The 227,541-nt window shown below is 38.8% G+C and overlaps 10 protein-coding genes across 26 annotated transcripts; 3 read left to right on the forward strand and 7 right to left on the reverse strand.

Annotated features, from left to right (window-relative positions):
- Positions 1-209: 209 nt before the first annotated feature.
- On the reverse strand, positions 210-48,882 carry ttbk1a (tau tubulin kinase 1a). Of its 7 annotated transcripts, none has more exons than XM_078954130.1 (17): positions 48,753-48,866; positions 37,009-37,167; positions 35,907-36,054; positions 34,701-34,774; positions 31,935-32,075; positions 30,078-30,182; positions 27,160-27,229; positions 25,120-25,185; positions 24,770-24,862; positions 22,052-22,177; positions 21,811-21,965; positions 21,520-21,730; positions 21,258-21,430; positions 20,747-21,087; positions 18,583-18,764; positions 1,621-3,062; positions 210-1,531 (listed from the first exon to the last, which is right to left on the reverse strand). In XM_078954130.1, the coding sequence occupies exons 7-17, from the start codon at positions 27,199-27,201 to the stop codon at positions 1,123-1,125; spliced, it is 3,240 nt and encodes a 1,079-aa protein (XP_078810256.1). In that variant the 5' UTR covers positions 27,202-27,229; positions 30,078-30,182; positions 31,935-32,075; positions 34,701-34,774; positions 35,907-36,054; positions 37,009-37,167; positions 48,753-48,866; the 3' UTR covers positions 210-1,122. The 7 variants fall into 7 exon arrangements, with proteins under 7 accessions (XP_078810256.1, XP_078810255.1, XP_023811020.1 ...); XM_078954129.1 differs by lacking the exon at positions 48,753-48,866 and adding an exon at positions 44,791-45,301; XM_023955252.2 differs by lacking the exon at positions 27,160-27,229 and having other exon boundaries at positions 48,753-48,882.
- Positions 48,883-49,440: 558 nt separating this feature from the next.
- tpcn3 (two pore segment channel 3) lies at positions 49,441-67,300 on the reverse strand. 2 transcript variants are annotated; one of them, XM_023955259.2, is made up of 19 exons: positions 66,120-67,164; positions 64,574-64,656; positions 64,365-64,479; positions 62,905-63,033; positions 61,461-61,577; positions 60,414-60,532; positions 59,760-59,861; positions 58,962-59,088; positions 58,361-58,568; positions 57,506-57,650; positions 57,218-57,403; positions 55,627-55,691; positions 54,895-54,982; positions 53,909-53,978; positions 52,798-53,014; positions 52,589-52,679; positions 51,529-51,630; positions 50,069-50,184; positions 49,441-49,997 (listed from the first exon to the last, which is right to left on the reverse strand). In XM_023955259.2, the coding sequence occupies exons 1-19, from the start codon at positions 66,213-66,215 to the stop codon at positions 49,858-49,860; spliced, it is 2,316 nt and encodes a 771-aa protein (XP_023811027.1). In that variant the 5' UTR covers positions 66,216-67,164; the 3' UTR covers positions 49,441-49,857. The 2 variants fall into 2 exon arrangements, with proteins under 2 accessions (XP_023811027.1, XP_078810278.1); XM_078954152.1 differs by lacking the exons at positions 49,441-49,997; positions 50,069-50,184; positions 51,529-51,630; positions 52,589-52,679 and adding an exon at positions 67,174-67,300 and having other exon boundaries at positions 52,690-53,014; positions 66,120-66,269.
- A 783-nt stretch (positions 67,301-68,083) lies between these two features.
- pgap4 (post-GPI attachment to proteins GalNAc transferase 4) lies at positions 68,084-75,074 on the reverse strand. Its single transcript, XM_011473738.4, has 2 exons — positions 74,936-75,074; positions 68,084-70,981 (listed from the first exon to the last, which is right to left on the reverse strand). Exon 2 carries the CDS (start codon positions 70,838-70,840, stop codon positions 69,659-69,661), a length of 1,182 nt encoding a protein of 393 aa, XP_011472040.1. The 5' UTR covers positions 70,841-70,981; positions 74,936-75,074; the 3' UTR covers positions 68,084-69,658.
- A 5,471-nt stretch (positions 75,075-80,545) lies between these two features.
- Positions 80,546-86,304, forward strand: LOC101170152 (myelin and lymphocyte protein). Its single transcript, XM_004065676.5, has 4 exons — positions 80,546-80,807; positions 82,849-83,016; positions 84,530-84,664; positions 85,542-86,304. The coding sequence occupies exons 1-4, from the start codon at positions 80,718-80,720 to the stop codon at positions 85,614-85,616; spliced, it is 468 nt and encodes a 155-aa protein (XP_004065724.1). The 5' UTR covers positions 80,546-80,717; the 3' UTR covers positions 85,617-86,304.
- Positions 86,305-90,502: 4,198 nt separating this feature from the next.
- On the reverse strand, positions 90,503-96,896 carry LOC101169908 (galectin-related protein). Its single transcript, XM_004065675.4, has 5 exons — positions 96,717-96,896; positions 95,435-95,521; positions 94,208-94,296; positions 93,386-93,569; positions 90,503-91,200 (listed from the first exon to the last, which is right to left on the reverse strand). Exons 1-5 carry the CDS (start codon positions 96,753-96,755, stop codon positions 91,057-91,059), a joined length of 543 nt encoding a protein of 180 aa, XP_004065723.1. The 5' UTR covers positions 96,756-96,896; the 3' UTR covers positions 90,503-91,056.
- Positions 96,842-113,894, reverse strand: LOC101174399 (equilibrative nucleoside transporter 2). Of its 6 annotated transcripts, none has more exons than XR_002293176.3 (16): positions 113,677-113,891; positions 111,065-111,122; positions 110,910-110,991; positions 110,671-110,831; positions 110,278-110,417; positions 110,027-110,161; positions 109,185-109,282; positions 108,986-109,058; positions 108,790-108,899; positions 108,044-108,149; positions 103,163-103,248; positions 102,896-103,092; positions 100,628-100,754; positions 98,903-99,015; positions 98,746-98,800; positions 96,845-96,981 (listed from the first exon to the last, which is right to left on the reverse strand). XR_002293176.3 is itself a non-coding variant. In XM_011473530.4 (13 exons), exons 1-13 carry the CDS (start codon positions 113,861-113,863, stop codon positions 100,643-100,645), a joined length of 1,545 nt encoding a protein of 514 aa, XP_011471832.4. In that variant the 5' UTR covers positions 113,864-113,890; the 3' UTR covers positions 99,689-100,642. The 6 variants fall into 6 exon arrangements, 2 of the variants coding, with proteins under 2 accessions (XP_011471832.4, XP_078802471.1); XR_013655653.1 differs by having other exon boundaries at positions 96,877-97,008; XR_002293172.3 differs by lacking the exon at positions 98,746-98,800 and having other exon boundaries at positions 96,842-96,981.
- Positions 113,895-116,359: 2,465 nt separating this feature from the next.
- On the forward strand, positions 116,360-128,191 carry LOC101169661 (E3 ubiquitin-protein ligase pellino homolog 1). 2 transcript variants are annotated; one of them, XM_004065674.5, is made up of 7 exons: positions 116,360-116,637; positions 120,993-121,170; positions 124,615-124,744; positions 124,966-125,067; positions 125,720-125,917; positions 126,017-126,205; positions 126,810-128,191. In XM_004065674.5, exons 2-7 carry the CDS (start codon positions 121,031-121,033, stop codon positions 127,374-127,376), a joined length of 1,326 nt encoding a protein of 441 aa, XP_004065722.1. In that variant the 5' UTR covers positions 116,360-116,637; positions 120,993-121,030; the 3' UTR covers positions 127,377-128,191. The 2 variants fall into 2 exon arrangements, with proteins under 2 accessions (XP_004065722.1, XP_011471765.1); XM_011473463.4 differs by having other exon boundaries at positions 116,360-116,633.
- Positions 128,192-128,814: 623 nt separating this feature from the next.
- vps54 (VPS54 subunit of GARP complex) lies at positions 128,815-155,641 on the forward strand. 2 transcript variants are annotated; one of them, XM_011473287.4, is made up of 24 exons: positions 128,820-129,089; positions 133,013-133,187; positions 136,805-137,046; positions 139,456-139,534; positions 141,072-141,106; positions 141,285-141,416; positions 141,541-141,926; positions 142,073-142,199; positions 142,808-142,837; positions 143,733-143,840; positions 143,919-143,974; positions 145,499-145,595; positions 145,743-146,071; positions 148,941-149,070; positions 149,148-149,329; positions 149,440-149,552; positions 149,906-149,969; positions 150,045-150,150; positions 150,265-150,352; positions 150,427-150,548; positions 152,950-153,030; positions 153,845-153,952; positions 154,048-154,142; positions 154,589-155,641. In XM_011473287.4, the coding sequence occupies exons 2-24, from the start codon at positions 133,043-133,045 to the stop codon at positions 154,692-154,694; spliced, it is 2,961 nt and encodes a 986-aa protein (XP_011471589.1). In that variant the 5' UTR covers positions 128,820-129,089; positions 133,013-133,042; the 3' UTR covers positions 154,695-155,641. The 2 variants fall into 2 exon arrangements, with proteins under 2 accessions (XP_004065822.1, XP_011471589.1); XM_004065774.5 differs by lacking the exon at positions 142,808-142,837 and having other exon boundaries at positions 128,815-129,089.
- Positions 155,642-155,798: 157 nt separating this feature from the next.
- LOC101169415 (UTP--glucose-1-phosphate uridylyltransferase) lies at positions 155,799-167,357 on the reverse strand. Of its 2 annotated transcripts, none has more exons than XM_011473219.4 (10): positions 167,072-167,357; positions 164,472-164,587; positions 163,426-163,533; positions 160,540-160,725; positions 160,332-160,465; positions 158,633-158,930; positions 158,358-158,555; positions 157,017-157,259; positions 156,775-156,879; positions 155,799-156,110 (listed from the first exon to the last, which is right to left on the reverse strand). In XM_011473219.4, exons 2-10 carry the CDS (start codon positions 164,568-164,570, stop codon positions 156,003-156,005), a joined length of 1,479 nt encoding a protein of 492 aa, XP_011471521.1. In that variant the 5' UTR covers positions 164,571-164,587; positions 167,072-167,357; the 3' UTR covers positions 155,799-156,002. The 2 variants fall into 2 exon arrangements, with proteins under 2 accessions (XP_011471521.1, XP_004065721.1); XM_004065673.3 differs by lacking the exon at positions 167,072-167,357 and adding an exon at positions 164,950-165,132.
- A 1,695-nt stretch (positions 167,358-169,052) lies between these two features.
- mdh1 (malate dehydrogenase 1) lies at positions 169,053-184,054 on the reverse strand. Of its 2 annotated transcripts, none has more exons than XM_011492737.2 (9): positions 183,648-184,054; positions 174,548-174,646; positions 173,200-173,296; positions 172,341-172,516; positions 170,745-170,867; positions 170,252-170,428; positions 170,054-170,167; positions 169,861-169,950; positions 169,053-169,488 (listed from the first exon to the last, which is right to left on the reverse strand). In XM_011492737.2, the coding sequence occupies exons 1-9, from the start codon at positions 183,699-183,701 to the stop codon at positions 169,366-169,368; spliced, it is 1,053 nt and encodes a 350-aa protein (XP_011491039.1). In that variant the 5' UTR covers positions 183,702-184,054; the 3' UTR covers positions 169,053-169,365.
- Positions 184,055-227,541: the final 43,487 nt, after the last annotated feature.

Below are 227,541 nucleotides of genomic sequence, written 5' to 3' on the forward strand. Positions count from 1 at the left end.
AGCTTCAAAGTCCTTTTTTTGTTTTTTTTTACAAACTGAGCTGAAGTTTATTTCTGTCTTTATTTTTGGCTAATTGGTGAAGTAATCTGGCTCCAGTTAATTTTGACATCAAGTAACCCAAATGAAGTCAAAGCTTTAAGTCAAAAGATCCTGGGATTTTTTTTTTAATAAAAAAATAAATAAAATGAAATAATGACAGGGTACTTCAATATAGGACCAAGACTTTACTTCACAGCTCAATGCTCAGGGACGCCATACTAGGATAAAGCATAACTTTGCATCAGATCCAAGCAGGTATCATTTCCTTTCATGGTTAACCCTGTTTTTTATCATGCGTACAAAAGAAGAAGAGAAAGGCATCGGGCCAATACATCAAAAGAAAAAAAGAAACTACAGACTCGATTTACAGTTTGCTTGGGAAGTTCAAAAATAAAGATGTCTTTATGGGAAAGGATTCAGGTATGTACAATTCAAAGCATTAACAAAATAAGGATTAAAGCATGCCCACTGACACCATGAGGAGGAGGCAAGTGGCTGAGCAGTATATTCACTTTTCATATTATACTCTTCTCTAAATCCAAGGCTGTAAAGGATGCAGCTGGTAACGTCTTAATAATATAGTTGGGCATTCAGACGAATCAAATCTTTTGACGGCCAATCAGCAGGGAAAAACACATCAAATAATTTAATTTTGTAGTCTGTTTAATTTTTTTTTTTATTACATTACCATGCAGTGTGAACCAAGCAGAGTAACGTTGATAGAAGTGGAAAAGAGCTGTGTAAAGAGTACAGTGCTAGGTGCTTTATCTGGAAAAAGGACTTGTTGGAGGCCAAGACTTTCAGCTGGCGGAAGCAGTTAAACCAGGGATTGACCAGGGAGCAGCAGACATATCTGTAGCACCATTGCAGCAACACTCCTGCACAGTTAATCAGGATGACTGGAAGCCCATTAAGACAGTAATATTTGCAGTCCTTCGACAGAGAAAATATGTTTGTGTACAATAAATTAATTGAAAAACATTGTTGTGGCATCACAGTTTATCATGGAATCAGGTGAAAAGTCTTGAGGCGTAGCTTGTCCAGTAACTGATTATACACGTTTCAGATATGAGACTCTTTGTATTATCTAGCAGGTACCACTTTTTCCCTGGTGTTCAGTTTCCCTTTAGTTACAGCCGGTGGTTTTGGCCTGGTCCTGGTGGGCATGGACGTAGAGGATTGAGTAGTTGCTTCCTGGGAGGCGCTGCGCCGCATTGTTGATGTAGTCCTGGGTGGTAGCATGGGGACAGTTGGGGCTCGAACTGAAAGGGGCTGCCTGGTTGGGCATGCTCTTTGAGGAGAGGGGCTGTCAGTCCTGCAATGGGTTGAACTAAGGCTGCGTCGGGTTCCAACCAGAACACGTAGGGGCATTCGAGGACTGCCAGGTGGGACAGAGTCTGTTGATGGACGGGGACACGAGGATGAGGATCTGGTGGCGATGGGCTTAGATTTCGGTTGTGTGGCGAGAGTGCTCAATCCAATTTTCTGGTTTCTGTGGACAAGAAAAAAAAATTATCTGAGACAAAATTAAACTCTTCAAAGTTAAATTATATATATAAATATGAAAGAGAGAAAGCCCACCCATTAATGACGGGTGATGCTCCTTTGGTACGGCTGTTGTCTGACATGGACAAAGGTGAAGGAGTAGCAGAAGCAAACCCCCCTGAGGGTCTTTTTATGGGAGTCATAGGCCTGGGAATCCTGCTCCTGCACTCCTTGGAGCCCTGCTCTTCAGTCGGTTGGAGACGGATGCTCTTTCTGGACTCATCCGAGGTATGGATATCCTCCTCTGACCCAGCGGTGGATAAAGTTTCCGACGCCCTCCGGCGCTCATCCTCCCCAGAGGACAAGGACGATGATGTTCCAGACTGCATCCTTCTCCTCGTCCAGCGATTCTGTTGCTTCTGGACCAGCACACGAGCCAAGTCCAGCTGTCTGGCTCGCTGCTGAAGCCGAGCTCGAGCTGAGAGAGAAGAAGACTGTTCAGAGCCTGACTCCTCTTCTGAAATAAGTATTGGGATTCGGCTTCGGATTCTTGGCTTTAAGGTAGCCGGTAAATCTGATCCAGCGGTCGGAAGCTTTGAAGCTTCATCATAGGGTGATGGCTGTTTCCCTGGTTCCGGCGATGGACCTTTATGTTCATGAACTGGTGATATGACTTTCTGGAGGGTCTCTGAGGACGATGGCATGACAGGTGATGAATCATTTTTAGTTTTAAGTTGCTTGTTTGTCCCAGGTTCATCTGAAGGCTCTTGTATCTCTGGCTCTCCCTCCTGCTCAGAGACATCAACTTTAACAACCATATCTTTTGTGATAGAAAGTACTTCCCGGTCACTGTCCTTGGCAGAATGACCATTGGAAGACATGATATTGTGGTGTGATGTCTCTGCAATATGGATAAAAGTGCGCTCAACTTTGGTGAAAGGAGGTGAAGCAGGAGCAATGGGAGTTGAGGGTCGCAGATCTGACCTGAGAGCTGGAGACAAACGACCAGTCTCAGAAGCTTCAGGTTGAACAATCTCTCCTACGAGGAGGCGGTCATTACCGGAAATTAAACCAGAGGGTGTAGCTAACTCAGCATCCAAACCATGATCTCCACCTGAGGGAGACTTGCGAGTGTCCCCAGGTGAGAAAAGAACAAGAGTTTTGGATGCATCCTCCAGATCTGGATCTGCATCAGCAGCTGAGGCATGCTCTCTCTGGACCCTCTGGTCCTCAGCCATGAGGGTTGATGGTGCAGCTTCTTGACTACGTTCAGTGCTTTTCTGACTGGCCTCACTGTTGGACTCGCTTTTTGTAACATCGTCTTCCTTTGGCCCAAGAGGTTCTAGGACCTCCTCGTCTGGGGTAGCAAAGCTCCGACGCTGAGGCAAGGTACCAGTCAACATGACGGTAAGGAAATCAGCTCTCTTGGCTTGCAGCTGAGGAAGGATGTGGAAATGCTCCTTTTCATCATCTTGGCCCTTTGTTCGATAGTCTGGAGAGGGCGGGGAAGGTGTGCTCTCCTCCATGGGTGACAACATCTGTAAAACAATACAATAACACCCGTTTACTAAAGAGTAGCCTTGAGAAACCTTTATGCAACTTTGCAGAAAGACACCATTGAATAAAATACATAGATTAAGCTACTAGACTTATCATACTGTCCACAAAATGTATAAAAAGACATAAGGAATATTTGTTTTTGGGGTGAGCAGCAGAACAAATATGAGGACGCGGTTCCAAAGCCTATCCTAGCAACTGTCAGGTAAAGGCAACATTCACCAGGACAGTTCGCCAGTCCATTACAGGGCCACAGAGACACACAACCTCACACTCTCTCATACACACAAAGGGGCAATTTAGACTCACCAATTGACCAATGACGCACATTTATTGACTCTTTGAGGAAATATAACCAATGACTCCTGTTTGGTGTTTTGTGAATCGGATAATTGTATTCAAAAAAGAAGACATATTGGCGATTTAACTGTTTATTTGTTTAACAAAAAGTGGCCTAAACAGTGTAAAAGAACCATCCAAAGCTAGAATAGCTTGGTATCTTCTACTCATGCAGGTCCCACTGCTGTGGAATGGCATCCCATTCCTCAGCCATCATTTTTTTGTTATAAAGCCAGGCAACGTGTTGGTGTTGGTCGATCTGATAAAAACAGATGAACCAAGCTTATTCCTCAAGGATTCAATGAGGTTGAGCTGACTGCTGGCAGGCCATTCCATCCTCTCCATTCCAGTCTGGAGGTAGTCTCTAATAAACCTGCTCTGTGGGGGCAGGCATAGTCATCCTGAATAATTTAGATCTATCCCAGACTGTAAAGACATGGGACTGTTTCTGGTTGCAGAATCTTATCTCAGGATCTCTCTACAAAGTGACTGTCTTTGTGCAGTGTGTTCTAGGTTGTCTGGGCAGAGAATAGTGGGTCATTTCAACCTCAAACCATAACTGCCAGTATGTAACAGACAACCTTTGTACCGTAGTGCAAGGTAAATAAGCCGTCTCTTCAGTTTGAGGTCTGTCCCTGATGTACCCCTCTGTTTGGAATTTGGCCTTCATTGTGGATATGGTACTTCAGAAATGCCACAACTAGGTTTAAAAGAACACCAGTTTGATGCTGTTTTATCACATAGGCCCCATCCATATCAGTCAAAATGTCATGCTAAGCTTTGGAGCAGACACCTACTACCCTCTGTTTACATAGCAACATATAAACAGTTTGGCATTGGCAGCGGTTTAGCTAATGACCAAATCTCTGTACTTAAAGCTTGCTTGCCAAATATTTTATTTGGTTTTATCTGCTACTTTTAGATGACTTTGTTGGCAATTAAAGGATTATGAGCATACACCTTGTTTTTTCTTGTTTGTGTTTTTACTTGTTGTCTTTATAAAGTTAATCAAAGATTTTGAAGAAATGTTAAATAACATGTTCACATTCCAAATCCTAGATTTTAATAGTTTTTAAAAGTTAGTTTCCCAAGCTACTTGCTCCATTTCATGCAAAAGCCAAGACAACAAATGTGTGTGGGTTTTTAAGATAATTATTTTTGCACTAGTGATTAAAAATGTTCAAGACATAATTGCATTTATTTTACATGGGGGTCCTGGGTAGCCTAATGTAAGACGTTAGCTTAAGGAAATTTGATCAACCCTTAGTTTTATGAAGAGTCTAAACCTGATTTGTTTTGTACCGGGCTAAGAAATGTTGATTAAAATTAAAGAATTGTGGACATGGGCCTTGTTTGGGCCAACAATTCCGTATCCAAAAAAACTGCTAGCGACTGATACATTTGCCCCTAGAATCATTTTATTGACATTTTGGTTGTACACAAGCTTTTCAAGATTGTCTAGATTACATACATTGATATAAAAGGCACAAAAAAATGCATTGCAGAGTTTATCTTTAGACAGGACGCAGTCTAATATCAGGTGATTTTCAAGTGTTTCCCTTCATAATGATTTCACATACAGCCTGTACATACCTACTAAACCCAGCTGTTCATCATGCTATTTGAGATTAACTGCAAACTTAATTACTTTCTACAATTCTGTATATATTTACACAGCAGTTGTTTGGATTTACAAAAAGTTTAAAATACATGCTATACCTGTAAATTATACAAGCAGAACTGTACAACCGTCTAGTGGTAGAAAAAATGCTTTTGTTATTTGTACAAATGAAAGACTCGTCTTTGTGTCTAACAAACAGTTCTTTTACACTCAACAACAGAAGCTTTATTGCAAAAGTGATGACCAACCAATCTTTTTCTTTTTTTATGAAATTATTTTTTCTTTGTGATCCAGTTTGAGGTTTGAGGTTGAATTTCTGACTGGTCCTTTGTGAATTGGTGGAACAAGGAGTGATTTTGTGTGATTACCAAGAATGGGGCATTGATGTGATGTTCATCTCTAAATACAGGATACTTTAGCTTTCTTTACAGATGTAGTATCTGTACAATATCACCCTGTTATTCCTTTGAAATATCAAATATGACATATCTGTGTGGGAAAGCACACGCCACTTTTATATATAGGTTATTCCTAAAATTCTACTGTGTTTAATCCCTTTCGGAAGAGTTTCTATCCCAAAATCTATGATAGAAGTTAGAAAAAAAACATTTCTTACTATGAAAAAAATTTAGATTCATTTTTTTTATTTTAGCTAATGGGCAAGTTGGCCCTTTCACAATCATTTGTAGCTTTATTCAATTTTATTTTTTTCACAGCATCTTGATGATCTGATAAATACAAGACAAAACATGATTTTTATTTTAATCAAATTTCTTGTTTAGTCCAAAACGTATTCAGTGTGATAACTTTTTAGGCTGACAAAGCTTCTTAGCACACAAAAAAAATGATTACAAAAAAAAACAGCAAATCTTTGCACTTCAGGTTCACACTGATCTGAAAAACGGCTCTGGAACAAAAATACACAATTTTCATATTTTCTTAACAGGTAACAGTGCATTGCAAGGACACTGCCATAGCAATTATTACACAATCAATTGAAATTTCTATATTTTATAAAGTAATCCATCATGAATCTCTCCTACAAAATGTACACATGTTTCAAACAATACTGATTGAAACAGTAAAAGCCACTGCCTGTGACTTAAAGTCAACAAATGTCTACTGTTCTGATCAGTGAATGCCTCTTCAAGTGTAATTATTTACAAAAAACAAACATTCTCAGATTTAACTTTGTCAAAGTTTATGTTCACTGTGTCTTTGCAATGACAGTCCGGTGCTAATGTGATCCTTTACAGTCAGAAGTAGAATGTAGGACATAGAAAGAGTAGATCTCGTGCAAAAAGAAGTGACAGTCAGCTGTCATTCTTCACTGAGATCGCTGCTGTGGGTCGCTTGGAGCTTACTGGGCTGTGACTGTTAGCGATCAGAACAGCATTCTTGAGGGAGATTCCAAAAAGTCTCCCGACACGGTGGGTTTTCTCAAGATTGAACCTTTTGATCACCTACAATAATTTGCATGGAAATTATTTCCCTCAAAGTTTTTGGCAGAAATAATCCCAAGAGAGACAACTAAACTGTGACTGACAAAAATGAGATGGTCCAGGTGCATAAACTCTGAGAGATGTTTGCTTACAACAGTTTCAGCCAAAACTTCTCCAGGATACCATGCAACATTCCGTTTGAGTAATTTAAAATAAGACCAATAGATTATTTTAGCCAATTCACCAGCTGTCACAGCCCACTGGGAACAACCCAAACTCTTAACTACCTTTGAGGAAATGCAAAGCAAAAACAGTGACAATCTTACACAGTATCACTTTGCTAACCAGTAAAAATAAAGTTAGCAGCAAGTCCACTACATACATTCCCTAAGTGGTGGTATTCTACCTCTACGCAGCATATAAAATAAACAGGGCACTCTTAACTCAGCGTGAGGCAGCATGAAAACAAGCCCAGGTACCCTCTCTGTTAGCATGGAGCCCCAATGAGCTTCAACAGAAAGAGAATGTATCAAATACCAGCCAAATGAGTCAGCAAGCAGTGCATATTTAGGTAATGTAGCCCTTTAATACACTGGGAAAGCAACATGCGCTTTCATTGCACAAAATGTGAATCTTAATCAGATTTGAACTTTTGTACAGATGCCTAAATGAGGCAAAAAGCAGCAAACCAAAGACTGCTACTTTATTAGCAGCAGCCATGTCTAAACAAAGCTTCTTTACACTCACCATCGCCAAAAAAATCATCAGTCTCAATGCACAGAAAAAAATAGTACATGCAGATCTTTCAGGCATGTCTGGATGGCCTCAGGTTTTATCAGCATCTCAACAACTAAACCCCTTAAAATCACCAGTGATGATTGTTTAACAGAACTACCACGACCATGCTGATAGCTTATCCAAACCTTCTTAAAGCTCACAATGTTCTGTTTCTGTGACATTTGGACCAGGCACAAACAAAGGTTTGGAGATGAGGATTTTGATTGATAGAAACACAGTTGAAGCATCAAACTTTCATGGTAGGAAACACTACTGGTTTAGGGTTTGTGTTGACTCATCCGCCCACTCCAACCTGCTCCCAAAGTCGAGTTTGTGGCTTCTTACGGTGTCACAGTGAATAAACGCTTTCAAAACAAGCTTCCGGTGCAAACAAGTAAATTATGACAGGTAAAGGTTGGCAATTTTTTGACAAAGAAAAAAAAAAGATTTTCATTTTTAATGGATATTTGTCATAAAAACCAGTACATTAAATGCAGCTAAAGTGTCCTTAATATAAATAGATTGAGCTGATGGTTAAGATTTGCAAAAACTTCTGGCTAACCCTTTTCTCCAAGCAGATGGGTAAAACTGCAGTGGTTGATGCTGGGTGAGCTGAAGTTTCTCTGTTTTCGCTTTGAGATTGCTTCTACACAACTGAGGGGAAAAATTGAATTTATTCTTTCAAGAAACGAGAGAAGTTGTTTGGTACTTAAAACAATCTTTTGTTCTACTGCTCACTCCATACGTAGTCTGGTTAATCAGAGGCTTAAACTGAAACCTAAAATGTTTCGTTTTTTTAACTAAATCATTAGCAAAGAGGGAACCACAGCTAAATACAAATGGATATTGGGTATTGACATGATCCACTGGTTTCTATTGGGATTATTTGAGCCTGTTTTTAAGCTTCCCTACCCATTACCATGTAGGTTATATCAGACCAACATTTTCACAAATGGGCAAAAAGACATAACAAGCCTTACAGCTGTTGCATCACACCCTGGGAGGCCATGCTTTAGCCGATTATTCAATTGGTCCAGTCAAATGGCAACACCTTATTTAAATTAAAGATGTGTTGTGGTCCAAATGGAAAAATCACTGCCAGTACAATATGGATATTACACCCATCAACAGCAGTTACAAAAGATTTAAAACCAGGCTGTAAGTATGTTTATTTCTACTTGAAATTATATAGTTTTCATTGAAGTTGATGGAGAATCCCTTGTATATGTAATAGTCCACTAAGCGGTTACCTGGTGACTTGACTTAGCTTTGAGACTAGCTTTCAATATAGAAGTCAAAGTCTTTCCCCAAAGAAGCATTAAATCAAGGGTCTACTAAGGGGTGCATTAAGGGGGGTGCATAAATCTAATCTTCAAGGGCAACATCATACTTCTTTTCCAAAAACACTCGAGGTCCTGCAGATTCAGTAATATCAAGAAAAGGGATTTAAAAAATAGCAAACTAAAACATGAGATGACATTGAACCAAAAAATGACCACCCCGCAACGTGCAAACAAAGCAGAAAGAAATATAAATACTAACTGACCCATGACCAAAACCTTTTTCATCCCTTTGACTACTAGACTGTACTAACTGTACCGGGGGTATCTTTTTATACACCTCACCACTGATTCTAAAATTGACCATGGGGGTGCGGCCTTTTAATTAACAAGTAGCTATAACCTTAAACCGCAGACTGGCAAAATATCAAACACAGAGCCACAAAAATGGTTTTGAATTGACCTGTTCCAACCATGTGATGTGGTCATCTGACCCATTAGAATCACATGACCACATCCTTTTTCCCATCTATGGTACTGCCACAGTTTCCATTGTGAAACAAGAAAATTGCTAATAATTGAACAAAAATTTAACATCATCAATGAGGTGCAAAACTAGTGACACTTCCAACGATGCAATAGCAAACTTTTTAGTTCAATGTCAATTTAAACTGCCTTTGAGATTCAAGTCAAGAGTTGCATTCTCATTGGCTCATTCAGTCTGCAGAGTGTGTTTCCTGACACAACCAGCAGGTGAGAAATCCCCCCCAAAATCTGATAAATACTGAAGAAGCAAACAGCTGTCTGCTTAGAAACAAGGGTGCCGTTCACTTGCAGTTAGTGCTTTTAGTGATGGTCCACTCCTGGTGCATCCAAGATGAGCGATGGAATAAAAATACTGTTTGAGGTTAAAAAAAAAAAAGAAGAAATTAGAAGTTGTAAAGAAGGTTGTAAATGTCTTGTAAGTAATAGGGCTTTTGTGAATATATAGTGCTCAAAGAACTAGCCAGGTTTCTTCTTTGTGCTTTTTGAGCAATTTGGGTGAAACTACCCCTATGAAGTCCATTGAGACAACTGTTGTTGTAACAGTGGGCTGTATAAATAAAATTGAAATATTTTCTAGTGAGCAGCTGTTGCAACTGCTTGAAAATGTCTGCAGTTTGTTTTACTCAAAGTGAAAACAATCTTAAACTAAGTCATGAAAAGCTTTGCCATTTCCTGTCTGATTAAGCAGTGCGTAGAATGTTCCCCTAGACTTTGGTGCAACCACATCACTGACAGCACTGGAAGAATTGTTTTTCATATAACTTTGATTATGATGCTGTGCTATGAACTGTTGCACCACTCATAGAAGTCCATTGGATAATAGTAAAAGCAAAGTGTACTATACAACTTTCAGGATTGGCTGTACACAGACTACAGCTTTAAAGCATTGTGGTAGCCAATCAAATCATGCCATCAATGTCTCTACATTATGTTGGTGGTACAACAGTTTTCTTTAGAATGATAAAACTTCTGGTATCGATTGTGTACCTCTATGATGAAGGCATTATTAGTGGAAACCTGAGTGTGGACAACTTCAGCATCCCACATTACCAGAATACAGCATATAAAACCAAATATCTATCAAGCTTCACCACCGCTTAGAACCTTTAAGTTGCAGATAAAAACAAGCAACAGGGCAATCTCTTCTTTAAAACAGTCATAAGCGTGTTACAATAACCCAAGCTTTAAGGATGAATACAATGTGCAAAAGAATCTCCTAAGAGAAAGAACTACATCTAAGTACAAAGAATCTATTGTTCTTTATGGGGAATTTATTGTCAGTTTCACATGATTCACATTTACCACCATTTTTATTTGACAACTAAAATCAATAAAAAGGTTGAGCCTGTTTTGAACTGGTTAGAAAAGCCCTCAAGCTATGTTTGAATTACATGCCTCTAGAACATATTCTGACTGTCATTTAAGTTTAGCCTGTCATTATTTATCAACAGAGGAAGAGACTGTTTTTAGTATTGTCTTTCAGGTAAATGCCAAAACCCTGTTCTGCATTTTGCTCAGAGTTAAAGAATGTCATGGAATTTAAGAATAATTCAGGTTTCTGAATGTGGATCCTGATAGTTCTGGAACTAAAATAATTCAAAATGATAGAAAGGCATTTTCATAAGATACATACTTAAGAGGTCTATTTTTCCCTTCACTAATATCCAACATTATTGCATTTACATTTTGCATTTGAATTGACCTGTTCCAACGCATTTCCCGGCCTGATTTCCAAGTCTGGCCAACTCAGTGATAAAGTGCAACAGTAAAGTGTAGGGAAAAAACGTTGTGAAAAAGGAAGCTCAATAACAATGGTACAAAAATACCATTCAGAAAAATTCCATTAAAAAAAAATTTAACTGGCTGGACAAGAAAACACTTTAAAACCACAACAAAAAAACAACCATCCTTTGCTTTGCTGGTTTGGAGCTAAAACGATAGAGCTAAGCAATCTAAAGTTCAAAACTCTTCACAGTTGTTCCGACTGAAACCAACATGAAAATAACCTTTTCATTGTATTCCAACTGATGAATAATGGAAAGGTTGCACCATTTGGAAGACCTGAATGTAACAGTAACTCAAACAAAACACCTAACTGCATGTTGATACCGGTTAGATAAAAAATCTCCAACCAGCCTTCTATAGCAGTGTTAATGGCAGAACTTGACAAAGAAGACGCCTGTCCTGATCAACTATAAGCCCGTTTTCTTCACAAAATCTTGATTTTACAACTCACAACTTTGTTTCGTAATCGTCAAATATGACATCACCCATTTGACGTGAAAACATCAACATTTTACTAAACTATTTTTTAATCCACTGTGTTCTGATGATGAAAACTTTGACAATTTATAAAAAGGAAATTTAAATGCTTTACTTTCCAATGAAAAATCATTAAGATTTAATGCATTGTGGCCTATGTTCCCCCAAATCAATGCATATTAATTTGTTGCTGAGACTTCTGGGAAATTTCTAGGGCACTGGATTTTGAAAAATGTTGATTCGGACAACCAAACAAATTGTGAAAGCCCTATACACTACGCTAAGTATTGAATAGTGAGAGCATTCAGAAACAAGTTTTGTCAGCATGCCAACATCCCAGATAGACAATGGGAACCCCTTTGTATGACGATTTGATTAAAAATATTGTGTAAATTCAATCTGTAGTACAATACTGAGAAATCAAAGTAAATTGGAAACAACTATAAGTAGAAAAATTACTACGCTCATATTGCCTCAAAATAATCAATCTCTAGTAAACTTCCCTACAAAATGTACAACTTTTTAATATAATAGAGGGGAGGCAAAGTACAGGACCAATAACATAATTATTATTATTTTTAAATGGTTTCAATTGAAAGGCTCTCATTGGTTTGATACATGAATTTTCTGTTTTGTCTGATTTGATTCCTAAGCTGTTAAAATGCCAAAATGTTAACATTAGCATGACAAAGTTAGCATGCTAACATTCACATGTCAGCACAAGTACTTCAATGTTTGTTTTGCTCAGCACTGGATGTAGCAGGTTGCAGGTAAGACCAATACAATCTGAGTCTGGCTCAACTGATGTTTGTGACCAGACTTTGTTTGTCATATTGTGTGGTGAATTGTTAAACACAAAAAATGTTAAACTGTAACATTAGCATCCCCAAATTTGCATGCTGAGATTTGCACTTTACCACCAACTCCTAAATATTAGTGTTCTGTTCCCGAGGAACATCACTCAGCATTGGACTAAATGTCAACCCATTTTACGACTTTGTGGTGGCAATCGCTATAAAATAGAAGCATCCAAAAACCTAAAAATCTGACATGTTGTTGTGCTAAATTTAGCATGCCTAACACAGATTTTAAGTTGATCTGATGCATAGATCTTTGATGTTAAGCAACTATAAAAAGAAGTAGAAAATCAAAAATAATAATTGTTGTTTTGGTATGAAAGACCTCAGATGAGAGAAATAATCTTTTAAGATCCCTACATATCCAACCCATATGTTAATTATTTGTTCATCCTACAAATGCAACAACACCAACACACAACTTTGTGCATCATAAGCTGTATGTTTTTGTGTATTTTCAAAGAACACATTCATATCCCAACACTTAGTTTTGTCACAACTAATAATAACTTAAAACATTGCCAATTTTTAATGAAATAAAGACAAAACAAAATAAAAACTATTCGCTACCTTTGCTCAAAAAAAGAAGTGTTTTAAAGGTATTTAGTTTATTACTTTCATTTTGTCAAAATAACCTTTTTATGTTTGAATATATTTGATAAATATTGGCAAATAAATGATGAAATGTTAATAGTTATCCCTTTTGTAGATATGAATTTTTAAAGCCAGTTTAACTTTTCTTTAGCTAATGTTTTTAATATAATATTGCTACATTGTATTTTAATAACTTTTTTTTTCATTATTAGGGCCCTTAAGTTTACTTGCACTTTACTTTCTGACAACTTTTCTCGCAACGTTTTTTTTTACAGCTGTCATTTGATAAATCAGCTCTTACACCTTCAGACACTTTGTTGACAATGTTTAATGGAGCAACAATCAGGAAACATGTGGATCTCCGTGGGTGCGGTGGTGTGGAGGAGGAGTTGGCGATAGCGGCGTATTGCTCGGTGGGCAAGGTGTTCGAACACAGAAGTCTTGGTGCAAAAAAGGTGATCGCTGGGACGACCTGCATTCCTCGACGATCACTCCTTCATTTTAGCAAAAACAAAAAGGTAGGAAAAAAAAAACTCGCACAAAAACTGTAAAGCTTAACAGTCTGTTAGCAGCCCCACTAGGTTAGACGCTCCTCTTCACAGAAGCAAGTATTGTGATTCACATTATTTCCACCAGTGATCCAGGTCTGTGGCGTGTGCAACTTCAGCTTTGCAGAGTTTATTGCATGAGAAATAAATTTCCGTCTTCAGGGATTTTCTTCTTTTCTGCCTGGTTGGCCATCAGCTTGAAGAAGAGTTTGTGAGCTACGTGAATATGATTGTGTGTCGTGTGTAGCCACTGATATGGCTTGTTGTGTGATCTGGCTGTCAGTGTGCTGTGTTTGTTGTGTTTTTTGTGTACATTCATAATTATGTTTATGAATGCAGAGCTGGCCACAGATAGCAAAGATGCTTTGAATCCTTTTAGATTTTTTTATTATTATTATTATTATTAGGGTGTTTGTTGAAGCTCAAGCTTAGTAAATGTAGAGGACTTATCCACAAATAAGATCAACCAACTAAATTTCCTTTATTTTCTTTCTTGGTAACTGACCTACTCTAAAATCAGGTTACGGTTTATGACGAGGCACCAAATCAAGCTAAAGGGGGTCAAATTGTGCTCCAGATTTCAAAGGTGTTCTGACCAGCCCTGCTTCTGTATGTATGTGTGTGTGTGTGTGTGTGTGTGTGTGTGTTTTCATGGCTGCAGACAGGCGTGTGTCATGAAACTGAGTCTGCCTCTCAGTCCTCTCAGCTATTGTTCTTGTTCATCAGTTTCGCAAGCATCTGCTGCAGATGCACCCTCGGCGTGTTCAGGACAGAGTGTCTGCTGCGGGGGCTGCCAGGCATCGGCAGAGTGCCGGCGTGCCGGCGCCGGGTCGAGCCGGTGGCACCGATCATGTGGGCTGGGCTGCTCTCGGCCGAGCGGCTCCTCTGTATAAAGCTGCTGCCCGGGTGGGGATACTGCTCTGTTTCCAGGGTGGAGGAGGAGAAGTAGGAGGCCAGCCTCTTCAGCTGATTGGGTCGTAGTTGATGCCGGCTGTCGTCCAACTGCAAAGAGACCAATCAGAGAAAGGGGAGGGGCAGGTTAAAGACAGAAAACAACTAAATCAAATGTATGTTTATCTACGTCTACGCCCCCACACAAACATTTGACTTCCTGCCCTCGTCTCTTTTCTACATGACAGACGTTAGACATGAGAGCTGATTGGTGCTCTGACACATCTAAAGCCTTCATCTGATAGGTCAAACACGAGGGGGGAAGCTCGGGGAGAGAAGTCGAGGGGTGTTGGGTAAAGCTGTCAATCTATCTACAACTACATAAAACAAACACTAGTTAGAAGCTACAAGACATCTGAACCAGATTAGCAAATTGGCAAATTATTCAGACTAGTATCCCCTACGTCTGAAAAATATCTCCTCAAAGAAGCACGTTAAGGAAGTCACCAGCGCGAGTCTTGCACATACACTTCGTCTCTATTCTACTGAGCCACGAGCAGACTTTTTTATTTCAGAAGGAAAATCTACCACTGGAGATGCAAAAAGAATAAGGGAACTTAAAGGAAACAAACAAAAGTAAAAAAAAAAAAGGAGATGGAGTCATCAAGCACACAAAACACAGACACACAACAGAGGGGAAAAGAGGAGGAAACGTCTGAACAGAAAGAAAAGAAAGAGGAGGGACAGAAACTGAGTGAGAAAACAGAGGTAAAGGACTATTCCTAAACTGTGCTTACCCCGAAACATCACTTTATTTCTTCTTGTGTTGTCCCAACGGCACCCTCGCTCTTTTCTCCTCAGGTGAGTCAAACTTGACATACTGTGTACTTTTAAAGCGATAGGTTGGGGGCAAAGGCAATAGTAGTTAAGTGGAAGGGGAGGGGGGAAGGAAAAAAAGAACTTGAGAGGAGCAAAAAAAAAAAAAAAAAGAAGTCCTCGATGGTTGGTGGCAGACCAGCTCGGTCTACTGGGACAACAGGCGCACAAATCAAAGCGGAGCGCGCTCAAATGTCACAAAACAAAAGGACATTTACACTGGAGGGAAAAAAAAGTGCAGGCAGAGCCAAAAAAAGTCCATCTCTTTGAACGGAAGCCACCAAGAATAGAGGACCAGACCTGACCCATAACTTCATAAATCAGTGAGTGCATGAAAAAAGAAATCAAATGGTCACATATATTCACAATTGAGGTAAAAAAAAGAAATCAAAGAAATGGATAAAAGAATCACCACACCCATGAAGAAATCCTGCTGAAGAAAAAAAAAAGTAGACAAAGAAAAAAGTGAATGTGAAATTGAAATGTTTCACATTCACTTTCTGTTGAGGTTAAGTCTCGTCTTTTGGAGCACCTCTGTCAGGACATTTTCACATGAAAATTCACAATAAATAAATCAGTCACACACAACACTAACCTAAAACCAGTTTATATTTTCTTGTAAAACTATGAATTCATGCTTAGTTTGGTTTTATTTGAACTTGGTCATTCTTATGTAGTCAGGCCTGGTCCTCCATGACAAATTATCTATATTTTCAAAGTGTTTGTTAGAAACTTGAGAATTTATTTTAGATTTTGAATAAAATATAAAGAAGGTCAATAAATAAAATAAATTTAAGACCTACTAAAGAATAAAAATAAAGACTAAGTTTTAGTCATGTTTATGCTTAATATTGTTTTGAATTTTTGCTTATAAGATTGCAGCAAAAAGTGTTTTTTCAATAAGGTTTTTGTTTGAGTTTAACAAAACAGGAAAAAAAAACTTTTATTTAGATGCACACAAATAGGATTGTTTGTGAAATTATGGCAGTTTTGAGCAGAAAATTGGACGTTCCTCCTGAAAGACTTGTCTGATCATTGGTATCCTCGGTTTGGAAGCCAACATTCATGCAAAAAACAAACACACAGACTCTTCAGTTGTTAAAAAAAACAGCTGCCAGTCATGTAGGTGATGGGAAAAAAATCTACTGGACACATAAAATATCTGCTATGACCATTTTTGAGGACTAAACTGATTTAGGACACTCAGGCAGTTCCTGCTCTGACCTGCAGGAGGCTGCAGACTGTTCAATGAAGAGGACCATTGACACTGAGAGCACAATTACACCAACATTTGTCAAGTTAAAGGCACAAGAGTCAATAAATCTTGAGGAACTGTCTGTTTGTTTACTGAGTTGCAAACAATTTAACCCCAAAACCTTTCTTGAGCTTCAGCTTAACCTTACCCTGCTAAACACCATGAGCCATTGCTATCGTTGTTAGCAATAGCTGACTGTTTACATTAAAGGACGTAGTGTTGTTCCCAATAGTGGAAGCCAGTTTTGGTTTATTTGTTTAGGTCATTTTTTTTACAACAACTTGCCATTCTGTTTCAGAGTATCAGAGATGCTGTCAGACAAAAAAAGAGTTTCTAGAGAACGACAAAATATTTAGGGTGCATTCAGACTGGACACACATTCGGTCCACTTTAACCCTTGTGCTATCTTAGATGACCCCACCCTTCCATTGACGTGTTCTCCCTACCATGACAAAGGTGGATAAAGGTGGAAAGATTTCATGTAATCCATGGACAGCAGTGAGGTTCACAAATCCTTGAAGAAAAAAGGTTCAGAGCACTGTCTAGTGGGTCTAGATGACCCAACTCCCAACGTTAAAGTGCCTAGAATAGAACAAGGGTTACATGAACCAGGGTTCTTCTGATGTTTCTATACAGCAAGGCTGGTCTGTCAATCAAACAGTAAACAAGTAGATGGAAAGGTGGTAAATTTAAACACAAATAAGTTCTGAAAAAACTCCAAGACAGAGCTACCACAATTTTGGGGACCCAAACTGTGCAAGTTTATTATATGTAGCTGAGAATAAAAGACCGTTTTATCATACAGCAAGACTTAAAATCCCTTAAAATGCTGGAATCCAAAGCAGAAAGCATATAGATCCACAAACCAACCTACATATACCAACACTCCAAAAGTATCTAAATATATATATATATATATATATATATATGTATATATATATATATTTTTTCAAATATGTTTATTGGCCACCCTCTGAACCACTCCAATCCGACACTTGTCTGTGTTCTGCGTCAGTCACACAGTTGGTCACATTGATCAAAACAGCTCAGCAAAAACATCTAAACCGTGAACCAAACTGCTAATAACAGACCAAACCAAAACGAACATTATAAAATACACTTTTATCTCCATAAGACTAGCTCTTCTGTTTTTGATGGATGGTAAACCATGGAGTGCATACTGCCACCTACTTAACACAAACTGAGGTTTGTATGGAGGATGTCTAACATCTTTGTCTTTCTATCTAGGTTTGTATGCAACAACACAAACAAACAAAAACAAAACAAACAAACAGACCTGAATCAGAAATTATGTCCATACATGCTTGGATGGGCATCAATAGCTAGCACTTTAATCACATCAAAAATGGGGAAACATTGTATACATAAACTGGAAACCCTAACACCCCAATAAAAAAATTAAAAAAACATCCACTTTTTCTAAAGCAGTATCTGTAGCTGCTTTGGTGTGAGTAGAGTTTTGGAACCACTTCAGACCAGTTGTATATGCAGAAACTATAGAATAATATATTGGAAAAATTAAAAACTGCAAACTATCCTCTCAATAAATGAAGACTCTGCAAGATTTCCTCAAGGTCAGGCAGATCAAACGCTCAAAGAAACTAAATACAACCTCAGAGCTCCGACTCGACTCAGTTTGAATCAAAAAAGTTCAGAAGCACAGATGCAGCAAAGTTCTTAATCAACACTTGTTCATAAGATCTTTGAGGATAAAGGATAGAAATTATACTCAGGTTACAATTCAGAACTATCATGCATTGCCTCTGTCAAATACATAAAATACTTTTATGTACATGAAAGACAAACCAACATCTCATCATTGTCCTTTAGAGAAACATGAAATAATCCAGTTTATACAAAAACCTAAAACCAACTGCCAGGCATGGCGGTGGTGAAGTGATGAATGCTCATCAGTCTGACATGTTCATTTATTTCAGTTTATGGTGACACTTTACTAAAAAATGCTTGAACTCTCCTCATCTATATTTCAACTACAAACCAGCTAAAAATCTCTGAAAAAGACACAAAAAAATCTCCCACCATGCTGGATTTGTCCTTAAAGCTGCATGTTTGCTGGTGGTGAGATGAAGCAAAGTGGCTGCCGCTGGATACAGGCAGCGAGTCTGTTCAACAGCCTCCTCTCTGCTCATCTCACCACCCACATGCTCAAATTGGCGGGCTTGCTCCCTTACCGGTCTCTGAGGTCCGATCGGCTCTGACTCTCTCCGACGAGGACGTCCTGATGGCAGCGAGTGACAAGGCGACTGTGCAGGACTCCCACCGCTTCTTCTTGACGCCTCCTCTTCTGTTAGCGTTAGCAACCCTCGGCTACTGTCCCGGGTGTGCGTCTTTGGACGGACCACCAGCTCCGCGCCTGCGGGGGAAAATTTAAACACAAACAGGACTTTAATAATAAAGACAAAAGTAATGTTGAAAGTTTTGCAATGAAAGTCAGCCAAAAAAAATGTTTAAGAGGTTTTTAGGTGTTTTCTGATCTTCAGAATAAGGCTCACTGACAAAAAGAAATTTGTGCTATTTTAGACCCACTCGGGTTATCTTGTGATCTATTCTAAAAGCGCCCGATACTCTTTTAGTTATGATTATGCAGTTTTTAGCCACAAAAGAAAAAGGTCGTTTTGTAGGGCATAGCTTCTGTAGTGCAGCAGTAGTTCATTAGAAATTCGCCTTAGAGTTATTTATTTATTTTGCATACTTTGGCCAGGGATGCAACTTCAACTCAAAAGTGACATATCTGACTTATTTTTCTTACATAAATAGGCTCATATATTAGTCATTTTCCCACTAATAACTTGTTGATCTTTAGCGGTTGTTTCGCTAACAGCCGCTAAAGGGCCCTGAAGGTGTGTGAATCAGTATTTACTACTGACAGCAACACAGAACAAGAAGCGGCGTCAAAGAAAATCATGGGGGCGAATCTGATCGTTCTTTTCTTAAAATCTATATTTTTCTTATTTGCATTGAGAAATTATTATTCTTGTTTTTATTTTTCCTTCCTTCCTTCAAACGCAGCTCCTGTACTATAAGGCAAAAGATCGCCTTAAAAGAAAGACTAAATAATTACATAAATCTAGATATGGAGACAACGCTTTTGTATAGCTCTTTAAAAAAAATAAACCTGATTTATCGACATTATCTGTGTCTTCCAGTATTGGACATGAAACATACAGTCAATGCTTCCATGTAGAAATGAGTTTAAATTTGACACATCAATAGAGTTCCTTGTGAACGCAACATTATACCAGGCTTGGTAGAGTTGTTCAGAAGCGTTTTCTCCTAAAAGTGCAATTTATTTTCCAGTGCAATTTATGTCTACATATGTTTTTTTTCTTCTTTATTATGCATTTTTTGCTGCTGTGACTTGTTCTGAAAGTGTGCTCTCCTGCTAGCTTGCAGCTCCTTACACCCGCAACCAAACATTACAGATGGCGAGCTGTACAGCCAGATGCCAGGTCGGACAATGAAAATGAACATGTACATGGATCTAAAAACACAAAGTGGGTCCTCAATAATAATAATAATGGATTAGATTTATCTGCGCTTTTCCAGACGCTCAAAGCGCTTACGATATGCCCATTAGTCATTCACTCCTCATTCATACTTGGTGATGGTAACTACTGATGTAGCCACAGCTGCCCTGGGGCAGACTGACAGAGGCATGGCTGCCAGTTCGCCCCTACTCTGACCATCACCGGGACATTAATGCACATTCACACACCGGTGGAGCCACACTGGAGGCAGGGAGGGTGAAGTGTCTTCAGGTAGAAACAATTATGAATCAATGACAGTTAACTGAGGGGGAGCGGGGTCGAACCACCGACGTTTGATCGAACCTTGGAGCACTGGCTGAACTGCTCAACTGCCTGAGCCGCTCCAATAAAAAAATGAGCATAGATCAAAAAACGTTTTTCAGTAAAAGGGGATATATTCTGGGTTAAAATTGTGTGGATGTTTAACCCGGGATCATCTTGGAAATTTCGTTTTTTTTTTTTAAACAATCCTTTTGTAGTCACTTGAGGAACTGCAACATTATGCTCATTTGAGTGTGTGGGTGTGTGTGTGTGTGTGTGGGTGTGTGTGTGTGTGTGTGTGTGCGTGCGTGTGTGTGTGTGTGTGTGTGTGTGTATGTATGTATGTATGTATGTATGTATGTATGTATGTATGTATATATATATATATATATATATATATATATATATATATATATTTTTTTTTTTTTTTTTTTTTTTTTTCTTCCTATATTAGAATGGAATGTGGGGGTTAGTAAAACAAAGCAATCATTTCCAATTTTGAACCAAGTACGCTTTTTTTTAAAAATATCTAATAAAAAAGTCCTACCTCCAGCCCTGAGCCTCCTCCTCTCCTCCTGGTCCTCCAGGGGGCGGAGCTCTTCAGGCTCTTCATCTGTGGTTCCTGACGTGGTAGGGTGAAAATCCCGCAGCTCTGTCTCTTTGTCGATGATCACCCACTCTTTGCTGTCAAAGTCTTCCTCCTCAGCCAGAGGTACAGAGCGGATAAAAGCGTTACTGTGTGCCTCCTGGTCAACAGAAGCCACCGACACCTCCTGGCGCCCGCTGGCCTGACGATCTCCACGGCAACCAGGGTCAACAGACAACATCTGAGCTGGTTGTGAAGAGTATACATGACGAGATGGAGATCCCAGCATGTCCATCCTAGACCTGAGGGATTTTCAGGGACACAAGAACAGAAGTTTCTAATAAAAAATGTTGAAATGCTCTTAAACAGAAATTTTTATTTAGTCCCTGATTTTTGACCACAACACAGAAGTCGACACTCTTGCCTCGTGTTGAAAATCAGGACGGTTGCTGTCTCTTAGTAAAAATCCCACCTCTGTCCGTAGCCATCGGCCCGGCCCTCAGCAGCAGACAGTCGCTCAGATTCTGGGCTGTTTGCTCTGCGGTATCGCAAAGATCGTCCCTGGCCCGTTGGTGACTCTGGGACTCCTCCTCGTACCGGGGACGGTGGACACACCCCTTTACCTGCTTCCTCTTCCTGAGCCCCCTATATAAAAACAAGGATAAAAGCATAAATACTGCAGAAAACCTAATCCTTGACATCACTTTAACTTTTTTTTTTATTTCCGTTTCCACCTTGTTCAGGCTAATCCTGAGTCTGTTGCGGTTAAAGTCTGTATCCTCCCAGGCCTCCCCCGGTTCTCCGGCATGCTGAGCAGATGTTTCCCCAGGGGGTCGGCTGGTTGGTGGCGGGGGAGCATTTTCCTGATCACTGAGATGTTCGTCCTGAAGAACGTCATCTGTGTTTTCTCTCTGAGGGTCTCCAGGAACCGGGGTCACAATGGCACTGCAGAAACAGAATACGTTCAGAACAGTGGATACATTACAACCAATTCAGCTTTTGTTTGGTTCTGTCTCGGTTCTTACCCAACCATGGCTGCAGTGGGTCGAGTATTTTGCAGAGGCTGGGTGGAGGCACTGGTTGACAGCGTGACGTCACTTCCACCTTTCTCCCAATCAAATGGCTCGTTTTCAGTGATGATTCGCTCTTTCATGCTGTTCTCGAACACAGACATCAGCAGCTGAACAGAAAATGAAACGGCCTCATCAATCCAGTGTCCAGAAGTGGACATTCTATGAAGAGGACTGCTTCTTTCACAGGGAATACCTGATAATCTGGTTTGGTGTAGTAGTCCAGGGCTAAGACGTGGTCCAGGAAGATACTGAACTCTGAAGGCATGTGTTTGAGCAGCATCTTGTGGTCAAAACGCTCCTTAATCTGACCTACTTGCTCCTAGAAAAGAAACATCAATAAACAGTGAAGGGATTTAAGCTTTTGGAGACACATATTTATATTATTTTTATTTAATAATATGTATTTATTGCAAAAATGCATGTGTAAATGCTGACATCTGAACCTGGTCCTGTTGTATGATTACACACTAAGGAAATTAGGAAGGTTGAACTAGGATTAGAAAATGAATGAAAAATGTTAGGAAAATATGGACTTTTGAAATTCAAGTAAAGTGAAAAGGCTCAGTCTAATTTATTTTTCTGACCTATCCAAAGTTCTTTGTTCTTAAAAAGGACAAAACGTTACTTTCATTGAGCCTAAAACTTTTTAATTATTTAGAAATCACAATGTCAGAGAAATTAAAAGTAAAAGCAGAAATCTCCTGAGTACGACGGAGTATTAGGGCCACCAAAAAAAAAAAAAAAAAGCCACCAAAAAAAAAAAAAAAAGTAAAATTACGAGTTTTTATCTCCTAAATTTAGGAGATAAAAACTCGTAAATTTATGAGAAAAAATTCGTAATTTTACAAGATTTTAAGTCGTAAATTTATGAGAAAAAAACTCGTAAATTTACGATATTAAGTGGAAGTGAACATGCAGAGCAGCAGGTGAACGCCGCGCCACAGCAGATCAGACCGACTAAACTTTGTTGAACAGGTGAGCTGAATGAGCTTGAACGTTCCAAATATCTGGAAGCTCATTTGTTTGATTTACAATTTATTAAAGTTTTATTTATTGATGGTTGGTTTGCAGGGTCCCTCCAGCCCGATGAAGCCATCGGTTTCCCTGCAGCTTTCCACTTCAATCCTTTCTTCCTCCACCAAAAACAAGATCTCTACGTTTGTGTGACGCTTCCGTCTGAGGAGGAGGATCACTTTTTTGGCATTTTCAACGTTCTAATGCTAATATAATAGACTATTTTCATTCATCTTTGTTGTTTGATGATATAACGGGATGTTTACTTCCGCATTGGTGTTCGGATCTGATGACAGGTTCATGACGTAAGGTGACAGATGAACTTCAGGGTTTGTGAATGAAAAGGAGAATAAAGGCTGCAGCGATCCTCTGCACCCAAACGTGTCTCTGAGCTCCTTATTTTACATATGAAACTCCGCTTTACTGACACTGAACCTCGGAAAACCGGCTCCACTGACAATAATCTGATTTTGAGTCGCCAAAGGTTCAGAATGTGTTTGTTTCAAACCTATAATAAACCTGGAAATAATGCTTCACAAAAGGCTCCACATCTTTCATCTTCAAGCGATGCTCCGATAAACGGACAACTTCGGTGTTTTCTCCTTGTTAATCTATGACTTTTTTCTCGTAAATTTACGAGTTTTTTTCTCGTAAATTTACGAGATAAAATGTCGTAATTTTACTTATTTTTTTTTTTTTGGTGGCCCTAATACTCCGTCGTACCTGAGAAAGAAGAACTGTCCACACTTTAGATGAGGTGCTGCAAAACAATTAATAAACTATTAACAAAGTTAATTAATACATTTGTAAAGCTTATAAGCAGTTTAGTAATATGGATTTAGAAGACAATGGTCTGACTTTAGATGTTAATAAATCTTATTAACACTTTCAGGTATTTGCAAGACATAATGCTAATAAATATCTTACTAGCATCTGACACATTAATAAAGCCTATTAATTCGTTAAGTTAGTTAATCAAACTTATTAAGCTTATGAACACTTCCGCTTGTGTCAAGCGTCTATAATGCTAATAAATATCTTACTAGAACCCCAAACAATAATAATACTTCTTAATTTGTTAACAAAGGTTGTTAATAAATCTTATTAAGCTTATTAACATTGACACATTTGTTAAGCACCTATAATATCAGTAAATGCATCATTAGCATCTTGAAAACATCCTAATAATAATGCTTGTAAATGTGTTAACTAAGTAATTTAATAAACCTTATTAGACTTATTGTACTAATAAATGTCTTACTAACACCCTATAAATTCATTTATAATGCTTGTTAATGTGTTAACAAAGCTTGTTAAGGAATCTTAATATAAAGTGTTACCGAACCTTTTGTTACAAGAAGTTTTTCTCTTCTGTAACAAGTTTTGTTTGGGAACCGTCAATAATCTTTGGAGCATGACAGCATGAGGCATTTATTTAAACACTTAGCTGTTCCTTTTTAGCTCATACTGCTGTTTTTTGTGATCCACCAATGTGTCCAAACTTTCAATGTGAAAAATACCCAAATCTATGGTTTCTTTAAAACATGAACATCTTTGAAACCTTGGAAGAACCAAATCCTTCTCTGGATGAACCCACTGCATGCAGTTTCTGTGATTCAGAAAATCTTCTGCGTCTGTACATTACTCATGAGGACAGCCCCATAGAGTTCCTTGACAGTTCTGGGACAACTCCCTATTTACATTTGAAAAGAGTTCTATTTTCCGAGGCAGATTACAAAAAGCATCCATTACTCCCATAATCTGCTATAAAAATATAAACAATCCATTCACCAGTCTATTCATCAATCCATCATACACCCATCATTTGATTTCTACACCCTTCAATCCTTCGATGCACACGGGAAAAGTCGCAGTGCGACTGATGCAACCGTCTGACCTTGTCTTTGATCTTTCGCCATGGCAGCTGTCCCACAGCGAACTCCACCAACATGTAAAACAGAGACCAGAGGTCGTCATGGCGACCCATTTCCTGCAGGGGCATAAATAGAATAACAGGTAGAAACAATTATGAATCTAAATATCATTTATTCAAATCAAATGCAAATAATGTTTCATGAGTAACCAGCGACCTAAAAACATCAGCACTAATGAGAGTATTCATGGAAGCAAAACAGTTAGGTTGGTTTTGAATGAGATAAGTGGTTTTGTGCACACCCATCACTGAATTCACTTTATTTTTACATCGTCATTTAAATAAGATCGTTTTTCAAATCAACAAACACTGACCTTGTTTTTGTGAGCGTTTACTGAAGCGTAGCGGACCGTCCCTCTGAAACCTGCCACCGTCCTTGGCTGAACAGAAGGAGGCAGAGTCAGAGCTCACATGAACAAACATCAAGAACTCAAACGCAGTTTGATAGAGCGGCATCACTTATATTACTCTGATAGGGGTGGGATTATGTGAATTCACTTCCTCCCACTCCCTTTTAAGCAATGAATTACCTAATATGTAATATTCTCATTGTGTCATGTTCCGCATGCATAGGAGTTAATGTGTCTATTCATGATTAAAAAAGTGAATTTTTTACAAGTGTGTGTGGATCTATGCATATGTATTTTACAATCAGTTCATGACTATCTTATGCTTGATTTACATTCATTCATTTTCAAACCCAAATCTTTAAAGATGTTCTTCCATTTCAACTCCAGCCAGCATGTGTCAGTGGGGAATTTCAATTCAGGAGATCGCACAAATATTCACTCGCCTTCTTTTACATTCGTCATTTTTGCCACCTTTTCATATTTTTATAGATTAGCGTCTTGGATTTTTCTTTAAAAATAGGGTAAGTAGACGAACGAATTAAACATGACAGTGAGAAACCGCAGCAGAGCTGGGCACTTCAAGGTCACCTGTCTGTCAAAAGCCCACAGTTTCAAGGTTAAATAGAAAACAAAAATACAGTAACGAAAGTTTAAAGCTGATTCAAATAAAGCAGCTAAACCAAAAAAATATGAGTCACAAATGACTCTTTGTGATATTGAAATCAAAGCATGTCCAACACAAAGTGTGTCTCAAAGTTGAGACATGACATCGGGCAACAGTCTTTTTACTTGAGACATTTCACCTCTCATCCTATTGATGGTATAATGATTTAGCAATTATTGTTATTATTTTCAAATTTGTGTTAGATCATAAACATAACAAAAACCCCAAAGACACATTGTGCTGGTTGGATGTCGACATGCAGCAGCTAACTACACGAAGCATTAAGGCACTACTGTGTGGTTTGTTGCTATGGTAACATTAGAGGCAAAGATAAAATGCAATTTTCCATAAGACAAACCTAAATTTAACCAAATGTACTTCATGACTGAGCGGTTGAAATAAATGTATTAGCAATTAAAGATGTTACATATATCCAAAACTGGAAAGCAGTGGATGCCAATCACATCATGTCTACAGTCTCTATTCACACCTGAGTGACAGTGAAACACCAGGAGTCAGGTCATGTCTGTGTTAAGAATAGGGATGGATACTATTTGGATTTTATCCAGTGCAGAACGGGTACTTTTGAAACCATTTTGGTGGAGAAACATTGGTCAAACCAGTTCTTAAAAAAATGAAAAAACTCGACAACTTTTTCCCCAAAAACATTTAAGTGACAAAGCAGCGTAACTGTGTGAAGGAGAGCATTTGTATGTGCCCAAGATGCTTTATGTCATTCTTTCTGACAGTCTGCACTGCAGCGCTACATCACTGAAGTAAACATTTCACCATTCATCGCCACGACGACGGTTGTTCTTCATCACAAATATCCATCGAATTAAAATCTTTGGCAGTAAAGTACAGCCAAAGTTTTGCTTGCTTCACTGTCTGCGTTTTGACTGAAGCCCCGCCCACCTACACCCATTCTAATATGAGCCAGCCCACAATTGCTGGAAAGGTAATAGGATTTGCCAGAATTGTACAGCAAAACTCTCCACAAATGATTGACATGTCTGAAACTAAGCGCCAAAATGAAGAACCTGAATCTGCATTTTTGTACGGTACCGGTAATGCCGTATCCGTCAGTACCGATACCAACGTGGCACAGAGTTACGGTACCCGTCCCTGGTTAGAAACAGAATTTCTTTTTCATGTATCCAGGTGTGTCTTTTAGTTTTTATTATGGTGTTTGCTGCCATAAACATCCTAACGATTAAGTAAATATTTCTATTGTAAATAAGATAATTTTTGATTTTTCTTTTTCTTTTTTTCAAGTTTTCATTGGAATTGAGTGCACAACAGTCTGACAAGTTTTGTCTTCAGATTCCCTAAAGACTCACATTCCTGGGGTTGCATGGAGGTGACGGAGAAGCGGGAGGCATGCACGTCAAAATCAAAAGTCCAAAGGAACTGTGGGAAAAGCAAAAATAAAACCAAAGAACAAAAACAAAGGCAGACCAAAATACACTGAACATAAAGGCACAACAGAAATGTCAAATCATGAAGGTAAATGAAAAAATAAATGATGACAGGTGATTAATAACGGCTGAGCTTTGAGCAAACGGTTGGTGAACCTGGCCTTTTAATATTTATTACCATCTATAGTGATTACAAAAACTGGGTTCAGACTTTTCAACAAACTAATTTTTGTTAATTTTGGACATCAATGTAAGTAAACTCCTATATGAACCTTTAACTTACTGCTATTTCAGAATTGGTGGCTCTTTATGACATGAGTGTGGTGGTCCTGAAGAGCAAATCACTTCAAAAAAAATCACTAAACATAAAAAAATATTAAAGATCACAACAATTGAAAAAGCAAAAAAAAAAATAAAAAAAACATTCTATTTTATGTTAGAAATAAAAACAAAATTCCAGTAATCAAAACCTAAAAACTTAATTCCAGAAGAATAAAAAGACACAATTCCAAAAAAAAAATGAAACGAAATAGATAGCAAACATTTCATTAAACAAAATAAAATGTTAAAAAATGACTCCACTCCTGAAAATTATGTTTTTAATATATTCTTGTGGCGTCTATTTTAGGACGTATTTAAAGACAATTGAGCTAAAGAATAGCATTTGCGTAAAATAGCATTGAGTATTTTTTTATTGAATTTGTTGCGAATCAGGTGCAAAGAAAAACTTGCAGTTTGAAAGAAGGCTTGTAACTGTGGAGTAATTAATACGGCAAGCTCCCTGCTCTGCTCCATTCTGATGCATCCACTTACAGACAAATAGATCCATTTATGTTGTGGTTTTCCTCGTCTGAGCTGGTATCTGACTCAAAACTGGACGCCTGAATAGCTCCAATATTGCTCACCATTTTTGCTGCACTAGCTATGTTTATTAAGATTGGGGATGTGGGAGCTGTAAGCTAGTGGGAGAGAATATAAACAGAGGGCTCTTAGATCTGGGTGATGGGAAGAGGGGGCAGGGTTGCTCCCACGCCAACAGGCCACCCAGAACTCAGGGGGGGAATTTCTAAAGAACTACTGCCATTCTGCAGAAACTATGTCCTAGAAAACAGCACAGGTTTTTTTGATTTAGGCTAAAAACAGCATAAACCTAATTATAAGACTAATGGGGACGCATTTAGAATAAGCCAAAAGATGATCTGAGGGGGAACCTTAAGCTTCTGGCCACAGCAACCGCAGAAGTCGGATGATTGCTTAATCAACTCTTCCGGGTAAAACATCATCCGATCAGCGATGTCCCACAGTACCTACCTTTTATAATTTCTTTTTTGTTTTTAACATTTCATTTTGATTTTTGGAAATAACTTTTGTTTTCAAAAATGTTCACATTTTAATTTCGTTTCATTTTTTTGGGAGTTAAATTTTGGTTTCTAAAATGAAATTTTGTATTTGTATTCTTTTCTTTTGCTCTTTTTTTAAATTGTCGTTGTGGTCTTTAATATGATTTTGCATTGAGTGATTTGTTAATGTGATCTGCACTTCAGGGCCACCGTACACAAAGTGCATGTAACGGTGCGTGCTCCAACGATCAGTATAACTAAAACAAAAATGTGCAGCAGGATTGTGTTACAGCGAATCGCTGGGATCATAAAGATGATCAGAGCTCCTTCATTTCTGCAAAAGTCAGCAGAGGGAAGAGGCTGTCAGGAGGAGAGATGGAGGAGGAAGGACAGAAGGATGAGAGGAAGGAGCGGACCTCTCAGATCACTGGAGTGAAGCTGACTCAGCTGCGCAGACAATACATGGTTGATTGAGCGAAAGGAGGGGAGAGAGGGAGACTAAAAGAGTTAGGTCTCTCGCCCCGTGGCACATGTTGGAGCATCAAATATTCATATCACTGCTGCAGCAAAAGCATTGCTGCAGGAAGACGGGGGGATGGGGGGATGGGGGGAAAGATGAGGAAATGGACAGGGGTGTAAAAAAAAAAAAAAAAAAAAAAGAAAAAGAAAGTAAAATGAAGCTCACATCCTTCCGGATCTAAAAGTAGCTCCATTTAAATTTAAAAGAAATGGACTAATTGGAGCAAAACTTGCTGCTCAAACGTTTGGATTATATTATATGATCAAATATCTAACAACTAAAAGGACAAGAGGCAGCTAACAAAGGGACCATTGCAGAAGAGCAATGACAGACTGTGCTGCAGTGCAGCAAAACACACCCGACTCACCGGCGGATAGTTTGGATTTTTTTTCACTGCATAAAATAAACCAAAGCAGAGCAGAAAAAAAACATTGAAAGTACTTGCTGCATAATTAAACTGTCTCACAAACTGATCATTGGGTAAGTTTTAGTCTAAATTAAGTCTAAATCTAAATTTAGACATAATTTTCACAAAAGTAACAAAAATATACAACGGAGTATTAGAAATGAAAAAATAAATACATTTACAAGAATAAAGTTGTAAAATGATGAGGAAATAAGTCATAGTTTTACAAGACAAAAGTTGTGAAATTATAAGGAGAAAGTTGTAAAGTCGTAATCTTGTATTTTAAAAGAAGATTCTTGACCCTTTATGTTGGGGGTATTAAAATGTATTTTCCAATCACTCAACGTATGTTTATTTGAAGAGACATGATAAATTACATACATTTGTGTGAACAAATGAGAAAATATATATATATATATATAAAATATATATATATATTTGCTAAATATAAAAATAGTATAGTGAAAATAGTAAGATTTACAAAAACCTTTATTTATATTTTACATTCCCGCAGTGAACTGGAGCTTCAAAAAAAAGTGTTGGCGTGGAAACGTTCAGGGTCTGCATTTCTTACCGGTCGGACTTCTCCGTTGGTGTTGGTGTACTGTCGCGCCAGACCAAAGTCCAGCATGTAGCACTTCCTGTAGGTGGAGGGAAGCCGGCCCATCGCAAAGTTTGACTGGAGGAACCAAAACACAGAAACTTTTCAAACGTAGACGGACTTTCTGAGCCTCTTTAGAACAAACTCAAATGTTCCTGCATCTTCAACAGCAGCTTCACATACATCCTGATGGAAACTCATCAACACAAATTTCAATTCTAGCTTCTAATTTTAAGCCTAAAATACAATTTACAACTAAATTTCATGGATGTTTTTTAATGTCCAACAATGCAGATTTTCCTCCTTTCTTTCCATCAAACACATCAAATTCCCTCAGCTGTCATCAGTTCACTGCATAGAATGAAAAGCAAACAGCAGCTGCTTGAAAGAAAGTAGTTTGGTGGTGAATCTGCAGTCAGCAGAGGAGGAGGAGCAGCAGACAGTCTACAGCAGGGGTCGGGAACCTATGGCTCGCGAGCCATATATGGCTCTTTTGATGGTCACATGCGGCTCGCAGACAAATCTTTAATTATACTTTTTTTTTATCATTAGTCCAGTCCTTCTCGGGCGCGATGCGATGCCAGAGGCGCGCAATAGTAGCGGTGCTTGGAGAGAAAAATCTGCGCCAGCGCTATCAGTTTACTATTATCTATAATTTCACAGAGTTTGTACCAACTGGAAACCTGTGAATTGCCGTGCCTAAAAGTGCGCGCTCCCGTCTCTGAGAAAGAGCGCGCAGTTGCGGGGACGGGATGTGTGAGGGAGAAAGCAGGGGGGTGGGGCTGAGGTGTTGTGGGGACAGGCAGCAGGTGAATCGCGCAGGGATTGTAAAAACGTAAAACCCGCTGCCGTCACTCACTGCAGTGTGTGAGTGTGTGTTTGTCTCCCCGTCTGCATGTGAGCCGTCTTTGTCACATCTACAGAACATTCAGACCTAAGATCACGTTAAAGTCTCAACCCCTGCATGAAGCAGAAACTCACCACGTATCAACCAGACTAAAGCATCAGCAAAACTACCACGAGAAATACTCATCATTTATTAGCAACAGCATAACAATGTTATTAAAAAGGATCCACAGACTTATTGTACTTTAAAAATGTTGAAATTACATCAAATGCACACATTCATTTGTATATTTAGTTTTAAACATATTGTCGCGGACTGAGTTGGATGGCTGTTGGGCCGCGTTAAAAGTTCTGGAGTTCATTGAACGCATCAAGCAGCGATCTGATTGGCCCTCAGTTCTGTCGCTCAGCCTGTTGTTAGGTAGTTTGGACCAATGGGGTTCAGCTATGGGCCGAATAAGGGAAATGGGAGGGCTGGAGCAGGAGCAGGGGAATATAAAGTTGGGAGAAGCGCTCTCGTCTCGTGTCGACAGGAGAGATTTAGGAGTTGCTGAATTAATTTTACGGCGTTTGTTGTGGTCTACAGTAACCAGAATAAAGAACCTTAAAAGAGGTTAAGTCTCCGTGCCTCAGTGTGGGAAAGGGACGCTACATTATTGTATGGCTCTTTCAAAATTACAATTAAAAATATGTGGCGTTTATGGCTCTCTTGGCCAAAAAGGTTCCCGACCCCTGGTCTACAGGCTTTTTATTTCCCACTCTGACCTTCCTGATCCTCTGCAATAATCCTCATTGAACCTTCAACATTTGCTTAGTCGCTCCTTTTTTTTTAATGCAAACCTATTCAAATCCTATTAAAATCCTCTCAACATCATTTCAATTTCTCAGGAATTAGCTTTGTTTGGTTGATCACAAGAAAACACATCCAGCTCTGAAAATTTGATCCTGGTCCTAAAAACTAGTACCAGTTCTTGTTGACCGTACCGGTTTTATGTCTCGATGCAGGAACCCCACTGAGTGGATGGCTTCAATGGACTCCAGGATCTGCTTGCCGAGTCGCAGGGTGGTGCTCATAGTGAAGGTTCCTCTGGGCTGACTTCTCCGCAGATCGGCCAGGTTCCGACCCTGAGAAGACACAAATGTGACAAAAGACTCAGTTTGTTAAATCAACAGAATATTTTCTGTGAGATTATAAGTGTTTGGTGTTGATGTTAACCCTGGAGAACCCAAGAGTATTTTTTCTGGGCTTTTAAAGTTCATTTGAGATTTTATTTTGTTCATTTTGGATTGGAGCAGTCAACAGCAGCCAATAAATAAAAGCGACCAGATTTAATTCCCTCGGTTCTCCAGCGTTATTTTTCTTTTCTTCTTAGTTTAATTATGTATTTATTTTGTTTTTTTGAAGTTGAATTATGGACTTGAAGTCTACTTTCTCTGAAATGTTTCCCCTCTAATCCAAGCGGCTTCAGATCAAAATGTCACTTTGATGAAGAACCTTCATCGATTTACTTTGATATTTTTCTTTTCAATGTTTTCTAGTGTTTTCGGTTAATTGTACAGCTGCTGCAGCCAAATCATTTCTTTCAGGATCCATAAAGTCTAGTCTGACCATACCACACCTGTCCTACAAAGCTCCTCTGTTCCTTATGTCCTCCATGATTTAATGAAATAAATAAAAAGTTGGGCAATCATTTTCTGAGGTCCCAGAAGCAGAGCCTTGAGAGACAGAGGTTTGTTTTTTTTCAGCTCCCCCAACAGAACAGCCATTATGAAAACCTTAGGGACTCAAGTTTTTCATGAGTCTTTAAAGTCTCACTCTCATCAGCTTATGATTTATTTTCAGAAAGTTCCCAGTGGTCTTTTAATTAGGATTATGCAGTTTTTAGCCAAAATCCAAAAACCTGGGTTGCTTTCTAGGACATAGTTTCTGCAGAACAGCAGTAGTTCATTCACCTCCCGATATTCAACTAGTTCATTCACCTCCCGATATTCAACTATTTGAAAACAGGAGAGGACAGAAATGCAATTTTGAGCTTAATTGTCTTCGTACATGTCCTCAATCATGAGGAAAATGCCACAAGAACATATTAAAAACATCCAAAACACTATTTTCATCAGACCAGAAAAACTAAGCATCACATAAAGGACAGAGGAAAGCAGATTATTGCTCCCCCAATGGAGCAGAGAAAAGGGTGAAAGACCAACATCACAAAACGTCTCCATGTGTAGGACGCCTGAATCCTTCTGCCAAGCATCTGAAACATGAACTCTTAACAAGCTTCTGCTTCCCAGACAAGAACTCTATTGAAATGCAGCTCAGTAAACCACACAGGAGGCTGATGAGCCGGTTTTGTAACAATCTGGCAGGTTTCCCACGACTGCACCACTCTGCATCTCCACTGTATGGCTGAGCAGGACTGAATGTGTGGGAGGAGCGTCTATGTGCTTCCACTCACACATCAACAGCTGGATAAAAGTTTGTCCACCGAAGAAGTTTCTGATTTAATTGAAGTCGAGCTTTTTACTGAGGTTGTTACGAGTGTCCGCATAGACGGACACTTCCAGTCAGTTCCTGAAAATTTGAGTATGAATCTCACGATTTGCTATCTTTATAAGTATAAAGTATGGTAAGAATCTTACTTCAGGTGATCTAATTATCACTCTATAATTGCAGAATAAAGTTAGATTTTAAGTAGGAAAATTAAACTAACCAAATGCACTACTGTCACAGGAAATAAATAACTCTTCAAAGTAAAGTGTTGATTTACAGTACAGACCAAAAGTTTGGACACACCTTCTCTTTCCAAGAGTTTTCTTTATTTCCATGACACAGAGTTCTAGCAGCAAACACATCTCTACAACAACTGTTAAAGGGAGGCTGTGTGAATCAGGCCTTCATGGTAGAATATCTGCTAGGAAACCACTGCTAAAGAAAGGCAACAAGCAGAAGAGACTTGTTTGGGCTAAAGAACACAAGGAATGGACAAATCTGTGCTTTGGTCTGATGAGGACAAATTTGAGATTTTTGGTTCCAACCACTGTGTCTTTGTGCGACGCAGAAAAGGTGAACGGATGGACTCTACATGACTGGTTCCCACCGTGAAGCATGGAGGAGGAGGTGTGATGGTGTAGGGGGGCTTTGCTAGTGACACTGTTAAAGATTTAAAGGCATACTGAACCAGCATGGCTACCACAGCATTTTGCAGCGGCATGCTATTCCATCCGGTTTACGTTTAGTTGGAGCATCATTTATTTTTCAACAGGACAATGACCCCAAACACACCTCCAGGCTGTGTAAGGACTATTTGACCAAGAAGGAGAGTCATGGGGTGCTGCGCCAGATGTTTCTATGTAATTATATGTAATTTGAACGTGATATGTGCTCCGTATACTCGATATAGAAGTTATACAACAAATGTGTGTATGCATCTCGAAAAAATCACGCACAACTGTGTAAGATTTACATAATAATTGTGTATGAAATACGTAAAAAACATGTAAACTGCATAGGCCTAATTCTCAACCAACCAAAAATTTTGAACAGCTCAAAACCAGATTCACGTAAAGACCCGTGGGGCAAAACCCGGCGCACATCGACGAACGCAAGAAGCAAGAAACACTGAATTACGTGTTTCACAAATTTCATACATGGAAAATGCGCAAAATGTAGGAAGGGGCTGTGTGACACGGCCTTAAGTAATAATCCTACTTATTATTCTGAAATCCTCTCCCACCTGCAGTCTACCTCACCTGAAGCTGCATGACCACGTAGTTGAATTTGTCGTTCCTCCCGCAGCCAATAAACTTACAGACATGGTTTTTACCTGCAAAACAGAAAGAAGAGTAAAAGATGGTTTTTAACATAAAACGCTGTGATGATTAATCCTCAAAACAACTCCTTTTTTTCTTTTTTATGATTGCTTTCATCTGGTTTTCATTCAATTAATCATTTTAAATCTGAAAAACATCAATAATGAAGCGTAGCAAAAACAGTGCACTCCCTTAAAAAAACATTCCCTCTTTCCATTTTGAATAATTCAGACACCGAGGCGTGATATTTGCTGAAAGCCTTTGAGTATGAGGAAGAGGAAGAGTGTCGGACGGTGATCCGGCATCAGCAGCTGGAAAGCTAGATGGTCAATCAGGCGCCGCCCTCACCAACGCGTCTGTGCGACACATCCGCTCAGCTGTGGCATAAAACTGTTACACAAAACTGTTACACAACATCTTCACTTTTCATGTGACGGCCTTTCTGCATGAAAGCCTGTAAAACAGAGATTAGATCTGCATCGGTTCGTTTTTGAACAAAAGCTGTTTGGAGGCGTAGATTCTGCCTTTTCAGATCATCTCGCTCCGCTGATGCAGCTGAAAATGACTCAGCACGCTCAAAGAGTTCCCACTGATGCACTTCACTTTCAACTAAACAGAAATGCGTCAGTTCTGTGGGTTTGTTTTTGGGTTTTTGTCTCTGGAAATGTGTTTCTTTTCTCTGATGTTCCTGGTTTTGTTCTTGGTTATAATTCTCAGTTTTTAGTCTATTTTCTTCCAGTCCATTTCTGCTCCCCTGCATCGTGACTTTTTATAACCAGCAGAGCTATCTTTCGGTTAAATAATGACATCTATCACTTCAGTCCACTTATTTTCAGCTCATCCATCCCCTCATCTTTTTGCGTTCACATATCAGGTTTAGGTTTGATCATGTTTCCATTTTTATGAAATGAGTTTAGGTTCCATTAAAAAGTCGATCTATGATTTTGTGATTCAATTTTGAAATCATTAATGTTCGGATCAGTTGTTTTTTTTAAGCCTCAACCTACTTAAAACATCCTAATATGACCTTTTTTGTGATGGAAAAACAAATATTTGCACCAACTTGAGCCAACCAAACAAAGAAAAACAGCTTGTTTCCTAAAAAAGAAACCACAGGGTCTTCATGTTCATGCAACAGCGTCTCACCCTGAAGCTTCTTCAACACCGCCACTTCCATCTTCAGCACCTGCTTGGGCTGCTGGGCCGACTCCACCTTCAGCGCCACGTTCTCCCGCGTCAGAAGGTCCAAGGCCTCATAGATCTCACCGAACCCCCCGCCGCCAATCTTCTTTAGCTGAGACACAGACAGAATCACGGTGGGAAGATCGTCACACAAAAGATGGAACAGAACTGCGAATATGAAGTCCTGGACAGAAGAATTGGACTGAGTGAGTTTGATGTCCCCCTTAGCAAATGGCTTACTTCTGGAAGATAATTCAGTCGCCATTTTTTAGCCATACGGATGTCGCCATGTTGGAGGCAGATGACGTCAGTAATTGTGGTTTCTTTGGCAACAACTCCCACTTATCAGGAGTGAGCCTGTTAGAAGACCACACCCCTACCACTTGAAAGCGAGCCACACAAAATCTGTCAATCAAACTTCTTGAACGTTGGACACCACACACTTCTATTGAGGTATCTGATTAGCCAGTTTAGAGCTTGAATATTTTGCACTACATAAAAAATATCATAAAAAAAAATTAGGATTATTAAGAAAATGTTACAAACAGGGAGTAGAGCAAGAATGGTTTTTCGGATTTCCATGAGGCGACCATTTATTCATCAACATCTTCACTCTTTTTTTTTAGTCACTCAAGCTTTAAAACTCCACACCATTAGCCAAAAAAACAGATCTCTTTTCCTTCTCTCTGCCTTTTCTCCTCGATTTATGACGGGATGGAGCTCGGCAGAGAGAGAAGAGATGATTGGTGACGTGTAAACAGCCTGCAGACCAAACGCTGCAGCCTGATTTGCTGAGACAGGAGTTTTATTATGTAACTTCTCTCTACCAAACGAAGCGCTGCAGAGATGGCTCCTGCAGCGCTTCAACCCCTCGTCACATCTTCAGAGATGACTCAGCCTAAGAGCTTTGAGGGTTAATCTTCTTTCATACTGAGAATTAAATCTTCTCTCATACCGTGTGAAGATTTTCCGTTTTATTTGAAGACATGTTTACATTTGTGTTAAATGCTGGATCTTTTTGGGGGAGGGGGGGGGGTTGTTTGTTTTTTTGGGTGCCTTGACTCACCACTTTCCATCGGTCTTTGACCATGCAGTTTGGCGGCAGGATGTCGGCCTGCTCGGACGTCCCGTTCATGTTGCCGTTGTCCTGGAGGCCGGGGACTAGGCACTGCATCTGCCAGCCAGACAGAACACGAGCAGCTCCCAGCTTAAAAGAGCCATTTATCTGTGGAGAACGGGGGCGGGTGGAGGGAGGCGGAAAGGGGAAGAACAGAAAGTCAGAACGGAGCAGTGGGTCGTCTCGGTGCCGGAAGAGTCCAAACGCAGGTCTGAACCGGGACGGTCGCAGCAATCCGCTTCAACAACAGGCATTAGAAAAACATGACAGAAAGCTATTAGAAGCCATTCTTCAGCTTGATAAGGCTACAGGCTGGAAGGGGGGGGGGGTTGCAGTTGGCGTTGTGGTGGGGGAGGGGATGTGATGGTATTTGCACAAAGTGAAGCAAATATCATATCTGCAGTGGAAGCAGCTGAACACTCGTCTCTCATCCTGACTGCAGCCGTAGGTCTGATGCTTCAAACTGCCCAAAAGGAATCATGAAGCCGCATGTCCGACTACGCAGACTGCAGGTTTGAGCTTTAATAGAACGTTTCTAATTTGCAATCACAAAGTCCAACCACAGGACTCCTTCTTGGCGGAATTTCAGGAAACCTTTACTACATTACATGTTTTGTAGCACGGAGGTGGAGAGGTGATGATATGGGCTCATTTTGCAGGGACAGGACATTTCAAAGTCATTGAACCTCATTCACCAATATTTTAATTACTTCACAAATATTATAGGAATTCCATAGTATTTATTTTGCTTAAATGTGTTTTCTGAGAACCAAAGAGATGACTTATTCTTATAGTTTTTACTATTTTAATACTATATTTTATAAGATGACAACATTTAGATCCTGATTATTTATGAAGACATTTTAAAATACATTTTAATTGCCAAAAATAAACAATTGAGTATAATGTTAATGGTTATTTGCTGGGTAAATAAGTCATTTTTTTAAGTTTCTGTTAATAAGTGTGTAAATCACCCATAAATAATGGCTTATTTCTGGCTCCAGCGAATTGCCGCAATGTTGGAGCCAGACAACTTCAGTAAGCAACGATAGTCAGAATTAGTCTGCGTGATCGTTTCTATGGGAACCACTCTCGCTAATCAGGAGTGAGCTTGTTGGAAGTCCACACCCCCACCACTTAAAATGGGGCTCGAGAGAATCTGTCAATCAAGTGTTTCGAACGTTGGGAGTGAGACCACCTACTTTTATAGAGGCAATTGATTGCCCAGTTTCTATATTAAATAACTTTCTAAGAAGAAAATAAATAGGATGATAAAGAACTAGAATGACTGAGTAATAGCTGTTTATTCCTCTGTAGAAATCTATGGGATTTTGGTTTCTTGAAACCAGCGGGTACTTTTTGTTTGGAATGCGGGGCGGAGGGGTCACTCGGTCGGTTCTCATGTATATATAGTGCTCTTAACCATAAGCTAGTTCTTCACATTCACAGGTGGATCTCTTAGCACTTAGCGGCTGATTTAAGGAATTAATATAATGAAAACATTTGTGAATGAAGCTCAATGTTGCGGCCATCGGCCTTGGTAGTGCTTCCAAGTATTGCAGTCAAAGTTGAGGTCATCTGTTGGGCCGACGATGCATCGAGCAACAGGAGAACCGTCTCAAGCACAGCGGCAGATCTGTATGTGGGGAAAAAACTGTCAGTCACCTGACAGACGGATCATCATGACACAGAACCAAGGCTTTCAGGTACAGCTTCCTAAATCAAGCGGAGTGCTCTTTTTCTCTCAGTTATGTGGAATAATTTATGATGAATACATGATTTCCTGTTTAGTAAAAGAAATGTAAATTATTACTTTTTCCTTTAGCTTAAAAGGTGTAGAAGTGCAGTTTTGATCAATTTGAGGTCAAATCCGGCTGTAACCTTTAAATAGTTTATAGTTAAACGTATGAAGGTCTTTCTGTCCTAAAACCCCATTCCTATCATCTGTTTAACTTTTCTAAAGCGTTCCAGTAGTCCTTTAATTATGACTATGCCGTTTTTAGCTCAAATTAAAAAAGCTGTGTCGTTTTCTAAAACAGATTCTGCTGAGCGGCAGGAGATCATCAGAAATTTGCCTCTGAGTCGTGGGCAGAAACGATGGTGCAGAGTAAACTCCACCCCCCCTTCCTGTCACCTATAACTGAGAGTTCTCCGTTAACATGCTCTCCCGCTAGCTTATAGCCCCCTCACTACCCAAACCTAACATTTCAGGTGCAAAATTAGAGCTATCCGGTTTTGAGCCAAACACCAGCTTAGATGAGGAAAACAAAGACGTTTTGTACAAGGGGATGCGTCAGAATGGGGCGGAGCAAGGAGCTTGTGGCCCGCCGATTGTCATTTTTATGTCACAACAGCAAGCTTTTTCCAAAAAAAATTTTTTTTTTCGTCTGCTCCTGATTTACAACAATTTGAACACAGAAATATTCAGAAATGCTGATTAAGGCCTAATGTCCACTATCATAAGAAAAATTCCCCAAGAACATATTAAAAATAAAAAATACACAATTTTCATTGGAGTGGGTGTTTCAAGAGTTAAATAGCATGAAGGGATTTCTGAGACTTCAGAGAAAGTTAAAAGGAAACAGGGTTTTTTTCTGTGGAGGACAGGCTTGGTGTAAAGTTCCTAAACCTGTAGGAAAGTGATGTAAACTTGGACGGATACATTACCGGATACATTTTGGTACTCCTGAAGCAACAGCAGCTTCTAAAAATATGCTGGAAAGTAAGGAGAGTTTCTTGAACTTCTGGTAAGTAATTATGGATATAATTATTAATCTTTTCAAAAGTGTAACCATCATCTTTAACCATCAATCTAAGCATTCATCTGTCCTTGTTCATTGCTTCAGAGGTATTTCAGATCAAGTTTTACTCCTCCAGAACATTATGAATGGATTATAACCTCCAGTGGAATTATGGGGGAATCTTAAATTCAAACTGATGCATGTCAGTCCCCCGAACCCATGCTGTTCTGCATGCAGTGCCATGGACTGTCATCCGTGCATGCAGAGCTCAGGCGGACTGCAGATAACAATGCAGGGTGTCCGCTCAAGTTCCGGTCTGACCGGCTCCCGCAGGGGAGCGGGCGGACTGCGCGGGAAGGGAGGGGCTTCTCTGCATCGTCAGTGATACAGCTCAGGGAAAAGAAAGCAGCACCATCTTTGCTACCAGGAGCGACCAGCAGCACTGTAACACTGGAGATGTAGTGAAACCTGCTGCAGACCTCCACGCGCTGCTGAGACTCCGGTCACTGCAGAGGCCAGACTACACACTTCCCAGAATGCACCACAGCAGGCTTATACAACAGCACACACAGAGGCCAACCACCAATCAGAAAACAAGTTCATTCAACTGTAATATATGAGGTTATGAGAGATTATGCAACTCTATGCAGGCAGAATACTAATCTGTCTTAAATTACTCTAAAGTATTAGTTATCCTATTTTCTGATTCATAAACATAAATAAAGCTAAAGTCTGATTATGTTGCTTTTCAAAATCTTTTTTACCTTTCCATTTGCAACTTAATGTTCCTTTTTTGTTTCTTTTTGAAAGTATTTGTCTTAAGTAAAACATTTAAACTTGTTGTGGTTTTAAGGTCAGTTTATTATCACCTGTTTTGGTTACTCTTTTATGTATTGTATGTTTATTTGTTATTGTTGGGATTTTTTGTTATTTTATGGTTTATTTCTTTTTAGTTTTTCTTTCTGGAAGATGAGAACTCTGTGAAGCTTAAGAAACTAAGTTGTGATAAGAAGACCAAATTTCAGACAAGATATAAGACAGTTGCAAATGTTGCTTATATTAAACAAGTAAATACAAAGAAAAGGTTTTGCAAAAAATGTAACTAAGTTTTTTTCCTGCATTGATGTTAAATAACCTGAGTTTTAATCTAAATTAAATTAAAATAATTACAAATTTGCATTTTTGTCTGTGGTTTTGTGTCCCATCAACTCGGAAATTATTTCCCTTGTGAGATTCCAGCTTTAGTTTCTGGCTTTGACTCAAAAATATAACTTTTTTATTTTTTACAGTTTTGTATTTTAAATTTTAATCATCTGTCTTCTGTTTTTAAACTAGAAAACAAGGCATAAAAAAAGCTTGAGTGCAATATATTTTTGATCACTTGAGTATTACATCAGCTGTTTTGTTGCTTATAAAAACTGGAATGGAAAAAAAGGGCATTTGTATTTATTTAATTTATTTGTTAGCAAAAGCCCAAACAGCATATTAAAATAATTATTGATTTCAATAATTAAATCAATACATTTTAATGGTCTTTATCTTATCTTCCACACATTCAGTGCTACGTTCACACTGGACATGTGACAGGGGTTCCTAAAAGGCACTAAACGCGGGTTCTTTGGGAGAGGAGGCTTCTTCTTCTTCTTTTTCTACCCGTTAACATGTTCGGCACCAACAGATGGTGTGAAATGTCGAAGCGGTGTAAATCTCACCAATCTGGCTCCAGGTTTTTTCTTTACAGTTTTATTCCGATGTATAAAAGACTTGGTGTATAGTTCCGTAAGGACAGAAACTGCGATTATTCATTTTTCCTCCATGGTCAATTTTCAAACAGTTGGAATTTCCAAGAATTAAAAGAGACGCCATCCATTCATCGCCAACAAATCCGACTCCCTAATTGGTCAAAGTTCAACATTTTTAACCTTCAACACGCGTTGAAGGTTAAATGCGGTTCAATGGCCACACGTTTTGTACAGAGTCCAAAAATGGTCGTAGTAACTTGCGTAGCTACGTGGGAACATGAAAGTTCTGACATCGGAAGCCCGAAACATGCATTTACGCGTGTTTATGTAGACTTTTAATTGGAAGTAGTCACTTAAACGCATCTAGTCAAGGGCAGTGTGAACGTAGCTTCAGACGTGATGCCGTTGATATGTCATCAATGGCCATTTTATAACAAATTAAAGGCGTACATTTGTACTTTAGTGAGAACTAGTTTTAAAGTAAAAAAAAAAACGGAATTGCTGTAAAGTTTAGTTTATTATCATTTTTTTAAGAAATGAAAAGATATTTTGTCACAGTTTTTTTTAAGCATTTGTTTGTTTGTTTTTCAATATAATACCACTGTCTCGCTTGGGTTGCCATTTTTGATCACAGGAACCATATGTACAATCCTGCATTTTGTGACAGTGCATAGTGTTACTGCCTCTGTCATCAGCCTTTTATACTGAAGTGTAAAATGGGGAAGCAGCTCTGTGGTCCAGCAGCACACAGTTCTGGACCGTGACCGGGTCTGAACAGCAGATCAAAGCGAGACATCCTGGCAGACACTTTCTCTACCGTCAAACCTTAGCATGGTCTTCCTCTGTTCTTCTTCATCATCTAAAAGCCTGTCAAACCTGAGTGGGAGGGGGAGGGGTGATCTGCCAGTAGCTTGGGTTTTAGCATCATTCCAGTTTGGATCTGATGAAGTCGGTCTGAGCTCACCATAGTTCTGAGCTCCTGGAAAACCTGACGGCTTACAACAAATCCTGAGCGGGACAAAACCCTTCCTGTTCCTGTGTTAGCCTACAAGCCAAAACAGAGGGCACAGTTAATAAGCAGAGGAGGAAGAGGAGAAGGAGGAGGAGTCCTGATGTCCCCTGGTGGAAGGAGCTTGATGGAACAGGATCGTGTTTTCACCTATGTAAGTTATATAACCATCCAACAAAGTCAAAGATGTGTTCATTCTTTCCATGTGATGCCAGATTCACCAAAGTATGCATGATCAGCAACACCCATGAAAATATCAGGATTTTACACTAATATGAACGTCAATTGTGTTTTTATTTGTATTAGTTTTAAAATGGCATCCATCATCGGATAAGTCCGTAGCAACCATGCAATACTTTCAGGTGTCGCCTATGGGCATAAATACCCTTTTTTGTCTCTATATATATAAAAGAAACATAGCTGCTAATCCATTATGCCAGCTTCACTCACATCCTTAAAATAATTAAGGCATTAAGCCTAGAATGGACTTTTAACTTAGCTAATAGGAGTTCCTGTTGATTAGAAAAAACGTGTGGGATAAACTGATATATTTCAATGGGTTAAAAGTATTTATTGAAAAATATTTTATCAGGTCCTAAGATTGTTTTTATTATAGTGTGTTCAGGTTCAGGGAGAGTGATGTAGAATATTCTCCACTAACTAAAAATAGGCTGAAAACTACTTTTGATGAGCATTCTGAGAGCTTAATCCAAAAGACTGAGATAAAATTGATAGAAAATAAGAAGTTTTTGTACTTTGTTGAGACAAAAAAAAACAGGTTTTCTGCCTATTGCAATTTTAAAAAAGGGCCAAATACATAAAAACAAAGGAACACTATAAGGAAATATTGATACTATTTCTGTTGGACTTTTGTTAAGCTTTGAAATCTATAAAGAGTGTGACAAACATCAGTATTTGTTTAAACGTCATTTTATAGTGAATCTGACATCAGATGGAAAACAGAACTACAAAAGCACAGTTTTACAATCACAATCAGTTTTCACACAACACCAGTAGTTGTGTGTCTGTGGAGATTCTCATTCAGGTCAAACTTATCACAAGATTTCTCATCTTCGAGAAAACAAAGATCAGAAATCCAGTAGTACCAAGAATTACCCACCCGAGACACAAAGTATCACCCCATATCAATAGAATATATTATAGAAAACATTAAAACAAAGCACTTGGTGGAATTGATTCATGTAATCTATTGGTTTTCTTTAGGAATACATAAATATTGTAACCCTTGTTGGATTTTTTATTATATTTTTGTTCTACTTTATCCTAAAGAACAGGGATAAAACATATTTGAGACACAATCACAGACCTCCAGTATAACCATGTTGTTGGTGAATTTTCCATGTTGACATTTCTCCAATACCTAGAGATCAATACAACTAGAGTAAGACCTCATTTGGGGGTGAAAAGTAACGTAAAGCTTTACCGCTTTCTTTTAGATCCAGTTTCTGCAACACCTTAATATACTTAAAATACAAACATGTACTGTTAAAACATTACTCTTGGCATTCGTGTAGTGCACAAAAAGTGGTCATGTATCAGTTTTTTGCCATTATTAAAAATAATTTAAAAAAAGAACATTGAAGGTTTTTTTCTTCTTCAAATTAAGCAATGAAAGTTGCAAGTTTTCAAAAATGAATAGTTTTCTTTAAAACACTAAAACAAATTATTTAAAAAGAAACTAAATTAACTAATAGATAAAGAATTACTTTCAACATTTTTTGTAAAATAAAGAGATTTTTAATACAGATTTTTTTGTCTATGTACTTTTCTGCTCAATATGTATCTTTTTGAAGCCCAAGTTTAATAACATTTTATTTTGTAGGTCCAGGTAAGACAGGAAATATAAAAGTTTAGCAGAGCACACAGATACATACAACATTTATATTAGTATTAACATGAATGGAGCCTCAGCCCCCCTCCACCCCTGCATCACTCCTATCGCTTGCCTCCTCTGCAGTGCACAGTCATGGGTCTGCTGTGCGCATGCGCGGCATCACCTCCCGACTAGGATCAATAAATCTGGCCTGCGCTGACCCTCGCCATCAATTAAAGACCACCGCAGTTCCACAGCCCCGTCTGAAACTTAACCCAGCCGTTTTCTAACTAAACGGTTCTGACAAACCTCACTAAGTCCGGCTCCGTTCACGCGGAGCTGCGGAACACACCCACTGAATGGACTGCACGGTCCAAATCCCTAATGGTCCGGATTCAGGCCTACCTGGCGCACCGTCCGCTCCTTTTCCGCCTTTTGGGAATCTTCATCTGGGATTTTACTTCGGCACAAAACGTTCTGGTCCAGAAAACCCACCGTTTCTCTGTGAGGTGGGGGCCTCAGACTCCCACTGAGATCACACCACCATTTATTTCAGGCTGTCATTGATTGATCCACGGCGGGTCAGAACCAGCCGCCCCAAGCTGAGCAGACCCGCTGAAAGACCGGAGGGAAACGGTTCCGTTCAGAGTCCAGCGGCGCTCATTATAATCCTCCGCTGCCGCGGCCCGGTTGGCAAGTTCTGCAGAAGGGCAGGAGGATATGAGGAGCCCCCCTTCGCCCTTTCCGACCGGACCGGATTAGACAACCGAACCCGCTCCGAAGGTAGAAACACAGACCCGGCGGAAGCTGACCCGGGTTGGCTGTCACGGGCGGTCTGTGGGCGTGAGGATGTCCGGCTCCAGCCCGTTTGTCCGCACTGCAGCTCTGCCTCCACCTGCGTCAGACTACCGTCACTGCGCACAGGCACAACATCCGGCCAGCTCTTTCAAAATAAAGCCTCTACCGTCCGTTCATCAAAGTTTAACATTTGTTATTTAAATGATCAATCCATAAAATGTTTTAAGCTCACATTTACAATTGATATTTTTTCTAAAAAAAAAAAAAAAAAAAAAAAAGAGCAAGAATAATAACATGAAAAAATATGTTATAGGTAGTTCTAAAAACATTTTAAAAAATGTAAAAGCATAAAAATTGTTAAAACAAAAAAAATAGGCTCTTGGGTCTAAAAATGTTCATGCCTTCTTTCACATTAATAAAAAAAGTACATAATAACATAACAATTATTACCCTATTGGGTAAAAATAATTTCTTTCTTAATAACCAAATGTTACTGGTCAAAACAAAACCCAAAACAAAAAGATAATGTGGACTTAGTTCATCATAATAAAATAAACATTTAATAGTACTATATTTATGGAGCAGATGCACCAGAGTCAGGAGGGTAATCTTGAGCTTAAGTTGCTTCGATTACCTATTCATCTATTCATCCTAACCCCCTAGATTCATTTTGGGGTCATGGGGTCACCACAGCCTGTATGGGCTACTGTCGGGCAAAGGCGGGGTGCACCCTGGACAGGTCGCCAGTCTGTAGCAGGGCACACAGTTACTCATACATGCTCTCATGAGGACACTTTCGAGTTACCAATTAACCGATGAAGCGTATTTTTGGACTGCGGAAGGAAGCCAGAGTACTCAGAGAAAATCCACACATACATAAGGAGAACATGCTTTCAGGCTACTAAATGTCTCTTTTGGGTCCCTTCTACAAAAGTCTGCTCCGCTTTCACCCAGAAACAACATAAGAGGCTGCAGTAAAAACAGAGAACAACAAACAACAGGTTTTGCTGCGAAGATAAACCACAAGAGGAATGAAATGTCTTACAATAATAAAGAACCAGTTAACATTTCATTTTAAACTCTGGCTTAAACATCTATATGTCCAGAAACCCTGATATTTGATAATCGGAGAGGCAACTACACTCAGAACTGCTTGTGGTTCCTAGAATTTGTAAAAGTACAGTTTGAGGTAGAGCCTTTGGTCATCAAGCCCCTGTTTTATGGAATAAGCTCCCAGCTCGTGTAAGAGATGCCGACACAGTTTCTACATTCAAAGTTAGACTTAAAACATTCCTCTTTGGACAGGCTTATTATCAGACTAGCTAGTTTTCAGAGAATATTTACCTTACTGTTTAGTTTTTTTTAAATTAAACTTAACAATAAAGTTGTCACTAGGCTGCTAGAAGTTTGAAGCTGGGGAAACTATGGTGCACTGGGGTTCTGTCCTCTATTCTCGTCTACAGTGATCCCTCGCTATAACGCGGTTTACTTTTCACGGTTTCGCTACTTCACGGATTTGCATCGTGCATCGTGTTCTGCATTCTGATTGGCTAAAAAGTCCCTCCGCTTCTTCTCTACCTGTGCGTCAATAACGTTGCAGTTTAATATGTACATGGATGAAAATCAACTTGCCAAATTTACATTATGTACGTGCAAATTCTCTTGCAATTTCGAGTTTCTTTAAAACCCGTGGAAAAAATAGCGACAACAACTGCCTATCACTGTGTTCTTCTCCGGAACAAACACAGCTGCACCGCGGGCTTCAAAAGAAGAAAACACTGCAGAGCGGAGTCAGGATGCAGCGGCTCAGTCTGAAGAGCAGTGACTATTTGTCCGACTCTACTTTGTATTTTTTCAGAATCATTTTAAATTTTCTCCCGTTTAATCCAATTACTCGGGTCGTGGTGGGCGGGGCTAATCTCCACAATTTGAAGCCTTCTGTTCACATCGATGATTAAAACTATTATTTGACAGTACAGTACAGAAGTTATTTGTTTGGAAAAGTTCTTTACAAATGCTTGAGCTGGTAAAATGGTTTGTTCTTTCTTTTCAATATAATAGAATTTTTAAATTGTATAATAATTGTAAAAAAAAAAGTAAAAAAAAAAGGTTTCTACTTCACGGATTTTGCCTATCACGGGTTCTTCTTGGAACGTAACCCCCGCGAAAAACAAGGGTTTACTGTACTTCTACTCTCCTTCCCTCCTCTCATTTATTCATCATTTGGTTCTCCATGCCTCTGTTAGGTGCAGTGCGATTCATGTACTGTCCCTATTTTCCCCAGGAGGGGAGTGGGAGTGCTTCCAGATTCCAGTTTGCTCATCGTGCTCCTGTACCTGACCGTGTACCTCGTCTCTGGCTTGCCTCTTCTACTGCTCCTACACCTGGCTGTGGATCCTGTCTCCGGCTTGTCTCGCGCCCCCAGCCGTCCCCCAACTTCATCTGGATGAAGCTCATTTGCTGGACTTTAAATATGTACTTGTAACAGTTAGATAAGTAGTAGTTAGATAAGCTAATTCTCTCTAAGAGTTCTGGTACAGGATCCCTCTTTCATGTGGACACCCACATGAGGCTTCTTCATTTTTTCCAGATTTTCTAAGAGTTTTTCCTTACCGCGAAGGAGGGTCTAAGGGCAAGGATGCCAGTTTAGTTTAGTCTGTTTAGTTAAAGTTTTGGTATTATCCTATTGAATTCAATGCATTTATAATCCTTTTGATAGCATGATTACCTTCCAATTACCTGTAAGAAAGCCCATTGAGACGGTTGTTGTTGTGAATTTGGACATATAAATAAAATTGAATTGAATACACACACATTCATGTAAATTCCACAAACCCCAACCTAACACGACCCAAGTCCGACATCATCTTCTTCACTTTGATTTTTTTTTCTTCATTTATTGATCTAGAAATATTGATTTGTGACGTGTTCATCAGTAAGCTATCATCTTTCAGTAAATCATAATACCGTAAAATGTGAATCTCCAAAACATATCCAGCCACCGTAAAAGCGTTATTTTTTCTTCTTTTGTGTGATTGGAGCATTTCTCGTCCATCATATGTCAGCAACAAATGCATGCTTTGATAATGGATCATCTATTTTTAGCTGCAAGGCAAAACTGAGCGTCACGTTTGTGTCCGTAGATCATCATTTTAAAGCCATTTCACCCCCGAAATACTTCCCAAGTAGATCAATTAAGCTCATTCATAATGCTAGGCTCGTTTAAACACAACAATGTTTCATTTTAGAAAAGAGGCTCACCCAACAGCTGGGTGAGGCGTTCACAGTGATGCGTTCAGGTCTCATGCCCGTGAGAGGCTCCTGAACGCATCATTCCTGACTTCATCAAGGCCTTCTGTTTCGCCTTATCACTTGTACCTAATGCAAACGAGTTCCGGCCGGATAAGTCCAAACGAACCAAACTGGGATGATAATTTTTTTTAATTAAAGGGCAAAGAATCGCGCACGCGCGGGGTCCTCTTCGTCCTGGCTTTTATTTCCGTCTCTGCTAGTTTCTTTTTTTTTTTTTTCCAAGGACACAAACATTTCTTGCCATAGGACCGTCTTACCTGAGTGAAGCTATCCGCACTGTCATGGAATCGCGCAGCTTCTTCTCCGTGGACTCCATCTCCACAGCATCAGCACCACACACGCGCGCGCACAGAGACACGCCGCTTCTCGTCGGCTCTGACGCTGAAGCTGCAGGTATTAGGCGCCACCTGCTGGCTGGGAGGACGTTCCACCACGAGTCAGTTTTTTACTTCACTATTCAAACCTAGGAATTGGTTATAAACTGTATAATTTTGCTAACAAAATTACCAAAACACAAAGCTTGGACTGCTTCATTTGGAGTTGAGCTGTAACTATTTACCTTTATAGTGTGCGTCTACTGATATGCTATTTTTTACCTATACAGGTTATTTAATGCTGTGCTGCAAAAACCTAAATATTAGTGGAAAATTTAGGATTTCTAAGACCTTTCCAAGTTTTTTCATTAATAATTTTATCTGAAACTTTGAAAATCCTGTTTATACCTCACCAATTCTAAATTCAAACACTAGCTGCTGATTTTCAGTGTCTTTTTTTTACTAGTTTGGCTTTTCCTTAAATACTTAAATTTTAGGCTTTCAGTTAACGGCTGCTCCCTTATCAGTAACTTTAAGACTCATTTTTTTTATCAATAATTTACCCATTTTTAAACTAAATCCACTATATCCATGATAAACTAGTTTAAAAAAAAGTTGGACTTTAAATATCTTTATTTTTATTTATATTTATTTTAAATGTAATCATTTCAATCCGTTTGTATACTCAATGGTATTACGTCTTTTAATCTGAAACTTTTACAATCAATAAGCTAAAAAAAACAAAACAACAAAATGATTACTTCAAATTAAAATGGGATACTTTTAGTTGAGAATCAGATAAAGCCTGAAATTTGCTTTTTTTCCTTCTTCTACTGCCATTAAAAATGTCCACCATCAACATCTGTGTAAGTACTCTTTATGTGAAAAACAGTGTTTATCTGTGTGTCCCACAGAAATGCGGCACAAAAATATGAAAAAAAAAATAATACTAGAAATGACCTGATCCAACAGTTGTCCCATTGCACAGGATAAGCGTCAGTATGTTTGGTACAGTATGAGTAAAACTATATAAAAGTGGAAGCTGTTTTCATGCTGGGCCAGAGCCGAACGTTGGGTTTGAAAAGCTCCCAGTGTTCTGAGCTTCAGCCTCGTCGTTCTCCGGCAAATCTTCAGGCGCCAGATCCGCCTCGAAAATCCGCTGCAACAGCGCGTCCACCGTCCGATATCCTGACGTGAAACACAGCCGTGAGTTTTCCCGTCAGGCTGATCCATTCGAGCTGAAAAAGATTCTCACTCACTTTTTGAAGATATTTTAAACACCATGGATGAACGACTTGGGGTTGGAGATTCCTCTGTTCCCAGGTTGTTGTCCATGGTTTCCATGGCGTTCACCAGACTGTTGTCTAACCTTTCCCTGAAAAAGAAAAACAATAATAACTACACTATTTTTGCAGAAGGATGAAAGCAAACTTTGTGATTTTAAAATGATCAGATCTGCGATGCATTTATGGTTCCAAAACTGGGGTTCTCATAGATTCTGATAAAAATTAAATATACAAATGTAGGCCTTTTTTTGCATATTTCCCCCTCTTGATGATATTGAAAAGTGAATCAACTCCAATTTTACTATCTTCTTGTACCATCTTTGACCTGGAATTATTGGCAGCAATTGTTTAACCCATCTGCAGTAACATTAATTTTCCTTATTCTTAGCAGAATTGTTTGTATTTTGAAATTGGAGGGCTTTAAAAACTGCTTTTAAGTCACAAAACAAAGCCTTCGTGCGATTTAGAGCCAAAATCAAAGCAGAACGCTCCAGAACCTTCCTTTTGATCCCGGATCCTGTGTTTGGATTCTGCTCCCTAAACCAGGTGGTCTCCATGCGTTAATCTGATGTTCAAGTTCTGAAATGTTGTTAGTTTAGGTGCAGATTCTTTCAGAAAATTCCTCTTCTGTCTCATTAATCCACACATTTTTTGTCCAAATGTTTTATAGATAATCCAGATGTTTTTGTCAGATTTGAGACAAGTCTTTGTGTTCTTTTTACTCAGCAGTGTCTTCTTCTCTGAACTCTCCTATGGATCACTATTGAATCATGAATTCTGACTTTGACTGAAGCAAGTAGAGCAATATTTTAGGACTAGACAGGATTGAACAGCTTTGTTTGCTTAGGATTTAGCAGAGTTCTCTTTAACCAATTTAACACTTGTTAAATGAAATGGAGCTATCTTTTGTAATATATTTGTATTTCTAAATTTCCTTCTTTTTGTTCCAGGTTTGCTCCATGTGTGGATCTTTGAAGTCCAGAAGGTGAAGAAAGGTCTTTGTGACTCTATTAAGCTGTAAGAAAAAGGTTATTGTATCATCTGTTCTTACTCCTTGGATGCCAACAGATGTTTGACAGTAACCAGCTCTACACATGTGGAGAGGAACTTGTGATCCATCTTTAGGCTATCAGAATAGCTGCAAGGATTTGTGTTGTTATCCATAGACCATCATCTCTTCATCAAAGTGTCACATTTCTGCCTTTAATTGACCACAGTAAGACTAATTTCCCTCAGTCACAACAATAGTTGTAAAAAAAAAACATTTAAGAGAAAAAAAAAACATCAGACAAAAGAAACAACAATGTTTAAAAACAAAACAAAAAATTGATCGTAAATGTGAGTTTAAATCTTCTCAAGGAACAGGAAAGAAAGAAGGCTTTTAATCAACAACACCGGATGTGTATAGATCATGTGTTGTCACGGTAACGTACTGCTCCATAGCAAGGTTGAGCTCCTCGATTTTCTTCTCCAGCGATGTCTGCAGGTCAGAGTACTCCAAGAAGAAGGCCTCAAGCACGAACGCCACAAAGATGCTAAAAGATGAAAGAAAGAAACAGAAAAACCATTAAAGCAGAACAAGGCTGGGGGGGGGGGGGTGTCCTCCGTGATGCTAACACCTTGGATTTTGTGAGAATGACCACAGGAATGTCAAAGCTACAGTTGGTCTAGTCAACGGTGAAACAACATCAGGAGAAATTCTGGAAAAAGAAGCCTTAATACCGAAAAAATGTAAGATTGCAGCAGAGGTGTGGACATTAGCATACATCTAGAAAAAAACAAATTAAAAATAATTCGAAATTTAAAAAAGTAATATTTCTTTAAATTTTGTTGTCCTCTAAATCTGAATGCCCTGTGCAAATCCTGTGTATAACAACCAGAAGACGGCAAGAGATGTCTGGCTGACACAAGTACAGAGTAAAAGTACTTTCTCATAAAAACCATTTACAGGGAAAATATTAGGTGTGGAAAATCAGTCTCCTTTAAGTCTTCTTTGTAGCTTAAAACAAAGACAAAAAACGTTTCACTTTGAGAGAACATATTGGACATTCTTGCTTGTTGCCCGGCCAGTGTATTTTCAAAGTCACAAATACGATCTTTTTCCTGCAGCATTATTTTCTTGTGTTCCTGATTCACAACGATTTCAATAAAGAAATGCTCAGAAATGCATTTTGAATCTAAATTATCTTTAAACACGAGAAAAATGCAAAAGAACTTGTTATAAACACACAAAAAAAACATTTTCAGAAGAGTGGGTCTTTAAATCAAGTAAAGTTTTATTTTGAAATTGATTTTATTGATGGTGAACCAAAAAGGCCAAATTTTGATGAAAATTAGTGAGATTCACCACAGAGAGGTCAACACCATCTGTACAAGCTCAGCTTTGAACCTTTGTTTTTTGACACACAGCAGCTCATTTGTATTCCTAAAAGGAGATTTAAAAAAAGTCCAACCCTCTTCCCTTCATAGTCATTAAGGAGCTCATAAACTTACTTGATGATGATGATGACTACAGTGATATGGAAGATGACGAAGAAGATCCGTGCGGACACGTTTGTGACAGTGACGAAGCCGCTGCTGAGAAGTGGCTCAGTTAAAAAAAACATATGCATCATGAACTGGAGTCAAAGAGGACATTTTAGAGAGTTTGTAAAACCCCTGAGGATGAACAAACTACGTAGAGTGAATTAAAGGAAGGATATCATGCCACTGGTTGACCACAGTGAGCTCCACCAGCAGGACGAAGGACGACACCACGTTGTTGAAGTTGTTCTTGCAGTAGTTGAGATTTGCGAAGGCCGTGCCTTTGAGCAGCGGGTTTCCGCAGTACTGCTTATCAGGGTCGCTGGAGTCGTCGTAAAACTTCACTTTATTCTTGAAAATCTCCATTCCCAGCATGGCAAAGATGTAATACACCACCTGATGAGGTGGAGAACATTAGTGACAACTTCTGATATGAACTACAACTACACTTAATCACCCATGAAATGCACAACTTTGGGTGATTTTCCTTCATTTATCAGAGAAAAAGTAACCGCTGAACTAGGAACACTGTATGCATAAAACATTTTACTTTAATAATTAATAAAATCACTCCAAGAAAAAATAAGGGAGGGCAGATAAAAAAGAAACCAGAAATTTGCAAATAAACATTAGCTGTTTCAGGTCCATTCAAATGGGTCTTTTTGGCAAAGTTTAAAAATAAAAATAAAACACTTTTTTTTTAAGTAAATTATTTTTCAGTGATTAGAAACAGTTAAAATGCTTTTGGGAGCAAGACCCAAACAGCAACATATGCATATAAGCAGCACAGCAGCACATCTATCCGATGTGAAAAATGTTTATGTGTAAGTTTTAATATACACAACAATCTATGCCGTATGTGTAAAAATAATATTTGAACTCAAAAGAACCTATTTCATGATTGCAGTTTGGTTAAAATTTTCTGGAATGATTCATAAAAGCGACTCACAACAAACAAAACATAATACTAATATTTAGTTTCTTTTTAACAATTTTGTTATTTTAGGTTTATTCATAAATGTCATTTTTTGAAAGAGAAACCTAATTTTTTGCCTTTAAAAAAATAACAAAACAGTTAAAAGTACAAGCAATTAAACAAAAAAGCACAGATGGTTATTTGTTGTGTTTTACCAATAGGATTTCTTGTAATTACATACTAAAAGGTAAAAAGAACTGTTTTAAAATAAACTACAACTAAAGTAGCTCCTGTTCCTTCAAAATAAAAATCACGTGTACTTGAAAAAAATCAGAGAAAATTGTGTTCAGGTCAAATTACAGTCAGTTACTCACAACAATGAGCTGTCCAAACGTAAAGATGGCAGGTCCGATCCGGATCAGCGTGTTAATGATTGTGCGGAACCTAACAGACAGAGCAGGTCCACAGTTAGCTTACAAATCTTTAGTTAAAGTCAAACAAAAGTTAAGGGGAAAAAAGCAGGAAGATCTGCACAAAACACACCAGTGAAAACAATACAAAGAAACAATGAAGGACTTTGGCTTTGCTGGAACAGTGAAGTAAAAGTGAAAAGAGATGTATTTATTTATATATTTTAGTTTTTAACCCTTTAACAACGGGGGGGGGGGGGGGGTGAATAAAAATAGTTGATTTTCTTTTGTTTATTGCTTTGGGTGAGTAATACACACAATCAATAAATAAAAAATAACACCATTTTGTTAAGCAGGCAGTTAAAGGTTTAACAGGTTCATCAGATGTCACCCCTCTTACCAAAAGAAAATGTTTCCATGGTAACCAGTTTTTAATTAAGCCCCACATCTGGTCCTGAATATGACATAAGCCTGGAAACATTTGAAGTTGCAGTTTCTTCAAAATACCACTAGAGGCTGTTAAAATAGGCTATTTCTCATCGATTTTCATGTTAAAAAGACTGATTTTACACCAAAGATTACTTATTTAGCCTTTTTTAACAATCAAAGTGGAGTCAGTTCACCTGATAACCACTAGGTGCCTGGTCACACAGTCCAGCAAATCCACAACACAACAAATTCACAGCAGTGAAAAAATACTCTGACTTGTTACTCAAGACAACTGGTAGTGAAAAGGCTTTGATATTTCAATTAATCTAATTTCTCACTTAGACTTGAAATCAAAATGTTCAAAAAACAGTCAGGAAAATTGGCCCCAATAAAAACCAATGGGTGAGATCTCTGTTGTCTCTCTGCCTCTGGTTGTTGATTTGGACTGGGCTGGAGCTCAGCGGATGCCTTCCTGCTGCAGATATGTTTGCATTATTTAGTTTTAATGAGTGCATTTCCACCTCTGGATGTTGTCCACCACCCGGACCAGCCGGAGGACTCGCAGGATGAAGACAATGTCCAGGATCTGGCGGCTGGTGTATTCCCCCGCTGCATCAAAACAGAAAATCCAATTAACAAAAGATTATTCATTCCATTTATATTCCAAATGTCTAAAAATGTCTGGATGTGAACACCAAAATATATGTTGCATTTACATAAATGAATTTATCCTTAAATACTCATCAAATTACCCTTTGATCAGTATAGACTTATTCTATGTGGCTTAATGTAAAACAGGCAAAGTGTTTTTAGGTTGTGAAGGTTTAGTTTTTCAACAGTACTGAACACATTTTGGCAATGGTGACATAATAAAACCGTAGGAGAAACACAAAAAGCTTAAACAATTTCCTATGTAGATAAAGTCAACTCAGCGAGTCCGGGAGACTTGCTTTTTTATCATCCCAACTTTAAATCAAGATGTTGCATTTTATGCTGCAGCAATTTAATTTTGACTAGTAAAAGGAACAATCTGAATTATTGTTTTTATCTATTTCTTATATTCATGTTAATAGGAAGTGTGTACTGTTGTCATTGCAGCAATAAAGGGGCGGAGCCATTGAGTCATTGTAATTGTAAAACGGTAAGTAATTTAGGGGAAATGATCATATATAGTTAATTTTCTGATTATTTAATGAATAATTTATAGATGTTGGCACATCGATGGCAAAAGGGATGGTAAAATAAGAACTTACATGATCCCAAGGCGGAGTTTACGCTGGTGGCAATGAGAGCAGAGACGACAATGATGGTGTCAAACCTAAACAAAGACATTTTTTAACACTAAATAATTTTACAGCATTAGGATTAAAGAAATTCAAACTATTATATTAAACGTTTAAGGTGACAAAACATAGGAGTTTTGAACTACAGAAATCTTCCAGAAAACCTTCAAAAAACAAACAAGACTTTATTCCCCTCAATAAGACTTTAAACTGTAACAATGAAAACAAATGAATAGAAACGTTTGTATAATTTTAACCAATCTTAAAGGATTAACAAGAGTTCTGTTCATCATAATTGATTTTTCTTTTCTTTTTCAAATTGGATTTTATTTTATGTTATTGCAGGGCAGCCAGCAACTAATTCAAATGGGGGGAAAAACATGCACCCTGGCCACATGCTGCAAAAAATAAATAAAATAAAACAAAATAATTAAACTTAACTAAAATGAGAAAGAAAAAGAAAAATGTCCAATTTTTTTAAAAAAAAGGCCTTACTTATTTCTGTTTTTGCATAATATTTCATGAGTGATGTTTATCTAACGCACTAATGCCTTGATTGAATGGACTTTTTGAGTTAGGAACTTTTTTTTTAAATCATGATTTAATTTTCTTTATTAATATAAGCCATAGAATAAACAGTGAGATGTTTTGCTTGATTGCAGTAGCCACTAAAATGTAATACTTCTGAAAGAAAAAAAATGTTTTGTATGATTTTTGTTTTTTTTACCTCCTCAATAGCACACACAAAGACATTACAATTCTTAAAACTTTCTGCCTTAAACATCCCAACAAACTGGTCTACATTTAGGAAAGTAGCAGATAACAGCTTAGACTCTTGCAATCTTTGATGTTAAAGGCAGGTATTCTGTGCAGATGCAACACAATCAAACTGTTTAAGAGGAAAAGTTAACAACGATGGTGGTTTTGCGGGAAGATTTCGCGAGCATTTATTTAGGACAGGAAGTGTGTTTTTGTGGTCATGTCATTGCAGCTGTTTGACACAGCAGCTTTTCAAGTCTAGCGGGAGAGTGTCTACTCTGAAACCGGTAGGTTGTAGGTTCACATCCATGATCAGTTCATACCAAAAATTCTAAAAATAGAACACAGAACCTCACTGCTTAACACTGAAGACTATGGTGTTGGATTGGAAGGGTTAAACCGCCAAATGGCTCCTGTGTCTGCAGCTCAACGCTCGTCCAGGAAATGGATTCAAATATGAGAACAAACCCAGGTGTGTGAAAACTGCTGACAACAGATGGAACTTTACAAAAATACTTTCCTAAACCTCTAAATCTGTCTTTATTTCCTGAATCTCTGCAGCACAAGTTTGTGATCCAATCCAGCCGACTCTTTTGAGGAGCTAAAACGCTTTAAAACTTTACTTGGAGCAACACAACAGCCACAAGAAGAGCAAAAACAACCCTGGAAAAGACAAATAAAACAATGAAGCTCTGTTCATTTGAGAATACGCTAAGCCAAAGACATCATTTGAAACAAAAGAGCTTAAAAAAAAAGAACTGTTCTTAAAGCTTTCAGACAAAATTCAAAGATCATTCCTCACCAGTTCCAGAAGTTGTGTCTGGAGAAAAAAGCTCTTGGCTCAAACACATAGAGCTTCAATAGGATCTCCAGCAGGTACAGAGTCAGGAAAACCCATTCAGAGTTGGAGATCAAAGGGTTCTTCTCATCCAGACCGATAAACACGGTATTCACGAGGATAATGAGGTCAAAAGCGATCACAAAGCCCCTAAAGAAGACAAAAGCATTAACACGTCAGAGTTGTCTTTTTAAAGGAAACAGATCAATTTAAATGTTTAAGGCACACAAAAAAAAAAACTCCTCGGCTTACCGATGTTGGACAACTTTGCAAACGAAGCGGCTTGGAGCAGACTGGTAGAAGTTGGGGAATAAATTCAGGAAGGGGTGCGATCGAGGCTTAAGAGCGATCACCTCAATGTTGAGGAGGTCAGCGAGCTGAATAAAAGCCACTTTATCTGTTCACCAAAATCAACAAAGAGCAGTCTAAGACACAAAATGTACCACACCAGAACAAGGAAGATCATTTAAATGCATTACATGCAGACCATGTTCCGTGGACATGTCTGCCGGGGGTCATTTATAAATACAGTAGTCCATCGCAGGTTTTTTAAAGACAATTTTGCTTTTTTTTTTATATAAATCTCTTATCAGATCTTTGTTTTCATTCTATAAAATTGGACTTCTTTGTCTAAGAAGACTTATACTTGACAATGCTTGTTTGAGAAAAGTGTGTCGTGAGGACATTTACAGCCTGAAAACACCTATGAGAATTGTAAAAAAATAAAAATAAAAACGACTGCTTCACAGGTTATTTTTAGAATGCAACACAATAAACAAGGGAGCACTATAGTTCAAAGTACAAGTATTAGGGTTAACCACTGAGAAGGTGTGAATTCTTAAAAGTTCTTAATCTAAATCTAAAGTAATATGATATATTTATTTGTATTAATCTAGGTTAGGAGATGCATACATTATTTACTATAGTTGAAACCAGACTAAAAATGGACAGTCACTGACCCAAACACACCTCTAGTTCTCAGGGTTCAAACCAGCACTGTTTAATGATGGTGATGGGTCCTTAAATGCACCATTTCAGGAAAGTTAAAACACACATTATGAAGATGCATCATGGCTTCACACCACATTTTCTTTGAGGACGACTTACCAAGGAAGCCCTGGTTTTTGTCGTCGCAGACACTCCATATCAGCTGTCTGCGAGCACTGCACAGGTTGGGCTGCACCAGCGGGATGAGCTGGTTCCAGTTGTTCCTGGTCACCACAGGTTGACCGCCTTCTTCCCTCTGCTCCTGCAGAACTGCGAATGCCCGCACCATTTTGTGCCTTTTGGCCCTGACCAGCTGCCGTACCTCTTCCTGGACAACAACGGAATTGCTCACGTTTTAGCTCAGAATCTCTTTTGCATTTATTCCTTTTACTATCTGTGCAATTAGAGCCCAAACATTTGGACATAAAAAAGATTTTAAAATAAAAAAACTTGTATTTTGTATGGTTTTGGAAAAAAATGTGCAGGCGCACAATTTATAGGGTAAACGTTCCTTACATTTTTGAAAAGTAAAAGATCAAAAAACAAGAAGATGAAGAAACAAGAACCATAAAACAATAAGAGCAAGTGCCAAAGAAGTTTTTTTTTTTAGAAGTGCAAATCAAGGAGAAAAAAACAGGAAAAACAGGAGCAATAAGAGGAAAAGGCGGAACATAAACTGTAAAACATGAAGATAAGAATCTTGGCAGCCTAAAAGCTTTACCTTTAGGTATTTTTTATAGTTGTTGTAAACCACAGCCAAGAAAACGGACATAAAAATGTAAGTGTTGATGAGGATGTACAAGATGAAGAATATGGCAAAACCAACGTTGGCGTTGTACGCTGGCATCCTGTGGAAAAAAAGCGAGAAAGATGAAAAGAGGAAGAAGGGTGAAAGGATTTTAAAACAGCTCGTTACATTTCTAACGCTTTCTTTCACACGGAGACAAAACACTGTTAACGTCCACATGATAGGATCTTGAGAAAATACTTGATTGTGTTTAGAAACATTCTAAGCAAAGTGACGACTGCACGTTAGACTGCAGTCAAAGTCTGGCTATGGGGTTGTGTTCAAACCCCACACATGGTACAAAAACACAAAAATCTGAGTTAGCTGTGCAGTGCTTCCTTCCCTAATTCCCCAGCACTGCGGAAACGACTTGATTTTGTGTTGGTACGTATCTCTTTCTGACTATACTCTGAACCTCTAATGATTACAATAAACTAAGCAGACCACCGAGGGCAGTAAAGCTATAAAATGGTGGTATCCGAATTCATTTAGTGAAATTTGTACATTTTCTTTTAATTTTTTTTTCTGTTAAGTTTTGCAAATGGAAATTTTTATGATTGTTTTTACGTTCTCAGAAGATGTTTATATCAGGCAGCAGTGGATGCAGTTTCTTGTGTTCTATAAATACATAAATATATGAAAATTACTTTGAGATCATTTTTAAATCTACAAAAAAAAGACATTTTTAGATCTGAATGTTGTATGGAGAAGGTTTTATTTGTGAGTCCTTACATGACGTCAGGGCTGTTGGCTGTGGTGACGAGGACGTACAGATCAAAGACTATATCCATGTAGTTTGTAAAGTACGGCTTTCCATAAATGGTCTTCAGATCTCTGTGGAGAAAACATCAGATGAAGCAAAACAAACTTAAATCAAGACGTATAAAACATTTTGATTTCCTAAATTCAAACTTGAATCCTACTTAAGAAATGTAGCCGTTAGGAACGCAACTTTAAACTTTTTCTTTTAAATAGACCATAAGAATGAAAGAAAAAGTTCAATTTCTGAAAGTTTAATAGTTTAGAAAATATGTTCTTTAGTGTGGCCATGGCAACCAGAGTTTGTCACAATGTGTAAACTGCAAGGTACATACTCTTCAGAAAATAGGTCATCTGTAAAAAGATAAAAAAAAATATTTTATGCCGATGATACCACATTTTAAGCTTTTCAATGCATGGAAGGAAATTAAATACAACTTCTAAAGGATTGCATCTACAAACAACATCCAAAATACAATCTTTGGCAACCTCATACTGAAGGCTCTCTAACAGTTAAAAAAAACACAAACATTTAAGTGGCACACACTTTATCTGATCAACGTAAAATTAAAAATAAACTGAGCTAAATGCGCGTTGGAATGACAACAGGAAAGGCTGTGGTCTCACCGTTTGCCCAGCAGCTTAAGAGCCATGAGGGAGAACAGCAGGATGCTGAACATGAAGAGCAGGAAGACGTAGAAGATCTGAGGAAGAGCGTTCCGGATGCTCCTGAACGCTCGACGGAGCTGAACATAATCAAACACACAAACTCAACCTTATGCTCCTCTTCTCAGGAGACGCACGTGCTCCCTCGACATTCACACAAACTAATGAGACGTTCAGGCACCAGCAGCCAGGAAAAACAAAGCTCCCAGCGTCTCTAAAAGTGTTTTGTTAACTTTTGAAAAGAAGAATAAAACTAAAAATGCTGCTTAAATTAAGAAGTTTATGCAAACAATGCAGAGCTATGAATTTGTATTTTTTTTTCCCTTTTCCTTTTCTGTAATTATTATTTTTCCATATTGAACAACTGTTTAGGGTTAGATTTCAGTCTAAACTTTGACTTTATTATTCTAGAACTTCCGTTGTTCTGCTGCAAGATTCAGGCATCCTCCCGCTTTGGCTCATAAATCAATGCAGAATTTTCTCCTTCAGTATCTTCTGGTGGAAAACAGAATTCAGAAATGGCAAAAATTCTAGCCCACACCATCACACTACCACCACCACAACGGATTGTTGCTCCGAAAATGCCAGAGAGATCTTTTGTCTCGTTACAGTGAGCTCTAGAGTTCTACTTGCTCTGTATTTTCTCTTTGAACTCTCAAATGGGTCCATTTTTGTCAGAAGGGATTGTTGAATCATGAAGTCTGACTTTCAGTAAGCCAAGTGAGATCTGTGCTTAATTTTAAGTTCTTCTGCTTGTTCAATGACCTCTCTGGAGAGACCTTGATGAGCTCTTGGACTCATTTTTGGTTGATCACTCCTCAGAAAGTTGATGAAGACTCACTGTGGTTCTCTGGAGTCCAAAAGGTGCAGAAATATATTTCTAACTCTTTCATACTTGCATCAATTATTATTATTATTATTTAACCAGTGGAAATTTTTAAGCACAATACAGTCATTCTCTCCAAGGTTGATCCTGACCTGGTGATTGCACTTTACACAGAAACTCACCTGCCGTCCTTCTGTCACGTTGATCAACAGCAGCGGTCGCAGGACTCTGGACCAGCGGACGCCGTAACAGTCCGCAGCTTTCAGGGCACCATAGATGACCATGTCAGTCAAGGTGAGCTGCACACAGAAGAACAGAGGCATTCAGAACAAATCCTGGGGGTTAAAAGAAAATACATTTTAAATGTTTTCAAATGCCGGGATTCTTGTTCTGTTTTTACAAATAGCTATAATATTAAGATAAATTTGAACTAGTTTAATACAGAATTATCAAAATTCACATTGAAACTAATTTTTGCAGGTAGAGAGAAATTTAATTAACTTCTTAAGGATTATTTTATGAGCATAGAATAAACAACAAATCTGTCTTCCCTTAAAATATGAACTGAAGTCTAAAAACATAAAAGAATTGGAGGATGAATAGTCCAATTATTTAAAAAAAATTGAAAAATGATTTTTAAAATGTTATATTTATCAGTTAAAATTTGTTTTGAAATGTTATATTTGGGCAACGTTTTGCCTAAATATGCAAAAAATAATAATCATGAAAATGCAAAAAGGTTTGTCTGACTCAAAAAACAAATTTGAGATTAGTTGAGTCTAAATGAAAAAAGTGGAAAAATATTAACAAATAAATATTTTTAAAAACTTGTTTTTCTAGAAAAAGGAAGAAAATATTCTAAATAGTTTTAAAAGGAAAAACTATTGCAAATAAAAATGTACAAATACTTTTGTACATTTTGCTGTCTACATTTTTTTGTAAATATTCATAAAGTTAATGTATTTATTTTACATAGAATACAGCCTCAGTTTACAATACATATTTTCTTTCTTATTTAAAAAAAAACTAAAAAAAATGCAATTATTTTAAAAAGTTAACAATTTATCAGGAATCAGTTTTGCAATTTTAACTCTAAAACAATCTGAATTTACCGTGTCAACTTTCATTTAACATTTATTTTAAGTTTTTCAGCAAAGCAACCAAATTTAACACAAATAAACAACTATTCATGGCAGATTCTCAACAAATGTTGCAGAAAGTGAAGCATTTCTCATCTATCTCATCCAGTTTGAGCCTTCAGGAAGCTTCTCCTCTTTAAAGGTGCTGACGAGGCAGCAGCTCAGGCTAAAGTCTGTTTCCCAACAGCAGCAGAAAGTTTTCTCAGCATATTCTGGCTGGACAGGAACTCTGCTCAGCAAACTGCAGCAAATTCAGCATTTGCTCCCAAAACAAGGAAGTCCAGATGCAACCAGTTCAGAACAGAACAAGCAACACTGATGCCCGAGTTACTTAGTGAAACAACTAATAATGATTAAAGTTTTAAAAATGTATAATGTAATTACTTAAAGCGGGAGGTCACTGCAGAAATTCTATGAAAACATTAGTTAGTGCTCCTCCCCCTTACAGCTATGCCCCTCCCACAGTAGTGATGGCCGACCCTCTTACCACCAGCGTGGCGATGATGCAGAGGTTTTTGGGGTCCTTCCAGAACTTGTCTCGAGGGATCACCTTAGCATAGTGACCCATTCGTAGGGTGAAGGCGAGCAAACAGAAGAGCTCTACGAGCATGGTGGCCTGTGGAGGACAAAACACATCATTACAAAGATAGCATAACAACTAACCGACCTTTCAAAGACAGCTTTGAATCCATCAATAGGCTTGAAGATCCACTCTGATTAAAAAGGAAAAAAGCATCTTTTGTGTTTTTATTATGTTTTGTGGCATTTTTCTGATGGAGGACAAATTTCCGAGTATTTCTTTATTCAAATTGTTGTGAAACAGGAGCAGATCAAAAATTTAAAAAGAAAAATGCTTTGAAAAAAAGAACACATTTGTTTTGTAGAAAATAAAATGGGCAGGCCACAAGCTCCCTGCTCTGCTCTATTCTAATGCATCCACCTGTAGACAAATAAATCCATGTGGGTCTTTGTTGTCCTCGTCTAAGCTGGCATCTGGCTCACAACTGTACGGCAAAATGGCTCCAATATTGCTCGCCATTTTTGTTGCACCTGTTATGTTAGGTTGGTGGTGTCAGGGGCTGTAAGCTAGCAGGAGAGTGGGTAAAAAGAGGGAAAGAGGGGCGAACATTCCCACCCACAACTCGAAGGCAAACTTCTAATAAACGGCCGCTCTCCAGAAACTATGTCCTAGAAAACAACACAGGTTTTGGTCCAATACCAAGAACAGCAGAAACATAATGAAAAGAACACTAACTTAGATCAAAAGATGATTGGGGTGAGTCTTTAAGCCATCTCAAAATGTTCTCCATTTATTTTCTACCATAAGGACCACAGATGTCAGCTGATCCCTATGTAATAACTTTTAAAGGCCTATACCATGCAAAAATCAATTTTAAGCTTTTAAGTGTAATTTAATGTTCATTCCTCATGAAAAGAAATCCAAAAGTGGCATTTTGATCCATTCACACACTTCCTCTAGTATTCCTCTAAAAACATGCCCTCTGAGAGCATCAGCACCTCCCAGCCCACAAAAACGAGCGGGTTCTCACGAGCCGACATGATTATTAGAATTTAGGTTATTTGGATTTTTTTTTGGCGGTCTAAACTGGATTTGCTAAGATAAAAATGGTTGCAGAGATCAGTGAGGTAACTCTCAATGACACATTAGATCAAGGCTTTCTTTTTGTTTAACCACAATTGCATAATTGCTAACTGTATATTAGAAACCAGAGAAACCAGAAAACCAGACTGGCCATTGACTGGCAGCAATCTCAGAGCTCCAGCTTTCCCAAAACAAATAAAACCGTCTTCCATTGTGCTTCATTTCATCCAACCAACATGTAAACGCAGCATAAAGCACGGAGATGACAGAGGAAGAGTTTTGAAACCAGAAATGCACTCCACCCGATTGGAAACCTTTTGTGTTTTAAAACATTGGCATCGTACCCACGTGGGCAGCGGGAGGACAGCCGGCTCCTCAAAGATGGCCAGAGACAAGTTGAGCACGATGAAGAAGTAGAGGAGCACCTTAAGGATCCAGTGATGGTAGAGCAGATAGAGCCTGCACATACAGAAGTGAGGAGCGGCTGTAACTTCATGCAGCTTCAATGTAGAATAAAACAAAAACCAAAGCAGGTAAAGAGGTGAGATCTCACCTGACAGCTTGAGGGGAAGTGTCAAAGTAGATGTTCCTGTTGTACTGAGCATCTGACACGTAAATGGCAGCCAACTCAAAGTCCTGAAACACAAGTAGCATAAAGTGACCAACTGAAATAGGACAAATACGGCCATATACATATATGTTTTGGCTACAATATAGCCAAAACAGGAACTAACTTCTTTTATAAAAAGTCATTTTAATATCTATTGTATTTTGTTCTTTAAAAGTTTAAAGGAAAAAAAAGAAGCATTACCGATAAAAACCTGCTAACACACAATTTTAGTGTCAACATGCCATATTGTAAAATCCGGGTCTTAACATATTTTATCTATATTCTTTTTATTATTTTAAAGTAGAAAAGTTAATTTGTGCTATTGCTAGTAGACATGCAAACAGGAAATGCACAACTAGAAATGATGTACTCCGAAAAAGAAGCTGGAAAACAGAAAAAGAGGAAAAAATGATCATTTCTGAAGAAAGACAATATTAAAATATGTATGTATGTGTGTGTGTGTGTATATATATATATATATATATATATATATATATATATATATATATATATATATATATATATATATATATATATATATATATATATAACATCCGTCTGTTTTCTAGGACATCGTTTAAACAGAGCAGAAGGAGTTATTAAGAAATTCCACTCTGGTTTGTGGGTGGGACACCCCCCGCCATTCCCTTGTCACTGCCGAGAGCTCTCTGTTTACGTGCTAGCTTACAGCTCCTAACACCCCCCAACCTAACATGAGAGGTGTAATATTAAAAAAAAATCTAGCAATATTTAATTTATTTATATATATATATATATTTAATTTATTTATATATATATATATTGTGTGTGGGGGGGGGTCCTCCGTCACAAAAATGCCGCTAAAGCATTTAAAAAAAAAAAAAAACGTAAGTCTTAAAAGTATATTCCTGTTTTGAATTAAATACATTTCTGTGAAATATAAATATAAATGTGTTCTTTACCTATACCCATTCATTTCTGAGGTAATTGATTAACCGGAAGTGCCTAATGATATAATTTAGTGAGGGCGGGGCTTAACGCGTGTTTCTTTATCAGAAGCTCCGCCTCTCATGTGCAAAAGCGAATTCTAATATTTGCCGATTTTTCCTAACATCATTTCACAGTTTATGTCTTGTTTTACAGAGAATATGCAAACTAAAAACCTATTTAAATTTTCAGATAGGCTGTATTTTTTTAAAAATGTTTTGTGGTGAAAACTTTTGTTTTTAAATTGGGAAAAATATTGCACTTGTGTTAAACTGCATGGTAACACGAAAATGAGCACAATGATATTTATCAAGTTATTTTATTTAAAGAAAAATGTACTTTAATGTAATTTGTGAGCTGAAAGTTTCTGATGAAGCGTCTTGAGATGATCGTTTTATGAGGCTGAAGGCGCAGGAGTCCAGCAGTTTACAGCTGTCATGTGGCTGAAATGTTTCTTTAAAGCAAAAGAAAAGAAAAGAAAAGCCCTGAAAGGAGGAATCTGCTCGTCTCTTTAGTCTCTTACCTCCCTGGTTTTCGCAGCATTCCCTCCGTTTGGAATCCGTTTTCCTCCTGCAGACTCGTCAGGAATGTTTTCCTTCTCCTTTGCTGGCTCTGACATTTCTGCGCAACACGGTTCTTCCCAAAACTTCGGAGCTCTTCAAAAGTTTCCAAACTTTTAGGGGTTGTGTTGTGTGTCCGGAGGATGAAGAACAGATTTTCACGCTTCTTGTTGACATTTACTGATAAAAAAGTAGCCATCCATCTTCCGGGAAACGCATTAGAGGTTTTCCTGTGTGCTGCAAAGCCACTTGGTAAACTTCTGTCATCCCAACTTCAGACTGTCTCTCCTATATTCAGGGTTTCTGTTAGCGCTGCTCTAATAAACCACCAACTCAGTTGCTTTAAATTGCCGCCGGAAACGAGGACGTTAAAGGCAACGTGGTTTGATTCTTTCAACTTTTAGATGTAAAAAATGTTAGATTAAAAGAAACACGTTAGCATAATATTTACAGTCTTTGACATGTAACAAGTTTCGAACACTATAAGTCACCAAAATATCTTTGTTTTGTTTTTTTCTCTCTGCTACGTGTTACTATAGGTCAAACTTATTTTTCTCCTGATTTCAATCTGACACCATGAAGGCATCACAAGCAATCATGTGACTCGCAGCTGCAGAATAACGGAAATTTATAGAAGCGATGTTTGGAGTCATTTCAGACAAAACATACCGGTAAAATGAGTATGATTAATGCTAAACTCAAATCCGGAAGATGAAAACCTTCATATCTAGACATTTGAATCAAATCAATAAAGTTTATACCAAACAAGGCCACAGTTTTTTGAAAACTATCAAAACATTAACAGTGAAATCTGAATCTAAATTAATTTGTCATTATTTTATGAAGTGTCTGATGTACATAGAAAATATCACCTAAGTTAATGGTGAGAGTGAATATTTAATTTCATTCTATATTTTAGAGTGTTGTTGCTTGGTTCCCCTTTACTCTGTTCCAATTCTGTTTCAAGATTTAGATATTAATTTAGTTCATATTTATTTAAGTAATGTCTTGACTTACGTGCCCGTATTTTTTGTATTCTTCTTCTTTTTTTCTCCAGCTTGAGTCTTTTTCCTGTATGTTTTCTCATAACTCCCACCTTCAGATTGAAGTCTTCACTGACCCAACCCTCTGCTTTCACTCAGACTTGGGACCGGGTGTTTGGCAAAATCACCAGAAAGCGCCCCCACGTGGTTGAGTTGATTTACAGCACCTAGTATTCCCAGGTACATCCACTTACTTGAGGTTTAACCAGACTTGACCCTGCTTTGCTCCTGAAATCAGAAAAGATCCGTATCGGGTGCCATTGCCATTTATCATTTTATCATGACTGCTTTCATTTATATATTCATATTTCTTGTAGATTCTGTTTATGATAGTCTTAATGTCATCGTATTTACTGATAGTGTTGTTTTGGTCTATGAATTTAAAATTCCACTAGAAAATATATATATTTTAAAAGTACATATAAAATTTAAAACAAAACTAGAGTTGAAGTGGGGCACCCCATGCTGTTTGCCCTGGGCCCCAAATACCTCAGTCTACCCCCCGACGATGCAGACAGTTGTACCATCTCAGAAATAACCTGATTTGCTGCAGTTTTGCTCGTTGGGATTTAAAGCCTATAGGATTCATTTCCTCTGACAAGATGTGTGCGTGTGTCTCTCAGAGCAGACGGGCTGAAGCTTTCATCTAATCCCAGCTGGCATTATTTAGTCCTTCAGCTGCAGGAAAAAAAATTCTGGTCTGCACGTGATTCTGAAACTCAACAGTCCAGACGGGTATGTTTAAACTCATTCTGACCACTGAGAGGAAATCAAAGTTATACAAATTATAAAAATTTTAATATTCCCATTTCATGAAATAAAACCACATTTCTATTCTTAATTTGGCCATAAAAAGGTTTAAAGAAATCCATTTCCAACAGCACAACTCTTGAACTTTTTATTAATAAATCTTGAACATCATTTCACAGAAAGTCAAAACATCAGAGGCACATTCAGTGATACATTAACAGTTTTCTCTGTAGTTTATTGTTTTAAAGTTTGGGCACTTTGGCGTTTTATTCTCGTCATATAAGGAAAACAGTTACACAACAAACAGATTTTGCGGTGTCTGAACATCAAACATGTTTATGATGGAATCAAAATCTGTAAGTAAACTGTCTGATTTTGAAACAATATTTATTTTTGATTATAAAAACATTTAACGGATTCAAAAAGGAGAAAATCCTTTTACCATTTTTGTACATATAAAGTGTAGTTTTGAGGAAGATTATGGACTTAAACATGTTGTGTGGTGTGAAGAAACAGTCCAAACAGAAAAAAGAAAAGATTTGCATTATTAATATTTTGATGAAATGATTGATGTGTCGTCACTCTGCTTGATCGGGGGAATAAAGAACATTCCTATTAAGAAAAAGCATTTAGTTTTTGTCTGAGCATGTTTCAAGATTTTCAAGAAGAAAAGTTAGCTAGGTTTGAATTTATTTTATAACAAATTCAATAATTTTTGTGTTATTTATGCAGTCAACGGTGTGTTTAGCAGATTACTCTACATAATATTTGGGGGCATTTACGAGATTTTTCTTGATTTTTTACATAATATTCTCTATGTAACCTTTTAAGCATTTCTGGCAGCATTTTAAGAATTTTTTAAGGGAGTTTTTTAAAGTATTAGCTTTCCCTTTTCGACTTTCATCCTTTATCTTGTAGCTGATTTAAAGGGTCGAGCAGCCTTTTCCTTCCACTGCAGCTCCTGACGGCTGACAGGAAAGTGTTGGAGTTCAAACGAAGGTTGTTGGGTTTTAAATGTTGTTGCATAAATAGTAAAGTGCTGTCAGTATTCTCCAACAAAGTAGTATGGCAGTGTTTTATGCGTCACATGTTCCTGTTCAGTTACTTCAGGGGTGAAAAAGCCTTAAACTCATGTTCTACGTGTTTCTAACAAGATTTTGTCTTTATTACCTATGATCTATAATATATTATTGTCTTCTTTTGTCCATCACTAGTTATCATGCAAACAACTTCAAATGTGCATTAGCATTAAACAAAAATAATAATAATCAAAGTGCATCTTTATCGCTTCAACACGATTAGCTAACATTTCAGAAACAAGTGGCTTTAAAGACATTTTTTTTTGGTTTGAAAAGCAAAATCCAGACAACCTGAACTGAAAGTTCCCTCAAATGATTATCAAAAGATTACAGCATAAAGATATAAACCCTGGATCGAACCTCACAGATGGCTTCTGATGAGCTGCTAGTGAAGAACATTTTCAGAAAGGTCAAAGCAAAGTTTAGCAAAAACTCTTTTGCTTCCAAATATTCAGGTGTGGTTTGTAAAACGTACAAAGCAACTCTGGGAAAATCTAAAGCACCCAAACCTGCAAAAAGTAAAAATAAAAATAAAAAATAAAAACTCCAGACCAACAAAAGTTCACATTGTTCAAACCAGTGTGAGAAAATGAGATATGTGTGAAACAGTGTCACCTTCCTCAGGTTCTGTCAGATGAGTTTGGGCCGGACCGGATTGGGTCTGACTGAAGAATAGGCTCCAATGTGAGTGACGAGGTTGGGTTCCACGCTGTGAGACCGCTCCCCGGGTGTGGTCCGGGCCATCTGGTACAGAACCATGTCTTTGGCGTTCCCTCTGACGCAGAACGAGGCATCCAGGAACTCCGCCACTCTGAGGGAGGAGTTTCCGGGGAAGAGCATGGCAGGAGTGCAGCACTCTGTGGCTGGGGAGACCGCATAGAGCTGGGGGGAGATTCTACGCACCTCTAAGAGGTAGTGCCTCCCCAGCATCTCAGCAGCAAGCATGAAGTAGAGGGTGAAGAAGACGAGGTGGGCGGGTGACAGAGTGAAGGAGAAAGACAAAGGATTCCAGTAAGGCAATAGACAGAGGAAAACTGTTGCGCAGACCAAACCCAGCCCCACCCACTCCAAGATCCGGTACGGTTCTGGGTTCAAGTATCTTTGCAGCCTCTCGGGGTGATAAAGCTTTATGTAGAGAGTCTGGAGGGCAAACCGGCGGGACAGCAGGTCCTTCACAACTTTGAAGAAGTCCTGTCTGGGCAGAGCATCGTCCTCCAGGACGATCACGTTTTTGGGCCTAACCAGCTCCCATCCTTTGCGGAGACAGAAGACGTAGTCCCGCTTCTCCTTCTCGAAGGTGTTGACTTGATCCTGGAGGTTCTGCTCTTCAGAGGAGCGCCGGATGACCTTAAAGTGGTTCTCCAGCAGTTTGGCGTCCTCGTTCTCCATAGAGCTACTCTCCACGTCGCAGAGCAGCACCTCAGCACATCGGCGCCGCCCACAGCTTCCGAGGATGTCGCTAAGCTGCCGCATCACCCGCAGGAGGTAGTGGAAGTCCAGCGCCTCCCTCCTCCTGGCTGTCACCACGGTAACCAGCACCTCTGGATTGTGGCTCATGTCCTTGAAGCTGGGTGGGGCGGCGCTGTTTTCCCAGAAGCGCAGAGCCTCCTGACCTTGATGGAGGCTGTCGCCAAGGGCGACATCGCTCATGGAGTCCAGGTACATGAACCGCAGGAAGTAGTAAGAGTACAGCAGGTGCTGGCAGCACAGAGGAAGAACCACGCAAAACGTGAGCACTGACAGGATGAGGGCTTGGGTCGCAGTTCTGGACCATCGCAGGTACTGGCAGGGGAAAGTCCTGCATGCAACCATTTATGAATCTGATGGCAGACGAGCAGACTCGGTTCCAAAGTCTTTGGATGTAAACAAAGAGGACCCGAGGCGGTGAAACCTGGAACCTCTGCTCAGAAACAAGAGACGTGGAAGTTTCAGCTCAGTCTGTGTCGCTCACATCTGTGGAAAAAGAAAACAAAGTTTTAAAAAAAAAAAGAGTTTTATTGCAAAAACTATCATTTTTACACAAAGTTGAGCGCATCACTATTTTTTAACTGCATTTAAAGCCCAAATCACAAACAAGCAACACGCCAAACAGAAAGTTACGACAGAGTATTAGGGCCACTACAAAAAAAAAAAAGTAAAATTACGAGATTTTATATCGTAAATTTAGGAGATAAAAAAATCGTAAATTTATGAGAAAAAAACTCGTAAATTTACAAGATTTTAAGTCGTAAATTTAGGAGAAAAAACTCGTAAATTTACGATCAAAGTGGAAGTGAACATGCAGAGCGGCAGGTGAACGCCGCGCCGCAGCAGACCGACTAAACTCAGTTGAACAGGTGAGCTGAATGTTTATTGATAACGTTCCAAATGTCTGGAAGCTCATTTGTTTGATTTACGATTTATGAATGTTTTATTTATTAATGGTTGTTTTGCAGGATCTCTGCAACCCCTTGATGAAGACATCGGTATCCCAGCAGCTTTCCACTTCAATCCTTTCTTCCTCCACCAAAGACCAGATCTCTACGTCTGTGTGACGCTTCCGTCCGAGGAGGAGCACTTTTGCCTTTTTCAACGTTGTAATGCTAATATAACAGACTATTTTCATTCCTCTTTATTGTTTTATGTTGAAACGGAGGTTCCATCTGGAGGAGTGGGCGTATGGAACACTGTTTACTTCCGCATTGGCGTTCGGATCTGATGACAGGTTCATGACGTAATGTGACAAATAAACTTCAGGTTATGTGAATGAAAAGGAAAATAAAGGCTGCAGCGGTTCTCTACACCCAAACGTGTTTCTGAGCTCTTTATTTTAGAGATGAAACTCTGCTTTACTGACACTGAACCCCAGAAAGCCGGCTCCACCGACAATAATCTGATTTTGAGTCGCCAAAAGGTTCAGAATCTCTTTGTTTTACACCTATAATAATCCGGAAATAAAGCTTCACAAAAGGCTCCACATATTTAATCTTCAAGCTACGCTCCAAAAAACAGACAACTTCGGTGTTTTCTCCTTGTTAATCTATTACTTTTTTCTCGCAAAATTACGAGATTTTACGAGATAAAATCTCGTAATTTTAATTTTTTTTTTACATATTTTTGGTGGCCCTAAAACTCTGTCGTAGAAAGTAAACGTCAAACCAAGCAAAAAGGAAATTCTTTTGACAATTCGATTCTAACTTTGAAACGCTTTCCTTTCACAGGTCAAACACCTTCTCTGTTTGTTAATAAAACTATTCAAACACGTTTTGTTATTCCAGCTTCTTGTTTCTTTATTTTAGTTTTTTTAAATCTGATTCGAATTTTCAGTTCATTTTTTTCCCCGCTGTTTTGACTGCACATTTTCTTACATTCACTTCTACAGCGGCGGACTGGTTGACTGATCACACCTGATCCAGGTAATCTTCGGCAGGAAAGATTAACCTCAGACACATTCTTTCAGATTGAGTCAGATTACTATAGTTGAGCGAAACATGTCGCTTTTGCGAAAGAGACGCCCAGAAACAATCCAGCAGCTGCTGAGATTAAAAGCCTCAAGGCTAAAAATAAAAAGAGCCTTTACAAAAACAAACGGAGCTGTAAAAAAACTGAAACTACATGTTTAAAGTCTAAGGAGCATTAAAATACAGCATGGCAATAAAAGTTTCTGCAGTGCAATGGTCAAACCAAAACTCCAAAGGCAGCAAAGTTTAAAAAGAGCTTTTACTAATGTGCTGCAGTTCTAATATTTCTTTGAGGCTTTTGTTTCAAAAGAAAGTAAGAGCTGAAAATTAGTTAACAGTTAAACAGTGCGACCACAAGAATATGTGCAATCAAGACGATTTTCCATCAGGTTTTGTGCTTGATTGCACGAAATTACGTCCAAATAACATCTGCCTTAAAAAAGAAAAGAATTGCTTTTAAAATCCAGGGCACTAGATAGTCCCATAAAATTTAGTTTATTAGTAGTTAGCAGGATTTCTACATGTTTCTTTTCCTTTTTTATGACCTTCAGTATGAGAAAATAAGACCAATGGAGGAAGAGAGAGAGAGAGAGAGAGCGACAGATAGATAGATAGATAGATAGATAGATAGATAGATAGATAGATAGATAGATAGATAGATAGATAGATAGATAGATAGATAGATAGATAGATAGATAGATAGATAGATAGATAGATAGATAGATAGATAGATAGATAGATAGATAGATAGATAGATAGATAGATAGATAGATAGATAGATAGATAGATAGATAGATAGATAGACAAAAATCTGCTAATTTTTGTGGGGGTTTTTCCCACTAACTTGCTAGGAGATCTATCTATCTATCTATCTATCTATCTATCTATCTATCTATCTATCTATCAATCAATCAATCAATAGATAGATGTGGATTGATTGATCAATAGATATCGACTATCTATATACAAACTATGTGTATCCAGGGCACTTTCAGGGATTAGTGAGCAGTAAGGGAATTTGGACACAACATCATAATTCCTTAACTACTCACTACTAAGTATTAATAATAATAATAATAATAATAATAATAATAATAATAATAATAATAATAATACATTTTATTTAAAAGCGCCTTTCAAGACACCCAAAGACACTGTACAGATTCAAAAGTAAAACACAATAAAATCACAAAATGCTAAAAACAATAAACAAGTTAAAATAGTAGTGTACTTTATAGTGCGTTCGTCATTTTGTAGTGCTGTCCGAATATACAATTCCAACATCCGGTGCCCTACAAATTTCCCAGAAGTCTCTGCGAAAAACCAATGTGCATCGATGCTCACTAGATTGGCGAATCTAGACCACCATGGGTTTGAACAATTCTTGTGAAAAAAAATGTATTTAAATGTGTTTTTTTTAAATGAGCCACGTCTGTATCATCAAAACAAAGTGGATTCACAAAGAGAACACTCATTTGCCATAAAAATATTTTTTTTAACCCTTGTGCTATCTTAGATGACCCCACCCTTACTATAACATGTTCTCCCTACCATGATAAAGGTGGATAGATTTCATGTAATCCATGGACACCAGTGAAGATCACAAATCATTGAAGAAAAATGGTTCAGAGCACTGTCTAGTGGGTCTAGATGACCCAACTCCCAATGTTAAAGTGCCTAGGATAGCACAAGGGTTAAAGTAGTGAGCATGGTGTCAAAGTGCTTTTAAAATCCAGCAAAACAAAACATAGTCCAGCACTATAAAGTTTTTTAGTAGTTAAGGGTTAAGGTGGAAATTCTGTTACGGCCATAACTTATTATTTGAAACCTTGTAGTAAGACCCCTGAAAGAATAGTCAGAGGTGCTCGGACACCTGTCCCACCCAACTTCCGCCCATGTTTTTTTTCCCCGCCCCTGCTCTTTTTCTAGAAAGTCCACCGTTAGTTGACGTCATGTTTTTTCAACATGGCAACGGTTGCAGAAGTGAAAACTCTAACTGGTCTGAGTGACTTCATAAGAAAGGAACGCTGGGAGAACCTGCAAACCAATTAAATGTCGAAGACAGACTTCCTGCGTTTAGTACAGTGTACAAATTTACCAGCCTAAACATTTGTTTATAAATTCAGGTGACGTGTTTTTTAACACAGTTAGAACGTTTGGGTGGAATAAATGAGGAACTGTCTGTGTGGTGTTTTGTGTGTCGAAAACAGGGACAGATGGTCGACTTTTAAACGCTTCTCTTCAGATTAAAAATGGTTGTTAAACGCCAAAAGACGGCGATTCTGCTCAATTCTGTCAAATCGTAACGTCAGTCGCTTCATTTTTAAACGTGACAGTTACAAAACGGTCGTTTTTTAGATCAAAAGACAAAACCTCTCCGTGCGCAGGAAGTTACAGATCAGCCGTTGCGATCTTTGGTCGGAAATCGTCGTTCCCAACTTTTAAAACAGATCTTTTTTTTACTTACATAGAGCTGTGGAGTTCCTGCTGTTCGACGCCAGCTTTCATGTTCGTACAAACCATCAGGAGCCCAGCAGCAGCACACTGCCGTAAAGCTGCGCGTACGGCCGTAACATGGCATGCTACCGCCGACCAGCAGATGGCGCTGGAAGACAAAAAAACTATCATGAAAATGACCGATCCATTCCAACACCGTTCTGTTGAAGTTATGAAGAAACAAAAATAGTTTATAAACAATCCAACAGGGTTTTATTAAGTGTATTATTAAAATGTATCATTGTTCTCACGGGTCTGGTGGTCAACACAAAAAATTGTACCACTTTTGTGAGTTTACTACAGTAAATGCTCTGCTTTGCTTTTGAACTGCATGACTGACTGTGACAGATTGAGGGAGATTTGTTTTGTTACAGTTTATTTATGCTTGACTGTTTACTTTTATCCTCTAAAACTACACAAACACACAACTGTTTAGATCTTACAACAATGAAGGATTGGAATAAAAGACTTTAACTTATGCTGGTATTTTGAGTTTAAACTGGTGAACCATAGAAAACTAGCCTTTAACTTTCAGTTAGAATTGAGCAATTTTCCATTTATTATAGACAATTATTCCTAAATAGTCTATAATGAGGAAATGAAAATAAAGGAAGTCAGTTGTTGCTGTATTTAGACTAAAGGTACTAAACTAGTTAAAATTCTGCAAATTGAAGTGTTTTTTTCTTTTTTAGCGAGAAGATTGACACTTGCACTTGTTGATCTGAATTAAATAATTTTTCCCTGTTTGTAAATGGATAACCCTATTTTGAGGACTTTTATTAAATGTGGCTGCAGATTATGAGCAAATTAAGTTTCAGGGACAGTATGTCAATCTGAGGCTTTTAAAATGTAATCTAAGTTTCTGAGTGTGTACATTTAATTACAAAGAAGGGAGTTTTGTGGTAGTAGATTGAATTAGTGAAGTATGATAGCATAGCTATGTAGCACAAAGAAAATGTTAACCAATCAGAAAATCTGCTGTCCGTGTCAGCCTGCATTTTGGCTGCATTTCTATGTAGTTCAGACATTTAAAGACATTCATATAGATTAATTCAAAAATTAAATTCATCCAGTTGTATCTAGCTGAGTCAAGTTACTAAATTAAAAAAAGGAAAATTTGATGAACCCAGAGACTGCACGAAAACAAACATTTATTCTTTTAAATTCCATTATCTCAATTATGCATAAATCATAGACACATATGCACTGAATGGTTAATCTCTGATTTCATCCAAAGTGCATATGAAGCCAGAGGTAGGATGGGCATTATAAATGCTTTTCCACACGCACCCAACCCAACCATATGTCACCAGTGGCTGGGTGGAACAAAGTAAAGAGAGTTTCACCTCCCAATCTACAAAGGACCTCTAACGTTGTACTTATTTGAACTCCAAAAATCCAAAACAACTGTTTTTTTGGTTTTGTTTGATTGTTTGTTTGGTTGGTTGGTTGGTTGTTTGTTTGCTTGGCTATGGAAGCACGTGTCTCATAATTCAAAATAAGTCTATACTGGAAATGCTTTTTCATTTTCGCGGATTGATTTTTCATTTTATTTTTGAGTCAATGAAAGCAGCTTTATTGCGAAAATGAAAAAGAATTTCCGGTACAGACTTTAATCTCGAAATATGAGACCGAGATGCTTCCATACTTGGCATATATGGTAGAGGAAGAACCCACAGTTTCTATTAATACACTGAATGTTGTTTCTTCCTGGATTATGAAATTGTTTTCCACTGTCCCTTAAATTATTGCTTTAAGAGAAATCAAACATATTTTTTTCCATAAAAACAGCAGTGTTATAAATTTTCAAGGTAAGTGTTTCGAGTTGCATTAATGCTCTTTTGTAACTGTTGGGCAGAAAATAGGAACATGTTTGCAAAAACCTTTAAGTGACGTTTTTCTCTTCGTTCCTGTGCAGAGCCTCTCTCTTTTTTGGAGCTTAAAGTCCCACTCAGATCATCTTTTGAGTTATTTTATTTTAAATGCATTTCCAGTGTTCTTTTAGTTATGATTATGCTGTTTTTAGCCAAAATCCCAAAACCTGGTTTCATAGAGCAACCTCGCCCCTCTTCCCTTTCCATTTTCAATGGAATTTTGGAATGGAATGGAACTTCTTTTAACTTCAAGAATTGGAGGATAAGTTTGAAAAACGTTAGCAAAAGCTGAAGTTGTGATATATGTCCACATTTTTTTATAGAAAAAAGATTTGTTCCAGCTCAAAGCTCAGAAAACATTCCAAAAACGTTTTAAATATAATATATTTCATGGAACAGAGCCTATTTTAACAGTCAACACTATTAATCCATAATAATAACAATTACATGAAATCTGAGTGTTGCAGAATGTTGGAAAGCCTCCAGTTTGTGTTCAGCATTGTGCTACTCAAGGTCAAACGCCATTTACAAAGTTAAACAACAACAAAAGCGGGGAGATCATTAATCAGGGACAGCAGAAAATCTGGCGTCTTTTTCTAACAAACAACTGGGAATCTGAAGATTATTAGTTCAATCTTAGTATCAGAGGCGTCACAGAGTACATAATGGTTTCGTGAGCTCACAGACTTAATCGATCTGAAAAACGCAAACCGTGCCATCACGTTGTCCAGAGACAAGATCTCTGGACGGGACGCTCGTTAGATTCCAAAGAAGGTTTGTCCGTCAAGGAGGCAGTGAACCAGATGAACCGACAAGAAAAAAACGTGCTGATGTCGAGGAAACAGAAGAAAAAGATCTAAATCTGCGTCTACATCTGCACCTATAGCCCCCTTTAACAAAATGAATCTCAAGTTTTGAAAGTTTTCATTCACAGGTTAATCAACTGAACAAATGCAAATCCAGTTTAAGCCTGGGTGTCGTTGCCTCCCAGAAACCAGTTTCTTAAGGTTTCTAGTAGGAAAAGCTTTCTAAGGAAACACTAACAGACTGATTATACCCTAAAGGCCACCAGCCTCTTTGCCGGTTAAATCTTCAGTCTTCAAATACTTACTGACACAAGTGTTGTTATTTTATTCAATATTCATATATTTATTCACTTCTAAATTGCATTGTGATACCAGGATTGTGTTCGGGTTTTTGCTGTTTTTTCGCTTGTGTGTTTTTTTTCTCATAGTTTGTCATTTTGTATGATGACAATTAAGGTGCTTTTTTCTGTTGTGATCATTTTGGTTCCTGAAAATCGTTTTTTTTCTCTCCCGAATGTCGACTCTATGACCTTTCAAATCTACATCTTTACTTCAACTGGTTGTTCTGCAGATTAAGATTTGCTTTCCTTTGTGTCTCGTCAGTTAAATGCGTCTGTCATCCATGTAATGCTGCCGTAAAGACGTCCAGTAGTTCTACGAGATAACCATTGTTGCAGGGTTTCATTCCTTCAAGACTTAACGCTAAAATCTTTACATTTTGAAAAAATGCTGCACCATTAGATAAGATCTGAAGGGCGAAATGTGATTTACCTGCTGCACAAGTTGCATCATTCCTAAGACATTGACGTAAAGCAGAGAAAGGAGTTTGGCTGGTATGATCAGTATTTGAAAAAGGAACTTCTTCTTTTTCATTAGACAGTTTTTAGTCTGAACGTGAACACTGCTGCACCCTGTGAATCACTAAAAAATTCACCCAATGACGGAAGCTCTTAACGTTTAACTGTCACAAAATTTGCCAGGAACCCCTTTTTTATCTGTTTTTATTTCTTTGTAATCCATCACCCTGAAACTATTTTGCTGCTAGAATAGTGCTGTTTAGTTTTTCTGGTTTAGTCTTGACTCCTTCTGCACTCTTTCATTTTTGCCTTCAGGTTGCTAACTTTTCACCCAGACACACCCTGCAGAATGCAGCTGCCAGCTCCAACCTCTCACCCACTCTTATCCTTTAAAACCTCAGACAATGTAAGTGAACAACTAATTTTTAATTAAAGTTCGTCACACAGTGAACCTTCATTGTCTGTGCAGACATTCCCACGGGAAGGAAGGAGCCACCTCTGAGGAGGAGTGTGTCAGGATGAAGTTTCATCATCCTCCAGGTTGGGCTCACAGGAGTTTTGTGTCTGTCTCATGGAAGATCCTGATGTGTAATAAATATTTGTCAAGAATGAATCATTTTCAATGCTAAAAAATGAATATTTGCAGTTTTCTTGATCACTTTTAAGATGTAAAGTAAACACAGTTCCGAGCCAGATTCCAGCTCAGATCAGGAAAACCAAGATGTAACTATTTGTCTACAAGTGGATGCAACAAAATGGAGTAGAGCAGGGAGCTTGTGGCTTGCTGATTCAAGTTCTACATCACACCTACAAACTTCTTCCAATGGCATTTTTTCATCTGCTCCTGATGCACAAAAATTTGAAGAAATAAATACTCAAAATTGCAATTTTAAGCTCAATTCTCTTCATATATGTCGTCCATCATGAGGAAAAATGGCACAAAGACATGTTAAAAAAACACCAAAAACCCAATTTTCATTGGAGTGGGTTTTTAAAACAATTAGCCCTTGTGCTATCTTAGATGACCCCACCCTTACATTGACGTATTCTCCCTACCATGACAAAGGTGGATAAAGGTGGAAAGATTTCATGTGATCCATGGACACCAGTGAAGATCACAAATCATTGAAGAAAAAGGGTTCAGTGCACTGTCTAGTGGGTCTAGATGACCCAACTCCCAACGTTAAAATGCCTAGGATAGCACAAGGGTTACAGGGTAAACCTTTTACATGTACAGTCTGGTTTTGAACACTTTTTTTTATATTTGCGGCTTTACTTTTTTAGTTTGGGGGCAAATGTATGTCAGCTGATTGGTAGATTGGTCTTCTCCCTCTTGCAATGCTTGAAAATGAAATGGAACTATGTCGTGAAAATGGTTTTCATATTGAAATCTCAAGCTCCAGAGAAAAACTGGCTTGGTGGGCAGTCTTATCATAGAAGGAGATGGGAAACTTTGCACTGAGACTCTAGGAATTGACAGCAACTGTTTCCTGCATGACTGAAGTTTGGTCTGAGAAACACTCAGAGAAACATCTCAGGCCGCAGGATAGGATAACAGCAGGAAACTCGATCCAGCGTGGCGATTATTCGAGGTGTTTGGCTGGCAGCTCACCTTGCCCAGTCTGTGATGTTTGAAGTTTCCATAGCTCTGTTGTTTACAGTTTAAGGTGTAAAAAAGTGGAGTCACAAACAGATTTGGACTTGTTTGTGCTCTCAAATAAAAAAATTAACCAACCTTAAATGTTTTAAATGTTTGTCTATTTATTTCCAAAATCATAAAATCAGTTGTGACCTTTTTTCTTAAAGATTTTGGATTGAGAATGTTGGGATTTTGAGAAGGTAGATTATTATTTTATTTTGTTTTTTTTTGTTCTTACAGAAATTAAAAAGTAAAGTATGATCATAATTGCGTCTCAGACCATTGTTTGTTGAAGTGAAAAAGTGTGATTTGAAAAATAAATGCACATTAAGTTGTGTGTTTTGTTGTTTGTCCGTCTCTTTGGTGGTGTTATGTGTGTTGGGTTGCTATGGTGATAAAGGCTTTTGTGGTCAAACATTGATAAGTGTTCCCCTCACTCACCCTCCATCACTCTATTCTGGCTCTCCTCGTCCTACCTGAGATCTCCCGGCGTGTTCAGGCCGCCAGGCGTGTCTGCGCTCGACTGATGGGGATTCCGGTTTTTCCAGTCGTCTCCTCCCTGTTTAAGTTGCAGGAGGTCTGACTCCTCTTCAGTGTCAGCGGCAGCAGCGGCAGGAGCAGCAACTAGAGCATCAGGATGGCATCCAACACGGCAACCATGGGGAACCTTCCCAGCGGAACGGCAGTTTGTACAACCATACCCGACATCCTCTACATCCCTGAACTGGTAAAGACTTTCAGAATATTTTTGCTGGATTTTTTAAAGAGGAAAATCTATCAGTTAGTGACAGCACCATAGATAATGGCTTCAACTACTCGGTTTGACTCTGTTTTGAACAAATTAAACATGATTCCACTTGTAGCTCAAATATAAACCATGTGGATTACTACAGAGGTATATTTTAAAGACCTAAATTGCATAAAAGAAGAAGCAGAACAGGTTTGGTCTCATTCTTTAAGACAAGGTCAATCACTTTCTTTGGCATCTGTTTCTGCTTTCTGGGAAACTAATGAGATGTTTGAAAGGAAACATGAACCAGGAGGGAATTTTGTCCGTTTTGTACGCATGCAATGATTCACCAAATGTGATCGGTGTGTGCTGCTTCTTGTGATTGTAAGCAATCAAACCAGCAACTTTCGAGCTGTAGACATCAGAGTCAAGTCAAGCTTATTCCAAAGCAAGTTTTAATGAAAAATGATGTCTTGTTTGTTTTGCGTGCCTTAAGAAACCACAGATGAAGCTACATGGGTGCAAACCATTGAATCTACAAGTTACAAACTAGTGCAGCAATGCAGTTATCATTACATGAGATCAAGACTTGAGGATCTTTTCTTCACATTTTTTGGGCGTTTCTGTTCCTGTTTTTCTGGTTTTATTTTCCTTTGTGCACATATATATCTGTGTCCTGCCACTTTACACCAGTTTGGACAATGATTGTCAGCCCCATTGCTTTGTAGTCTTTACAATATTCCAATAGAATTTGCATTGTTTACATGCTTTTTTGCCAATGTTTCCTCATTTCAGACCATTTTTATTTCCTCAGCTTAGTTTTGGTTCAAGCAGTAATACAGGTCCATTGTTTCAAATGTCTCCCAATTTTATAAATTGTCTCTGGAGCTGCAGTTTTTAGGACAACCTAAGACTCGTGGCCTGATTGCTTCGTTTAGCATGGAAAATAAAACTCTTACAAAGTACTGGAATGTTTTCCCACATGAACTCAGGCAGAAAGTGAACATTAGCAGGTGGAGGAGGGTCGAGCCGTGTGAATAATGCAGCGTGTCAGTCATTGGAGGTGTAGAGTGAACGCTGGTTGCGACACTCCGCTCTTCCCTGCCGATCAAGCTGAAAATGCAGGCTGGACAAAATGAGGGGAAACACAAGCTGCGGTCACGTGTCTGCCGTTAAACAAGGACCTCCAAGGGCTAAACGTGAATGAGAGCTTTGTGGATCACTGGCCCCCTGTTGAGTCGCCTGGTCCAGATGGGTATCATTTTCACCTCTGTGAGCTCACTATCAGAGTAGTGGGAAGATAATGATGGATGGTTCTTTTTTGGAAAGTAATATTAGAATGTCACATGGAAGGTGATAAATTTATTTTAAAGCTAAAATGATTGCCGAACATCCGGCAGAAATGTTTACTTTAAGAAATTTACTTTTTAAATTCTACTTACACAACAGCTGTTTTTATACTCCATTACAGCACCTCCAATCTTTTCTGCAAGTTGTACTTTAAAAAAAATACTACTAATTTTCAGGGATGTAAAGATGGTTTTGATGAAAAGTGTCATTCTGATCTGGATTTGTGATGTCAAAGCTCTCTACAAATCCTTGTGTGATTAGGTTAGTCTACGGATGTGGCCATTCTTCTCCCTCTAAAAGACCATGTCATCTTTATAGCATTAAAGTTGGAGTTTAAACTCTTAAACTTAAAGTCAGAATGTCCTCCGGACTACCAGCAGTACAAATTAGTCCTCTCTTGAAGACATTTCTAAACCAGAGTACCCCCCATACTACCGAGTTAACTCCTTTTGGTATCTACAGAGGACATCTGGGGCTTTTCAATGACACGAAATGTAAAGGGGTGGGGCTCTTAGAATTGTAAGTTTTTGGTGGATCTAAATAAATTTTAACTGGACAAAAAAATTTTTTTCTCTGGTAGACAGGAAGACACAGCAGCAGCCTTCTATTGCAGCCCTGCTGCATCAAAACAAGATGAAATGAGATTAGTTTCTCACCGTTTTCTCCTGTCTCTTTGCTGTTCCTGTAGATCTTTGGTGGTTTGGTGTGGATCCTGGTTGCATGCACATACGTGGTGCCGCACAATCCCCAGGCCTGGGTCATGTTTGTCTCCATCTTCTGCTTTACTATGACTTTCATCTGGCTGTTTATATTCGCCTGCGGTACTCACAACAACAGGGGCAACTGGGCAGCAGCGGTAAGTGTTTTTATTTATACATTTATTGGTTCACGTTAGTAATAGTTGTTTATGATTTTCTAGTATTTAATTTTTAGTATATTTACCCAAAATAATCCTTAAGGTAAATTTATTCATTCATATATTTATTTATTGGAAACCTTAAAGTGTTTTTGATTCAAATCTAAATATCTCAATGTTAAAAATGCTTATTAACTACAAAGGGGCAAAAGATTCCTTATTTATATCGTTTTGTGTACAGCAACAATTCCATCAGGAAAACTTGGGTTTGCTGCAGTGTGAATGCCAAAAGAATAAAGATTTAATCATACAGTACAAAACGTTGAAATCCTTTCTCATTGTAATAAAAAATGTAAAATCAATGGCGCTTAAAATATCTACCCAGTTAAAGCTCCCATTTTAAAACTAGGAGGAAAATTTCAGAGTAAATTCTAAACCTCAAAGTAGCTTTAAGATGTTAAACTTTGTTAAATGTGCTCATTTAAAAGTTTTGAATGAATAAAGTTTAAAAAATTGATGGAAAACTTGCTACAAACTTTATTAAATTCTTTTAAAAAAAAGTGAAATGAGAAAATAAATATTTAAATAGAACATATTAATTCAAAAAAGCTAGCATGTTGTAGCAGAACAATACTAATATGCTACATTGGCTGATTTACATTAAATTTGCAAAAAAAACTCAAAACTGTACAGTGTGTCATGTATATAGGATTAATTAAACAAAAGGGTTTTTTTTTAATAATACGTGGCAGTAAAAAAAAACTAAAACCTGAATGTTGCTGAAAGTTAGGTAAAATATCACAAAATGTAACTGCACTGATCCTAAAAAGTTCAAAAGATAGTTTAAAGAAGCATTTTGGAGCTAACAATACAAGAAATGTTAAAATAAAATGATAAATTCCTGTTTAGCCAAATCCAATTTCAGACCACAAAAAATGATATAAAACACAAAGTAGCATTTGACATACCAGAAGAAAACACAAAATAGTTTTACAAACGCTGCAACAAAGACAAACGTTAGTTATGCTGATTTACTTCAAATTAAATGCTAAAGACAAAACTAATATAAAACATGCATAACAGCAATAGACTGCTAAAATATGCTGAACTATGTTGACAATACTACATTAAGATGCTTAATCAACTTAAGAAAAGTTAAATAACAGGCAAATCTAAAAGGTTTTATTGAAAGAACCACATTTTTTTAGTCTTGTGTTAAAATAATTTTGATCAGTAAAAGAAAATAAGAAAGTTGTTTAAAAATATAAAAATTAGCTGAAGAACCTGATACATGTGCAGATAAATAATAGTCATGCATAAAATAAAATTTAAAAAACATGCTTGACTAGAACAAAACTGTGTTCATGAGTTATTCAAGTACTGACTAAAAACTCTTATTTTGAAAAACCTGACTTTCGATGCTTGAACTGACCCTGTGACTTAGCTGTGAATGGTTTACTAAAAAAACTCTTTGCTCACACATTCCTTCTATTTTTTCCCCCTCCTTTTTTAGGACTTTGTTTACCATGGCATTGCAGCCATGCTCTACCTCAGCGCTTCAGTGCACCTGGCTAAAGTGACTTTGGATATGAACAACCCCCAAACAGCTACAGACTCAAAGAACTACAAGCTGGACATCTCTGCTGTGGTGAGTCTGCTTCTGCAGTTGACATTACCCACTACATATTGGTTAAACAGAGGGTCAAAACTGTTAAAGAAACTGCAGGTTTTTGAGTTTTTTTAGGTTTCCTTTATTAGTTTCCTCATTTAATTATAATTTTTCGTGCATTCAGACATCTGCTACCTACAGAAACCAGATTTCTGCCCATTAAATTCAATTTAATTTTAATTCAGATTTGTGGGTTGGGACCAGTGAACAGCGATTGTTTGTTTGACTGCTTTTAAATAACTTTATGACATTATTGATACATAAAAAATACTGCAAATTTACTGGAAATCTCAACTCAAACACCACTGTAACCGTTCACACCAGCTTTACTATCAGACTTGGACTTGTATGAAATAACTGCAACCTGTCTTCTTTATATTACCTCACATCTACCTTTTGTCTGTTTAGTTGTTTTACACCAGGGAAAAGTAAAATTAGATCAATTTTTGAGCATCTTGTGTATTTCATGGTCAAAATAACAAAAAAAAAAGATTTTTCCATATCTAGGTGGCATAATAAAGGATTTCTGGATAAAATGCAAACTTGAAATTTTATAATGCATCTTTAGTCAGTTATTAAAGTCCAGTTTACATCCACCTTGAGCACTAGATTTCCACATTTCTGTTGCTAACAAACACAAAACTCATCAGTAAACAAAAAGTATCCATACCTAATAAATTAAAAAATATATATACCTAGTTTGTGCTTTTCCTCACTATTCTATCCAGTTTTATCAAAGTAAATACACCTAATCCTTCAGAGTCCTATCTTTGTGCAGCAGAGCATGTGACAATTAAAGACAATATATTTTAACTTGTGCTTTTCCTAAGGAAATGACTGTTTTTCTTCCTCTTAGGTGTTCTCGTACACAGCGACACTCCTGTACTTTGTCCACACCATCCTGTCCGCCATTCGATGGAAGTCTTTCTAAAAGTTTCCTTCTTCCTGAGCTGCATCAGACATCAATTTAATCTTTTCTGCACAAATCATGAAGCTCATCCCTTCAGGACCATCTGCTGCTGGACGACTCATGGACTTTGAGAATATCATTAAAATAATGACTCAAGAACACGAAGTTTAGGAATTCACTTTCCTCTGAAAGCCTCATTAACTGTTGTAAAAGTTTATTTGATCATTGGTTCATAAAGATACAGGAAGACCTGAAGGTTTAAATTAAAAGGTTAAGATAAAAAGAAGCTTAGTTTCATTTAACTTTCCATTTGAAAGGTCAATTTATTTTTCTTTTTGTATTTTTGTGTTTTTTTGAATAGCTCACTTTAAGAACAAACCTACAGTTTACAACCAAGAGCTCCTAAAAGCTTCACCAATCAGGTGCATTCCTTTCAGCTCAGATGTTTCTGGATTTTTTTTTTGTTTGTTTTTTTGTTTATTAAATCCTTTTGTTCTAAAATTCTTCTTTCACTTTAAATTGATTAAGCTGCTCTGGGTATTTATTTTTATATTTTTATAAAAGTATTGTGCTGTCAAATACAAGAAAAATGGTCAAAATGAAAACTCTATTGTAAAATAACATGATTGGAAGCAAAAAAGTCTTTTTGATCCTTTGCTGACTTTTTTGTAATTCTTTACAAAGCCAATAAAATGACAAGTAGAAATAATTTTGTGTGCAAGTTGTTTTTTCTATCACAGCCGACGCTTTTTAAGTCCTTCTAAACTTGCCTTTCAAGAAAAGAACGACACAAAAAACTGGCTCTAAAAAAGACACTTGAACGCCTCAGAAGTTCACTTCCTGTTAAACGAGCTCAACAGGATTTTTAAAAACACATTTAGAGCTTTTGTTTATGGACTTTAACCCTTGTGCTATCCTAGGCACTTTAACATTGGGAGTTGGGTCATCTAGACCCACTAGACAGTGCACTGAACCTTTTTTCTTCAATGGTCTGTGATCTTCACTGGTGTCCATGGATTACATGAAATCTTTCCACCTTTATCCACCTTTGTCATGGTAGGGAAAACACCTCAATGTAAGATAGCACAAGGGTTACTGCCCTTTGTCAGTCAGGAAAGAGGAATGGTGTTGGTTCAGTGGTCTGTTAGCATGCTTTATTCAAGGCAGAAGGAAAAACACCTAAGATCCAAACACACTTCCTGCAGCGCCAGTAAAACTAGTACCAAGACCTGAAGGGGTTGCTCATATTAGGGTGATAGTAATGATGGAAGTCCTACGCTTTGCAATCCTTGTCGGAGTACTTTATATTTTGCCGACCAATTTTGATTGTTTGTATCAACGTCAGATACAACACTTTGTAATTGCTATATTGGTACGGCGGAGGCATGCTGCAAGGTGGTTGTTGGGGAGGGGTACACTGATAAGGGTTTATTACATATAGATTGTTGGGGGGGGGAAACATGAAAAGTAATGTGTATCATGTGAAAAGTCGTTTTAATGAGACTGCATTCATCCGACCACATTTTATTGTCTCATTGTTGTTCCGCCACTCTGTTTACATCGCATAATGCCCGGCTCCGGTGGGCAATCAAATGGTGGAAAAGCTACTAGTGGAGCACTGATGACGTCAATACCTCACTGGCCGTGAATCTCACCGCAAGTCCCTGGAAGTGAAGGATCTGTGGAGCTCACTTCATAAACCTGGACTGGTACAGACTGGATGGAGGGAAGGTTGAAACCTGTAATCCCCTCTGCAGTCCTGATGGTTCTCTGCAGTCTTTACCTGGTCCGTCTGGTTGCACATCCAAACCAGACCGCGATGGATGTGATCTGGACAGACCGGATTATTTCTGAGTAGAAGATAGCCAGCAGCTCGTGAGGCAGGTTGAACTTCTTTAAGTGACGCAGGAAAAAAACCCTCTGTTGGGTCTTCTTCGGACTGGAGTCTAAATGGGAGGTCAGCTTCAGTTCCCCATATCATAAATGTGATGTAGTCGTGGCAGTGCACCAGAACAGATCCTGAGCTCATCTTTGAACAACAAATGTGTTGCAAATACAAATGTTTGTTTGGGACATAAAAATGCAGCCGTAAACAAGCATTGTGCTTGTTTATGAAATGCATTTAAAAGACTGCATTTCATCAGTCTTTTAATGATGATTATGCCGTTTTTTGCCAAAAAAAAAAAAAAAAAACGTTTTTTTTTTTTTTTCTAGGACATAGTTTCTGCAGAACCGCAGAAGTTCATTAGAAATTCACCTCAAGGAAGAGTTGGAGCTAAACAGACTCAGAGGATGGTCATTAACACTTGTTCTGTCTGATGGGGTCAATATGACCATTGACGTGTTCTCCCTACCATGACAAAGGTGGATAAAGGTGGAAAGATTTCATGTAATCCATGGACACCAGTGAGGATCACAAATCATTGAAGAAAAAAGGTTCAGAGCACTGTCTTGTGGGGTGTAGATGACCAATGAGTTATATCGCTAGAGGAGAAACGCCCGCTTAAGAAGCCTGGCCACCGAAGCCATCTTAGTGAGGTGTGTGTGGGGGTTGAATGTGTGTGTTTCTGTGTGTGTGGCATCTTGTCTTGTGTTTACTCAGTGTTTCACTCCATTAAACTCAAAACTGGTTTCATGTTCTAGTTGTTGACCTGATCGCTTTACACAAACGAGCAGGTTTGTGCACCTCTGAGCTTTCGGAACTTGGCAATGCGTTGCAGTCATCTGTGACGGCGTAATGGTTGACCATACATATTCACAACAAGAGCAAGTATTCATCAACAAGGTCACATTAGTGTTTTTTGTGAATATGTATCACCTCTTGATGTCAAATCTATTCATGGAGGAAAAACAAAGAACTAATTTAAAATAATATTACACTGGGATTTTTTTTAGTCATATTTGAATAAAAAATGCATATTCAGACCAGGAAAATCGTTTGGTCCCAACCGAGTCCTGAACCTTAGTCCGTGTTCAGACTGCTGCCGAGGGGACTTTCCTGTTTAGGACCATAGCTTATAAACAAAACCATATGATTAAAGTTCTCTTCACTCATTGGTCGGGTATTATGAGGGCGGGGCAAAGAAACTATCAGCGGTTTACCACGACGTAGGAACGTCTTTGTTTTCCTCATCCGAGCTGGCATCTGACTCAAAACTGTACAGCTGGACAGCTCCAGTATTTAATTGCCATTTTTGTTGCACTCTTACTGTTAGCGTGGGGTTGTGAGGGACTGTAAGCTAGTCGGAGAGAGTGTGAACAAAGGGATGATGGGATGTTAGCGGAGGCTTACTTCCCACCAACACTCACAACTCAGAGGGTGAATTTCTGATGAACTGCTGCCGCTTTGCAGAAACTATGTCCTAGAAAACGACAAAGGTTTTTGGATCTTTACTGAAAACATTGTAATCCTCATTAAAAGACCACTGAGAACGCTTTAAAAATCGATTAAAGACTATTAGAGTGGTGCTTTTATAACTGAGCACCAAACACAACATGACAGAATTAATTCATAGTTTCCTCTTTTTAGCTTGTTCAGTTACTGACTCTGTTTCCTTGCCTATTTTCTGGTTTGCTCATGCGCTTGTGGCTTTCTTCAGCTAATTCAAATTTCATTTAAGTTTTATTAAGCATCTAATAGAATAATATGACAACTTATATCCAAGGAAGTTAATTTTTGTTATGAATTTAACTGCAGGAACCTTTGTTTACAGTTTAAATGGTGTTTATTCATGAGGTTTATGTTGAGTAAAACAAAAACTTGTACTTCAGATGAGGACTGAGCCATAGTTGTGTTCTTTGAGTCTTAATTATTCTCTATTACTCCAGATGAGAGCCTCTCAAACCCTGCAGCAAATCTGAAACAAGTGGAGGAGGCTTTAGAACAAATGACAAAGCAAAACTGCATCCTAGGAGATGCATGACTTCTACAAAAACTGAGATGGTTTTTGTTAATCTGGGCCCGCAGCAGGTCAGTGAATTGTGGCTGTGATGGATAATTGATGAGGATAAGCAGGAAGCGAAGAGGAGCATCTCCATGAAACCAAAGAAGAGAACTGTCTGAACTTCATCAATATTCACCACAATATTAAAGATCTGTCACAGTTTTCCAGTTGGGTTGGTAAAAACTACACTAGCGTGAGGCGATTGAACACCAAAGTCACAAACATTAACAGATGATTGCTAATTATTTTTAGTAGTCTCACGTAGCTCAGTCTACGAAGGCGTTTAAATGTAATCTTTTTTTTATATTTTATTTGATATCTTTGCCTCAGCAAAATTTATATTAATATTTTAGATTTTATAAGTAAATTTGTTTCAGAGCTTCATGTGCTTCATCTGTTCAAACTCTGCTGCCCCCTGTGGGCCAAACTGTGATATAACACCAGTGTTTCCTAACAGCTATGATCTTGACAGAAACAAATAGAAAACAGATCTTTCTTTTCTGTTTTAGAAATCAGTTTTTCCTTGACTAAAAAAGTGAATTGCTAAAAAAAAATAATCTAGGAAATTACTTTCAAAATCTTATATGAAAAACTATCTCAAGAGTTTTTGATAAATCAATTTAAAATAACTTTATTTCAATTAAACCAAAGAGTTTTTAATACATCTAATTTAACACAACTTTATTTCAATTAAACCATTTAATTAAAAATATTAGGATGATCAAATGGCAAAAAAGATAACTCATTGTTTGCAATATAGGTCTAACGTCAACAAAGGCAAATTTTGCACTAGCAGCATTTAGAAGTAAGATTAATACAAATTTAATATAATATTTAAATAAATATTAATAAGGAAAAAAAGCTGGAATGTATTCCCATTAAAATACACTTACAAAAATGTTTGTTTTTGAATTTTTGTGATCAAGGGTAGAAAAAAACAATTGGTTTTCAAAAACAAAATCGTACAAAAAAGTGCTTTTTATTTGTTCATATTAATTAAATTACACATCTTAAGTAATGACAGGCAACATTACAGCAGGATGTGAGGTAGTTTTTGTCATTAAAATGTCTATTTGAAATCATAAAAGCCTAAAACCTCTCAATTTCAAAATATTTACAAAACATTTTCAAGCCTAAATAAATGTACAAAATTCCAATAATAAAACACATAAAAGGAATTTGTTTTTCAAAGTATAACAATATTTGTTTCAATATTTAAATTATAATTTATTATAATATATTTATATATTAATAATATATTATAATAATATTTCTATCTCATAATACAATCATATTTTTGAGGATTGAGAACAAAAACATAACAAATTTAAAGGACAGATTTGGCTTCTCAAAATAGCAAAGTAACAAAATAAAGCCAACTTTTAGTTGGGAAACAGAAAACAAGCGTCCATCTGATTACATCTGTGATCATCAAGAGTCTCTGCCAACAAGTGCATGTTGGGAAATAAAACAGGATTTTTCCGTTTTTACAGGTGAATCTGGGAGCAGCTTCCTCCTCAAGCCAGCTTGGTGAGAGTTATGTTGCCCTTAATCCATAAAGTGTCGATGTTGCTGAGCGGCTTCAGTCTGTGCTCAAAATCAAAGAGCCGATGGCCGTCAACAATCCCGCGAAACCGTCCGTTTTCACAATGAAGCTCAATCTGTGGACAGACGGCAGCATTTGGGTTCACAGTTTGAAGATTTAAAGGAGACAATTCATTAAAAAAATCATATTAATTTGAGCTTTTGGTGTATTTAGGACCAAACTTTTAAGAGCGTTAAAACATTTGCAAAACTTTTTGGGGTTTCCTGACGGGGCAATCACATGACCTTATCAATATTTCTTGCTTTGTGAAATCACAGACTCATGCCCATGTGGACAGAAGAAACACATTTATGGCATACGGAAGTTACATGGAAGTTACTTTAAAAAAAATGTCCAGTGAAAGTGACCTAGGATGAATATATCACTAAAGAATGTCATATTATATAATGGGAAATAAATGTAGGCACGAGGGGTAACATTCTCTTTTGTTTAAGCACTCTTCAAAGTTCAAACCTTTAGAGTGAAAAGGAGACACGGCATGGAAGAGATTAGTTAACAAGGCCTACAGCCAATCAGGATGCAGAACACAACACACTGTTAAAACAAAAAAACAACAACCAACAAAAAGGCAAAATTGCTCTGAAAAGAAATCAGCAAAACAGCGAGTCAGCAAAGGGGGAAATAACATATAAAACAAACCTGTGTCATTTTTTTGCAGAGCAGCAGTAGCTCATTAAAAAAATTGCCTATAAGTTGTAGGCGGGACCATTGGCGCGCAGCAACACGGCCCCCCTTTCCCGTCACCCATGACTGAGAGCTCTCTGTTTCTACTCTCTCCAGCTAGCTTACAGCCCAAACCTAACATTACCAGTTTAGCAAAAACGGTGAACAATGTTGGAGCTATCCAGCCGTACATTTTTGCGCCAGAAACGACCTTAGACAATGAAAATGAAGACTAGTGGTTCTACTCATCTACAAGTGGATGCATTGGAATGAAGCAGAGCAGGGAGCTTGTGACCCCAACAGAGTACTTTGTACACACCAAATACAATCTTTCAGAAACATTTCTTATCTGCTCCTGATTTAAAACAATTTGAATAAAGAAATACTCTGGTATGCAATTTTAGGCTTATTGTTTTTTTATATGTCCCCCCTCCCAGCAGTGTTGCTGTGCACCCTGCCCATGATGGGTCTCGCCTTTCAATATTTAGCCAGTTAAACTTTAAGCTATATTTATTTGTATAGCGCCTGTCATTCAAGTTGAACACCCAAGGCGCTTTACATAAAAGCCAATAAAATAGTCATTAAAAACGAAAATTAATTAAAACAGAAAACACAGGACAACCACAGAAAGTTGGCGCCACTTCCTCAACAGATTCCTCCCTCCACCCACCCGGTTCCCCCAAATAAAACCCTTATATCAAAACTGAAACAAAAACGTAAGAACTACAGCTTCAAAAAGCAGTCTGACTCGGTACTGCTGTGCAGAAACGGTATAATGGGGATGCATTTATTCCAAGGCCCAGCCCGACCACAGGGGTCATCGCCACAGCGCCCGTCCGACACAGAGCAGCTCAGGGCCCATTTATAAACCTTTGAGAGAACTTTAAAGTCAACCCTGAAACACACAGGGAACCAATGCAGCAATTTTAAAACCAGTATTAAGAAGAAACGCCCACTGCGTAATACCTTAAAAATATGAACCAACAAAAGGAAATTGTATCAAACAGGAAAGGCAGAATCATTTTATCTAAAAAATACTGCTGTTGGTAAGTGATATAAAAAGACTAGATTATATAACCTTTTACATATCATCAAGATTAAGCTATCTATCTATCTATCTATCAATCCATCTATTTTTTTCTTCCTCCATTGGTCTTATTTTCTCATACTGAAGGTCATAAAAAAGGTCTTAACAAGTCATATATTTTACTAGAAGAAACATGTAGAAATCCTGCTAACTACTAATAAACTAAATCTTAAGGGACTATCTAGTGCCCTGGATTTTAAAAGCAATTCCTTTTTGAGGCAGATGTTATTTGGACGTATTTTCGTGCAATCAAGCACAAAACCTGATGGAAAATTGTCTTGATCACAAATATTCTTGTGGTCGCACTGTTTAACTGTTAACTAATTTTCAGCTCTTACTTTCTTTTGAAACAAAAGCCTCATAGAAATATTAGAACTGCAGCACATTAGTACAAGCTCTTTTTAAACTTTGATGGCTTTCCTATCCATCCATGCATAAACTTTTTTGCCACTCTTGTCATTTCTAATTATTTAAATGGTTCAACTGGTACCTTACACGGCTGGTCCTTGATGAATGGAAAGAAAGGAACAGCTTTCTCCACCTCTCCCCAGGACCCAGAGATGCAAGCTTTTCGGAGAACTTGTTGGTCCTTGAATCGAACACACAGCTCCAGCGCAACGTTGGGTGGAGGCTCTCTGGATGTCCCACGGCCACATGTCAGAGCTATGTAAAACCTAAAAAAAGAAGGTGTAAATCTGAACCGTTTTATCTGTTTAGTAGCATTTTAAAATTCCCAACAAAAAAGAACAGGAGTTTGTTTATAAAGTATGATTCAAAAGAAGAGAAACTCAATGAACAAAGCTAGAAAAAACCTTTGAAAATGGGGAAAAAGGCCTAATTTGAACACAAATGTAACAGTTGTTTATAAGAAATTCTAAAAAAAAAAAAATTTTTATTACAAAAAACACTTTCCTTAAAAACACTGTTACAAAAGTTAAGAGATTTCCTCTTTTGGAATTCTTTTAAAAGCAATTTTAAGCAACACTGAAGTTGCTTGAAATTTTTATTAAACTAAACTGTTTCCAAAATGCTTCACCTGCTAAAAATTACAACTTTATAAGCAGAGTGTAGACACCAGTGATGGAAACCCAACTCTTCCATGAAAGTATCCATCCATGTAGCACAAAGCAAGCTTCTGTACTGTGGGAGTCCATGTTATAGTTGTGGTTACCAAGCAAAATATTGTTCATTCTGAGGAGGATTTTTATGATTAATCATCTTTAATGACGCGCTAAACCCATTCAGAAAAAAAAGATGAAATAATGTGCAAATTAATTAAATTAATCAAAGACAGTAAAAGTCATGACTGTACCGATCAGGGTGAGGATCCACGATGCCCACAATAACAATCTTCTTCCCTGGATGTAACCCACCAGAGATCTGACCTCGGAAAGGAACCGTCTGGAGGACAACAGAGAAAAGGGACCTGAGCATTAACAGCTGAAAATAAAATTATGATACAATAAATTGACAAAATTACTGATGTGACTTTCAGAACATTTAAAAAAATAATAATTCTGTGTATGGAACACCAGAGAAATGCAACCCGTGAGAACCCATGGTGACATCAGTGTAACAGAAAAATATCAGAAATGTGTTTAGTGATCCACTTTGTTTGTGGTGTATTTTACTTTATTTATTTTTCAGGAAAAATGAGTCTGGGTTCTCATGGGTTAATAACGCATAAACAGACATGCAGACCTAATTAATAAATTAGGGCAGAAATTAATACTTAGAATATAAGGTACATTTGAAATGCATTTCTTTGTGTGTGTGTTTTTTTTTTCTTTCAAAAATGTAAACTAGTTGAGCATTGTCATCAATACTATAAATCTGCATTTGTCTGTAATTGTCTGTAATGGATTTTGTTTTAAGGCAAGAAAAGATGACTGCTGACTGATTTTTGTAAGTAACTAAACTGGTATGTGGTGTGATGTGGCTGCTAGAGATGCTGAAGCAATTGTAACTTATGTGTTTAAAATTAAATTTTCTATTTCTAATTACTAGAAAATCACAGTAAGCTGTTGAAGACTCGCTCCTAAGAAAATCTTGTTTTTTGTGTTTTTAACATGTGGGCATTTTTGTCATGATGGAAGACACATATATGTATTAAAAAATCTTAAAATTGTATTTCTGAGTATTTATTTATTCAGGTCATTGTGAATCAGGACCATATGAAAAAATGCTGTTTGAAAAACATAATTTTACTGGTATATTTAGAACTTAAACATATAAAAAATTAGAGAACACAGTTCAAAACATTTGCATTAGGTACATAAAATGCTGGTTTAAATGTACTAATTTGTTATTTTATTGCGAATGTAACATCAGATTTTTGCTTATTTATTCATATTTATAGCCCATTTCTTTTTTTCATCATAAAATCTCTATATGCTTGTGAAACATAAAATACAAGCAATGTGTTTTTTGTGTATTTCTTGAACTGGAACTGTAATGATTTAGGATCTATAGTGATGCATCTTTATGAGAGTTAGCCCCTCAGAGGTTGTCCTTTCATTGCTGAGGCTGCCTGAATTACCAGTTTTCTTCCTGGATCTTCTTGGTCAGGGCAGCACGAACTCGCTTTGCTTTGATCAGTCTCTCTTCTCTGTGGCAAACTCCACCTCTGAAAAAGAACAGGGGTTTATAAAATTCTCAGTCAAACTCTTGTTGTCTTTTTGTGAGCCCTTATCAGATTTCAGCTGGGAAATATGGCTTTCTAAATTAAAAGCAAATGAGTTAGTATTTCACTACATTTCCCAGAATCCTTTGTTTTATCTTGTGAGGCCGTTCTATGAAGCCAGAGTCAAGTTCAAACATGTTAAAGCAAAACTGGAAGTTGCAGGTATGTAATTCAAAATAAAACTCAAACAAATCGAAAAAACTTCCAACAGTGTTGGCATTTGAAAAAGGCTAACTGTGTAGCTGATGAAGCATGCTAATGCTAATGCTAATGTGCTAAATCTGTTTTCAAACTTTAAGAATTGGAGTGCAACAATCAAAGGAATTTGAAACATAAAGTAAACCTTCTTTTTCACAGAGAGTTTAAGGCTTAAGAAGTTATTAATAAAATATGTAAAAGAATTTAGACATTTATTGTACAAGGTAAACTTTAAAAGAAAGCTGAATTTTCACTCTTTAAACAGCTCTGTCTTGAATAATTTACCTCATATTGTATTTAAATACATCCTGCATTTTTATATTCTGAATGTCAACATTGTTAAATAATTCATTTAAGTTTTTTTTTCCTTTTCTAGCTTTCTTGTTGTAATGTTTAGGGGGGGAATTTTGAATTCTACTTGGAAGGCAGCGAAAATAATTAGAGAAGTCAAACCGTTTCATGTATGTTGAGTTACTTTAGTCATAGTCAAAGATTTTTCCCCCTAACACTCCTCACAGAGCTAAAACTCCCAAAATGATATTAATGCTGGTATTCTCTTTACTTTAGCTCATTAGCATCATCAACATTCAAAAATCATAATACTAGAAAAAACTAGATATTACTAAAAAATGACCGTTGTGTTTTTAGGATAAAATACAGTAGTCGTCAGTTAATGAACAAAACGTAAGCAGGTTTCAAGCCAGCTCTCCTCTAAGCGACAAAGACTTTTATTTTGATAGTACACCGGGTAACTTTATGTTTACCCATAATAGGTGCAGCTTATTTTTGCCAACTTGACACTTTTAAAAACCAATATTCCTCAAGTTGTGTCTAAAACTAAAGAAGTACTTTTTAACAAAAGGTGAAAGTTTTAGCAGTTTGTAAAAATGTTTTCTACTGGTTTTGGTTTGAACTGCTGCTTGTAGCTGTGTGGACTCACCTTCCTGCCCTGCGCTGTCACTCTCTGGGATTCAGCCATGTTCACCTAAAGCCAGCAGATGGAAGCTTCATTTCCAGTTTTTCCACTTCTGACGTCCGCTGTTGTCTGAACCGCTGTTATGGCAGAGCTTTAAGCTGCCTTGTAGCCCTCGGGAACCCGGCTGTGATAATCAGCTGCACGCCTTTCTCGCTCAGGTCACCAACAAGCAGACTCTTTGTTCAGCTGCAACTGCAGTAAAACCCCCACTTCCTCTGCTGTGATCCTTCTGGGAAAACAGGTCATTCCCTAAAAACTTGACCAAAGGAAAGGTTTGATCTGAATCAACAATAAAATCTTCCAGACAGCTTTTATCTAAAACTGTTTCATTCTTTAAACTGAAAGTGAGCGAAACAACAGATAAGAAAAAGTTAAATGATGCCAAAGATGTGACGTAATCAAAGAGTGACCTGAAAGCTTAGGATCATGGTGGCTAAATAATAAAACACACTGTAAAAAGAGGAAAAGAACATTCATCTTAAGACGAAAACCACTAGAAAAGTATCTTTTCATGTTACTTGTAGTTTTTTTAAACAACAAATCTGATAAGAAATATCAAAAACTAAAAACAAGGAGTTCAACACAAACATTCAATGAGGGAAAAATAAATTACAAAAACTTTTAGTTACTTAAAAGTGAATGCTATACAGCCCAATAATAGGTAGTTTTTTTTTGCTTGTTCTAAGCAAATGGTTTGTGTTCTTTACATGTTTATGAACCTAATTATAGTTCATTTTTATCTGAAATGACAAATTTAAGAACAAAATTAGAATAATATCTTAGTACAAATTGGTCCATCTTAATAAATCCTCATAAAATCTAAAACTAGCACTTATTCTCTGAGCATAAATCCAACTTTTTGATTCCAAAATGATAATAATGAATGCTTTTCTAACTATCAATATTTAATTAACTTTAGAAAAACATCCTTAAAACTGTACCAAACATTACAGTACTTTGAGGGGTTTTTTTTAGTCTGAAATCACATTTTTCCTGTTGTCGAGGGTATGAAGCAAACAGATTTTTACTCATTTTGATTATAATTTCCTTATTTGTGGATTCTAGCCCTTATTGAGTCTAAAAAATCTCATCTGTGCTGAATTTGAGACAAGCCCAGAGAAAAAAAAGGTTTAGTAGTAGTATTATTTCACTTCACTTCTTTCTATGTAAATAGAAACAACAACAAAACATCACTTAAACACATCTCAAAATAGTGAAAATTGCTGCTGATCAAAACCAGAGCTAAAAATACAAGATATAATTAAAAGTTAAGTGCTAAACTACGTAAGGAGTAGAAAAATGGTTGGAGAAACTACATAAAGTGCTAAGTAACATTGAAAAAAAAACGCTACAATTTCAGCTACAAAATGTTAGGAATAGTGACAGATAGGCCAAAACAAAAAAACAAACTGTATGCTGTAAATGCTGCTTACTTTAATCTTTTAACTCTGAAATTATCCACAAAAAAGATGAATAAGGCTGGGCAACCTGCATCATGTTATGCAAACCATCAGCTGTTGCCTAAACAAAGCTAAATGTTAGAAAAACGTCATACAATTTGCATGCAAAAATGGGATAATAAAGCCAAAAACAAATTAAAAAATGCTAAAAAAAATAAAAGAAAACTAAATAAAATTACACAAATTAATTGTGAGACTCCATATACTGGAGGAAACAGCTAAAACTTTTCCAACAGAAACATCTGATAGGCTAACTAAAGTGAGTTAAAGTAGATGCTAATTTTAATTTCATGTTTTGAATGCAGCAAAAAAAAAGACACAGATGAAGAGTTAACTTAAAAAAACTGAGAAATGCTAAGGACAAATTCTATTAAGATGCCAGGACAGCTTAAAATGCTGCAAAATACATTTTTCTCCTCAACTCCTGTTCATTGATTTACTTCACTTTAGGTGAAAAAAAGCTGTTAAAATATATCAGCAGAAGTAAACTAAAGCAACTTTTTATCTTCAAAAGGCCAATTTGTTTTTCTTACTTAACAGATTTTTCCGGGTCAGCAGTCGACGCGTTTCCACACTTTAGACTCATGACTGCAGTGAATTAGATATGTGAGCATGTAATCAATGAAACCAAAGAAATCCAGACACATCTCCATGCACAAATAGTTTGAATTTAAACCTTTAACTACTCACCAAGTCTGCAGCTGAACAAAGAAGCTCATTTTCATGTGTTGTTTTTTTATTTCATCATGACTTTGTGATGGAGAAAGAATGAAAGGAAGTCCTCAGAGGAAAGGGCGGAGCCACTGCATGACAGAGGAATGCAGAGAGCAGCTTAAAAGCATGTCATTGTGTGTTTTAATGAGACATTTACAGTCACATTAAAAGCATGTTAAAAGCACTTTAAAGCTGTTGGGGTCTTTTTCAAGCAAAGAAATAATTTATACTTAGACCCAAATGTCTATTTTGTTATTCAAGATTAATCAAAGCAAAACTATTGTAATACCATAGATGACATTTTATTTAAAAGCTTTCTCAGTGGTCTTTTAATTATAATTAAGCCGTTTTTAGCCAATATCAAAAACCTGTAGCTTTTGTTGCTTGGTGGGTGCATTGAAAAAGAGCGGAGCATGGAGCCTGTGGCCAGGTATTTTCTACATCACAAATATGCTCGTTCTTTACTTTTTCTTCTGTTCCTGATTCACTATTTGAATAAAGAAATATTCAGAAATGCAATTTTAATTCTGAATTTTCTTTATATATGTCCTCCATCATGAGAAAAAACACTAAAACCATGATTTTTAGTGGGTCTTACATAGAAAGGGATATGTTGTTAAATTGAATGTTAACTTTTTAAATTATTGACCTACTCCTGCAACAGTCAATGACCTAACTGAGAATATAAAGTGTATGTATACCTAGCAGAATCTGTTATCATTTAATGGTCACAAACTGTTTTTTTTAAAGGAATCACAAACATAAAACTAAAATCAGTTTTTATTTATTAAAAAAGTAAAAAAAAAAAATTAGAACATAAAATTGACATCAGTTCATTCATATTTCCCTTTTGGTTGGTTCAAGATGTTTGCCTTAACAAAAATGAAAGGAGCTGATGGAAAAGAAAAAAAACATATACATTGACAGGAAAACAAACTTGGATTGAAAATGGCAGTGTCTGTGAAGGTGACAAATTTTAATATCAGGAGTTTATATACGTGGGTAGGTATTTTTACGATTCCATGTCATACCGAATTTTAACTTCAATTTGAAATACATTTTTAAATGGTGGGCTTTACCACCATGGGTTTTCACATCCATAAAGTGATGTGTCTGAGTCACAAAAATTGTTTTCAAGCTGCAAGAACAAACCTGAGGTTTCCACAGGAAACAGGAACAGTTAGAGAGGCCTTCAGAATATTACAAAGTTTGGGCACCAGAATTATTCGAAGTAATTTCAGACCTTTTCCTCAGTGGTGCTCCAGGTTCATTTTTTTATGTCTTAATACTAAGAAAATATCACTTCTTTTTTGTTTTATTTTTTTAGTTTATAATGGATTAGATTTCTCTGCGCTTTTTCTTGGTGCCTACAATGTGTCCATTCGTCATTCACTCCTCATTCATACTTGGTGATGGTAACTACTGATGAAGCCTCAGCTGCCCTGCGGCAGACTGACAGAGGTGTGGCTGCCAGTTTGCGCCTACCATAATGAGACATTCGTACACATTCATACACCAGTGGAGCTTTGTGAGTGAGTGTATGACACGTTTTACCCAACACTGTTATGCTTTTAGCAGGTTTAGCTTTGATTTAGCTGCCACTTAACAAATCTGACATTATATTCAAGTAAAAAAAATGAATGAATGAAAATACAAATAAAAGAATAAAAACAAAATTTCAAATGTGGTTTTGATCTTGACCATTGGTGAGTTTGGCTAAACCAATCCACCGAGCAGGAATGAGAAGCCCGCTCCCAAAGCCAGCCCCAACGCAAGGAAGAAGGTCATCAGGGAGCCGGCCGTCTCGCAGTCCTTACACCTCACCAACCTGTCACAAACACACACAGTGACATGCATCAGTGTCTCAAAAGCTTTATTTTGAAGGACTCTGGAGGCTCAGCAAATGTTTGAGCTGTGCTGCACCTTCATTAGGGCTTAACAGCCGAAACCCTATCAATTATTCTTGACAGATTCTCTTCAGAGCAGACAGAGTTGTTTTTGTTTGTCCAAAAATGATTGACTTTATTAAATGGTGGTAGGAAAACTGAGCGAGATGGTTTGGACATGTTAAGGATTAGGAACAGCGAAAGGATGCTGAGGTTGGAGCTGCCAGGAAAAAGGCCTAGAGAAAGGCCAAAAGAAGAGTTTCATGGATGTAGGCTAGGACATGAGGGTGTTTGGAGTGAGCAAGAGGGATGCGGAAAAGATCTCAAAAGGAGCAGCTGAAAGGTAAAGAAGATATGTGCAATGACCAGACTGCAATACCACAAATGGGCAGGGAGGGGCGAGGCAGGAGCACAAATCTGCCTTGATCACATGCAGGTTCAACGCTGCCTGATCTCTGACACGTTTTCCTTCTCCCATTGTTTTTTTCTTCTTCAGGAAACTTGGTAGATAGATGAACTTACAACACCCCTATGAATGTTCTTGGGAAAGAACAAGTCGTGACCTGACACTGAATTATGAAACACTTTCAAACCTGAGCGTTTGCATTCCTGTTAAATGAGACTCATTGCAAGAGAGAACACAGTCCACAGAAGGTTAAGGACAGAAAGTCTTCTACCAAGTAACATAACTGCAGGGTGTAAGATGCTGGCAGGGAAAGCATACATGGAGCGCCACAATCAAGTGGCTGGAATAATACACAGGAACATGTGTGCAGAACATGGACTGGAAACCCCAAAGTCAAAATGGGAAACACCTCAGAAAGTGGTAAAGAGTGAGAGAACAAAGATCCTGTGGGATTTCCAGATCCAGATTGACAGGATGGTAAAGCCGAACCAACCAGACATTGAGAATTGGGTAAAGAACAGAGGAAAGCCGTTGTGGTGGATGTGGCAGTACCAAGTGACAGAAACATCATAGAGAAGGAAAATGAAAAACTGGAGAAATACCAGGGACTCAGAGGAACAGGAGAAAGCCTGGAAAGTGAAGGTGACAGTAGTGACTGTGGTAATTGGAGCACTCGGGGCAGTAACCCCCAAGCTGGAGGAGTGGCCACAACAGATACCTGGAAAGACCTCAGACCTCTCAGTACAGAAAAGCGCAGTGCTAGGAACAGCTAAGATACTGCAGGAGCCTCAAGCTCCCAGGCCTTTGGTAGAGGAACTGAGCTTGTGTGAGAAGGGCTGTAGTTAAGTAATGTTTGCTTTAGTGGCATCAGTCTGTTTTACGTGTTGCAAATAAAGTTGGATGTTTTGGTGTGAATGCAGTCAATAAAGTCTGACTGACTTATCTCTGACTCTTGTGTCTCAATGTGCATTTTAGTTTGATGGATCTCACAAATTACAGAAGTTTGAAAATAGACCATTCAATACCCGGTGCGCCCTGTAAAATGGAAAATACGGTAGATGGGTGAAAACATCTAATGGTAGAAACCTAATCCTCTGGTGTAGATGCAAGACTGCTGAGTAACAGTTTTGTTCCTGACCTGGTCAGGTCAAGGTCAAGTCTTGCAATACAAAGTGGAAATTGGCCTTTAAGAGTTATTTAAATAAACAATTGTGGATAGGAGGTATATTTTTTATTTTTACAGGTGAACATGAATTCCTGGTATTTTTTAGCATTTTTATTGCATAATTTATGTTGGCTTTGAAATAACTGATGGTTTATTGGAAGCTTGTTTTTCTCCAGGCCTGCAATGTCACTTACTGTTTAAATGTGTCAGTTCTCCAGGTGCAGGTAGATTTTCTTTCTTGGGGTTTTTAGATTTTAGTGCAGCAATTAATTCAAGACTGGATCTCTATAAAGCCCTGAGCCAGATTCAAATTGTCAGTGAATGCCAGTTTGGTAAGACGGGAGCCAGGTGCAAAGTCAGTGCAAAGGTTGTCCAAGATAAAGTCATTCTATTTGATAGTGATGCTGTGTAAGCTGCATAGTTTTAAGATTTCCAAAAACGTTTCACTAAATAAAAGCCAGTCTGTAATTAAGTATGAATTTGTTCAGAGTAAATAAAAATAAAAAACTCACTGTGGAGCGTAGGACATGCATAGACACGCCAAGTATCCGTTGGTGAAGGAGAACAGAGCCATGATGACCACAAAGGCAGAGTCGTGCCTGAAGAAGATGGGCAGCTTGGAGTCCTTGATATTGCACATCATGAGCATAGGGATGAAGATCACACGGAGGAAGACGACGATGGGAAACAGGCTGCTCTCCTTTGATGGCTGCAAACATTTTCAAAGTGTTAGAGATGAGTTTTAAAAATCAAACTTTGATCATTTCCTACAGACTCACCCACTGTTTGAGAGATGGAGCGCCACGACCCAGAAGATCCATGATGTAAAAAACAATGAAGCAGCAAACACAGGTGAACACATCAGCTGTAGGACACAGAGGGATAACAAGTGAATCCTCAAAAATGTCATAAAAATGTGAATGCTGACAAACATTCCCCTCCAAAATCAAATGCTTCAAATCAAATCAAACTTGATCAATAACGCATTTTTCATACCTTAATAACACAAAGTGCTTACAGAATAAAAAACAAACTTAAAAATGAAAAGCAAAACAGACTTTCTTAGAAAAAGAAAAAGTTGAAGTTCATAACTCAATGAAGCCTCCCTGTTAGTTTTGGTTCAGACTTTAGGAATAACTTCAGACACCAAAGGAACCTCAGGGTCAGCAAAGGGTCACACATTAAAATCATATCAGATGTACGTATATGAAGGCTCAAGACCATAAAAACATTAATAAACAATCAAAAGAGCCTTAAAATCAATCCTGATTTCAGCGTTCGTGATTATTTATATTGAACACATTCAGGGTACCAAAGTGCTTCAGAATAAAAGGAAGACAGAGTGTCATGATCCGAAAACGAGACCGACCCAGATGCTGTAACCCAGAAGGAGGAGACAGGTAAGTGATTAGGTGAGTAATGAAGATTTATTTCTGATCCGATGAGGTTCTTGTGAGTTGGATTGCCTGGAGGCTCTGACGGAGCTATGACCGAGGCGAGGCCGGAGGTCCAGATGTGGTAAGGGTTCTTGGCGCGGCTGGAGATCTTGGCGAGTGGCGTGACTGGAGTTCTTGGCGAGCGGCACGGCTGCAGATTTTGAAGGAGTGATTTCCTGTGAGGATTCAGGAGGGTAGCTGCTGCTCGAGGTAGCGTCTGACTCAGGTGACTCGTGGCATGAAGTTCCTGAGGCAATCCCATGATGACGGAATACATGATGGACCAAGATGTCGGATGTTTCTGTGGCTGTAGCCAGCTGAGGAAGGAGTATGAAATGAACAGCTTTTGAAAAACGGTCAATGACGGTCAATATAACTGTACTTGCCCCCCCGGGGGAAAGACCGGTGACAAAATCTCAGCAATGTGAGACCAGGGGTGATTAGGTGTGGGCAGAGGATGCAGAAAACCAGAAGGGGGAGAATTTGAAGATTTAGAGTGTGCGCAAGTGGCGCAGGCGGCGACATACTCCCATGCGTCTTTGTCCATAGATGGCCAGAAAAATCTGTCCTTGATGATTTGCCTGGCTCTGCTCGTGTAGCGAAGGCTAGCAATGTCCTCTAGGCTGGGCAGGGGGGAGCCTGTGATTTTCTGGGCCGTGTTGATCCCCCTCTGCAGCGCCTTACTGTCTGCGGCCGAGCATCCTGCATACCAGGCTGTGATGCAGTACGTGAGGATACTCTCGATGGTGGCTCTGTACAAGGTCACGAGCAGCTTCTTCTCAAGGTTGTTCCTCCTGAGTATTCTCAGAAAGTGGAGACGCTGCTGGGCCTTCCCTACTGCCGCAGTGGTGTTTGCAGTCCAGGAGAGGTCCTCTGTGATCAGCACACCTAGGTAGCGGATAGAGTGGACCCTGTCCACGCTGACCCCATTTATATAAAGTGGGGGTGGGTCCACTGTCCTCTTCTTGAAGTCCAGGATTATTTCTTTGGTCTTGGTGGTGTTCAGGTGGAGGTTGTTTCCTGAACACCACTTTTCCAGTCTGCTGACGTCATCCCTGTAGAAATTCTCATCTTCCCCTGAGATCAGCCCGACCACAGCGGTGTCATCAGCAAATTTGATGATGGTGTTGCAGGTGTGGGTCTGCGTGCAATCCGATGTGTAGAGCGTGAAGAGGAGTGGGCTCAGTACACATCCTTGTGGTGATCCTGTGCTGATGGTAATGGTGGATGAAAGGTGGGGTCCAAGTTTGACAGATTGTGGTCGTTCTGACAGAAAGTCTTTAATCCATGAGCAGATGGGGGAAGAAAGGCCCAGGTAAAGCAGTTTCTCTGTCAGGATGTCTGGGATGATGTTAAAGGCTGAGCTGAAGTCCAGAAAGAGCAGCCTTGCGTAGTTCCCTGGGTGGTCCAGGTGGCTCAGGGCAGAGTGAAGAGTGGTGTAGAGCAATTTGGTTTGTAGGCAAACTGGAGCGGGTAGAGGGTGGGTGGAAGATTATCTTTGATGTGTTTTGCTATCAGTCTTTCAAAACACTTCATGACTACAGGCGTGAGGGAAACTGGCCTGTAGTCTTTGAGACTGTCTGCTGTTGGCTTTTTGAGAACCGGAATTATGGTGGAGGTTTTGAGGCAGGCTGGGATGCTGCACTGTTGTAAGGACTGATTGAAGATTCTGGTGACAACGTCTGCTAGTTGGTGGGTGATGAGCGAGAGATGTTGTCCCCCCAAACCGGTAGCTTTAATGGGGGAGTTAAGGGGTTCAATGGGCAAAGCAAGTTGTTTGACCAGGCTGTGATCGATAAGACTCTGTTCGGCCTCAGAGTCAATGAGGGCTAGGGATTCAGTGATCTCTGAGTTGTAGCATAGCTTGACAAGAATACATAAAAAGTCTTTTCGTGTGGAAACGACCAACTGACCCTCCCGCGGCCTGTCGTCTAGCGGGGGGCTCCAAAGTTTAAACGTAGTTGGCATTGTGAAACCTGATGACCCTGGTTGCCGCAGTAGAAACATAACCGCTCCTCTCTGCGTTTTTGACGCTCTTCGGCAGATAATCTAGAATGCCCGATCTGCATTGGCTCTTCTGGAGGTTTACGTGGGATCAGTAATCGTCTGGTGGCTTCTTCCTGCTTTTTTGGTTGTTCGAAGACTAGATGAAACTCCTCGATAAATCGTACAAAGGGGAGGTGCATGATGGGGTTGCCCGCTAAGAAAGCTTGGGCCCATTGTAGAGTTTTGTTCCTGAGAGAATTGACAATTCATGTAATCTTACTGTGATCTGTGTGGTGGTATCTGGGAGCTTGTTGAAACAAAAGTTGACATTGTAAAATGAACCCTCCGCAGGATTCGACGTCACCCAAAAAAGGTTCCGGCTGGAGACGGTAGTTTTCCGGGGCTGAGGCGGAAGTAGACGTGGGGATGTTACCGGAAGTAGGAAGTGGAGCTGAAACCGTGGAATTAAGGAATTGTCCCGTTAATTCTAATACACCCTCTAGGCGTCGAAAAAGATCCTGCTGGGCGGAAGCCAGTTGGGTTAAGGCATCCGCTTGACGTCCCAACATGATGCCCTGCTGGTTGACTGCTGGGGGTAGGCCCTCCGGGTCAGCTGGTTCGGGAAGTTGGCCAGTTCGTTCTGTCATGATCCGAAAAACGAGACCGACCCAGATGCTGTAACCCGGAAGGAGGAGACAGGTAAGTGATTGGGTGAGTAATAAAATATTTTTTTGTGATCCGATGAGGTTCTTGTGAGTTGGCGTGGCTGGAGGCTCTGACGGAGCTATGACCGAGGCGAGGCCGGAGGTCCAGATATGGTAGGGGTTCGTGGCGTGGCTGGAGATCTTGGCGAGTGGCATGGCTGGAGTTCTTGGCGAGCGGCACAGCTGCAAATTTTGAAGGAGTGATTTCCTGTGAATATTCAGGAGGTTAGCTGCTGCTCGAGGTAGCGTCTGACTCAGGTGACTCTCGTGGCATGAAGTTCCTGAGGCAACAAAAAAACAAGGTTAGCGAGAGAACAAGACAAGGGGCCAGACATGAGTCTTTAAGATGACTAGGCACCATCAGGGTTAACGAACTGGCGAAGAAGGCTGGAGCTGGGTCTCCTTAAGAAGAGCAGAGTCTTGATGAGGTGAGTAGTCACAGCTGGTGGAGTCAGGAGCAGAGCAGGGAGGGGGAGGAGAACTGACAGAGGCACCATGACACAGAGGAAAGTTTAAATCTAGGCAAATTTAAATTTAAATTAAAAACAGCATAAAATTACAAAAAGCAGTCAGCAATAAAATACATAAAAGATAAAAGAATCCAATAAAAAAAAATGCCACGGACTACTAAAACCCATTCTAAAAAGTTACGTTTTTAATTAACGTTTAAAGTATGTAAGGTCAGATATTCTGCGCAGTTCTGCAGAAATGTAATTCCATAATTGAGGGCCGGCAAAGGAAAAAGCACGGTCACCCCAGTGACCTGGGCAAATTAAGCAGATATTGATTTGCAGACCATAAAACTCTAGTATGGCTGCAGACTGTTAAATGCTCAGTTAAGTAAATTGGTGCGAGACCATGATGAGCTATAAAAGTTTAAACTAAATTCTAAAGTTAACAGCGAGCCAGTGAAGTGAACTGAGTACTGGAGTGATGTAATCTCGTCTGGATGTTCCAGTTAGCAGTTGTGCTGCTGCATTTTGAACTAATGAAGAGACGGTTCAGTGATCGCTGAGTGACACTGAAGTACAGAGAGTTGCAATAGTCTATCCGGGAGGTGATCATAGCGTGGATGGCTGTTTCTAGATCACTGCGACTCAGGGAAGATTTAGCTTTAATGCACATGATAAAAGCTCGGTCTGAAGATATTGTCAATCTGTTTGTCAAATTTAAAACAGCTGTCAAAAATAGCCCCCAGGTTTCTAACAGCAGTAGAGTCAGCTGTAGAGGTGTCACCAAAATCTATTGGAATTACAGAAAAAGAGTTTCAGTAGCTTTAGGAGTGTGTTATTTTGCTGTTGGCAGCGACATCTCCGGTGTTAAAGGGTTCATGTCCACCACTGTCAAACCACTCATCCTGAAATTTTACATGCAACAAGATTTAGAATTCATATTTGAAGAAAAAGGTTTGTCAAGACTTTTAGGGAGAATAAAGCCCATTGGATAATCAGCTACGTTATGTACTTGCTTTTAATAAATTAGGACACAAATAACACTTTTTTCCATTCTGGACCACAGTGTCATGATGGCTCACCCCATTTGGAACCCACGTAGACCGTCTGAACGCGGACCGTGATGACTGGAAACACAGCGAGGGTGACGGCAAAGATCCAGGTTACACACAGAGCCATCACCCAGATCTGACAGGCACACAACAGACATGCTGAAGAATTAAAAGTGTTTCGGAGAAACATACAACAACAAAGAAACCGTGATGAGCTGATAAGAAAAAAACACCACACAAGTTATATAAAATATATATTTTCAAAAACTATTGTCTTTATTGAAAATGTATTAATTGTCAGCAAAGTTTAATAGTACCCCCTACTCCAAAGGGGGGTTTAAAAGAAAAAGTTTGGAAATTTTGCCCTAAATTAAGATTGATCTGAGCAAAAAAATACAAAATCCCCCAAAGTATCATAATTGATTGAAACGATGATATTGCAAAAAATAGTTTGTGGATTTCATTAAAGGGTTTGAAAACATCTTAATTCCCTAAAAGTTTGACTCATCTGTCAATTCTTTGATGTGGTGGGCTACTTAATGCTTGAATTTATTTTGAGCTATGAAAAAAAAAAATCACTGGGGTTTTTGTTTTCAAGCAGATGTTAAATTACCAGAAAGGTAAGGGGTTTACTCTAAATCTGTTTTGACTTTTTCTCAATCATTAGTGATTGATTTGTATTGTGGGTTTTATTCAAATCGTTCTTATATTTTAAAGTGCAGCTGAAAACATTTTAAGATGAAAATCATTTAAAATAATTGAGTATTAATGTTCACCTTTTTAAAGACTGCAAAGACAGAAGCGCGCTGCTCCCTCTCTGCTCCACGACTCGTGATCTTCCCGTTGGCCTCCAAGTCTTTCTTCTCAGAGCTCAATACTTTTTGGTCTTTGAAACATGAAACAACAAAAATATTACTAAAAAACTTGCCTAACCATAAGCTTAAAGCTAAAGGACACTTGAACTAAACTTACCTGAGCTGATGAGCTCCTGTGCTGCCTCCCCTTTATCGGATTGATTTCTACTCAGATAAAAACGTGCAAATTCCTAAAAGAGAAGTTCCGCACATTAGGTACAGTTCCACCTTAAAAAGGTTTCTTTAATAGGTTTTTAACTGTAGATTTAAGTGAAGTGGCATGGATTTCATGTGTCTGAAGAGTGGAGTGTCCTTACCAGGCGTGGGAGCATCATGTAACAGACCAAAGACACCAGCGTGGCAAAACACGGTGTGATGAAGTATCCCAGTGCAGCCGATGTTCTATCTGGATTACCTGTATACAAACATTTAGTTCAGTCAATAATAAATCTATGTGCAGTTTGTACTTGTTCTAACTGTCCTTTCATACTTCTTCCACTCTTGACTAGGTAGGTCTTGACATGATTTTCATGTAAAAGTAGTATAATAACTTACTCGACATGTAGTGTGTGTCATTAAGCATGGGTTGAAAGGTCAAAATCAGTCATTGCTGTGCTTCTCTCTGCCTCTGTCACTTAGTGAATGCTATAAATGTATATTCTGTGTTGTTAAATAGTTTTGTCACAACTATCAAGACTCCCAATACATGTATTTTGGATTGAGAATCTGCTTAACATTTTTCCATTCTTAAAGGGAAAAATGGTATGGATCAAATTTGAGACAATGGGTAAATAGGGTGCTTTTACCTGAACAGTCATCTCAATATTTTAAACCCTAAATTAAGATAATTCTGAGCAAAAAAATACCAAATCCCCCAACATGTCATAATTGATATTATTTACATCTCATAAATAGGATGATATCGCAAAAAAAATCATTTGCACTGAGTGTGTGCATCTTTGTTTGCCTTTGTCTGTGTCATGAGATATCCGAGTGCCATGAAAAGACACTTTTGTTCCTGTTTATCTTAAATCCCTTAAATTATATTTAACATGTGGCAATGCCCTTGTTTAGGGTGTGCTAACCGAACTGGCAGGAGGTGAACTTTACTTACGACATGAGTTTAAGTTAACTGAAGGGAGGAGGAGGAGCTACGTACTGAAGATAGAGCAGAGCATGGCGATTCCAGCAAAGATCCCCGCCAGACCCTGACCACTCATGAACAGAGTGCTGTAGCGTGGAGGGAACTGACTGACGACGCCGAACAAACTGCTCTGCAGAACAGCTCCAAACACTGGACAGACACACACACACACATTTTCTTATTTTCATTTCACCAAAAACAGTAAGTCTAATAAGGTAAATCTGATAGAAATCGAAAGAGCTTCTGGAGGCGTGCACAAAACTTACTGTTGATGAACCAGATGGTTGTCATGGTGATGGAAAAAAAAGTGTCCGGCTGCATGTCCACCTGGACCAGAGCAGCAGTGAGCAAGAAGAAGATGAAGATGGCGACCATGCTGAAGGCCATGCGCAGATGCTCCTTCACCCTGATGACGACACCAACAGAAGAACTTTTTTTGAGTGAATTCTGAGGACGTTCTGATCTGGACCAAACACATGTACTGGTAATATAACATAACATAACATAAAACTTTCCTGTACCACTATAGAGTGGTGTTTAGTGAGGTCATATCAAAGAGTGCTCAACAGGGGGCGACAGAGCTCATCAAACACTCTTGAGTAAGTTTTAGTACTAACATTCTTTTCAGACTTTTTCCATGGTCAGTTTCCAGCACTCACCACTGGTAAATGAAAGAGTTCAGCAGAGTGAAGAGCAGCAGGGGCAGCTGGGAGAGCAGAGACATCCAGCAGTCATAGTTGTAACCTTTTGACGCGTCCATCATTGTTGCGTTTCGGCTGCTGCTGTTGTTGTTGTTGTTGTTGAGGCGTCCATTAAAATACTAACAAAAACAGGGTAAACATTTAGCATGTTTCAAACCAAAACCGATATAAGTGAGAGAGACGGGGGATGAAGGAACCTCTGATGCCGTGATGAAGAAGTTCCAGGGCAGTAATGTTTCCACCCCCAGAATGAAGAAGATGATGGCAACAGCCTGACCTCTGTGGAAACAAGAAAACTTAGAAAAGATTTCACCCAAATTAGACCGAACGCTTCTGCGAAACAAACACTTACCGATCACAGGGAGGACTTCTGGCTCCTTTTTCGCTCAACATGTTGGGACTTCTGGCTCCTTTTTTGTATCAAAGGAAACATTCAGATCAAATCCTTCAGCATTTTATCCTGTTGAACCCCCTGTTGTCTCAAAGCAAATTTAAAGATCTGTTCCAATGGAAATTTTGTTTTTGGTGAACATATAATTGTGGCATTTATGAAGAAATAATTATTTTAAAATTGCGCTTCTGAATATATATCTTTGTTCAAATCGTTATGAATCAGGAGCAGGCGAAAAAAATTATGTTAGAAAAGATTGAAATTGCTTTGTAGAAAATACGGGCCAGAAGCTTCCCGCTCCATTCTGATGCATCCACTAGCAGACAAATAGATCAAATAATGTCTTTTTTTTTCCTCATCTGAGCTAGCATTTTGATCCAAACTGTCCTGCTGGATAGCTCCAATACTGCTCGTCTTTTTTGTTGCACCAGGGTTGTGAGGGGTAGAGCTAGTGGGAGAGAATGTAAACAGATGGATGACGGCTCACTCCGCCAACATTCTACCCACAACTCAAAGGCAAATTTCTAAAAGACCACTGCCGCTCTGCAGAAACTATGTCCTAGAAAACGATACAGGTTTGTTTTTTATGTATTTTGGCTAAGAACTGCATAATCATAATTAAAAGACCACTGGGAAGACTTTTACAATATATCAAAAGATGATCGGAGTGGGTCTCTAAAAAATTCTCTAAACAAACCTCAAGAATGAAAAAAAGTGATCCAGTAAATCTAGAAAGTTTATCTTAAAAAAAGATTTAAACCAGAGAAAGCCCCCTTTTTTTCCTTCATTTTCATAGAAATAAAACCCCAAATAGATGCAACCAATTATTAGTTGGTAATTCATATTTTCACATTTAAAAAAAAGAGATTAAGGAAAAACAAATCTCTTTGTTAGTTGCATCTTCTCCCAGTTTTACATCAGAAATATCTTATTGATTAAATCTCTTCTGTGTTATAAATTAATATTTTAAAGTTAATTATCTATTTACTTTTTGTTAACAGAGCTATGGTAACAAGGTAATTTCCCCCTTGTGGATCAATAAAGTTTTTTCTGTTCTATTCTAGGCCTGCACAATATACCGCAAATTTATCGTTATCGCAATATCAAGCTGTGCAATATGCATATCGCAAAAGACAGCAAATTTGCAATAAATGGTTACCTTAGATGTGGCCAAACAATCTTATGGCAGCTTGAAGTGTTTATTGGATCGAAAGAATCCCTTTCTGCATTTGACCAATCAGATGGACCCCTTCACGTTGTTAACTAATCGGATGGCGCCCTATTATGTTGTATGTTCGCCTCCTATGTCAACAAGGGTTATTTGTAGTATAATTTTTAAGCTGTTGTAATGGAATGGGAATAATATTTTTGGTTGTTTTGCTAATTGTTTATATACTGCAAATTATATCGTTATCGCAATATTAATTACTAATATCACATATCGCGAGTTTTCTTCATATCGTGCAGCCCTATTCTATTCTAAAGATTTGTTTTTACAGAATTCTTTTTAGGAAAGTCACTTTCTCGCCATTAAATATAGACTTTTATCAAATATACTTCTTTAAATCTCAAATTGCATTTAGAAAAACTATGAAATCAGAAGCTTTTTTTTATCATTTTTTGTGTGCAAAAGATTATGTCTAGGCTTCAAAAGCAGTTTAGTGAGATGCTTTACAGTTACATGCATGAGGATCTTTTTCATACATGAGCTAAAAACTGGAATCACTGACTGTAAAAATGAGTTTTGTCGTTTTAAAAGCATCCACATAACAGTTGGTCAGACATGAGTCATTTCCATGGCAGAAAAACTCATCAATAGATGATTACTGTAAATACCGCCCACCTAAACCCCTTAGACACCATAAATAGCATTTATATGGCATTTATGTGTCTTTCTTAGACCCTACCCATGTAATGCAGCTTAAAATGGCATGAAATGTATAAAAGTACACAATGTGATAGTCCTCAAGAAGGTCACCTTTACTACAATTACTACTTCTCATTGTAACTTGACTTCACTTTCACTTTGACTCACGATGCCGTTAGAGGAGGAAGTGTACAACTTTATTAAATGAAACAAAGAAACGGCTAAACATTGCCTTAAATTTTAATGGTTTAAGACAAAATAAAATTTATTTGAATATTTTTTATGCTACTATCATACATGTCAGCTGCTGTGTGTATACTATTTCCACAAAAACATGTATTTTAATTAAGCAAATATAATCAGATTCAGTCTGGAAAACTATTTTTTTATCATTTAGAATCCAATTTAAAACGAACTGTAACAGTTTAGGTGCTGAAATGTTAATTGAATAATTAAAAATACCTTTCAAAGAAAATCTACTTTTTTCCATATTTTTTCTTCCACCATTTAATTTAGTTGATTTACAATATTTTTATGATTAAATAGACAGTTTAGAGTTGAAATGTATCTTTATAATGTATCAATTTCTGTAGATAGAATGTAAATGCCCATTTATTCACCTGACATAATGAATGTTTCATTGCAAAACTGAGAAGAAGCACGTGCCGACTCACATCCTACTTGTTGATAAGAAACACAGACTCACCCGAAGGTTCCGGTCGGTCTTCGGTGTGCTCTGAGGACCGGGTCGGTGCTGTGAAGCTGGAGGACAATTTAATGTATGAACCCGTTTTTGGCGGCTTCTTTAGAAAAAAAGAAAAAAAGGCGGGCAAATTTCGCGGATTTTCGTCACGTCCTGAGCCGACTTGGCGCCCCTTGAGTTGCAGCTGCATGCGCTTGGCTTTTGTTGGAAATGTGTTTGAGCTAAAACGGGAGGGGTGAGGGAGCCTATCCAACTGTGGGTCTCGTCCAAATTCAGTGTACAGGCTGGGGAAACTCTGGGGAATCTACTTTATGAAACCTTTTTTAAAGTCAGTCATATCGTGACATTATATGATCTAAATTTTAATATAGGTATAAAAAAATAATTTTTTTGGGTTACATTTTGTGTGAAATGGCCAAATGAAAAGAACACAAAACGGAGACATTTGGTTTAGTCGATGGACTTGACGCCTTTGGTGGGGAAGTTTATTGCCAAATGCCTAAAACGTCAGGAACTTGAGCAAAAAAGGTCAAAGCCATCTGGCGCCCAATAATGAAAAAGAAAAGGAGAAAAGAGATGAAGAAGCATATTTCCTCATAGCTAGGCATGCACATTTCTTTAAGACTATAATTGTACTATGATTACATGGAGTCCTATATGAACAGTATGGGACTCCATACACTGGTGTCCATGGATTACATGAAATCTTTCCACCTTTATCCACCTTTGTCATGGTAGGGAGAACACTCCAAAGTAAGGGTGGGGTCATCTAAGATAGCACAAGGGTTAAGGCAAAACAAAACTACACCTAGAAACCTGAGTTGCATTTCTATTTGTGGTCAGCAGGGGGAGACAGAGTCCGATCGATGGGTTTAACATAAACTACATGTCGCCGGAAAAAAAGTCAGCCATAAATAAGCAATAAATAAAGCAACAATGAAAATTGAATGTTAAAATATATGATTCCAACACTGTTGCATTTTTAATTGACAAGTTCAAGTAAAGCTAAATGGAATATTAAAAATCTTTTTGTTGTTTGAGATTATTGCAAAGGTGCATTTTTTCCTCAAAAAACTATTATTTTGTTTGTACAGACATCTAATTTACACTTGATTTTCTTACAAGAAAGAGAAGTAATCTGGAAAACTTCACATGCACTGTTCAGTATGTCCTGGATCGATTTTAGGTCACTGACTCGGATCAAAGGGGACCATTCGAAAAGAACCGATCTCAATGAATCGTATCGTCAGACATCAATTATGTTGTGAATCACACTTATTGGTCAATGTTTTGGAAAAATTAAGATTTAGAAAAGTTTTCTCCAAGCATGATATCTAAGTAATTTAAACTGTTCAGGTCTATTTTTAGCCAGACTCAATTTCAATAGTTTTAAGTCAAAGTCGATTTTCTAAACTGTAATATTTGAGCTGCTTTCTGTCTCTCCAGTTAATCATGTTAATCTGATCTTTGTGGAACATTGTGTATTCTTCATGCCACCATAGGTACGTAAGTCCGTTGCTGTGACGTTTTCTGTTGCCACGCTGGTTCTTCTTGCTCTGCATGTTTGCACACAGTTTACTGCACAACACCAAAGCATTTTTGCTTTTTATACTACAGCTCAGGTTCCTATGTTTTCTTTTGGCTCATGATCTTGTGATGACTTTTGTCACAATAACCTGAAACATCCACACAGCCTCTGTTGTAATTTCCTAAAAAAAAATCAGGAAGCTCGTCAGTTGTGGGAATTCTGTTAGAACAGTGATTACTGGCAAGATGGAAGGTCAAACGGGAGCAAAAACAGACAGGGCTGAGTTAAAAAATTACCCCCCCCCCCTTATGTGTTAGTCTATTGTGGACAATTAAAAAAACATTTATGTTTGGAAATAATGACAACTTTCTTTTTAGTCAAAGAAAAACACAGTTTTCCCTCCAAAATAAAAAGGAAAACACAATTAAGCGAGAGGAAACCTAAATGTGATTCAGTGAAATGTCATAATTCTGGGCAGAATGAATACAAGACAGTGATTAACACTGATACTTAGGATGTAAAAGTACTACACAGTGTTCTTCAAGGTCAACTTAAATAGACTTATGTAGTAACCCCATTAAAGAAGAGCAAAAGCTGGCATTGTGGAACGGATGGGTGGGAGGTTAGAAAACCCATTTAAAACTATGAAACATGTTTTGTTTTTGTTTTTTTTACTGTACAGAAGAAGTACCACAAATGAAACTCATATATATTAATGCAAAGTCTACACCCGCCATGATTTGAACTGGAACCCTTGGTATGGTGACCGTTTATTAATTTAGTTTTGCTGTTTCTCGTAAAAAAATGTGTTATTTTTATTATATATTTTTCTTTATTAACAATGTTTATTTTTATTTATCATTTGTCAATTGTCAATCAATAATTGTCATTTATTGATTTAAAAAATGTCAGCTTTGATCTCTCTGTTTCTATTCAAGTTCAATTAAATGTTATTCCATTTAAAAAAATAACAAAAATGTCTTAATTTTTTATTTTAAGTACTTTTTAAAAAAATACATTAATTAATATAAGTCATTGATTGATTTAAAATTGTATTATTTTATTGGTGTTCTTGTTCAAATTAAAAATATATTTTCAGTTCAAATCTTTCAAAAATTAACCAACCTTTCTGACGAGGTAAGCTCGGTCCCAACTCCTACCGCTAGGTGGCGGAAGTGCACCATTCCGTTTGGCATTGTGCCGCCAGTAAACACCAAGAAGAAGAGCAGAGACGGGACAGAAACTTACAGCCGCTCAAAGAGAAGAAAGGACGTCGGAGTTTATTATTTGTTTTGTTTTTAGTTGTGGCGTGCATTTAAAATTGTTCATGAAGAACGACTTTTTTAAACCTTCTTTTTAAAATTGAAGCACCGTCTTTATCGCTCCTTCAGTCACCGAAGAAATTTGGAGTACTTTGAACATTAAAAAAAACGTAGGTGAGTTTAATATTTAAGTTTCTTATTCTTTGTTTGTCTAAAAGTTTTTTTTTGGGAGAATGTTGGTGGCTTTAAGAACAAAAATTGTGTAAATGTCCTTTTTAGCTGCTGTTGTACTGGACCAAAAACTTTTCAGAGCTTAGCTTAGTTTTTGTCAGTTGCTAACGCTAGCTTACTGGTGTCTATTAACACTAATTCAAGAATAAACTTGTTGTAAACGGGAGATTATTTAATTTCCTTTGGATCCCTAAAGTTGTTTCGTTTTAAAATTTTCATAGGGGATTTATGTAAAAACGTCTTTGTAGTTTCGATTAACCGTGATGTTTCTTAAAGCTACACATTTTCCTTCCTACAGGTTTATTATATAGCTGTTATAAAATCAAAATTTTAATGAATGTTATTTTTCCTGAAATGCTTAAACTTTCTTTTGTATTTGCTTCTCAACTGACTCTGAATCAAACTTGAGGTGTAAAGTAGTTGTGAATGTGAAGTATATTTATGTTTAAAAAAACAACAACATTTTGTTACGCTTTATTTGGGGATTCCGAATGTGAATAGTTGGGTTTTAAAGCCTATGGGTTTCTTATTTGGCTGATCCTTCTCGGTTGTGGTTGCTCTGCCTTGTCTGTGGAGCCCAGCTGGTCTCCTTTGTTCTGCATAGCAAAATGATTAACACCCCATCCTCACCAAAGCATCTGCCCCCACAGATGCTGCTTTTGTCCCCTTTTTTATTATTCTAAAACTTTGGCCTTTGCGCTTTTGTCTGACTGTCTGCAGAAGTCAGATCTAGGCTGGCATGCCAAGCTTAACTAAAGATTGACCTACAACACAACTAAAGTGGTTTTAAACGAAGCAGCAAAAAAAGGGTGAAGACCTTCAACCTGTCAGCTGTCAGGAAATTCCAGGCCCACTTTCTTATGAATCCACTGGGGAAAGTAATTATGCTGTTTAAAAATGGAGAGGAACAATTTGTCATTTTGAGACCAATTGATGGAAATGCTTTAAAAGCATTTCCCAGAATTCTTCAGGAAGCAAATTGTGAACCCAATGACGGTTCAAAGCCATAAATCGGAGCAGTAAAACAGCGGTTCACCAAATGTTTCTCAGAGCGGTGGTGAGTTGCAGTCATCGTGTGGGTGGAGAGCTGGTCAGGCTCTGGATGTGTGTGAGGCGCACACACAGGAGGAGGTGGAGGAGGAGGCGGCGTTTTGGGCTGATTGCTCTGTTTTATGGTACTCACAGTTGTGCGTCATCAGCTGCTGTTTACTCATGCTAGGACAAAGGTTTCAGCTAAAAGATGTCCCAGAAAATGAGCTGAAATTAGGGAAATTCAAGCTAAAAAATGTAGTCAGACATTCCTAAAGTCTTATATGCATACGTTTGATTTAAAGGACAATAGCACTTCATTTTTTATTCATTTTTATTCATCTTTGTTCGGCTATGATAAAGGTCATTCTTGAAGCAAGCTGTCTTCAAAAGCATTTATAATAAATAAGTTCAAATAGAAGTAACTTTTTACTACTAAAGTAAAATATTTTATCTTAACCTCCTAAGTTTTATTGTTGTAAGCCTTTAAAATAAGAGCAAAAAATAATTAATTTCAGTATTCATATGACTGCTGACTAAAATGTAACTGCTAAATGTGCATAAAGAACGTAAGTTGAACAAATGTTTGTGATGCGCTGCTGAAAAAAGACCAAGACTTTCTCAAGTTCTTATAAAACATACGGTAAACCACATTTAAACTAAAAAAATTTCAATTTTCAAAGCAGATTTTATGTTAGTTTGATCCTCAGATATTGATTTGTGTTTTTTCTTTCGTGGACAAAGAACCCTATTTAGTTTCCTGAAATATACTGTTGTGCAGAGGAGTTGCAGTGGACTCTGACAAGCTGCTAAATATCCAAATCCAAATGTCTTTTAATTAGGGCTGCACGATATGAGGAAAACTTGCGATATGCGATATTAGTGATCAATATTGCGATAACGATAAATTTGCGGTAAATAAACAAATAGAAAAATAAACAAAAACATCATTCCCATTTCATTGCAACAGTTTAAAAATTATACTCCAAATGACCCTCATCGACATGGGGGACAAACGTCAGGGTGGCTAACCCTGGTCCTCAAGAGCCTCAACCCTGTCTGTTTTCCAATTCTCCCTAGACTGCTCGATAATGATAACCAAAATCAGTCAATCAGGATGTGAAATCACTTGAGTCAGCCAATCAACAGCAAGCTGGTTACGGAGAGCTGGAAAACAGGCAGGGTTGAGGCTCTTCAGGACCAGGGGTTAACATAATAGGCCTCCATCTGATTGGTCAACAATGGGAAGGCGTCCATCTGATTGGTCAAAGCATAAAGGGATTTATTTGATTCGTTAAATGCTTCAAGCTGCTAGAAGATTGTTTTAACACATTTTGGGTTTGCGATTTATTGCGATATTCGCCGTCTTTTGCGATATGCATATTGCAGAGCTGGATATTGCGATAACGATAAATTTGCGGTATATTGTGCAGGCCTACTTTTAATTATTATTGTTCTGTTTTTATTCAAAGCAATTCAACTCTGAGTTGTTGCCGATAGTCGGGGCCGTTGGGACAAAGTGCGCCCACCGCCCTTCAACTCCGCATTTCTGAGAGCTCTCTGTTTACACATTATCTGGCTAGTTTACAGCCCCTCACACCCACAACCTAACATAAGCGATGCAACAAAACTGCTGAGCAACAACTGGAGCTATCCAGACCTACAGTTTTTAGCCCGATAGCAGCTCAGATGAGGAAAACAAAAACATACATGGATCTAGTCGTCTGCAAGCGAATGCATCAGAATGAGGGAAGGTTGACCGCCCTGCTTTTTTTCTTCGTCACAAATAAGCTCCTTTTTTCCATCACTATTTTTTTCGTCTGCTTCTGATTCACAGCAATTCGAATAAAGAAATATTCAGAAATGCAATTTTAGGCTTAATTTTCTTTAGACGTGTTCTCCATCGTCAGAAAAACGCCATAAGTACATGTTACAAACACCAAAAGCATGATTTTCATCGGTGTGGGTCTTAAAAAACCCCAATTTCCATTAAAAACAAAGATCTCAGTTTACTTGCAGGTAATCTCAGTTCAGTGTTTAGTGCACATATTGAGCAAGACCAGTAAAAACCACAAGTCGAACATTCTGGGAACACAAAAACATCTAGAGCAGCAAAAGTACGTTTGGAAACTTTCTCAGTGCACTTACGAACTTTGTGCAGATCAGTACATTGGGGGGGGGGGGGGGGGGGGGGAATCTATTCTCTTGGATTAAAATCATAAAATCTGATTGTATCAGTTGAGTGTTTTCTAAAATTATCTGCAATAAAAGATAAAAGGTAATATTTATGGGTAAATAACGTAATCATGTTTCAGTTTTTCCTGAAAACAGAAGCCTGCTTTTGTCCCTTTTTTTGTCGACACATCAAATGTCCTGAGTTTGTTGGTCTCATTTCCTGTAAGACACGCTTTCTTTAATGATTGTCTGGACGACATTAAGGAAACTTTTTCTGAATCTGCTCATTGTAGTATTTCAATTGGTTTTGGAATCAACTTTCTGTCAGTAATACTTTTCCCTGGAGAACCCAAGAACAATCATTTTCTTTGTTCATTCTGGATGGCAGCAATTTACAGTCGCCAAAAAATTTAAAAAGGGGGGGGAATGGCAAACAATTTTGACCCCATGGTTTCTCCAGGGTAAAGACTTGCAGAAAGGTTTGATTAAAGTAGCTTTTATGTCGAAAATCAGCTCAATATTTTCAGAATAAAGTACAGAGTAAGGCCTCAATATTTGACCATAACTAACTCTTCTAAAAATCCTGTTGGCGGTGACTTTTTAATTTTTTTTTTAAATAACCAGAAACAAATTTGAACCCAGGTTAAGATGAGTGCAGAGTTTGACGCGGTTTAACGTTGTGACGGTTTCCCCTCAGCCTTGTGACGTGGAGCCGTGTCGCTAAATGAATGCTCTGCTTGTTTGTTTTTTTGAGGACATAAATGTGTTTTCACATCAGTTGCAGTGTTCCTCGTGTGAGTCATGGATGCAAACGACTGTTTTACACCTAACAACCCCACTCAGTGTGCTGGAGTGAATACCTACATTGTTTGGTCCGCTTGCTCGCCGCACAAAGGCGTTGTGGGTGTATTGTAGCTCTGAGTGGTGTTGTGTTTAAGGCCTCTTGTTCTCCTCTATGAATGCAAAAAGACGATTTTTAAGTTCTGAATAGAATATTTAAAGTGACGTTCTCTAAAGATGAAGATGTTTTATGTCTCATTTGTCAGCAGCTAAGACCATGAGAGTTGATTTTTGAATCTGATGTTTGTCCACAGGTGATCTGCTGTGCAGCTGAGCTGATGGCGGTGCTTTGATGGTGACGCCACAGGAAAGTCCTCACACTTTCTTCACTGAGAAAGCTTCACAGATGTTCTCATTGGGTCAGGAAAACATCTCCACCTCCAAGGTGTCCACCAAAGCACCAGTCAAATATGGCGAGCTCATCGTGCTGGGGTAAGACTGCTGCTCATGGGGTTAAACCACTTCGCACTGTCTGTCTTATTTTGTCAAAATTAAAATACATAAGGAGGCTCCAACATGAGAACAGGAAGCTGCAAGCTCTGACTTCTCAAAGATGTTTAGATCAATTAAAAAGTGTTTGGTTATCCAGGTCGAGAAAATCAAACACAAACATGGAAATGAAGTTTAAACTTTAATTAAACAAATTCGGAAGAGAGAGGAGGAGGAAGTACACCTGTAGAAACTAAGCAGAACAGTGGTCTTCAACCTTCTTTAGGCCACGGAGCGGTTTAGTGTCGGACAATATTCTCACAGACTGGCCTGTATGAGGCTAAAGTGGCCGTCTGATTTTTTAATTTTAATTTGAATTATTTTAGCTTCTAATTTCTCTTAACTTTTGAGGGTAAAGTCCATCTTCTGTTAATACAGTTGGTTTAAAGTTTATTTGTTCACCAGATTTCATGTAGGAATCCCTAAATTGTGACGCAAGTTTTCCCTTTACCCATAATTGTCAAAGTTGAAGCTAAAATCCGATGCCAACTTCAGCCTTTTCAGAGTTTTAAGGTGTGACGGATAAATACAAAGAAAAACAGAGACTAAACCTGGTATTTTCCAGAGTTTGAACAGCTTTGTTAGCCGCGTCCTCGTACATTAGACAGCTAGTAGCTGAATATTATGCATTTGTTTTATCATAGTGAGTGGAAACAAGTGTCTCAATAAATCCATATTTGCAGTAAAGACTCCTGGTTTTTGTCTGTTAAAGGCAGTTTTCTTTTTCTTTAAAGTTGAAGGCTCTTCTGTTTCCTCTCTTGCTCTCTTCAGCTAAACTTTGCTAGCTTGGTCGTTTTAGAGTTTGGCGGCCGCTTTAGGAAAGAAGCAGATGGATTTTCAACACACTACCGAGCGACTTGACAGATGTCAAGAATGAGTTGGATGTGGTGGAGAGTCCAGTAGTTTTCCAAAATAAAAAATTTGAGTTATTTTTTTCCCCCTTCGTGGCTCGGTACCAACTGTCTCATGGACCGGTACCGGTCTGCGGCCCGTGGTTTGGGAATCACTGCAGTAGAACGCATCTTCAACCTACATCAACAAAAAATTGCTGCAGCTCCGCCCATTTTCGACTGAACAGCAGCAGCAGGTGGAGAACCGGTCATCACCTTCTCACAACAGAACATCAGGATCTGCAGAAACGTCTTAACGCATTGATCCTAAACATCAATCTGGTTTATCCAATATCAGATTTTAAAAACCCGCTTTGAAGAAAATTGTGTTTTTGTGGCATTTTTCCGACGATGGAGGAAATATGTAATAAAAATTAATCTTAAAATTGCATTTCTTAGTATTTCTTTTTTCAAATCGTTGTGAATCAGGAGCAGACAAAAAAAGTCAGTTTTAAAAATAACATTTGTTACGTAGAAACTATGATGGGTGGGTCACAAGCTCCCTGCTCTGCTCCATTTTCAGAAGCGTTTAAAACTGTACTGCTGGATGGCTCCAATATTGCATTGGGAATGTTAGGTTGGGGGTGCGAGGGGCTGTAAGCTAGCAGACGAGCTAGCTTCAGGTGCAGAATAATGCTTAATGCAAAAATCAAAATGCTTTCAATGCTAAACTACATAATGTAACTAAAAAAGGCCAAACACTGCCTAATAATGCTCAAATCCTAGAATAAAATACAAAAGAAACTGCTTAAATAAGTTATGGGTTACGGGAAGGGGGGCGGGATTGCTCCGCAACAACATTTACGCCCACAACCAAGATGCAACTTTCTACTTAATTATTGTCGCTCTGCAGAAACTTTGTCCTAGAAAACAACACAGGGTTTTTTTGAGGATAAAAACGGCATAATAATAATTAATAGACCATTGGAAAGGCTTTTACAATAAAACAGTTTTCACTTAAGTATTTATATTAAAATGAACAAAGGTTTATTTTATATTATTACAATGATTAATTATTTTATTCATAATAAACTAAATTGTAATTCTTCTGCTTAACTAAAGAAATTAAAAGAAAAACTATGAATGGATTTGATTAATTGATATTAAAACTGTAACTTTATCCAACAAACCCAAGAACTATGAAAAGAAAAGATGATTTCATTTATTCCAGTGAGTTCCAAGGATCATAAACTCCTTTTCACAAAAGGTTTTTGTGCTGCAAAGGCTGCGGACCTGAAGACGCAAAGGTAAAAAAAAACTTCAGGCAAATGTAAAAAAAAGCCCAGACTGACTTCATGTCTGTGGTGCTGCTCGGCAGGAAATCACATTATTCATGTTGATCTCTTTGATGTCTGATCATTTAGCACAGTGTGTGTCTTAAGGCGTTTCTTCTTTCCTGGTGAAACCCCCCAGCAGGCTTCAAACAGAAAAAATGATCCTCTTGTTTTTCACCTAAATACTCCACACCTTGATGCATGTTTGAAACCTGGTAGTTTAGTCCTGGGATTAGTCCGCACGAAGCGCCTAACTGTGAGAACAACCGTCGATCTGAGCCGTGTCCTTCAGCGTCAGCTCTTTTTTGGCGCCTTCGATCTAAACTCAGGAAAGTGCTCAGAAACTTGACCCCAAACGACTTCCTGGCTGAAGCCCGTTAGCTGCAGGAGGTCAGGGGGCATCAGGAAAGTTGCGGCTCCTCTGGTTTCAAACCTTTTGTTTGCTTTCACAGGACTGTGTCTACGTGTGGATTTAAACAAACTGTAACCTGCAGTTACCGCGCTCATTTTGGTTTCATGTTGAAGAGCCTGTAGGCTGTGAAAACACCAGTTTTGTGTCTAGCAGTAGAGCTTGTTCCAGAGGTCTGGGCTTGCCTCTGTATCTCAAATGCAGGAAGTGTGCTTATCCAGAGTAAGAAAGGCTCCATATTTAACTGAAGCTGTGTTTGTTCAACCCTCGGCTGGCGGCAGATTGGCTCTAAAGGGCAACCTTCAGCTAAATCCACTCCCAGCTGAATCTCGCTGCACTTTAAGACGGGCTCAAAGTATTAGAATGAAAGTATTAATCTTTGTTTCAATTTTATTTAAGTGAGGTCCAGTTGAGCAATAGTAAACCTCATAACCACGGCTCTTAATTCTGGTCGTAGCCTCTTTTTGCCCTCCCAAACACTGCTAAAGTCCTTCAGAAACGGATTAAAACTCTTTCAAATAAAGTGTTAACCAGTCCAAGGTATGTTTAGTCAGCCTGAATTTAGGCTAACGGCCAAATATGGATGTACGAACACTGTCAAAGCTGAAACTTCTCCAAAACAGACATAGAAAAATTCTGCCTATATCATACACACTCATGGAGACATCAGGCTCTGCCTGTAAATGTAATTCTCAGACTAAAAACATTTAAGAATTGAAGGAGGAAAAAAAAAACAATGTCAATTTGATGAATAAAATCCAAATTTCCTTTTCACATTTTTAACCGTATAATATTTTGCGCCTGTTCTCTCTAGATGTAACGGCTCTCTGCCCGGTGGCGAAAAAGGGAGGCAGAAAAGTCGCTTCGCGCTGTGTCGTAGGACCAAGGCCAACGGCGTGAAGCCCAGCACAGTTCACACATCCAGCACGCCACAGGCTGTCAAGGTAAAACTCAACTGATAAATGAATTCTGAAATGTTTTTCTACTTTGCTCTTAGATGTATCATCAGTACCACTCTGTAGAAAGCTACGTTACACACTAACTGCCTATGGAATTTTTAACAAGAATAGTGAGACATTAAAACAACCCCTTCGTGTGTTTCATGCTTTTAACATCTTGAAGTTTTGTGCCCCCCCCCCCCCCTCTTTTATTTTTATTTTTTTAGGCTGTCAGCAACAAGGAGCAGCACAGTATTTCATACACTCTCTCGCGAGTGCAGACGGTGGTGGTGGAGTACACACATGACAGCAACACCGACATGTTCCAGGTGAGATGCATCTAGGTCATCATGAGAGGATAATGCCAACATTGAGCTAAAATCATTCTATTAGCATGGCATGCAAAATGTACATTTACATGATTGTAGTGTGTGACAGGAGAGGGAGGAAGGACACATTAGAATGTAGCTTAGCATTTCATTTCAGGATTTTAGCATTAATAACGTAGTGTTTGGCCTTTTTTAAATTACCTTATCATGTAGTTTAGTGTTAGAAGCATTTTGTTTCGTGCGTTTAGCATGATTCTGCGTCTGAAGGTTGATTAATAATTTGTGTTTTTCTTTTTTTTTTTTTATCATTTTTATTTTCCTTAGAGCTGTTTGCCTTTCTTTAGGCTTTGTTTTACACTTTGACCTCTGCCCCTTTACTAGAGGAAGGTGAAATCTTGAAGCTCTTTGTCTGAAAACAAACTTTCATCTCTGTTACAAGCTTTTGAAACTGACATTGAGCGCTGGTGTCGTCGTGGTCTCATGAATGTGAAAGTGAAGACTGGGTCCGCAGGGGGTCACAGTGTTTTAACCTCCTGGTGTCTCTGGAGCATAAACAGTAATTTGTGAAGATCTATGGTTGGTAAACTCCTGTCAAGATGCCACTAAAACACAGAAACGTGAGGCCTTTGCTCTCCTGTTCTAATAATTACAGATCGGTCGTTCCACAGAGAGTCCTATTGACTTCGTGGTGATTGATACATTGCCTGGAGGGCAGATCCTCACTGACAACCAAACCACTCAGAGCACCATCTCCCGCTTCGCCTGCCGCATCATCTGCCAGAGAAACCCTCCCTTCTCTGCTCGGATCTACGCTGCAGGCTTCGACTCCTCCAAAAACATCTTCCTCGGGGTCAGACGAACAGATCACTGCAGCAAACGATCGAGTGATTTACTAATTAATCAACTGTTTGATGGTGCTAAAAGAAAAAAACTGTTTTGTTCCTCACAGGAGAAGGCAGCCAAGTGGAGGATGCGGGACGGTCAGATGGATGGACTGACCACCAACGGTGTGCTGGTGATGCATCCTCACAACGGCTTCAGTCAGGACTCCAAACCCGGTTTGTGGAGGGAAATCTCTGTGTGCGGCAATGTCTTTGCGCTCCGGGAGACCAGATCATCACAGCACAGAGAGAAGATGGTGAGTGGTACGCACAGACAAGTGCAGTTTGTGGGGTTTTGATTGTCCAAAATGACAATCAAATAGGAAATCCCTCTTATGTTTTGGGGTAAAACATGATTTGGAAAATTGCAGAAAAAAGTTGCGTTTCCTGATACTGAACCAAATTGTGCCAGAACAATAGAATTTTCAGCACATGGTCTATAGGAAAACTGAAGGCAAGTTGGAAAACTCTGTTCTCCTTTGAGATTTCATTCTTGATTATTTGTTTTATTGATCTTTATGTGAACCTATTGTTTGTTTTTGCAAACCTTGTCCTGGAATTAGAAGACTTTTGGCATATTTGCATTTTTTTTCTTATAGAACCCACTCTAATCATCTTTTAATCTATTTTAAAAAAAACATTCCCAGTGTTTTTTTAAATATGATTATGCTGTTTTTAGCTAAAACCAAAAACTTGTTGTTTTCTAGGACATAGATTCTGCAGTGCGGCAGTAGTTCTTTAGCAAGTTGCCTCTGATTAGTGGGTGGGACTGTTGGCGCAGACACTGAAAAGGATTCAGATGGTTCCAAAGATTGATGGATGGAGGCTTAAAGAGTAAATTACATGATCTGTTTGATCCAGGTGGAGTCAGAGTCCAATGAGCTGGTGGACGGCTCACTGATCGACCTCTGTGGAGCCACCCTGCTATGGCGCACGGCGGAGGGACTTGCCCTCACCCCCACCATCAAACACCTGGAGGCGCTGCGGCAGGAACTCAACGCCGGGCGTCCGCAGTGCCCCGTGGGTTTCAACACTTTGGCCTTCCCCAGTCTACGACACAAGGCCGTGGTGGTGGAGAAGCAGCCCTGGGTGTATCTGCGCTGTGGCCACGTGCACGGGTACCACGGCTGGGCGGGGCGCCGCAGCCCTGCGGATGAGGCGGAGCATCAGGATTGGGAGTGTCCCATGTGTCGGGCGAGGGGGCCCTACGTGCCGTTGTGGCTCGGCTGCGAGCCGGGCTTCTACGTGGACGCGGAGCCCCCCACCCACGCCTTCGTCCCGTGTGGACATGTCTGCTCTGAAAAGACAGCGGCGTACTGGAGTCAGATCCCGCTGCCGCACGGCACGCAGGCCTGCCCATTCTGTATCCAGCCGCTGAGCGCCGACACGCCCTGCATCAGACTCATCTTCCAAAGCCCGCTGGACTAGAAAACTCCTGTGACTTCACAGCATTAACCAACAAAGGGAGGGGGCTGTAACTTAAGTAAACCTTTTTTTTAAATTTCCAAATAAGTGCATTCATCTGGTAGATTCCTGACAGATTTTTTTGTACTTCTATTTAACTCAGTTTGCAGGTGGAAGCCCTTTTGGCAAAAGTTGTAGTTTAATTCCTCTATTTATTCTTGTGCCTCTTTAGTGAATCGGTTCAACAGCAGGAAAGTTGCCTGTGTTTTTCCTAAACATCTGACAAAATCTATTTTCTGGACAACACTGGAGTGTCAAAAAATGTGAAATGTAACTCAAAACTCTGGGATCTTCTTTCTCTGAAATCAGGTAAACTGTTGCCTAATCTGTCTATTCATTTTGACCTTAATTCATATGAAAAGTGCATTATGGGAAACTTGTGAAGCTGCTTGCGACTGGAAGTATCTGAAAAGGAGTTTTTTTGTTTCTTCCAACCAAATCAAAAATGTAAAAGGTGTTTTAAACAAGCATTGTTTAGTTTTGAACTCTGTATAGTGTTCTCTAGTAGCCCCCATGAGGTCATTCCTGATACTCATCTTCATTTAACTGTGACTGTTTCTTCTCTAGAAGTTCAGCTTTTTAATAAAGTAAGATAGATTGTTTTTTTTTAACTAAACAGGCACCTCTTGACCTAACCACTAGTTAATGGACTTTTTTGTCTTTTTGTCATTTTAATGCGTTTATGTATGACTCTTGGTTTGTTATCACAGCTATGCAGTTTTGCCTCAGACTGTTTTTGTACCAACGGAAAACAATAAAAAACACTGCTGAGGTTTTGACACAGTTTGTTTCCTTCTAGATAAACGTTATCATTTTGTTTGTTTCTTTGCATGAAAGATCACAAAGACACAGAACATGAAATAAACCCAAAAGGATGGAAAACCTTTCCTAGAAATATGCAGACTGGCCCAATTACACAAAGACTCAACCAGGAAGTTATAAAAGAAACTGCAAAAGGGCAGGCCTAACATGACTCGCTCAGGTCAAAGTTCACATAAACTTTTGGGCAAAAATAGATCCATGGGAGACTCCAAGACGCAACTAAGCAAAAGAATTGTCACAAAACGGGACCTTTCTAGAAACTGCATCCTGTTTCATCAGAGCAGAAGCAGAAGAGGCATTTAAACAGAGATTTTAACATGTTTCTAAAGTCAACAAAGAAAGTAAAACAAAATGGAGGCTGTTTTTCCAACAGTTCAGATTACAATTATCAATGTAATGATCAAAAACTGCATGTTCTGTTACCTGAAGTGATCTTTGTCCAATATTTATATTAAAATTACTGACATATGTAAAAATATATTAGTTTAGAAGGAGGCCTTTTTAAATATTTGAGTTCTGTTCAATATTTGCATCTAAATTGGTTTAAAAAAAAGAAAAGTATAATTGAAACTTTTTTTTTCTGGAAAAACAGTTGTTACCGGTATGGTCGACAGGTGGCAGCAGAGAGCTTTGGGCTTCAAATCACAGACACAACTGGTGTGAGTGCGTTGTTTTAACAGTCTGTGTGTGAATGTGAAAGAGGAGAAGCCGCGTCGCTGTGTTCCCCCGCATTGCATGATGGTCGGAGTGCCGGTGCTGACTGCACAGTGTGCCAGCTTGTTTTCCTCCCGGCTCCTGTGAAGTTTCTGGGATGGTAAAGAAGGGAAACTCCGACTGCTGCGCTCCACACGACAGGTAGGCGAGCGACCGGTACTCCGAGGCTGCCAAACGAATCTCGGCTTGTTTGGTGTCTGCGCGGAACCTCCTTCTGTCTCTGCTAGCATTAGCCCTGTGCTCTGTTTGTAACCGTCAACATTAGCTTTAGCTTTGACAGCAACTCTGCGATATTCTTCTCTTTCAGCGCAGAATTAAAAAATAATCGAGTTTTTGTATCGGTGTGTAAGGTACACTTTCATGTCAACTCTATTAAAAACAGAAAAATGAGAAAGTTACCAACAAGCTCATGCTAGCTAGTTAGCAGCAGAGCAAATCTGACAGCTCAGGTCGGAGCATTTAAACTGTAACACAAAAGTCTAATTAATCTTTCATGGGATAGTTAAAAAGTGGGTTTATACACTCTCTTTGTATTCATTTATATAATTAGTTTCAGCCTACAGTTGAAGTCAAGACATTGTTAAAAGCTTCTGTCTTCTAAAGTTGTCAAAGCTAAAATGCTAAAATTAGCATTTTGAGTTTTTCTTTTTTAATTTAAATTCTAAAACAGTTTCCCGTTTTAGTTCTGGAATTTTTTTTATATAAAACCAATCTTATAAAGATGATTGTTAAGGTTAATTCAGGTGACCCACTATGCTTCTGGTTATCTTGCTATAAACAGACTAAAACAGATACTAGTGGTGAGAGCTTCAGGGCACATTGGACATTTGTACTCCAGATCTTTTTTGTCTGCTTTCTTACATTCATGAATGTTGAAGCCATGATGGCTGTTAATTACTTATTTATATATCAATATAGGGCTTTTCTAAGGTCAAAAGTGTTTTGCATTACAATAATAATCTTTAACCATGTGGAAAGGTTGAGGGGATCAGTGTTTTGCCCACGGACACTCGAGCAGGAAAGGCAGGAAATGAACCTGCAACCTTCGAAACATGGGCCCTCCACCTACCTTTGCATCACAGCTACTGTTTCTTTCCTGTCTTTTCTCTGAGTTGATCACATCAGATGGTAAATGTAGTTTTTCTGTTTTAGTTATGTATTTGGTTCACATTCACTTCATTTCTTATCAGTTCCTTTCCCAGTATGCTTGATTACTCACCAGCCACATTATTAGGTACACCCTACTGGTACCGGGTTGGACCCCCCCTTTTTGCCTTCAAAACAGCCTTAATCCTTTGTGGCAAAGATTCAACAAGGTACTGGAAACATTCCTCAGAGTTTGGTCCTTATTGAGATGATAGCATCATGCATTTGCTGCAAGTTTTTTGGCTGCACATCTATATGCCAATTTACCATTCCACCACATCCCAAAGGTGCTCTGTGGGTTTATATCTGGTGACTGTGGAGGCCATTTGAGTCCAATGAACATAAACTAATTTTGGCATGGCGCTTCATCCTGCTGGAAGTAGCCATCAGAAGGTACACTGTGGTCATAAAGGGATTGACATGGTCAGCAACAATATTCAGGATGGATCCATGTTGTTAATGCCAAATTCAGACCCGAATGTCACAGCAGAAATGGAGACTGATCAGACCAGACAACGTTTTTTTCAATCTTCTATTGTTTTTCCCATCTTCTATTATCCAATCACTGGATATTTTCTCTTTTTCGATCCAATCTCTATAAACCCTAGACATGGTAGATCATCAGTGAATGAAACACTCAGACCAACCCATCTGGCACCAACAACAATGCAACATGCAAAGTCACTTAAATCACATTCTTGTGTTCGCTTTGAACTGCACAGATCATCTTGATCATGTCTACATGCCTAAATGCTTTGAGTTGCTGCTTTAAGACAACCACTGTCACTACTTTTTAGAGTAAAATAAACTGAGTTGAATGAAAGGTTGTTACCAGGTAAATAAGTCTGCATCTTCATGTTTTCTTCACTGCAGCCTTAATTCTTTTCTTTTGTCAGAATTGCCTGGATTTGCCTGAATTTCTCTCCTAAACGTTTAACATGAACTCACTCCAGTGTTCTTCCTCCTAATGCTATCCATCCTCAGCTTTCTCAAAGAGAATCTAAACATTTTCAGCTCGCTCTCTTGTCTTTTACTCAGTGCTGCTGTCCCTAAACCATCTCCTCCCTTTCCTGCAAATATTCTTAGTCAAAAATAGCACTTGCACTTTTATGCACTCGATTACATCACTTTGTTTTCCTAGACTTTTGCTCATTAATGTTTGTGATGTAGCAAAGAAAGTGTGCAGAAATAGTCCTGATGCACCGAAACTCGCACAGCGCTGCTACTTTAAAATCATTCAATCTGTGACTTGATGGTTTTATTTATTTTTTTACTCATTTAGGATGACACTTGCCTTAAAGAAAAATAAAATATAAAGGCTCATGGAATTATTATTTACCTAACAAAATATCCTGAAATAGCATTTTATTTTAAGGCATTTCTGTAATGTATAATATAAATAAGATGCAATAAAAAACTGTCACTGTTGACCTATTATAGTATGATATAATACTTATTTAAACTATGAAAATTCTGGAGCTTCACTGAAGCGGTTCGTTGAAGCAGCATCTTGCAGACTAACGCTGGACTGAAGCATTAATGTTTTGTGCTGACCACTAAGAGCACAGACGTATAAGACCCTCTGCTGTTAATCTCATCACAGAGATGAGGGGATTACAGGAAAAATCTCCCGTCTCATTACTGTCAGCACAATATCAGGAAAATCATCTCAAAATAATTTATGTTGGAAGTTCCAACCACCAACAAAAATGTCACCAACTTTATGTGTTGTTAGTCAAAAGTGGGGCTTTGAGAATCCTAAATAAGAGCTGCTGTGTTTTTAATAAACCAGAACGACTAAAACAAACAAAGGAAACGAGCCTTTCGAGACATTTAAAATGAATATTTTTGGTTACTGCATTTCCTGAACTAAAATGTAAATTAAATCGCATGGTTAATAAAAACAAACAGCCTTTTTAAGTTTTTTTTTTTTTTTTTTATTCTGATGAAAATCACCTGAAAACAACCAACTCACCTGAGCATGTAGCCCCAACAAAAACCCTAAACCACAGAAAGAAGGTCCTCCAGGGAAGAAATGGTAAAGGTTGAGGGATACTTCACTCTAGGGATGAACAAAAGGGAAAATGTATTTGAACTGCTGCTAGGGCTGCACGATATGAGGAAAACTCGCGATATGCGATATTTAAGATTAATATTGCGATAACGGTATAATTTGCGGTATACCAACAAATAACAAAATAAACAAAACATCATTCCCATTTCATTGCAACAGTTTAAAAATTATACTCCAAATGACCCTCGTTGACATAGGAAACAAACATGTAATATAATAGGCCTCCATCCGATTGGTCAACAAGGTGAAGACGTCCATCCGATTGGTCAAATGCATAAAGGGATTTATTTGATTCGTTAAATGCTTCAAGCTGCCTTAAGGTTGTATTAACACATTTAAGGTTTACGATTTATTGCGATTTTCACTGTCTTTTGCGAAATGCATATTGCAGAGCTGGATATTGCGATAACGATAAATTTGCGGTATATTGTGCAGGCCTAACTGCTGCTAAACTTTTTCATTTATTTGTGTTTTTAGCAAAGTATGAGCAGACATGAACTGAAGTTACTTTCTTTAAACCAGGAACCTTTTCTCTTTCAAAGAGCAAACACCAGAAGTACAAGTCAATCTGTCTGTAGGTTCTCTGTTATGTTTAAATACATTCTTTAAAAGAAAACTTTTATTTTAAATCTAAAAAGATTTAAAGGGTCTGAATATTTTCCTTCCTCTGGAGGGCCACCCTTTTTGGTAGCGGTAAATTCTACATTTAATGTCAGAACATCCTTAAGGTTACAGCCTCAAGCTGCTTTAGGATGGTCCTCATCTTTTGATAGATGATCAAACTACGAGCCAAACTGGTATTAAAATGTGTTGTTTTTCATAATGATTCGTTTTCCTCCTCCAGCTAGCCTCCTAGGAGGCAAGTCCCAATGCCATGGCCTCCAGTCACAGCTCCTCCCCAGTGCCTCGTCCCAGCAGTGAAGGTCGAGATGGGATTTTCCACAAGGAGCAGGGTCCCTCCGCCCCTCACATCCGGGCCATCCGCTCCTTGCCTGATGTCTGCCCCAAGGAACCCACCGGTGAGGATCAACTGTTTGTTCCTTTCTTGACATCCATCCATCTTGTTCAAATCAGAAAATGACTTCAGACTAATACAGCTGCTAAGAAACAATAGCATTTCTCCTACAATAAAAGGAAAAAAAAAACTAGAACTTATTCACTGCAGCTCTAAGAAGGTGCCATAGTTAAAATTGCCCTCTGACCTCAGCTTTAAAAATAATGTTTGTAAATTTTTAAGCAGCTCTGAATGGCACTTTCTCCGCCTTCGTTTTTGGTCCCACCAGCCTGAGTCTACTGCTAAAGCTGGACTTCATGTTGGGTTTTTAATTTTGGTTTTGTTTCACTTCCTCATTGCGTAGTCAAATAAAAATCAGCAGTTCACGGTAACGTTTCCCCCAAAATGACTTCAAAGTAAGTGGCTGAAAGAGATGACCAGTTTGGAAAGGGAGTCACTGGCTCCCCAACCCCCAGCTGAGGACTCTTAATGACCCGAAACCATGTAGGCTAAGTTGACAATTCCATCCAGTTTCAGGTCTGACTCCTCCCCAATGAGCGCATAAATACCAGCTCTTTTACCAGCTAATTCAGAATGGACAAAGCCTTTTCAGGGCTCCAGACTAACTTTTTTCACTAGGAGCACTGTGGCCCCTAAATGAAAATTTTAGGGGCACAACCAGAAAATTTAGGGGCACATACCGTAAATCAACATGCTAACCAAATCTACTAATTTCCACTGTATTACTAATAATACAGTGATGCAACAAGGTAAACTGACAGCACCATCGCTGTCATGACAGTACAAATAGTAAAAAAAATACCATACATTCAGAATGAAAAAAAAAAGTGCTTGAGAAAAGCTCCAAAACTGATTGAAATTTATGTTGGTAACATCAAATAAGTGCAGCCAAGATGCACAATAAGCGTGTTTGAGATCACCCAGGTGGAGGAAACGCTGAGCAGATCACCTGGTGTGTGACGTATCTTTTTGCTCCAACATCACCTGTCAATCATCACAAAAATATCACGAGAAAAGGGGCGGGAGCAAGGCCCCAACCTACGTGAACACAGCTGGAAATTTAGTAATGTGCTGACTGAAAAGCGGCCCTAATGACTACAAAACAATGCATTATGGGACATGTGTCCTGATGGGTTTTTGTAGTTGGGTGATCAATTAAAATAGTTTAAAATACCAATTGATTAAAAAAGGCTACATACATTACAAAACATTCAAATCAATGTAAAATATATAATAACACAGATCATACTAAGGTCATACTGGTCTCGCTAACGATCCAGGCGCGGTGCTGGTTCACCTCAAACACGTCTATCGTTGCATTTTCCCCACGTGTTTTAAGTGCGTCTAAGACTAAATCTTGTTGTTGCTCGCACATGTTCAATGTTCAAGCTCCGTTAGCTGTCACGCATGTAGGTGTGTCTCCTCAGCTGACCATCTCCCGCGGGAGCAGTGTGCTGCAGTGACAGCCGTGCCGCCGCGCGCCAAACCGGCACCATAGCCGTAACACTCCTCCGGCTCCGTGCGGCCCAGAGAAAAGTTCAGCACGGACTGCATGTATTTAGAAAATTACGATCGAATAGATACGTTCTAAAAAGGAAATTAAGGAACTCCTTAATGTGGTCCGGGGAGGGGGCTGTCAGGTGTCCTGCCTTAAATGTTCTCCTGCTTTCAAGCCCGGTCAATGTCACGCCCCCAAGAGTCATTTACCCCACTGTGATTGGTTGCTTTGTCAGCTCCGCGCACGACAATGAAAAGGTGTACACTAGCCGCCGGTCGGAAGAGCGAATCAATAGTTCGCTTGCTCATAGCTCAGACGCACGCCCAATCGGCTTGTGATGATATTCCCACAGATGTTTACGCGCGCTCGATTATCTCTAGGCCCCTCCCCCGAGTGTGTGCTCGCGTCTCATGAGTATGTGTGCGAGTGTGTGTGTGTGTTTGCATGCGTATGCGCTCACGTCTCATCGATCATTTCATTGATCATTGACGTTCCTCCTCCACGTTTAATGTATAAAAAAATACGGAGGGTGGGGGAGGCAAATTTACTGGTAGCACATGTGCGACTTGATGTAAAATTCAGACGCACACTCTCAAATTTGGGTCCCAAAATGCGACCATTTGGTCGCAGTCTGAAGCCCTGCTTTTGGATAAGAGGTGAAAAACGCTTCTAACTTTAAAAACTAAGTCCAGATGACAGCCCCTAAACCTACTACTATGATGGAATCAACCTGGATGAATGAGAGTCTTTATAGACACAGTTCACTAAAGGATAAATTAGTTCCACTTAAAAATGTAGCTCAATAGACTTTTAAATGTTGTACATTGTTTGAGGCAACAAACAGTGTGAAACTTGTTAGTTTTATTTTCAGCTAAAATTCCCGTTCTGTGGGTTTTTTCTAAAAAAAATCCAACTCGTACAACAATGTTCTTTAGCAACGCAACAACAAGCCCTCAACCAGGACTTCTTTGGCAGAAAATTCTCTCTTTTTTTAAAAACTTTTTTTAAACTGTTTACCGTTGACCAAACGGTAAACAGTTGTGGGTTTTTTTTATTGACAATCTTGCCAGGTGAGCTTACAGAAGTGTTGGTTTTTAGAAAATATTTAAGACAAGAAAATTGCCAGAGCTTTTAACAATTCACTTGGATAACCAGTCCTGTTACTAAAGAATAAATACACGAAAAGAGATTAAACAATAAAGAGTGTCTTAATGTAGAGAAACAATTTGCAGGTAAACACAACAGAAATTTTCAGATACGACCCTTGCATCATTCCATACCTTCACTTAAATTAGAGAGTTCAAACAAAATGATCATTGGTCAGTTCGAGAGCAAACATTTTAGATGAAGCGTGCCCAGTCTTAATTCAGTCTAAGAGAGTTCAATACCACTCTCCGAACTCAGAAAGTTATTCCAAAAATAATGAGGAGAGTCAAAAAAAGGAACATCCCTAAAGCAATCGCTGTGCTCTGGTATACCAGTAACTAAAAGAAAATGGTTCGATCTCACCAGAGTTGAATCCGGGATCTCTGGCGTCACATTTCGCAGCAAACCCTCCTGCTCTTGATCACAAAGCAGGTCTCATGCTGTGGGAATCGCACCTCCCGGTAATGCTTCCACTTTTGACGACCCGGCCCCGGTGGGTTTCTTCCTTTTTCCGTCAAAGCACTCAGCGTCCGAAAAAATCACTGAGCTCACTCCAAACAAATCCCCCTATGGAACTGTTATTCGCGGCCAGTAGGTGTGAATGGGGAAATCCTCGCGCCACACCCCTCACTGGCTTTTCCGAGGAAGTGCCGCTGTCTCGTCACCACCGCCTTGTCTAGTCTCTTAATGAAGTTTCCCCATTAATTTTGTTTTAGTTCTTTTTCTTTTAAAGAATAATTTATGTTAAAATAAAAAACAGGCAACCACTTTTTCCATGGCAGGAGGACATTCATACATTTAATATACAAAACATAAATTCATGACGGTACCTTGTCTTAAGAATTTCTCTCGAACTACGTTTTGTACAACATCAGTGTAATGTGACACTGTCACATGCTTATCAGGCTTAAACAATTACAGTGGAGGCTGATCACCATCTTCTGATCCAAACAAAAACATTTTTGTCTTTGTGTAAGGTGAGGGGCGGAGCCTGTGTAACGGCCCCTCTGTGGTGGAGGAGCACGACCGGTGGACTGTGTACAGCTCGAAGGTGAACCTCCCTGCTGCTCTGAACGACCCGCGGCTTGCCAAACGGGAATCCGACTTTTTCACCAAAACTTGGGGGCTGGACTTCACAGAGACTGAGGTGATGCCCTCCTTCTACCTCCCCATCATCACCAGAGAACAGTTTGGGCCTTACCTACAGGAGATGACCCAGGTAACATCTTTGCATCTCTGTAAGCTGAATCAGAAAATGGTAGATGACTTCACGGGGAGCAGATTACATTGGGGAAGGCCAGAGTACATGGGGTAGGGGCAGAGTCCATGTGGGTGGGTGGGTACTTTGGGGAAAGAGTCAAAATTAAATTAAATCACAGTCACACACCTAGGTGTGTGAAATTTGTTCTTCACATTTGACCCATCCCCTGGGGAAGCGGTGAGCTGCAGACACAGCCACGCTCGGGAACCACTTGGTGGATTTAACCCCTTAATGCTGACTGTCAAACAACTGAAAATATTTCATATTGTAGGTTTTTCAAAGTAGCCACTTTTTGCTTTGATTACTGCTTTGCACACTCTTTGGATTCTCTTGATGAGCTTATAGAGGTAGTCTCCTGAAATGGTCTTCCAACAGTCTTGAAGGAGTTCCCAGAGATGCTTAGCACTTGTTGGCCCTTTTGCCTTCACTTTGCGGTCCAGCTCATCCCAAACCAGCTCGATTGGGTTCAGGTCCGGTGACTGCTGAGGCCAGGTCATCTGGTGCAGCACCCCATCACTCTCCTTCTTGGTCAAATAGCCCTTATACATCCTGGAGGAATGTTTGGGGTCATTGTCCTGTTGAAAGATAAATGATGGTCCAACTAAACGCAAACCGGATGGAATAGCATGCCGCTGCAAGATGCTATGGTAGCCATGCTGGCTCTGTATGCCTTCAATTTTGAATAAATCCTCAACAGTGTCACCAGCAAAGCCCCCCTACACCATCACACCTCCTCCTCCTTGCTTCACGGTGAGAACCAGGCATGTAGAGTCCATCCGTTCACCTTTTCTGCGTCACACAAAGACACAGTGGTTGGAACCAAAAATCTCAAATGTGGACTCATCAGACCAAAGCACAGATTTCCACTGGTCTAATGTCCATTCCTTGTGTTCTTTAGCCCAAACAAGTCTCTTCTGCCTGTTGCCTTTCTTTAGCAGTGGTTTCTTAGCAGATATTTGACTATGAAGGCCTGACTCCAACAGTTTCCCTTTAACAGTTGTTGTAGAGATGTGTCTGCTGCTAGAACTCTGTGTGTCATTGACCTGCTCTCTAATCTGAGCTGCTGTTAACCTGTGATTTCTGAGGCTGGTGACTCGGATGAACTTATCCTCCGCAGCAGAGGTGACTCTTGGTCTTACTTTCCTGGGGCGGTCCGCATGTGATTCAGTTTCTTTGTGTCGCTTGATGGTCTTTGTGACTGCACTTGGGGACACTTTCAAATTTTTCCCAATTTTTCGGACCGACTGACCTTCATTTCTTAAAGTAATGATGGCCCCTCATTTTTCTGTACTTAGCTGCTTTTTTCTTGCCATAATACAAATTCTGACAGTCTATTCAGTAGGAATATCAGCTCTGTATTCACCTGACTTCTGCACAACACAACTGATGGTCCCAACCCCATTTATAAGGCAAGAAATCACACTTATTAAACCTGACAGGGCACACTTGTGAAGTGAAAAACATTTCATGTGATTGCCTCTTGAAGCTCATCAAGAGAATGCCAACAGTGTGCAAAGCAGTAATCAAAGCAAAAGGTGGCTACAATGAAGAACCTACAATATGACATATTTTCAGTTGTTTCACACTTTCTTGTTATGTATATAATTCCACATGTTAATTCATAGTTTTGGTGCCTTCAGTGTGACTCTACCATTTTCATAGTCATGAAAATAAAGAAAACTCTTTGAATGAGAGGATGTGTCCAAACCTTTGGTCTGTACTGGATATATTGCGGTGCTGGTTCTTCTGAGCAGCACAGCAGACACACTTAGAAAAACTCACCACAGTTTAATTTGCTGTCAAATGGGTTTCTGAATGCAAGTCTTGTTGATTTTATTCATCCATGTTAGTTATTTAACCTTATCTTTTAACACTTTTTTTTAAACAAGCTGCATCTTGTTTTGTTTCGATTTAAAGAAAACAAAATAAAAAAAATCTGAAGCTTTAATTTTTGTAATCTTTAAAAGAACCCTGATTAAACCAGGATGTTTTGTCTTCTATGAATTCCCTTTGATATAAAATATCTTTCAGTTTCTGTTAGTTGTGTAGTTTCCAATCATGTGACTTTCTGTCTTCAGGGTTGGTTTAATTTCCTCATTCAAGTTTCACAATAGAAAAGAATGAGACCAGCATTCTCACAATATTTAATGACTTTTTAAAACATTTCCTTCTCTGCTTCTTGCTCCTTTTAAATCTCTCATTTGACCATGGATGTGTTCAGACTTTTTTTAAATCTTTCAATTGATAACACTGTTGAGCTTAAATTCTGCTTTTGTGTCTTTTTGTTCCACCAAAAACAAACACAAGGCTTAAATTTGATTAATATTGAAGTCTAAAGATTTGTGTGTGTGGTTGGTTTACATTTAGAGGGAACGAGTTCATGAACGCTGTAAGACGATCTGCCCCAACAAAGACGACGTTGACTCCATCTCCAGTATCAACCATGGTATGAATAAATCATTTAATGCTACAGGCCTGCACCAGCCTGAAGCCCTCATTAATTCAGTAACAGGAGAACATGATGCTAGATGTCCTTAAAATGACAAATTTTTGCTCTGTAAATGTTATTATAGGTTTTTAAAATATTTGTTTTTGTGCTCGCCACTTAAAAGCAGTTCAAAGCAGTTTTAATTGTTAAACCACTAACAGGATTTGTAAAACTCAGGTTCTTCAAGAATCATTTAAATCATGAAGTGTTTAGTCATTTTTTTTTCCTATTTTTACCTGGCAACACATTTTTTAATTTTTTTTTTTACTCCCACTCCAACTAGATTTTTTTCCATTATATAATCATTCCTGGGGGGGTCTTTTACTAATGATTATGAAGTTTTTAGTAAAATTAAAAAGCCAATGTGTTTTTTTTAAGACATAATTTCTGCGGCAGAACAGGACTTCATTAGAAATTCGCCTCCGGGCAGAACGGTTGGTGTGGAAGTAGCCCCAACATTGATATTCTGGCATGCCTTTCTTTACACTCTTTCCCGTTAGCGTTACAGACCCTCACAACCCTAAGCTAACACTAGCGTAGCAAAAAAATGAAAGCAATTGGAGCAATGCAGTTGTACAGTTTTGAGCTAGAATTCAGCTCAGACGAGACGTTAGCGGATCTAATTTGTCTAAGTGAAGCGTTTAGAGTTGGAGCGGAGCAGGTAGACTTTGGCTTGCCCATTGTAGTTGCTGCGTCACAAATGAGCTTTTTCAAAGCAGGGGTTGTTGTCTGCTTCTGATCCATCAAGATTTGAATAAAGAAATACTCAAAAACGCAGTTTTAATCTTAACCTCTTTAGACCCCAAGCTCTTTTGGTTTTTTGTAGTCACAGAAATCAGAATGAACTAAAGTGAAAATAAAACCCAGAACTTGATGTCCTCGTATGTGGACGCCAGGTCTCAAGAGGTTAAATTATTTTATACATGTCCTCAAACAGCCTAGTTCATAATTCAATTAATTTTTCAAATTAGGCGAGGTGTTTGTTTTTGATTGTATTTTTTCAAGATGTTTTAAGAGTGGGCTTTTCATTTTACTTTATTATGTTCCATCTTTTATTCATCTTTAAAATATATCTCCCCCAACTAGATTATATTACAGAAACTACTAAATAAATTCACAGAGAAAAGTACGAAGGAGACGATTTTACCTGAAACTAAAGATTAAATTTAGCACAGGAAGAGGCTGTCGTTCTGTGAATCAAAGCACAGACGTGTTGAGATTACTGCATAAACCTCAACCACGTAATCCTAGTTTGAATCAAAAAAGGAATATCTTTCATAAGAGATGCGATGCAAAGTCTGAATAATAAACATCATAACTTACATGTAATTAAAGACAATATTATACTGTATAACATTGCCTTAAATGCCGTTTCTGTAATTGGCTTCCAAATGTGGAAATCTTAGTGTTTGGACATGTTGTTCAAAATAAAATGTTAATGTTTGTTGCTTCTTGAAACTGCGAATAATTCATTGTGAGTGTTTTTGTTTTGCAGACAAATCCAGAGCTGAGCTGGAACAAGTCCCAAAGGTATTTTTTTCTCTAACATGGATTTTTAACGTCAATACCTTATGAAATTATGTTGTTTTTGTTGGGACCAAGAATCATTTGTTTGGAGGATTTCACGGAATTTTAGGAAAGGACTCCTGCCAGTAATTATTAGCAAAGTCTAATGTGGTTTTTGCTGGTTTTCCTTGATTTGTTTAAGATTTTTATGAGACCTAACTTTGCTCTGGAGGATCCATCAACTTTTAACGCCGTCCTTCCGTGGTCACACTTTCCCAGTGCTGGAGGAAAGAGCAGCAGAGATGGGGCCTCCTCAAAGTTGTTGCAGGAGAAGGTGAGCTTTTTGCTAAGCACATCTATAGCACATCTTTTTTAAGCTTTTTAAAAAATTCTGATATAAAGAGACCAATGGTTTTGGAAGTTTGTTTTGACTTTTCTTCCCCCACTCTTCCCTCCAGCTGAGTCACTACCTGGATGTCGTGGAGGTCAGCATCGCTCGGCAGATCTCTCTGCGCTCCGATGCTTTTTTCCACGCCATGTCCTCGCAGCACGAGCTGCAGGACCGCCTGAAGGAGACGCAGCAGGCAGTGGCTGTCCTTCGGAGCAAAACCGCTGCCATGGATCGGATCATGTGCAAGGGGCCTCTGCAGGCCCTCCGCACTACTCTGACCCGCAACAACTGCATCAAGCTGCACAACAAGCTGAAGCTGATGGCCGCAGTGCATCAGACGCAGCCCACCGTGCAGCTGCTGCTCTCCACCTCAGAGTTTGTTGGGGCACTGGAGCTCATCGCCACCACCAAGGAGGTGCTGCAGCAGGAGCTGCAGGGCATCCACAGCTTCAGGTAGAGTCTGCTTTTCAATAACTGTCAGATATTCTTGTTGTATTTTGAAAAAAATTCAACAAAGCAGAAGCAATATTTGATAGGTAACTGAAGTTGAAGAGAAGCTCATGAATGAAAAACACTGACGCCAAGTGTTTTTTCCTCAGGCATCTGGGTTCCCAGCTGTGTGAGCTGGAGAAGCTAATCGATAAAATGATGGTGGAGGACTTCAGCATGTACGCCCGCAGCGACCTGAGCCGCAGTCTGAGGGAAGAGCAGCAGGTCCTGGAGAAGGTCTGAGTGTTCCCTTACCACTCTTACCCTTCATCTTCTGCCATAGAGGCATCAGTTTAATCCATTGAAGCCTGAATTTAAAAAAAGTTTCACTTAAGAAGATGCCACCTTGAAAGCTTTTTAACGGGTCCCCCAGTTTGACTTAAGTGACGCTTTACACATTTGTATGAAAAAATCCAGAAACCTTGGTACTTATTTCGCCCCTATTTAACAAATTTAATAGCATTCATGCTAATTCAGACTTAATCTGATTTTAATAATTTAATAATTTTTTTTTTATTAAATACAGAATGTTTGCAATCTAAATTTAGAAAAAAACAGAAACTTTAAAAACTGACTTCAATGTTAAATGACCCAAATTTTTCTGTTGCCTTCAGATCTGTGAGGTTTAGTTGTCAGTTTTAAGGAAAAATATCAGTTAAAAACGAGATTTTGGGAATTGTTACATTTTCCACGTAGTTTCATAAAATGTATACATTTGAAATTATTTTAAATGTATCTATATTTAAAACAATAGGTTTAAAAAAAAAAGTAGCTGTAGTCTATTTTCTATGGAAATCTTGCTTGGCACTGAAACCACTTTTATGTTACTGTTGTGTTCATCACAGGTCCCCAAACCAAATGCTGTCTCACAAAAGGTTGGCTGTACTCTTCAAAGATGTGTCGTTCATGAAAATCAAATGAAAAATCCAACCTCCTTCTTCATTAATCAAACTTCTTGTGGGATTAATTGTTTAATCCATCAAAGTGATTGACTGTGAAGCACTCCGATTGTTTATATATATAAATCAAGAGTGCTTTAATTTTACATAGGAACATACCGGTAATTAAAAGTAGCTAAATTGGTGAGTTTTATTATGCAAAGCTGGGTGTTATCTGCATGTTTTGGAGGAATTATATAAGTCCAAGTTTGGAACCCTGTGGAACACCATGACACATTCTGATTTATTCAAATGGTCCACAGATACATCTATTAGATCCAAATCCAGTGTCGCAGCAGCGCCTTTATATCTGTCTAAACCAGGCGGCCTCCGCAGGTGGCGGAGCTATTTTCACCATTCATCCATTTTCCATATGGAATATGGGGTTTCTTCTGCCTATCCCAGCTACTGTTGGGTGAAGGCAGGGTACATCCTGGACAGTTTGCTGCTTTGTAGCATGGCCCTATTATCACCACTTTTTACAAAAATTGTAATTTTCTAAAAGTGTCTGGTTGCCATGACAATTTAAACAAACAAAGTGAAGTAATGGACTGTTTTCTAATCAAAGATTTAGAGCATTTGTGTGAATTTTATGATGGGTTTTAGATAAGTCTCATTGCCAAAGAACACATCTGTTGACCTGGAGATGTAGTACCATTATTTGAATTATTACATGTTTAGATCTTCAGAAAAGGTTGAGATCTCGATGTACGTTTCCTAATGACTTTGACTTTTAATTTGTCAATAATCAGAAACCTTTTCTCTGCCTTTTTTAAGCCTATTACCTCATTTGAGCCGTCGTTAAGGTTCATTTTATGATTGTTTGTTTTAGGAGCGTCTGGAGTCGCTGGTGTTTGGTCTGTTGCGACAAAGGAAGCTGGACTTTCTGGATATTTACAGTGAAGAGATGATCATTGCTGCTAAAGCCATCGTCGCACAGGTGCTCCTGCAGACGCTAAACGGCACATGGGAATTGGTTTCAGAGCAATAAATGACACCAAATCTGTCTGTTCTGCAGTGTGTGGCAGACAGTCTTGTGAACATTGAAGAAATTGACACTGAAGTCGTTACTAAGTAAGTCTCATATTTTACTCCTTGACATCTCAAAGACACAATGTTCCTCAAATAGAAAAATACACAAGTACCGGTAATAGAATTATCACAGATATGACTGATCCAGAGTTTATTCTAATGAGTGCTTAGCCATAATCTTGTCATGGCTCTGTTATTTTAAGGCATTTTTCATAGTTTAGATCCTGTTAACGTTGAATGTTACACATCATAAACTCATTTAAACAAATCAATGCTGGCATGTCAGTCTGCTGACGTTTTCAAAGCTTTAACACGATTCTATGCTCATACTTTCTTTTGTTGCCATTTCTCAAAGTTCCAGCAGATCAGACATAATAAAAGGAAATCATTCATTTCTTGCATCCTCAGTTTTTAAAGTTTTTACAGCTTGATCTTTGGTTAAATGGTAACCCCACGAGGTTTAAACACTAACCTTGGAGTCAGGCCAGGTCACCAGGTAACCACTTGTTGAACAAGAGGTTCTTGTCCACAGCAGTGTGGAGTGGCCCACCTTTGTAACAGAAATACATGCATTTATGATCTGCTTTCAAAAACCCCTCACAGTCAAAATGGTGAGCCTGGTCTTTGACATATGTTTGAAAATGGGCGAGGCCTATGGTCATATTTTCAACTCATCCCCTTACCTTTTCAAAATGGAACAGTCACACCTGTCAGTTTTCAAAAAAATGAAATAAAACAAAATTGATCAAAATAAATTGCTGCGCAAATGCTTTCGATACTAAATCTAACGTTTAGAACGCCGACTGTCTCTCTGTTCTAAAATTGATCTATTTTAGTCAAAGTCCCACTCCGATCATCTTTTGATCTGTAGTCAACGTGTTTCCATTGGTCTTTTTAATAAGGATTATGCCGTTTGTAGCCCAAATAAAAAAAAACAACTGTCATTTGGCAGAGCATGTTTTCTGCAGAGTGGCAGTAGTTCATCAGAAATTCCCATCTCAGTTGTGGGCGGGACCGTTGGCGTGGAGCAACCCCACCCCCATTCTCCTCCCCGTTGCTGAGAGCTCGGAGCAGCATGTGTCACAAATAAGCTCTTTTTCAAACGGCATGTTGTTCTTCTGGTCCTGATTCACAATCATTTGAATAAAAGAATTACTCAGAAAAGCAATTTTGGGCTTCATTTTCTTCACACACATCCTCTTTGAGAAAAAAGGCACTTAAGTTTTTTTTTTTTTTTTTCACCTGAAGGCAACATCAGTGTGAACTGTACTATTAAAAAAAAAAAAAAGGGAAGGAAAATGTCTTTGTTCACACAGGTGGAGTTTTTCCCCTCAAACGTTTTTAGTTGATTTCACGAGGAGCTGTTTAATTTCATACATTTCTGTTCATCCATAAAACTGTTTTTCAACCAAACTTTTAAGTTCTTGTTAGATAATGTTGACGGTTTTCATAAACATTTGTTTGCAGTGTAGAAAAACTGAAAGTCTTGGTGAACAGAATAAACTTATTCAGATAGTCAGACCCTCCAACGGATCTGATGAAAAAATGGTTGTTTGCCGTTTTCAGGCTAGCCGACCAGATGCGTCTGATGGCGTTTCCTCAGTGGTTCGAACTGCTGAAAAACATCTTTGACTGTTTCCTTCTCTTCCTGCAGAGAATCAAGGTCAGTGAACGCACCACAACAATCTCCTTAACTGCACCAATGCATTAAAACTCTTGAAAACAAAGCAAAATATGATGTATGACCTGAAAGTTTCAGCCGTTTGTGAAACTTTTTGCTCCGTCTGTTGTTTTCATGTTTGTCCATCAGGCTACTTCAGATGTGATCAGAAATGTGGTTCTGGAGGCTTTGGACTCAAACCATAAGAACCGGCTCCTGGCAGAGGCCAGTTCAGCAGCATCCAGCTGTGAGGTTTCCCAGGATCCCCTGCTCTTAAAGGGGGAGGCTGAGCTGGCATACCTCACCCATGAGGGCTTATTCATCAGTGATGCCCTGAGTGAAGCCCGACAGGAGCAGGCGGGTCAGGATCAGAACTTTGCAGCTAGCGTCAGGGTCCAGCAGAGCCGAGACGAATCTGCCGGCAGTATCCCGGCCTGTGGGGTCACAGAGATTTCTGTCAGCAGAGAGCAAAGCTTGATGTGAGTGATTCTTTTTTTCTTTTTTCCATTTTTATTTTTTTTTTTTTTCTTTGTCCTCGGATGTCAAACTGCAGTGCTGTGACGTTGCTGACCTGCTGGGTTCTTGCCTGAGAGTAATTTATTAGTAATTTATTAGATTTAGGAAAAAACAACACCTTAAATTTCCTAAAATATGATTTTGAGCTGCTTTGTGCAGAAATGTCAGACTACGAAACGATTGGGAGCTCGCTGGCTGGCAGGTCCCAAAGAAAGAAAACTTTACCACTTTTTTTTTTTTAAGTGCAGAAGGGAAATGGTGGAGAAAATGCTAAACCCAGCAAATGTGACTGAAAAACTCAGAATTCAGAACGTTTGTGATGCCAGGTTAAAGTGATTTGGATGTGCTTAGAAAGAAATGCAGATTTTCTCTGGTGTCATGCTCCTAATAATAAATGTCTCCTTTTTAGTGAAGATGTTTCTTATGCTAAAATAAAATCCAGAACACTCATGGATCAGGTGATAATCACATTTAATCTATTCAGAGAAAATTAAATGAAAAATCGAATTAACTGATGATGTAGAGCAGTGTTTTTCAACCAGTGTGCCGCGGCACACTAGTGTGCCGTGGGAAATTGCCCTCAATAACTGATCTAAAAACATTTCCCATCTCCAGGATTTCAGCTCTGTGTTCATCCAAACAGGCCCTGATAAAACACCGAGGAGTTAGGAATATAAAAGATCGTAAAATACTTTTTCTTTGCGTTTATTTTATTTTATTAAAGACATTTTGATAAGAATGACGGCAGCGCGATTCAGCTGCAGCTCCGGCTGTATTTAGGAAAAGTCCCGCCCCTTTACCTGTCTCCACCAATCATTCTTGAAGGCTTAATCACATGTCATCAGTCTGCCCAATCAGAAGTGGTTAAAGTCTTCACTTCCTTGTCTCGATTTAGCTCGTAAAGTCGCTCAGTTCTAACAAAAATACCAGCTAAAGCTCGTCTTTAGCGGTGTAGCTTTCCACAGAATCCGGTATCAGACCGTGGAACAAGTGAACAAAACCATGAAGCTCCGAAAAGCGATCTCCGCCGGCCGTTTTTATGCACTACATCTCCCATGATGCATTGGGTTGTGAGAGTGACAGCGTAAAAGGAGTTCTGTTGTTAAACGTCTTGAAAACAACGAACACACTTCAAACTTTTTTTTAAATCTTCTAACTTAACTTTTATTGCATCTTTTAGAAAAACAGCTGCAGCTTCCAGCTTTTTTTGCAATAATTATCACAAAAATGCATGTGAGATTGTGGAGGGGCTGTAGATCAATACAGACTATGAGTTTCTCCTTTTTTTTTTCATTTTTGGATGCTGGTGTGCCGCGGGATTTTTTTTAAGCTTAAAGTGTGCCGCGGCTCAGAAAAGGTTGAAAAACACTGATGTAGAGTCAGAATCCAGACCAAAAATACATAATCTTTATATTTGTAGCACCACCTCTTTTTCCTAACTTTTAGTTAGTAGGGAGAAAGATATTTAAAAGGAACTGTCATTAAATTGGGTTTTTGATGAACAAAATGAGAAAAACTGATCCACATACCATGTTTAAAGTTACTTCTAACACACACAGGACACGTGATGCACGATCAGTCTTCTGCTGTAAAGACGAGTCTGTCCTGCTGCAGCTGATCATCAGACCTGCAAAGTTTAGAAAATGAAACTGTCTGAGCTTCAGAGATTTGTTTTACTGCAGACAACAACAACAAAAATGCTCTGTTGATGCAGGAGACGTGCAGCACTAAAAGGTTAAAAAAAAAAACGGAATAAATGAATAAAATGGACAACTTGATAAGTAAAAGCTCAGTATTTAAGACACTGCAGGAGAAATGGCTGTTGTTTGGTGTCACAGCAGCAACATCATTGATTTGAACTGTTTGTAAAAATCCCTCAAATCCCAGCTGGGTGCTTTCTGTGTGGAGTTTGCATGTTCTCCCCATGCATGTGTGGGGGGGTTTTTCTGGGCACCCCGCTTCCTCCCGCAGTCCAAAAATGTTAATTGATGATCCTAATTTGGGGAATCAGCGGGTTCAAAAGATGGATGGATGTAAAAATCAATTAAAGTAACACTAGATAAAGGCCTTTTGGAAGCTTTGTAACATTCAGGATCAGAAAAAACTGATGCATGCTTGACTACCTCCCACATAATGTTATTGAATAAAGTGGCAGAGGGATGTATTTTCCTCTTATGGCAGCCATGCTGGTTCTGTGTTGGTCAGAATGTGTGCGTAACCCATCACGGTACTGCTGACTTTCTGTTTTTATGAGGTGCAAATCAATGTTTCCTGAAAATCCACACCTGAATCTTAACCGGACCATAAACGTTACAGGTAATCTGGATGAGGATTTTGAGGAAGAAAATAGACAAAGGAAAGTTTAATGGATGCCACATACAAAAGGAAGAGTTTGGTCATGAAGCACAAGACACACAAACATTCTAAAAGGTCTTATTTTTTATTTCTAAAGTCTACAGACAGTTGTCTGTTTTCAGGTCCAGGTAGCACTTTGTTTAGTTTAGTTATTAGACAAAAACTTAAAACAAGGAAACCTGAATTTCTAAGGAGGGTTGTTGAATAAAAATATCTGAATGACCAAATCTTTTAAATCGGTACTCTTTAAACTGCAAAAGAGGCCCACTAAAAATAATTCTAAAACATATTCCTCAAATGATGCGATCAGCTTTTGTGTAAGTCAATAGAGAAATAAGGTAAAGCCAGCAGTCCACTATCAACTGATGGTGCTGATCAGGGAATGTTAAGCATTTAATCACAATAATGAGGAGAAGGTGGATGGAGTGAATCTTTTTTTTGTTGGTTTTTTAACCTCTTTTCTGTGCTTCTGTTCAGGTCGGGTGACAGCTTGATGCCCACAGAGGTGGAGCTGAACCGTGTGATGAGCCACATCCAGGAGCTGCTGCACACGGCGTCTGACATCAGCCACGATCGCTGCGTCAAAGTGCTCACGGCCAGAGCGCGGGTAGGACGATCATCGCCAACTGCTGTTCAGATTCAGGGGAGTCTCTGCTCGATTTTAGATTTTCTCGTTTCCAACAGGACGGCTCCCTGGAGCGCCTGAGCTCGGCTGAGTTTGTGTCTCTGTCACGGACGATTGAAGGCTTCGTCAAAGACACAGAGGATCTCTGCGGCAGGAGGAGCGTCTCCCTGCGGGGAGCCCTGCAGAGCCAGGCCAACCGCTTCGTCCACCGCTTCCACGAAGAACGCAAAACCAAACTCGGGTATCCTCACGCTCAGATTGGAAACTTGAATTCTGATTTCATGGTAAAATTGGGAGCAAATGTACAAAACCAGAATAATTGAAATTACTTTTATGGTTTTGCTCCTGCAGCCTCCTTCTGGATAACGAGCGTTGGAAGCAGGCGGAGGTCCCAACAGAGTTTCAGGATCTGGTAAACTCCATCGCTGATGGCAAAATTACACTACCAGAGCGCAAAACCTCAGGTAACTGCAAACACTTTGACCATTTCTACAACTATCCACCAAACAAACTCTTTTCTGAGGAAGCAATATGTTGTGACTGAATAAACAAGTATGTTTTTTTCATTTCTATTTTGAAACGGATTATTTGGGGGGTTAAAATAATTAAAAATAAAGAGACTTTTCTTTTTCTTTTAGTTGAAGACTAACAACAACAGATCTCTTATTTATTGTACTTAAAGCAGAACACTTTCTGTAAGAATTATCTGATTTTGATTTTGTGATTCAGATTATGTTCTTTTTTATCTGCTGATTTGAACTTCATCCATTTCTACTGAAAACCAAAAGACTTGACAGATGTAAAACTGACCTTTCAGGTCCAGATGACAGGAAACCTGCTGAGTTTCTGTTAGTTAATGGACAGAAGTACGCCGTCGTTGGGTAAGTCTTCCTCTACAAACAAGGAACTTCTCTCTGATGAGGTTGTCTGTGACGGCGGCATCTCTGTTTGTTCAGAACGGTTCTGCTGCTGATACGGATGTTTCTGGAATACTGCCGGTGTGTGAACGACATCCCGTCCATCACCACAGACATGCTGACGCGTCTGTCAGACCTGCTGAAGGTGAGAGCTCCCAGCAGAGCTGTAAACTCTTCATCATCTGACGGAAAGTCTTCAGGTCACAAACTGTCGAGCAGAAATCATTGGTTAAAGAAAACTCCTGTTTTGTTTTGGCAGCACTTCAACTCGCGCTGCTGCCAGTTGGTTCTGGGAGCCGGAGCTCTGCAGGTCGTCGGTCTGAAGACTATCACAACCAGAAACCTGGGTAAACACAAGCTCCCGAAGCAGCTGTGTTGTTCCGGAGGGAAGGTTTCCTGTTGACGCTGTCTTTCTGTGCAGCTTTAGCCTCCCGCTGCCTGCAGCTGGTGGTTCACTACATTCCCATCATCAGAGCCCACTTTGAGACCAAACTGCAGCCCAAACAGTTCAGCGTCCTCAGACACTTCGACCACATCACCAAGGTAACAAACTCCTGAAGAGTCTAGGACAGTGTTGGGCGATATGCAGCCCGTTAAACTATTTCATTTGTCCAGACGCAATTTTATAAGGTGGATTATCAAAACACTACACAGATCTGCTCCTGATCTGGGCCTTTTGACAAATTTAAGAAGCCTTTGTGGCCCACGGGTCAAAAAGTTTGCCCACCCCTGGTCTAGAGGTAGATAAGGAGGCACGGATACATATTTAGGGTGCATTCACACCTGCTTGTTTGGTTTCCATGTAGGGCTGGGCGATAAAACGATAATTATCGTTATTGCGATATTACATTTTTTCGATAGTGAAATGAGTCTATTGCGATAAACTTTCGTTTTAAATGAACACGGGAGAAACCCCCGGAAGACCCGCCCTCTTGTCCAATCAGAATTAAGTATCACAGGGCTAGACCAATCACTGAATAAACTGCGCCACGTCTAGTTAGAGTGAACGTTATTTACAAGCTAGGATGCAAGCTAGTATCTGCATATGTTGCAAATCCTAACACTTGCAGAAAATGAATGTTCCGTCTGAAGAGAAGTTAACAAACTCGAGCCAAGCGGGCGCAGATGAAGGTTCAAGAGGCATTGTAGAACGGACCGGCCCGAAAAGTTCCGCCGTGTGGACGTTTTTCGGTTATCTAAGTCGGATAGAAAAGTTTCCCGGGGATTAGCTGCCTGGCAAAGCGCTATTTGTGTATCCCTGCGACCAGCACCCCATCTGAGAGGGTATTTAGTACAGGGGGTAATATTGTAACCTGTCAAAGGGTAGCTTTAAAACCTGAAATGGTTGATACACATGTCTTCCTTGCCCGCAATCTGTAGGCTTTTGTTCATTTAGCAGAAATCACACTGACCAAGGTGCCTATTTGTTGCCTCACAGAATAGGAGGTCATTTAAGTTGATCTGTTGTTCTTTTTTGACTTGTCTTGAAAGCTATTCGAAATTTCACAAAGTATTTAAATAAGAACATTTTTTTTAAGCTTTCTTTAATTTCTTGAAGAGCATTTTAAAGAAACTGATGAGTTTCTTGGGAATTTTTTTAGTTTATTGCACATTTTTTTATATTGACATAATTGTGTGTCAATTTTTTGTCTATTTTTCTGTTAAACTTGAAAGTTCAAACATTTGAATTTATTTGTGGTCTTTTAAAACTGTGTGCAATAAAGATTACTTTGAAAAATATAGTTATTTGATATCGTTTTTAATATCGTTATCGCACAATATGAAAAAAACAATATCGTGATATGAAAAATTCAATATCGCCCAGCCCTAGTTCCATGGAGATTTTCTTTTCTCAGAGGGTTTGTTTGTGAGGTTTGCGGCACACCTGTGCTCTGATCTTTTTATTCTTCTCTTTTAGTTTTGCTTTGTTTTGTTCTCCTGCTCTTTCCTTCCTATGGCTTAATCTTATACTTCTACTTTTACATTTATTTCTTCTCCTCCCCCTTCTCCTCTTTCTGGGCTGCTAACCGATTCTGGTCTCCATGGAAATAACTGGGTTTCATAAAGCACAAGGTGTTGGTGGGGGCAGTGTAGAAAACAACGCCATCAAAAGAACCTTTAAATGAAACTTTGCTTCTCTACGAAGATTCAATCAAGATTTAAAATGTTAAAGACTCATTATGATAAAAAATAGTCATTTTGGTGTGTTTAAGATATTCTTGTACCATTTTTCTGATGATGGAGGACATATGTAAAGAAAGTTGAGCTTAAAATTTCTGAGTTTTCCTGAATTCAAATCTTTGTGAATCAGGAGCATGTAAAAAAAGAACATTTGAAAAAGGTTGCATTTGTGACGTTAAAATGGGCTGGGTGGGCCACAAGCTGCCCACTCCGCTCCATCCAGATAAATTTGCTTGTGGACGACTGGATCGATGTAGGTCTTTGTTTTTCCATCCAAGCTGACATTTGGCTCAAAACTGTACGCCTGGATAGCTCCAGCATCGCTTGCTATTTTTGTTGCACCAGGTGGGAGAGCGTGTAAACAAATAGCTCACTTATGGGTGAGGGGGAAAATGGGGCGGAGTTACTTTTGCCAGTGGTCCCACCTACAATTTCTAACGAACTACTGCAGCTCCTAATCTATGCTCTAGAAAACACCACAGAGTTTTTTACTTTGGCCAAAAAAACCCCGGCATAATCATAATTAAAAGACCACTGATAAAGCTTTTACAGTAGATCAAACGGATGATTAGAGTGAGACTTTAGGAACAAAAGAAGGGATTTCATTGAATGTGATGCCACTTTCCTCCAAAGATGGCTGCTTCCATGTAGTCGGAAATGAGACGCACTTATTTTTTTCTAGGAAAAGCTTTTGAAACCTGTGAGACCTGAAGGTGGTGCAGTTGTCCTGGTTATGCAGTTGAGACTGTCTCATGTTTTTCAGGACTATAACGATCACATTGCAGAGATCTCTGCCAAGCTGGTGGCCATCATGGACAGTCTGTTTGAGAGGGTTTTATCCAGGGTAAGAGAACTTCCTGATCGTCATCACATGCTTGCTGTCTGTTCTACAGTCTATGTTCCACTGCTTTTCTTTAATCAAACTGCAGCTTTTTTAGAAGAAAATTAATGGGCATGTTGACTTTTTAAAAACTGTAACACCAGAAATTATTTGACTTTTTTTTTAAATATTTGCCTAAATAAATTTCAAATGCTTCTATACAAAGCCATTTTTTGTATAAATACACACAAATCTAATCTTTCAGCTTTCCTGTGGCTGTAAAGTACATGAATGGGTCATCTTTAAAAAAAAAAGCAATTAAAACTTGTATCTAGCTATTATACAGTTTACCTGTTTTGACAAATATTTTTCTACATGTATTTTCATGATGTGTTAAAAAAATATGGTATTTTTGGTAAAGTTAATTTATTTTTTATCAAATTAATTTTGTAACTAACAGTATTTTATCATCTATCTCCATTCTAATGCTACAGTTTGGACAATGAAAGCTCACTATTGTAAAGTGTTAATTGTAGAGGACCGAGTATTAATCCCTGCGGGACACCTGCGATAATCTAAGCTCAAAGACATGATTGATTAATTAAGACAGCAATGGTAAAACCTTTCAGAATAATTAATGTTATCATGTAAATATTGGATGTTCTTCATTATTTCTTTTGTTTTGTGGTTCCTCTTAATTATATATACCATAAAGAAATATAGTATTCATGAAGAGATGAAAGGAAGAGGAAAACTGTCCTGCTTGCTTTGCTGTGATTCTACCTTCTCAATAATAGAAAGTTTTCTTCCAAACTGCTTCACTAATCTCCTTCCTTAGTACGAGGTGAAGGCTCCAATGCCGTCAACCTGCTTTAGGAACGTTTGCAAGCAGATGGCGAAGATGCACGAAGCCATTTTTGAGCTTCTGCCGGAAGAACAAACGCAGGTGAGGATCTGCCGCTTCCTGTCTCAAACCGAATGTGTCAGAAGCTCCGAGTCTGGGGAAGTTTCACTAAGAGACAGGTGTGTTGACCTGCACAGATGTTGTTCCTGAGGATCAACGCCAGTTTCAAAATGCACCTTAAGAGGCAGCTGGCCAGACTGGGGGTCGTAAATGACGGCGGACCACAGCACGGGTAACAGATGTATACACACAAGCTAACCTTTCTATTCATGAACCCAAACAGGAGAGCGAAAAAACATGAAATGACTTGAGCGCGACCCCAGAAAAGCACCTGTTCCTGATACTAGAGCACAGATTCTCACGTCAACTAGGCCTGCACAATTAATCGCAAATTTATCATCATCGCAATTTCAAGCTGTGCAATACCCATATCGCAAAAATCTGCGAAAATCGCAAGGGTTAATGGCCAACGAAGTGTGCCAATATTTTGTACCGAGCCTCTTCCAACTGTAGGTGCAGCCATGTGCTAGTGAACAGTAGAAAAAGAAAAAGAAGTTCCTCTCTCTTGTCCAGTGTAAACACCATGGACTAAAAGAGGTCATGAGTGGATTCTTTTCCATGACCTTTTCCTGATGTTTACCCGCGGGGCCTGAGAACTGACGGCGGCTCTGTCTGCAGGTTGGTGGTGGTGGACGTGGCCTTCTACACCGAGAACATCCAGGCTCTCCGGAGCCTCGAACGGCTCGACCTGAACATGGCTGAGATCTGGGAGCAGAAAAGGTGATGTGGACAGAGCCCCGATGGGCAGAAGGACAGACGGGCGCCGTCCGACCGCCAACCGAGGCGGTCCACTGGGGACCAAAAACGCACCTGACTGCGCAGGGCGGAGCTGTATGCAGAAACGGAGAAGCTTCCAAAAGCTGCTGCTGCCTCCCCATCTCTGCGTGCAATCACAGACGAACACTAGTAAATTATTTCCATGGAATGATGGTGATGAGACTTTGGGGTAATTTATTTTTCTGTCCTCTTTGAATCTTTACTGGACGTTTTCCTCAGCAGGCTGCAACATTGAGGAGATTTTGGTACATTTTTATACTCGAATTGCATTTTTGTTCTGGGGTTTACAGCGATCGGCTTCGTGACGCTGAAGGAGAGTTGTTTCTCTTTTGTGATGATCCACAAACGACAGGAAGGTCATATTGGGGGTAATTTTTTATATGCTGGAGGGCTGCAGAACACGAGGCACAAATGCAGCTCTTCACATATCTGTTCCAGATGCACACGTTCTCTTCCATCCTTTGTTTCGATGCAGCTACAAATCAACCGCATGATGGAGGTTGGGTCTGCAGCAGCTCCAAATGTCAGATTTCTCTCTTAACGGATGCTGCGGCTTGAAGAAATTTGCCCCACCCCACCCAAAAAAACAAAACAAAACACAAATGTTCCTTATTTTCTCCTTGATTTGATTTTGTTTCACAACCAGGAATTAAAAAAGTTGAAGGAAAAAATGAATCAGGAAAATTCTGCTGAGAAGCAGTTTGATTCCCACGCAGATGTGAACCGGACGCGACAGAGGCATTAACTCCCATCACTGTCTGCTTCAGAAGTGCCTACTTTGGATCTGCTGTCAGAGACGTGAGCTCTCCCCACAGTGTGCCTGACTTTCCACTGTGTGTCCGAGTGAAGCCAGTCACTTCAGCGCTGCTGTGAATAAACCGGATGAGGGAGAAACCTGCTGTCTGTCTGTCTGTTTCTGTACCATCCAACTTTTATTTAGCTTTGAAATTTTGCATTAGATTTAGCAAACATGTTTATCTGAATTCCTTAACCCTTGTGCTCAATAGTTTAATTCTCAGGTGAATCCTGAACAAACCACAAGAGGCTCTGCTGACCCAGACTTCCTTCTTTATTAAAAAAGAGGCCACAGCAGCGATCAACCCAGTTTCCTTCTAAGGAGCTTCAGGTCTACAGAGAAGACATTAAAGACCCGACAGGCTGACCTTCTTACATTTAAACAGTCCTCAGAAGAATTCGAGTCTCTTCTTCGAGTGCTCGCGGTTTTGTTTCTGATGGCAGTTTTCTCTGGGGATCCTCAGTGGTCCAGGATCCGCAGGTTTCCTGAAACAATCTTGTTCTCCAGCACCGCTCCGGCGGGAATATCGATGCGGTCGCCATGATTTGCAATGATGATGACAGTACCCTAAAGGTGGAGAGGGGAAAAAAAATGATGATTTTGGCTGATTTTATGATTTGTCCAAGAAGATATTTCATTAATTTAAAAGAAAAAAAACTATGCAAGTGAGAAAGGGGGGGGAAAGACCTAGACTTTCTAAAAAGGACTTCTTTTGTACATTCTAAAATTTTGGAAGACTCGTGCTTCCAAGATGGTTCTGTAACAAAGTTTTAATTTGAAGATGGTTTGCCTCAGAATGAGCCATTTGTGAACCACCAACAGAAGAAAACTCTTCTAATTTAATTAATTCACAAACACTTAGCTAAAAAGCTAAAATGAGCTCAAATACAAGATTTAAAGTAGTTTAAGGTTTTTGCAAGAAGAAATCCATTACTTTACCACAAGGGGGCGACAAACGTATTCTTAGTTTACAATCTTCTGCCTAAAATTCATTTCAGTTATTTACTTTCAAATCTTCCTTTTTAAGTTTTCTGAAGGGTTTGAAACAATATTTAAAATTAGTTTTTGTTGGGGCATTTGGGTTAATCTAAAACAAACAAAAAAACATCAACATTATTGAAAAATATTCCTTCTAGTTTCAGCTGCTGCTTTGTATTTGAGTTCGTTTGGAAGCAGAGCTGACGGGCGGGAAACCTTTCGTTCACACGTGGATTCTTTCGGGGGCATTCACCTTCAGAGAGACGTTCTTCCCGAAGGTGACGTCTCCAGACACCGTGAGGTGGTCGAGCTCTAACATGTCTGGGATGTTTTCAAACCTCTTCAGAAACTCCTGGACCTGCAGAAGGAAACAAACACGCTCAGCATCATCTCCTGAAGGGATAAAGCTTCTCCCTTTTGACCTTCAAAACTCAAGATACTTTGTGACCCTGCCTGCTTCAAATCACCATGGCAACCAGCAGGGTTCAGGCTGACCTTGGTGAAGGAGCTCCCCAGCTTGACGTGTGGCGTGGTGAGGAACTCTCTCTTCTTGCTCATGGTAAGCGAGCCGGCGTCCAGGCTGTACAGGTTTGACATCACCAGCAGCAGGTCGGACGACGTTTTCACCGGCAGGAAGCGGCTGCGGGGAACGTTCACCCCCATGGCGTTTTTGAAGCTCTTGATGGCGGCGCCCACCGCTGTCTCGAGCTGGATGACATTCAGTCCGCCGTCCAACGTCTGCGGAGAGCGCAACCCGTTAACCCAAAGTGTCTTAAAAAAAAAGGAAAGTTCTTCGAAACTTTATTTAAAGTATTCGCACCAGAATTATTTTTAGTGCATTAGTCCTTATTTTCCACAGGCGAGGTATGAGAAAACATCCACTGACATGTTTGTTGTTTTTTTTGATACTTGAAACATTTATCAAATTTCTGAAGAAGCAACACCACTGTCTCAGCCTCATTGATCAATAAATCAAGATGGCTGCACCTCTGAAAACAGTTTTAATTCAAACATGTTCATCTAAATTAGCAGATTGTATCATTTCAATTACATTTTTCAGCAATACCAGCAGTAAAAGTTGTTACGTTAGTTAATTTTAAGGCTCAAACCAACCAATCAGAAATTCTTGTCATGTTGGTCTGTCGGTCACTGTGGTTTTTGTGTAAATTAGTTGGAACTTGTATTTCTCATCTCTAAAACAATGCCCATTCTAATGCATCAATGTATCATTTACTGTAGTCGTGGTAACCATTGGAGGCATATTAATTGGGAACGCTGGTTGCTAGGGTTATTTAAAATTTTACTTTGTTGTAAAGACACTAAAGTCAACACAAATATTTACCAGCTTCAGATGTGAAGAAAATGAAATGGTTGCAAAGGACCATCACCTTCATTAAGGAGGCCCGTTTTTAATTAATTCCCTTTTACATTTTAAAAATTTTCTTTTTGATGCCAAGAAGGCGATTTTTTTTTTTTTTTTTTTTTTTTTTTTTTTTTTGGGGTAGTATTTTTTTATTTAACAATCATTTAAATGTAAATTAAATTAAAAAATATATATATTTTAGATTTCAAAACATTTGTTAACTTTTTTTATCCAAGTAAAATAGTGTTTACCCTTGGAAAAGCTCAATTTTTTTAAGTATGCATCAGGAGAATAAAAGTATCTTGTGAAAAATGTCTGTAAAACAGGATTTTTCTGAAAGTAACCAGAGGGGAGGAGTGTGCCATGTGTTGACTTCCTTCTAAGCACAATAAAGGTTTTGAAAAAAAAAGATTTAAAAAAATGTTCTGTGTGATTTTGTTGGTAATGAATTTAGGTATTGGGACAGTTTCCACCTTGGGGTTGACGATGATCTCCATGTCCATGGCGTTCTTTTCCTGTAGCCTCTTAATGGCGGGCAGAGAGATCCACAGGTTGTTGGTGTTGAAGATCTTGAACTTGGTGACAGACTTGAATTCGTCCACGTGGGCCTTTGGGACCTGAGCGATCTCCAGAAGCCTCAGATGGTCCTCATACTGGATCAGAGTTCCACCCTGCACAGAGGAAAGCCTGAGCTTCCATCCACAATGGATTCTGTTTTCTGTTGGAAAACCAGGAGCTCTGCACTGACCTTTACGTCGGCACGGGTCTTGTCCGTGACCTCCATGATAAATTCGCAGCGCCTGTCGGCCGGCAGGCTCATCAGATGGTGGAGGATGAAGAGGTCGACCGTGGCTCCCAGGTTGTCGATGTTGGAAACAAAGATGTACTCTCTGCCTTCGGCGAGGAGTTTGTCTAGCAGTCCTGAATTGTGAAAGCTGGCGTAGATGTCTCCGTGACCCGGTGGGTACCAGGCCTCCGTGTTGGCGCCGTTCAGACCCATGCCCTTGGCAATCGGGAGCAGAGACTCCTTGTTGATCCTTGGATATCTGCACGAAAACAAACAAAAATCCTAATTTACCTCTGAAGTTCGGGTGAAGATCAGATGGAAGATCAATAATAAATAGGGATGTAATGATTCTTTTCACCGACGATTTAATTCCTATCATTATTTGTAGGTGCTGATTGGATTCATAGTTGATGATGGTTCCTTTTAATGATCACTAAAATGGATTCAGTACATCTTCATTCAAAACCTCAACCAGTACCTGTTACTGAACAGAGCAGGTGAAGTTTTCCAGGATTCCTTGTATTTCTTGCAAGATAATCAAATGTAAATAAATGTGTACAAACAAACAAGCAAACCAGAATTAATAAAAAAATCCATTCACGTTTTAGTTTCCAAAAGTTCAGCCTGCTGTTGATTTTCCACATCCAAATACGGTAATCCAAAGAGAAGATTATTTAAATATTCTACCACACTGTATGGTCACATGTCTTTGCTAAATTTAAAGTGTTTCCACACTTTGGACTGGAATGATGCACGGATCATTTTATGCTTTGTTTTGCTTTGTTTTTACGTTATATTAAAATAAACCTACTATACTTCAATCCAAATGGTATTTTCTAATATCAGTTAAATTAACCCTTGTGCTATCTTAGATGACCCCACCCTTACATTGACGTGTTCTCCCTACCATGACAAAGGTGGAAAGATTTCATGTAATCCATGGACAGCAGTGAGGTTCACTAATCATTGAAGAAAAAAGGTTCAGAGCACTGTCTAGTGGGTCTAGATGACCCAACTCCCAACGTTAAAGTGCCTAGGATAGCACAAGGGTTACATTAATTTCATTTTGAAATGATTTTAAATGGAATCGGTTGATTTTATTAACAACTTGTCTCAGACGGATTGATCTGGTTGGATCGTCGGAACGTAAATCTATTTGTTGATTAATCAAAATCATTACACCCTTAAGAATAAACCTAAATTCAAAGTGAATGGAACTTTATCAGCAGCATCCTTGTAACATTGGAGAGCTGGTTGACGCATATTGTGCAGAGCGAGTTTGCCTTTGGGACGTCACAGACAGTTCCTGCGTTTGTCAGAATTCTCCTATGTTCCTATGGTGTGTGGGAACAATTGTCCCAATACATTTTAAGTAAGTTTCCTTTGAAATCTGGATTTTTCTGTTTCCTCAGTGGCTCTTTTCTACCTAGAGAACCTTTTCAAATTGTTTTTTTTTGCTAGCTTTGGGCTTTGCATTTAGCTGTTTTTTTTTTTTTTAGTCTGCAGCCTGTTACAAAGTGATGCACGGGCTGGTTCCACTCCTAAAGAGACTTCAGCTGATTCTAAAAGCTGCTATAAGAGTTCTAATGATATTAAGAAGAGTTTCTCCAGTTTCTCACAGTAGCCCTTCAGGAAGTGATGACATGAATGTGTGTTGCACCTGCTCTGGTTGAAAGTGTGGATGTTGACTCGGTGGTGCGAGTACTTCTGCAGGATCTTCTTGGTGTCTTCGTCAGTGTTGAAGGAGTTCATGAGAACAAGCGGCACGTCTGTGTTGAACGTTTTGTTCAGATGCTGGAAGATCAGAGGAAAAAGTCTCACACGGGAGTTAAAAACACGACTCGTACTTGGTTTCTGTGTTTCTGCACCTCGATCTGCTGCACCGTCAGGTCCAGGAAGGTGTTTTCATTGCGGACGCTGATCAGGCTCTTGGGGCCCTTGCAGCCCATGCTGGTTCCAAGTCCTCCGTTCAGTTTGACCACCACCAGCTTGTTGAGACTGGTGGTGATGTCATCAGGGAGTCCTTTGGCCTTGATCCTGTCATAGGGCTGGATCTGATGGAGCATCAAAGAAAGCAGACTCAACATCATAGACACTTCCAAAAACCTGCTTTTTCTGCTCATATTTGACTCAGATGTGATCAATCTAAACACCGCAATGATTGCCTAACTTTTTTTTTAGTGGTTTGGTGAAACTTCTTTAATTCTAAGATATTTAAATAAAGTTGTAGTATTTATTTTTAGATGTTTTCATATTTAGTTTGCTCCTTAGGACACACAGAACCTGAAACATTTACTGAACACAGATGACCTGATCTTCTTCCTTTTCGGTGAAACTCTTTTTAGATTTTGTACTGAAAACGAGGCGCTTAAGTAAAGGAAGACTGAACGTTTTTTTTTTTTTTTTGCAGAAACTTCTCTTTAAAAACCCACTTTGGTGAAAATCGTGTTTTTGGTGTTTTTAGCATGTTCCTTTGGCATTTTTCTTGATGATAGAAGACATATCTGAAGAAAATTAAGCTTAACGTTGTTTTTTTAAATATTTCTTTATTCAAATCCTTTTGAATCAGGAGCAGATGAAAAATTGCTGTTTGATCCTATTTGTTAGGTCGAAAAAATACGCTGGGCGGGGCACAAGGGCGGGGCACAAGTGTCCTGTTCCGCTGCATTCGGATGCATCCACTTGTAGACAAATGGATCCATGTACGACTTTGCTTTCCTCGTCTGAACTGGAATCTGGCTCAAAACTGTACGGCTGCACAGCTCCAATATTGTTGAATATTTTTGTTGCACCGTTAGTGTTAGGTTTGGGGTTTGAGGGGCTGTAAGCTAGCAGGACAGTGCGTAAATGGAGAACTCTCAGTTTTGAGTGACAGGAAGGGGGGGGGGGGGGGGGTTGCACCACGCCAACGGTCCCACCTTCAACTCAGAGGTGAATTTCAAATGAACTGCTGCCGCTCTGCAGAAACTATGTCCTAGAAAACGACACAGGTTTTTGGATTTTGCCTTAAATCAGCATAATCATCACCACTAGGAAAGCTTTTACAATAGATCAAAGGATTATCGCAGTGAGACTGTAACTGCGTTTATGTTTAGTTTTTCTTCTGGTCTTGAAGGACGCTTTAGGGTTTATCTCTGGGCATGTGACACACGCGTGTTCCAGAAAGTAAAGCACACTTGAAGCGCAGTAGCAGAACCCCCACACCTCTGGAGACTCATACTAGACATCCATCTCAGAGTTGGCCTTAACTTCACCAGCATGTTTGAACTCAGGACACTTGGGATATCATATTTCATGTTCTTTGAACGCGGTCATGTGACACTGCAGAGCAGCTGAGAGGACTAGGGGGGCGTCTGCAGGAGACAAATGTCAGCGACGGTCCGACAGCTTTCGAATGCTGCAGCGGTCAGACTATTCTGGGTGGTAACCTTCGCTCTGCCGGGTATTTTTGCAGAGCTGCAGGAAGGAGGCGAGCGGTGTTGAGCAGTGCCGTCTGTCAGCTCTGGTTACAAACTTTAGTGACGACGTACGCTCTCCTGAATCATTTAAATAAAAAGTCATATGACGGAAAACATGGTTTGCACGTGCGCTCAGGTTTCTCTTGTCATGATTTCCTGAAGGGAAGCTGCTGCAGTTCACAGACCACAGAGAGATTTCATGAGGAGGGGGAAAAAAACGGGATGTTTTTGTTTGCAAACTTCAAGATTTTCTTTGTTTTCTGATCTAGAAAAATAATTGTTTACTCCCTTTTTATGTCTATTTTATATTGTTGTTGCTTTTAATCTGATGTGTCTTATGTATTTTCTTCAAATTTATGTCTAAATGTGAGTTTTTTGGGGGGGTTCGACAGCATGTTGATGAATAGTACTGCACAAATAAAAATGACTGATTGAATAAAACTGCTTAAATTAATAAGGTTTTTGCTATTTTATGTTTGTCTGAAGCACATAAATGTGTAAATTCTAAAACTATAAGACATGAAGGCAAACTGTATACAGAAAAATGTCAATTACCGTCTCTTTTCTTTCTCCAAAGGAGGCCACCATGTTTAACTTTTAACAAAACCGCCTCCTTTAAAAACAGTTTTCTGCTTTTTAGAGTTTAGTTTTTAACTGTTTTTAAGTAATCATCTCATATAAAAAAAGCTTATGACTACTTTTTAAGTTTCACTGCATCTTAATTATTCTTATTTTGTCCTTTGTGGCATAAAAATGGATTCATGTTAGTTCAGTTTGTGTTTCCTCAGACCTCCAAACTATATCGCAGCACTATTGTTATGTAACACCTTTTACACTAGAATCTCTAAGGGTCTATTTAACCCAACCAGAACCACAGGGACCAATAAATAAAATATGTAGCTATTTTTTTTGTGGAAATTAAACTCATGTTTGATGTTGATTTAATCCAGTATCAGTAAAACTAGAAAATTGGAAGCAGATCTTTTATTATTGCAGAGAATTTCTCTTTTCCTTTTTAACAGATGTGAAATGGATCCAAACGGTTTAGTAAGAAAACAAAGAAATAAAAGTGAAAAAGTTGGAGAATCGATTTTTAGTGGAAAACATCAGAATTTTTTTTACATAACTACATAACTAGATTCAATTTTAAATCAGTGGAATTCTCTCCTTTTTGTTACATAACTCTGCAGCAAACTCAGTTCAACTCCGCTGCTCTGACGCCTGAACCGGGATCCGTGTTGACTCAGGGCCCCCCGGTGAAGCCCGGTAAACAGTGACGGGTTATCTGGCGCTTACCGAGTCCTCGGGTGGACGGTTGATTTTGGCCCAATTGACTGAGGGACCTTTGACCTGCAGGAATCTGTGGAAGAGCTTCTTGAAGCCGTCAAAGTCTTTCCTGGAGATCTGAAAGAGAAGGAGTCGGCCATCACTAGTTGCTGATGTTGAGCAAATAAATGGAACCATAAAAGCCCAAAAAATCCATTAACTACATTTCAGGTGACAGAACATCAGGGAAGGCTTGAAAAATCAATATATCAAATATAATCTTCAAGTATACTCCATCACCTTTAGTATAGACTAAGTATAAGTGTAGTACATTTATTTACTCCTTTTTGCTGAGGGTAAATTGAATCAGTAAAATTTTCCTAAATAAATAATGACTGGACTTTAACTCATCAGACTTCTTTGATCCAATGATGTAAAAATCTGGAGCAGAAAACATGATAATCGCAGACATCAACAAAAAGCAAAACAGACAGCCAAAAGCAAACAATTAAAATACTATTTTAAAATGATTTACTATATTATTTTATTTGAAAAGTATTATTTTTATATTTTTAGAGCATAAAACAAATATTGTGGCTGAAAAAGTTGTCTTTCTGGATATTTTGAGCAAATATTTCTCTAAATTATTAAAAAAATAATATTTAATGTATCCAAAGATGTCGAGATTCTGCTTGTCCTTTTAATTGTTTTTATTTCTTTTTGTTTTGCTCTTAAAAAAACCCTATTTGTGCTTCCTAGCTTTGTGCACTGATTTGCTGCATGTAAAGGTTGATCTCCAGTTTTCGGAGAAATCAGCCACTCAAATATTTACTCAGCACAAACGACAGACAAGCAGGCCAGTGGCATTTGTCCCAGTGAGTCCAGAGTCTCCAAACGGATGAAAAACAGTGTGGCCTTGATGAAAGCTGCAGGTTATTTTTAAAGCATTTATTCATTTGCTTTAAGGAAACAATTAAGGCTTAGACTTTATTCCAAAAGTGCTGAAAGCTCAATTCATGAGTTTATTCTCCCGGCTGGGACTTTCTCAGCCGGTTTCGGAGACGGCTCCCCCTCACCTCCGCTTCCTCCTTGTTGGCGGTGGCGAGCAGCGCCTCCAGCTCACGATGCATCGACTCCTCGTGCTGCTGGCGGAGCTTCTCCTGGAACTCTGTCATGGCTCCTCTGGCGAGATCTGGAAGCACACAGATGTAAGGTCAGAGTCCTGAGCGACATGTTGGAGGAAAGACAAGTATAATCTCCACGCTGTTGATGCACATCAGTGACTGGAACAGAGAGAGAAAGAACAGGTGTTAGGCGCTCGAACGCTGGGTTTCTATTCTTTTTTTTTGCAAGGTCTGATGGAATCTGAGAACTGCAGGACAATGCAGCTCCGTATCAATTACAACACGTGAAAATCAGATGAGCCTAGAGTCATTTCAGCGTTTAAAATAATGGTTACACGACCATTTAACCTTTTAAACGCAAACTCATCTTTCCTGCAATAATTCAAACTCAGATATTTGGTCACAGATCAACGCTGAAGGTGAAACTCACCTGCTACAGTCAGAGACATTTTGTCAAAGATCTGCGGTTTCAAAAGCTCAAACTCGGGTTACAAAGAGCAACGATGGTCCCAAAGCAGATTCCAGACTTGTCACTCACTGAACAACACTCGTCCTCCTCATCCTCAGCTCAGAGGAAGCCCGTGAGAATGCGGCTTCAGCCCTGAGCCGCAATGTGGACCCGCCCACAAACAGACAAACCAATCCCATGGAGCACGTGTGTGTGTTTGTTTCAGTCACAAAAACTACATTAGAACAATGCAATGAAGCATAAAAAGATTTTTAAAAATTCAACGCTACATACTAATTAGCTAGGGACAAATGGGGGAACGACAAAAGAAAAAAAAACCTAAACTATGACAAAAATGCTGTACATTGTTTTAGAATAGAACAGAAAAGAACTTTAGGGAACCCACAAAGAGGAAATGACCTTGTTACCATAGATCTATTAAAAACAGCAGATTATAAATGACTCTAAAAATACACCTAAAAAAATAAAGTGGGTGAGATGTTTAAGTGTCTGACTGGCTCCTCAGTGCTCCCTTAGTCATGTTATGTAGAGCTAAACATGCCAAATGAGCAATAAAAACAGAAAAATAAAAGGATAGAGCAGCACCAAAAAGTAACAAGAGGATGAGGAATTCTAAATAATGCATTAACAAATACAAATATTCTGAAGTAAGTCACCTAAAACTATTTAAAATGGCAAAATGCAGAGAAATATTTAATCGTGGTAAAAGATTCAAAATCAAGTACAAAAAAAAAAGATTTTTTTAAGTGCAGAAAAGCTGAAAAGAGCCAAACGATGCCAAAAAAATAATGACACATTTAATGTGAAGTTAAAAGGCAGACTGCTTAAGAAAACGGTGTGTTAAAATGTAAAATTAAGAGTTAAATGTGTGAAAACAGTGAAAGAGGCTAAGAAGGAGATAAATAAAGTAAAAAACAAAGTTTCTTGTTTTTAGTTTGGACAGTTTGATGTGATTTAAAAAGATAATAAAAATTAAGAAGACCAAAAAAATATATACCTCAAACAGAGTTTACTTTGAACCCTTGTGCTATCCTAGGCACTTTAGCATTGGGAGTTGGGTCATCTAGACCCACTAGACAGTGCTCTGAACCTTTTTTCTTCAATGATTTGTGATCTTCACTAGTGTCCATGGATTACATGAAATCTTTCCACCTTTATCCACCTTTGTCATGGTAGGGAGAACAGGTCAAGGTAAGGGTGGGGTCATAGGATGGCACAAGGGTTAATATTTTAGGACACATTATTGGGACAGAGAATGCTCAAAGAGAGATTATTATTTACATAAAATAAAACACACAAACAATGTAAATAACTATGGTATTACAATAAAAATAAATTGAAAGCTATATCTGTCTGGAAAATTGGCTGATGTTAGTTTTTAACCTTAATTTTAACCTTAATTGACAATAAAACTATACCATCATATGAATTCTTCTACTGAACATGGTTTATTTGTGTTATTTTTGTTTTTACATGGTTAAAACTCATCATCTTTTAAGAAGTTTTTAGATTCTGGGTGAAAGTTCAATATTTGGTGTGTTTATGTTAAGGGAAGGTCTTGTATTTTGGGCAAACCTGTGTAAACTTTAAACATGGGTGAGGTCCTGTGTACTTCTAATTTTGCATTTCTTGTTTTGAAATATTTGGAGAAAATAAATATTACTTCTAAAAACTGAAATTCTAGCAACTTTTGCGAACAAATTCTTATAAAAAATGTAGTTGTATACATTTTATCTGCACTGTTTTTATAGTAAACATGTTCCACTAAAATAAAAACAAAATGCAGTTTTGAAAATACAAAAACTCCTAAACTGCAATCAAAATAAGCAGTTTATCTAATATTTTTAGGCAAATTTGAGATTGTATAAATATTGTAACTCAAAAGCCTTTTTGAGAAGTAATTAGCTTTCATGCTTAATGACTGTTTGCAAAGTGCACAGAGACACGCGCTGAGCTGAGGAAGCTTCAACCATTAATGTCAGAAATATCCCAAATAATCTTGTTTTTTTACTCCATTAAGACGTAAACAAACAAAAATGATTGATAGAGCTTTACAGGACAAACTTCCACCAGTTTTACCCACCTGAACACACAGGCAAAATAACGGGACAGCCTAAAGAACCCGCCTCAGGACCCCACCGACAACCTGGGACGGGGCAGCGTGCCGCTCACTCCCGGTGGACTCAGCTACGGAACGAAACCGGGAAATAAAGTGAACCTAAACGGAGGAAACGCACTGAAACATCATCCCTGACCCCCCCGCGGCAGAGGGCACGTAGGTCCGGTCAACCGAGACCCCCACCTCCCGCAGGCAAGTGACGCTAAGGAGCTCACTCGACACAAGCAGCTGATTGGCTAAGAAACCTGTCAATCACCCAGCAGTTTGCCTGATCCACCTGTTACGCACGAGCCCTGTGTTTTGATCAAATCTTCAACACTAGAATAAATAATTAAATGAGAAAGTACAGGCTGTGGTTTGGGTTGAACTAAATTGTGTAAAAATCAAAATATTATCGCTAAAATTTTAAAAGGATTTTTATTAAAAACAGACCTGGTTAGGGTAACTTGGCTCAATGTTTCCTCCTTGTGGTCAAAAGCTGACACTACAAGACACAGATCGGCTCAAATAACTAATAACTCAAACATTTTCCCATTTTTAACCCTTATGCTATCTTAGATTACCCCACCCTTAATATGTCGTGTTATTCCTACCATGACAAAGGTGGATAAAGGTGGAAAAAGTTCATGTAATCCATGGACACCAGTGAAGATCACAAATCATTGAAGAAAAAAGGTTCAGCGCACTGTCTAGTGGGTCTAGATGACCCAACTCCCAATGTTAAAGTGCCTAGGATAGCACAAGGGTTAGGATGAAAAATAAAAAAAGCTAAACAAATTCGATAAAATAAACTATGATACTATTCAATTATATTTGGCCCACATATCAATACAAGAACTGTAATAATTCTGTAATATGGAACTAAAATTTGGTAAAGACTGACAGCTAAGTCTGTGTAACCCTTGTGCTATCCTAGGCACTTTGACATTGGGACTGAGGTCATCTAGACCCCACAAGACAGTGCCCTGAACTTCTTTCTTCAATGATTTGTGATCTTCACTGGTTTTGTGGCGTTTTTGGCCAAAATCAGATGTGCAGCAAAACTTCTAAATCAATCCTTAACACAGAATCTTTTTGGTTCTAAAGCGTCTCCAGAAATAAAATAAATAAATACCTTTCTCGGAAGAGTATGGAGTAAGGAATCTGCCATAAAGACAAAGTTTTGTGCACAAATTAATACTTTGTGCACAACTTTGCAGAAAGATGTGAACATAACATTTAGTTTTATGTTTAACATGTCAGTCGATGTGGAGTAACCCCCTCCCTACTTCCCGTCATCCATCTGTTTGCACGTTCGCCAGCTAGCTTACAGTCCCTCACAACCCCAACCTAACATTAGCAGTGCTACAAAAATGGCGAGCAATATTGGAGCTATCCAGCTGTACAGTTTTGATCCAGATACCAGCTCAGACGGGGAAAACAAAGACGTTCATGGATCTAGTCGTCTAAGTGGATGCATCAGTTAAGTTTTAGTAGTTGTAGATTTTGAATGGCACTTGTTGCTTTCACATTTTTACTGGAAACATTGTGAAAATGTAACTTGTGAATCCCTGGCTCAAAGTGAATAAAACGATAAGACATTTGGCAGACATATTAGGAATGTGGGCGTGGTCAACCAAAAACCTCAGTTGCAAAGGAAAGCCAAAAATTAACTTCTGACAATTCTTCTAACATTTACATAGAGCTGTTTGTCACCCACAGGCAGCCAAAACATGAATTGGTTGCCATGTTGATCCAATCACAAAAGAAAAGTATGTTATTTCATAAATGTGTCTTGTAGAGCTCTGACCAGTGTGGCAGAGTGAAGGGCCTGAAGCAGCTGCTTCGGATGCTTTTTTCCCCATTTCATCTTAGAACTTTAAAGAGAGCACAGCTGATCTGACAGTGATTTCCATTTTAAAGACTCAATATTAAACACCATAAATAAAAGTTGAAGACTCACAAATGAAGTTTCGTGTTTGTTTTATTGCAGATAAAATGATCTGTTACAGTTTCTGCACAACTACTGTTTTCATCTACCGGAGACTCTTGTCCCGCAAACAGAGGAGGCCAGGTGTGGAAATTTTGACAGATTCTCAGTGAATCTGAAGAAGTGGCCTGGTGACACACACACATTCACGCATGCACACACACACAAACTAACGCACACACACACACAGCTCCAACAGTTAGAACAGTGGAGGGCTTTGACTTCAGAGCCGAGAGCAGTGCGTCTGCAGCGGATCTGGGAGCTTCTGCTGGCCAGCAGGGGGCGATAGTCACTGAGAAAGGAAGTCCATGGCGGTGTCCCGCTCCTCCACCAGCTCTGCCGCTGTGGCGTCCATCTTGGCCCGTGAAAAGTCGTTGATAGGGAGTCCATCAACAACTTTCCAGGTCTTGTTCTATTAAAACAAAAAATTTGTGGCATTTTGTAACTATTTTGTAACAGAATAAACAAACAAAATATATGGAAAGAAAATAATGAACAAAACAGTGGAATAAAAGCTCACTTTTAAAAGCAGCTTCTCTGATGTAAACAAAGTTAAATCAGATCATGTGTTGCTGATCTGAAAAAAACAGTTCTTTGTTTTGGGATTTGGACTTGGACCTGTAAGCAGTTATTTTTGTTAATGATCCTAAAGAATAAAACTCTTGACATGATGGGCTTTTTTTCTTCTTTACAGGTGAAAATGGCCACAAAATGATCTTGTTTGCTTCATTTTCACATTTCTTCTCGTTCATTTAAAGCAGAAAAGCCCTCAGACATCTCTCACCTTGATCTGGATGGGGAAGGAGTAGATGAGGTCTTCTGGGATGCCGTAAGAGTTTCCTGCAGCGTAAACTCCCATGGAGATGAACTCCCCCTGTTTAAGTCAATGAAACATCAGTTTTTCGGATAATGCCGAAAAGGTGAAAGGACTCAACAGAATCTGTTCTTTGAAAATAGCTCCTAAATTCTGCACAGACCTCCTTCGTGCCGAACCAGATGTCCCTCATGTGGTCACAGATGGCTTTGGCCGCGGACATCGCGCTGGACAGCTTCCTGGCCTTGATGACAGCGGCGCCTCGCAGCTGCACGGTCTGCAGAACCGACAAAAACAAACTTCACACTCTGTGGAGACGAGTTTCGCCTTAACGTTTTCTACCAGCAGGTGGCGCACTCACAGAGATGAAGTCCCCTCTGAGCCAGGCGTCGTTCTTCACGGCGTCGTAGGCGCTCACCTCCGAGCCACTGACGTTCACCTTGGCGTGATGGACGTCGGGGTACTGAGTGGAGGAGTGGTTCCCCCAGATGATGACGTTCTTGACCTTGTCGGAGGAAACACCGCAGCGCATCGCCACCTGCAGGACAGACGCAGACACGGCAGCAAGAAACAATTCTGGTCGTATTCTTGGACAACTTTTTCTCCAAAACAATTTTTCTCTTGTTTCGGGGGAATTTATCAAGTCAGTCAGAATACAGAGAAACCAGAAATCTAAAACCACATTCGCCTACCTGATTAAATAAACTAAATATAGATTAAATGTATGCACAAGTTTGTTGAGAATGTCCAAAAGCTTTTTGCCCTCCAAGTGTGAAAACTATGACCCAACCTTCCGCATCCTCTAGAGCCCACCGCTCCAGCGTTTGCTGCAGTCAAGGGGAACCTGGGCGTACCTGGGAGCAGGCTCGGTTGTGGTCCAGCCGGGTCAGGCAGGAAAAGTTCTCCTTGGGAATGGATGGAGCCGACTTGGAGGCAATCAGACAGTTTGTGTTTGCTGGGTTTCCAACCACCAAGACCTGATGAAGATAAAATGGAGGTGTCGGTCACTGCACTGCTTTAACATGAGCGACTATTTGGCTGGGATTTGTGGTTTTGATTAATTTAATAGTCAGACACAAAACTGTTTTGTTTCTTTAAACTTTCACTAATACATATTCTGAATTCTTACATTAAAAACATATTTTTTGTTTGAAAGAAAAAAAAAAAATGCAGGGTCAGCCAGAGGTCAGTTGACCTCTGACCTTCAAGTCCCAGGTGTTTCCTGTTCTGCTGCCCAATGCCCTTGAGCACTAAACACAACAGTAGTGAGCTGGCTTGCACCTTTGCATGGCAGCTGTAAATGTGAGTAAATGTGATTGTGACTAAAGCTCTTTGGGCCGTCATGTAGGTGGAACTGCACTGTGCAGGTCCACACCATTGAACCATTTTCTATGCCAAACCTTGATTCCATTTTTGTCTGAAGAATTTTAAAACCAGCTCAAATATTCAAGTAAAATCTAATTAAAAAATAAAAGTGACAAAAATGTTTTAGATAAATTATCTTCTGAGCCATGTTTGGAGCCAAAGTCTCCACAGTGCATCTGCGCATGAACTTTGACCTCAGGAGAGATTAGAGCCTCAAGCTGAAGGCTGACATTTAACAAACTTTACAAATTTACACAATCGTATTTAAAAAAAAAACAACCTCAAAAACAAAACAACATCAAAGCATAACCAAGTAAAAACAACAAATCTTAAAACCTTAATGAACAAAATATGTTTCTTCATGTAACCGTAGCGACAGTAACTTAAGGTAATTGCAGCAAAATGAAACACTTAAAAATATATTGATCACTTGAAATAAAACAATACTAGTCAACTGTTTTTATAAAAGGACAAAAAAACTTTTGTTTAAAAAATTAAGTTCACAAACGGCGCCATCTAGAGTCTAGGAGTATAAAGACACTTTCATTTCTTTCTTAATATTTTTCAAGGAGAGAAGAGGAACACATCTCCTTAAAACACTGCTAGAAAAAAATGCCAAACATCTCCACACACTTTGATCAACTTCTGATATAAAAACATCGCAGATTTACAGGAAATGATTTTATATTCAAATGAAAATATGCTGCTAAAAAATTGGACGTTTTTCATTTTAACTACGCTCTTAAGCTATTCAAAATGGTAATAGAAAAGTTTATACATTTGGTCAATAAAATCCCCTTTTCTCTGCATCTATTCAGTTTTACTTTTGTCAGAAAGATAAAATAAACAGATTTTTTGTGACTGTTGTGGTCATTTTAGTTCCATCAAATAAGATATAATAAAGCTGTTGAATTGTGGAGAGCTTGTAGGAAAGCTGAAAACCTGCCGTTTGTGTGTGGATGCTACATAAGCAACTTCACTTCTTGTTTTTAATCGATCAGCAAGGAGGAAGCGGTTCCTGACTGCAGTGACCGTCGCGTGATTTCCTTCCAAAACTAAAACAGTGGGATGTTTGGAGGCGTCACCTTCACGGTCTTCTTGGCGTACTTATCCAGGGCTTGTCCCTGCGTCTTAAAGATGGCCACATTGGCTTTCAGCAGGTCCTTCCTCTCCATTCCCTCCTTCCTGGGCATGGAGCCCACCAAGATGGCAGCATCGATGTCCTTGAAGCCCACCTCCACCTTGTCGGTGGGGATGACCTCTGTGTGGAGAAGAGGGAGGTGTTCATCGTTCATGTTTGAAACGAGTCCGTCTTCATGATCAATTCCTGCCGCCTCAGCAGATGCTGACGAAAAAGGTGAACCGTTTGCTTGTTAGAGAGAAGCTGCTGCTATCAGACTGGACTTCAGTCAGAGTTCAGTTCTGCTCGTGCACTCATCTGATTGGCTGCTGGGGTGTCTGAACCAGCAGCCAATCGGGAGGTTTGTTTCAGACACTCCTTCCTCCTGCATGCAGTGGCAGAGGATGAGGAGGAGGAAGGCTGAAGGAGCTTCAGAAGGAGAAACAATCAAACACAATTTTAATGTATTTATGTTTCAGGGCAAGATGCTATTCTTATTTTACTGCACTGAACAGAATATTTCTTGTTCAGAGGTGTAATATTCACAGTAAACCACTTAATGTTGTTTTTACAACAGCTGATGGTTTTAAGGGGGAAGAGGCAACAAAAAAGGAGGCTTTTTTTTAAATCTGTCAGTCAACAGATGCTAAATAATGTAAATAAAGATGGGAAAAGACTGTTCATATGTAGTTTTGTAATGTCACAGTAACATGTAACTCAACAGCTCATAAATATTTGTGTTTGCAAACCGAGTCTAAAAACTAAAACATGTAAAGTCTTTTTTCTTTTTCAAGATAAACTTTTAAAAATAAGAATTCACTCACCCCTCAGCAGAGGGAGGGCGCAGTCCTGCAGCTCCATGACCACTCCGTCCAGCACCGGCAGCATGGGGGGGATGTCCAGCAGGATCAAGATGATTGGCTGAAGAAAAGCAAATAAGACAAGGAAAGAAGTCATTTTCTGATGGGTTTTTTATTTTATTTTTTTATAAAACACATTCAAATTCAGTGAGTAGTTTTTCCTAAATGACCAAACTTTCACACAAATAGCTTCAACCAAAAACCAAAAAATGTAAATCAGAATTTCTTCAGAAACAAGCCAATCTGATTTCATGTTTTTTTTTCTTAAATCATCTTTAATGCCATAAAAATTCAATGCAAAGAAAGTACCGTATACATTATACAAAAAAATATGGATTTAGCTTAATTTAAATATTGAATTCCAACTTTGACTTTGGAATAATTTGAATAATTATTGCAAATTATTCTCAATTAGGAGCAACAGCTCTGCATGCTTGGTTAGGATTCATATGTCAAAAAACAATAAACAATCAAATGTTTCCATCTCTGGATAAGACATGAACAAGGAATTTAAACAAGTAATTTTCTAAAAAAAAAAAAAAAAAAAAAAAAATCATAATTATAAATTCCACATCCAATCTGCTTTATTATATTAGTGACACTGCAGTTTTTGCAAAAATACATGCAACAATTCAATATTTTAATGCCCTGCATAAATACTTTATGCACGGGTTTTACATTTTTAGAGCCTCTGTTGTCAGATTTAATTTTTTTAGGAGCCACAATTTTAAAGACAGCAATGTTAACTTTAAAGTTTTACACACAAGTGCAAATTTAGATTAATGTCAAAACATAAAATCAAGCTTTTTAAAAAGTTTTTTTTTCTTTTTACCATTTATTTGAAACAAATACATGTGGTTTTAAATACAAATTTTGCCGGCTTTTTGAGAATTAAAAAAACCTATAAAACAGGTCAAAATTGTTCCGATTTTTTATTTTATTTGAAGTTTTTGTCTTTTATTTAAATGGGGTCAGGGCATATTCAGATTTGACTAAATCTTTATTTTAATTGTTTTAACACCTGCACTAAAAAGATACTTGTGCCATTATGTGTGAGAATCCTGCAATTCACTTCAAATTGAACCAAAATAGATTATAATCTTTTAAGGAAAATACAAAGATCAAGTGCTTTAAGATAATGGGGCTTTCCCTGGATTTTCCCTGCATCAAAAAGCTGGATGGTTGGAAGCTGAGGGCATCCTACCAGTGGTAATGCCGTTACGTAACAGCTGTGTGCAGCTGACATGAACAGGAGGACAGGGTCTCCTTCTGCAGCTGCACCACGACACGAACACATCAGCCGATCGCCTACCTGGTCCTTCCCGAACACATCCCCCTTTGCGATGCTGAACAGCAGGGAGTAGGCGATCTGTCCGGCAGCCCCGGTCACCACAACACGGATTGGTTCGGCCTGCAGAGGAAGCAAACCCAAGGTCACTGATTTAAACTGAACACTAAAGGTCAACACCAGGAATTGCAGGTCAGTCTTCTCTGAAAGGAGATTCCCCACCACTCCAATCAGTAACAGGCAGAATGACCTTGCACGTCACTGCCAGAGCACGTGGCATGGCCTTTATTTTTGGACAAATATCAAGTAATTTTCTGCCATCAATGATCAGATCAACTCTACAAAACTATTTCAAATAAATTAAGTTCAACCTTTTAAGAAAAACAATGGCATACACCTTTTTTAAGGCCAATATAAGCTAGCTCGTCAGGTGACTTTTTCTTAATTTAAACAGGATTCCACCTCAGAGACTCGCTCTGATTGGCTGACCGAGAAAGTATCAAGAAAATGGATGTCGACGTCATCTGACGTCGCTGCCACGCCGCCTGCTACTTTAAAAAAATGGATGAATTAAAAGTAAGAAGGAGCAGTTGAACGTTGAACTTCTGTGCACTTTCACTAAACGTTGCATCGTCTCGTTTCAGTTCATTTTTAAAGTTCACACCGCGGGTTGAACGCTGTTGCGTGTTTAGCAACCAAAACAAATATTAGCATTTTTAGCATTAAAAAAGATGCAATGGTGACGTTGTCGCCTCAATGTCATCCGGTAATGCACTATAAAACTCTGCATTCCCATTGTTCAGATAAACATTTAGGAGGTTATCTAAATATAAAGTGCAAGAAATAAAGCCTAATGTCGTCGTCGTTACCATTTTTTGCTAGTAGAAGGAGGAGGTTGTTTCGGATGCGGCTGTGCTCCCTGCTCAGAGTCGGACTGGACGGCGGGGGTCACCTCTATCCGTGTTTTGTGAAATTAGGCGGTGAATAGACCCGCCCCATAACGCTTGGGATTTGTAGTCCTAAAACACGCTGATGTAGCAGGATAGGCAAATTGATTGCTTTTAAAGTAACTCTTTCTCCCAGAATGCATCGCTCTGGTTCCAACCGCCCACATGTTGACGACGCTTTTCTAAAAAAAAAAAAAAAAAAAAAAAAAAAAAGGAACCTTTTCCCCGCTATTGTCTCAGAAAGCTCAACGCTTGCGACACCTAGTGGTTGGTAGAAAAACTGCGCTGCTCGAGCACAACTTGAATTACAAATCATTTATTTTTTAACATTTCTCCAAAAATTATTATCCACGATGTAACAACAATTAGGAGGGATTTCCCCTCTCTTTTACTATCAACTATCTAACAAATGAAACGTACATACAGTACAGACCAAAAGTTTGGACACATCTTCTCATTCAAAGAGTTATGACTATGAAAATTTTAGATTCAAATGAAAGCATCAAAACTATGAATTAACATGTGGAATTATATACCTAACAAAAAAGTGTGAAACAACTGAAAATATGTCATATTCTAGGTTCTTTACAGTAGCCACCTTTTGCTTTGATTACTGCTTTGCAAGGCCACCACAGCATCTTGCAGCGGCATGCTATTCCATCCGGTTTGCGTTTAGTTGGACCATCGTTTATTTTTCAACAGGACAATGACCCCAAACACACCTCCAGGCTGTGTAAGGGCTATTTGACCAAGAAGGAGAGTGATGGGGTGCTGAGCCAGATGACCTGGCCTCAGCAGTCACCGGACCTGAACCCAATCGAGCTGGTTTGGGATGAGCTGGACCGATGAGTGAAGGCAAAAGGGCCAACAAGTGCTAAGCATCTCTGGGAACTCCTTCAAGACTGTTGGAAGACCATTTCAGGAGACTACCTCTAGAAGCTCATCAAGAGAATCCAAAGAGTGTGCAAAGCAGTAATCAAAGCAAAAAGTGGCTACTTTGAAGAACCTAGAATATGACATATTTTCAGTTGTTTCACACTTTTTGTTATGTATATAATTTCACGTGTTAATTCACAGTTTTGATGCCTTCAGTGTCACTCTACAATTTTCATAGTCATGAAAACAAAGAAAACTCTTTGAATGAGAAGTTATGTGTTCAAACTTTTGGTCTGTACTGTATATTTTGGAAAATGAGAAGAAATCATAAACAAAAGTTACAATAACATCAATGGAAAAAGTTATACGATTACTTAACACAGACTTTTTCAACTCATTTTAATGACTGATACAATTGCAAATAATTGCATAAAAAGAGACAGTTTATTAAAAGAAATCTATGAAAAAAACCACAACACCCCACGTTTCTATCTATAGATTATTGGATTTTTTCCACATTGTTGGAAAACATAATTATGCACCTTCCCACACCCCAGAAATCTCTGTATGCAGCTCAATAAATTCAAATGAATTCCCAAACTAAAACTATCGGAAATTTGTAAGTTTTTGTTTAACATGCACAATTCCAGGGATTTGTCTTCTTTAGAAATATGTTTAGAATAATCTACCTTTCATTGCTGTACAACATATGTATAATCTCTACAACATTCACAAATGTCTTTTTTTTTTGGGGGGGGGGGGGGGGGGTCTTCATAAGAACCCACAGGGATGAGGCATTTTGATTCAATTACTTTTTACATTCCTATGTCTTTAAATCCAACCCCATCATCCAGAATACCAAAATGACAGGGAGACATCATATTAAAAGAATAATAAAAGTATCCCAACCCACACAACAACAGTTTTCAGACTGCAAACTCTATTCCATCCATTATCTGAACCCCTTTTGTCCATTACGGGGTCACAGGGGTGCCGGAGCTTAACCTGTCCACTTTAGGATGAAGGCAGGGTTCACCCTGGACAGGTCGCGACAATGACTGTAGTAAATAAACAAATCCAAGAAGAGCACATGCATGATTTATTCATTATTTTCCATCAAATAATGATTGGTTTTCCTTTTCCCAACAGTTTTAATTAAACTGTAATCAACAAAAATGTATGTTTAAGGTATATTTAATTTGAGATTTACATTTGTTTTCTTGTTTTTTGATCAGAATTATTCATATCATATATGTTGTAAAGAAATGTTCAGTCTTTTGGAGAGGAAATATGCAAAAAAAAAAAAAAAAGAAGAGAAGAAGTTTAAAAATGTTTGAGAATAAATGCCTTCAGTTGTGTGAGAACAGTAAAATGGGACCTGAATCAAGCACACAAATCAAGAGAAGACACAAAAGTACTTCATACTAAATAAAAACCCTCCTAACAGTGGTCTGTAAAGCAGTTAGTGATTACTCGTTTTATACCAAACTGTTCCGTCTTACATTGTTGCTGATTTGGGGCTGAGCACGGGTGCAGCCGTTTCACCCCATTCAGTGCGTGGCAATCTGTGCCATTTTCATTGACTATAAATTATTAAAGAGGTTTCATAGCTTGTAATTTATTTTAGAGCTATAACTGCAATTTATATGTGCCACTATGATTTGTCTTGTAGAGGACAATGCCATTTGCATGACGGATTATATCTGGAGAATCCCATCCATTCAGAGATCACAGCTGATTTCTACTTTACCAGTCAACTGCACCGTGCTCTAAACCAAGTTTGCAGTCCGGCTTCAACACATTCACTTCACTGTGTCCGAACACATCACATCACATCACGGCAGCTGAACAAATAATCGAGCACGAGACAGAACAGGTAACTTTGCATTATGCAAACAGCTTACCTTTTTTTTTAATCACTCAAAACCCCAAATTAACTCATGAGGTCTGTCAACTTACATGAAACGCAATCTAGGAGTAGATCAGATGTATCCTATGGTCTGCAGTAACTTAAATGTTCTTGCAGCTGGCTTGAGTCTATAATGATCAGCAGATTTATTCGAATTATGTCTAAGAACTGACAAACAGGGGAATGTGAACGAGGCATCAGTCCCTCACACCCAGTATGCTATCTTCAAACGCACAATCTAACTTCCCAAGAAGCTATGATAACAAATTAGTAGTAGTATGAGAGCAAAAACATGATTAAAACTGCGACAGAACTCCACAAATGTTGCTTTGACCAGGTTGTGAGGTGAAAAAGATATGGCCGGGTGACCTAACGGGCACATTTTTGCCGTGCTAAACATTTGTCTGGGGGGTGGGCTGTTTTAGGATGATGCATTAAAAGGTATACAACATATTTGCACCAACAGTTTTCTTGTGGTTCCTAAGCATATGTGGTTGTATTATATTGAGAAGGGAACAAGCAAAAACTGCTTACAAACAACCCAGAAGATAAAGTAAAAAGATGTCCCAAGTCAGCCATTTGAGGCCTGAAGTTAACTTAATTGACTGTAAATCACAAAAATCTTAGGTTTAACCCACCTCGGAAATACCGCAGGTTACAGTTCCTGAAATGACCACTGGGGGCTGGTTTCAGAAAAGAAGAATTTCCCGTTTAGTTCCATGTTGAAAACCCCACTTTTACACCAAAATTAAACTTTTGTAACCTTAGAAAAACCTTTTTTGTAACTTAATTGCAAAAATAGTTTCTTTTTATTAGTTTTTTTTTTCTATTCACAGAAACTGAAGTTTATATCAACTTTTTAAAACTAGATTAGCATCAGAATTTAAATATAGAGTAAGATTTGTCAAAAATCAGCGTTTTTTTACAGCATGACCAATCAAAAAGAGCCACTAGTGAGATAATATAATATATAGAGAATAATAATATGAGTAATTAATAATGTGTAATAATAGTGATATTTATATATCTTTAACAGTTATAGACCGCTCTTTTTAACTAAGTTTGAAAGGTAATTTAGAACAAAGTTCACTTGTCTTTGCACAATTCAGCTGCTAGCTTGTTTAAGTGTTTAGCTTGTTATCTGCAGTATGGGGGGAGGTTAATCTCCTTAGAGCTGTCTGATCTGATTAAGGTTATATAGTAGAACAGCACCTTAATTGCATTCAACAGTCAGGATGTCACACGAGGAACCAATTGTTGGTTTTCTTTATTGTTTGTTTTTTTTTTTTTTTTTTGGGGGGGGGGGGGGGGGGGTAAAAAGAGGTGGATAATTTTTTCATATGTTGTCAATTTTGTCGAACCCTGAGACCAAAATGAAAAAAACTTTTGAATTTTGCTTCCAATGCCAAGTTTACAGAGGGGCTAAAGGTACACAGAAAAGGTTCATGAATGAATTCATGTCCTTTTGAATGGAAAAGACATGTGGGGGCGGGGGGGTTAGTTTCAGGCAGGTGAGGTTTTCAGTTACAGTCACCTGTCAAGGACACCGGCAGCCATGTTGATCTTCGTGCCGTTTGCAGAGTTCAACAGAGCTGGAACCCTGACAGGAACTGACCGTGGTGCTGATAATCTGCTGCACATTCTGCTGCAGCAAACTCCAGCAACACAGCAGGAAGCCAGTCGCTCCAGCCTTCAGAATAAAAGTCAAAACATGCACAAGCCATTAGCCAGAATAGCAGTGACGGATAAAATGCAGATTTGTGTTTTCTGGCAAGAAAAAAGCTGAATCTTATGGTAATGTTAGGTTGATTCTAGAAAGAAGAGGTTTCATAAATGTGGACATTTTAACCCGTTTTAAAGCAAGATTGTGGAGCTACATCACTTTTGTTGCCTTTTTAGCTCTTAATTAGTTTGGAGTTGGAAACGAAAGAAGGAAAAAAATAAGAGACGACGCAATAAGAAAGTGAACCTTGTTCCAAATGAGCAGCCAGTCAAATCAGTCAGCATCAGTTATAATTGATGTTTAAACATTGTCATCACCCACACTTTGGTAAAAGCCTTCTTTTGAAAAGTTTGGTAAAAACCAAACTTCTTAGCTGTTTTACTGCAAACTGATTCTGGTCCTCAAAATCTATCAATGGTTTTCCAGGTATTCCTGCTTTACTTGCTGCTGACCAGCTGGATTTGGCGATTCCAGGCTGTGACCGAGAAATCTACAGAATCAGTAGCAGAAATGTCTGGAAAACAAAGTGGTACCAGAGTTGGAGAGCCCTGTTTAAGAGTAAGCTGGCAAAGAAAAAAATGCGAACTTTGCATTGTGGTGTGTAAAAAACATGCTAATTCAGAAGCTGGTGAACAAAAGTGACCAATAAAGAAAATAAAACAATGGCAGTCAGATGACTGACAGCATTGCTGTAAGGTTTGGTAGAGGAGGGCAAAATATGGGATTTTTTTTATTTATGTCCACAAAAGAGCAAAAAATCAACAATCGAAGACATTCAGAACCATAACATGTTTTCAAAGTTGTAAAAACTAATAATGATCCACTCAGATCATCTTTGGACCTTTTGTAAAAGTGTTTTTTTAATTATGATCATGCAGATCTTTAGGCAAAGTAAAAAACTGAGTTGTGGGCTGGACTATTGCCATCTCACCCCCTTTCTATCACCAATAACTGAGGGACCTCTGTTTACATCTTACAGCCCCTCGCCAGTGCTACAAAAATGGCAAACAATCTGAGCTATCCAGCCATGCAGTTTTGGGCCAAAGTCTAGCTCAGACAAGGAAAAAGAAGACATACATGGATCTAGTCATCTACAAGTTGACACCTCAGAACGTAGCAGAGAAGGAAGCTTGTGGTCCGTCCAGTGAATTTTTCTACAACACAAATATCCTTTTTACAAACGACTTTTTTTCTGCTCGATTCATAATCCGAATACACAAAATACTTTGAAATGCAATTTTGAGCTTAATTTTTTAAATATACGTCCTCAGTCATCAAAAAAATGCATGAAAAATGTTTTTTTTTAAAAACACCAAAACATGAATTTCATTGGAGTGGTTCTTTAACGAGAAGCCCTTAAATAGTTAGATATGTTTTAGAGCACCTTTGGAATGAACTGAAACCCCACTCCACTGGTGTCTATGCAGACACAACACCTGTTCTTATGCAGCTGGAACAGTTATTACACACGAATCTAAAGAAATAACAGAACAAACGCATCACCTACAGGAAGCTTAATAGAATGTTGTAAAGATTCAAGTTGGAGTTTGACCCCAAATTAAACAGTACAGTTGAGAGGCTTTCTACTTAGCAGCTCAAGAAAACGACCCCCCCCCATGTCAATCAGTTCCATCATCAGACTAGGCAGTAGAGCTAAAATGCTAGAGAAGTCACATTCAGATGTTAACCAACATCTATGTTTTTTTCTGCAATTCTAAGGAAAAAAACATGAAAGAACATTTTTTATATAATTGAAAAGAAATTTAGGCTTGAAGGAAATATACTGCAATTCAGTTTTAGCTAATCAACAATTTTTTTAAGCCACAGAAATGTGCAGATTGTACAACCTGATAGATGTTTAAATTCAGTTAGAGACGATTTTTTTATCTTTTACAGTCTGCAGATCAGACAAAGCAGCTGTGCGTTGTGAAGGTCTCTCATCTAACTGAAGGACCGCCATTTTATCAAAACCTGCAAATACAGCTAGAGGATTCTGATTGTTTACTATTATTATTATTGATGGACGAAACCTAAAGAATAATCTGGACAAATTGCGGATTTAATCCTATAAAATGCAAAAGAAAAAAACGGTGGTTCTTGGTTCATTCCTCCTGAGGGTCAGAGGTTTTGTTTGTTTTTTTTACACAAATGTGAATCAGTTTTTACTCTGTGGGTGGAAGGACATATTTTTTCCACAACTGATTTGACAGACAGTTGCCATGGCGTCATTGTTCATGAGGCACTGAGGTACCAACTGCAGGGTTGAAAGACAGTGAATATTGTCAGTTTCAATATGGGGCTTTGTCTTCATTCAGAAAAACAGTTTCCTAAAAAAAATGGGTTTTAACCCACTGACCTATAAAACTGACTAGATGGAATCCCAAATAAAACATTTTTTGAGCAAAGGATAGCTTCAAGAAACATCAACATAATCAGACACCGAGATTCATCAAACCTATCAATCATTAGAAATAAATAAAATAACTCTTATTCTTTGAGTTATACTTTACAGATTTTTCCTTATAGTTTTAAATCGTAATGAACATTTTTACACTTTGTTTGGATGCTGCTTACGTGTTGTTGTAAAAGAGGGAAAAAAAATCAGTAATTGAACAAAAAACTTCCAAAACTGATAGAAAATGTATATTTAACAGTTATAGATAATAGATATACAATAGGTTAAATAGGTAAGATATTTAGATAGCTAAAAATCAAAAGGATAAAACATCTGTATTATTTAAAAGTAAAATAAAAATGAATTAAAAAAACCCGATCAAGACTTAAAAAATCAACAGAAAATGTCTCAATAAAAAATATTTATAGCAAATTAGAAGTAAGAGTGTCATTTTGAAAAGTATATTAGAAATATAGTATATAACTGAATGGTAACATAAGAAAAATGCTAGAAGAAAAAAAATCAAATAAATTAAAGTAGAATGTTGTAAAATATTTTTAAATGGCCAAATTTAGGACATGTTAGCTTTTTGTTTGTTTTGATTTATAAAAAAAAATAAGAAAGGCCCACTTTTTAAGAATTGCTGCTTATTTAACTGCTTTTAACATTTTTCCTTGATTTATTCAACAGTTCATGATTTCTGTCGTTGTTTGTGTTTAATCTATTACTAAAAACTTTCTGCTTAAACACATTGAGATATTCAGCCAGCTAGGTTTTCTACATATGTTTATTCTTGAAAAAAATAATTTACAGTTTTAACTTGTATAATTGCGATCAGTTTAATCAACAAACGTTTAATAATAAGAAGCACAAAAACACAGGGAGTACGCCATGGAATCTTTTATTTTGAAAGAAACTTAGCGGAAGCTGATAATCCATTGCTGTTTAGATGTCAAGGAATCTTCAAACTCTAATCAGACCTGCAGCCTTTTAGTGAAATAATAACTAGAGGTTTAAGAAGAGTACGCAACCTGTTAGTTTACTTCGCTGGTTCTCGGTAGTCATTTTTAAAAACGAAGTTAATGAGAATAAAAGACACCGTTTAGCAGTGTTACCCCTAAACACGCCATAATAACACGAACGTAACTCTAAACTCAAAACTCATAACAGCCCCAATGATTCCTCTGAGATGGTGCGTTCAAGGACGTGCGATGAGCTCCGTCCGCCACGGCGGTCAAACATAGCCGCCGCCGGATGAGCCACTTTTAGCTCACCTGCGGTGAAATGGCCCGCACCACCATGTACATGGACGTCAGCAGCGTCAGCATGGTCCCGCGGGGAGTTTGTTGTCCTCAAAACCGGCGACCTCTGGTGCAGAAATAGTGGGTTAACCCAACGAATGCAGAGACGGGCGGACTGAAGGCGAGTCAGGACACCACCAAAAGACAGGCGGGGTGGACGCGTAATCGCCGTGGAGCAAAATGCGACTGTCACCGCGCCGCAGTCCCACCTCCACGGCGTCAGGTGCCTCCTGTCCTCTAGTCAAGTCACACCTCCACACACAAACGCACCCTGCTGCAGTCAGTCTAGTCCCTTAATAAGATTGTGCAGACGCAAATAGCTTCTGAGCGGCGGCTAAAGCTATTCAGGTGTGACACAGGTGAACTTGATGGAGGAAAACGGAAGAATTGCGAGAAAAAAATAGATAAATAAATGGGGAGGGGGGGGGGGGGGGTAGGCATGTATGACGTCACCAAACAATTTCATGTCTTTTATTTTGGAAGGATGGTGATGCAGGGTTGACGATCTGGAAATGCCTCAAATGAACCAGTAACTAACAGGCGGGCAAAACAAATCTATTTTTTTATTACTTTGGGTCAGAATAATTCCTATATAGGATGAATAAATACATTTATAAATCTTTTTTAAGTGAAAGAGGCATTTAAATTTTGTGTCATAAAAAGCTTCTTAAGGTTGCAATAAAAAGTCTGGCTTTCTTTAATTAGTGTCCATGAAACAAAGAAACTTAAATAACAAGAGCAATTTTCAACTAAAAGGGCTTCTGTTTGGCTTCTTGCTGGTATTGCATTCTGCCTGCCCTACATTACAAGCATTAGGATGTACAACTAAAGCTACGTGCACACCACCCTCGGCATTGTGCGGTCAAGCGGCCACTTTAAATGAAAAGCCAAGTAAACGGACATAAATACGCATTTCGAGCTTCCGCATTCCAAACTCGAAATCACACAAAGCCACGTAAGTTGCTATGACCGTTTTTAGGCTCTATGTTCTGAACGTGTGGCCATTGAACGCATGCTTAAAGTTAAACCAGGTTGAACCAGGTTGAAGGACTCAGATTTGGTAGCGATATATGGATGACGTCCCTTTTAATTCACAGAAGTGTCAAGTGTTTTAAAATTCATCATGAAGGAGAAATTAATATCTCTGGTTTGTTCCCGGGCGGAATTATTTGACATCAAGTCGTTCCTACAATAAATAGAGCTGTAAAAGAAAAAGGCCGGAGCTAGATTTGGGAGATTTGCATCGCTTTGATATTTTGTACCAAGCCCCACCAACTGTAGGTGACGGACATTCGCTAGTAAACAGTAGAAAAAGAAGAAAGCCCCTCCCTGCTTGACCAGTGTGAACAGCATGTTCTTGAACACACATCACATTTTTGGTGTGTCCGTAGCTTTAGGTGGGTATGACTGTATTGATTCATGGATATTTGCTGTTAGATTTGTTTTTTTTAATTTGGGATATTAAAAATACAATTTTAAAATTGTGTCACTTTTAACTTTTAAAACAACTGAGTGATCAATCAAGATCTATGTTTTATTTGTCACTGGTCCTTATTTAACATTTAACAAAAAAAATCTCTACAAAAGGTTAAAATTAGCAATAATAATAATAAACTTTATATATATATATAGCACCTTTCAAGACAAAAATCACAAAAGACTTCACAATGAAAAAGAAAGTAAAATACAGAAAATAAACAGAATTAGGAAAAATCTAATTGAAAAGCTTCAGCTTCTTTTTAAAAGAAAACACTGAGTCTACAGATCTGAGGCTGAGAAGAAGGGAGTTCTAGGATGAAGCCATCGCTGCAACAGCTTTGTCACCTCTAGTTTTTAGCTGAGTTCTCTTAACAGCAAGCAGACCCAAGGTCACATGATCTCAGGGACCTGCTGGTAGTGTACGGCTGGACACGGTATTTTATATAGACCGGTGCTCTGTATGTTAAAACCAAAATTTTGAAATGCACACGGAAATGGATGGGGAGCCAGTGCAGCTGGATTAGTAACGGGGTGACGTGTGAAAAAAAACTTAGAAGATTTGATTAAAAGCCTTGCAGCAGCATTCTGGACAACCAGGAGCCGGTCGAGAGATTTTTTACTTAGACATGTAAGGATGGAGTTGCAAAAATCAAGACGAGAAGAAATAAAAGCAGTATTTTAGATTTTAAAACTCTCTTTTTTTCCCTTTAGGCACAATTTGGCATTTTCAGTAAAATTAGTTCAGCTGTGAAAAATCTATCTTTTTTTATATTTAAAGGGAATAACAAAATAATTGTTTGGTTAAGAGATTTATTTCATGTCTGAAGTGAAGCTATACATTGAAAATACATTCCTGCAAGTCCCAGTACTCTGATGCGCTGATGCCTGCAGATGCTGTGTGCACAGCCTGTGTTTATGTTGTGGATTAATCCACAGATCCCTGTTTATTTTGTCATTAGGGGCCAGCATGATTCAGTGTAGAAGGACATAAAAAATACTGGCACGAAGCTGGATGCACGAGGCTTGCTGTTCTCAAAACCCTTTTATGATTTCTTAATGAATGAGACAGTAATGGTGGTAAGCCAGACATCAGTTACTGAACATAGTATTTTGCAGTGAAGTAATGTTCTTTGTTTTTTTAGTTTAACATTCAGATACTGTCTGGAGCAAAGATTTGGTTCCCAAATGATGGTCCTTTGTCTATCTGTCAAATGTCAGAAAACAGATCAATAAAGTTTACTCAAAAGTAACCTGATAGAAAAGAAAAAGAGTGAAAATGGCCTCAGAGCAGACCATCCTTCTGTTGTACATCACTAAAAACACAGCAAGTCTTTTTGATCTTCTTTTGCTGTTACTCATCGCATATTTTAACACGTCTTACATTAAAACATAATTATTTTTAGCTGTCACTTTAAAAGGACATTTGATTTGACTCATGTTTTAAAAATAAATCTTAAAGGTTAACTGTTTAGAATAGCGTTTTTTTTTTTATTTAAGTTTTTATTTTGGTCATTCTATTTGTTTGCATATGTCACCTAGTTTTCTAAGATTATTTGATTATTATCAGTGCTTCGTTTATCTTCTAAGTGTTTTGATTTATTGAAATGCTCAAGAGATTGAAGACGACCAATTCTGGTTGTCAAATGAGTTTTTTGCTGCAGCAGCAGTGGATGCAGTTTATTTTTTCTGGACAGAAAAGCAGCTGCAACCTTGATCAACTAGCATACTTTTGAGTCTGGATTTGTCACAAAACTGCTTCTTAAAAAAGTAAACACTTGATCTGACCAGCATTCTACTGAAAAAAAAATAGCGTTTGTTACAAACAGCACAAGCAAAGTTCAGTACAGTAATAAAAAATATGATCAGTTCTTTTCCACATCATTTTATTAACCATGAAATTCATTGAGATGTGACAATGGACTCATGGTGAAATAGTTTTACCTGAAAAAGCAGAATACTTTGTAGCGCCAGTCCTTTACTTTCAAATCTCCAACCATCTGCCCGTGCACCTGAGCACAAACAAGGTCATAGCTCCCACCTTAAAACAATAAGCCAATTAAAACGCTGCAGTGCAAGTGTTTGCGTTAGTCCTACAAGTAACGTTGACAAATTAAAAGAAACTTGATCTCAGCAAAAGCAAGGAATCACTTTACAGTACACTGCTCATATTATCGGAGGGAGAAAAATATTATGGGCTTGTTGAATTAACTGTAAAAATAATTGTTGGTGTAAAGATTTAATAGATACTTTAAAAGGATCCATTTTCTTTCCAAGTTGTACTACTTAAATTTTCAACTGACCTTTGAATTAATCCTTAAATAGTCATTCAAAAATCACTACTTGTAAAACCTGTAAAGACGTGTAAAGCCAAAAAAACAATGAGAGAAAAGTTTATTTACCAAAATATAAGCTAAATCTAAAACCAGATTATAAATAAGAACAAAAATCACAAAAAAGACAGAAAATTCATCAAAACAAACCAAAAAAAAAAGAACAAAGTGCAAACTTTAATCTGTATAGATTTAAATTTCCGAAAATCAACAAAAACAAAAGGGTAGCTCGGTTGGTAAGGTGCAGGACTGTCATGCAGGAAACCCGGGTTCGATTCCCAGGGCGGAACGAACAATTAATGGTAATGGAAATGGGGCAATTACCATGGAAATGGGGCAATTACCATAACAAAGACGGGCAATTACATCACCCAGTGAGGGTCCTTGGGCAAGACCCTTAACGTTAATGCCTACCTCACAACATGAGAGACAATGAACCACATGTCATGCCGGCTCAGACGTCGCCCGGCCAAACAAGGTCTGCGTCAGGTGCTGAGGAACCAGAGCACCCTGATGGAAAGTGGGCTACTGGAACAAGACGGAAATGGACTAGATGTGAGAACAAGGTTCTGTTAGAATGCTACTACTCAAGTAATCCCACCCAGAGGGGTTACATGCAGAGAATGTGGAATGAATGGATGCTTCGAAACCCACAATCAAGGCTAACTGCCAAACAACTGGTAGCTCAGTGCTCTAACATCCACAAACGGCAACTCCTATCACAACTTGAAATTGAAGCGATACAATACAATGCCACGGGAGAGCCAGAACAACAGGTCAGAGAGGAGATTATACCACACTCCCACCCTGAGATTGGGTACACAGCCCCAACAACCACAATTACGCTGAGCGAGGCAGCAACTGACCTGAAAGACAAGATCATGTCTACAATGAACACTAGGCAACCCCGACACCAACTACAACGGTTAAGTGACGTACATGAAAGTCTACTGGAAACTGTGAATGAAGCATTGAGGGCAATTCCTACCACAACCATCTCAGAAACCAATGAACTGGTTTACACTTCAGCAGCAGTGATCCTTGAAATGCTTGGCTACAAGAGCAACCATGGAAGAAAACAGTAGCCACCATGGAAGCAACGGTTAGAGGCCAAAATCAAGGCAACTCGGAAGGATGTGAGTAAGCTGACAGAGGCTCAAAGAGGTACAATGAGAAAGCAAGTACCTAAGAGATACAGCCAGATGCCCATACCTGAAGCACTGGAAACTGCCAAACAAAGGCTCCTAGCCTTGAGCAGCCGCCTAAAGAGGTACACAAGAGACAATGAAGCCAGACGAATAAACAGGCTATTCGCAACTCAACCTGCAAAAGTGTACGCTCAGTGGCAGGGTCAAAACAGCCGAGCAGACCCACCAAGGCTAGAAACTGAACAGTACTGGAAAAGTATATGGGAGAAACAGACAGCACATAACAGCAATGCCCAGTGGCTGGTCTCTCTAAGAAAAGAACATAGCAACCTCCCTGAACAGAATCCAGTAACCATCACAGTGGCAGACATCCAAGAAAGAGTCTCAGGTATGAAGAACTGGACAGCACCGGGCCCTGACATGATACATGCCTACTGGCTAAAGAAGCTTACCGCACTCCACGAGCGCCTGGCAGCACAAATGAACCAGCTGCTAAGAGATGGGACTCACCCCGAATGGCTAACGGAAGGGCGAACGATCCTGATCCAGAAGGATCCCTCAAAGGGTGCAGTCCCATCCAACTACCGGCCAATAACCTGTCTGTCCACAACATGGAAGCTCATGTCAGGCATCATTGCAACCAAGATAAATAGGCACATGGATCAATTCATGAGTAACACACAGAAGGGCATTGGTAGAGACTCCAGAGGAGCCAAACACCAACTCCTGGTCGACAGAACAGTCGCTCAAGACTGCAAGTCACGACACACCAACCTGTGCACAGCCTGGATTGATTACAAGAAGGCCTATGACTCGATGCCACACACATGGATCACTGAATGCTTGGAGCTGTACAACATCAACAGGACTCTAAGAGCCTTCATAGGAAACTCAATGAAGCTGTGGAAAACCACCCTTGAAGCCAATGGGAAGCCACTTGCACAAGTGTCCATCAAATGTGGGATATACCAAGGTGATGCTCTGTCCCCACTGCTGTTCTGCATAGGTCTCAACCCCCTCAGTCAAATAATCAACAAGACTGGCTATGGATACCGACTCAGAAATGGGGCCAACATCAGTCACCTCCTCTACATGGATGACATCAAGCTATATGCTAAGAGTGAGCGTGACATTGACTCCCTGATCCACACCACCAGGATCTACAGTACTGACATTGGGATGTCATTCGGGCTCGAGAAATGCAGCCGGATGGTGACAAAGAGAGGCAAGGTAGTCCACACAGGGGGGGTCTCACTCCCAGAAGGAACAATAGCAGACATCGAGGACAGTTACAAGTACCTTGGAATTCCACAGGCAAATGGCAACCTGGAGCAGGCAACAAGGAAAGCTGCAACAGCTAAATACCTCCAACGAGTAAGGCAAGTCCTGAGAAGCCAGCTCAATGGCAAAAATAAGACCCGGGCAATTAACAGCTACGCACTGCCAGTTATCAGATACCCTGCAGGAATAATAAGATGGCCAAAGGAAGAGAGACAGACCACGGATGTTAAAACACGAAAGCTCCTCACCATGCATGGAGGGTTCCATCCCAAATCCAGCACCCTGAGACTGTATGCTAGCCGCAAGGAAGGAGGCCGAGGACTAGTGAGCGTAGAAGCCACTATCCAGGATGAAACATCCAAGATCCATGAGTACATCAAGCTCAAGGCCCCAAATGACAGTGTGCTCAGTGAATGTCTCAGGCAATGGAGAGCAGAGGATACAGTGCTGGAGGACAGATCCTCATGGGAGGACAAACCCCTGCATGGGATGTACCACCGGACCATGCCTGAAGTGGCTGATATCAAGAAGTCCTACCAATGGCTAGAAAGGGCTGGCCTACAGGACAGCACCGAAGCGCTCATCCTGGCAGCCCAGGAACAAGCCCTGAGCACCAGAGCAATAGAGGCTCAGATCTACCACACCAGACAAGACCCAAGGTGTAGGCTGTGCAAAGAGGCCCCTGAAACAATCCAGCACATAACTGCAGGGTGTAAGATGCTGGCAGGGAAAGCATACATGGAGCGCCACAATCAAGTGGCTGGAATAATATACAGGAACATGTGTGCAGAATATGAACTGGAAACCCCAAGGTCAAAATGGGACACACCTCCGAAGGTGGTAGAGAATGAGAGCGCAAAGATCCTGTGGGACTTCCAGATCCAGACTGATAGGATGGTAATGGTGAACCAACCAGACATTGTAGTGGTGGATAAAGAACAGAGGAAAGCTGTTGTGGTGGATGTGGCAGTGCCAAGCGATGGGAACATCAGGAAGGAAGAAGGAACATGAGAAACTGGAGAAATACCAGGGACTCAGAGAAGAACTGGAGAAAGCATGGAAAGTGAAGGTGACAGTGGTGCCTGTGGTAATTGGAGCACTCGGGGCAGTAACCCCCAAGCTGGAGGAGTGGCTACAACAGATACCTGGAAAGACCTCAGACCTCTCAGTCCAGAAAAGCGCAGTGCTAGGAACAGCTAAGATACTGCGCAGGACCCTCAAGCTCCCAGGCCTCTGGTAGAGGACCCGAGCTTGGAGGAGAAACCACCCGCGGAGGGTGAGAGGGGCATTTTTTTTTTAATATATATTTATAATTAAAAAAATAAACATGTTTAAACATTTTTAAATGTATACATTTCTGCAATATAGCATATAGGTATGCTTGTAGTTTACTTCAAAGTATTTTGCTTAGAAAAACCCAGAATATCCCAAAATCTGGCAATGTTTGTCTTATTCTACTTTTCTAAGTCAGGAATAGGCACAATTTGTCCAATTCGGTCTTTTTTAGCTTTTTATTCCTCTGTTACTTTTAAAAATTATGATTGTTGATCAGAATGAAAGACAAGAATCCATTCAATAAATCTGATAACATTTTACCAAAATATGAGGAGTAAAAGAAAAGACAAAAACAGTAAAATAACTCGTAAAACACACTTGAAGCAGTTTTATGAACAACAGATATACTGACACCGGCCAGTAGAGGTCACCAGATGCACATTTAATTGGTCTGAGAACCTCAGTTTTCTTGCAGGTGGTTGAAAGGAAGTTGAGAGCAGAAAAAACTTCTGCATGTCAGACACAGTCTTGCGGAACTGGTTTTAGTTTGTGCTTCGACACGATGTCTCCAATCCTGTGCGCATTAATGCTGAATGCCTTTTGGCCTTTTGTGCTTCGGTTCTTCCTCAAACATGTCTTTGTTCAGACTGATTTACAACTGCTCTTCTAGGTTTATTAAGCCCAGAGACTCTGCATGGTTTGCTGTGGGCATTCCCCACAAATAGTCAGAGTAAAACCCAGCTCTGTTGAGGATCATTCTTCTCATTGCAGCTCCACACAATGCAAGTATTTTTAATGCACCTCATTTATATTTTTTCCACTTCTTCAAGTGTCAATGGAAAACTCCACCAAAAGGCAGTCATGGCAATAAATAAATAAATGATTTAGCAAACATAACTTTTAAAGTCATTAATGCATGAAACTCAATCAGTTTTCTTTAAGTATTTAAAAAAAAATCTTGATTTTGATCATGACAGATTTTCGAACCTACAGACACAAAAGAGTTTCAGAATGTTGATCATTTAATGCATAAAAAAATAAAAAATACCAACAAATTATAAAAGTCTGTAAAGTTGAATGACAGCAGTACTGTTTTTATTCATCCTATAATAATTAGTTTTAAAAAAACATTATTTTTATTGTTTCTCTGTGTCCCATTATAATATAATTTAAGACCTTTTATCAATTTTAAATTCATTCATTTCATTTTCCATCTATGGTGACGTCTGACGTTTTAGCCCATGTCCGCCATGTCACTTTACATGGCCCGTGAGAGCATTAAAGTTTTTAATTTCTTAAAATGTTTTTTTTTTTAGTTGATTACATATTTTTATGTGTAGCTGCAGTTGTAATTATGCAATGTTTGCAGGTCTTATGTGCGTATGCATACAAATTGTTGTCATTAAACCATCAGTTGGATGCAAGGTTGTGTGCAGCCTTTTTTTGTAAAATGTTACACGTGTAATACATGCTCTTTCTAGCTCAGTTTTATGTTATTTTTCTTTATTCACTTGGACAGTTTGATCCTTCATTTATGGAGTTATGTGGGTTTTAATAAGAATTTAAAAGGATTTATGCTAGAGTAACAAGCAAACATATGTTTTCTATGCAACTGTTATTGTCACTTTAAAAAGTTAGAATAAATAAATAACTAAATAGTTATTTAACAGTAAGGAGGAGTTACATTTATTTTTCATTACATTTAGTTACCTGTATAAGTTATATCTGGCCCTTTGAGGACAACCACTATGCTGATGTGGTCCTTGGTGAAAATGAGTTTGACACCGCTGTTTTAGCCTTAAGGCTTTCGTGTTCAGTGGAACCAGGACTCTCTCTCAGGCCCAGGAGTGACCTGAAACTCACTATGCACCAAAAACCTTAATGAAATAAACAAAAAGGGGTGAGAAGTTCACTGGATTGATTCCAGAATGATCAGAAGCAAGAATGGGAGGAATGTAAGTGATTGAAAAACATCTGCAGTCAAGTGAAATCCAGTTCACATTTGAGAAATAGAAAAGATTTTCAAAAATGGTAGAAATTGCTTTATAATTTTACTGAAATGTATCACATTATCTGTAATCTAAAAGGACTTGACAGTACCATGAGAGCTTCTTAGTTCAACCTTTCAACCGAATCGCTTTGCAGTGTGTGATCGTGTTCAGTTTTCACAGTCTGGGTTGCACGCTCTAATTGACCGACTGACTGACTGGCTGTTATTTAGCAGGTTAGGACCTGCTGTGCAAATCACTCAAGGCTGCCTAATCATGCATTGTCTGTGCCAGGAATGCCAGAATTCACCTCGCGGTCAGACGAGTCACCGGCGGGTTTCAAGCAGGGACAGGCTGCTGGGTCGCTGAGGGACACGGGCGCAGAAGTCAAACATAATTTTTTGTCATAAACAGACTTTTCTTTCCTTAAATGAGTTTTTGTTTGCTGTTTAAACCAGATTATCAACACAATGAGGTGTTTGCAGGTTCCACTCTGACCACCCATGTTGTAAAACAACAGATTTAACGGTGACATAGTCAGAAGTCAGTTGTTAGTACCAAGAAATGTCTGCCAGGCTTGACTCTTTTGTAATTAACAAAACCCAAAGGTGCTTTTGTTGGGAAAACAAATTTCACACTCATTACTTCTTCATGGGTGGGTCTTAAAGGTACCTTCTTATTTGCTGGTACCAGTTTAACGTGGTTCCGCCCACTTTTAACAGCACTTTAAAAAAAGCATTCTAGTTTTTTTGACTTCACGACGATGAACATCAAAAGGAAAACAGATTTTTCATACTAAACTCATCCACATAGTTGAATTTACCCGAATAAATGTAATGTTCAGATCTCACTGATAATAATTACTTGAGGATGAACATTTGAAAAATATAAATAACAGAAAAGACCTTTAATTTTATGTTTACTAAATTTAAAAAAAGTTTTCAAAGTCATTTTTCATAACAAAATACTGCTTCCCACTATTATTATTTATTCATGTCTATGTAATCTTTTCTTTTCGTTATTTTTATGATTTTATTTTTAATGTTTTGGCTGCTGATAATTGCTGCTTCCCAAAATGAACAAACAAAAAACAAAATTGTTTAATGAACTTTAATAGGGCAGAAGAAAATTGTTGTTGGTTTAAATTAAAACCTCCACAGTCAGATTAGTCCACCTGTTAGAACACATCATACTTTAGCCTGACCAGTCGTAGTTTTTTAATAAGCCACAAGTGAGTTGTTTCGCCTTGCACAAGATCTACTCAAATTTTTCATTGATAAATCAACTTTTATCATTATTTAAAGGCCCACTCCGACGCCGATAATGTTTTTTTAACTATGTTCTTGTGGCATTTTTCCTGATGATGGAGGACATATATGAAAAAAAAACAAGTTAAAATTTTCATTTCTGAGTATTTCCTTATTCAAAATGTGGTGAATTAGGAGCAGACGAAAAAATGCAGCTTACAAAAACTTCCAGCTGTGACGTAAAAAATACTACGGCAGTATATGAGAATAAACTGAATGAAACTACAAGCTTGTAACAGTCCTGCACCCTTTTTACGATCTAGTTTTCTATGAAAACAAAAAATTTAAATAAATAAAAGCAGTTTAAAATTGAAATTCAAAATAACAAAAACATTAAAACCTCAAACAGAAGCATAAAGTTAGCAAACACCAAAATATGTAGAAAGTTGATGGATAATGTGCTTTTCTGATAAATAACCTTTGGATTAAATATAAAAAATGCACATTTCCATGTATATATTTAGTTTACACCTTACTGTAGACTATAAATGTTTTCCATGGATAAATAGTATATCTTTCTAATCTAAACTGAAGCATTTGTTCCCTTCCCCAAATATAACAAGAAGCAGTAAAAATGAATGAATATGTAAGGAAAAGGTATAAGTATACTAAATATAATATGCAGCTGGATGGCTCAGATGGTTAAGCATAAGAGTGGAACATGGGAAACCAGGGTTAAATCCCCAGAATGCGCAATGAGCTTCATTCATTTTGGGTAGTTGGCAAGACCCTTCCTACTACTGCTTAACTATGAAGCCACAATGGGGCCCAAGTCTGGGTCTCCCTGTGCGGTCCCCAGCCTGGATAATATACAGGGTTGTGTCATGAAGGGCATCCGGAGTGACGTGTGTCCCACCTGTGCGAATCAGTGTAGAATGTTTCGCTGTGGCGAACCCTGAAGGGAAATGCCAAAAGGTGAACAACATTGAAAATAATACAGTGACAGTTTAAGTTCTCCCACTTAAAAAGATGAGAGGCCTGTATTTTTCATCATAGGTATGATGGACAAAATGAGGAAAGAAGATTGCAATAACAAAAAAAGTTCAGCTCAATACTTTGTTACATACCCTGTATAAGAATCATAAATACAAATAAGTGAACATATTAACAACCATATGTACTCTCTAAGTAAACAACAGCACAAATATTAATGAATATATTAAAGTTTTTCTCCTTCGTCTGTTTTGTTTTCTTCATAAACACATTTCCTGCAAGTTTTATGGTTCTCCCAGAATCAAAAAAGTAGGTCAAGCTGAGCTGTAAGAAGCTCCGCCTCAAACACTATTTAAATGTGACCTTGCAGAATGCATCTAGTCCACTCTTTGAATGTGCAGCTTCATGCCCACTTCTGCGTCTCTATTTGGTGGAACGCTGGTCTTAAGTTTTTCCTGATTTTTGGTCCAGACCTTAATTGAGGTCATTTAGGGGCTTTCTACATTGTTTAACACTGAATAGGTTTGGCCAATACTTCCTTGTTTTCACCTAAAATTGTTAATTTACCATTGTTTACTTAATAAATGTTTTTTTTTAGGATTTGTTTTTAATTTTTGACAGTTCCATTCATGTGTCATCATTTTAAGGGGTTCTGGGATTGGGTTTGGGGTCTTTTGGGTTTACTCTTTCCTATACCTAACAAACGTGACTTGCCTCCCCTGAAATGATTTTAAATTTAAATTCAAATTTTATTTGTACATACATATACATATATGCATAAATACATGTAATATGCAGTGAAATGTATGTTTTTGGGAAAACCCAGTTTATACCAGTTATTGTTTCAGTTCTTTTCACTGAAAACCTCCTTCTCTCCCTCTGAAATCTTTAAGGTGGCTTTTGCCATCTCACTACCATCTGGCAGAACAGGCTAGTTGGGGAAATGCACTGTAGGAACAACGATCTGAGGTCTGACATCATAGATGTCGCCAAAGAAACACTCACTCCCTGACCAACCAAAACTCCTCGAACGTTCATGCAATCAACCTGAATCAGCGCATTCTGAGGTGGAGAAAAGCAGCTTTTCATGTTGGTTTTGCGCCGATATGATACACATTGCTAACCTAAACTGTTGCATAACATCGCAAAGCCGCTTTTTTCTGCAACAGAATAAGCTGATTTACATTCACTGTTTAAACACTTCACTACTGTAAAGTGTTGCATAAAGTTGCTTTTCTCCTCTTCAGAACAGTATTTTTTGGTCTATAAGTCGTTCAGCAGTATCAGTAGCAGCAGCCAAAGCATCAACTCTAAGTCACAGTTTGGGGAGAAACTGCGACTCAACTTGGTTGACTCAACAACTCAGCTAAGCCCACCATAACTGTGCGTTCACACCAAAGGCAATTTGTGTGTCAAATCCGCTGCTTAACGCTTGTTCAAAAATGTGTTCATAAACTAGACGCTGGTGTCACGTGTCAGAGAAGTTACTGTCAAAAGCTTTTAACCTTATTGCTATATGGAAACGTTGACCGTAGCCTACACTTTTATTCATCCATTTATTTATTTACACGTTTATTTATTTTAAAGAGCTCTACAAAAGCATCAGTAAACATGTGAAAATAACAAAATTAGAGGAATTTTTTTATTGTAGTCTACAAATAAGAAAAATATCTTAAGGTTTATGAGGAGAACATTTAGATCCATCTACTGATCAAACTGAGCGGCGCTATTTGTTCTGCGTTGCTGTGAGTAGCAATTACTGATACACAGCTACAGTGCCCTCTAGTGGTTGTTACTGGGAAAACAACAATCATATGAGCGTTTTTTAAGTCACACCCCCAGCCAAACCATGCAAAAAACGCGACTTACACTGAAAAAAATATTGTGCGTTAACTGTGTAAATGGTTGAATACTTATGGTAGCTGAAAGAATGTAAGACGTTAAAGAGTTAAACCCAGAGTGTCTTTATACTGTAGAGTTTCTATTGATTTCTTTGTAAATGGTGTATACTAGCATAGTGCCTTTTTACCTTCATTGAGGCCCAAAGCACTTTATAGTCACAGTCCCACTCTCACACACATTCACACACTCCAATGCCATACATGGCACCAACCTATAACCACGTTGAACAATGTGGGGTTCAGTCTTGATCAAAAACACTTCAACACATGGGGAGGCAAGGTGGGAACCAAACCTGCCTCCAATCGCTGGTCAACCACTCTGCAGCTTGTCCATAAACCAATTAGTTCACTTTAATGAGTTTTGTAGAGAAAGTTGTGCACATCTGAACATTTATGCCAAAGTAACTAAATTTATGTATTTTTCTTCACTTCCCCTCTTCTTTAATTATTTAAAACCGCTTCAGGAGGAAAGGATTTCTACGGTTGTGACAGACGTTTGGTTGTTGTGTAGTAAAACCTTCTCATCTTACCTGAGCATTGCATTTACAAAAAGTTGCACTCTCATGGTTTTTGATGTAAAAAGAGGACTCAGCTGTAGCTCACATTAATGGTCTCCAAATTCCAATTGAAAGTGGCCCTTTAAGACTAACTCGAGTCTGTGTTAGGTACAGTAATGATGAGCCAATCATAATGAGTGTCGTTTTTTCCTCTTCATGCTCCTACTCCATCTTTGACATCTGACGAGGAGACAAAACACAATAGTGGGGAGCTGACATGACACGTTAGCTGTAACCTGTGCGATGGAGGCATGGCTCAGCCTGTTTGCCACATTTCTCATTACCCCATATTGTCTGTCATCTCTGCCCTCCGCTTTAACTGTCAGTCATTGGCAAATGCCTTAGGAAGTGGCAGACTCTTTCACACACACACAAACACACACAGGACATGTGCAGATAGAAACACAAGTATAACAAGTTCATTACTAAAATGTTTCTGTGCTTCCTTGTTAACTCGTAAAGAGTTATTTCCATTTTAGGTCCTAAAACAATGCAGATTTATTAGTTGGGAATAAAATAAAAAATAATAAAAAATGATCCATATGTGCTATCCTAGGCACTTTAACATTGGGAGTTGGGTCATTTAGACCCACAAGACAGTGCCCTGAACCTTTTTTCTTCAATGAATTGTGATCTTCACTGGTGTCCATGGATTACATGAAATCCTCTTCACCTTTATCCACCTTTGTCATGGTAGGGAGAACACGTCAATGCAAGGGTGGGGTCATAGGATAGCACAGGGGTTAATTAGCATTCACAACCTATTGGATCCAAGTTAACGGGACAATCCCAGGTAAAAAAGCAGCCTGAAGTTCTTCAAAGTGTACTGGAGAACAGCTGTTTGCTTTTGACACTTCACTTGCTCATAAAAAGTTTAACTCATAAAATGAGTAATCATCTGAAGACATTAAAACTTTAACATCTAAACAGTAGCACCTAAATAAAAAGAAAATTAATAAAAATAAGGAATCTCTCAGAAACTCAAGAAGTTATTCACCAGCAACCCTTCTGGAAAAATTTACATTCAGTTTGAATATTAAAAACTCACAAGAGATTATGTTTGTATTATTGGATGACCAAACACATGTGATACCTGACCACAAGGCTTACCAAAGGGCTTGTGAGCAGAAAGACATGTTGGGTACACAGACTTGGTGATGACTGCCTTTCCCATGATTGCACTCCTCGCTGAGGACGTCTCTCGGCACCTCAGTTTGTCACTCTGGATGAGGAATGTAGGGAATTCTGAGGTGGACATGAACGCCTGCTGCCATATTTCTCATGCCAAACTTCAAGGACGTACAGTACGTGTCCACTGGACGATCTCACACAATCGAGGCTGTCTAAGGCTGGCGTCGCCACAATATCTTGTCCTGTTTGTTGCGTCTTGTGTGGGGATTAGAAATATTGACAGACTTTGGAGCGCCACAACAAAAACACAGACAAAAACGACAGAAGCGATTGCATCGGAGCACCAATTCTTCTGTGTTGTAGAAATAAGGGAGCTTTACCTGATCTCAGACTGAACTCAATGTTCACGATCTGACCCGCGATGGTTAGTTATCTCCTCCCCTTGCGTGACTCCATACAGCATGGCGATTTCATGCCTTTTGCCCGTATAAATACAACACCCGTCCACCATTTTGGTGCCATTCCAGTCAGTTACACCGCACCTGCGATATCCAAGCTGGCTTTGTTCGTGGGCTCCTTCGGGCCACTCTGCAGGCCAAATCAATAGATCCGTATCTTAGCGAGGGCAGTGTGTGTGTGTGCTGTCACATTCCAACGGGGATTTGCAGAGTGGATCGCACAAACTCATCTAAACCGAGGATTAAAACTCAGAGATAGCGACTGCTGGCTCCTTCGGGTTATTCTTCTCCTGCATATCATGGGAAATGCTATAAAATGGGCTGAGCAAAACAAACAAGGATTGTTTTCACATTCTGCGGGCTAGGTGGAGCTGGAAATGCGTTGCTCATCTTTGAAACCTCGTAAGAGCTTCAGTACTTGGCAAACCTTTGGGATAATTAAGACTAGTCATGCCCTGCAACTCCCCATTCACCACACCCTCTTATCCCTCATCCCAACGCTTCCTGGCAACAGTATCCTCTCTCTTTTCACCCCTCGGTTTTCCGGCCAATCACGCTTTCTCAAACCATCTGCCTGTAATGGCACTGATAGACAAACAGCCCTAAAGTATTGGTCCGAAGCCAATGCTGCCTCTCTGTCTGCTGATTAATGGTTAAAACAGACAAATAAAAGTGTTAATTATTCACCTCTTTGCTTATCTAAGCCCTGCTTCTTAAAGTCTGTCAGAAAAGAAAAGTTTCATCTTCAACAAGCACAACAATGTAAGGAATTCTCAGTCTTTTACTTCAGGTCACATCCCTGTGTCAACCGGGGTCAAAACATGTAAGTTTGGCATTTTTGACCCAACCTTTAAAAAAGGAAATAAAGTTTTTATGTTACATATTTGCTTAACAAGTTCATGTTCCTTGATGACAATTATTTGAGTATTCCTTGATTCTATCTTTGCCAACACGTTTGAAACAGAAGATGTTTCTTTTAATAATGCATGAACAATGTTGTCAAACAACACCATACTTTACACATGAGCTCATTTCTTTGGACAATCTGATAGTTTGTCCGGACTTGAAAACTCACCTTAACTCTGGTGCAGAAGAGAACCTCAAGAGAACCCTGGAGGCCAAAGATCTCTCTTTGACTTCCAAAGAAACAGAAAGCAGAAAGACTTCTATCGACTAAAAACATGGAGATAAGCAGGGAAAGAAAAGAAAAACATCTATTTCATGTCAGTCATGAAAGTTGGAAAATGTTTTATCATTTAATGTGGTTCAGGTGCTATCATGAGTAATAGTTATTGTTCTGCAGGGATTGGCTGGTTTTCATCCTTTTGCTTTTCAGTCAGAGCTAGAGTTAGAGCTTGTTTTGAGCAATACTGCAAAATCACTTAAAGAAGGCGATGATCCAACATCTCAGAACCAACTGGTTAACTAGCATCAATGTGGCCTGGTGAAAGAAGCTTCATGATCTTTATTTAACTGTTTGTAAACCATATGAATAGTAGGATTTTTAAGTTGAACAGCCTCATGCAAAGTCGTCATCCATTTCTTAAAGTGGCTGCAGATCATTCTGTTCCAGAGCTAAACCGACGTCACGTCCATCAAAAATGCTGCTGCAGCAAACGTTCTGCAGATAATCCAGAGAATCACAGCTCTAGCCATTATGGTTTTGATCAGTTAAAGTAACTTTAAAAGCAGCTTTACATTTTAATCAAAAATAAAATGAATGGAAGCAAATAGAAAGTAAAAAAAAAGTGTTCAAAACGTCTAAGAAGCCCAAGGTAAATTTGTTTAGTGCTCTAAACAGCCTTTTGCTAAATCTGCTTCCCATCTCCTATATTGTCTTTATTTTGGACAAAGCGAGCCTTTTTTTTTTTTTCCTTCCTCCTTCTGCATACATTTCCAATTTGGCCTTTACCCCCTTTTTAAATAATATTACAGCAAAAAAATTGAAATATTTTGAGAAATAACAAAACTACGAGAACCTGCAAAGACTTAAACCTCAAAATTGAAGGTAAAATATATATCTGATCTGTAATAAATCAATAGATAGATGACTTTACTTAAATGCAGCAAACAATCAAAATGTTGGTTCCTCTTGTGATTTTAGAAATCTTAGCAGAGTCTCTCTTAGGTTGAATTCCATTAAGTGTTCCTGGCAATAATTACTTAGGCCAGAGTAAACTTGAGCTACCTCAACCTGCTCTGTAAAAACACTCACTGTTGTGCCACCTATTATTTGACCTGTCACCTTAGCTGGGTAATCCCGCCCCCATATTTCCTGTCAGATATTTGCATGACTGCCTCTTTTTACCTTTTTCTTTTTGGAATGCTTGAACTTTTCAACCCTTTGGCTCAGCCGTCCTCCTCGATAAGGGAAACTCCTGAAGGGTTTTGCGTCTATGACTGCGACCTTAAACTATCAGTGGCCCGGTAACATCCCGCCATCACGTCACCTTTAGTCTGCAGTGGATCAGGAGGTTTGAAAGTGACTGACAGAAGTGATCTTTACATGTCAGTATGCAGAAAATGCACAAGGTCCTGTAGTTGTCAGCTTCCTGGGGACTCATTCACATTCCTGCTACAACACATGTCAGTCAGGAATTTAACTCAGAACCACACTGTAGACACTAGTTAAAGACACTGGTTAAAGTTAAAGTTTACATTTTCATTTATGTCACTTTTTTCAGACTCACAAAGTTGGCCTTTATCCATCTTTTAAATAAAATTACAGCATAAAACTTGAAATATTTTCAGAATGTTTCATTCTGAGTTTTTCGTAATAAAAAATTGTTCATAAAATACCTTCATTGTAGCACGTTTGAAAATTAATGGGATAAAACAAATTTGGTTATAAATATTTATTCAAATGAACATAGTTACAACAAAGTTTTTGTTTTTTGAATCAGATTTACCATAAAAAGCAGAGCGTGCTAATGGAAAGCAAAACAAAAAAGTAACTGTATTTCTATATTTAGTGGAAGCCAATGAAGAGACTTTATTAAAGGAGTAAAATAAGTGTCAGAATTCTAGAAATAAATGGCGCAGAGACCGACCTTTTGGATCAGTCAGGTGAAAAATCAGCCATGACTGTCTTCTTTTCTTAATGAGACAAACCATGTTATCATTTTCTGCTCATTTCTAGATGGTATTTGATTGGAAAAAGCAGTTAATTGCAGTTCTGCTCTAGCAAGAAAGCTTTTTCAAACTTGTATCCCCCAATTTTTACTTTTGGTTTTACCAAAGGGCTCAGAACACCGAAGTTAAGCTGCAGAAACTCATTTTGGACTTTTTTGTAAATCTGACGCAGTTCCTCATGCTGCTGCAGTTAAAAAAGGGGAATAATCTATTATTGCTGCTCTGCTGCAACTCAGTCAAGCTTGTGAAGTTGTGATCTCTCCAGTTCTGCTAAATTGTTAATCGCTTGGGGTCGCTTCTCTAACGAAGTTGTTGCAAACGTAAAAAAAAACCTGCTCTGCAAACTCTGCATACATCAACTGCAGGCAACATGACTGAGTCCTCAGTGCACTTTCAGTTTTATTTGGGTTTACCTCCAGCTCATTTTGACTGAACCACAACCTGATACTTCACAGGCAGTCAACAAGAAGTCAGAACCTGAGCCCAGAGATCTTGAAGGAGGTGTACAGCTGATGTCATCTTCAAAGTCGTGGTAGGACACACCCCTAAACTGTTGGTTGATCCTCACTAAAAATGTCAAAATGTCAAACAAAAAGAATATTGGTCCCAGAACTGAAGCCTGAGGAACTCCATACGTAGCTTCACCCTTTCTGGCAGAATTCTGATGGCTTTAAACACTAATTCTCGTATCAGAGGAAAAAAAAGAAAAACCTTTTAAGTACCGCTCCAAACATACCTACCAAGCTACTATATTATAATATGACAGTGTGAGAGCACTGATGAGTCAGTAAAGGCCTTAGTCTCAGCTGCCCTTACGGGTAGACAGGGGCTGCCTACGGGTGAAAAATAGCCAAACCTGTATGGGGCACCAGCACAAAATATAAAGGTTGTAGACCACTCTAGGAACCCGTTGATAATTTTTCTACATGCATGTTGCGAGTAATGGTTCGCAGTGATCACTTAAACAACATGAAAGGGTAAGTAAGGGTGAAGTAGGTGAGATGCAGGCGTGTCATAAAGATTTTTCATTTTTTCAACCCTTCCAAACCCTTAGCACTGTTAAAGGTTAGTGTTGTTCAAGGGACTAGTGTGCGCCTCTTGCGCACGCTCCTTGCACACAGCCTGCCTGTTAGAAAGGACTAAAATAAACAGTGTAGTTTGTGTAGACATCCTACCAACATCCTACAGGCTCCTACGTAACACCTGCACACCCCGTGCGTGCGTGGTCAGTAAGGAGGCAGTACTCGCACATGACTAACTATTGTAACAAAACAAAAAACAAACATGTTCATAAATAACTCAAATGCAAAATGGTAAGTATTTATATTTAGAATTTTTGAAACTCAGAGGGCAAAAGCAAACTTTATATCATACATAATCAATCACATTTTTGGATCATTAGTGAACAGATTAGTGCAAAAACAGAAAACCTGTAGGTTCATTCTGCTGTGGGGCAACATCTAAGTCCTGGCGCCACTCTGTCCACCCAACTATGTTTCCTCCCTCCAGGCACCTTCTTCCTTTATGTTGCCTTTATGTTACTTCTCTGCTGACAAAGACAGGAGACCGAGTTCCCTTCGGGGTGAGACGCAACACAAAAACAGAGAGTCAAAGACAGACAAAGTTGGGATGGAAGTAAAAGATGTGCATAAAGGGAGAAAAAAGAGGTGAAACAAAACCCCTGGAAATTATGGAACACAAATTGGGGTTACATGTGAAGAGAGCAACACCACAGAGAGGTTTTAAAGCCACAAAATCAACACAAAGACTGCAGGACAAAAAAAAATGACTCAGCTCTAAGTATCACACACACAGTGTTGTGTTGGAGTTTGGATTAAATCAGTGGATGATTACAGATCATCCAAAAAAAGTTGCAGTTTCCAAGTCTTTTCCTAGTCTTGTAGACAGTTCCATTAATCGATCAGATTAACTGTTGGAAATAGTGTCCTAACTATATTGCAAATGTTAGGGACGTTTTAGCTGGAGGTCCATTTCCAAATGTCTTTTATTCATCGGTGTCCTGTAAAAATGTTCAAAAGACTGTTGGCCTTAGTCACGACTGCCCTTATGGATGGAGACAGGCAGTCTGTAGGCGAAAAATGGGCAAACCTGTATGTTGTAAAACGCTTGTTGAGCCCATAGAGCAAAATTGTTCATGAACAGTGATGAACAGTGCAGGTGAATTAAATATGTGGGCAAACAAATAAGTAAACAAGAATACATGTCAAATTCATTCACATTTAAGTTTCCTGAAGTTCAGCCCAGTTTTATTTCCACATCCAAATAATCTAAACGGAACATTATTAGAACATTCTACCACACTGGTCACATGTCTTTGCAAAATTCAAAGTGTTTCCACACATCGGACTGGAACGATGGCTTGATCTTTTTTCCTGCCATCCAATGTGTGCTGTCTTCTTTGATGCACTTTGTTTTTTTTTTTGTTTTTTTTTGTTTTTTGTTTTTTGTTTTTTTGTTTTTACGTTATAGTAACATAAACCTATGACGTCTTAATCCAAATAGTGTTTTCCAATATCGATTATTGATTTATCTCGTCTTGTAAGGATTTTTTTATGGTTTAGGTGGGTTTGATTTAATGCTGCCTCAGACAGATTGATCTGGTTGAATCTTGTGAATAGAAATTGATTTGTTGATTAATTATAATAATGGATTGGATTTATCTGCGCTTGTCCAGACGCTCAAAGTCCTCACAATGTGACTCCATTATTCATTTACTCCTCATTCATTTTTTGGTGATGGTAAGCTATTGATGTAGCCACAGCTGCCCTGGCTAACTACTTATTTTGATATTCCATTCCTGACTGAAACAGCAGAAAATGAAAACACCTGTGCATATTCTATATGATATGATGTGGAGCCATTACTAAAGCACAATAATTATCTCCATTTGTATCTTCAGTGTCTAAAGTAAAAAATTCTGCTGCATCTTGAACTCTAGTTGAAAGATTTGACACTTTATTTGGTCTTAGGAGTAAAGCTGTTGGACTTGACTTGTATTTTGCTTTCAAAATGCTGATATTTCGCTTCAACTGAACTTGACATGGTCTTCCCTGCTGTACGATTTTAAACTGGACTTCTGACTGAAGAGTCAAGACAAGTCTTGTACTTTTCCATCTGAGATCTGGCCTGGGATTCAGTTCTGAAAATTCTGGTTTCTGACCCGAGTATATCACGTCCCTCTTCAGTAAATCATTTTAAAGAAAAGTGTCATCATAAATAAGTCAACCTAATGTTTGTCCTCACATCTGCTGGCACACAGAACATGCTTTTCTTAAACCTTGATGGCTAAATGATGAGGAGCGGCCGTCTGCATCGGTCAGGGTTCAGGAGCTGAAGGAGAGCAGGTTAGGAACAAGAAATTAACCCTGTTTAATGGAGGCCAGGATGAAAAGAGGAACAGCAAACTGCTTGGTATAATGAATACATAAAGGCATCTTTTGGATCCCTGGCTGTCCGGGCTTTATGATGGCTGTGGTACGGCTTTGTTCTTTGCAGCTGAAGAGCGACGGTGAAAGCAATCTGTCCTGTAGCAGAGCTGCATCCAACAGCAGAGCGCTGATAAGGAGACCCCCCGGCCTCCCTGCTAGTGTCTGGTCCAGTGGGCTTAGCTATTCTAATCCCCCTTGGTGGAGAATAAACTGCTTTGATTATTTTTTAAACAAACCAGTAGAAGACGTTTGTTTCGCAGGTTATAAAGAAGGCTGGAGCTGCGATTGTCACATTTATTGGATGGCGTTTATCACTTTCTGTGATCTGTCTGTCCTCTATAGAATTGTGGAGAGATTTCTGCTTTTTGTGCGCCTCGTTTACCTTCACTTTCTCTTCTATCGGCGTAAAAACAACTACTTTGGGGTACAGAGAGCCTCTGAAAGAGGTTAATCTCGCCGCGTGGAGGGGCCTGGTTCAATGGGCCACGAGGTGCCACTCAGGCTGGGGAGGGCCATGATGGCAGCCACACTGTCCGGTCCAAATCTCAACTACAAAGGCCTAATTGCTGCGTACACCCATCCTGCCGAGTCCCACAAACCCCCTGCATAAACCCTTCACGATGCAAATGAAGCGCGTGGGTTTGGGTGAGATAGCAGCCACGCTTTAAGCTATGCAAAAATATTCTAAGCTAGAGAATGAAGAGAAAATAATAAGATATGAAAAGTAGGAGAGAAAAAAATTATATTTTGCTTTGCTGGTTGTATTTTTAGGCTGTCTGGAGTGTGCCGGGGATTTGTTACCGTCTATCACCTTTCCCTCCCGCCCCTTCCCTGCATCATCTCTCTCTAATTAAAGTGTTTGTTGTCACCCTCAGATCCAGGGTGTGAAATCAAGTTAGCAGTTTATGTAAGAGCCGTGGTGAAAATCAAACACTTGGTTCATCAGAAAGACAGCGACTTCAATCACTCAGAGCTGGGATATATGTTCCCATTGTTGACTTTGCTATCTGCATGCTAAGCCAATTTTCTACTTAGAGCTCCCAGCTTTTAAAAACGTTATTTGGTTCCCTATGTGGTCTTAATTCTTACCCCTCGCTGATAGCGCCGCTGTGGCGGGCCGGAAAAATATAGGGCCAATTACTGAGGACTTTAAATTCCAAATCATTCCAGGCTGAATGGAAAAATAACATTTTAATGAAAAAGTCAAGGAGATATATTCTGAAGTCCAACGGTCCATTTCAACAGGCTCAGCAGCCCCCCCTTCACTGCCAGAAGAGACCCAGTGCGGTCAAAATTCTCATACAAAAAGGCACAGGATGCACAGGGAGGCAAATAAAAAGTGAAATACCCAAATACCCCCACAACCTGGCCTTAAGCTTTTTGCTCTAAACTCTGATTTAGCTCCAAAATCTTTCAAAAGGATTGTTTTAAAACGCCTGTTTACACATCTGTTGGACAATTGGGCTATCTGGAAAAGCTGCATCTGCAACTGGATTCTTTAAGATCTAACATTTTATGTTTTTAAGCAAACATATTTATAGAAAAGTCTATTTAAAGTTTGCATGAGATACACTTTTGTTTTTGCCTCTCTGAACCTGTAAAGTTTATTTGTAATAAAGTTTTTTTTTCTCTCGCCTGCATCCGCAATCAACCGTTTGTTCTGTTTGTTCCAGGGGATGAGGTTCAAATCCACAGCACTGAAGGAACACTTGAAGAAACAACTGCTTCTTCCTCTTCTATCAGTCATTTCTGTTATTTCTCTTTCTGAGGTTATTTAGGTGGTTATCATGAATCTACACTAATCATCTAAGTCTGTAATCACTGGCTGTTCAAGTTCATCAAGGAGCTGCACGGGCTGCAGGAAAATGCTGGGTGGGGTGACAATGGAGGAAAAAACGGAATCCCCGTAAAGAAAAGTAGTCAAAAAATAGGAAAAGAACACTAAGAAAATCACTAGAAAAAAATTAAGTGAATAAATTATCTTTTTACTTATCAAGAAATCTTTAATAAGATACAAAAATCTATGAACAAGGAGTGAAACACAAGCATTTAAAAGAGAAAAAAAGGCTAAAAAAGCTCAGGCGGTTGAGCAGATCATCCAATGATCAACGGGTCGGCGGTTCAATCCCCGCTGCCCCAGTCAACTGTCCTTGGGCAAGACAATTCACCGTCTCTACCTCAAGTGTAGCTCCACTGGGGTGTGAATGTGCATGAATGTCCCGATGATGGTCAGAGGGACCATAGGCGCGAATCTAATCCATTATTGTTATTTTGTTTTTGAAATAATGACAATAGCAGATATAATAATGAGAGTCTAACTTTTTTGAACTTTAAAGTAACATCCTAAAGACCAAATAAAAAATTACAGTAATCTGAGTTTTTTAAATCCGAAATCACGTTTTTATACTGTCAAGAGTTTAGAGAGAAAAAAATTGTACACATTTTTGACCCAATTTCCTTAATTCTAGATCTTATTAAAGTGACGAAACATTCTCCAAATATTCTGATTTTGGCTGCTCTGATTTGTGACTGTTCGGATTTTGAGAAAAGCTTGGAAAAGTGTGAAGCAACTTAAAACAAACCAAAGAGTTTGCAGTGTGGTATGACAACCTTTGATGTCCTAAATGAAAATGTGCAGGGAAAAATGTTTCTTATTGTTCCATAAATTCACTTTGCAAATGATAAATAAAGAAAAAGATTCAGACTGGCTGCTTTTTAAAAAGATTTTGGCTTTAAAAGATGTTTTCTTGTCCACAATGTCTACGCCTCTTAAATTTGGGGTGCAGTCCTCTGAATTTCTCCTGTCATTGTGGAGACCCTAAACTAAGACAGACAAGACACAAACTGATGGAACACATTAAGTAACCTAAAACGGGACTTCAAAAAACCAAACATCTACTCAAACATGACTTAACCAATGACAAAAACGTGACTAGGAAAACCCAGAAACACTAAGATGACCGAGCAACAAGCAATGTGTGTGGGTGTGCTGGGTGGGGGCTTAGTAACCCTTGTGCTATCCTAGGCACCTTAACGTTGGGAGTAGGGTCATCTAGACCCACTAGACAGTGCTCTGAACCTTTTTTCTTCAATGATTTGTGATCTTCACTGGTGTCCACGTTTTTTTACATGTTTAATTTTCTTATGACAGAGGACATATGTTGAGAAAATTTTGTTATTTATAGTTTTTATTAGTATTTCTTTATTCAAATTGTTGCGAATCAGGAGCAGACAAAAAAAGGCTGTTTGAAAAAGATCATATTTGCAACGTAGAAAACACGCAGGGCGAGCCACAAGCTCCTTGTGTTGAGCTCTTAGCAATGGGGAGGGAAGGGGGGTGGGATTGCTCCTCGCCAACAGTCCCATCCACAAATCAGAGGTGAATTTTTAATGAACTACAGCCACTCTGTAAAAACTATGTCCCAGAAAATGACACAGGTTTTGTGATTTTGCTAAAAACAGCATAATCATGGTTGAAAGACCAAGGGAAGCACTTCTACAATAAAAAAGATGATCGAAGTGGGACTTTGTTGATCAGTTTATAATAGTCAGAGTGCGAGAGAAGACAATTTTTCATCCTACTTTCTCACTTCTGTTTTTTCAGGCAAAACAGCCTACAAAATAATAACACCTAACACAGTTCGATCCAGTTCAGATTTTTGTTTTCTTTAAAGAATCTTGAAGCAGATTTTAAACTGAATCCACTGGAGTTTAATGACTCCTGAAACTGAGATGGCAACTCTTTATAGTCAGTCTGAAGCTACGTTGGCACCACCCTCGGCAAAGCGTGTTCAAGAAACCACTTCCAATGAAAAGTCCATGTAAGCACACGCATATTGGCATGTAAGGCTTCCACGTTCAAAACTCCCACATTCACGCATCGCTATGTACATTTTCAGAGCATTTTCAGGCTCTATGTACCAAAAAAGCAGCCGTTGAATGCGCATTAAAAGTTAAACCATGTCACACATAGGGAGCCTCTTTGTTATTTGCGGAACTGCCAACCGTAAGAAAATTCATTATGAAGGAGAAATTAATAATTGTGGTTTGTGCCCAGCTGGAATTCTATGACTTCAGGTCTTTTATTTATCGAAATGGAGCTGTGAAAAAAAAGCCTGGAGGAAGATTCACAATATTTGCACCGCTTCAACATTTTGCACCAAGCCTCTTCCAACTGTGAGTTTGCGCTGGTATCATGTAGCACATCCAGTGTGAACACTATATGCTAAATACACGTCAAGTAGCATGAACATGACACATATCCATCCTCGTAACCCACTGCATCCCTTTCAGGGGCACAGGGCTCCTGGAGCCAACCCAGCTACTGTTGGGGAAAGGTGAGGTACATCCTGAACAGGTTCAGTCATTCTGCAGGGCCACACAACCACATAGACTACCCTCACATTTGCACCTAGGGACAATTTAGAATCATCTATTAACCAATGAAGCATATTTTTGGATAGTCGGTGGAAACTGGAGTGACAGGAGAAAACCCATGCAGCAAGAACACAGCCAGGAGTTGAACCAGGGCCTTCTCGCTGTGATTGCCCCACCTTGACTTTTTATAATGCCTGACTGAATTGAATCTTCAGTTTTGTTCAAATACACGCATTTGTCTGAGGAGAGATGCACATTTTGACTTAACTCTGTCATTCCTATGGATGAATCTCAACATTAGACCTCAATTAGAAGCACTCTAATAGTTTCCATAGCATTAAGTTTTACCCGGCAGACTAATTTAATGGGAACCTTAGTAATTTTATATGTGTTTTGTTAATAATAACATTTTTTAATACTAAAAGAATAAACTTTGTCCTGGAGCCTTAATATTTTCAGATTACGTACATTTTTCTTTACATTTTCTGAAACTTTTTTTGTTTACCCATCATGCAGTGGAAGTATTATATTCCGCACCATGAGTTGTCCTCTGTTCCTTCATCACGCCGCCAGCTGAGGATGCTGGGAGATTTAAGATGATAAAGCCTCTAATGTCAGCTGTGTTACCATCCAGCTGGGTGGAGTCCTGCGAGCACATATAAGCCGGCGTGGCGTGGAGAAGAGCTCGACCCGTCCGGAGAGTCGTCACCCCCCCAGGCCGGCTGCAGCTGCTGCCCAGACACTGAGTCTGAAAGGGATGAAGGGGGGGGGGGGGGGGGGGCAGTTGTGGCCTGATGTGGGCTCAGTGAGGTGACGGCAACCTGGCAGAAATCTAACCCCATCATACCACCTGTGTACCCCCCACTCCCCCACTTCCTTACTCCATCACCACTAACCACCCCACCCTTCCCCACAATCCCCTCGGGGGGAAACAGGATCTGGTCCAGAGGGATAACAGAAAAGGAAAAGAATCCAATTTCTTATCCGGCCTGGCAACCGACTTAATTCCATTTTGGCAGCCGGCGAGCAGACTGCTGCTGCTGCTGCTGCACCGCCTGCAGCCTCACCACGCTGAGGAAAGATGGAGGTGCCCAGGAACAGGGGGGGCAGGGGAGGAAAGGGGCAAAAAGGGAGAAATGTTCTTGAGAAACACTCAGTTGAAGTTAATCAAAGTAAAAAGATAGAAAACATGATTAAAAACTACACCCAGTTGAACACAAAAAAAGGGAGACATTACAGCCTTAGGCCATATGTTACCCATCAAACTATTTAATCTGGCCCACCAAGCTGGAATAAATAATATTGGTAACCTTTTATTTTTGTTTTGTGGCCCCAGAGATGCTGCTCTACAAATAAATTGACATTTGTTTAGGTGCAAAAAGTTATCCTGCATTTACGTGGTGCTGGAAAAGTTGTTGTTTTTTTACGTTCATGTGTGTTTTCTGAGTTGGACACGTATTTTTCTGATCATCTAACACCACTTGAATGTAACTTTCCACCAAGTTTGCATTTCTGTCCTGCAGGACATCGACCAATTGGTGCAATTAGCACTAAAATGAGAAGCAAAGCCACAGTTCTAAATTGACAACTCCAAAATGTACTGTTTTAAAATATGTACATTCATTTTCAATCAAAATTAAAGCACATTTTCATCTAGATTCCATGATATTTCTTTCCCACAAAAGGTGGATTACCAAAACATGCCACTGATCTACTTTTGGTTTTTATTATTAAAAAAAGGCATTTGGTGAATCCCAACACTTTAAATTAAACTTTTAATTTTTCTCAAAACAGATTTATAAATCTGTGGAAGAGCAGTTGCAGATTGCTAAATGTTTTATTCAAAAGTTTGTCTTCATACAAAGACCTCAGGTCCAAAGTTTTGTCTTTTTTTCACTTACATTGAAGTGAATAAAAAAAAAAGTCTTAGGAAGAACAAACTAAAATTAAAAATGCATCTTTTAATCAATTTCTGCAACTAAGTTATCTTTTTATTTTTTTGTCAGGAAAATGCAATTAATCCTTGGTCTATCCTAGGCACTTTAACATTGGGAGTTGGGTCATCTAGACCCACTTTACAATGCGCTGAAGCTTTTTTTCTTCAATGATTTATGATCTTCACTGGTGTCCATGGATTACATGAAATCTTTCCACCTTTATCCACCTTTGTCATGATAGGGAGAACACGTCAAAGTGAGGGTGGGGTCATCTAAAATAGCATAAGGGTTACACCAGAAATGTAGAAGAATTTACAAACTAAGTATAAAACTGTCATAAGCAAACTTACCGGTAATAAAATAATGCACACAAGCTCATAATGATCACATCTCTAACTATATGAAATATATGTAATTTTATTGAAGTTAAAATTACTCAAAGAGAGAGTAAAATATCTTTTATGCCAGTTATTATTATTTTTTGTAGTTTCATTTTTGTCTAATTTTCTATATAAAAAGTATTTTTATCTTGAAACAAAATATTTTTGCATGTATGAGATAGTAACATATTTGCTCTAAAATAAACTAAAAATTGAATGTTTAAAAAAATGTAATGCAATAAACTGAACTAATGCATGATATATACAAAAAAGTCTGTAAAAAAATTGATTAAAGAATTAAATAATAAAGAAAAATGTCACTTTTGTGGAGAAAAATGCTTAATTGAATGGTAAACCCAAAATTAGCAGCCTATAGGAGGCTTTTTGTTTCAAATATAAATCAGAGAAAGACAGATTTATGATTACAAAAAATGCAAATATTTGAATCATAGAATCAAAATCCATTGAGAAAATAATAAACGTCAAGAAAAGTCAGAAAAACAAAAAGCGATTGAATCATTTGCTTTTGAAAGTTTTGACAGTAAAGCAGGTTTAAAAGTTCAGATTAAAGATCTGAAGTAAAGAAGGAGGATGGAAGAGGGGAGAAACTCTGTGACAAGGAAGACTGGAAGAAGGTAAGATGGAGGTAAAATGAAGGGAAAAAAAGAAAGGGTGGATGAGGCACTTGCTCACCTCTTCCCGCCCCGCCCCCCTGCCCCCCACATGAGAGAGCAGCAACAGTTCCAGTCTGTTTGTCCTGTGAGAGTCGACCGCTGAGCGGAGCAGATTGAAAAGGAGGAGCCGGGGCCGTGGAGCATGAAAGAGGATAGAAGAAGAAGACAACAGGACAAGAGGGAATGAGAAGAAAGGGAAAGAAGGAGGAGGGAGACACCAGAAACAAGAGGGGCTGGTTGGTCTTCAAACAGCCCCCCCACCCTCTCCCCATCACTTAAGAGACACTCTGGGGTGGGGTCAAATTATTAACACCCCTGCGACCACTTTAAAGATGACAAAGGAGAGAGTGTGTGGAGAGGCACTGATGTTTCACCCAGTCACTCACTCCACTTTAATTAGTCAGTGAATTGACCTTCCACAGTCACAAACAGTTTCCATGATTTCAATGTCATACAAAGTTCCTCCAACTGAAGCTCTGGACCCGCTCAGACCGAATGAAGCACTGAAGCGCCACAGAGTGAGCAGAACTTGGTCCGACCTACTCAAAACATCTCCTTCAGGAGCCACATTCAGCACTTTTTACACCTGAGTGAATACTTGATTCTGATTGGCTGCAGAGTCTCTATTAAAAAGTCATAATGGACACCTAAGAATGAAGTTCTGGCTACATAACCTGAAAGTTTTATAATATGGCACTGGCCTAAATGCCAGTTGGTAGAAATAAACTTGGAACATTGGTGGACATTTACTATATTACCAAAAGCATTGGCTCAACTGCGATGAGTCACATGAAATGCAGTGCCATCCCATTCTCAACCTAGTTTAATATGATGTCGGTCCACCTTTTGCAGCTTTTACAGCTTCAACTCTTCTGGGAAGGCTGTTAAAAAAGTTGATGAGTGTGTTTATAGGAATTGTTGACCATTCTTCCAGAAGCGAATTGATGAGGCCACACACTGATGTTGGTGGAGAAGGCCTGGCTCTCAGTCTCTGCTCTAACTCATCTCAAATGTTTTCTATTGGGTTCAGGTCAGGACTTTGTGCAGGTGAGTCAAGTTCATCCATACCAGACTCCGTCATCCATGTCTACATGGACCTTGCTTTGTGCTCTGGCGCAGAGTCATGTTGGAAGAGGAAGAGGCCCGCTCCAAGCTGTTGCCACAAGGCTGGGAGCATGGAATTGTCCAAATGTTTTGGTATCCTGAAGCATTCAGAGTTCCTTTCACTGGAACTAAGGGGCCAAGCTCAAAACCTAAAAAAGAACCCCACACCATATTTCCTCCTCCACCACATTTCGCACTCGGCACAATGCGGTCCCAAATGTACTGTCCTCCTGGCAACCTCAAAACCCAGACTTGTCCATCAGATTGCCAGATGGAAAAGAGTGAATCATCACTCCAGGCGTCTCCACTGCTCCAGAGTCCAGTGGCTCTAGAATCCGACGTTTTTCCATTGCACTTGGTGATGTTCCAACACAACAGTAAGACAGTAGAAAAGATATCTGTCCTTCAAATGGCTCTGTTATGGACATGCCAGGATCAAATTTGACCATCATCGACAACATTGCCTTCATCATCAGAAAAAGGCTACAAGAACATAGTAAAAACACAGTGGACATCTTTTGCACTAAAAGCGATCTAGGAAACTACTTGTGGAATCAGTTTGTTTGACACAAATGTTTGCTTCATCATCAGGCCAAAAACAAATGGTAACAGGTGAACTTTCCCTCTGAAAAGGTGCTTTGTACCACTTTATCATGACATTTAGCATGTACACCATTTGCTCTGCTGGTTAGTTTTTATACATCAGCTGCAGCAGAACAAGATCAATGCAGGCTTGGCAGCTGTTACCATAACAAGGCGTCAGACCACATAACAAATAAACCATTTCTTATACAAAATGACTTAAACGTAAGTTATAACAAGATTAAAGTATTAATATTTGATTTAAAATGTATTTCTTTGGTGAGTGATCATGCGGGATAATGCCCTTTGAGGTGTATGATAATAGCAGCCTTGTCTGGCATCATTCATTACTTAACCTCCATATATCCATCTTCTGAACCCACTGAATCCCTTTCCAGGTCACATGGTTGCTGTAGCCAACCAAGATACTGTTGGCCAAAGGCGGGGTTCACTCTAAACAAGTTGACAGTCTGTTGCAGGACCACACACACACACACACACACACACTCACACACACACACACACACACACACTCACACCTAGAGTCAATTTAGAGTCACCAATTAACCTATGAAGCACATCTTTGGACTGTGAGAGGAAATTGGAAAAAACTCACACATGAATGAGGAAAACATGCAAACTCCACACCGAAAGAACCCAGCTGGGATTTGAACCAAGGCCTTTAACTATGAGATGAAAGCACTAACCACCATGCCCCACTTTTTAATCTACTTTTAAAATATTTCAGTAGTTATCAATCTGAACTGCAGTCTCTCAATCAAAATATTTCGTTTATATATATGTATATATATATATATATATATATATATATATATACATATATATAAACGAAATATTATATATATATATATATATATATATATATATATATTTTTTTTAATTTTTTTTTATGCGCATCACTTAACGTTACAAACATACCTATTGGCTCCAATAATGTTCACATAAAAACAGGTAAACATGGACATAATGCAACTAACGTGCACACATGCATCTATTCTTATTCATCATTTAGTTCCCTCTGTTTGGTGCAGTGCGATTCCCTCCTGGGGAGTGGGAGTGCTTCCAGATTCCAGTTGGCTCCTGTACCTGACCGTGTACCTCGTCTCTGCTCCTTCTCCTAGACCTGGCTTTGGATCCTGTCTCTGGCTCGACTCTGCTCTGTACCTGACCGTGTACCTCGTCTCTGCTCCTACTTCTACACCTGGCTGTGGATCCTGTCTCAGGCTAGACTCGCGCCCCCGACTGTCCCCCCAACTCCGTCTGGATGAAGCTCGTCTGCTGGACTTTTAATATGTAGTTGTAGTGTTAGATAAGTTAAGTCTTCTCTATGAGTTCTGGTAATCGCCGTCCGTCCTGGGGGGAGGATCCCTCCTTCACGTGGGCACCCCTGAGGTTTCTTAGTTTTTTCCAGAATCCGTTTCTTTTAGGAGTTTTTTGTGCCCCTTTTTTTGTCCTTACCGCGAAGGGGGGTCTAAGGGCAGGGATGTCCAGTTTAGTTTAGTCTGTTTAGTTCAATATAGTATTTTCCTATTGAATTCTATGTATTCATGATCCTTTTGAGTTCATGTTTAACTTTTTCAATTACCAATACGAAGCCCATCAAGACGACTGTTGTTGATAATTTGGGCTATACAGATAAAATTGAATTGAATGCATTCTTATGCTTTTAGACCAACACGTAAAACATTTCAGTCACGCAAACTATTTGTACAAAGGTGAGCTAACACCTGTGCCTGAGTGAGTGTTTGTGTTCTTCTCAGGTGAATGATGGAATTTAAAAAGGAGTGAGAGTGCCCAGTGCTCCCCACACCACGACCCCCGCCATAGCAGCGGCAGCCAGGACCCCCTTTCCCACCCAACACCCACATGGTAGCAGATAGGGTCGAGCAATCACATCCGCCACCCAGGCCAGGGCCAGTAGGACAGCCACAGGGGCCCCCCACGCCAGAGAGCAGGGAGGCATGGGGGGACAGAGAGTGCAAGCTCCAGCCCCCCCTCCCCCCGCCGCGCCCGGAGGGCTCAACGTGGGGCCCCGCCCCAGGAGAGCACTCCCAGCCCCAGACGAGCAGCCCCCCACCACCCAGGAGTTCTGAGCATCCCCTCTGCCCAGGCATGAGTAAGGGCCCCCCAAGGGAGACCCGCCCCACGCTCCAGGCAGCCACCCACCCAACCCACAGTTGGTCCAGGAGAGAGCAAGGAGAGGGCAAGGCCAGAACTGGCCCATAGGCGTTTTTTTTTCATCTGTTGATGTTAAAATTGTCTACCTGAAAAGCAAAAATCAACAAGTAAAAACAACTATCTAAAATATTAATAAAAATCCTAAAAATTAAACATGCACATCAGGTAGGTGCTCACAAACTTTTTTCTCCAAGTTTGTGGGAGAAGTAGAAGTTTTTCTTTCTTGATCTATTAACACCAACACCCACCCATCGAGAGGCCAAATTGATTTCATTTAACTGAGATCTCATCTAGATTGGTTCTCAGAACTTAATTCTTTGTTTTATAATTTGCTCTTAATCGCCTTCCCGCTCAGCTAATGATAAGGCTGCGGCTTTGCCGCGAATAAAGCTCCTCATTGTGAGCTGCTAAAGCTCTTAAATAAATAAGATTAGGGCATATCCCTTGTTACATTTGAGAATAAGATGAGTGCTATCAGATCTGTTTCATCCCCTTTTGTGCCCGTTCTTCTTTTGCTGCCCATTCATCATCTGTCTATGAATGGAAGCTGTTTTAGATGGACAGATAAAACTTTTTCATTTCAAACAAAACAACCTGTTATTTGAAGAACTCTAATCTGCTTTTGATTTATTCATCTGTAAATTAAAGTCCGGTTCCTGTGATCACACAGGCGCTCAGACACAGGAGTCTAATGTGACTCCAACTCCAAAGGTGACATTTTGCCTGTGCCGAAAAATAAAAATAAACTTTTTTGTTTTTCAAATAATAAATTTGTACAAAAATACATATATATATATATATATATATATATATATATATATATATATATATATATATATATATATATATATATATATATACATGTATTTTTCAAGAAACCCAGGAGTCATGAAATTATGTTCTAATTTTTAAATTTGCCTAAAAGAAATGTATCCGATCATCCCGCCACAAGGATTAACAACACTGTTTGACCTTGTGGTCTTCAAAGTTTGATACATTTTTCAGTTCTTAAATTTATTATCTCAATCTCATAGTCCTTTCAGAATTAACGGCCACCAACCTGGAGCTTAAAGTTTGAAGTTAGGTGAAAAGCTGGCGATATCTTTATTTAGGTTGTCCTAAACGTTCTTAGTTCAATAAACATAGTTAGACCAATAAATAAGCAGAACAGTCAATGAGATATGTTTTTTATATTTGAAAATATTCATACGTTAAAGAGGCTTTATTGAAAAGCTCCTGGCATCTTTTAGTGCAGAGCATCTGCCGCCGATTTTTTCAGGCTAAACTCCAGATCTGTTTGACCAAATAACCAAATACAATTTATGAAGGAAAACGTCAGTAGATGAAATCAGAAATCATTTCATTCTAATAGGTCTGTGGGACTCCTTTCATGTGTCCCTTTCTACCCAACTGTTCCCAAAATCCTCTGTGCTTGTTTACGCTCGGCCGGCTTTAATCCCGGCGCTCTTGTGTTGCACAGACCCGTCAGTCAAAGCGGTGACAGCAGCACCGAAGGGCACCTTAAACCACCGTGCACATGCTCAGACTCGTCAGCAGAAAGCACCAAAAACAAAGTTAGCTGCAAACAAACAGAAAAATCCTTCAATGGATAAAGATCAGTAAACAAAACACCTTCAAAATTATCAGGTTTCGTTAAACATGTTTGAAAATTCTTTACGTTTGTCTTTTCCTTCATAGTTGGTTGATTTAAAATGACGGACAAAACTCCCAGAATAAACGTTATTTGCTTTTCGGTGTTTTATAATAGTCACATTTGACTGTTTTTATACTCATTGTGCACTCATTTTAGCAAAGATAAGTGATGACTGAAGTCCATGATATCAGAGTTAAAATTTGGGGCTGAAATAAAACCAGGAGAAAGCTGCAAGAATCCTTTTTTTCCTTCACAAATTCTTTTTAATCCCCCTTGGGCTAGGTTTTACCTCTGGCAACAATTTCCCATCATTCCAAATAACTAAAATCATATTTAAGCTGAGTTTCTTGCTTTTCTATCCATTCCCTTTGAGTCAAAAAAACATTTCCCTTTAGAATTTTCCACAAAAAAAACAACTCATCCTTTAATCTTCTTGGTCATAAATTGATCCTCATAGAAAAGCAGAATTTAATTATATTCATTATTTTTAAACTCAAATCATCAAAAACAAATTATGTAAGGGTTGATGGCCGACGATGCATTGACAGAAATCCCATGCTCATTATTGACCTCTGCCTGCCTGACCCTGATTTAGCTTTGTGGACTTTTAGCTGAGTCAATAAACCTGCTGCAATTGGAACCAGCCGTCTACCTGTTTTGTGACAACTACAAGAGTTTGACTTTTTTTTTCTTCAGAAAATTGCTTCTCTTTTACCACCTAAGGATACAGGAATGATTTCTGTTGAGGAGAAGATTTCCATAGTTTATTGGACAGGAAATGAAACTGACTTCCTAGTGAAATGAGGTCCAAGCTTCAACAGATCACAACAAAACAGGTATGATAAAGAAACTTTGGTCTTAGTGTATGATTCTCTCTTCACCTAAAGCTATGTTCACAAGCCCTCAGCAACATCACCAGCTCAGTGGCATTGTGGTTAGAGTGTCCGCCCTGAGATGTGGGTTCAAACCCATACCGAGTCATACCAAAGACTTTAACCAAAGACTTTAAAAATGGGACCCAATGTCTCCCTGCTTGACACTCAGCATTAAGGGGTTGGATTGGGGGGTTAAATCCACCAAATGGTCCCCGAGTACGGCTGTGTCTGCAGCTCACCACTCCCCCTGGGGATGGGTCAAATGCGGAGAACAAATTTCACACACCTAGGTGTGTGACAGATGGTGTTATTTAATTTCATTTAAGCGGCCACTTCCAATAAAAGGTCTATGTTAATGCGCGTATATGTGCATTCAGGCTAACGTATTGAAACGCCATTGAAACCATGTTGAAATTCAACCCCATTGAGCATTGACTAATCAGGGACTAACATTTGGTATTGAGCTGTGGATGACGTTCTTTGTATTCACGGGAATTCCAACCGTATGAAAATTAATCATAAAGGAGAAGTTACTAATTGCGGTTTGTGCCTGGCCAGAATTTAATGACACAAAGTCTTTAAGAAATTGGAAAAGAGTTGTGAGAGAAAAAGTCACGAAATTATCACCGTTTTGATATTTTGCACCAAGCCTCTTCCAACTGTAGGTGACAGACACGGGCTAATAAACTACAAAAAGGAGAAGAAGCCCTTCCCTGCTTGTCCGGTGTGAACACCATATGCTGAAACACGTTAGAGAATCCATCCAGTGTGAATGTAGCTTAAGATATTCAGATTTTACTTAGTGTCAAATACATGAGGCATGCTCAAGAATAGACCCTGCTTTCTCTCTTCACTCTCTTCAGCAACTCAGTGACCCCTTACAGGAGTGTAACAGGTTTGGAAGATGGATGGATATTCAATAATGGATATTTTTGCGAGTGTAAAAATGTATGTATGTGTGAGAATGTGTGTATGTGTGAATAAAAATGTACGTATGCGAGCGTGAGAATTTTATGTATGTGTGAGTGACAACGTGGTAAATCTAAACTACAGGAATCTGGATTAGAACATTTATTGGATAACAATCTCAGATCATACATCAGTCATTCTACATATGTGTCTGAGATACTAAAGGCTTACTGTCTCCTTACTGACAAACCCTAACGAGTCTGAATAGATACAGGCTGATTAGGCTGAATATTTGAGCTTGAACGACAAGGAGTGTCTCCCCCTGAGGCGGTAATACGAGGGCAGATAACAGGCCTCTCCTGTAGATTACACAAACATGAACAACACAGATTGATTAGATAAGAAATTAGATTAGAAAATTAGCACAAAAACAACAAAATTCTCAAATTATTTCAGGAAACAAAACAGAATTTGAGTTTGCAGCTTACATACAAGACGGAGGGTCTCGAGCAGAGAATAATCTAAAACGTCTTCTGGCATGCAAAAGTTCAGTCCAAACAGATTAACTTAATCAAACCAGTTGTAAATTAGAAGTATTATTTCAATCCTTAAAAGCCTCAAAATCTTAAAATCTGAAAAAATATACAGAACTTTTTGAAGTTGCTAATTGACAAAGTAACTGTTGAAGAGGCGGCGGACTCTACTGAGTCAATGCAAAAATAGAGAAATAAATCAAGTGGGAATCATGCAACCACAGCAAAGTACAATCCATAGCAGAGTACAACAGAAATTTGTGTTACAAAAGAGCATTTGATGTGAAACCCAAGCCAAATCAAAAATGCAAATCATAATTTCATACTGGCCTGGTTGGGAGCAGGTTTGAGCTGCTTTATCTGCTGCTGTATCATGGTGTAGATGGAAAGAAGAAGAAAAAAGGAAATATTCTGAAGAAGGAGTTTGCTGTGAATGTTCTGGAGATGAAGAGATGGCCAGACAGTCGGAAGCTGGAAGTAGAAGGTGTGATGTTGAATGTTATCAGTGGTTATGCCCCTTAGGTAGGATGTGTGCTAGAGGAGAAGGAGAAATTCTGGAGAGAGATGGGTAAGGAGAGCCAGGGTTTCCTTATAGTGGAGAAAGTGATGATTGGGGCAGACTGACATGTGGGCGCCTTTTCCTCCCCTTTTCAGGAAAAGAGGGGAGCATTTAGTGTTCTATAAGAGTGAAGAAAGGAGCGCACAAGTTGATTTTATCAGCAGACAGCATAAGAATGGTGGTGTGAGGATGTATCTGGTGATGAGGAAGATGAAGAGGAGATGGGCAGATCAGAAAACGAAATGATGGAAGTTGAAAGAGGAAGTGGCTTTAAGGGAGGAGTTGAAAAAAGGCTGCAAGGCCCACTCCAATCATCATTTGATCTGCTGTGGAAGTGTTCCCAGTGGTTGTCTGATTATGATTGTACTGTTTATAAGCAAAATAAAATATAAAAAAACCTATTATTTTCAAGGACGAAGTTTCTGCAGAGCGGCAGTTCATTCGAAATTTGCCCCTGTGATGTGGGCAGAACTATTGCAGCAGAGTAAGACCGTCCCAATTTCCCATCATCCATCTGTTCACACATCTCCCGCTAGATTACACAACTCCACTCACAACACCCCACCCTAACATTACCAGTGCAACAGAAATGGTGAGCAATAATGTTATCCTGATGCACGGTTCTGATCCAGATACCATCTCAGACAGGGAAAAAAAACGTTGATGAACAAGTTGAGCGCAAGAAATGTTCATAGGATAAGTCCACCAGATTGACATATGGAGGTGTAGGTGTATATGCCTCCTACCGCCCAGTTTAATCAGCCTGTATCTATTCAGCTTGGGTTCAGGGCCTTAAGTTAAGGCAGAGCAGCGTCCAGCCCCGGTAACTACTTCTTATAATGGAAGAGGACATTAACAGTGAAACACAAATTTCAGCAAATAAACAACTAAAGTTTAAAAAAAAGAGGACTCTAAATCCAGCATAATTAATACATTCAGTGAATGTAAACCAGTAAAAAGGTACATCAATACCCATGCATCAGTGGCAACACGTCAGCATCCATTGTGCACACAAACAAAAAAACACCATATACCCGTTTAACCAGACGAGCCCAGCTAACACCAGCACCAGCTGATCTGTCTGGACACATGACTGATGGCCGAATAGCTACAGCTAAAGTGATCGGAGACCGCATTCAGAGGATTTGAAAATGACAAAACTCCCATTTTTAAAAATTAAGCTCTTTCTGAATATTTCTGAAATTTGTCAGGGAAGCACAAAAATAGTACATTTGCAAAAGCCAAGCGTTTAGGCAGTTTTTGTCATTCTAATTCCTCTTTGAGCCTATTTTGATGTATAAACATTGCAGACAAAATGATAACAGTTGGAGAAAAGGCCTGAAAGTCAGAGGAAAGCAAATAAAATCCCAGCAGTTAGTGATGAAACGGGTCTGGATCACAGCTCAGTAGAAGCACATTCCACTCTGCCACTCCGAGACCCGACTTAATGGGGATTCCCTGGAAGGCATCGACTCTCTTTTTTCCTCCCTTCTTTCTCTTTCTGCTGCTTCTCTAAGTGTTAATCCTTGGAAAACTTCCACCCGTAGCGGCCCGTTTGAAGCGAGCCAGTGGCCATCCGCTAAGTATGGCCCCCAGTCATCTGAATCATTAGATTAGGCTTAGGCGAGGCCCTGACAAAGAGATTCCCTATCGCCATTTGTTTCAAGAAGAGGCCCGCTTCAGTCAGAGCGGCTTCAGAAAGGAGAGGCACTTAGAAGGCTTCAAAGGTAGGAAGCTGAAACACAGATGGACTTCACATCTCAACATTTTTTTCATTAAAAGCAAAGACATCATGGTATGTACATTAAACATAAAAGAACATAAACACTTGAACATTTAATTACAAATACATGTAATGCTAGATTATAAGGAGAAATGTGAAGAAACTGAGGATGACTCAAAGTAAAGGCCTTTGATTTTGATTGTGCCTTTTGTAGCTCCTGTCTTGTATTAATAGTGGTTGTGTGATGGTGGTTGTCTCAATGTATTGACTCCAGCACAATACATTACACACACGGTTCATCTTCACGATGTTTTAAATGTTCTTTGTATTGTTTATTCATAACTCGTGTGGTTTAACGTGGTTCATCCGTGATACATCTTTGAATATTTCTCGTAAAGAAACACAACTTTTCTCACTTTTTCCACAATATATGACCAATTTTCATCCATACAACATGCACAAAATATACTGTACATGGTGGCTGTGTGACATGGTCTTTAACCCACTTCATCCTAATTGGGGCTGATGGAGACTCTCAGTTATGGTAAATGGTCTGTTCGGATGCTTTCTACCTTCCTCAAAGGCCCAAAGCGCTTTACAGTCGCAAACCCTTTCACCCATTCTCCGCTGCCCAACGCTGGCACCAACCTTCCACCAGGGGCAAGGTGGGGTTCAGTGTCTTGCCCAAGGACCCTTCGACACATGGGCGGGCAAGGTTGGAATCGAACCTGCAATCTTACGATTAGAGGTCGAGTGCCCTACAGCTGCACCAAGGCCGCCTTATCATAGGCCAGAGACAGAATACACCCAGAACAGGTTCCCTGGAGTCAAACTATTATTTGATGCGGTAATCAGGCCACCATGCAGATACATCAATAGAATCAATAAATATTAGCTATAGCATCAGGCCTTGTCCAGCCTCCCGAATAGTCAATTATTTGGCTAATTGTGGTTGTTGCATCTGTTTGGATGCTGATAGCTGTTAGTCTCAAAAAATGTATACGCAGGCTCTGTCCGAATTCCCTTTGTACTCCAACTACTTAAACTACTCTAACTACTGAAAAACAATATAGTGCGAGACTGTCTGGTGCCTTGGAATTTAAAAGCGATTCGGACACCATGCTAACTACTTTTTTTATTTTCAAATGCCAAATATACTGAGCATTTCATGAAGACTATTTTTGCTCATTTCTTTTGCTAAAATAGTTCAAACGCAATGCATTGTGGTCTATAGTCCTCAATCCAGTGAGCATTGATGCACACTGGTTTTTCCCAGACTTCTAGGAATATTTTAGGGCACTCGATTTTGAAAGTGTAGATTCAGACAGCACTACCAATTGACGAATGCACTATCTTGTGCACTAAGTAGTGAGTAGTGAAGGAATTCTGACACAACCTGGGTCACCATTATGAGATGTATGTTTCCCAAAAATTAGCAGTAAATGTAAAAGTAGAAAATGGTGCAATCAGAACTGTGAGACCAATGTTGGCAGAGCTCATAAAGTTCTGGAGTAAGACCAACTAACCATTGGTGCCTAAAGATCAGGAAATCTCAGCACAATTTGCAACAGCTTAACTTTTTTAAAAAGTGCAATAGGCCTAATGTCAAAAGTGTTTTGAAATTAAATATTTTTGATGTATAGTTTTGCTTTTTAAAGCTGTGGACACAGTTATACTTATTTTTTAAAACAACGTTCATGTATTGACAATTCGTAATTTTTTTGTGTAGCTCAAAAAATGTCAATTTTTCTCTGAAAGTAATCTTGTTTAAAACGCAATTTTAAAAAATGTTTTTTTTAAGAAGATGAAGTCACAAAACCTATAAAAACTTGCATTAAATGTATTTTGTTTACGCCAAGTTATCACTAAAAAGTTATCACTAAAGAAATATTTTGTTTCCAATGTGGGTCAACTAACAAAATAGAAAGTGTTTCTTTCCTTACTTTATATTTATTAAGCTATTACTTAAATATAGGTTCAATGTGGTATTTTACCCTAATTTCTATAAACAATAAAAGTGTAAGTGGACAAACCTTCATGCAAAGGACAAAAGGTCCTTACAAAGTGACTCAGAAGCAAAAACTGAATACCACATGGTTTGTTTGATGCGAAAGTGTTTGAATTCTAGCAGAAGTTTTCAAAACTCCAACAGTTATTGTTGTGCGTTTAAGTTGCTGGAACGCGACCTAAAATCACTTCAAAGAGTCTGCTTTTGTCTGGTGAAGCATCTAATCTCGCCCCTTTGAAGACGAACGTCATTGTCTTTCCCGTCGCTGACAGGCCTGATAGGAATATTCATGCGGGTGGAGGAGGTGGTGGTGTTAGACGATGTGCGTGCGCCTCACTAGATTGGCTTCTTAAACAGCCGAGGAGCCATTTTGTGCAGGAAGATTCCCGGACATGTCAGGGCTGTTGACAGTCTGCGCTCGGGATTAGCGGGCCAGCGGCGAGGCATTCCCTAATCCCTCACTGTTTCCTAATCTATTTACCCGCCGTGCTAAAGCAATTTCCATATGAAACTGTACACACAGAGATGCAGGAGGTGTTTATAATCATAACTCATCGTTTGTTTTTTATCCACTGCTTTCTCAAACCTTCCAACGACTTACTGTACCTGTGTGAAAAAAGTGAAAATCCACAGAATTAAAACTTTGTCCCATTAACAAAAATTCTGATGAAAAAAATCAGTGGATCAGACGTACACTTCCGTGTTAACCCGCTAAACTTTCAATAAAATTGTGAATTAAAGCTGCAATTTTATTCATTAAAAGTTAGATACTTTAGTTTAAAAGTAAAAAAAAAGAATGGGATCCATCTTAAAATCAGATTTCTGCCTTAGAACTTTTTAACAGGCGCCACTTGCATTATCAGAAAACTCTTGCACAGTGTGAACAAGAAAATATTGACAAGATCATTACTAATTACTGAAACCTGCAGTGAGAGCAAAGAAAACCAGTGAGCAAAGCATCTAAACATGGAATCGGGCAGAGATCTGCAACCTCTAACACTAAACCGCAAAATCCATCGAGAGCCACAAAACCCCACTTCATCATTTCGATTTTAAGCATTTGCAATAAATGAATTATAACAGGGTTATATTTTTCTATATGCATTTGTTATATAGTTTCTTTAAATATACATTCTATGTAAAAAAAAAACTAACTAATCTATTGTGCTTTTTTTTAAAGCATTTTCATTTTTTTAAGCCAAAGCACTACAATGGGGGGATAAACAGGCTGCCTGGTTGCAGACCCCTGGACTAGGTGCATAAGTGACATGAATTTCTGTGTTTTGCCCCAAAGTATACTTTGTTTGGCTGCAGTGATGGCTCCGTTCTGTGCTCCGGCATGATTAGGTAGTTCATGCTAGTTTACAGTTACATCCGCTCACAGTTACAGCCGTTACAGCCGCAGTTACAGGCGAAACTTGGTTTAGAGGACTTTGGCTAGTTTCCAATCTAATTTAGATATGTCCCAAGGATCCTTAGCAAAAAGTAATACACTTGAAGTTTATTTTATTAAGTATACTGGAATATAAGTATAGCAAGTCTACCATGTATGGGTAGTTTAGACTCAATTCTACCATGTTAATTTTAACAATACATTTCATCTAAAAAGTAAACTTCAAGTTTATGTAGTACATAAAAAAAGAAACTGCTTAGTGAAGATATGTTTCATGAAAATAAAATAGAATTTTTGGATTTTCTACTATACTCTATCTTTTAACATACAACACTGTTTGCAGGTTGGTTTAATATTTCTAATTAGATCTATTTGCACTAATGCTGTCCCAGCTTTTGCTCCCCTTAGCAAGATAGTCCATTTAAATGAAACATATCTTTACTAAGCAGTTTCTTCTTTTATAGATGAAAATAGTACACACTGAGATCTTAAATGATGGCTGAGAAACAGGAGCCTCCACCAGGCCCTGATAGTTATGAGCAGTGTGGGCACGACAACATTGAAGCTGGACTAAAGGGGAAATATTGGATG

This window comes from Oryzias latipes, chromosome 1 (assembly GCF_053564925.1).
Source record: "Oryzias latipes strain Hd-rR chromosome 1, Olatipes_Hd-rR_3.1".
NCBI lineage: Eukaryota > Metazoa > Chordata > Actinopteri > Beloniformes > Adrianichthyidae > Oryzias > Oryzias latipes.

Excerpts from the sequence above, each read along its gene's own strand:
- ttbk1a (XM_078954120.1), bottom strand. Across the intron at positions 34,775-35,906 it reads GGTGTTGAAGAAGCTTCAGG|GTAAAAACCATGTCTGTAAG; the intron begins GTGAGACGCTGT and ends TCTGTTTTGCAG. Across the intron at positions 21,966-22,051 it reads ACACCAAACCAGATTATCAG|CTGCTGATGTCTGTGTTCGA; the intron begins GTATTCCCTGTG and ends TTTTCTGTTCAG.
- tpcn3 (XM_023955259.2), bottom strand. The coding sequence starts at position 66,215 with ATGTCAGAGCCAGCAAAGGAGAAGGAAAACATTCCTGACGAGTCTGCA. Across the intron at positions 64,657-66,119 it reads ATGCTGCGAAAACCAGGGAG|GACTTTGAGTTGGCTGCCAT; the intron begins GTAAGAGACTAA and ends CTTGTGTTTCAG. Across the intron at positions 53,979-54,894 it reads GTGGTGGACAACATCCAGAG|GTTCCGCACAATCATTAACA; the intron begins GTGGAAATGCAC and ends TCTGTCTGTTAG.
- pgap4 (XM_011473738.4), bottom strand. The coding sequence starts at position 70,840 with ATGGTTGCATGCAGGACTTTCCCCTGCCAGTACCTGCGATGGTCCAGA.
- LOC101170152 (XM_004065676.5), top strand. The coding sequence starts at position 80,718 with ATGGCATCCAACACGGCAACCATGGGGAACCTTCCCAGCGGAACGGCA. Across the intron at positions 80,808-82,848 it reads TCCTCTACATCCCTGAACTG|ATCTTTGGTGGTTTGGTGTG; the intron begins GTAAAGACTTTC and ends CTGTTCCTGTAG. Across the intron at positions 83,017-84,529 it reads GGGGCAACTGGGCAGCAGCG|GACTTTGTTTACCATGGCAT; the intron begins GTAAGTGTTTTT and ends CTCCTTTTTTAG.
- LOC101169908 (XM_004065675.4), bottom strand. The coding sequence starts at position 96,755 with ATGGCTGAATCCCAGAGAGTGACAGCGCAGGGCAGGAAG. Across the intron at positions 94,297-95,434 it reads AAGATCCAGGAAGAAAACTG|ACGGTTCCTTTCCGAGGTCA; the intron begins GTAATTCAGGCA and ends GTTGTCCTCCAG. Across the intron at positions 93,570-94,207 it reads GTGGATCCTCACCCTGATCG|GTTTTACATAGCTCTGACAT; the intron begins GTACAGTCATGA and ends TTCTTTTTTTAG.
- LOC101174399 (XM_011473530.4), bottom strand. The coding sequence starts at position 113,863 with ATGCAGCTGCAACTCAAGGGGCGCCAAGTCGGCTCAGGACGTGACGAA. Across the intron at positions 110,832-110,909 it reads TCTTCATCACGGCATCAGAG|TATTTTAATGGACGCCTCAA; the intron begins GTTCCTTCATCC and ends TGTTTTTGTTAG. Across the intron at positions 103,093-103,162 it reads CTCCATCTCTCAAACAGTGG|CCATCAAAGGAGAGCAGCCT; the intron begins GTGAGTCTGTAG and ends AAATGTTTGCAG.
- LOC101169661 (XM_004065674.5), top strand. The coding sequence starts at position 121,031 with ATGGTGACGCCACAGGAAAGTCCTCACACTTTCTTCACTGAGAAAGCT. Across the intron at positions 121,171-124,614 it reads GGCGAGCTCATCGTGCTGGG|ATGTAACGGCTCTCTGCCCG; the intron begins GTAAGACTGCTG and ends TGTTCTCTCTAG. Across the intron at positions 125,068-125,719 it reads GCAACACCGACATGTTCCAG|ATCGGTCGTTCCACAGAGAG; the intron begins GTGAGATGCATC and ends TAATAATTACAG.
- vps54 (XM_011473287.4), top strand. The coding sequence starts at position 133,043 with ATGGCCTCCAGTCACAGCTCCTCCCCAGTGCCTCGTCCCAGCAGTGAA. Across the intron at positions 142,200-142,807 it reads AGCAGCAGGTCCTGGAGAAG|GTCCCCAAACCAAATGCTGT; the intron begins GTCTGAGTGTTC and ends TGTTCATCACAG. Across the intron at positions 150,353-150,426 it reads TATCACAACCAGAAACCTGG|CTTTAGCCTCCCGCTGCCTG; the intron begins GTAAACACAAGC and ends CTTTCTGTGCAG.
- LOC101169415 (XM_004065673.3), bottom strand. Across the intron at positions 163,534-164,471 it reads CCAACAAGGAGGAAGCGGAG|ATCTCCAGGAAAGACTTTGA; the intron begins GTGAGGGGGAGC and ends CTTCTCTTTCAG. Across the intron at positions 158,931-160,331 it reads CACACTTTCAACCAGAGCAG|ATATCCAAGGATCAACAAGG; the intron begins GTGCAACACACA and ends GTTTTCGTGCAG.
- mdh1 (XM_011492737.2), bottom strand. The coding sequence starts at position 183,701 with ATGCTGACGCTGCTGACGTCCATGTACATGGTGGTGCGGGCCATTTCA. Across the intron at positions 174,647-183,647 it reads TGCGGGCCATTTCACCGCAG|GCCGAACCAATCCGTGTTGT; the intron begins GTGAGCTAAAAG and ends CTTCCTCTGCAG. Across the intron at positions 170,168-170,251 it reads TCAGAGGGGACTTCATCTCT|ACCGTGCAGCTGCGAGGCGC; the intron begins GTGAGTGCGCCA and ends TCGGTTCTGCAG.